This window comes from Lobosporangium transversale, assembly GCF_002105155.1.
Source record: "Lobosporangium transversale strain NRRL 3116 chromosome Unknown BCR41scaffold_18, whole genome shotgun sequence".
Classification (NCBI taxonomy): Eukaryota; Fungi; Mortierellomycota; class Mortierellomycetes; order Mortierellales; family Mortierellaceae; genus Lobosporangium; species Lobosporangium transversale.
This window is the reverse complement of record NW_019028996.1, coordinates 486,547-746,914: the sequence shown is the minus strand read 5'-3', so window position 1 is coordinate 746,914 and position 260,368 is coordinate 486,547. Positions and strand designations below refer to the sequence as shown.

The 260,368-nt window shown below is 42.1% G+C and overlaps 73 protein-coding genes and 1 non-coding gene across 74 annotated transcripts; 46 read left to right on the top strand and 28 right to left on the bottom strand.

Annotated features, from left to right (window-relative positions):
• Positions 1–6: 6 nt before the first annotated feature.
• Positions 7–837, top strand: BCR41DRAFT_406007 (hypothetical protein; the record flags this gene model as incomplete). Its single annotated transcript, XM_022029389.1, has 1 exon — positions 7–837. The coding sequence occupies exon 1, from the start codon at positions 64–66 to the stop codon at positions 835–837; it is 774 nt and encodes a 257-aa protein (XP_021881550.1). The 5' UTR covers positions 7–63.
• A 1,227-nt stretch (positions 838–2,064) lies between these two features.
• On the top strand, positions 2,065–3,273 carry BCR41DRAFT_353705 (hypothetical protein). The gene is made up of 2 exons (XM_022024204.1): positions 2,065–2,888; positions 2,971–3,273. Exons 1-2 carry the CDS (start codon positions 2,163–2,165, stop codon positions 3,187–3,189), a joined length of 945 nt encoding a protein of 314 aa, XP_021881549.1. The 5' UTR covers positions 2,065–2,162; the 3' UTR covers positions 3,190–3,273.
• Positions 3,274–25,738: 22,465 nt separating this feature from the next.
• BCR41DRAFT_353682 (hypothetical protein) lies at positions 25,739–28,527 on the top strand. The gene is made up of 6 exons (XM_022024203.1): positions 25,739–26,090; positions 26,202–26,222; positions 26,356–26,388; positions 26,545–26,707; positions 26,792–27,265; positions 27,345–28,527. Exons 1-6 carry the CDS (start codon positions 25,766–25,768, stop codon positions 28,357–28,359), a joined length of 2,031 nt encoding a protein of 676 aa, XP_021881548.1. The 5' UTR covers positions 25,739–25,765; the 3' UTR covers positions 28,360–28,527.
• Positions 28,528–35,526: 6,999 nt separating this feature from the next.
• BCR41DRAFT_405983 (hypothetical protein) lies at positions 35,527–37,745 on the bottom strand (the record flags this gene model as incomplete). The annotated part of the gene is made up of 6 exons (XM_022029388.1): positions 35,527–36,326; positions 36,550–36,698; positions 36,868–36,947; positions 37,021–37,125; positions 37,240–37,308; positions 37,382–37,745. The coding sequence occupies 6 exons, from the start codon at positions 37,743–37,745 to the stop codon at positions 35,909–35,911; spliced, it is 1,185 nt and encodes a 394-aa protein (XP_021881547.1). The 3' UTR covers positions 35,527–35,908.
• A 341-nt stretch (positions 37,746–38,086) lies between these two features.
• On the bottom strand, positions 38,087–38,639 carry BCR41DRAFT_422197 (hypothetical protein). Its single transcript, XM_022030117.1, has 2 exons — positions 38,378–38,639; positions 38,087–38,315 (listed from the first exon to the last, which is right to left on the bottom strand). The coding sequence occupies exons 1-2, from the start codon at positions 38,400–38,402 to the stop codon at positions 38,098–38,100; spliced, it is 243 nt and encodes an 80-aa protein (XP_021881546.1). The 5' UTR covers positions 38,403–38,639; the 3' UTR covers positions 38,087–38,097.
• A 6,301-nt stretch (positions 38,640–44,940) lies between these two features.
• Positions 44,941–45,289, top strand: BCR41DRAFT_353667 (hypothetical protein). Its single transcript, XM_022024202.1, has one exon. The coding sequence runs from the start codon at positions 44,991–44,993 to the stop codon at positions 45,195–45,197; it is 207 nt and encodes a 68-aa protein (XP_021881545.1). The 5' UTR covers positions 44,941–44,990; the 3' UTR covers positions 45,198–45,289.
• A 3,060-nt stretch (positions 45,290–48,349) lies between these two features.
• On the bottom strand, positions 48,350–49,205 carry BCR41DRAFT_353665 (hypothetical protein; the record flags this gene model as incomplete). The annotated part of the gene is made up of 2 exons (XM_022024201.1): positions 48,432–49,205; positions 48,350–48,404 (listed from the first exon to the last, which is right to left on the bottom strand). Coding segments are annotated over exons 1-2 (431 nt in total), but the record flags the coding sequence as incomplete, so codon positions are not given.
• A 1,666-nt stretch (positions 49,206–50,871) lies between these two features.
• BCR41DRAFT_62302 (hypothetical protein) lies at positions 50,872–51,751 on the top strand. Its single transcript, XM_022030945.1, has 2 exons — positions 50,872–51,594; positions 51,727–51,751. The coding sequence occupies exon 1, from the start codon at positions 50,945–50,947 to the stop codon at positions 51,440–51,442; it is 498 nt and encodes a 165-aa protein (XP_021881543.1). The 5' UTR covers positions 50,872–50,944; the 3' UTR covers positions 51,443–51,594; positions 51,727–51,751.
• Positions 51,752–54,821: 3,070 nt separating this feature from the next.
• BCR41DRAFT_353662 (hypothetical protein) lies at positions 54,822–56,309 on the top strand. The gene is made up of 3 exons (XM_022024200.1): positions 54,822–54,963; positions 55,384–55,649; positions 55,746–56,309. Exons 1-3 carry the CDS (start codon positions 54,927–54,929, stop codon positions 56,241–56,243), a joined length of 801 nt encoding a protein of 266 aa, XP_021881542.1. The 5' UTR covers positions 54,822–54,926; the 3' UTR covers positions 56,244–56,309.
• A 109-nt stretch (positions 56,310–56,418) lies between these two features.
• On the top strand, positions 56,419–59,375 carry BCR41DRAFT_336615 (calcium-activated chloride channel-domain-containing protein). The gene is made up of 5 exons (XM_022022036.1): positions 56,419–56,918; positions 57,049–57,283; positions 57,379–57,891; positions 58,054–58,599; positions 58,701–59,375. The coding sequence occupies exons 1-5, from the start codon at positions 56,542–56,544 to the stop codon at positions 59,280–59,282; spliced, it is 2,253 nt and encodes a 750-aa protein (XP_021881541.1). The 5' UTR covers positions 56,419–56,541; the 3' UTR covers positions 59,283–59,375.
• A 167-nt stretch (positions 59,376–59,542) lies between these two features.
• BCR41DRAFT_353659 (hypothetical protein) lies at positions 59,543–61,367 on the top strand. Its single transcript, XM_022024199.1, has 5 exons — positions 59,543–59,760; positions 59,847–59,867; positions 60,155–60,166; positions 60,270–60,681; positions 60,782–61,367. Exons 1-5 carry the CDS (start codon positions 59,594–59,596, stop codon positions 61,271–61,273), a joined length of 1,104 nt encoding a protein of 367 aa, XP_021881540.1. The 5' UTR covers positions 59,543–59,593; the 3' UTR covers positions 61,274–61,367.
• Positions 61,368–61,427: 60 nt separating this feature from the next.
• On the bottom strand, positions 61,428–66,367 carry BCR41DRAFT_353656 (hypothetical protein). The gene is made up of 10 exons (XM_022024198.1): positions 65,964–66,367; positions 65,722–65,769; positions 65,493–65,580; positions 65,167–65,376; positions 64,891–64,982; positions 64,707–64,808; positions 64,302–64,568; positions 63,775–64,197; positions 63,451–63,661; positions 61,428–63,349 (listed from the first exon to the last, which is right to left on the bottom strand). The coding sequence occupies exons 1-10, from the start codon at positions 66,225–66,227 to the stop codon at positions 61,452–61,454; spliced, it is 3,603 nt and encodes a 1,200-aa protein (XP_021881539.1). The 5' UTR covers positions 66,228–66,367; the 3' UTR covers positions 61,428–61,451.
• Positions 66,368–67,105: 738 nt separating this feature from the next.
• Positions 67,106–71,206, top strand: BCR41DRAFT_353655 (DNA replication licensing factor mcm6). The gene is made up of 12 exons (XM_022024197.1): positions 67,106–67,442; positions 67,560–67,742; positions 67,879–68,206; positions 68,337–68,476; positions 68,596–68,866; positions 68,989–69,290; positions 69,373–69,514; positions 69,615–69,803; positions 69,906–70,109; positions 70,193–70,354; positions 70,484–70,742; positions 70,847–71,206. The coding sequence occupies exons 1-12, from the start codon at positions 67,243–67,245 to the stop codon at positions 71,095–71,097; spliced, it is 2,631 nt and encodes an 876-aa protein (XP_021881538.1). The 5' UTR covers positions 67,106–67,242; the 3' UTR covers positions 71,098–71,206.
• A 112-nt stretch (positions 71,207–71,318) lies between these two features.
• BCR41DRAFT_422190 (hypothetical protein) lies at positions 71,319–74,294 on the bottom strand (the record flags this gene model as incomplete). Its single annotated transcript, XM_022030116.1, has 1 exon — positions 71,319–74,294. The coding sequence occupies one exon, from the start codon at positions 74,292–74,294 to the stop codon at positions 71,319–71,321; it is 2,976 nt and encodes a 991-aa protein (XP_021881537.1).
• A 2,864-nt stretch (positions 74,295–77,158) lies between these two features.
• BCR41DRAFT_386539 (TH1 protein) lies at positions 77,159–80,402 on the top strand. Its single transcript, XM_022027803.1, has 12 exons — positions 77,159–77,245; positions 77,364–77,696; positions 77,803–77,913; positions 78,021–78,173; positions 78,274–78,410; positions 78,542–78,656; positions 78,804–78,870; positions 78,967–79,213; positions 79,369–79,489; positions 79,580–79,672; positions 79,797–80,055; positions 80,262–80,402. Exons 1-12 carry the CDS (start codon positions 77,237–77,239, stop codon positions 80,381–80,383), a joined length of 1,767 nt encoding a protein of 588 aa, XP_021881536.1. The 5' UTR covers positions 77,159–77,236; the 3' UTR covers positions 80,384–80,402.
• Positions 80,403–80,763: 361 nt separating this feature from the next.
• BCR41DRAFT_296271 (hypothetical protein) lies at positions 80,764–80,931 on the bottom strand (the record flags this gene model as incomplete). Its single annotated transcript, XM_022020430.1, has 1 exon — positions 80,764–80,931. A coding segment is annotated over one exon (168 nt), but the record flags the coding sequence as incomplete, so codon positions are not given.
• Positions 80,932–86,327: 5,396 nt separating this feature from the next.
• On the top strand, positions 86,328–87,838 carry BCR41DRAFT_386538 (hypothetical protein). The gene is made up of 4 exons (XM_022027802.1): positions 86,328–86,617; positions 86,711–86,773; positions 86,878–86,966; positions 87,065–87,838. Exons 1-4 carry the CDS (start codon positions 86,491–86,493, stop codon positions 87,830–87,832), a joined length of 1,047 nt encoding a protein of 348 aa, XP_021881534.1. The 5' UTR covers positions 86,328–86,490; the 3' UTR covers positions 87,833–87,838.
• Positions 87,839–88,223: 385 nt separating this feature from the next.
• BCR41DRAFT_353645 (ubiquitin conjugating enzyme E2) lies at positions 88,224–90,112 on the bottom strand. The gene is made up of 7 exons (XM_022024196.1): positions 90,031–90,112; positions 89,379–89,443; positions 89,241–89,278; positions 88,942–89,039; positions 88,810–88,844; positions 88,554–88,697; positions 88,224–88,455 (listed from the first exon to the last, which is right to left on the bottom strand). Exons 1-7 carry the CDS (start codon positions 90,071–90,073, stop codon positions 88,381–88,383), a joined length of 498 nt encoding a protein of 165 aa, XP_021881533.1. The 5' UTR covers positions 90,074–90,112; the 3' UTR covers positions 88,224–88,380.
• A 1,048-nt stretch (positions 90,113–91,160) lies between these two features.
• On the bottom strand, positions 91,161–94,482 carry BCR41DRAFT_422186 (Thiamin diphosphate-binding protein). Its single transcript, XM_022030115.1, has 4 exons — positions 94,113–94,482; positions 93,697–93,984; positions 91,950–93,523; positions 91,161–91,747 (listed from the first exon to the last, which is right to left on the bottom strand). The coding sequence occupies exons 1-4, from the start codon at positions 94,274–94,276 to the stop codon at positions 91,245–91,247; spliced, it is 2,529 nt and encodes an 842-aa protein (XP_021881532.1). The 5' UTR covers positions 94,277–94,482; the 3' UTR covers positions 91,161–91,244.
• A 688-nt stretch (positions 94,483–95,170) lies between these two features.
• BCR41DRAFT_305854 (6-phosphogluconate dehydrogenase) lies at positions 95,171–96,469 on the top strand (the record flags this gene model as incomplete). Its single annotated transcript, XM_022020810.1, has 2 exons — positions 95,171–95,296; positions 95,417–96,469. 2 exons carry the CDS (start codon positions 95,171–95,173, stop codon positions 96,467–96,469), a joined length of 1,179 nt encoding a protein of 392 aa, XP_021881531.1.
• A 227-nt stretch (positions 96,470–96,696) lies between these two features.
• On the top strand, positions 96,697–98,848 carry BCR41DRAFT_386534 (ClpP/crotonase-like domain-containing protein). Its single transcript, XM_022027801.1, has 6 exons — positions 96,697–96,878; positions 96,988–97,023; positions 97,121–97,234; positions 97,372–97,585; positions 97,697–97,889; positions 98,000–98,848. Exons 1-6 carry the CDS (start codon positions 96,771–96,773, stop codon positions 98,775–98,777), a joined length of 1,443 nt encoding a protein of 480 aa, XP_021881530.1. The 5' UTR covers positions 96,697–96,770; the 3' UTR covers positions 98,778–98,848.
• A 464-nt stretch (positions 98,849–99,312) lies between these two features.
• On the top strand, positions 99,313–100,318 carry BCR41DRAFT_291291 (small subunit of acetolactate synthase-domain-containing protein; the record flags this gene model as incomplete). Its single annotated transcript, XM_022020352.1, has 2 exons — positions 99,313–99,681; positions 99,854–100,318. Coding segments are annotated over 2 exons (834 nt in total), but the record flags the coding sequence as incomplete, so codon positions are not given.
• A 516-nt stretch (positions 100,319–100,834) lies between these two features.
• BCR41DRAFT_336586 (Isocitrate/isopropylmalate dehydrogenase-domain-containing protein) lies at positions 100,835–104,544 on the top strand. The gene is made up of 2 exons (XM_022022035.1): positions 100,835–101,248; positions 101,397–104,544. Exons 1-2 carry the CDS (start codon positions 101,074–101,076, stop codon positions 104,465–104,467), a joined length of 3,246 nt encoding a protein of 1,081 aa, XP_021881528.1. The 5' UTR covers positions 100,835–101,073; the 3' UTR covers positions 104,468–104,544.
• Positions 104,545–105,959: 1,415 nt separating this feature from the next.
• On the bottom strand, positions 105,960–106,528 carry BCR41DRAFT_61910 (hypothetical protein). The gene has a single exon (XM_022030944.1). It carries the CDS (start codon positions 106,516–106,518, stop codon positions 106,060–106,062), a length of 459 nt encoding a protein of 152 aa, XP_021881527.1. The 5' UTR covers positions 106,519–106,528; the 3' UTR covers positions 105,960–106,059.
• A 3,846-nt stretch (positions 106,529–110,374) lies between these two features.
• On the top strand, positions 110,375–111,962 carry BCR41DRAFT_422180 (hypothetical protein). Its single transcript, XM_022030114.1, has 3 exons — positions 110,375–111,133; positions 111,337–111,630; positions 111,727–111,962. Exons 1-3 carry the CDS (start codon positions 110,480–110,482, stop codon positions 111,904–111,906), a joined length of 1,128 nt encoding a protein of 375 aa, XP_021881526.1. The 5' UTR covers positions 110,375–110,479; the 3' UTR covers positions 111,907–111,962.
• A 223-nt stretch (positions 111,963–112,185) lies between these two features.
• On the top strand, positions 112,186–113,269 carry BCR41DRAFT_405961 (hypothetical protein; the record flags this gene model as incomplete). Its single annotated transcript, XM_022029387.1, has 1 exon — positions 112,186–113,269. Exon 1 carries the CDS (start codon positions 112,292–112,294, stop codon positions 113,267–113,269), a length of 978 nt encoding a protein of 325 aa, XP_021881525.1. The 5' UTR covers positions 112,186–112,291.
• A 2,619-nt stretch (positions 113,270–115,888) lies between these two features.
• BCR41DRAFT_353634 (hypothetical protein) lies at positions 115,889–119,297 on the top strand. Its single transcript, XM_022024195.1, has 3 exons — positions 115,889–116,776; positions 116,908–117,127; positions 117,243–119,297. The coding sequence occupies exons 1-3, from the start codon at positions 116,166–116,168 to the stop codon at positions 119,289–119,291; spliced, it is 2,880 nt and encodes a 959-aa protein (XP_021881524.1). The 5' UTR covers positions 115,889–116,165; the 3' UTR covers positions 119,292–119,297.
• A 45-nt stretch (positions 119,298–119,342) lies between these two features.
• BCR41DRAFT_353633 (putative cysteine desulfurylase) lies at positions 119,343–121,029 on the bottom strand. The gene is made up of 4 exons (XM_022024194.1): positions 120,835–121,029; positions 120,685–120,750; positions 120,054–120,580; positions 119,343–119,920 (listed from the first exon to the last, which is right to left on the bottom strand). The coding sequence occupies exons 1-4, from the start codon at positions 120,950–120,952 to the stop codon at positions 119,396–119,398; spliced, it is 1,236 nt and encodes a 411-aa protein (XP_021881523.1). The 5' UTR covers positions 120,953–121,029; the 3' UTR covers positions 119,343–119,395.
• Positions 121,030–122,236: 1,207 nt separating this feature from the next.
• On the top strand, positions 122,237–123,401 carry BCR41DRAFT_336579 (S-adenosyl-L-methionine-dependent methyltransferase). Its single transcript, XM_022022034.1, has 2 exons — positions 122,237–122,651; positions 122,739–123,401. Exons 1-2 carry the CDS (start codon positions 122,291–122,293, stop codon positions 123,197–123,199), a joined length of 822 nt encoding a protein of 273 aa, XP_021881522.1. The 5' UTR covers positions 122,237–122,290; the 3' UTR covers positions 123,200–123,401.
• Positions 123,376–124,482, bottom strand: BCR41DRAFT_61827 (transcriptional Coactivator p15-domain-containing protein). The gene is made up of 4 exons (XM_022030943.1): positions 124,170–124,482; positions 123,929–124,063; positions 123,795–123,839; positions 123,376–123,661 (listed from the first exon to the last, which is right to left on the bottom strand). The coding sequence occupies exons 1-4, from the start codon at positions 124,251–124,253 to the stop codon at positions 123,434–123,436; spliced, it is 492 nt and encodes a 163-aa protein (XP_021881521.1). The 5' UTR covers positions 124,254–124,482; the 3' UTR covers positions 123,376–123,433.
• A 303-nt stretch (positions 124,483–124,785) lies between these two features.
• Positions 124,786–129,187, bottom strand: BCR41DRAFT_386526 (hypothetical protein). The gene is made up of 4 exons (XM_022027800.1): positions 128,841–129,187; positions 128,618–128,701; positions 128,228–128,504; positions 124,786–128,122 (listed from the first exon to the last, which is right to left on the bottom strand). The coding sequence occupies exons 1-4, from the start codon at positions 128,859–128,861 to the stop codon at positions 124,821–124,823; spliced, it is 3,684 nt and encodes a 1,227-aa protein (XP_021881520.1). The 5' UTR covers positions 128,862–129,187; the 3' UTR covers positions 124,786–124,820.
• A 1,141-nt stretch (positions 129,188–130,328) lies between these two features.
• BCR41DRAFT_353628 (hypothetical protein) lies at positions 130,329–131,302 on the top strand. Its single transcript, XM_022024193.1, has one exon. The coding sequence runs from the start codon at positions 130,357–130,359 to the stop codon at positions 131,272–131,274; it is 918 nt and encodes a 305-aa protein (XP_021881519.1). The 5' UTR covers positions 130,329–130,356; the 3' UTR covers positions 131,275–131,302.
• A 650-nt stretch (positions 131,303–131,952) lies between these two features.
• Positions 131,953–133,471, top strand: BCR41DRAFT_422173 (hypothetical protein). The gene is made up of 2 exons (XM_022030113.1): positions 131,953–133,182; positions 133,306–133,471. Exons 1-2 carry the CDS (start codon positions 132,319–132,321, stop codon positions 133,426–133,428), a joined length of 987 nt encoding a protein of 328 aa, XP_021881518.1. The 5' UTR covers positions 131,953–132,318; the 3' UTR covers positions 133,429–133,471.
• On the bottom strand, positions 133,466–135,906 carry BCR41DRAFT_353625 (Bestrophin, RFP-TM, chloride channel-domain-containing protein). Its single transcript, XM_022024192.1, has 3 exons — positions 135,616–135,906; positions 134,832–134,969; positions 133,466–134,598 (listed from the first exon to the last, which is right to left on the bottom strand). Exons 1-3 carry the CDS (start codon positions 135,674–135,676, stop codon positions 133,562–133,564), a joined length of 1,236 nt encoding a protein of 411 aa, XP_021881517.1. The 5' UTR covers positions 135,677–135,906; the 3' UTR covers positions 133,466–133,561.
• Positions 135,907–137,310: 1,404 nt separating this feature from the next.
• Positions 137,311–140,613, bottom strand: BCR41DRAFT_353624 (hypothetical protein). The gene is made up of 8 exons (XM_022024191.1): positions 140,319–140,613; positions 140,000–140,081; positions 139,741–139,776; positions 139,175–139,302; positions 138,298–138,973; positions 138,083–138,185; positions 137,764–137,944; positions 137,311–137,652 (listed from the first exon to the last, which is right to left on the bottom strand). The coding sequence occupies exons 1-8, from the start codon at positions 140,556–140,558 to the stop codon at positions 137,428–137,430; spliced, it is 1,671 nt and encodes a 556-aa protein (XP_021881516.1). The 5' UTR covers positions 140,559–140,613; the 3' UTR covers positions 137,311–137,427.
• A 638-nt stretch (positions 140,614–141,251) lies between these two features.
• BCR41DRAFT_386521 (hypothetical protein) lies at positions 141,252–144,143 on the top strand. The gene is made up of 3 exons (XM_022027799.1): positions 141,252–141,703; positions 141,864–142,077; positions 142,315–144,143. Exons 1-3 carry the CDS (start codon positions 141,256–141,258, stop codon positions 144,110–144,112), a joined length of 2,460 nt encoding a protein of 819 aa, XP_021881515.1. The 5' UTR covers positions 141,252–141,255; the 3' UTR covers positions 144,113–144,143.
• Positions 144,144–144,264: 121 nt separating this feature from the next.
• Positions 144,265–145,564, bottom strand: BCR41DRAFT_396304 (hypothetical protein; the record flags this gene model as incomplete). The annotated part of the gene is made up of 2 exons (XM_022028793.1): positions 144,265–145,158; positions 145,280–145,564. The coding sequence occupies 2 exons, from the start codon at positions 145,562–145,564 to the stop codon at positions 144,265–144,267; spliced, it is 1,179 nt and encodes a 392-aa protein (XP_021881514.1).
• A 2,164-nt stretch (positions 145,565–147,728) lies between these two features.
• Positions 147,729–150,545, bottom strand: BCR41DRAFT_322686 (Oligosaccharyl transferase STT3 subunit-domain-containing protein). The gene is made up of 4 exons (XM_022021481.1): positions 150,465–150,545; positions 150,154–150,348; positions 149,594–150,046; positions 147,729–149,476 (listed from the first exon to the last, which is right to left on the bottom strand). Exons 2-4 carry the CDS (start codon positions 150,311–150,313, stop codon positions 147,804–147,806), a joined length of 2,286 nt encoding a protein of 761 aa, XP_021881513.1. The 5' UTR covers positions 150,314–150,348; positions 150,465–150,545; the 3' UTR covers positions 147,729–147,803.
• Positions 150,546–151,051: 506 nt separating this feature from the next.
• On the bottom strand, positions 151,052–155,614 carry BCR41DRAFT_370739 (raptor N-terminal caspase like domain-domain-containing protein; the record flags this gene model as incomplete). The annotated part of the gene is made up of 6 exons (XM_022026554.1): positions 151,052–151,390; positions 151,527–151,735; positions 151,875–151,999; positions 152,106–152,223; positions 152,347–152,455; positions 152,552–155,614. The coding sequence occupies 6 exons, from the start codon at positions 155,612–155,614 to the stop codon at positions 151,052–151,054; spliced, it is 3,963 nt and encodes a 1,320-aa protein (XP_021881512.1).
• A 1,512-nt stretch (positions 155,615–157,126) lies between these two features.
• On the top strand, positions 157,127–158,936 carry BCR41DRAFT_353617 (mitochondrial DNA replication protein YHM2). Its single transcript, XM_022024190.1, has 2 exons — positions 157,127–157,576; positions 158,233–158,936. The coding sequence occupies exons 1-2, from the start codon at positions 157,347–157,349 to the stop codon at positions 158,927–158,929; spliced, it is 927 nt and encodes a 308-aa protein (XP_021881511.1). The 5' UTR covers positions 157,127–157,346; the 3' UTR covers positions 158,930–158,936.
• A 22-nt stretch (positions 158,937–158,958) lies between these two features.
• On the bottom strand, positions 158,959–161,100 carry BCR41DRAFT_61650 (WD40-repeat-containing domain protein). Its single transcript, XM_022030942.1, has 3 exons — positions 161,088–161,100; positions 160,293–160,947; positions 158,959–160,137 (listed from the first exon to the last, which is right to left on the bottom strand). The coding sequence occupies exons 2-3, from the start codon at positions 160,761–160,763 to the stop codon at positions 159,298–159,300; spliced, it is 1,311 nt and encodes a 436-aa protein (XP_021881510.1). The 5' UTR covers positions 160,764–160,947; positions 161,088–161,100; the 3' UTR covers positions 158,959–159,297.
• Positions 161,101–161,668: 568 nt separating this feature from the next.
• Positions 161,669–163,488, bottom strand: BCR41DRAFT_353615 (thioredoxin-like [2Fe-2S] ferredoxin-domain-containing protein). The gene is made up of 3 exons (XM_022024189.1): positions 163,325–163,488; positions 162,722–162,972; positions 161,669–162,270 (listed from the first exon to the last, which is right to left on the bottom strand). The coding sequence occupies exons 1-3, from the start codon at positions 163,430–163,432 to the stop codon at positions 161,892–161,894; spliced, it is 738 nt and encodes a 245-aa protein (XP_021881509.1). The 5' UTR covers positions 163,433–163,488; the 3' UTR covers positions 161,669–161,891.
• Positions 163,489–163,779: 291 nt separating this feature from the next.
• BCR41DRAFT_305562 (hypothetical protein) lies at positions 163,780–166,545 on the bottom strand (the record flags this gene model as incomplete). The annotated part of the gene is made up of 2 exons (XM_022020800.1): positions 163,780–165,731; positions 166,332–166,545. The coding sequence occupies 2 exons, from the start codon at positions 166,543–166,545 to the stop codon at positions 163,780–163,782; spliced, it is 2,166 nt and encodes a 721-aa protein (XP_021881508.1).
• A 2,747-nt stretch (positions 166,546–169,292) lies between these two features.
• Positions 169,293–171,143, top strand: BCR41DRAFT_353612 (hypothetical protein). The gene has a single exon (XM_022024188.1). It carries the CDS (start codon positions 169,649–169,651, stop codon positions 170,711–170,713), a length of 1,065 nt encoding a protein of 354 aa, XP_021881507.1. The 5' UTR covers positions 169,293–169,648; the 3' UTR covers positions 170,714–171,143.
• BCR41DRAFT_61607 (hypothetical protein) lies at positions 170,877–172,481 on the top strand. Its single transcript, XM_022030941.1, has 3 exons — positions 170,877–171,143; positions 171,261–171,417; positions 171,537–172,481. The coding sequence occupies exons 1-3, from the start codon at positions 171,039–171,041 to the stop codon at positions 172,370–172,372; spliced, it is 1,098 nt and encodes a 365-aa protein (XP_021881506.1). The 5' UTR covers positions 170,877–171,038; the 3' UTR covers positions 172,373–172,481.
• A 344-nt stretch (positions 172,482–172,825) lies between these two features.
• Positions 172,826–175,962, bottom strand: BCR41DRAFT_386513 (peptidase S8/S53 domain-containing protein; the record flags this gene model as incomplete). Its single annotated transcript, XM_022027798.1, has 4 exons — positions 175,218–175,962; positions 174,886–175,058; positions 174,632–174,787; positions 172,826–174,511 (listed from the first exon to the last, which is right to left on the bottom strand). Exons 1-4 carry the CDS (start codon positions 175,783–175,785, stop codon positions 172,826–172,828), a joined length of 2,583 nt encoding a protein of 860 aa, XP_021881505.1. The 5' UTR covers positions 175,786–175,962.
• Positions 175,963–178,885: 2,923 nt separating this feature from the next.
• On the bottom strand, positions 178,886–181,093 carry BCR41DRAFT_305522 (Metallo-dependent phosphatase-like protein; the record flags this gene model as incomplete). The annotated part of the gene is made up of 4 exons (XM_022020797.1): positions 178,886–179,419; positions 179,560–179,798; positions 179,936–180,189; positions 180,303–181,093. The coding sequence occupies 4 exons, from the start codon at positions 181,091–181,093 to the stop codon at positions 178,886–178,888; spliced, it is 1,818 nt and encodes a 605-aa protein (XP_021881504.1).
• A 510-nt stretch (positions 181,094–181,603) lies between these two features.
• Positions 181,604–184,749, bottom strand: BCR41DRAFT_322661 (hypothetical protein). The gene is made up of 6 exons (XM_022021480.1): positions 184,395–184,749; positions 183,965–184,259; positions 183,374–183,856; positions 183,016–183,255; positions 181,840–182,882; positions 181,604–181,713 (listed from the first exon to the last, which is right to left on the bottom strand). Exons 1-6 carry the CDS (start codon positions 184,598–184,600, stop codon positions 181,689–181,691), a joined length of 2,292 nt encoding a protein of 763 aa, XP_021881503.1. The 5' UTR covers positions 184,601–184,749; the 3' UTR covers positions 181,604–181,688.
• Positions 184,750–185,008: 259 nt separating this feature from the next.
• On the top strand, positions 185,009–185,828 carry BCR41DRAFT_405949 (hypothetical protein). The gene is made up of 2 exons (XM_022029386.1): positions 185,009–185,461; positions 185,536–185,828. Exons 1-2 carry the CDS (start codon positions 185,068–185,070, stop codon positions 185,559–185,561), a joined length of 420 nt encoding a protein of 139 aa, XP_021881501.1. The 5' UTR covers positions 185,009–185,067; the 3' UTR covers positions 185,562–185,828.
• On the top strand, positions 185,568–185,828 carry BCR41DRAFT_305491 (hypothetical protein; the record flags this gene model as incomplete). The annotated part of the gene is made up of 1 exon (XM_022020795.1): positions 185,568–185,828. A coding segment is annotated over one exon (261 nt), but the record flags the coding sequence as incomplete, so codon positions are not given.
• Positions 185,829–186,272: 444 nt separating this feature from the next.
• On the top strand, positions 186,273–188,738 carry BCR41DRAFT_370731 (hypothetical protein; the record flags this gene model as incomplete). The annotated part of the gene is made up of 2 exons (XM_022026553.1): positions 186,273–187,491; positions 187,621–188,738. The coding sequence occupies 2 exons, from the start codon at positions 186,273–186,275 to the stop codon at positions 188,736–188,738; spliced, it is 2,337 nt and encodes a 778-aa protein (XP_021881500.1).
• A 1,668-nt stretch (positions 188,739–190,406) lies between these two features.
• Positions 190,407–192,298, bottom strand: BCR41DRAFT_61519 (hypothetical protein). The gene is made up of 7 exons (XM_022030940.1): positions 192,169–192,298; positions 191,789–191,918; positions 191,328–191,376; positions 191,030–191,198; positions 190,787–190,893; positions 190,585–190,674; positions 190,407–190,472 (listed from the first exon to the last, which is right to left on the bottom strand). The coding sequence occupies exons 1-6, from the start codon at positions 192,222–192,224 to the stop codon at positions 190,658–190,660; spliced, it is 528 nt and encodes a 175-aa protein (XP_021881499.1). The 5' UTR covers positions 192,225–192,298; the 3' UTR covers positions 190,407–190,472; positions 190,585–190,657.
• A 106-nt stretch (positions 192,299–192,404) lies between these two features.
• On the top strand, positions 192,405–193,396 carry BCR41DRAFT_61505 (hypothetical protein). The gene has a single exon (XM_022030939.1). It carries the CDS (start codon positions 192,736–192,738, stop codon positions 193,234–193,236), a length of 501 nt encoding a protein of 166 aa, XP_021881498.1. The 5' UTR covers positions 192,405–192,735; the 3' UTR covers positions 193,237–193,396.
• Positions 193,397–195,567: 2,171 nt separating this feature from the next.
• On the top strand, positions 195,568–196,614 carry BCR41DRAFT_353601 (hypothetical protein). The gene has a single exon (XM_022024187.1). The coding sequence runs from the start codon at positions 195,700–195,702 to the stop codon at positions 195,976–195,978; it is 279 nt and encodes a 92-aa protein (XP_021881497.1). The 5' UTR covers positions 195,568–195,699; the 3' UTR covers positions 195,979–196,614.
• Positions 196,615–197,673: 1,059 nt separating this feature from the next.
• Positions 197,674–202,354, top strand: BCR41DRAFT_422156 (hypothetical protein). The gene is made up of 2 exons (XM_022030112.1): positions 197,674–198,449; positions 198,908–202,354. Exons 1-2 carry the CDS (start codon positions 197,692–197,694, stop codon positions 202,149–202,151), a joined length of 4,002 nt encoding a protein of 1,333 aa, XP_021881496.1. The 5' UTR covers positions 197,674–197,691; the 3' UTR covers positions 202,152–202,354.
• A 287-nt stretch (positions 202,355–202,641) lies between these two features.
• BCR41DRAFT_386507 (hypothetical protein) lies at positions 202,642–206,191 on the top strand. Its single transcript, XM_022027797.1, has 7 exons — positions 202,642–203,096; positions 203,241–203,337; positions 203,491–203,768; positions 203,884–204,200; positions 204,324–204,859; positions 205,002–205,213; positions 205,360–206,191. The coding sequence occupies exons 1-7, from the start codon at positions 203,016–203,018 to the stop codon at positions 206,020–206,022; spliced, it is 2,184 nt and encodes a 727-aa protein (XP_021881495.1). The 5' UTR covers positions 202,642–203,015; the 3' UTR covers positions 206,023–206,191.
• A 674-nt stretch (positions 206,192–206,865) lies between these two features.
• On the top strand, positions 206,866–208,421 carry BCR41DRAFT_305520 (WD40-repeat-containing domain protein; the record flags this gene model as incomplete). Its single annotated transcript, XM_022020796.1, has 4 exons — positions 206,866–206,989; positions 207,147–207,409; positions 207,527–207,880; positions 208,047–208,421. The coding sequence occupies 4 exons, from the start codon at positions 206,866–206,868 to the stop codon at positions 208,419–208,421; spliced, it is 1,116 nt and encodes a 371-aa protein (XP_021881494.1).
• A 312-nt stretch (positions 208,422–208,733) lies between these two features.
• Positions 208,734–212,251, bottom strand: BCR41DRAFT_353595 (regulator of chromosome condensation 1/beta-lactamase-inhibitor protein II). The gene is made up of 10 exons (XM_022024186.1): positions 212,076–212,251; positions 211,405–211,431; positions 211,254–211,305; positions 211,082–211,129; positions 210,888–210,940; positions 210,769–210,796; positions 210,302–210,650; positions 210,090–210,162; positions 209,722–209,961; positions 208,734–209,547 (listed from the first exon to the last, which is right to left on the bottom strand). Exons 1-10 carry the CDS (start codon positions 212,107–212,109, stop codon positions 208,874–208,876), a joined length of 1,578 nt encoding a protein of 525 aa, XP_021881493.1. The 5' UTR covers positions 212,110–212,251; the 3' UTR covers positions 208,734–208,873.
• Positions 212,252–213,445: 1,194 nt separating this feature from the next.
• BCR41DRAFT_353594 (vitamin B6 biosynthesis protein) lies at positions 213,446–215,219 on the top strand. Its single transcript, XM_022024185.1, has 5 exons — positions 213,446–213,510; positions 213,604–213,748; positions 214,051–214,162; positions 214,327–214,433; positions 214,534–215,219. Exons 2-5 carry the CDS (start codon positions 213,626–213,628, stop codon positions 215,143–215,145), a joined length of 954 nt encoding a protein of 317 aa, XP_021881492.1. The 5' UTR covers positions 213,446–213,510; positions 213,604–213,625; the 3' UTR covers positions 215,146–215,219.
• A 1,363-nt stretch (positions 215,220–216,582) lies between these two features.
• On the bottom strand, positions 216,583–221,780 carry BCR41DRAFT_396287 (hypothetical protein; the record flags this gene model as incomplete). The annotated part of the gene is made up of 9 exons (XM_022028792.1): positions 216,583–217,077; positions 217,174–217,460; positions 217,582–217,788; positions 217,911–218,045; positions 218,171–218,935; positions 219,060–219,659; positions 219,859–220,225; positions 220,814–221,197; positions 221,436–221,780. The coding sequence occupies 9 exons, from the start codon at positions 221,778–221,780 to the stop codon at positions 216,583–216,585; spliced, it is 3,585 nt and encodes a 1,194-aa protein (XP_021881491.1).
• A 4,014-nt stretch (positions 221,781–225,794) lies between these two features.
• On the top strand, positions 225,795–226,442 carry BCR41DRAFT_296072 (protein FAM72; the record flags this gene model as incomplete). Its single annotated transcript, XM_022020427.1, has 4 exons — positions 225,795–225,857; positions 225,955–226,013; positions 226,096–226,170; positions 226,289–226,442. Coding segments are annotated over 4 exons (351 nt in total), but the record flags the coding sequence as incomplete, so codon positions are not given.
• A 3,481-nt stretch (positions 226,443–229,923) lies between these two features.
• On the top strand, positions 229,924–230,017 carry BCR41DRAFT_t71. Its single transcript has one exon. It is a non-coding gene; the product is annotated as a tRNA-Ile (tRNA).
• Positions 230,018–230,021: 4 nt separating this feature from the next.
• On the top strand, positions 230,022–233,117 carry BCR41DRAFT_322644 (hypothetical protein). Its single transcript, XM_022021479.1, has 5 exons — positions 230,022–230,237; positions 230,354–230,504; positions 230,585–232,206; positions 232,302–232,514; positions 232,611–233,117. Exons 1-5 carry the CDS (start codon positions 230,142–230,144, stop codon positions 233,022–233,024), a joined length of 2,496 nt encoding a protein of 831 aa, XP_021881489.1. The 5' UTR covers positions 230,022–230,141; the 3' UTR covers positions 233,025–233,117.
• A 63-nt stretch (positions 233,118–233,180) lies between these two features.
• On the top strand, positions 233,181–234,757 carry BCR41DRAFT_61285 (hypothetical protein). Its single transcript, XM_022030938.1, has 3 exons — positions 233,181–233,907; positions 234,034–234,326; positions 234,486–234,757. The coding sequence occupies exons 1-3, from the start codon at positions 233,337–233,339 to the stop codon at positions 234,549–234,551; spliced, it is 930 nt and encodes a 309-aa protein (XP_021881488.1). The 5' UTR covers positions 233,181–233,336; the 3' UTR covers positions 234,552–234,757.
• On the top strand, positions 234,643–235,690 carry BCR41DRAFT_353589 (hypothetical protein). Its single transcript, XM_022024184.1, has 3 exons — positions 234,643–234,679; positions 234,771–235,248; positions 235,337–235,690. The coding sequence occupies exons 2-3, from the start codon at positions 234,950–234,952 to the stop codon at positions 235,683–235,685; spliced, it is 648 nt and encodes a 215-aa protein (XP_021881487.1). The 5' UTR covers positions 234,643–234,679; positions 234,771–234,949; the 3' UTR covers positions 235,686–235,690.
• Positions 235,691–235,801: 111 nt separating this feature from the next.
• On the top strand, positions 235,802–241,148 carry BCR41DRAFT_353588 (hypothetical protein). The gene is made up of 8 exons (XM_022024183.1): positions 235,802–235,913; positions 236,097–236,229; positions 236,456–236,605; positions 236,719–236,878; positions 237,054–237,256; positions 237,367–237,582; positions 237,681–239,115; positions 239,225–241,148. Exons 1-8 carry the CDS (start codon positions 235,876–235,878, stop codon positions 241,072–241,074), a joined length of 4,185 nt encoding a protein of 1,394 aa, XP_021881486.1. The 5' UTR covers positions 235,802–235,875; the 3' UTR covers positions 241,075–241,148.
• A 54-nt stretch (positions 241,149–241,202) lies between these two features.
• Positions 241,203–242,186, top strand: BCR41DRAFT_353587 (hypothetical protein). The gene has a single exon (XM_022024182.1). The coding sequence runs from the start codon at positions 241,344–241,346 to the stop codon at positions 242,136–242,138; it is 795 nt and encodes a 264-aa protein (XP_021881485.1). The 5' UTR covers positions 241,203–241,343; the 3' UTR covers positions 242,139–242,186.
• A 611-nt stretch (positions 242,187–242,797) lies between these two features.
• Positions 242,798–243,654, top strand: BCR41DRAFT_61187 (hypothetical protein). The gene is made up of 2 exons (XM_022030937.1): positions 242,798–243,530; positions 243,623–243,654. The coding sequence occupies exon 1, from the start codon at positions 242,863–242,865 to the stop codon at positions 243,409–243,411; it is 549 nt and encodes a 182-aa protein (XP_021881484.1). The 5' UTR covers positions 242,798–242,862; the 3' UTR covers positions 243,412–243,530; positions 243,623–243,654.
• Positions 243,210–245,578, top strand: BCR41DRAFT_61176 (hypothetical protein). Its single transcript, XM_022030936.1, has 5 exons — positions 243,210–243,530; positions 243,623–243,774; positions 243,859–244,278; positions 244,374–244,821; positions 244,912–245,578. The coding sequence occupies exons 1-5, from the start codon at positions 243,408–243,410 to the stop codon at positions 245,128–245,130; spliced, it is 1,362 nt and encodes a 453-aa protein (XP_021881483.1). The 5' UTR covers positions 243,210–243,407; the 3' UTR covers positions 245,131–245,578.
• A 2,053-nt stretch (positions 245,579–247,631) lies between these two features.
• On the top strand, positions 247,632–248,306 carry BCR41DRAFT_353585 (hypothetical protein). The gene has a single exon (XM_022024181.1). The coding sequence runs from the start codon at positions 247,709–247,711 to the stop codon at positions 247,877–247,879; it is 171 nt and encodes a 56-aa protein (XP_021881482.1). The 5' UTR covers positions 247,632–247,708; the 3' UTR covers positions 247,880–248,306.
• On the top strand, positions 248,137–248,502 carry BCR41DRAFT_396279 (hypothetical protein; the record flags this gene model as incomplete). The annotated part of the gene is made up of 1 exon (XM_022028791.1): positions 248,137–248,502. The coding sequence occupies one exon, from the start codon at positions 248,137–248,139 to the stop codon at positions 248,500–248,502; it is 366 nt and encodes a 121-aa protein (XP_021881481.1).
• An 893-nt stretch (positions 248,503–249,395) lies between these two features.
• Positions 249,396–250,424, top strand: BCR41DRAFT_353582 (cytochrome c oxidase, subunit VIb). The gene is made up of 3 exons (XM_022024180.1): positions 249,396–249,497; positions 249,965–250,119; positions 250,233–250,424. Exons 1-3 carry the CDS (start codon positions 249,464–249,466, stop codon positions 250,290–250,292), a joined length of 249 nt encoding a protein of 82 aa, XP_021881480.1. The 5' UTR covers positions 249,396–249,463; the 3' UTR covers positions 250,293–250,424.
• A 722-nt stretch (positions 250,425–251,146) lies between these two features.
• BCR41DRAFT_396277 (hypothetical protein) lies at positions 251,147–253,159 on the bottom strand (the record flags this gene model as incomplete). The annotated part of the gene is made up of 1 exon (XM_022028790.1): positions 251,147–253,159. The coding sequence occupies one exon, from the start codon at positions 253,157–253,159 to the stop codon at positions 251,147–251,149; it is 2,013 nt and encodes a 670-aa protein (XP_021881479.1).
• A 641-nt stretch (positions 253,160–253,800) lies between these two features.
• Positions 253,801–258,147, bottom strand: BCR41DRAFT_370717 (EXS family-domain-containing protein; the record flags this gene model as incomplete). The annotated part of the gene is made up of 7 exons (XM_022026552.1): positions 253,801–254,626; positions 254,737–255,214; positions 255,339–255,599; positions 256,191–256,425; positions 256,559–256,948; positions 257,069–257,160; positions 257,562–258,147. The coding sequence occupies 7 exons, from the start codon at positions 258,145–258,147 to the stop codon at positions 253,801–253,803; spliced, it is 2,868 nt and encodes a 955-aa protein (XP_021881478.1).
• Between the last annotated feature and the right edge of the window lie 2,221 nt (positions 258,148–260,368).

Below are 260,368 nucleotides of genomic sequence, written 5' to 3'. Positions count from 1 at the left end.
GAGAAACAACAACAATTCCATGGAGTTTTTCCTGACAACCTTCCAGTTGACACTAATTCCCCAATGTTTTTCTATAAACTCGATTTCTTTGACATCACCCTGTTCCGGTATATAGATGATGGCTTTGCCATAATCAGAACTACCAAACATGATAACCTTCCCTGGTCTAAAGAGACATTCAATCTTTTGAAACCATACATTGACATTAAACTTCATCAGATTTATGCCTCTTGTCAAAGTCTTAATATCACTATCGACCATGGTAACAATGGTCAACAAGTAGTTATGCTCGACCTTCTTATTTCTGTCGATAACAATACTAGTCCAACCCGATTTACTATTGCTCCTTTCGACAAACCCGTTAATAAACACCTATACACTGATCCAGATACATACTACCCTAGGAAATATGTTTTTAACTGGATTAATGGTGAAAACCAAAGACTAATTAGAAACTCTAGTCAGTCTTCTTTCCACACCCATGCCACAGCACAATTTGCCCAACATCTTCTTAATAGAAACTACCCCTCACATGTAATCAACAATCAACTCAGATTACACTCATACGATGAACGGAATACTCTTTTGTACCCGGCACCCTCGTCTCAGAAAAATGATACTATTATCAAAAAAATGTTCCTCCATAACATCCCTGGACGTGACAAACTTGAACAGTTTGGACGTATGATTCTACGAGATATCCATACCCTCAAACCTGCCCGTTATGAGAATACACAAACCACATGGATAATTTATAAAGGCTCCAACCTGCGCAACCAGTTGAACACCTATAATAAAAAGATTCTCCAATCCGCCCCAATAAGGAGTCGATTGTAGATGACTAGTTCAATGAGATCTCTTCTGTATCTTATATTATAACTAGCCCTCATCCCCGACAAAATAGGTCCGGTTTTTTAGACTTAGTAAGTTTTCTTTAGATTTTTTAGGAGTTTTCTCAGGTTCATGGTATAGGCCAGAGCTGACCCTCCTTGACCCTAACCCTAAAAATAACCCTAAAAGAAAACCCTAAAAATAACCCTAAAAAAACCCTAAAATAGAACCCTAAAAATAGACCCTAAAAATAGATACCTAAAAATAAATTTTGTCACGTGACCCTAGTTAAGGAGTAGAAAGCCACAAATAACTGGTTTGCTGGCTCCAAATAAACCTGTTTGCTAGGTCGACGCGTACCACGGAAATGATACATATATCCTAGGATTTTTTCGGACTTAGACCTTCCTTTTTTAGTCTAACCGTTCGGATAAATTATTTGTAATCTATACTTAGATTAATTTTAGATCTTACGTCATAACTGACTCAATCTGAAACAATCTAGGAGTTTCCGGATGAGACCCGATTTGGATAATGATTCCTTTTTGGGTTACCGTTCACCCTCTCTCCCGAGAGTCCGAGAGGCGTGAAAAAAGTATAAAAAGAAGACAAGGCTGAAGAGAAAAGATCGAAACAAGCACTTGTCCCGCAGTCTTCTTTCTCACTCTCAGTCACTTTTTCCACTTTTTCACAAAAAAAACCCATCCTACTTATCCTAAAATAACCCTAAAAATAACCCTAAAAATAAAAAAACCCTATACCCTAAAAATAACCCTAAAAAAAACCCTAAAAAATAACCCTAAAAAAAACCCTAAAATAGAACCCTAAAAATAGACCCTAAAAATAGATACCTAAAAATAAATTTTGTCACGTGACCCTAGTTAAGGAGTAGAAAGCCACAAATAACTGGTTTGCTGGCTCCAAATAAACCTGTTTGCTAGGTCGACGCGTACCACGGAAATGATACATATATCCTAGGATTTTTTCGGACTTAGACCTTCCTTTTTTAGTCTAACCGTTCGGATAAATTATTTGTAATCTATACTTAGATTAATTTTAGATCTTACGTCATAACTGACTCAATCTGAAACAATCTAGGAGTTTCCGGATGAGACCCGATTTGGATAATGATTCCTTTTTGGGTTACCGTTCACCCTCTCTCCCGAGAGTCCGAGAGGCGTGAAAAAAGTATAAAAAGAAGACAAGGCTGAAGAGAAAAGATCGAAACAAGCACTTGTCCCGCAGTCTTCTTTCTCACTCTCAGTCACTTTTTCCACTTTTTCACAAAAAAACCCATCCTACTTATCAAAAACCCTCAAGTTCCTCTCAAGATGGTCAATACTCACGCTGCCCCCGGCCCCTCCTCATCGTCAAGCTCTGCCCGTGGAAACCAGGATGTCTTCCAAGTCACCCCAGGTCAACAAGTTCCAGGTCAGGCTATGATCGATGCCGATGCCGAGATGGGAGGAGGGACTGCACCGGCAGACCTTCCCACCCTCGAGCAGCTCGTCGCTCGTCTCAATAATCATATTGGGAATAGTGACACCTCTCTGAACCCTGGTTCCTATCTTCCCTCTTTCAAAAAGGGAACGATGACTGACAGGGTTGCCGCAGACATCTTAAGCAAATTTGTCAATAAGGCGGCCATTCTTTTGGATAAAATCCGAATGGCTCAGAAGATTCTGCGTGAAGTCAACGCTAAGACACAACTAGGCTATTGGGGACATCTTACTGTCAACAATAACCGTGTTACCCTGTCAAAGGACGTCCTTGCTACACTTAGCACTTCGTTTGACAATTTGTTAGTATCGGCCATTAAAGCTGACAAAGCAAATATCATCCAACAATGCCAAAGTGAACTCAATGACACCCTCCCCAGACAGCTAGCGGACACCCTTTCATCTGCCCTTGTGGCCGTTGAAAACAATTCTCATCTGAATAATCTGGGTAAAGACTTCACCTACAAGCTGATTCGTGCCACTGCTATTGAGTTTTCTGCTCAAGTGCAAGTATTACGAGCCACTGCAGAATTCCAGCAATTAAATCTTGGATTAAAGGTATTCAAGATAATTGTTTCCCTTTGGTTTGCTCCACGATTAAATATAATCTATTCTAAGATCAACTCTACTTTCCCTCTAGAATACCAAGAAGGACGCCTCGAAGAAGAAGCCAAGCAAACCCAAGCCATCACGTCGACAGAACGACACCAACAAATACAAAGGACCAAAAGGCCCATCGATGGCGAAGAAAGACAAGAAGAAAGGTGGTCCCCCAACGTCCTCCAAGAAAACCACCCATGTAAAGAAAGGAAAAGGCCCCGTGAAAAAAGCCCCATCCCCTCAGAAACAAAAAAAGTAGATTTACATGATTTTGTCGGAGTCAACAATATGTCTTCCGTACAATCCATCCCCCATGATATTCTTCAAGTCTTAAATAAAGGAGTCAATTTCAATATACATAAACCTCCCAACTATGTTGTTCTGAGCTCAGAACTAAAGAAATTGCGTAACCAACTTTGTAGGAATATTAATAAACTAGATATTAATCTAGCTAATGTTCTGTTCGATGCTACAAACCATAATTAATAAAAAAAAAAAAAAAATCCTACAGAAATCTAATGACCTCGAATAAATTATCATTCCCTGCTGATAAAAAACTTAGGACTCACTATTATGGACCTAGACTGGTATACATCCCAGACTACGAAACTTCTAACAGATACTTCCTGTTATGTCCCGTGCCCTTCGTTCTCCATTGACAATATGATAAACTCACTCTTTTCTATAGTCAATCTTAGTCCTCTTAGAATTAAAAATAAATTACTCTCAGAAGCTAAACTAATAAGAGATAATGTTAGAACCAATCCTAACTTCTATACTGTCCCAGTTATGTATCTTTTACCTAAAATACATAAGTCACCACCCGGTGCTAGACCTATAGTCCCCTCTTTCCCTTGGATAACACACACTATTAGTCAGTTTGTCGATAGAAACCTGCGCCCTCTACTTAATGAGTTCCCTAGAGATCTTCCCGACACCCCCACACTAATACGTTATCTAGAAAATTTTGACTTTGATCCTTACTGCCATTACTCATTAGCAGCTTTCGACGTCATCAACATGTATGGTAACATCGACTTTGAAGAAGCCAGAAAAACCATACTACACTACTTCTGCAATCATTCTTACAATTATGAAATCCAAATATGTCTGAAACTCGCAGAATGGGTTAATAAGAACTGCCTTGTCTCTGACCTTACAAATAATTACAGACAAGTCAAAGGCTTAGCTATGGGAACTCCCATGGCACCCACCATAGCCCGCCTCTTTGCATGCTGCGTAGAGAAACAACAACAATTCCATGGAGTTTTTCCTGACAACCTTCCAGTTGACACTAATTCCCCAATGTTTTTCTATAAACTCGATTTCTTTGACATCACCCTGTTCCGGTATATAGATGATGGCTTTGCCATAATCAGAACTACCAAACATGATAACCTTCCCTGGTCTAAAGAGACATTCAATCTTTTGAAACCATACATTGACATTAAACTTCATCAGATTTATGCCTCTTGTCAAAGTCTTAATATCACTATCGACCATGGTAACAATGGTCAACAAGTAGTTATGCTCGACCTTCTTATTTCTGTCGATAACAATACTAGTCCAACCCGATTTACTATTGCTCCTTTCGACAAACCCGTTAATAAACACCTATACACTGATCCAGATACATACTACCCTAGGAAATATGTTTTTAACTGGATTAATGGTGAAAACCAAAGACTAATTAGAAACTCTAGTCAGTCTTCTTTCCACACCCATGCCACAGCACAATTTGCCCAACATCTTCTTAATAGAAACTACCCCTCACATGTAATCAACAATCAACTCAGATTACACTCATACGATGAACGGAATACTCTTTTGTACCCGGCACCCTCGTCTCAGAAAAATGATACTATTATCAAAAAAATGTTCCTCCATAACATCCCTGGACGTGACAAACTTGAACAGTTTGGACGTATGATTCTACGAGATATCCATACCCTCAAACCTGCCCGTTATGAGAATACACAAACCACATGGATAATTTATAAAGGCTCCAACCTGCGCAACCAGTTGAACACCTATAATAAAAAGATTCTCCAATCCGCCCCAATAAGGAGTCGATTGTAGATGACTAGTTCAATGAGATCTCTTCTGTATCTTATATTATAACTAGCCCTCATCCCCGACAAAATAGGTCCGGTTTTTTAGACTTAGTAAGTTTTCTTTAGATTTTTTAGGAGTTTTCTCAGGTTCATGGTATAGGCCAGAGCTGACCCTCCTTGACCCTAACCCTAAAAATAACCCTAAAAGAAAACCCTAAAAATAACCCTAAAAAAACCCTAAAATAGAACCCTAAAAATAGACCCTAAAAATAGATACCTAAAAATAAATTTTGTCACGTGACCCTAGTTAAGGAGTAGAAAGCCACAAATAACTGGTTTGCTGGCTCCAAATAAACCTGTTTGCTAGGTCGACGCGTACCACGGAAATGATACATATATCCTAGGATTTTTTCGGACTTAGACCTTCCTTTTTTAGTCTAACCGTTCGGATAAATTATTTGTAATCTATACTTAGATTAATTTTAGATCTTACGTCATAACTGACTCAATCTGAAACAATCTAGGAGTTTCCGGATGAGACCCGATTTGGATAATGATTCCTTTTTGGGTTACCGTTCACCCTCTCTCCCGAGAGTCCGAGAGGCGTGAAAAAAGTATAAAAAGAAGACAAGGCTGAAGAGAAAAGATCGAAACAAGCACTTGTCCCGCAGTCTTCTTTCTCACTCTCAGTCACTTTTTCCACTTTTTCACAAAAAAACCCATCCTACTTATCAAAAACCCTAAAAAACCCTAAAAAACCCTAAAAAACCCTAAAAACCCTAAAAAACCCTAAAAAACCCTAAAAACCCTAAAAAACCCTAAAAAACCCTAAAAAACCCTAAAAATAGACCCTAAAAATAGATACCTAAAAATAAATTTTGTCACGTGACCCTAGTTAAGGAGTAGAAAGCCACAAATAACTGGTTTGCTGGCTCCAAATAAACCTGTTTGCTAGGTCGACGCGTACCACGGAAATGATACATATATCCTAGGATTTTTTCGGACTTAGACCTTCCTTTTTTAGTCTAACCGTTCGGATAAATTATTTGTAATCTATACTTAGATTAATTTTAGATCTTACGTCATAACTGACTCAATCTGAAACAATCTAGGAGTTTCCGGATGAGACCCGATTTGGATAATGATTCCTTTTTGGGTTACCGTTCACCCTCTCTCCCGAGAGTCCGAGAGGCGTGAAAAAAGTATAAAAAGAAGACAAGGCTGAAGAGAAAAGATCGAAACAAGCACTTGTCCCGCAGTCTTCTTTCTCACTCTCAGTCACTTTTTCCACTTTTTCACAAAAAAACCCATCCTACTTATCAAACGCCATTGTTTATCCTCTATCCAAATACGACCTAATTTTGGGTAAACCATGGCTGACGGATATCAACCCTCGCATCAATTGGCGAACAAATGATCTGCATTTTGAATACCAAGGTACCCCGGTCTTGTGGCCTTGCACTGGCATCGACAGGAAGCCTAGACAGCGATCTTCCGTCATATCTGCTCTTAACTTCCTTACCGTTGCCTCGGAACCTGATGCCTCTGTATTCCTCGCCCAAGTTCGAGTTCCAGTACCTGTCTCTAGCAGTAGTTCTGAACTACCGGACTCTATCAAGCAAATCGTTCAAGTCGAATTCCCTGATGTCTTTCCTACAACGCTTCCTGATGGCCTTCCCCCTGACAGAGGTGATAGCATGCGTATAGAGACTGACCCTTATGCTGACCCACCTGTCCGACCTGTCATCAGATTGTCGATCGCTGAGCTTGATGAACTGAAGAAGCAGCTAACTGCAAAAGTCAAGGTAGTGTTCTAGGGGGATCTAAGGGTGCAATAAAGGTATCTTTATTCAGGGGAACTATGCTACAGAACTAGATAGAAAGTAGACCTATTTATACTAGTTAATATCCTGTTGCAAGGAATGCTCTAGAAATATGGGCGAAATACTATGTTGCACATAATTATTAGAGTGATTTCGCTTGCACTAACTGATCTTTTACAAAAAGGATTAATCTCACCGAGCACCTCACCATACGGTGCTCCAGTCCTCTTTGTGAAGAAAAAGGATGGCTCGCTTCGAATGTGTGTTGATTATCGGGGCCTGAACAAGATCACAAAGAAAAACAGGTACCCCTTACCACGGATCGATGAATTGATCGACAGATTCAGAACAGCTAAATGTTTTACCAAGCTGGATCTACTCTCGGGCTATCATCAAATGCGTGTCCATCCTGATGATAAACACAAGACCGCGTTCCGAACTCGCTATGGCCACTACGAGTTTAACGTCGTACCTTTCGGTCTTACAAATGCACCTGCAGCGTTCTCGACTATGATGCGTAACGTACTTGATCCACTTCTTGATAAATGTGTTGTTGTGTATCTCGATGATATTTTAATTTACTCCGATAACGAGAAAGATCACTTAGAGCACATCCGAAAAGTACTCTCCCTCTTGCGTCAAGCTGGGCTTTATTGTAAATTATCCAAGTATTCCTTCATGCAGGAAGAGACTGAGTTCCTAGGCCATGTCATATCCAAGGATGGACTCAAGACGAATGGCGGACTTGTCAAGGCAATAAGGGAATGGCCAGTACCAACAACCCAACGACATGTGATGCAATTCCTTGGTTTGACTAATTTTTACCATCAGTACATTTCTCATTACGCTGATATTGCTCTTCCCCTCACACAATTGTTAGGCTGCAATAAGGAATTCCACTGGGGAAAATCTCAACAAGACGCCTTTGAGACTTTGAAAAGAGCAGTGAGCTCAGCACCAGTTCTTAGGATATTCGATCCTGCCCTCTCTACAGCAGTCGAAACAGACGCTTCAGGCTTTGCAATTGGTGCTGTCTTGTTCCAGACGGACCAAAATGGTGAATCACGACCAGTAGCTTTTACTTCACGCAAGCTCAACCCAGCGGAACGCAACTATCCTACACACGAACAAGAACTGCTGGCTGTGGTGCATGCTCTGAAGACATGGCGATACTACCTTGATGGTTCTCACTTTGTCGTTTATACCGACCATGCCACTCTACAACATTTTCCTAGCCAGCCGAACTTGACTCGCAGACAAGCAAGATGGATGGAGTTGCTTCAAGAGTATGATTTCGTATTCAAGTATAAACCTGGTAAAGATAACGTCGTCCCTGATGCTCTTTCACGAAGACCGGACCTCAAGGACTCGGAGGCTACACCTACTCAGTGCTCCTATTCGAATCGAACGGTTCGAATTCGAATAGCTTCGAATAAGCCATATCCTGGTTCGATTCCAATGGTTCGAATGGTTCGAATAGTTCGAGTGTCGAATGGTTCGAATGGTTCGAATGGTTCGAGTGTCGAATGGTTCGAATGATTCGAATAGGAGCGTGGTGGTTTGAATTGTGAAGTGGTAGGGGTGATATAGTTCATAACCCTGGTTCAGAGTTGTATTGTAAAAAGTTTTATTTGATTTGCTAGTTTTGAGAGATACTTTTACTCTTATTTAGAAAACTATATATGTCCAGTGCTCCTATTCGATTCGAATTCGAATCGTGATAAATTCGAATCGATTCAAATAAGCCATATCCTGGTTCGATTCGAATGGTTCGAATGGTTCGAATAGGGCCTCTGGTTACGCGTAGCGAAAGTATGGTCCTTGTACTTTACACCCAATCAAAAAAAAATAAAAAAAAAAGTTTAAAATTATCATTTACTATTGTGCCAATAGTTCGCTCGAATCATTCGAACCATTCGAATAGCATTCGAATTTTGTTATCTAATCGAATTCGAATCGAATTTGAGCTTACCTCATTCGAATCGAATTCGATATCAGTGAAATTCGATTCGAAAGGTTCGAATAGGAGCACTGTATACACTATCATGCAAAACTGATTCAATAATTCATTCCCATGTGCATTTCTTTTTTTCATTCCTAGAAACCGTATATGCATACACCACTCATACTTTGGTTTAATAAAGCTCCCGTCTTCTTCTACGTCATAGTGATGCGTTGTGACATTAGCTTGTCTCATTTGAATAGCTAATGGCTTTTTTGTTCATTCAGGTCATTGAATCAGTTTCACATGTGCCCATTCGGTGGCCAAAGATCTTTATTCTTTTGTGAGCCATAACCTTACATCAATAGATAGTATTCCAACCATGGGCATCACTGACAGCTTGGAGTCTCTTATGGATATCTATGATGAGTTTGCGGCAGAAGTCCACTGGGATCCTGTACCATTCAACCGATATTCGCTCCCATAGTTCATCACAGCTCTTAGCTCGCTCCGGATACCTAGAGAGCCGCCTATCCAATTCTGCCCACATGTGTTCAATAGGGTTGAGGTCAGGGGATTGTGCTGGCCACTCTAGAAGTGTACCTTCCTCTTCTGTCAGATGTACTGACTCCAAATACTTCCTAACAATCTTCGCCGTGTGCTTCGAGTCATTGTCGTGCTGAAAGACGATATCGCTTTTAGTTAGGCCCCAGTCACCAAGCGACATCTGTAGATCCTCCTGCAGTAGTTTGATGTAAAGTTGTGCGTCCATATTATTGTCAATCTTTGCAATGTATCCAGGTCCGTGCCATGAGAAGCATGACCACACTTTAACATTACCACCCCCAAACTTGACAGTGCCTTGCACCGACCTGCGAGTGAGGCGTCCCGGATTGTCGCCCCAGATCCACTGCACGCCATCAGAGCAGATTCGGTTTATTTTCGATTCATCTGACCAAATAACCTTTTTCCAATCTTCCAGAGTCCATTCCTTATACTTTTTGATAAAATGCAAACGAGCTTTAATATGTCGTCGACGTAAAGCTGGCTTATGTACACGCCTCTTTGCTGTCAATCCTAACTCCTTGAGCCGTCGTCTAACGGTGGTCTCAGAAACAGCCGCTGGTATGAGCTGGTTGGCTCTGGCGGTGGCCTCAACTGCAGACTTGAGTGTACCTCGTTTCATGTTCACCTTAAGATACTGCATGATACCTCTAGGTACTTTCCTTGGTCGACCGCCTTTATTGACTGGCATGTACTCCTTATTATGTGCATAGATCCTGGTGGCCGTCGCTATTGATATACCAACACTAGCAGCAGTTTCTCTAGTAGACATGCCTCCCATCATTAACCTCCTGGCTTCGTTGACTTTCCTTTGTGGAGTGGGTCTCATATTCTGTGAAGGTATAGTTAAGAGTTAAGCAAGTGTTCATAAAGGAAAGAGAGAAAAGTCCTTTTTTTACTGGCATTAAATGACGTCCAAAAGTTGCCATGGGCAACATTTTAGACCACATGTGAAACTGATTCAATGACCTGCATGAACAAAAAAGTCATTAGCTATTCAAATGAGACAAGCTAATGTCACAACGCATCACTAGGACGTAGAAGAAGACGGGAGCTTTATTAAACCAAAGTATGAGTGGTGTATGCATATACGGTTTCTAGGAATGAAAAAAAGAAATGCACATGGGAATGAATTATTGAATCAGTTTTGCATGATAGTGTATGTCTCAATCAAGACATCTCTTTCAACCAAGAATCCAAAACTACTAATCGTTGGATCGTTGTAGGGAGAAGACTATTTCTCTCAGCGGACATAATGAACTTAGCCTGGGAGAAACAACGTTCAGCTGGGGTCGATGTCACAGGTATAGCGAGGTAGTCTCGTGCCATATTTGCTAAATTGGGCCAGCGTTCATTCTGCGAGCGCCAGTGCACCAACTCTGGAGGCTCCTGCTTGCTGGCAACTAGCGAACTTCCTTCACGGACATACTCTTCAAGCTCTCCAGCTTGCGTACTGATTCCATAGAGCTTCATTTCATACTCTTGGTCAGCAGGCACTTGGGCGGGGCCTTCTTTTCCTTTGTATTCTTTTTCCCATACCTCTTTCACCATATTTTTGCTGCTTTCGATGTATACACCCCAGTCATTTACCTCCCACCAGTTAAATCGCATTCTTGGATCCATGGCAGTGGCTACTGCATAAACCGAGGTGGTATCTGTTTTAGAATAATAGTTCAGAAGCTTTTGTAATCCCTGACTTGCCGCCTGGTTAAGTGAGGGGTCTTTTTCTTCTTCAATAAACTCTTCTAAATGATCGATCATTAAGTTGTATACGGACATTGCTCGGTTAATCGTCGGATAACCCACGCTGGAAGACACGATGTTAGTGATAGCGACGAATCGACTAAGCAACAACTGGAGCTTTTGAAGATATAGCCATTCCTCATCCTTCAGAATGTATGGCGCTAGGATAGCTTCGTTCTTACACATAGACTGGTAAGCATCTTTTAGAGTTATTGCTCTTTCAACCATTGTGGAAGTAGAGTTCCATCGTGTTCTGTTGTCCCTTATCAACTCAAGCTTTGGGCTCTTCACAATATCACAAACACGGCCAAACTGATACATCCTTTGCGGTGATGATCTACACAGCAAGTGGTAAATGTAACCGATGGTTAGCTGAGTTTCCTGTCACCCATGTTATTTGCTATCATAATCATATCGAAATACTTGCCTGATCTTCATGATGCCTTTCCTCAGCTTCTGCAATGTGCTTAGCGTTACTTCCATCGACCCAATTGTGTCTTCGTCCCCACTATCGTCAGAGTAGCCGTTGTCATTCTCAAGGGCTGGATCATTTAAGCCGTTAGGACCTAGCATTGCTTGTACAGCCAGGTTTATAATATGACCAAGGCATGGTATATGGTACAGGTTATCTATGAGTGGCCTAATCGTAGTTTTTTAAATACCAAAGTTAGAGACATGTAACTATTATAGAAGCCAAAGTTAGTTCAGTAGTACAATTGTTTACCATTCAACTGCTTCGGGATGATTCACAACTTCTCGCACCATTTTGGTCATGTTTGATGCGTTATCGGTAGTGATGCTTTGGAGCTTATCGCCAATTTTAAAGCGCTTAATAACACTGACGAGAGCTTCGGCGAGGTTCTCGTGTAAATAGTAACAATCAAAGGTGATCTTAGGTGGAATCGAAGGTCAAAGGATACTTTATTTGGCTATAACGTAGTGGACTATTTATACTGATAATTGATAGGGTTGGGGCTTGGTGTCTTGGCACTTGGGCTTGGCGTCTTGGCGCCTGGGGTGCGCGTGATAGTTGAGCCCTCCTCAAAGGTTTGAGTCAGTATTGTATAACACGTTTGCATCTCGCCTGTGTGCATTCCGAGTAGAGGCTCAAACCCTATCACTAGCTCTTTTTGGCGCCAATCCTTGTCGATCCAATGAGCCGTGACTCCTAAGAAGTCGTCCTGAAAAGGACTTGTCCAGCTATCAGCAGTCAATGAAATCTTATTGATGCCTTCAAATAAGGCAATCGCTTCTTGTTCCATATCATCATATTTTCGTCTCGTCTATTTCAAATTAGTAAACTTTGTTAGGCTCCAGTGGAGGGAAAGTAATAACGTAGAAATAAATAAAGATGATAATAATAGATAAATAATAAAAAAATAAAGCCAAAAAAAGTGGAGTAGAAGAAAAAGGAGAGCTACCTTGTTTGCCATGGTATCATCTGAGGGGAGCTTGACTTGAGCCATTGCGGCCATTGTTGCATGATTTAGAAGCTCTTGAAAAGCTGCACTCTTTACAACAGCGAATGGCTCCTTCGTCGTAACGACAAAACGCACAAGCAAATCATCGAATCTTGTAGGGTCAAATACCCTTGGAGAAGAAGAAAACATTACATCCAATGGGCCTTGCCGGGAGAGGCTACCATCATTCACGTGGCTATCTTTTCTAATATGGTGCTTATTAGCCAAATGTGAATTGATTCCACTGGTTGTCATCGTACTTGACGTATATTCCATCTTGCAGCCAGGGAAACGACAGCGTATGACTGCGCCTTTTTTTGTTTCAACGCGTTCAGCCCATTTGTTTTTAATGGCCCACCCCCAAACTCGGGTGCCTTTCTTGCTACTGATACTGACACTTCCCATGCTTTCCGTACCCATGCTACCGTCAGTGATGTCGAAAGTGGTCGACATAGACATATTACTCACATCATTAACCTTAAATCCATCAAAGTGTCATAGAACCGTTAAAAAGTTTTTAAGGTTAACTATCTTTCTTAACAGTCACAGTATGTTGTCAAAGTAGTTAATATTTACCTCTTCTTCATGCTCTTCCTCCTCGCTTTCAGAAGTTGCAATACGGCGTCGGCTGCTCTTTGTCATTTTCTCAAACAGTAATTGCAAGGGAAATAGGAAAAATAAAAGACACGAAAAACAAAGCAGATGAGAGGGATGGAACTGTAACGAAAGACAAGAAAGACGAGAGAGAAACAAAATAAATAAAATAATAAAAGAAATGAAATGAAAAGGAAAAAGAAAAGACAAGAAAGAGTGAGAAAAAGAAAAGACAAGAAAAGAGTGAGAAAATAAAAAGACAAGAATGAGAAAAAGAAAATAATAAGAATAAGAAAAGTGAAGAGAGAACAGAATAAGAATAAATAGAATGAGATGAAGAGTAAAAATATGAGTAAATGTAAGAATATAATGAGTAAATAAAAGAAAATAAGGAGTAGATGAATAAAAATAAGGATTAAATGAAAGAAAAGAATGAGTAAATGGAAGAGAAGAATGAGTAAATGGAAGAGAAGAATGAGTAAATGGAAGAGAAGAATGAGTAAATGGAAGAAAATAATCAGTAAATGAAAGAAAAAAAAAAAAACGGAAAGAAAAAGATTAAGATAACACTACTAATTGGCGTGGGAATTAGGAAATTAGGAAAAAAAAAAAAAAAAGAGCAACAAGTTCAAACCAAATCATGCATGAATAAGTTAAAAGGGGTAGTCTTTTATTTGATTAAATTTCGGGGAACCACAGGAAGAAAGGCAAAAGAGGAAAAAGAAGGAAAGAGAAATAAGGCAGGAGATGAAACATAATGAAAACTACAAACACAAGTTTAGAATTACCATTTCCTATCGTGTATCGAATGGTTCGAATGGTTCGAGTGTCGAATGGTTCGAATGGTTCGAATGATTCGAGGGTCGAATGGTTCGAATCATTCGAACGGTTCGAATGTCGAATGGTTCGAATGGTTCGAATCATTCGAACGGTTCGAATGTCGAATGGTTCGAATGTCGAATGGTTCGAATGGTTCGAATCATTCGAACGGTTCGAATGGCTCGAATCATTCGAGCGGTTCGAATAGCATTCGAATCCTGATATCTATTCGAATTCGATTCGAATGGTTCGAATAGGAGCACTGCTCGATCTGATGTATTCTTGAACTGCCAGAATGGATCTAAATATACCCGTATCAACCTCGCGTGCAATTACCGTCAAGGACTGACAGGACAATTGCAAGAGAAGGTAAGTGATTTAGGAACAAAAATGAGCTTAGGAGATTCAAGAATAGTTTTATTGCAGACTGAGGTTTACTATGTTACAAATCTATCATATTTATACTTGTTTGACTGAAGCGGAGACGCGCTTCAAGAACTCTAAATAAAGCTTACTCAAATATTTCCTAAGGACTTTTACCATATGCGGAACTTCAAGTGTTGAGTTAACTTAATACACAGGATCCGAGGAAGATATCTGGTGCAATCTTATTGCAAGGTTCCTTGGCACTATAAGTCTTGGTTATTGGTTTATAGCTCTTCTAGAATCCTTGGAGCTATTCACGGAGCTAGAAAACTAGGAGACGCGTGCAAAAATCAAGGTAGTGTTCTAGGGGGATCTAAGGGTGTAATAAAGGTGTCTTTATTCAGGGGGAACCATGCTACAGAACTAGATAGAAAAGTAGACCTATTTATACTAGTTAATATCCTGTTGCAAGGAATGCTCTACAAATATGGGCGAAATACTATGTTGCACAAAATTATTATAGTGATTTCGCTTGCATCCTTCCCGTCATGAAGAAACCTATTATCTTGTTTTTCTTGAAGCCTCAAAGACGGCAAGCGCCTCTTTAGCGTTTGCGAGCGAAGATTTTGTTTCCCAAGTGGCTTCATCTAATGGATAGCCTTTCCAAAGAACGAGCCACTTAGGAGTTTTGCCAAACATTTTGAAGTCAATGATTTTGTCGACTTCATACTCCTCTTCTCCATCTACAAGCTCGGGGGCAGGGCGTGGTGGTAAGCGGTCGCCGAATTCACGAGGTGACTCAATATAGGGGCGAAGCAGATCGGCATTAAAGACTGGATGTTGATGCATGTCAGGCGGTAGTTCCAGCTTGTAGGCATTTTCATTGACCTTCGAAATGATCTTGTAAGGGCCTATGTACTCAGGTTCCAGTTTCTGCGACGGCCTATTTTTATGTCCCGCGACAGAGATGTTTTCCGAGCTTAAGAGCACCATGTCACCCACAGCAAACGTAGCAGGCCTGCGAGTTTTGTCCGCTTGGGCCTTTTGCCTATTCTGCGCTTCGATGATGGCATCCTGAGCTAGCGCCAAATTCATCGACTGGGTTCGAACAAAATCACTGACAGCCGGAACATTGGTATCAGGTGGCTTTAAAAGAGATCCAGGGACTAGTGGATGGTGACCATAGTTCAGAAAGAATGGGGAGAAGCCTGTCGTAGGATTGACAGAGTTGTTGTATGCGAACTCCATCATAGGCAGTAAAAGATCCCAGTCGTTTTGCTTGTACGATATGTAAGAGCGGAGCATTTCTTCTAATGTTCTGTTGGCGCGCTCTGTTTGTCCGTCTGATTGTGGAAGGAAGGCAGTAGACATGTTAAGTTTGGTGCCCATGAGCTTCATCAACGTTGTCCAGAACTTGCCGGTGAAACGTGAATCTCTATCTGACACAATTGTCCGAGGCATGCCGTGCAGTCTAAAAACATTGTCGAAAAAGAGTCGTGCAACATCAGAGGCAGTGTCGGTAGTTCGGCTAGCGCAGAAATGAACTTGCTTGGACAGTTTGTCCACAAAGACCGTAATCGCGTCAAAACCTCTGGCTGTCTTCGGAAGCTTGACAATGAAGTCCATTGTTACAGTATCCCATCGTTGGCTTGGAATTGCCAAAGGTTGGAAAAGCCCTGCAGGAGGCTTTAGTGAAGGCTTGTTACGCTGGCATTGCTCACAGGAAGCAATGTATTTTTTTATATCCCTCGCCATGCGTGGCCAAAAATATGTTCGTCGCATGCTACTGTACGTTTTATCGAGTCCCAAGTGGCCTGATATAGGAGCGTCGTGAGCGTCATGCAAGAGTTGTGAACGGAGTCCGTCGTCCTTGGGTATGCAGAGGCGAGGGCCTTGTCCAGCGTTGATCCAGAGTAGACCATCTACCACGAAGTAACGATCCGGGGTAGAGGCATCCTTATACTGATGCACGAGGGGACCTAGAATTGGATCGTGTAGGTAGCAACTGGCTAGTTGTTTTCGAATGCCAGGGTCTAGATTGATAACCAAGGAGTTCAAAGTAGTAGGTGTAGCCTCCAAGTCCTTGAGGTCCGGTCTTCGTGAAAGAGCATCAGGGACGACGTTATCTTTACCAGGTTTATACTTGAATACGAAATCATACTCTTGAAGCAACTCCATCCATCTTGCTTGTCTGCGAGTCAAGTTCGGCTGGCTAGGAAAATGTTGTAGAGTGGCATGGTCGGTATAAACGACAAAGTGAGAACCATCAAGGTAGTATCGCCATGTCTTCAGAGCATGCACCACAGCCAGCAGTTCTTGTTCGTGTGTAGGATAGTTGCGTTCCGCTGGGTTGAGCTTGCGTGAAGTAAAAGCTACTGGTCGTGATTCACCATTTTGGTCCGTCTGGAACAAGACAGCACCAATTGCAAAGCCTGAAGCGTCTGTTTCGACTGCTGTAGAGAGGGCAGGATCGAATATCCTAAGAACTGGTGCTGAGCTCACTGCTCTTTTCAAAGTCTCAAAGGCGTCTTGTTGAGATTTTCCCCAGTGGAATTCCTTATTGCAGCCTAACAATTGTGTGAGGGGAAGAGCAATATCAGCGTAATGAGAAATGTACTGATGGTAAAAATTAGTCAAACCAAGGAATTGCATCACATGTCGTTGGGTTGTTGGTACTGGCCATTCCCTTATTGCCTTGACAAGTCCGCCATTCGTCTTGAGTCCATCCTTGGATATGACATGGCCTAGGAACTCAGTCTCTTCCTGCATGAAGGAATACTTGGATAATTTACAATAAAGCCCAGCTTGACGCAAGAGGGAGAGTACTTTTCGGATGTGCTCTAAGTGATCTTTCTCGTTATCGGAGTAAATTAAAATATCATCGAGATACACAACAACACATTTATCAAGAAGTGGATCAAGTACGTTACGCATCATAGTCGAGAACGCTGCAGGTGCATTTGTAAGACCGAAAGGTACGACGTTAAACTCGTAGTGGCCATAGCGAGTTCGGAACGCGGTCTTGTGTTTATCATCAGGATGGACACGCATTTGATGATAGCCCGAGAGTAGATCCAGCTTGGTAAAACATTTAGCTGTTCTGAATCTGTCGATCAATTCATCGATCCGTGGTAAGGGGTACCTGTTTTTCTTTGTGATCTTGTTCAGGCCCCGATAATCAACACACATTCGAAGCGAGCCATCCTTTTTCTTCACAAAGAGGACTGGAGCACCGTATGGTGAGGTGCTCGGTGAGATTAATCCTTTTTGTAAAAGATCAGTTAGTGCAAGCGAAATCACTCTAATAATTATGTGCAACATAGTATTTCGCCCATATTTCTAGAGCATTCCTTGCAACAGGATATTAACTAGTATAAATAGGTCTACTTTCTATCTAGTTCTGTAGCATAGTTCCCCCTGAATAAAGATACCTTTATTGCACCCTTAGATCCCCCTAGAACACTACCTTGACTTTTGCAGTTAGCTGCTTCTTCAGTTCATCAAGCTCAGCGATCGACAATCTGATGACAGGTCGGACAGGTGGGTCAGCATAAGGGTCAGTCTCTATACGCATGCTATCACCTCTGTCAGGGGGAAGGCCATCAGGAAGCGTTGTAGGAAAGACATCAGGGAATTCGACTTGAACGATTTGCTTGATAGAGTCCGGTAGTTCAGAACTACTGCTAGAGACAGGTACTGGAACTCGAACTTGGGCGAGGAATACAGAGGCATCAGGTTCCGAGGCAACGGTAAGGAAGTTAAGAGCAGATATGACGGAAGATCGCTGTCTAGGCTTCCTGTCGATGCCAGTGCAAGGCCACAAGACCGGGGTACCTTGGTATTCAAAATGCAGATCATTTGTTCGCCAATTGATGCGAGGGTTGATATCCGTCAGCCATGGTTTACCCAAAATTAGGTCGTATTTGGATAGAGGATAAACAATGGCGTTGATTTTATCCTGATACGCGTTGCGGGCGAGGGTGAACGTGGCTGTGTGCTGAGCAATTGTCTCGGTACCGTTGGGAAGAATGACAGGAATGGGTCTACCCTCAATTAGCGGAACATGTGTGTTCTCGCAGAAAGAGGAACTTATGACATTGCCTTCGGCCCCTCCATCTACAAGAATGCGCGCAGGTCGACCATTCACTGCTCCAATGAAAGTAAGGAGTCGGCGAGAGTTTTTATGTTTGTCATAGGTAAGGCTGAAGGATTGAAGGCGAATTTCGTTACGACAATGGGAGTGGCGATTGGATGAACTAGGGGTAGATGAATGAGTGGAAGTGAGTGAAGTGGAAACAGTGAAAGGATCAGTGGAGGGGAAAATAGGGTCGGAGAGGGGATTGTTTTTTAGCAATGAGGAATGAGTAGGGGAATGGGGATCAGGATGAGGTGAATACTTAGAGAGTAGATGTAAGGAAGTAGATGCAGTGGGAGCAATAGAGTGATCAGAAAGGGGCATGGATGTTATATTTGTGCACAAAGGCTCTATGACCTCGGTTCCGGCATCTGAAACAACGCCCCTCACGAACGCAACGTTCTCGTTCAGCTGCTGTGAGCTTGGGTAGCGAGCTTGGCTTGGAGTGGTTTCTGTTTGGTCGTTGCTGATGGAGAGAGGTGTACAGGTTGGCAACCAACATTCTCATGTTATCGAGATCCATTGGTGTAGGGCCAGAATTATTCTCATGATGGGGTGATAAGGCGTTCGGGGTAGCGGATACAGGGGTGGCATCGATGGGATGTAGAATACTGTGGACAATGGTCGCCTGCTCAATGGCATCGTCCAACGTCTCTGGCTGTCTAAGTCTTACCTGCTTGCTTGTTTCGGGCTCAAGGCCTAGCATGTATTTTTGCAAAGCAGAGTCTTTGTCGAGATTTGTAGCCAGACGTAGGTGGCTTCTAAACTTGCTCGTATATTCTGCCACACTCATCCTTCCCTGACGAAGTTTATCCAACGCTCGGCGAGCTGCATTCGCAGAATCTGGAGGGGTGAACTGACGGAGGAATGCTTTACGGAAGTCAGCCCAAGGTGTATCGAGATTCAACCCGGAATCTCTCCACCATGCCTTGGCTTCGCCATTGAGACTGAGGACAGCGTATCGAACCCATTTGGATGGCGTGAGTGTGACAATAGTGTAATACTCCTCCAGGCTGTCGACAAAGTTTAAGGCTGCAACAGCGTTAATAGCTCCTTCGTAAGGCGTAGGCTTCTGTGGCTTTAGGACCGTGGCGAGGGTTCTGGCTAGGTCATTCTCAGCGGCTTCGTTGACTTTAGCAGTAGAGAGGGCCTGATTAAAAGCAGTAGCTATGGCTTCGCGAATGTTCAGAGGAAGATCGATGGACGAAAGGGCGTTATTCAAGTGTTCCATGGCGAGGGGTGAAATTCAATGGTAATTGTAGTTCTCTGGGGGTGGTCGTGGTTTCCTTTGCTACCAATGCAAAAGTCAAGGTAGTGTTCTAGGGGGATCTAAGGGTGCAATAAAGGTATCTTTATTCAGGGGGAACCATGCTACAGAACTAGATAGAAAAGTAGACCTATTTATACTAGTTAATATCCTGTTGCAAGGAATGCTCTAGAAATATGGGCGAAATACAATGTTGCACAAAATTATTATAGTGATTTCGCTTGCAACGCGACTTGGCTTGACAGGCAAACTATGCATGGAGGAATGAGTGAAGGAAATGAGCGGAACAAATTAATCAAGCACACGTGATCTTTTTCAGATTCGAATCAGACAAAAGTCATTCATCAATTCATGAGCTAGACATTGCTTGCTGTTCGTGACAGCCACGAAGGGTAGAGAAGCTACATCGCAAGAAAGGAGGTCGTACACATTACTGAAGAACAGAAAAAAAAACAAATAAAGCAAAGCTCCCGATTTTCTTCAAATGGCATTCAATGAGATGCCAATAATTGGCATTCATCTAAATTTTCAATTAGCTACAGGAGCTCATTGACATTGTAGTAGGAGTGACATTGTCGATGGTCGAACTCGCTACGTAAGTTTCATTAGCGACAAGCAAGATCAAATTGGGAAAGGAATGAGAATGTCGAAATTCCTAATTCATTGAATGACTTTTGATGACCACTGTAGTCATCCATGTTGAAGGGTATTATTGTGTTATCTCGCCAACAACTGGGCGTGGTATATATAACCTCTACATCGATGAAAATGACACTATACAGGTTGTAATTGCCAATACTTTACTAGTCGGCGCCGCCTTCGTATGCATATGCTGGTGTTATTCAAAGTCAAGCAGAATGACGAAGAACGTCCACTGAGTCTCCCCCAGAAAGCTATGCCTTTGGTCATGGACAAACATATAGCTGTTGAGCATGGTGAATATCAAACTGAGGAGAGTGAGCTTAATCAGACTGAGATTCAACTAGAGGATAATCAGCTAGGTGAGGAACATAACGAGTTATATGAGTTGCTTCGAAAGTTTATTCACAATTTTGATGATTTAAAAATGTTGAATGAAAGCGTAAGAACCTTAAGGTCAGTAAAAGATACGCTGGATACTTTGCCGTTAATCCCCAACGCATCCGGAACTAAGAAGCGACAACGGCAGTGTTATTAAATTTAATTTTATTTAATAAAAAAGTATACACAAAAAAAAATCAGGCCAAATTAAAGTTTCTCCCATAAAATCACACAATCAAATTTCACACGCAATCATCAATGAAGTACTAGAATGCTTATAACTATCCTTCTAGGAAAGATGGAAGCATGCCCATAAAATATACAATAGAAGGCACCAATACGCGCAAAATAAAAAAAGAATGAAAAGGATTTGTTCAGTATTTATCGAGATAGTACTCAAAACTGTGATAAATTTGGGTGGTTTTAATGACTGGTCAGACTTTAAGCATGAGTAACTCCTGCTAGAGTGCTAGGAGACAAGCGCCACTGGAACGACCAGTAGGGGAGCTGATTACCTTTGGTTTAATATTACTCTTAAGAAAATCTACCCAGTATCCATGGAGTAGCACCTGTGTAAAGTAGTTCAAGCACAGAAAAAACCAAAACTATGCCATTTTTGACACACTCAATGGACTATTTCGCCAGGATCCTGAGAGATAGAGCCAAGCCAAACCAGGGATGCAATCCTTTCGACTATAGCTACGATACAAACCCTATTTTTCAATATTCCATGCAGTGGCTCTTGAGTAAATGAGCATAGAATATCGAAAAATCGCTATTTTCCGCGACCTTGCGCTTTTTCTTTAATATAACTTTTTTTCTCACTATGTAACCGCGAGCGATTTTAACACTGTTTGATTCCAAATTGAAAACTACATTGATCCTGGGGGTTCCATATGCTTTGGGCATAACTGTATTGCGCTCCCATCGTTTTTACCAAGTTTTGCAAAACTAATTTTTAAATGGTTGTCTAGATTGGTCACATACTCTGTTCTGTTGCACTCATCACATAACTACGGATATTAACTTTCATCCGAAAACGTAAAACCATCTCTCAAAAGTTGCGCTTCGGAGTCACCTACCGGCTCCAGGCCGAGATAACCCAACTGGGTCTGAAATGAGCGACTTTACTTATACAGTGGCTTCCAAATTTGTCCAAATGTTCCACGCTCATGTTTTCCGTCTTGATTAGAATAATAGCGATGGTTGCTTGCACTTTTATTTTTATCAGAGTAAACAAGTATGCCAATGATACGTGGACTGGTTCAGTTTAAAATATCTCTAGTCTCATTCACCATGGTTTTTCATTGACAAAAGTATTTAATCTCATTTGGACAATTATATAACCATCACTTATTTTACGCACCTTTGCTGAATTTTTTTCAAATTATCTCCCACACACTTGAGTAGATACTCTTCACCTACACTCTTCTAGGAGCCTACGTTACTCTTTCTAAAGACTCCAAAGATGAAGCCAATCAAAGCTTCCGTTGTTGAGGATGCTCTCCATTTACTCGAGCAGCACAAGTCCATCCGTCAGGTTGCCACAGGAGTAGGCATATCCAAGTCCTCAGTCCATAATATCTCCAAGACATTAGGGCCTGCCAGGAGTAAAAGTAGAGCTGGTCGGCCACGGAAGTTCGATTACCGGAATGCATATTATATTCGATTGTTGCTTCACCGTGGTGTAGTCTCATCAGCTGTCCATGCTACCAGACTCTATAACGATGAGGCAGTGCTCCTAATCGGTACATTCGGTTCAATACACCTTCGAACCGAAATCGAATTGACCAAGGTAAGGTTCATATCGAATCGAAACCGAATGAATATAATTGTCGAAACCGAATCGAATGTATCGAATATTCGATGCATTCGGTAAACCGAATCATTCGGTGCCTCGATTGTACCGATTCAATTCATTTGATATACCGAATCATTCGGTACATTGATATACCGATTAAAATTTTTATAAATTTTTTCTCACGGCACTCTTAATCAAAATGTGGATTTAAATCGTGGATTAAGAAAAATATTACCATGAAGATAAGGTTAAAACACATGTTTATAGAAAATAAAGCCTAACAACGAGTGCGAGATATCTGGTGCGTTATACCTAAATACTCAACTGCGGCATCAGGACAACAAATGTGTTTGCATTCGCTTCATTTCGCCTCCTTTCCTTTCCTTTTCCTTTTTTTTTTTTTTTTTTCTCTCTTTTCCTTTTCATGCATTATCTCAATTCAGCCCAAAACATCTCTTAAAATGAGTAAACGACGTCGTCGAATTATCGAGGAGGAAGCAGAAGTATATATTGATTACATTTGCCATATTACTTTGTATTAAGAAAAGAAGGAAAAAACTTAACCTTAATGTTTAAATTAATACCTCCTTGCAATTTTATCATACATGAACTTAAGGTTTATGACGTTGGTAACACTTCTATGTCTGCCAGCTTTGACGCACCTGACAACGATATGGATATGGAGAGCGTGATGAGCGGCAGCGTGATGAATGAGAGCTTAGTGACGAGGAGCGTGGGAAGCTCCAGCGTGGCAAGCAGCACGGCGATCAACCGAAGCTGGGCGTGGTCACTGAAGAACAAGTGGGCCGAGCGTGTTAAAACTAAGAGTGGCTCTGGTATGCGCTGCTGTTACCCTAGCTGCGGGAAAACCTTTGTTCATCGAATATGTCAACTTCAGGGGTCATCCAGCATCTGTGGCGAGTACATCGCATCACTAAAGATAGCAATGCCAATGATGGCAGTCTCTCCAAGCAAGGCCCGATGGACAAGATGCTTAATTCATTTTCTCAGCCAAAAGTATTTGACCCTACGAGATTTGACGAATTGCTTGTCCGATTCGTTATCACAACAAAGCAGCCATTTACGATTGTCAAAAGCACTGCTCTCCAGGAGCTTCTAGTCCATGCTACAATGGCTACAGCATCTCAAGTAAAGCTACCGTCTGATGACACCTTGGCAACCAAGGTAAAACTATTATTACTATGATTATGATTATGATTATGATTATTATTACTCTTCAATTATTATTTTTTTTTTTATAACAAACATCAACCAAACACTGACAAAAAGATGGATTAAAAATAGGCTAAGCTAAAATACCAATACATGGAGCATCAAGTCATAAGCTTATTTGAGGATATTAACAAGGTATCACTGACCGTTGATGGCTGGACAAGCCCTTTCCAAGACAACTTCCTGGGGGTAACAGCTCACTGGATTTATCATGACTGGCACCAACAAGAGCTGGTCATTGGATTTGAGCCATTGTATGGAGCGCATACAGGTGAGAACTTAGCGGAATCTCTGGCTAAGGTCATCGATCGATTTAAAATTGGTGACAAGCTTCTAAGTATCACCACCGACAATGCGTCAAATATGTCCAAAATGATCCGAGAGCTTGAAAAGCATCCCAAGGCAGTAGAATGGTAATTCTCAGTCACTTTCAATAATGCTAGCGCATCTAGTAATGAGTTACCTCTAACGCTTCTCTTAAAAAAAATAAAAATAAATAAAAATAAAAAACATTAGGCCGCTCAAGGATGGCTTATACCATGGGCCATGCCTTGGACACATCATTAATCTGGCAGTTCAGGCGATTTTGTGCCCAAGTGGTTTGAATGACTTGGCTCCTGAAAATGACAGTCTCTACGTGAACAACAATGAGTGTGAGGATGCGGTTGGGTTAACGCTTGTAACGCTGAGTACATTACAGAAACTCAGAAAAGGCATTGTTAAGATCAGGTCAGTATTACTCTATAATCTTTGCACCATATATGTAGACCCATATAGCGTATACGATGATTTAATTTACCACTCACGTGGGGCAGACGATATCTTATAGCATATAAGATGTCGTCTCTCCAGAAATAAAGACCCCTCTCTTTGTCCTATTGAACTTTGGTTCCATATACATAGTAAGCTATATCAATTAGGCTAAAACATTGCATTCTTGTAGCTGCGCAGACACAATTGTAGAAGCCAGACTGATTGCACGAGCCTCCTTATCTTGACTCAATCTCGATATATCCTCTACTTCTTCTACGTTATTTTCAGATGGCGCGAGAGCATTCCCAGAGGTGCTGTCTTCACCGGATGGTTCAACTGGCCCCCACACTATTTCTGGCTCGGAATCTGACACATCCGAAGAATAGTCTCCACCATCATCACAGTCGTGCTCTTCAGGATCCGTATCAACGTCGCTAGCTTCATCATGATTGTAGAATTCGGAGCCTAGCTCAAGGTCTTCAGCTGCATCCTCACCGTTACTCGAAATTAAGGTATCAGTGGTGAGGACCTATAATTTGCATCAAGAAAAATAATTAATTATAAGCTAATCGAAATAGCTAGCATGTTCGTGATATTTATAAATACCATTGTGGACGGCTAATATTATCTATCTCAGAGAGGAGGAAGACAGAGAGTTAGAAATGAAGTAGGCTAATTTGAATTTACGCGTTTTTTTTTTTTTTCTTTTTTTTAAAAAAAATAAAAAGGTTACCTGGGACAGGAGATGGACTACAGAAACACGAAAAAGGCCTGAATGGAGTCTGCAGGAGAGCGATCCTGACATAAATAAAATAGTAATGAGCGATGGAATAGGATTAGATGGCGATTGTGATTCGGAAGAAGCAACTGGCAGAAAAGGGTGGATTTAGCAAATAGCCTACTACGTCACCTCATTATAAATTCTACAAAAAAATACCACTACGCAACTTGAGTATTTAAGGGAATTCGTATGATGGATGAGGAATAAAAACAAACGGAGTGGCTTAAGTTTGCCCCCATACGTGTGTACGTAATTTTATTTTTAGTGAGCACATCCTATTGCCACTCTTTTTTTTTTTTTCTCACGCATCCATCTTTTTTTTCTTTCATCCCTCTTCCTCTAAGCATTTCTCTTTCAATCTTCACATTAACGCCAACATTCTTGCTCAGTTCACTTTAATCAAACTAGCTCTCTGCTGGTTTACTGCCAATTACTTTTTTTTTTTTTTTTTTTTTTTTTTCAGTGCGCAATTAAACCAAGATGACTCAAAAAATTATGCTCTTTTGCATTCTCGATGGCGACTCTTCCGCATTTAAAGTCCAATTGGATGCTGATGACTCAATTGCTGCTCTCAAAAAAGCAATCAAGAAGGAAAAAGAAAACGACTTCCGAGAGATTGTTGCCGACAAATTGAATCTCTGGCATGTCTCCATCGTAATCGGAGACGATGAGGACGAAAAAACCATTACACTTTCAGAACACCCAAATGCAAAAAAGCTTTGTGCAACAAGCAAGATCTCTGAGATTTTCGGCACTACACCAGAAAAGAAAACCATACACGTCGTTGTCCAGAGGCCGTCGGCAGGTAAGAAGCCTGTTAAATTCTAATTGTGCCTGTTACTGCGGCATGCCATGTGGTGACGCTTGTTGTAATCATTGATTATGTCTAATGATCCTTCGCATTATTGCGGTATAGATCCGTCTACTTCCACTTCGAGTAAGACTCATTTGTTTAATTGGCTCTCTCTTTTTTTCATAAGGTTAATCATCGCACATGTGCTTGACGACTTCCTCTGATGCTTTTTTCTTTTTTTCTTGCAAATTTCTATCATTGCTTCCTTTACCAACAGACTCGGAAAAAAAGAGGAGGGCCGAAGACTTATGTAAGCTAATTCTCCCTTAAGGATTGGAACCGATTCCTTATTTTCTCTTCTGACAGGTCTTGCTGTTTTTTTTTCTAATTTTTTTCAGTACCGCGACTTTTGAAAAAAAAGAGGTGGACCGTCAATGAACCGATCAGATTCGACGAAGTTAATCAGTCTACTATGTGGATCCTGCGGACCATGACAACAATGAGGAAATACTACAGAGCGTTTTTGACCGCGAGATAGTGATGCTCATAGGCGCACGTGCCTCTGGAAAAACAACACGGTTGTATCGACTTATCACCCAATTAGCTGACTTTGGATATCGCTGCCTCCCGTAAGCCAACTTCTGTGAAAATGGATAAAGTGGATGCAATGTATGCGCTAATATACCAGTACTGACCCTCTATTTTTTATTTAGACTATCATTTGAGGGAGTTGCCGTTGGCAATAATGAGCCTGATTTCTGGAAAGCTTTTGGAAATGCTCTTCGCCGCAACTATAAAGTCGATGATATTACAACCAAACGAGATTTTCTCGATGCTTTCGGTCGAACTAAATTCAAGGACGAGAAGATTGTCATCTTGGTTGACGAGTTTGATTTACTGTTTAACGCAAGCGACGAGATCCGCAACCAATGCTTACAGGCGTTTCGAGCAATCCGACAGAATAACCATTTATACGCCATTGACAGTATTGTCTTATGTGGAACCTTTAGTCTTCAGCACCTTAGCACAACAGGTCAACACATAGCCCCGTTCAATGTCAACAATACTATCAGGAACCCGTATTTCACTCTTGATCAAACGCGGCAGCTCTTTAATGACTATGCGAATGATGAGATGATTAAAATAGATGATGAGATTATTCGAGACATACACTGGAAGTCAAATGGGTATGTTTTTTAAGCTTAGTTAACTCTCCACGAGTTGATGTGCCATTCTAATACAATGAATTGTGCTCAATGTCAATAGTCATCCAGGAATGATTTGTCTTTGTGGACGTTCCATTCATGAGAATCTTCGCTCCAAAGTCAACGACTCGACGAATTGTCTCGATTACGATACATGGCTGGACTTCTCCACAGACAATCAGAGTGAGATGATGCTTTCACATCATACCTTCAGAAGGATGGTCGATTCACTTTTGAGTGAATCAGCTACAGATGCTGTTAATCTTCTCCGAACAGATTTTATTGGGTATCTCGGCGATATATCTATCACAGACATGGAACAACAGAGATTGGCAGACTTCCTAACTGCAGAAGGGGTGCTGATAAGACTTGATGGCAGTAACTACCGTATGGCCTCAGCATTCATTGACTCGTTTGTGAGGAGATATATTATCCCAGCAAAATATCCCCACGCTCCTTCGGAGTCACCCCCAAAGGAAAGTCAAGGAGGATTATTGGATATTCTGGAGACTATGAAGATTGCTCTTCGATTTTTCGATAAAAACTTGATTATACAGTCGGAATACCGATCATACAAAAGATCGGGGAGAACAGTTAAGGTTATGGGCGACTACAACATTGATGTCCCTCGACAGAGCGTCTATGACACGGAATTGATGAGGATTCTCACCAACTGGCTAAACAAAATAGAAGGATATGGGATCATTAGCCAGTGGCACCACCATGAGCTTGAGGACCACAAATATAGTGATATTGTCATCAAGAAAGCAGGAGAGCCGACGGTTGCTATCGAGCTTTTGGCTACAGGAAGTCAAACTTCTATTAAGGACTTTATCAGCAAGTCGCCAACTTATAAACGCTTACTCTCAGCAGAAGAAGCTTGGGTTGTTCACTTTACTCGAGCAGACGACTATCTTGAGCACCCATACTGGCAAACCGACGCGGAACTGGACCAAGGGGTGAATTTGGTGCATTTCTGGCACGATAGGAGTTTTGATACAGTGAAGATGAGTGCTCACTGGAAGGACAAGAGTGGCAATAGTCAAAGAATTGACAATGAGCTGTTGACTGTCTAACAGCAATTCTATTTTTTTTACCAACATTGTACGGACGTCCCATTTTGTTGACATAGGCTTTATAATTTTGCAGATCTGTTTGAATAGCTGTTACTTTGTATATTGGGGACTTTGAGCACTTAGTACATTACATTTAAATGTAGCTTGAAATGGTCAGCTTTATTACAGCCTTTTGTGATAGATGTGTAATGAAAATAAATGCACTTTCAAAGTTAATTAGATATTTTGTCACGAACAGCAAGCAATGTCTAGCTCATGAATTGATGAATGACTTTTGTCTGATTCGAATCTGAAAAAGATCACGTGTGCTTGATTAATTTGTTCCGCTCATTTCCTTCACTCATTCCTCCATGCATAGTTTGCCTGTCAAGCCAAGTCGCGTTGCAAGCGAAATCACTATAATAATTTTGTGCAACATTGTATTTCGCCCATATTTCTAGAGCATTCCTTGCAACAGGATATTAACTAGTATAAATAGGTCTACTTTTCTATCTAGTTCTGTAGCATGGTTCCCCCTGAATAAAGATACCTTTATTGCACCCTTAGATCCCCCTAGAACACTACCTTGACTTTTGCATTGGTAGCAAAGGAAACCACGACCACCCCCAGAGAACTACAATTACCATTGAATTTCACCCCTCGCCATGGAACACTTGAATAACGCCCTTTCGTCCATCGATCTTCCTCTGAACATTCGCGAAGCCATAGCTACTGCTTTTAATCAGGCCCTCTCTACTGCTAAAGTCAACGAAGCCGCTGAGAATGACCTAGCCAGAACCCTCGCCACGGTCCTAAAGCCACAGAAGCCTACGCCTTACGAAGGAGCTATTAACGCTGTTGCAGCCTTAAACTTTGTCGACAGCCTGGAGGAGTATTACACTATTGTCACACTCACGCCATCCAAATGGGTTCGATACGCTGTCCTCAGTCTCAATGGCGAAGCCAAGGCATGGTGGAGAGATTCCGGGTTGAATCTCGATACACCTTGGGCTGACTTCCGTAAAGCATTCCTCCGTCAGTTCACCCCTCCAGATTCTGCGAATGCAGCTCGCCGAGCGTTGGATAAACTTCGTCAGGGAAGGATGAGTGTGGCAGAATATACGAGCAAGTTTAGAAGCCACCTACGTCTGGCTACAAATCTCGACAAAGACTCTGCTTTGCAAAAATACATGCTAGGCCTTGAGCCCGAAACAAGCAAGCAGGTAAGACTTAGACAGCCAGAGACGTTGGACGATGCCATTGAGCAGGCGACCATTGTCCACAGTATTCTACATCCCATCGATGCCACCCCTGTATCCGCTACCCCGAACGCCTTATCACCCCATCATGAGAATAATTCTGGCCCTACACCAATGGATCTCGATAACATGAGAATGTTGGTTGCCAACCTGTACACCTCTCTCCATCAGCAACGACCAAACAGAAACCACTCCAAGCCAAGCTCGCTACCCAAGCTCACAGCAGCTGAACGAGAACGTTGCGTTCGTGAGGGGCGTTGTTTCAGATGCCGGAACCGAGGTCATAGAGCCTTTGTGCACAAATATAACATCCATGCCCCTTTCTGATCACTCTATTGCTCCCACTGCATCTACTTCCTTACATCTACTCTCTAAGTATTCACCTCATCCTGATCCCCATTCCCCTACTCATTCCTCATTGCTAAAAAACAATCCCCTCTCCGACCCTATTTTCCCCTCCACTGATCCTTTCACTGTTTCCACTTCACTCACTTCCACTCATTCATCTACCCCTAGTTCATCCAATCGCCACTCCCATTGTCGTAACGAAATTCGCCTTCAATCCTTCAGCCTTACCTATGCCAAACATAAAAACTCTCGCCGACTCCTTACTTTCATTGGAGCAGTGAATGGTCGACCTGCGCGCATTCTTGTAGATGGAGGGGCCGAAGGCAATGTCATAAGTTCCTCTTTCTGCGAGAACACACATGTTCCGCTAATTGAGGGTAGACCCATTCCTGTCATTCTTCCCAACGGTACCGAGACAATTGCTCAGCACACAGCCACGTTCACCCTCGCCCGCAACGCGTATCAGGATAAAATCAACGCCATTGTTTATCCTCTATCCAAATACGACCTAATTTTGGGTAAACCATGGCTGACGGATATCAACCCTCGCATCAATTGGCGAACAAATGATCTGCATTTTGAATACCAAGGTACCCCGGTCTTGTGGCCTTGCACTGGCATCGACAGGAAGCCTAGACAGCGATCTTCCGTCATATCTGCTCTTAACTTCCTTACCGTTGCCTCGGAACCTGATGCCTCTGTATTCCTCGCCCAAGTTCGAGTTCCAGTACCTGTCTCTAGCAGTAGTTCTGAACTACCGGACTCTATCAAGCAAATCGTTCAAGTCGAATTCCCTGATGTCTTTCCTACAACGCTTCCTGATGGCCTTCCCCCTGACAGAGGTGATAGCATGCGTATAGAGACTGACCCTTATGCTGACCCACCTGTCCGACCTGTCATCAGATTGTCGATCGCTGAGCTTGATGAACTGAAGAAGCAGCTAACTGCAAAAGTCAAGGTAGTGTTCTAGGGGGATCTAAGGGTGCAATAAAGGTATCTTTATTCAGGGGGAACTATGCTACAGAACTAGATAGAAAGTAGACCTATTTATACTAGTTAATATCCTGTTGCAAGGAATGCTCTAGAAATATGGGCGAAATACTATGTTGCACATAATTATTAGAGTGATTTCGCTTGCACTAACTGATCTTTTACAAAAAGGATTAATCTCACCGAGCACCTCACCATACGGTGCTCCAGTCCTCTTTGTGAAGAAAAAGGATGGCTCGCTTCGAATGTGTGTTGATTATCGGGGCCTGAACAAGATCACAAAGAAAAACAGGTACCCCTTACCACGGATCGATGAATTGATCGACAGATTCAGAACAGCTAAATGTTTTACCAAGCTGGATCTACTCTCGGGCTATCATCAAATGCGTGTCCATCCTGATGATAAACACAAGACCGCGTTCCGAACTCGCTATGGCCACTACGAGTTTAACGTCGTACCTTTCGGTCTTACAAATGCACCTGCAGCGTTCTCGACTATGATGCGTAACGTACTTGATCCACTTCTTGATAAATGTGTTGTTGTGTATCTCGATGATATTTTAATTTACTCCGATAACGAGAAAGATCACTTAGAGCACATCCGAAAAGTACTCTCCCTCTTGCGTCAAGCTGGGCTTTATTGTAAATTATCCAAGTATTCCTTCATGCAGGAAGAGACTGAGTTCCTAGGCCATGTCATATCCAAGGATGGACTCAAGACGAATGGCGGACTTGTCAAGGCAATAAGGGAATGGCCAGTACCAACAACCCAACGACATGTGATGCAATTCCTTGGTTTGACTAATTTTTACCATCAGTACATTTCTCATTACGCTGATATTGCTCTTCCCCTCACACAATTGTTAGGCTGCAATAAGGAATTCCACTGGGGAAAATCTCAACAAGACGCCTTTGAGACTTTGAAAAGAGCAGTGAGCTCAGCACCAGTTCTTAGGATATTCGATCCTGCCCTCTCTACAGCAGTCGAAACAGACGCTTCAGGCTTTGCAATTGGTGCTGTCTTGTTCCAGACGGACCAAAATGGTGAATCACGACCAGTAGCTTTTACTTCACGCAAGCTCAACCCAGCGGAACGCAACTATCCTACACACGAACAAGAACTGCTGGCTGTGGTGCATGCTCTGAAGACATGGCGATACTACCTTGATGGTTCTCACTTTGTCGTTTATACCGACCATGCCACTCTACAACATTTTCCTAGCCAGCCGAACTTGACTCGCAGACAAGCAAGATGGATGGAGTTGCTTCAAGAGTATGATTTCGTATTCAAGTATAAACCTGGTAAAGATAACGTCGTCCCTGATGCTCTTTCACGAAGACCGGACCTCAAGGACTTGGAGGCTACACCTACTACTTTGAACTCCTTGGTTATCAATCTAGACCCTGGCATTCGAAAACAACTAGCCAGTTGCTACCTACACGATCCAATTCTAGGTCCCCTCGTGCATCAGTATAAGGATGCCTCTACCCCGGATCGTTACTTCGTGGTAGATGGTCTACTCTGGATCAACGCTGGACAAGGCCCTCGCCTCTGCATACCCAAGGACGACGGACTCCGTTCACAACTCTTGCATGACGCTCACGACGCTCCTATATCAGGCCACTTGGGACTCGATAAAACGTACAGTAGCATGCGACGAACATATTTTTGGCCACGCATGGCGAGGGATATAAAAAAATACATTGCTTCCTGTGAGCAATGCCAGCGTAACAAGCCTTCACTAAAGCCTCCTGCAGGGCTTTTCCAACCTTTGGCAATTCCAAGCCAACGATGGGATACTGTAACAATGGACTTCATTGTCAAGCTTCCGAAGACAGCCAGAGGTTTTGACGCGATTACGGTCTTTGTGGACAAACTGTCCAAGCAAGTTCATTTCTGCGCTAGCCGAACTACCGACACTGCCTCTGATGTTGCACGACTCTTTTTCGACAATGTTTTTAGACTGCACGGCATGCCTCGGACAATTGTGTCAGATAGAGATTCACGTTTCACCGGCAAGTTCTGGACAACGTTGATGAAGCTCATGGGCACCAAACTTAACATGTCTACTGCCTTCCTTCCACAATCAGACGGACAAACAGAGCGCGCCAACAGAACATTAGAAGAAATGCTCCGCTCTTACATATCGTACAAGCAAAACGACTGGGATCTTTTACTGCCTATGATGGAGTTCGCATACAACAACTCTGTCAATCCTACGACAGGCTTCTCCCCATTCTTTCTGAACTATGGTCACCATCCACTAGTCCCTGGATCTCTTTTAAAGCCACCTGATACCAATGTTCCGGCTGTCAGTGATTTTGTTCGAACCCAGTCGATGAATTTGGCGCTAGCTCAGGATGCCATCATCGAAGCGCAGAATAGGCAAAAGGCCCAAGCGGACAAAACTCGCAGGCCTGCTACGTTTGCTGTGGGTGACATGGTGCTCTTAAGCTCGGAAAACATCTCTGTCGCGGGACATAAAAATAGGCCGTCGCAGAAACTGGAACCTGAGTACATAGGCCCTTACAAGATCATTTCGAAGGTCAATGAAAATGCCTACAAGCTGGAACTACCGCCTGACATGCATCAACATCCAGTCTTTAATGCCGATCTGCTTCGCCCCTATATTGAGTCACCTCGTGAATTCGGCGACCGCTTACCACCACGCCCTGCCCCCGAGCTTGTAGATGGAGAAGAGGAGTATGAAGTCGACAAAATCATTGACTTCAAAATGTTTGGCAAAACTCCTAAGTGGCTCGTTCTTTGGAAAGGCTATCCATTAGATGAAGCCACTTGGGAAACAAAATCTTCGCTCGCAAACGCTAAAGAGGCGCTTGCCGTCTTTGAGGCTTCAAGAAAAACAAGATAATAGGTTTCTTCATGACGGGAAGGATGCAAGCGAAATCACTATAATAATTTTGTGCAACATAGTATTTCGCCCATATTTGTAGAGCATTCCTTGCAACAGGATATTAACTAGTATAAATAGGTCTACTTTTCTATCTAGTTCTGTAGCATAGTTCCCCCTGAATAAAGATACCTTTATTGCACCCTTAGATCCCCCTAGAACACTACCTTGACTTTTGCACTCTTGGTAGCAGGAGAAACCAATGAGGGTCTGCCCATTCTGGATTTAGGAATATTGTCCTTGACGTCACTCCTGATCCTTATTGCCGATGGAATAGAGATACCAAGTTTCCTTGCCACTTCGCTTGTAGACTTCCCTTGTCGAAGTAAGGCCGAGCATTTTGTACCTTTTCCATAGAAAGTCTCCTCATAATAAATACTAAACGATGTGGAATGTTAATTGTAAGTAGAGATGTATGACAGCGCTCCTATTCGGTTTAAAATTTTGTCAATTATGATGTTTCAGATTAAAAAAATAAATATCAATTGACAAAATTTTAAACCGAATAGGAGCACTGGTCATCAACCAATAGAAAATATATGGGCATACATGAAGGTGCAGTTGGATTATTATCCAGACAAGCCAAAGAATATGGGGGACCTCTGGGAGAGAGTCTAAGACGTATGGTGCAAAAGTCAAGGTAGTGTTCTAGGGGGATCTAAGGGTGCAATAAAGGTATCTTTATTCAGGGGGAACTATGCTACAGAACTAAATAGAAAAGTAGACCTATTTATACTAGTTAATGTCCTGTTGCAAGGAATGCTCTAGAAATATGGGCGAAATACTATGTTGCACAAAATTATTATAGTGATTTTGCTTGCATATGGACACATATCCCTCCTGAATTATTACACAAACTATACTGCGGTATGCCGAAGAGGATGAGGGAGCTATATAAGGCTAAAAGAGGGAACATCGTTAGGGTAAAGGAGAAGTAACAGGAATAAATAAAAACAGGAAGTTGCTAATTGCCGTTATAGATGCAATGAGTGGCTGAAAGCAAATTGCATTTAAATGCTAATTAGGCCACTGATGGCGATGACGATGAGAATACATGGAGGTGAGACAAATGGGAATGAGAAATGGTGGTGGCAGGGAAGATCATAAAGAAGAAGAAGGAGAATGAGAAATAAATGTTGAAAAATGCATCAGTTTTGGCACGCACTATACATTGTCAACAAGGAAGATCAAATTGGAGAAAGGAATGACAATGTCAATATTTTGAAATTATTGATTGGCTTTAGGTGACGACAGTACAACGGCAGCTTAGCTTGTATATCATTGACTGATGTTGTTAGTTTCCATGGAACTTTATTGACAGGAACACTCTAATCTGGCAACAATATCCTTCTTGGCTTGACGAAAGACGGTCTAAGCCAACTAAAAGGTACCAGTGGTGAATCTGATGGTGCAATCTTGACGGCTCGCAGATTCATAAGAGTTCTCTCTACCATGATCTACAGAGTGGAGTTAATACTATCAAGTTTTGATTTAATACGGCCTTCATTCGCTATCACAATTTATTTAAACCATGTACCTTTGTTGTCTCAAGGATTTCAAGGAGCCTACAAAGTGGGAACATGTTCTCAGCTTTGTTGAACAAGTAGCAATCTGCATACTTTTTAAAAATATATACTCCCTCAGCCTGTATGGTCATCTCATAGAACTCCAAGTTGTATCCTACAGACAGAAGAGCCGATATTAGCAATGAAATCAACATAAAGGTACATGAGGCACCATCCTACCTTTAAGAAGAATCCCTATGACTGACACAGGACCACTGGGCTCCAGAACGATCATAGCATCAAGAGAGTGCTTCAGTTCCTGTCCCAGCTTGGTAAGGTCGTCCCATATCTGTGACAAGCCCTTATTAGCAGCGGTCTTGCCCTCCATATGAACCAAGGAACATGAATGGTCGCGAAGTTGGGTCACAAGAGAAAAGTCTGGGAAGAGGAGGCGCGAATCTTGCCCTCTTGTTTCATCCAGCACAGTTGTCCTTTTAAAATATAAGGAAGAGAGCATTAGCGACTTCTTGAACAAAAGATATTCACAACACAAGGCTTAGAACATTACATACCACTTGCTGCTCGTATGCTTGATCGACCCAAATGTCACATTCAAGCAGGGGTCGATGAGGTATCGAATAAAAGTTGCCTCATTCTCAAGGCTAGGAAATGTCCATAGCTGTTGCGACGAGATCAGCTGCAGCAGGGCCTGGTGGAGAAGAGGAAAACAGGGAGGGTTGCTTCTCAAAAGCTTTGAGTACTCGTCGAAGTTGTTACTTGCTGCCAGCGCTGCCCATTTGTGGCACTCAATGATCATGGTAGACTTGAAGTTATTGATCTTTTTCTTGCCCACAGAGTCCCACATGGACTCCCAAACATGGTCTTGGACCTCCCCCTGCAAGCCCCAAATCTGGTTCTCCGACTCCAGAAGGAAGATAAAGTTGATAACGCTATCAGACAACGCGGTCAGTAGTCTTTAGTACAAGATAGAAGAGGAAAGGCGCTGCAAGGCAAAGAATGAAATAATAAAATAAAACGTACAGCATCTCATGGGGCCGCGAGATCCCATAGTTCTCTCGAACTATGCGATCTCGGAATGTCATTAGGTCCTTGCTGATGTCGACACCATTGTACATCCATGATGTTTCGAGTATGGAGTCCTCTCGGCCACTCCCTCCAAGAAAGTGGTAGACATACCTATCCGACTCTGAGGACGTCTCCGATCCATGGTATGAGTAGAGTGAGCCAGAGGTTGTTGTTGTGGTGGAGACTGTAGAACCGAAGCTAACCCTGCGCCGCTTGCTTAATTCTGCTTCTATCTCATCCTCAGATTGCTTTTTGGCATTCTAGCAAGATTGTTAAGAAGCAGTTAGTTTGTGTCCATTATATGGCTTCGCAGACTTCATAAGCACAGTTGGTTCATAAAATAAACAGTCAACCGGTTGACTTATATGATAAAACATGGTATTACACTTCAGGTCGAAAAATGTATTAACATATTCAATGCGCATTTACCTTAGTCCTCGGAGCAGCTGTCGACGCAATCATTACCTTGTCGAGCTTGGTAGGAGCGGTCGTGGTTGTCGCTGCCGTATCTAATTGGCAAATACTATAATTAAAGACCATACTATACTTATTTGCATATAAATATATTTCGCATCATTTTACCTGAAGAAGGAATTTGCTCATCGATCTGCGGACTTGAACCATCTACCTCAGTGTACGTATCGGAATGTCCCACGTATTTATTTTCCTTCAATCCAGTCTCTGCTGCTATTACAGAATATGGGCAAAACCGTCAGTTATAATAATTAATAATGACAATAATTAATAATAACAATATTAATACAAACAGTAATACTTCAGCCAATCCATAAAGGCACTCACCATAGCTCCGTTGTGACTTTGACAGTTTGTTGCTGTTTCTAAAGATTTCCTGTGGACGCTTGCGGCTAACTATTGTCATAAGGAGTTAAAAAAAAGAAGAAAAAAATCATATGAAAAAATAGGCACAGTTCCAAAAGCATACCTTGCTCCTCGTCTTGCGCATCCAGTTCATCCCATTTGTTTCTATTAATGGAACCGCTTGCGAATGCCTCCGAACCCTTTACTAACACAGCTGCTGTTCTGATTTGTGAATCTCTTGAACTGCGATCCATCCAGAATTGAGCAGCCTTGTTAATTTTCCATGATTCGAAAGCATTACGAAGCTTTCCTAGTTCCTCCTCCGTAAAACCACCTATACCCAGTAAACGGGAGTAACGCTGGTGTTCTTCGTGAGATTTAAGAGCGCCTGATCTGAATTTTTTGAAGTATATTTCGGGAGATATCTTGTCTTCATTGCGGATCCAATGTAGTTCCTCTTTAGAAAAGTTCATGTGGGCTTTAGGCATATTGAAAGTACCTAATAATTTTTGCAAAAAATTGATAGTGATTGCAGAGATATTGTAATAAAGTCAGCTTACAAGAAAGGTAACTAACCAGTTGGGTTCAAGGAACAAGAGAAGTGTGGTCAAGGATGGAGGAAGCAAATTATAGTAAAGATATGATGTGCAATAAAGCCAGACTAGAGGAAGACTAGGTAACTAACCAGGTAGTGTGCAAGGGATCAAGAGAAGTAAGTGGGCAAGGGATTAAGAGAAGTATGTGGGCAAAGGATCAAGGGAAATATGTGGGCAAAGGATCAAGGGAAATATGTGGGCAAAGGTGAGGGAAGCAAGTATAGTAAAGATAAGGTGTTTATTGCTACTTGATATGAGATGGTACTTCTAGACTATTATATGTCTTGGTTGAGGTGGCAGAGTCTTCCTCGTTTGATGATTGATTACTAGTCGTAGTCTTGGCATCGGATCGGGTACTCTCCTCTTGTTTGTCTTCCGGAATATCATTGGTCAATTTGGAGTCATGCGGATGAGTCATCTGGTCTTGCTGCGGATTGCGCAGCATCTGTTTGCTTGCATTAGCTATTAGATCGCATCAAGATTATCATTAGTTCTTGCCGTAATGACGTCATCTTAATCCCAACCTCCCTTGTCCATGTGAGTGACCATTGTTTACACGATTTACACATATTAAATCAGTGGAAAATCTACAAAACGTGCACTCAGAGATTATCTCTCTCTGACAGGTATCCTAGTGTTGTACATTAATCAATAAGAACAGTAATCAAACGGATTGGATTGTTTCCACAACAAAAGAATTTAAAAGCAATAAGACCAGCGAGCACACAAGAGCCAAGTGCTTTGAGCAGCTTCCTCAAATACACTAATGGCTGGAGTGGTTTTGACATGATCCCACCATGATAAACATCAAGATGAGACGAGGTGCTTTAGTGATAACGAGGGCACAGGAGCCAAGAGTTTGATTTCTACTTCAGAACTTCCTCAGTTACACTAATTGAGTAGACCAAGGTGGAAACGCGTCAAAAGGCCAAGGTGGTTTAGACATGATGCCCTAATGATAAAACATCAAGAAGGCACGAGGTGTTATCACTAAACAAGACAGCGAGCGCACAACAGCCAAGCGATTAGCTTCAACTTTGAGCAGCTACCTCAATTACACTAATTGAGTAGGCTAAGGAGGAAATGTATCAAATAGCTGGAGTGGTTTCGACAGATGCCTCAACGATAAAACATCGAAGTGGCACGAGGTGCTGCCTTGCAAGAATGAAAACAAAATAATAAGTAAAATAACAAATAAAAAAAAAATAAAAAAAAACAACCGTGTACTTGTACGATAGTGTGACGATTAAGCGTAGAAGGTGATGAGAGTGCTGAAACGGGTCTAACAATTTGGTTATAGAATAAAGTGAGTTATTTCCAAGGCGTTATAACGTCAAGTAATTTCATTTGAAAGTGCAAAGATGATAAGGATGTTGAGCGAGGAGGTGGCAGTAAAGTAGAACGAACAAGGCGCGCGAGAGAGTAAATACCCAGCAGTGCTTCTATTCGAACTGAAATTTGTCAATTGATATTTATTTTTTTAATCTGAAACATCATAATTGACAAAATTTCAGTTGAAATAGGAGCACTGATACCCAGATGGGTGTGTGATTGAGAAATGGTGTGCGAAGGGTGAGAAAAAATAAATAGACGTAGAGGAAAAGGAAAAAAATAAATTAGTGCGCAAAGAAAACGAGAAGAATTGTGAGGGTGAAAAAAGAAGGAATGCAAAGAGAGCAGTGAATGTAAAAGGCACGTAATGAGGGAGAAAGATAAACGTGTACAGAGTGAGGTAAAAAAAAAAAAAAAAAAAGTGAGAGAGTGGTGTGCTGAGAGAGCGTAAAAGAGAAGCGGAGTGGCAATGGAAGAAATTTAACGCGAAATCAAGTCTTCAGCCAATAATCAATCAATTAAAGAAGCGAATTAAGATTAATTACCTCAAATAAAGGTGCAGTTGTGTTGCAGGAGAAAAATGTGTAAACAAAGATTGCGAGGGTTAATCAAGTAAAAGAGGGGAAAATGGGACGAAAGAAAGGATGATTAGACACTTTGAGGAAACGAAGAATTCTTTTAAATGTGCGACTTTAAGGGGAATAATGAAAGTGATTCTTATACGTCATTCTTTTTTTTTTTTTTTTTTTTTCCGTCTTCACGTGTTCGTCAAAAAAAAAATAACACAAATCGTTTGTTCTTGCTCAACTCTCAGATATAAATCAATAACGATATTCCTGATAGAGCGCTGGAAAGCAGATGTCTTTGGGATGGTCGGTAGAAGAGCTTATTGTCTTTCGTTTAAAATAGGTCCTAAGGAGGTCCGTTCAGGATTCATGGAGTAGCACTTGTACAAAGTATTGGAAGTATAAAAAAACCAAAATTATGCCATTTTTGACACACCCAATAGATTATAGCACCCGAACCGTGAGAGGCAGTTCTTGAGTAAATGGCCGTAGAGTATCGAAAATTCACTATTTTCCACCACCTGCCCGCTTTTCCTTTAAAAAAATTTTTTTTTTCTGAAAATGTAACTGGTAGCGATTCTATGGCCGTTGGATTCGTAATTGAAAAATACAAATAACCTGAGGGTTTTGTGAGTTTTGAGTGTCTCTGTGTCGTGCTCTCGTTTTTACCAAGTATTGCAAAACTAATTATGAAATGGTTGCCTAGATTAGTCATATACTCTGTCTTGGTGCACTTATTACTTTACTACGGAAACTGACCTTCGTCAGAAAACGTGAAACCATGGATATCTACATGTCTTTTCGCACACGAATAGGAACCCTCAAAAAATATTTATTATCATGTGAATTATATATAGGAATTAAGTGATTTTAAGTTCAAAGGCGGATGTTTATTTCCTCTGGTTGCAGATCAGCAGTCCATTCTTCTTTCGATTTAAAATAACCTGATCCGATAACATTTGGAGAAGAATGTCATTGAGAGATACTTGTGTGACATATTTGCCTATTTAATTAACGTTCAGGCGAATGTATGATCCAGAGGTGTAGATCACTTGGGTGATGGGAGCAATATCGTTGCCATTTTCCAGAAATGACTTTGCGAACGCGCCCATCTGAAAGTATCCCAAGCGCGTTTAGAGATGTTGCTTGCCTGTGAAGGACCTGTTACTTCACCGAAAAAAGCCTCATATCCTCGAAGCTTAATGATGACATCAGGACGGTCAGCTTTGATCCGCCGACGTTTCTGAAGCTTCGATTCAGCGTTAGGACTAAATGAATACAAAATTAAAAGGTTACGTTATATTAGCATGTCATTCTATAAACCAACAGAAGATTGGGACACATGATTTTCAAACGAACAAATGAATATTATTATTAATGGAACCACTTGCAAATGGTTCTGAACCATTCACTAACGCAGTTGAGCCTTATTAATCTTCCATGTTTCGAAAGTACAGCGAAGCTTTCGTAGCTCCTCCTCCGTAAAGCCACCTATATCCAGTAAACGGGAGCAACGTTAGTGTTCTTCGTCTTCATTGCGGATCCAATGTAGTTCATTTGAAAAGTTCAACTGAGATTTAGGCATGTTGAAAGTAATCAAGCAATTAAAGAAGCGAATCAAGAATAATTACCTCGAATGAACGTTAAAGGTGCAGTTGAGGTGGAGGAGAAAATGAGAAAGATGTGAAAACAAATGCGGGAGGAAATCAATCACGATTTAGTTCCTCTATCAGAGTACATTGACTTTATTGATTCACAATTCTACTTTCATTTGGGTTGTCCGTCTGGCTTGCCTTCTTCCTGCATCTCCAGAGCTCATCTTGCAGATCAACCGCCAAAACATGTTGCTTGATATTTTTTAATTCGATTGTCTTGTCGGCGTAGGATCCACACGATCTGCTCCAGTTCTGTAAGTTTGTTTCTTGAACTCCTCGACCATGTCTTGCGGGACTACAAAAATAAATGCAATCTCGTCAGAGGAGCTAATCCACTTTTTATCTTGCAGAGTTTTCAGAAGCTTCTTGAAGTTTTCACTTTTGATGCCATGTTTCTTGTTCGTCGTAATCTGGAGTAGATACATATTTCGGAGCTATTGACATATCCACACAAGAAAAGGTCTTACTCTTTGGCAGCCACAATGATCCTTCCATATCGTCCTTCACATATTCATCCTAAGTATGAAAGAATTTGGTTTTCGGGCCTTCTCCGACTTCAATAGTTATCTCAGTGCCATCATCAATGCTCTTGGCCTTAAAGCTACGACCGCCCAGCCGCAGTATACGCTGCACATAGTTTTGGAACATTACTCCTTTGCCTAGTGGATTACCATCGACGAGCATTCTCAACACCTTGGCACGGGTACTCTCGTCCGATAAAGTATACACCTTTTGCATTACATCATTAGAAGCCTGTCGTAATTCGAATCCTTTATGATCGTTTGTTGGATAACGGTGAAAAATCTGGCTGCTAAACTCCAATGAATCCCGGCCCTGCATATACTGTATTATTATATTTGATACATCATCCCGGAGGTTGGATAAAGCAAGCTCAACGCGTTCTAATGCTTCCGACTCGGCATCGCCTATTTTCCCATTATTCTCGGTTCCCATGGAGCCATGTGGTACTTCCATATCACCCTCTTCATGATTTCTTGGTACCCATTCGCGCTAGAAAGTAAAGTTCTTGGTGATACCGAGAAGATAGTCCTGGCTTGCGTGAGCTCTGGTGATGGTGCACTGTCGACTGGGAACCAAGTGTTGGGTAGTTGCAGGAAGGGCATGAAATCCTCCATGTCCCCATATCGAACAACATATCGTCCACCGAAAGCATAGCACTTTGAACTTTCCTTTTTCTGGATGATGGTAATAGGCGGGTCTTCCTCATTGCTAACGGCAAGCAGCCGGATGGCGAAGTATACGAGAAAGGATGATTTCCCTATACCGGCTGTCCCTGTGACAACAATTTTGGTTGCAGGCTCTCTATCATCTCCATTTATAAAAAAATCCTTGACGACCGTGTCGTAGAGTTTTTTGAAAGCTGACCTTACGTACAGATCATTCATGTTGATCACAGAAAGCTTTGTCCCCAAAGGGCTGGATATCACGTCGATTTCTTGAAATGATGCGTTTTGGAGGGAAGTGGTAGTTTGGGGTATTGAATAGTAGTGGTTATCCTCTCCCACCATGGCGCCAATATTTTTAAGTATTGAAACCAGTTCTTTACTCATAAGGCTCCGCAGGCGTGGAACACCGTTTATTAAAGCCTTTTGGGCAAGTCCTGCTGCACTAATCGTCTCCAGTAGGCTCATGTTTTCTAGCTTGGCCTTTTTGAGGGAACTCCTATCACTCTCGTCATTCTCTAGCTGATCTCGATCCCTTTTCGAAACTGTTTGTTAAAATATAAACAAATAGAATAGTTTCAGAAGGTAGTTTTGAAGCCTTAAATCGAAAACATCAGTCGACCACGAACAAGAACTAAAGACATACCTCGCTTCGGTACTTCAACAATAATGTAAATGAGACTATCTGCTACTCCGCCAGTATGGAGTTTTTCACATACGTTGTCAAGGACCTTGATTGATTGACCCTTTGGACAACTTGCGTATTCCCTCCCTTGTTGCACCACCAGAGATGAGTTTAAGATACTCCACTAGGAAAATAGTCGCTGGTGATTCCTGAGCAAAAAAGTATCGGTGATTCTCCTCATTGATGCCTCCAAGTCCTCTAATTAATTAAATTGAATTCTTAATATAGCGCATACTGCGAAAGAATGAAGAGTAATTCGATGGACATCACTTACGAGATGGAGATGACGTTCGGCTGATTGGAGGAGAAGACGAATGTACTATTATACTTGGTTGATTATACTTGTTGGGGCGACTAATTGGAAAAAAAAAAAAAAAAAAAAAAAAAAAAAAAAAAAAAAAAAAAGTAATTAGACGCGTCATCATAATCATCAGTGTAATTGAACAAATAAGAACAGCGCTTACCTGCAGATGGACGCTGAACAATGACATGGATGGCTTTCTTTGCTGGTGTGGTGCCAAAGACCTCAGAGATCTCGCTAGTTGGGTCTTCCAGCTCCTCAAGTTTCTTTCTCTCATCAGCAGTTAGATTGTTGAGTGTAATTAGTCTTTTTGGCGCAGAAGAGATCGAAACATGATGGAGAACTAAGTCACTTGCGCGGATGTCGTCAAGCAAAAGGTGATTGTTTTTCTTTAATCGCGTCCTTGAGATCGCCAATAGTATCGTCGAAAGCCAAGCTCAAAGGAAATGCAGTGGGATCCCCATCGAAATACAAAAGAGTTTAATTTTTTGGGTTGTCATTTTGGTATAATTGCGCGCAAAAAAAAAAAAAAAAAAAAAAATAATGGACACTAAAGATTAAGAAAAAAGAGAGAAAATGATTGAGAGAATGTGTGAGAGAAAAATGAAGAGTGTGCTCACTAAAAATAAATTACGTACACAGTGTGGTGCAAAATTTAAGCTTCTTGCCTTGTTTTTTATTCCTGCCGCAGCATAAAAATTAATTAATCATCCATCATCATAAAATTATATACCAACATTATTATCCCACACATTACTTTCTTCACAATATTTGTTTACACCTTTCTCTCACTCTCCTCCTCCACTAACCTTTACGTTTAATCCGAGGTTAATTAATTAGCGGATGACGACTTGATTTCGCGTTTAATTGCCTTCCCACTCCGCTTCCTTTTTTTACCACCAGCAAACTTTTTTTTGTTCGCACACTGTCCCTGCACAGCTGGTTTTTTTTTTTTTTACCTCATTTATTTTCTCATTCATTTCGTGCTTTTTATTTTCACCACTCACTTTGCATCCATTCTCTTGGACTTATCATAACTCTGTTTATTTCATTTTCATTTTAATTTTATTTTTTTTTAGTTATCTCACCACTTACTTTGTAATTGCCCCCACTACGTTGCTTGGGAGCCTGGTTTATAATAATCCTCTCGTTCACTCTGCTCCTCCTGAGGTAAGTGATTGGTATTCTTGAGCATATTCATCAGCAATGAAGTGAAATGGTTTGAGAATCTCTATCCCATGTTACAGACTTAGCAGTGTGATGGACATTGTTGACATTTAATTGATGTCAAAGTCCTATCCCTGTACTCCTCGACTGCCCGAATGGCGGAGGAGATGTCGACCAGGTGCACTGACTGCCCGAATGGCGGGTGCATCAAGGTATAGTATCAAGTCTCGAGGTTCTGACTGCCCGAATGGCGGGAATCGTTTGCGCCTCAACTCATTTCCTTCAGCTGCTGGTGTTTATGCTTTTTCTGTTTGCTTGGGTATCGTTGATGACTTTTGACGAAAACGAATGCACGAATGCTATGGACCCTATTTATTTTATTATTATTATTTTTTCCTTCGCTCACAGATTCCTAATATCTTGGGTTATGTATCAATGCTTGAAGGCGAAATGAAGTCTATTCATCTATCATATTTGACACGATTCTTGCGTACATGTTACTCTCCTTCCCAAAAGCGCCCCATTTGAACCAATTATACTTTAGTTAAAGGTAATCAGTTAGAGCTTAATTCGTTTTACGCGACTATGCATCTTTTTTTTTTTTTTTTTTTTTTTTTTTCTAAAGTCACTGTCTTTTTATTTATTTTATAAACTCACATTCTTTTTACTTTGTACACTTTTATTTTCTTTTTTTTCACCCCACTACCCATCTTTCAGCAAACATCATTACCCTTTCATTCTTTTTTTTTTATTTGTCCTCACTCTGTACACTCTCTTTTATTTTGATACTCTCTCATTTTCTGCATTCCTTTTTTTCATTCTCATCTCTCCCGTCAGCGCTTTATACTGACCAAACCAAACGAACTTACAAGTTTGGTCAGCGATACTACCAATGAATGCCAGGGCTCTTCTGTGATACAGGCCTCTCTCGCTCTCTTCCGTGTACTCTGGGCAGAGACTGATTCCGTTACAGGCGAAGAACTCGAAATCTCCTCAGGAACTATTTGAGCGTTGGGTAATTACGGCCTCTATTAATATCAATTAAAAGTATAGATCATTCCCACACTTGCAGCTAGGGTAGTACCTGACTCTTGAGTGCTAGCCTTTGTCGTCTCGGGTTCATCTATCGTGCCTAAGAGATTTCCTTACGTCAGCATTGATGAAGTCGACCTTGCCGAAGAAACAAGACGTCCAAAGAACAACACCTACCTCCTCTCGCTATGTCTCAGATGAAACAATGTGTAGTGTTAGAAACAATTTCAACGAGGCCAGGTTGGACAGAGGACAATATCATCAATAAAAATACCTTGTGAAACCTCTACATTGGTGAAGAAGGCGCGTGTTAATTTTTTATCAGATCTACAGAATACAAAAGTCATTGCGATAAGTACACTTACTTTCCGTATGTTGTTGGATTGACGTTCGTATCATCGAAACTGCTGCGTTTGAGCGGTCTAAGGTCCCCAAGACACAAATGTCATCGTATTCCTTTCGGCAGCTTTCCATATCGAGTTGGTACAAAGATGCTGCCCGATCGCCACGCAGGCGCTCCCGACCGACGTAGCTTACAAAGCATGCGTAAAGCTTGTCGAAGTCGGAGTGGTCGTGCCGGTCAGTGATGGCAAATAGCCTAAACGATTTCATTCTAAGAGTTTTGTCTCAAATAGAACATTAATAAATGTCAGTCAGCTGGCATACAGACAAATACTTGAAAAATAAAATGAATAAAGAAATATGAAGGCCCCCCTCCCCGCCGGCATCTATGAGGCATCAGATGAACGACATTGAGCATAACCAGTTGCGGAGGACTACTGGACAGTGGCTGAATGGCGACAATGGCTGAAAGAGCTCATCCGTATGAACGCACAGTTAAGAAATCACGTCCCACCCTCATAGACACGCTAGAAGCAGTAATCGTGAACATGACAAAAGGCTCCCCTCCTCGCCGGCATCAATGAGGCATCAGATGAACGACATTGAGCATAACCAGTTGCGGAGGACTACTGGACAGTGGCTGAATGGCGACAATGGCTGAGAGAGCTCATCCGTATGAACGCGTAGACAAGAAATCTCCACGTCCCACCCTCATAGACACGCTAGGAGCAACTGTGAAACGCAATAAAAGTCCTGCCATATGACCTTGATGACCAAGTAAATGAGATGCAAGTAAAGCAATAGATGCAAGTAAACAGCAAAGCAACGAGTCCCCTTAGATTTTAGAGGAGAGGAAATAAATATTCAGTCCTGAACTTAAAATTTCTTATTTCCGATATGCATCACATGACAATAAAAGCGTATTTCGTGAAGTGAAGTGAAGACAAAAAGGCGTGTCGGTACCCTTAGTCTTATAAGTAAAGTCGCTCATTTCAGGCCCAAATGGGCTCGCTCCACTTGGAGCCGATAGCAAGCACCGAAGCGCAACTTTTCAAAGTGGGTTTTACACTTTTCGAGGGGATTCGATATCTTTGGTAATGCGATGAGTGATTTAGGATATGATACGTGACCAATCTAGACAACCATTTCAAAATTAGTTTTGCAAAACTTAGTAAAAACGATGAAGCGCAACACAGATATACTTAAAACCCACAGAACCCTCAGGTTATATGTACTTTTCAATTACGAGTCCAATGGCGGTAAAATCGCTACTGTTTTCATAGCCAGAAAAAAAAGTTTTCCTTAAGGAAAAGCAGCTAGGTCGAAGAAAATAGCGACTTTTCGATATTCTATGCTCATTTACTGAAGAACCACTGCATAGAATACTGAAAACCAGGATTCATATCGTAGCTACAGCCTAGATGAGTAATACCCTGCTTTGGCTGGGCTCTGCCTCTCAAGAATCCGGCGCAACAACCCATTGAGTATGTCAAAAATGGTATATTTTCGCTTTTTTTTGTAATTGAAAAACTCTATACGGTTGTTGCTCCATGAATCCTGAACAGATTGACTTAGGAGCTGCTTTAAGCCAAAGATAATAAGCTCCTCTTTCGACTGTTCCAAGAGCGCCTGATTTTCAGCACTCTAGCAGGAGCTATTCACGCTTAAAGTCTGTATAATCCTTAATATTACTCAACTTTGTCGCAACTTTTGGTGCTATCTCGATAAATACTGAACGGATCCTTTTCATTCTTTTTTTATTTGGTGCATATTCATGCCTTCTATCATACATTGCATGGGCATGGCGCCGTCTTTTCGAGAAGGGTAGATATAATCACTCTAATAACGTCAGTAATGATTGCGTGTGAAATTTAAATGCGTTATTCATAGGAGAAACCTTAATTTGGTTGATTTTTTTTTTTTCTGTGTTTACTTTTTTTTATTAAAATCTAGTAACACTGCCGTTGTCGCTTCTTGGTTCCAGAAGTATTCGGGATTATTGACATACTATCTAGCGTATTTACAACGCCTCTCAACTTCCCTACATTCTCCTTTGACCTATCTAAAATATCAGAGCTCTGAAGAAACTTTCTAATCAGCTCAAGGCTCAAGCAACTCATCAGTTTCTTCGCTTTGCTGATTTTCAACTAGTTGAATCTCAGTTTGGTTAAACTCACCCTCCTCCTCAATTTGATATTCACCATGCTCAACAGCCATGTGTTTGTCCATGACCAAAGGCATAGCCTTCTGGAAAGACTTAGTGGACGATTTTCGTCATTCTGTTTGACTTTGAATAACACAAGCATATGCATACAAGGACGGCGCCGATTAATAAAGTATTGGCAATTACATCCTCTAATGGTATTGTTTTCATCGACGTTAATGCTATATATACCACGCCCAGTTGTTGGCGAGATAACGCAATAATACCCTTCAACGTAGATAACCAGACCTTGAAGCTCCTCAATTGTTTTGTTGTCTAGACATCTTTCTTGCAAGATATCTATCTTCCCGCCTTTGGAATGCCGGTCATAACGAACTACACTACGCATTGCCAGCGCTTGATAGAAGTCATCTACATCATGGCTTAAAAGGTAGATCAGCCTATCACCTCGGCAGTTAGTATGGCCTCGTAGAAAATGAGGCTTGAGATGATTGTGCCAAGATTCTACATAATTATTGGTGTCCATGCCGGCATAGAATTAGCCAACACGATATGACTTCATCCACCGTTGCCTACGTCCTTCAATAAAGTATCGTCCTTTGAGGTATTTCCAAAGTTTCCCCCCATTGTGCTCCGACCATTTCTTTTCGAATTCAACTATCTTCTCACCGGCACTTCGGGGGGATGGATCATAAAGAATCGAACGGAGTTCATTCATTGCGGATTGCCGAAGATCCTTGTTTTGGTTCCTATCGGCACCTCGAATTAAGGTCGAGAGCTTGCGGGCCCAGGCTTTCATCACATGCCATAGACACAAATGGACAGTTACATCCCGTCCAAATGCTTTACGGATGGCCTTGTATTCCACTTGAGCGTCATCAGTAGTAATGAACTCTGGGGCACCAACCATATCCTTAATATGAGAGAGCCAACTTGCCAGAGAGTGGTGGCTAGGTCATTGGTGATCATGAAAGCGACAGGGACGGCACTCATTCGCAGTGGATCCTGGATTATTATTGTAAAAAGCTCAAACTTGGAGCGGTTCGTTCCATGTGTCGAGTCCAGCCCAATACATTAAAATTTGAGCTGTATACAGATCGCTGAAAAGGAGACATGAATCCATGGGCAAATTTGGGAAAGACCTTCCCATCCTGTCCTTTCTAGAGGCAACTCTTTGTGAAGACGGTAAACTGCTTCTCTTGCTGCAGCTTTGACATCCAGAGCCTCATCGAGTCCATGTCGTTGTCTGATAGTTTTGTCAGTTTACACATGTATTTATGGTGGATTTTATAAACGTCCTCATATGTAAGGACATGGTCGCGCTGCAAACGCCCTTGCTTGTGAAGAGAATATGCCTGGGGCCCAGTCAAATTAATTTTAGCAATTATTCCTCTAGTACATAAGCCAAGACGAATCAAGTTTCGAATCCGTGCTTTCGTTGATTCCGTCATGGTAAGGTATTGAAAATCATTAACATCGCCGAGGGTATGTCCTGTGTGTCTAAAATAGTATGTGATCCGAAGCTGCTTTCTTCCACCCTTGGTTGCATATTCGGGATCCTCACTGTCGTCTTTCATGTTGTGGACAATGAGTTTGGCTGTACAACCAGCTTTCTGGCTAGGCTTCAAGACGCGTCTCTTTTTCTTTTCCCTTGATTCCTGCCCAGGGTCTTGAGAGATAATTTGAGGAGAGCCTTGAGAAACCTTTTGGGGGCCATTTTCCGTTCGTGTCTCATGTCCATGGTGGCATTCATAGGTTTCAACATAAGAAAACCTGCTTCTGCCACCTGGCTTATTATCATAATGCTTGCGCATTACCCAAACAAAGAAATGATCGCGACCGTCTCGTTCGAGCCAAGTGCTGAAGTCCTCCTTGTCCACGTAAAACACACGAGGGAGATAGTCGTACTGATTTGTGCGAGTTTCATTTACAATTTCCTTGATCGTGGTATCATCAACAGTTGACTTGATCCATTGATAATCATGCAACTGGGAAGACAAAAGTTTGGTTGTTATTTCATTGACATTCGCATCGGTCCCCTCGCTTGGCTCCGGACTTTCTGAGCTATCCGTTCCCGCGGTACCAGGATATGATAAAGGATGAATGCTACTAGGAGGTGGCTCATGCTCCGCTTCTGGCTCGGAATCCAACGCATCACTCGAATAGTCATTGAGGTCAAAGTCCGACTCAAGAAAGTGTCTAAGAAAAATTAATTTTTTTTTTTTTTCCTGTTTTTTCTGTTTTTTCTGTTTTTTTAAAAATAATGATAAAATAAAAAGGCCCCAGACAGCTCCCAGTGAGGGCTTCCTTGGGCCTCATAAATGGCTCAGCCCCACTGGAAATACCAAGGTGATAGCCTCACAGAAGTCACATGGGGGGGACCAACAGAACTAGTCAAAGAAAATCGAGGACGGCAGAAGATGGCAAAAAGACGGCAATTGTGCCTGAAAATTATGTGTCAGAAATTATTTTCGTTTCTTCAGGGGACAGTGCGTTTCTGTAAACTCCTGCCTTTTTGGGGAGGAAAATGCTTTGGTTTTGTTATAATTTCCATAAAAGGGAACAGAAAGTTGGTAAACGCACTTACCAGTTTTTTTATTTTCGCTTGTCAAAAGCGCGTCCAACCAATGCTTATAGATGAAGTATGATTTTTATTTTCTTATATGCCACTGCAGTCCATTGCATTCTCTTTATTCTGTCCATCCTTTCATCGGCCTACATTTTCCTCTTCTTGTTGCGTCGAGATCCCAAAGCCATTCTGCTTTAGCCGTAGCATTCAGCAATCGACTTCTCATTTCTCTGACTTTTGTCATTTCGCAGAGTTAATCTTAGAGAAGTCGATTTTTTATTTTTATTTTTTTCAAAAAGCAAAAATGGAAAAGGAATTTGGATTCTTTTCAGAGGAACGGATGCTGCCAGGGTCAAGTCTAGGATCAGCCACGGTGTCTACAATAGCGTCTTCCAATGTCCTCACAGCTGCACCGTCCTTAGATGTAGAAATATCACCGCTACCGCTTTCCCCATCACTTAAGCGTTCCAGAGGACGTCCTAAGAACGCATCGCAAGCACCACAACAGCAACTTATAAAGTCAAGAAGTCAGCTACATTCGCGTCCGTATCAATCTTTGCCCGCCGAACCCGCGGTCAGGCTAGATCAATAGCTTGATAGGTCGATACCTTTGCAATATGTTTCCGAGTATCAGAGTCAGGACCCCCGGATGCTGAGGAACGATTCGTTGATGACATGAATGACTGCTCAGGGATTAAACCAAAAACGCTTGCCTCATATCAGCCCACCTATCGTCTGTGGAAGGTATGTAATGGATAAAATTTAATAAGGTATTCGTATTTTCCTCTAATGCTATCAACTAGCCAGAGGGTCTATAATATTAACAACTCCATCTAATAAATCATTCTTGACATGGGCCCTTAATGTGCTAAACAGGCATTTTGTGAGAAATATCGCGAACGGTATGCAGATAAAGATGGTCGTGCCCTATATCTGGTGGACTCACAGGATAAAGTCGTTTGTTTTTTTCGAGAAGTCATCCTCAAGAAGACTATACTCAAGCGCACTAAACCAGGAGCAGATTTCCGTACGCACCTTGCCGCTGAGGAGGATTCTTCGGCTATACACGGGGCTAGCCTAGTCGAAAGTATGTCGAGCAACTGTGTATTATTTAAGGTGCCGCGTATATGACGACATAGCAATGTCGACATTCTGTTAGTATTATATCGTTTTTATCGAAACTTCCTCTCTCCCCATATTCTCCTCGCCGTTGGCCTTTGACATAGTAATAGAAGCTGCTCCAGTCGATAAAACTGGTAAAAAAACCGTATCGGTATCACTCGGTACTGAGACTATAAAGATGGCTAAAAAGGTCCTGATTCGAATCCATTCACTACAGGCCGAGCGAAACGATGTGAGTTGGGATCTTTCGCCATCTCAAATGAAGCTACTCCAAACCATCCTTATCCAGCATATAGAGAGTCTTCACACTCATGTCGTTCGATCGGGTGGCAGGCGTGAAGCAGGCTGTACACTTCGAGATTCTTACACCCCCGTGCAGTTCCACAGTATATTGATGGGACTTTGGACGAAGGAAAGACATTCGCCAAACATGCGAGCGCGTGAGTATGATACTAATTATCGGGACATGTTCTGTCTAACTGCACGGCATAATATGCTGCTTCGGGATGAGGATCTTCGAAACTTAAACTTTGCGGATTGCTTCAGCACCATCATTACACAAAGAACTGAAGGAGGACAACAACCAATTGGGCTCACCTTCAAAATTAACAAGGGTAAGACCAACAAGAATAATGAAAACTGGTATGCGTGTGCATTGCGACATGAAGATGTACGTAGATGCGTCTTTAGTGCTTTTGCCTTTTACATGTATCAACTTTGGCAAGTAAGTTCTCAATTTCAACTTTATCATGCTGTCTTTTTTTTTTTTTTTTTTTTTTTTTTTCTAATTTCATTTTTTTCTTTATTGTGTTGTAGTAATGATGAATGGATTATATTAACATTCTTTTCTTGTTCTACTTTCTATTATCCTAATATCATCTTTCATCACAAGGGCTCGGATCACGAAAAATCCAAGAGCCTTCAAATTAAAGACGTCGTAAAGTCAATTAACAGTTCTGACTTCGTCCAACTCAAGGTCATTCCGGGCAATAAAGAGAGGACAAAAAGTCTCGCCTCTCAATCAACTTATCGTACTGTGGAAGCCCTTTATGATCAGCACAATGTCAACAGTCCTAGGAAAACTCATGGGGGCCGTCATGCTGGCACTATCGAAGCCCATAGGCTAGGTATAAGTCAGGATGATATTAAAGCAGGCGGGCGGTGGACCGCAAAACGAGGCCGCATGGAAAGCTTTTATTTGCCATGCTTGCCTTCGAGGTTTGCTCTTGGGATGGCAGGGTTCTATTCTAAGTCATTCTTCCTCCTTCGAAACTCTATCAGGCCATCGAATGCCCTGCAATTGCTAGTTTTTCCTTGGATTGAAGATATCTTTGGGAAAAATAACAAGTGGTGGAGAGATGAATGTTTGAAGGAAATGGACGAAGTGGATCCAAATAGTCTGCCCAATATTCGTGCAGTATGTCTTCCAGGTTGCTCCCATCTAGGATCCAAGGGCACAAGCGCTGCTCACTGTTGAACACTTATAGTTTTCCTTTGGAAGAATGAAACACTTGGACAATATTGGAAGCCACTGTAGCAGTGAGGACAGAAAGAGGGAGGATAAAGTCTGGGTAGGATAGAGTGAAAGTTGGGAAATGCGCGGAGGAGCGGAAGCTATTTAAAGATGAATGTAGTGGCATCGTAATGATGTAGCTTGATACATGGATTTTACTGATTGATTTTTGCTGGTTGGTTGATTTTGCTGATTGATTTTGCTGATTGGTCCTTGTAAATCGAGAAGCCGGCTGTTTTCTTCTCTTAGGAACTGGATCTGGCCTACTCATGAGTTGATGAAAGTTAAACGAACAAATTTGCCCGTTCTACGGTCCAAAGAATAGTTAATAAACACCGGGAAAGCCTTTGAGCGTCACACACCCTTTGATCTGATTTACGCTTTCCATAATAAACAGCTCAAGCAAGAATTATTCTCGATTCCTAAGCCTGCTAAGCACCAACCCACGGCAAAACTCAAGAGCCCTATCCCTGAATTTGAACCTATTGCTTTTCCCAGGCATTTGTTCAAGCATAAAGCAACGATTGTCGGATGGCAAGGCTATGAGCGGAAGTTCGATACAAGGAGACTCTGACCATGGGCGATTTTTTAGAGGCGCACTACAAGCAAGGAGGAGTGGCTCTGTGGCACCGCTTTTTTACTACCCAGAGTCGCCTCATTCGGGACTAGGTGTAGTGTTTGTTCTGCGGATTGATGACCAGCTCTACCCTGTGTTTGTCCAGACGAAGCTCCTTGAAGATATCTCCCCAAGAAAAGTAAAGGAGACACGACTAACAATACATGAGAGCAAACTCAAGGATCATCTTCCGAATTTGGCCTCGTACTGGGGTTAGCAGCCAAGCAATGATTATAGTGGGCTATTAAGTATCCACAAAGAAACATAGCAACGCATTACACTTGGACAGTGTATTGGTGCAGCTGTCACGGGATTTGCCACCATAGCGGCCATCGCTTCCTTGTGTGTTCCGCGAAGCTGCGCCTTGTTTCATCATTAAATATCAGCACCTTTCTGAATAGGCATGCGGTGCGAGCGATCACGGACATGGATTTGTTCATCCACAGCAATTGAGGCTACACCCAATTGTCTGGATAATGAGGAAGCACAGTACTTGTATGTAAATAGTAGTAAAATAGTCAAAGAACTTCCAGAACCCTTACCATTGCAACATCTCTCGCGTCCACATACTGCGCCTTTTAAGGTATTCTCCCAGTTTGCAACTTTATTCCAAAAAAGAGGAATACTTTCTCCTAGAACAACGTGCTGCTAGGGATCTGAGCGATGGCTGGGAAAGGTTTTTTTTTTTTTTTTTTTTTTTTTTTCGAACCGCGTGCTTGTCGTATGATAAGTTAATTCTTTGTAACCCAAACAAAGATTCATCTCTCTCCATTGTTCTTCCACCACAACTACCCACAATCAAATTCCCGAAAAATAAAAAATAAAATGTCATTCATGGACAGATTCAAGAGTGTAGCCCAGGGTATGTTATCCATATGATATCATATTCATGCTTTGGAGTCAATAAAGAATCCAGTTCTTGTGAATTTCTACTTTCCATATGAGTCTTTCTGTAACAGATGAATGAAAAGAAAGCTATGTTTCCTGTTCAGTTCAGTCAATCAGTCTTACGGATGATCCTGTTTTAGAGAATGGAATTATTCGTGTTGATTGTATTTCCCTTTGAATCTATTTTTTCAATTTTGAATTTTGCCGCTACGAAGAAAAAGTGAAAGGGTTGAACAACAACAGCAATCGACATTCTACACATGGATGGTTATACACGCATTTCATATCGAATATGCTTGGCGAAAGTAGCCCATGATTTCATGCATGTCTAATACCTTGAGGAAGATCATTGTTAATAGTCTTGCATTGTTCTGTCCATTATAAATAAAATTAGACATGGGCAAGATGGCTACTGAGGCTGGTAAGCGCTTCCAAGAGACCGCCGCCGTGACAACTCGTCAAATGACCGATACTGCCAAGAATGCCAACATTTCCTCACCTCTACCCGACGAAAATGTCACTGAGGATCTCAAAAAGGCTGCCAATTTGCTCCGTAGCTTTGTCGACAAAGAGGAGAATGAGACCGGATTTGATAACATCATTCCCCCTGGGATTTTACGCAAGGCCAAAGGACTAGCCATCTACACTGTCGTCAAAGCTGTGAGTCCCTTTGGGTTTGCTCAATTCATCCTTCCAAAGATCCTATAGCTCATAGTACTTACTTTATTATGATTTTGTTTATCTTTTGGACCATAGGGATTTATTGTGAGTGCACGTGGAGGCAGTGGAGTAGCAGTGATCAGGAAGGATGATGGTCAATGGTCTGCTCCCAGTTTCATTGCAACCGGAGGTGTCGGATTCGGAGCGCAGGTGGGCGCAGATGTCACAGATGTCGTTCTAGTGTTGATGACAGATGAGGCTGTTGAAGCCATGTTCGTCCAAGGTGGAGGCGTCTCTCTTGGTGGTGGTCTATCTGTTAGCGCAGGACCTGTAGGTGTTGGGGGTGAGCTCGGCCTTGCGACTAGTTCACAGGTTGTTGCAGCTGCGTCATCTGTCTTTTCATACACAAAATCCAAGGGTCTCTTTGCAGGTGTTTCCTTGGATGGTACCATCCTTCTTGAGCGCAAGGAAGCGAATGCGGCATTTTATGGACGTGCCATCTCTGCAGCTGAGATTCTGAAAACCATGCCTCAGCCTCCCGAAGCTCTTGAGCTCTATACAGTCATTGAGATAGGTCTTGCTCGTGAACTGTAGTCTTATAAATAAAAGGCGGTCCAAATAGCCAAATAGCGCTTACGGCATGATGATGGTGGATGGTGGTCATAAGAATTGTATAAAATTCTTGCAGCTGCAGGCGCATTGGGCAATTGCTCATAATCAATCCAGCCCCAAAGGACCATGAAACTGAAAAAAAAAAAAAAAAAAAAGATTTGCTTCATAATTTCGTTTCCTTTCTTTCATTCCAAATTTCATTCTGATCAAATCATTTTGTTGAAAAGCCTAAAGGACGTAACACCAACCTATCTCTATATTAAACGAAAACTCCCTTCATATGACCACTACTGCAGCACCAACGTCTGGCCTGCAGGCGACCGAGCCGTCGCACTTCCGCTTTCACAAGATCTACTCCACCGCTGTCCAGGCATATCTCCCGGGCCAAGACTCTGAAGCTGCCTACGACAATAGCGCCCGGCCCAAGAATCTTGATTACTATGCAGATCTTGTTATTGTGTTTAGATACAGCATACCCGGAAAAGGCGTCTCCAAGGCAGACTATGAGCAAAAGACTATCAAAGCATACCAAAGAGTGCTCCAAAAGTTAGACCGTGTCGGACTCCAGCACGAGACTCGCCCGGGGAACAATAATACTCTCTTCATCTTCATTATCTGCCCTTGGACCGTCTTGAAACGTGAAGCAACACGCAGCAGGTATTTGTTCGTGTTCATATGGCTGGATAAACCCATTACATTACAATTTGTTTGCATAGGTGATTCGTAAACAGCATCACTAATCTTTTTCTATTTCTTTATTTTTTATTTTTTATTTTTTATAAAAAAGTATCCAAGATTGGCTAGCAGGTGTCAAAGTTGCTGACACAGAAGAAACAGAGCAGCTACTCAAACCAGCAAAGTCGCGCGATAATTCTTTGGATAGTATCAGTGATTCAGACCGTATCCGCCTTATTACGGATCTCATCTCTGGATTGCCTGGAGAAGGAGGCGCAGGAATTTATCCTGGTCAAGATGAGTACGTTGAAAGTATCCTGCCTCTTCATGACAAAGCATTCAACAAGGTACAACAATTATTAAGTTTGGGATATTGTTTTTTGTACGTCACTATTTTTTACTTTTTAACAATTGACATCAATTTATTTTCTATTATGATCAGGCCTGGCTCAAATCCTGGTCAACAAAATGGATTGTGAAGGAGGACGACCTCTCAAAAGTCAGAGGTCAGTTTGGTGAGAAGGTGGCCTTCTACTTTGAGTTCCTACAGTTTTATTTCCAATGGCTGACAGCACCCACAATTCTTGGAGTGGTCGTCTATTACTTGGGATCGCCTTTCTCCATCTTTTACGGAATTTTTGTGATCTTGTGGTCTGTCCTGTTTACAGAGTGTTGGAAACGTCGGCAGAAGGAACTCTCGCTCTTGTGGGGGGTCCGCCATGTATCCAAAACTGAGACGAGGCGGCCTGCTTTCAAGGGTGACACTGAGAAACGTGACCCAGTGACAGGGGAGATACTACCATTCTTCTCGCCCTGGAAGCGATGGTCACGAAAGCTGGCTGGAGTCCCTATCGTCATTGGGGGTGCATTAGCTTTGGCTGCTGTGATTACCACTGTATTCAGCATAGAAGTTTTTCTGACAATCTACTACGATGGGTATATGAAGAGTATATTAGTAAGTGCTACAAGAGAAAGTGATATTCTCTCAAAGAAGCAAAGAAGCATGATTGCATTCCAGGGCAGTCGACTTTTTTTTTTTTTTTTTTTTTTTTTTTTTTCATATCAATATTTACTACTTACAATGAAAATACTGATTATTCCTTCTTTTACCATAAAGATTTATCTGCCTATGGCTCTATACTCACTTGCTATTCCCAACGTAGCAGCGCTGTGCAAAACTATCTCCCGACGCTTGACCGATTACGAGAACTACGAGACACATGCCAGTTATGAATACCATTTGATGCAGAAGGTCTTCATTTTCAATGCTCTTACGAGTTACATGTCGATCCTGTTGACGGCATATGTTTACATTCCATTCGGACCTGAGGTCATCTCCACCTTCCAGAGCTACGGTATCTCGTTTTCTAAGGCAACCATAGACTCAGCCATGTTGCAGAATCGTCTCAAGGCCTTTATGATCACTACACAAGCCATCTCGTTCGTCACGGAGACGATTGTACCATGGTTGACTAGGCGTGCTGTGACAAAGGCAGCTAAGCTCCAACAGGGTTTAAATAAAGAAAAAGGATCTTCCAGCGCTCTTTCAGTGGTCGATGAACAGGACTCTGAGGAAGCCAAAAAGTTTTTGAAACGTGTGCAGAAGCAAGCAGACCTGCCTACATACGATGTCAATGAAGATTATGCCGAGATGGTTTTGCAGGTAAAATCCAGGTCCTAATCATGCTTGCAGTTGTTTTGGAGAGGGACACATTTGAACTCCCACTTTAATATTGTTTATTTGTTTATTCTTTTTATGTTTAGTTTGGATATGTGTCGCTGTTCAGTGTGATCTGGCCGTTGACAGGTCTTTGTGCATTTGTCAATAATTGGATCGAGTTAAGATCTGATGCCGCCAAGATCAGCTATAATGCTCGTCGCCCAATCCCCTCGCGAGCAGATTCAATTGGACCCTGGGTTGACAACCTTCAGCATATCACTTGGTTCTCATCCTTGACCAATGCATCGATCCTCTATCTTTTCCATGGCTCGGATGGCCATGGAGTCCGTTTGAGTCTGGGCATGCTCCTGCTGTGTTTGTTGATCTCTGAGCATACATATCTGGGGCTGAGGACATTTGTGGGCATGGTCCTGGACAGTATCCCAACGAAGGCAGAATTGGGTGTGCGTAGGAAGGAATTTGGTGTCAAGAGCAACTGGTTATCGCGGTTGAGTGATAGTATTGGTGTGACTTCGGTTGAGGGCATTGCAGTCAAAGGGCTTGCAAGACGGTCGTTTGAAGCAGATGTAGTGATGGCGCAGACATCCGAGGCCACAGTAGGAGGAGTAGCTCTTGGGAACGACATTGGCATCCAGGCAATCCGATCTAGCCTTAAGACTCACTAAGAAAAAAAAAAAAAACGCGTTGTTTGGAATATGACATGACGCCATAACTGTTTCACGGTTCATGTTTGTCTAGGAGGATAGGATAAAGAGCCGACTAAATAAAAAAAAAAAAAAAAAGCATTCTCTTGGCTTTTTTCATACTTTTTTTTTTTTTTTTTTTTTTTTTTTTTTTTGGCAATTTTTCGTTCTCTCCATTCTTCCATTCATACATTTGTCTTGACATTTACTTTATTTAAAAAAAAAAAAAAAAAAAAAAAAAAAAAGATTAACATCCGGCTCTACTTTGATTGGCTTAATTGCTTCGCCCTGTCATGTCAGTCAGTGCAGACCCAACAGAGCCAGCGCCCTGGGATTTCATCCGCATAGCCATGGTGATTGGTCCTGTCAGTGGATACTTTCATCAATACTACACCATGTACAATATGAAGACATCCATAGGATTCAGTAGTGTCACTTGTGGTGTACTTATCATATCAAGGTATTATAGAGCCATCATCAAGAATATTTACGTCAGAGGTCTGTTTGACTGATGTTTTTATTTTTCTCTTTTGAATATCCTCTTAGCATCATCCGTATCTTTTTCTGGTAAGTGTGTGTGCGTGAAGAATGTGTAAATATTTACTTTATTTGGTGATCAGCATGGCCGTCGTAGCCATCACAGCCACCGCCTTTCTTGTTGCATGGCTGGTGTCTTTTCTTTCTTTTGTTGGATGGTTTTGACAAAAAATAGCTGGCTGAGCGGAAGATATGCTTATGCAGAGATTATTAACTAATTCTTGGCACACCTGAATTGTTCATATACCATTCCATTTTTTTAAAATCCTTGGCGACCAACAAATACAAAACTTCAACACTTGTTTGGTTCATAACAGGATCGGAGACCCGTAAGTCCAAGGAGTCCAGAATGATAAAATGCAATGAGATTAGTTGACAGTCAAATCCAACTGACAATGCTTTCTTTCCTCTTTCAATACCCGGTATAACAAGATTCGACATAGCGCTGTTGTATCAGTCCATATTGATGACTGTTGTGCAACTTTTCCTCCTGGAACTCTGTGTACGGTACTACCCCTGGACAGTACAGTTGCCTACACCTATCACACATTCTCGCCCTCCCTCTCGTCCTTCCTCTCGCAATTCTCATAACAACAGCAACAACAGTTATACTATCCCAACGACAATGAGTCGTCAAGGATCTGACCACATCACTACCAGAGCTTCAAGGTATCATAGTCAAGGATGGTACAAGAAACATGCAATTTACTGGGGTACTCATTTTTGGAACTGGCCCACTATCTGGCCATATTATATCTTTCTTGCCTTCTTCACCTTGTTCGTCGGGCTGTCCCTCTTGATCATCGGGAAGACTGAATTTTATGTTGGCCTCTTGGGCCTTGCAGTAAGCATTATCTTTATCCTTTCCTTTTATTATTACATTGTTTATAACTGTATAATTTGGTCCGCATATTAACCTTTGTCGTCTTAATGTCCACAATTAGGCATTAGGGATCGAATCGACCGTACCAATGCCTCAAGCAATTCAAAACTATCAATCAAAATCAACTGCTGGGTTCTCGCCAGCGATTTTATTAATGTGGGTCGTCGGAGACTCATTTAAAACATATTACTATATTACCACAGGAGCCAAATATCAGTTTATTGGCTGTGGCATCATCCAACTTTGTGTCGATTGCGTCATAATTATCCAGACTATCATCTATTCAAAGTACTGGAAAGGTGCAGCCCGACGGCGGTATCATGCGTCTGCCGTAGAGGAAGGAAGGGGAGGAGGAAAAGGAAGAGGGAGAGGACTAGGACAACTGGGAGATTATTTTTTAACTGGCTGGCCTTGGTCTCAGGATCGTACCGGGAGTACGCAAGTGAATGATAGATCTAGCTCAGAGGCTTTGTTGGCAGGTAATGGCGAAGATGATGATGATAATGATGATGAGATCCTGCCTTACCGTCACCAGCCATCACATCATCATTAATAGTTATGACTACCATGACAATTCACCTAAAAAGCATTAACGCTTTGATATGTTTTTTTTTACTATCCTGATGTCCATAATGCAAATAAAAATAGTCCAATAATCGTAATATTTTTTTTTTTTTATTTTTTTTTTAATATATATAAATATACATGTATATAACAACTATTATGCGGCTCTATGTTGCTGACGACGGCAATAGCGATGGGGTAGTTGTTAGAGTTGATACTATTGCCATGTTCTGTTGCTTATATCGGTAAGTCAGGACTACATCGCTCCCTGTCTTCCAATAATGTGTGCGAACAGTCGCCAATGTCATCGTCGGTGATAGGACCTGGTCGTTACATAGGATTTCAAGCCAATTCTCTGGGCGCAGTGCCTCTTGCCTCCAAAACTCTTCTTCTTCTTCTTCTTGCTCTCCAGTCTTTGTAACGATTGAAACCGATGGACCCACACTTTGCGATTTATTCCCTGGTGGTGGAGGCTGGTCGGCACTACCAACGATAGCTGGTCCTCTCGCACTGGTTTCCGCCGCTTCGATTGATCGCGGAGGAAGTGGAGGCTGGTTAGTCTGTGTATGGCCACGCTGGAATGCAGCATCAACAACTACTGCTCTACTTGCTGGGTCGCTTATTGATACTGATATCGAAGCTCTTTTAGGGGGCGTCAATGCCAGCTTATCGACTACATGTGCCACAACCTTGCGTACTCTCAGCATCCGCGGTGCAGTCAATCTTGGATTGCCTCCTGGGAGCTCGCCCAACCGTCCAGAGCCTGGCAGCGATAGAGTAATATCCTGTTCATGATGTGGTCGTAGCACAAATGAAACCTTTGGCGTCTCTTTGACCGGTATCATGTTCTTCAAAAGCACTTCCAATAACCATGTAGGTATAACTTGCACTAGTGGTACATAGTCATATCCCAAAGAGCCTACAGTACCACGATACAAATCTACAGACGAAGAGGCTTCCCGCGACTGCTCAGAAATAATTACTGGGATATGTGCAGGGATAGGGACCGTTGGGCAATCTAGATGCGTAAGCGGAGTGAACGGTGGATGTGGGGGGCGCATACTGATAGCGGGATTCGGGAGCTGCTGTACAGGACTGGGGATAGACTCGATTGAATGTGACGATGTAGTGTCAGAGGTTGCTTGATCATCTTCGTTAACTTTAGTTCCACCTAATCCAGCCGATCCTCCGGGTGTTGGTGTTCCGTCTATGACAGTAGTCCTTGGTGACGATGCTGTAGAGGTCGAAGTTCCTGTCCCAACTCCTGCTCCGCTGGCCGATGTGGAAGCAGTAGCAGATGTTGTGATCGCCGGGAATGGCGATGGGTGTTCTGGAATAGAAGGACTGTTGGGGGCTTTGGAGACACCGCCGCTCATCGGGATAGCAATGGTTCCCACACTCTTCTTAGATGACATCGACCGCCCATTTTCAAACTTTTGCTCTGAACTAGGCGTCCTCGTAAGCTTCTTAACAGAGTGCTTCAGACGGCCCATGAACCCATTACTGGAGCTCGCGGCCGTACTCGTTGTCGAGGATATTGATAATGGGGTCGAAGGAACAGATGATGAGGCTGTATGCGATCCTAGCGCGCTCAATTTCCCTCCAGAGCTAGTGGGCGCAACATTGGTGGAAGCTGTAGCTGCTGCTGCTGCAGTAGTACCCGTAGTTGGCGCTACGGACACTGAGCCTTCCCTAGAAGAGCTTGGTGAGCTGCCTGCTACAGTTGCTAAAGAATCCTGATGAGGTGATGAATTATTAGCTTTGGAGTTATCACTGGAGATGGTTGGAAGCTCCGAAGATGCGAGGGGTTCCTTCAATGCTTCGGGCGTAGTGTTGATGACAGGTGGCCGGCTTCCATCGCTTGCAACCGCTGGCAGGTCAGACTTCTTTGTGTCATATCCACCGCTTTCAACGCCTTTCTCATTCAATGCTGTTGTAGAGACGGACAGCTGAGTGGCTGAGTCATTCGGATGCTGAATACGATAAGTCTCCTTTTCATATGCCTCAATATGCACTGGCACATAGTTATCAAACAGATTTTTCAGTACCCATTTACCAATGACAACTACAGATAAAAAAAAGCGAAAGCAAGTTAGTAAAAAATAAGGTTCACGATATGAATAGCAGCAACCCTGGCTGTGGGAAGGCCGCAGCATAGCAGCATACTTCTCTGGTCTTCTGGTCGCTCGGGGTCAGGTATTTCTTCGATTTCATCGACATATACCTCTGCGTCAAAGCAGCGGCCTTCATCCAAATGAACTGTCAATGCTCCTATGCGTGTGTCAATTGTGCACCATGTTGGCACAGACTCGATCGTGTTGAGCTCATTCACAACATCATCCAATTTACGTCCAGGAAATGTATCCAATTGAATGCACTGATGTAGTTCGAAGAGGAAAAAAAAGGCTGCTGGATGATGAGTAAGTTATATAGGCACATGTGGCCAAAACTTGGCGTATGAAGTTTTTTCTTTTTTTTTTCTCTCTTAACCTTGATGATATCCCAGAGCGCCACTTCGCCACATTTATCCTCAGTTACAACCATACGACGGTTGTTCAAAAGCGTGTGTTTGATTAATCCATGCTCTCCTTCAATCACATTCTCTGGATCTTCAAATATGGGTGCGATAAGGCCCTCATCATCCTCAGAGCTATGCTGGCTTTGCTTATCGCGATGACTAACAAAGAGTGATCCTAATGATGCTGCAGAATAGACGGTTGAAGTCGGATAGTAGTGCTCTGGAATTAGATCCGTAAATGTTGATTCATTGAGGTTCATCTTAAGCAAATTGGCCGGTACAATAGACGCAATCATTTCTGGCGCACGGTTAGCACGCGTAGGAATGTCAGGCCACTGGAAAACACTGCTTGATGAGGTTGCAGTCCAGATCCGTGCATTATCATGCGCCACCAACTATGTCCATTACACGAAAAGGTTAAAGCTATGGCGGGGTAACATTTTTTTTTTTTTTTTTTTTTTTTTACATAAGAGCCCTTTTACTTCTCTGAACAACTTACTCTAGCAACACCAGTTTCGGCTTTGCAGATGACAACACACTGTCCAGGATCTTCATCCTCAAAATCGCTGTGATGCTGAGGATTGTAGCGATTGATTTCCGTCTTGGTGACTATGCCATCCTTTCCACCGCCGTAGAAAGTAGCCAATTGAGGGTGGTCCGAGTATAGTGACCAAACAGAATCCGAGTGCATGGTGAATGTGGTAATGCATCTCTGAGCTGTCAAAGACCATAGCTTGATAGTAGTATCGGAGGATGCAGATAATATCTAAACCATCAAAAATAAATGGTTTAAACGATATAGAACATAGTAATAGTTCTTCCCCAGCCTTCTAAACAATCTTGTTGAAAAAAAAATAAATAAAATAAAATAAAAGGGTTCGAAATAAATTTTATTTGCTATTACCGTATCTCCGCTCTCACTAATTAGGAGTGCACGAATGTTGTCAGTGTGGCCAGCAAACTTAGTAATCCGCTGTCCTGATCTTGGATCCCAGACCCTAATGATCTATACAGTCACCGATACAAAGCATTGTGTAAGAATAAAGAGGCGTAGGCATAAGGAAATGGAAGAAATTAGAAATGCATACCTTCTCAGGCGAACCAGTTGCCAGCACCGTTCCAATGGGATTGCAAGCAAGCGCATAAATGGATGCCTTTGACGAAGTCTCAGGAATGGCTCCTAAACGCGTTCAGCAGAAATCACATAAAAAGAGAGAAGAAAAGAAGTGCCTTATAGTTTTTTTTATGTCGACATGATGTATTTTGCTATTCCACACCACATCATTGTACTTGCTCTACGACAATACGTCGTATGCATGTGCTTTGATGTATCACTTCATTGGTTGTATTTTATTTTTCCTTACCAAGAGAAATGAATTGCGTACTCCGACTTTCTTTGATATCCCAGATATTAACAGTCTTGTCTAATCCTCCACTTGCAACCCATCCCGGCCCTGAAGCATAAGCTAATGTCTTCACATAATCCCCGTGTGTTCCAATGATGTGTGCTGCTGTTGGATTATGTGAGTGTGGCCGGACTAGCTTAACAGTCCTATCAGATGAGGCCGAGACCACTACAAGTTGAGGGCAAAAATAAGTATAAAATTAGGATACCCATGCAGTATTCACCATTGTCTGAGATGTGTGAGTTTGCTCTTTTTTCTTAAAAAAAAAAAAAATGCTCGCTTACAGGTCTCTCCATTGTGACATAGAACAATATCATTCACCCAGTCCGTATGATGATTGAACGACTGACGAAAGGTCGAAGGCGGAAGTCCCTACAATCGTACCATAGCGTATCATATCAATGAAATAAAAGAAGAAAAAAAATAATCAGTCAAATATCAAACCAGAATTTTTGACGATGTCATGTCTGAAAGCCGTCCACATTCCCATTGCTACTTTCGAGTCAAACTCACCTTGGGCTGTTCTGGAGTTTCACCAGGTATATCACGGGGAATAGGCGACTAAATACAGTAAAACATAAAATACATATATTAGGATTGACTATTTTAAGTTGTATTTAAATCCAAGTTACTCTAGGAACACAATTCAGATACATTCACAGCATGAGCTTTTCTTTATGCCCGTGAGAAATCACAGCAACACCAAAATAATACTAAGATGCCCCGATGTGTAGACATTAATGTACTTGATGTACCTCAAAATGCAAATCCCAGGCAGCAATCATGCCATCACGTCCTCCAGTGTATAGAATGCCTCCTGGGACATAATGCCTTGAAGAATGTCGACGTCGTTCCTTAGCAGTGACAATGTTTGTGGTAAGAGAGGATGGTTGAATAGGTGTAGTAGGGGTGGTTGTATCAAGGGCAAGTGCATTAACACCCAAGAGATGAGCATTCCTGTTCTCGTCTTTGCGGAGCACATACGAGATGCGTTGAGTGACAGCTGGCCGTTGGTACATGAATGGGGAGAAGGAGGAAGAGAGAGGGAGAGAAAGAGAGAGAGAGAGAGGATGGGGTAGGGAAGTAAGGAAGGGTAGGACAAAGACAACGAGAGAAGAGAGGGAGAGAAAGAAAGGATGAGCGAGTAACTGAATAATGAACTAGAGGCAATGAACAGATGAGATGTGTGCAACGCCACAATTCAATTGAATTAATTAAATTTTTTGTAGACAAACATTCACCATTTCCAAATGATGCTGATAACCCTGTTGCTGTTGTGTGTGTTTCGTAGCTCTTGTTAGAAAAAACCTAATCATGGAGGTCAAGAGTAAGGCCCTAAAAGGAAGGACGCATATGAATAGATTAATATCCTGAGGAAACCGAGGCTAGCAGCAGCTAGTAACATTTAAAAAGGTGGTATGTGTTAACGAACTAAAAAAGAAGTTAAAACAGATAAAACTCTTTCCAAAGTGATGATGTACTCTCTCGCAACATGAGACTACTTCGGATATTTAGATCAAATCCAGTCCTTACATTACATCTGCATGGTGCACTCATAGAGCACAACGCAATCGTGGTCCATAATGACCATATGCAGTCAAGACCTCTCATTTACTGTTTTCTTTTTGCTGTTGCTGACTATTCAAACCAGTCTCAATAGAGTAGCACGAGCCCATCAGTTGATCAGCGGACAGAGTGGGCAAGTCATAATATCGCTTCTATCCAGGCTTCTCCCGTCTTTCAAAATGAAAGAAAGATACAGTTGGAACTTGATAAAATCGAACTCAACGCGACCACGCTTTGAGCGCGTTTACATTAATTAAAATGTGGCTTTTGAAAAACAAACAAAGGGCGCGTAAATATTAAAAAAAAAAAAAAAAAAAAAAAACCAGGTACACACAACCTGGGTCATAGCCTGTTTTATCACCATTGTTTGTTTTACTCATCCCTCCCACTCTTTTGAATAGTATTGAACTGGTCTATTACTGGCTCATTCCTCGCTGTTCAATTATTTATCCTTGAGAAAGTTACATCATGGATTCAATCGACCTCAACTCAGAAAATGACATTGCGGGCAGAATGGAAGCTGCTTCATTAGCAGATACTCCTAGACCAGTACCAGAGACAGTCGCAACTCCTCGATATGTCCCATTTGAGCCTATCCGGCAGATCGCAAAGGTCAAGGATGAGACCGCTGAGAAGATCCGAATGGATTTTGAGGATTTTATTGAAAGGTGGAGTGCTGAAGCCTAATATCAAGGATGGAGCGAATCATTCATGTTCGCCGATACAATAATAGAGGCTAAATTTGCCACCTGTCTGTCTCTCACCATCCTTCCTTGGACATGTAGATTTGACCCGAGTATATTGCAGGATCAGGATCCGACGAGATCTTCACAAGTCAGCAATACTCCATATTTAGCCCAGCTCAAAATGCTGAGTAACTATGAAGGTCATACGCTCTTTGTTGACTATCAAGATCTTTTAAGTTATAACCCTGTCTTAGCTGGAGCAATTGAGGATCAATATTATCGGTAAGGCTTACCATACCATATCGGCTTGCTCTGACAAGGATTTTTTTTTTTTTTAGAAAAAAAAACATAAAAAAAAAAAATAAAATAAAAAAAAAAGACTAAAAAACGACATTGGCTCTTTACACATTGCCATTAGTTTCCAATCCTACCTCAGGCGAGCAATCCAAAACTTGATCTGGAAATATAACCCTGCATATGCGTATATGAACACCACTCAAGGAGAAAACGCCACTGCTCGTCCCTCAGGATCGATGTCTCGAGAGTTCAATGTAGCCTTTCACAACGTACCTGCGCAGGAAGGCATTCGTGATCTTAGGATGAATCGGCTCGGGAAGTTAATGAGTATCTCTGGAACTGTGACGCGGACTAGTGAAGTCAGGCCTGAATTAGTTTATGGTACATTTACGTGTAAAGATTGCGGCAATGTGATGCATAACATTGAACAGCAATTCAAATATACCGAGGTATAAATACTTGACTTTCGTTTCTATGTCTGTCACTGTCGCGCTTATTATCGCTATGCATTCATTTCATCGAAACTCCTCTCAGCTTATTTATATATCGATATAACTTGTTGATCATCAAACAAAATAGCCATTGATGTGCCAGAGTCCAACTTGCGGAAACCGTACCAACTGGGAACTGAACATTGAGCAGTCCAAATTTATTGATTGGCAGCGCGTTCGTATACAGGAAAATCCAAACGAAATTCCTACCGGCAGTATGCCAAGAACGTAAGATCTTTGACGCACCAGATGTTTTGGTGTTTTAGAATCAATTTGAGATCTGGAATATAAATGCTTTTCTTGGAAAATATGAGCTAAACGACTTAAACCCTCTTTTCTCGTGGTAGCATGGATGTTATTCTACGGGGTGAAGTCGTTGAGAAGGCCAAGGCTGGAGACAAAGCACGTTTCACCGGAATGCTGATTGTTGTACCTGATGTGGGCCAGCTGCGCGGTGCTGGTACAAGTACTCAGACTGAGCGTGAAACACATGATCGCAATCGCGGAAAGGATGGCTTTTCAAACCAAGGAATCACAGGGTTGAAAGCTTTGGGCGTCGGAGATCTGACCTACAAACTGGCCTTTCTTGGAGGAATGGTTCAAGCCAGTGACTCAAAGGTAAAAAAAAAAAAAAGTCTTATTTATTACATGTTGGGAACATATTTGTAGGACAATATGAGAACTCAACTGTCGCTTACCTATTTATTACTGCTATTATTGTTCTTATTTTGTTCGAAAAGGGTGATATTTCGGATCGAGAACCTCAAGATCATGACGAAGAACGTCAAAAGTTCTTGGACTCGCTGAGACAGGAAGAGATTGATGAGTTGAGGGATATGGTTAATATGGAAGGTCAGATTTACAACAAGCTAGCACTCAGCATCGCACCCGCTGTTTTTGGTCACCACACTGTCAAACAAGGATTGCTGCTACAAATGATGGGAGGTGTTCACAAGGTTACACCCGAAGGGATCAACCTTCGTGGAGATATCAATGTTTGCATTGTTGGTGATCCTTCCACTAGCAAGAGTCAGTTCCTCAAGTAAGCTTTATTGTGTCCTGTAGCCCTGAGACTTTTTTCGACTCAACTAAAGCTAACCCTCAACCGGCATTGTCCTTTGTAGGTATGTCTGTGGATTCTTGCCAAGGACAGTCTATACATCTGGAAAGGCATCATCCGCTGCAGGTCTTACAGCAACGGTTGTCAAGGATGAAGAAACTGGAGAATTCACTATCGAAGCTGGCGCACTTATGTTGGCCGATAACGTAGGTTTTTGTACTTACATTATCAATCTAGAGGGAAAAAAGGTTTCTTTAACTAGCGACCATGACCATTCATTCACTAATGTTTTTGGTGTTTATGCAGGGCATTTGTGCTATCGATGAGTTTGACAAGATGGATTTGAAGGATCAGGTTGCAATTCATGAAGCCATGGAACAGCAGACCATCTCCATTGCTAAAGCTGGTATCCAGGCCACTTTGAATGCCAGGACATCCATCCTTGCTGCAGCAAACCCTGTCAACGGTAGATACAATAAGAAGCTCACATTACGGGTAAGTAGTATCAATGGCAGCTGTGTATCTGTATCGCTTAATCTGCATTAACAAATTAAAAAAAAAAATTCACACATGATCTCAACTGACTTTTACCAATAGCAAAATGTTGCCATGTCGCCCCCTATCATGTCACGCTTTGACTTGTTCTTTGTTGTCTTGGATGAGTGCGATGAGACTACAGATTACCAAATTGCTCGCCACATTGTTAATGTCCACAGGTATCGCGATGAGGCCCTCCAACCCCAATATAGCACAGAGCAAGTACAGCGTTACATTCAGTATGCCAGAACGTTTAAACCCAAGGTATATCTTTTTTTATATAATAAAAGGGTTTGTATATCTTAATATAATATCATGTTTAAACGGCAAAATACTATCATTTTTAGCTATCACCAGAGGCAATGCGATTGTTATCGGAAAAATATCGCGACTTACGCCAAATGGACTCTCAAGGTAGTGGCAAGAACTCTTACAGGATCACTGTCCGTCAGCTTGAGAGCATGATTCGTCTCTCAGAGGCCTTGGCCCGTGTTCATTGTACAGATATCGTAAGTGGCCTTGATCGATGAATGACTTTTATTATTGCTACTTTTGGGTTTGGTCAAAAGTCTTGTAAAAATAAAAAATTGTATTAATAGTGTCTCTAAAAATATACCTCTTCGGGCATAAACTAATAGATTACAGAGGACTTTGTAAAAGAGGCCAGCCGTCTTTTGCACTCGTCTATCCTGACCGTTGAGAAGGACAGAATTGATTTAGAGGAAGAAGAAGGTTTTGGAGATGACATAGAAACTAACGAAAAGGAATTTGAAGAGATGGTGCAGAACATGGAAGTTGAGCAACCAGCTCAGCAGGATCGCCTCCGTCGCATGGATTATGATGAATTTGAACGGGCAAAGGAGTTCTTGGTCAGCGAAGTACGCCGTCAACAAGAAGGTAAGGATTATAAGAACTGGTAACAATGCTTGATTAGTTCAGGTATCTGTATTGTTCTGCTGGTATCCTCAATGATGTTCACTCTTTATTCCCTTGATATACAGGTGGCATCCGTCGTGACGACCTCGTAACGTGGTACCTGACTCAGCGAGAACAGGAGATTATCGAGAACCAGCAGGATATAGCTGTAGAGGAGCAGATTGTCCGTAAGGTTATTCGCCGACTCATGAAGAAGGACCAGGTCTTTTTGGCTATCGATGATGGATCCTCAACTGAGCCTGGTATTTCAGCAGCTGATAGTGATAACCCTTTATTAGTCATTCACCCAAGCTACATCTCTCCTGAAGAATTGTAAAAAGAGAAAAAGAAAAATATACAAAAAAAGGAAAATATACAAAAAAGAAATACATTATTGTGTTTACATGCTTTGACGAAATCTAACGAATCTATAATAAAATACAGTTGAAGAAATAAATAATAATAATAATAATAATAATAATAATAATAATAAAAACAACGCAAAAAAATGGAAATCTAATGTACTAAGAGCTGTCACTGCCGGAGATAGACAAAATGTTACTCTTTCCTTTCTTTCTTCTCTTTCTTCTCTTTCTTCTCTTTCTTCTTGAACCCAAAGGAAAACCGAGCTCTGAGTCTTTGGCCGATTGTCATTTTACGCTTGGGTGTCGCTTCTTCCTTCGTGGTTGTCGAGGATTCAGTGTCCACATGAATCGTGTTCATACTCATGGTGGTGTTCGAGCTTACTATGCTCTCGCCTATGTTAGCTCCGATACCTAAAGAGGATTCACTTTGTATCGCAGGCCTAATGCCATTGTCGTGTCTTAAGAACTGAGGCTCTATAGGTTCATGGGATGGTGATGCAATACTACTGGAGTATGCAGATGGTGCATTTACAGACATTGGCAGGGTACTGGCAGCCATGACGGCAGCGAGGATACTGTCTGGTCCAGAAGGAATACTATAGGTAGACGGCTCACGGATCCGAAGATGACCACTACGCCCACTTCTAGTTTCCTGGAATGGGACCGTCCGACTAAACCTATTTGACCGAGAATCAGACTCTGAAACAACGTTGTTGAATGCATAAGGCATAGGCGCGGGAAACATTAATTCACTCAGTCGAGGGGGTGGCGGGTTAATTTGGCTGTTTTCAGTATCCTCGTATGGACCAATAGCTTCAGCAAGTAATATTTGACGACGACGAAGAGGAATGGTTAGAGGATGTTCCTGCCCCTGCTTCTGCTCCCCCTCCTGCTTTTGTTCTTGCTGTTGCTTTTGATATTGAGGCCATCTAAGCAATGGACTGACTATTGTAGGCGGTCGAATGGGCGGTGCGAACTCGTCATTCCAAGTCGAACGTGAATGATAATGTTGGTTTTTCAAGGAAAATAGGTCTTTTAAACTTGGCTCCGCCACTGATAAGCTCTGATGAGTATTAATTTTCGCCAGAGCCAGCAATTCCACAGCGGGCGGAAGAGAGATGTTTTGTCCTGACCCCGAAGCCAGCTGCGATCGTTGAGTAGACTCAAGTTCGAGCTCAAGCCCAGACTTAGGTTGGGATTCAGGCTTGGGTTCAGGTTGGGGTTCAGGCTTGAGTTCAGGTTGAGGTTCAGGTTGAGGTTCAGGTTGGAGTTCAGGTTGGGGTTCAAGCTCGGATCCAGGCTCGGGTCCAGGCTCGAGTTCAGGTTGAGGCACACCTGACGGCTTTATGGCGTCCTGGTTCTGATCAAATGAATCTGATCTGGGATGAAGAGGATAACGACGAATCGGGCGTGTAGGGAAACGGGAGGATGAGAGGCGAGGAATCAGACTAGGAGAAGACAGGACTGAAGACCGGGGTAACGACGAGGAAGAAGACGGAGGAAATGATCTCGAGACATGACGCGACAGTGAGCGAGAGAACCGTGGGATAGTCGAGTGGGGAGGCCGAGCGGGAGGAGAAGAGCGTGACGATTCATTGAAGGGTACGTAAACATGGTAACTGAGTGGATGTGAGTGTAGAATCCTGTCCTTTGGGGTCGAATAATGAGCAGTGATACGGTCTTGCACAGATGAGAGTGATGACCGTATTATATGCTGTTGATTGTGCTGGGGTTGCTTTGGTTGTTGTGAAGGTATCCGCTGTTGGTGATGTTGACGATGATATAGTGGCTCATGCCTCTGTTGCCTCTGTTGTTCCTGCTGCGAGGGGGAGGAAGCATCGAATTCCAGAGCAGATGCATCACCAGGCACGGCAACGACTGAAGTCCCGCTTTGCGTATGCGTGTCATTGAAGGATTTTGTATTTAATCCATCTTTCTGACTCAAAGCTTCATTATGTGACCATGGTCTACTTTCCCTCCAAGGCTTGATAACATTAAGCGAGGATGAGGATAATGAATCTCCACATGGAGGTAGTTCTGACGGGATAAAGCTTGGGAGCGAAGAAGCTGAAATAGATATAGTTTGGGTTGACCGACGATGACCACGGCGGAATGGTGTGGGTTGCACAGACTGAATTCTAGAGAAGGATGGACTGTTACCAGATTCAAGATCTGTCAGTACCACGACTTGCTCTTCCGTGCGAAAGACTGGGACTGGAGACGGATTTATGGAGATGTCTCTATGGGACTCTGAAGGCAGGGGTGATGCATTTGTGTGAGAACCAGATGCCATTTCCACAAGGAGTGTGAACATTGAAGAAGACGGCTGAATAAGTGTAGGCAGTAGGGTTAAGGTTGCATGAGGATCAATGACAATGGTGATGGGGACCGAAGGAAGGGAACAAGAAGGCATGAAAGAGGCACAAGGCTGTTGAAGGTGATATGAAAGCCTACCTGCTCTTGTTGTCTCCAAATGGCTAGCATAGCCCAGGACTTGGTCTGACGCAGGTCTTAATCTGGCTGACCTCGATACGGGCAAGGATTGTGTCTGCATCTGATCGCCATTCTTGAAAAGCCGTTGCTCTTGCGTTATGGTATGTACATAGGGAGTACAGCTGAGGCTATAACGACCATCATTGTTATCATTTCGGACCAAACTACCTGGATCGCCCACTCTGTGAAGATGGTTTCGATCGTTAAGAGGTGAAGAGAGATATGCTTTGCTTATATCTAATCTTGTCTCTCGATCTCTGATACTACCATTATCATTGTCACTATCCCCAACATTACTGCTGTTATGACTGAAAATTCCAGTAGATGAGGATATTTCAATAATGAACGCGTCGTCACTGTTGTCCTGTAAGCCTGTATGTGAAAGCTTCTGTGTCTGAAGATGTTCATCGGACAATAACACATTGCTACTATGCACGCTTTGTAGCTCCTGTTGCTGAGGCTGTAGTAGTTGATGTTGTTGTAGTAATGATGTTCCTTTTGGTTGCTGTTGTTGCTGTAGAGGGGGTGATATGTAGTCATTACTAGGACGACTCAAAGACGTAGATGTGCCTTGATGTGATAGCCTCTCCTGATCCTCATCGCTGTCATCATCGTCATCCTCGCTATTTTTCTTGACCTGGCTAGTTTCAGGACGCTTTGTCGGATTGGTGGACATGGACTGTTTATTTTCAAAAAGAAAGGAAAAGAAAGGAAAAAAATTATTACAATGTACAAAGAAGAAAAAAAAGGGGGGGGGGCGAGGCGGAGGAGAGAGAAGAGAGAAGAGAGAAGAGAAGGAAGGAAGGAAGAGAAAGATTAAAAAGAAGTTTACAACCACACTAAAAGAAAAGAGAAAGAAAGAAAGAAAGAAAAAAAAGAGCTGTGCTTTGTTCTTTTTCCCCTTTTCTTTTCTTTCAAAGACAGAAGGAACAACAACAGGATGTAATGCATGATAACGGGTGACGGGAATGGTTGCGAAGACGATCAATGCCAAGGTGGTTCCTGAAAATTTTTTTTTTTTTTTTTTTTGTTGAATACAAGACTTGCATATCCCTCAATCTTCTTTCTTCCTTCCCTCTACTCATTTTTCTCCCACACACATGCATGTAGATATTGTATATACCATGGCTCATATTCAGTTATTCTCTTCTCCCTCCGCTCCTTCTTCCTCCCTTTTTCCTTTTACAAGATCCAAAGACAGAAATTATATCTATTCGATGAGATATATTTAAGATCATTCGATTATTTTGATCGGCATATTTTAATAGAAAAGAGCATAACGGCTGCATGGATTGCAACCACACGACATTTAATTCCTTCACTCTCTTCCTCTCTCCTTTTTTTTTATTAATTTTGATTTGTTTAGATCTGACTAAGTTTAACGATTTTTATCAATGCGATCATATTGTCGTGAGGCTTCGCGCTTGGAGCCGGAAGAGCAACCTTTACCTGCTGGCCCGAGGAAAAGGTCCTCGTTACAACCAACTACTATACAGTATGACCGAATTCAACAGACATCATTTCATATTTCATCTTGTAATAAAATTGACCCTTGAATGAGTCGTAAGGAGGACATTTGGCTTGAAGGTTTTGTTTCCATTTACGGAAATTAAAAGAAGGACCATAAAGTACTTCTCTACCTGGATTGTCTCCTCCTAATCCAACATTTTTAATCACTCCTTCCGTAAAAATCACCCAGCGTCGTCGATCGTACCGAACATCGCCCTCCAAATCCCCTTATATTCTGCCATATCCTAATAATGATTTAGAACTTATGACAACCAATAACTTACTGTTTGCAAAGAAATCCAACCATATTTCATCTGCTGCATTTTCTTTCAATATCTGGTCACCACAGATGAAGGTACCCACACAATTTGGCTTGCCTGGACCGATGCCACAAAATGATGTTGTCACTAATTCACCAAGGACCAACGATCTGCATGTCCATAGCACCTCTGAAAACTCATTTGCCAAGAATCTATTCGAGGGCTTCCACGGATATTTGGTACCAATTGCAAACATCGAATGTAATCACATGGATTCAATCTCCATACGTTCGTAGTATATTGGATATAGTGTATAGATCTTGCCCAGCAGAAGTTTCGATGATGGAGGAACTGTTTGTGATATGGCTCAAACTTTTTGTATTTCCCGACAACCATATTCATTTACATGTATGAAATTTTCCACACACATGTACTTCATTTCTACAGTACCACGTGTGGCTCCACAAAAGGTGGACCATCGCTAGGAACAGTGCGATTTCGTCACCAAAAGAAGATTGAGGACAGAAAGTTTGCCTTGGGTGGCAATTTTATTCGGTGGTCCCATTATTATCTGAATGTATCCTTTTTCCAAAGCCATTGTGTCGTTGTCGTCGCCAAAGTGAATCTCCAGAAGGTTTGTCTCCATTATACTGGTGCTCGGGGATATATTTAATTTTTATTCAGCCAGAGTACTAGACTAAACTAATTTCGAATCGTAAAACCCTGTTACGATTGTAAATACTATATGCTCCAGCAGTTTACTAGAATGAGTCCGGATAGCAATCCTAATTTCCTAAGCAAGTTCCGATTGTGGTATGGACAAAGAGATATCGTCAATGACTTTTGCCAATTGAACATTGAGAATGGCGTGACATCGACCGCCAGAAATCTCTTTTGCGATATCCTGAGTTATTACTGAAAACCTTTTTGTTGTAGAGTATATAGCCATTCAAAGGGGTGAATATTTTTCATACTCCGTTTCCCCTTTATTAATGAACTACGGCTTTACCGCACACTACAAAGCCTTGACTCTGAGGGTTTTTGCTATGGCTATTACACTGATTTATGGCCAATTTCTAAAGAGACCTTATGCAAGTGAGGTGCTCAGTCATCCTCACAATTGCCGACAAAGCGCATTGCAATAGGAGTAGATAGTCAACCTCGTCTTGTATTCAACTAACTGTAAATATTATTGAGTTCCTCCTCGACTTTGATTTCTGTACTCATTCTCTCGACCGCTGATCCCGTCTTTTAATTCTATTCTGATTATGATTCTGATTTCTAATTCCGATTCTGATTCTGATTGATTTTTCAGAATCTTGGAAAATAGTTTGTTCTAACGAGAATGCTTATATCAACAAGATCCTTTGTGGAGATTAACAATAAGTCCTGTTTGCCGTCATCCTGCGTTCGTACTCAAATCCGCTGGCGATAATGATTTTGGATATCCTCTCAATGCACAGTTGAAATGGGATCAATACCCGTAACAGTGATGTTGGCTGTGTCTGCTATCACGATAAATCTCTGCAACATGTGTCAGGCTGAAACGGACATGAGTAGATTTTCCATCCCAAATTTGAATTAAAAAAAATAATATTCAATGAAATTGTTTTGGCTATTTTTCTGATGTTGAAGAAAATGATGGAAATGAAACAAAGGTGATCTCAACCATGCACTGTCCAAATTGCACTTTTTGCACGTCATGTGAAAATTAAGCCACATTAGTATAGTGGCAATAATTTTCGATGGTGGTTGGAGTTGCCTCGTCGCCCCAGAAGTGAGCGTCATTGGAAATTAATTCTTACACGACCTTTGATTGACATTCTGTTCAATCCAGACCCTCATTGACATGACTTCTGTAATGTTTGGATACAACACCAACAACATGTGTACTGATTTCTCATGTTCGCAATACGATTTTGCACCGATCCGACTAACAATGTACCTTTCTCCTTTTCTTCTGACTTCTTGTTCAGAGACCCAATAGCGCTGGAAGCAGCAGTAATAGCAGTAATACTGGCAATAATATGGAGGCAATGATGCAATTCTTTCAAGGACTTGACTCTATTCTGGAGCCAAAGATCTATGATCTAATCCCGACTTTTATTAAAGAAGGTGGTCAACCACTTATGCTTGTCAACGCCTTGTCCAACAGCTATGTTGGTATGCCAGAGATGTGCAACTTGATGTCAGGCTGGGCGCGAGAATTTGATCTTGACCCTGCAGAGATAATGCAAGAGGTCCTTAAAGAGCAGCTCATGGAGCGTTTTGACCCTGAAAGTGTGGACAAAGATTTCATGTCAGGTTCTGTATGTATCTTTTTTATTTATTTTTTTATTTTTTATTTTTTTTTTTCGGCGGCACAAATGGCCATGCTCATCAATTATCTCTCTACCTTTTATGGTCTGTTTCTAGGGAACTCCAGACTGGTTGTTGGTCATGATTCAGCATACTTTCTGGAGATCTGTCATTTATGAACTCTCAGAGAAACATCAAAAATGCGCGCTACTCAATTTCGCAATTCAGGTATATCATTTTGGCCTGTATCTTGCTCAAAGCTCATCAGCGATTCCAAGCATTGTAAAGAATCTAATGACCCTCACTATCCGTATCTATTGATGTATATACAATAGCGTATTTCAGATGCAGGATACCAAGGAGAAATCTCTCGCGTAGCAACAGCATCGACGTTTGTGAATGTGTTCTCTGGAGTTTTGCTAGACTCTCTGGACAAGCTTAGAGATGAAGACGATGTTGGACTCTCAGATCGGTTGCCGGATCTGGTGGTAAGAACCATGTGTATTTAAACTACAGTTTACGATAGTGATATAGGTATATAAACTCCTTACAGTGGCCCATATTTGAATTGTTTTTATGGTTTCTTAGAAAGTCTGTTGCCAAAGCGAACACACGTACTTGTATACGCAGGTCCTACTCTTTCGTCTGATGAAAACAGATAGAGGACTACCTCTAAAGCGAATATCAAAAGAACTCGAATCAGGCGTACTAGAAAAGTTCAATAAGTAAGCTGTAGTATCAATGGCAACGACAAATCGACAATATAATTACTGAAAAAAAAAAAAAAAAAAAAAAAAAAAGACTAATGTACCTGTCTTGCTCTATATTTTATCTGCACCATCTCGCGACATCTCAGGCCTCCGTTAGTGTCGATATTGAGAATGTTGCTCGCAGGCGCGTCATCAGCCGTAGCAAGCGCCATTTCAGCTATTCTTCAATCACGCATTCCTTCTCCTGGGGACGTAATGCTGGTATGTCTTCTTCTTTTTTTTTTTTTTGCTTTATTCCACCCCCTTTCTCTTTTCCTTTCTGTATTTCTGTTTATTCTCAGCATTAACTATTATATAAATGATGCTTGGATTTTTTTCTTTATTCTTTCCTTTTTACTACTGTTTCAGTTACACAGAGCATACACGAGTGATGACCCACCATCTGCGTACTTTCTACGCGATCCTGATTTTTTTGGTAAGACTTTTTTTAAGATGATATAATGGCTTGATGACACATATACTGACAACTCTTTTTTTTTTTTTTTTTTTTTTTTTTTTTTTTCATTTGTAGAAATCATGTTGTCCTCAATTTTTGTCCCAAGCTTTAAAGGTGGTATTGTCAAACAAGATCATAAGGAAAAGTACCTTTGGCTGATGGCCTATGCAGCCAGCGTACATGAGGAAGAAGAAGTGATTGTGGATAAATCGGAAGTTCAGCCAACATATGAGGCTTTAAGTGCTTTAGAGGATACGCTATCTAAACGAACTGCAGGGACAGACTTGACCCCTATTTTAGGGAATCTTTTAGTTGCCATTGAGTATGCGTTCAATTTTTTTTTCCTCTCTCTCCTGCCTTTACAATGATAATCACGCATTCACAGAATATGGACAAAACATGGAATAGTATCCGGTTGACATTATCGATGTTTCTTATTCATCCTTTATTGTAATTAATCTCGTGTCATCTCTCTAGGACGCCGGTCGCCTCCATGGCATTACTCTATTGGATTCAATTTGTAATTAAAGAGACAAGCTACATCGAAACTTATTTTAGAAGCCATGAGGTGCCTGTTCCTTTGTTACTGCTTGAAGAGGTGGGTGTAACAAAGTGATGTTAACTAACCTCTTGTTTTTATATATATAACGATCTAAAGCATCCATTATTATATCTTTCTGTTCCACAGATGGCTTTTAAACATCCTCTACAGCAGGCCCCAGTGTTTGCCACGTTAGTTGACTTTTTTGAGGCGCCTCTAGAGCTGAACCCTGAAATTATGGTAATGCTAATTTACTCGGAACATGTCCTTCAAAAAAACTAAAGGCACGTTTTCGTGTGATCATCTTGTTGAGCCTCCAAATAATTAAAAACAACGCTTTTTTTTTTTTTATTCCTTATGATAGATGACCTATCGGAAATCCATTTTGGACAGGATGATCTATCTTGCTCAGTTGAATTATGTTATGCCAGTACTAGACTATATTCAAGTGCATGCTCGTAAAATGGACCAATCGCTTTCGATGCATTTTGTAAAAAGGGTGCTTGAAATGGTCCGTGGTCCTTATTCTAAAAAGTTTATTGAGGGAATGATCCTTATGATCCAAGAGATTGTGGAGGTCATCAGAAAAACGGACGTTGAACCCATTGTTCGAGCATGGATTGGTAATATAGGGAACTTGAAGAGTGATATTACTGTTTAGTTTGCAATACGCCTTTGCTCTCTCAGCTGCTTCCATGGTTCTGCTATAAAAGTGACCCGAGCTGTGTGATAGAATGATCCTCCCTAATAAGGGATGGAAAGGTTGCTGTATGAAAGTTGATAGAGATGCTTACTTTTTTTTTTTTTTTTTTTTTTTTTTTTAATGCAGAAGAGGTCGAGGTGCAGACACCACCAACGCCACATGAACCAGGGATGCCATCTGGTACATCAGATATCGGATGGAACACAATCCAAGAATTGAGAAGAAGACTTGACGAGACTCGTCGATAATAAAGTCACTATAAACTGCATTGATCAGTGTGTTATCTTTGTGACCAACATTGCAGAACAAATAGACTCATGCAATGTATCCACGCATGCTACAAAGTACATTATACATACTTTAACTCCTAATGCCTGTGTATGTACAACCTCTTTTCCAAAGAAATCAAAAAATCAAACTACAAGGGCTCGACGCTTTTCTTTAGCCAATCGTTTAATGTTTATTCTCGAGAAAAAAAAAAAAAAAAAAAAAAGTGAGCAATTACACCAGAATGCTCAGCCTAAATCTAAAGGGTAATAAGCTCTGTAGAATAAGTATGAAGAAAGGGTGTAAAACTAGAAAAGGCTTTGCTATTCTTCTCATCTATACGAGCCCCGCTTCTATGACGATGAATACGGATATGCTGGTTCAAGTTGTCTGATCTGGAGAACCGCTTAGAACAGTTGTGGATTGGACAAGGGAACGGTTTTTCGAGAGTATGGATGGACCGGATATGGCGCTTCAAATGCTCCGAACGCTTGAAGATCTTGCCGCAGTCCTCAAACCGGCAGGTGAAGACCTTGCAGCCTGAATTGTCAGGATGGCTTGAGACTCGACGGCCGCGAGAGCGCTTGGGTGTTGGCTTGATCATGTTTGATGTAGAAACAATAGTCGGCGCAGCGGTTATCATGACGGTATCCATCTCGGATTCTAGTCTAGACAGATTAGGCAAAGAAGAGGATGTAGGGATCATACCCTGGTGGAACAAGGGTTCGCTAAATGTCCGGGATATTGGGTAAGAGGCGATCGAGTTGTTCGGGTTGGACACACTCAATGTGCCGCTGGAGAAAGCTGAGCTTGGAGACATAGAAGGATCACCTGAGAGGGAACTGGTTGAATAGCTGTGATGGGGATAGTGATGGTTCTGAGTTGAGTACAAATTACTGTTGCTGTTGCTGCAGCGGTACTGACGATCGCCTGAATAGAGATTCTGGTGAGTATACATCGTATGTGTATCACATAGCTCGAGTTTGACAGCAGAGGAGGCTACGTTAGGGACAGCAGCGCTGCAGGCCTGTGACAGTTGACTGTTTGAAAAGGAGCGAGCCATCGACATCATGTATGTGGGTGCCATTACTGCAAATTGCCCGTTCGAGAACTCGGTCTTGATGGGAACAGTCTGATGTTGTCCAGAGTTCATGTACTCTTTGGAGGCCTGGCAGTCTTCAGCAGCTGGGGTGGATATGGTATCTGCATATTGAAACATATTTTCTGCGTCTGCCATTGTAGTATCACGATGAGAGAAGAAGAGACCACCATCGGCACGTGCAGACATGAAAGAATCTGCAGGTAGATCCAGGACCATGCTTGCGTTTGGCGAAGCCGGGTGATTACCCAGGATCTGGAGGTGATGATGGTGGTGCTCCTGCTGGTCGATAGTGTACATGTATTGCTGTGTTAAAGACTGGAAGTGTTGTGTAGATGGTGCTAGTGTAGGTGAGGATTCGAGGGAGCTAGAAGACATGGTGGGTGATGATGACTGGTGTTGATTCCGTTGGTGTTGGAAAAGCGCGCTTTGAGCAAAGATGGCTGATTGACCAAAGGGTTGAAGTGGTGGTTGTGAGAAATCCTTTGTCTGTACCTGAGTGGGTGCTGGAGATGATTCTGATGCCGTCATTTGAATAGCTTCGTAAGCAACGGAGTAATATGCTAATATGGGTATAAATATATGTTTAAATGGAAGAGTGAAAGATAAACAGAGAAGCAGATGGGTGGATATGCAAATGAATGTGTCCTGTTGGAAAAGGAGGAGGAGAATGGGGATCTATCTCGAGACCGTGGTGGTTGTAGAGTGCAAAGACAAAAGGTGAAGAGGAAATAAGGAAAGCGAGGAATGTTTTGGTCCCTTTTTGTACTTTTTTTTTTTTTTTTTTTTTTATTTAGTCGAGGAAGCTCAATGCTTGGCCAACATGCAAGTGCAAATGTTCAACAAATGAGGAAAGGGTGGGATACTTCCTTCATTGTTCGAGTAATACTTTCAATTCAATAAACATTTTTAATTTGCAGGATATAGTCTGTACAATTTATTTATACATTCTGGTGTTACTCAACCCATATAAAGAATCTGATTCTGATTTCGCTGCAGGGATGTGGCTCTGCATACACACAAACCACTCCACCATCCTCCGTGGATCACTTTCTATTATTCATGAAAAAGGAAAAAGAGCAATGGTGAGGAATCTATGGCCCGCGCTTAGTTTGAAGTGTACATGTTGCAATTTATGGCTGATGAACAATCTTTCAACTGAAAATATCACGCTCCACCCTTCAATCTAAAATTCACGCGTCCATGATGCTCAAAGGTCGATGGCTGTACACTGTGTGCAACCATGCGTATATTTATACTACCACCATTACCTATTGCCTTTATTACCTTGCCCACTTTTAAAGGTCCAACTCGCTGTTTGATGGTGGGCCTGAATTGATTGCCAAGAATAATTTGGATTCTTGTTTTAGTATAGGCTTTTCTCCCTTTTTTTTTCTCTCTAAGCAATCACTTCCTTTTTGTTCATCGTTGAGCCAAGGAGGTTGTGGTCTTATAGCTGAAATAACGACAAAAATAAGTTGTGGAGTAAAAAAGCAAGCAAAAAACATTTATAATAGAGATGTAATTCGCAATCAATCTTTTCTTTATTATTTTTTTTTTTTAAGGTAGCTCATGCAAGCCCCTTTGGATCTTTATGGCCCTACAACTCGTAGGAAGAGATTAGGTACTGGTCAGGAGAGGGGTTGGAGAACCAGCAAAAACTACTTGGACCTTAACATATGTATTACTTTAAATGCAAGGGGGTAATGAAAAGGTGGGAGATAGAGAAGAATACGATGCAGTAGACGCTGTCAAAACAAACGCGGACCAAGAAGAGATCATTTATTATTTCGGCCTATTACCTGTGGAAGAAAACGTCCATAGGGCAACGACCTATGTATCGTACATCCCCCGGTAGCGGGCGTTAAGGAAGATCCTTGTCAATAGGGGCCATAAGACCATTGACGCTCAAGCCATCCACATGATGAATAAATGCATTGTGTGGAAGAGAAACCTTAAATTCTGACTCAAGAATTTACCTGTGAAGGCTAAATTCAGAATACGAACAAATCCAGCACGTCAGCTCAGCCTATGGCCAGACATTCAAATGAATAGGACATATTTAGCGGTGCGTTGATGTTCCCTTACACTTCTTCACATTAATAGGAATTATTTAATGAATTTTCGCTTGTCTTTCTGTCTGCCTATCCGCCTGTCGTAGAATTCCTATCCCAGGAGAGGCTGCAGACATGCATTGAACCCTTGCTCTCAAAAAAAAAATTGATGCGCCTAGACTCCGATGATCTCTTTCTGCTTTCTTGATTAACAAAGCAATTCAGTTTTTCTCTGAATACGCCGTCCCTGCGTGGAATGATGCGTATCCTCTTACTTATCATTCGACCTGGACCAGGTAACAGCGTCTGAACATCGTAGTGCTGCCTTCTACTCCCTTTTCTCTCTTTATCGCGTGCAGATCCTCGATCTACATGCAATAGCCAATAGGAATATATTCCCAATATTATTTTGTATTTAGTGCCTTGTAATCGAAGAAAAAATAAATAAAAAAAGAGTATGAAAACATTCTAACTGAAAGAATCTAAAGCAGTAATAGTTTGGTATTTCTGAAGCAAGACGAAAGATTAGGCTGTAATAACGAAAAGCTAATGGCTGAATGTAGACGTTGAAGGAAAGAGAGTCATTATGACTCTGTCATTTGTGAAGAAACACAGACATCTCGTAACGATAAATTCAGCATACAATTTATGCGCAGTAGTATCTGTCCCTGAGTACACATGTCTTTGTTACTCCTGTCTCGATTAAGCATCAGTTTACACTGATATTCAATCACTGCTTCAGCTCTCAACCTTTCAAACTTGTGAATTAGAAATATCCTACTGTAAGGAACGAGAATGCGCTCATTTCTTTTTCTCTGGGAATATAGCATTGAGTATTTGTCCTAAGGGTGCAGTAGTATGCTCTCTTTGCTCCTGTTCAGAACAAGAGCTTTGGAAGATCCTCATCAACAGATTGGCAGAACAGAATGAGCATTAAGGAAAGGCGTGAACGAATGCGTTGGTGATGATCTGATAGTCCCTCGAAGCAGTAATGTCGTCAAATAAGGCTTTTTTTTTTTTTTCCTTTTTTTTCTTTTTTTTTTTTTTTTTTTTTTTTTGCTTTGTTTTGAAGTCGTAGGTTTCTAGATGCCATCAATGGTATCGATGATCAAGGAAGTGTAATAAGAAACCAACATGTAGATACCTTAATACTCTCTTATCTTTCTTCTTATTTCCGCCTCCACTCTCTTGGGCCTTCCCTCGTAGAAGGATAGATTAATGTCCTGTAACAATTCATCCTGATATTGGTCCTTATTGACGCCATGTTTGTGCCAAGACTTTTAGCTGGCGCCACAAGGGGGTAGAGTACTATTTTTTTTTATTTTTATTTTTTTTTATTTTTATTTTTTTTTATTTTTTATTTTTTATTTTTTTTTGCAACAGATGGCGTACATCGTGCTAGCGCTGGCTGATATGGCGTTCATAGTATCTGTCTTCCATTTATTTAATAATTTATTACTTTCCAGGAGACAGAGAATTAGAACATTGGCAACCCATTACTATTCTACATTGTGCTCAATAATTTAGTATATTAATGAAGATGAAGAGTCGTCTTCATAAATTCTATAGCGCGTCTATCGCTTCGTCTTTGAGAAAAGCAGGATAAAGGGATATGCAGTATTCTTGGAACAAATGCAAAATTACGCTTGGATTGAAAATATAATTAAGGAAGAACGATTAGAGCTGGCTTGTCTTAGACAATGTAGCACGTTCAGGAGTGGATATGCATGGCCACTTACACAGTCTGAAGTTAGTATCGATAATCATCAAGCAAAGGCGAGGGAAAGCGTTTTATTTTTTCCTTCAACCTTTTCTGTTATCGTACACATATTACAAATGACAATTACCCCTTCGCACCTTCACACTCCGTTCTTTTCACTTCGGATATCCTTATAAGTTACAAAGTTACAAAGATATTGTACCGCTACCCAGAAAGATATGTGTGGATATTTATCTAGTGCAAGAGCCTCATTTGCTCATTAGGTGTTCTTTTTCACCCCCATTCCCTCATTCTCTTTGGGTGTCGAGACGAAATAGTTACCATGCGCGCGACTTACTATCCTACCATTTAAAGCTCATCACCATTTTGAAACACAGAAATCACTGCTCAGGCTTCTCATGAATAACTTCTCGTCATAAATACCCCTCTGCACTTTACTGGTGTACTTAATTACAATGCCTGGAGAAAATATTCGATAACACGACAGACAATCAAATAAAATGAGCAAGTAATAAAGTGAGCAAAAACAGATTTTGCCATTCATAGGTTTTTGGACTCTAATATTTATCGGGTCCTGATCTATTTCCCACAGCGATACAGCGTATAAAAAAAAAGTTCAATAGGGCAGAGTGGTTAGCCATTCATTAGTAGCGGAGTTTCATGCTTATTCTTCTGAAGAGACAATAGGATTGAAATGTCCTTATAACTTTCAAGGATGACTTGTGGTAAAGGCTCAGGAAGGTACTTGAAGGTGGCCCTACTCATTTACCTATTTATGCTTCCTAAATTCACTTTTTCATATGGCCTCCTTACGTATGATCAGACAGCTTACTGCATGGCCCTACGACGTTGACTGCAATAAGGGCTTTATAATTGAACATGGGATAATAATTAATGCACCCCCTGAAGCGTTCTCGATCCAATAAACGCTCCGGACAGAATGTCACCTCCTGAAAATAAGGCTTTCAATCTTTTAATATGAATTCATCTTCAACTGCGAGGTAAAAGGGAAAATATGGCAAAGGAACGGGCATGGATTAAAAGCCCCGCAACGGATATCCTGTTCCCGAGGCCATCATGAATTTCTTCCTCGAAACATACCCTTTTTTTTTTACTATTTATTTTTCTTCTATTTCTGATTAATACCCTTCATCATTAAACCTTGGCTACAAAATAAATTTAACGCAGCATATTTCACGCTTTATACACCTATCTATGAATGAAATCAAGACAACAATTACCATTCCGGCACCTCCAAAAGAGGTCTGGGAAGTTCTTACAGACCTATCGCACTATCATGAATGGAATCCAATGATTGTACAAGCAAAAGGAACTATCGAAGGTAATATCTTTTCTAGGATTTAACTACTGATGGTTATTTTGCCCGTCCTCCACATGTCTGGTTATTAAAAACCAACTTCTCTACTTTACTCAGAGGGCGAGGCGTTAGATCTAAAGATACGACTACCGTCAACAATATTTTGCGGTGCACCAATATGTAAGTCTTTATACCTGTCGAAAAAATGCCAATGTATTAATTAGGTCAATACATGGATTAAAATGTCGAACTTTCATCTTACTTTTCTACAATTGAAATCATAGCGATATCCCAGGCCCCTAAAGTCCTCAAAGTCGAGCCAGAAGCATGCCTTCAATGGATCGTACCAGCAACCTTCATAAGATCTGCAGAAGTAAACCATTTCTTTAAAGCTATTCAAATATTGATACCAATAATTGTAATAGTTGTAGTAAATTTGTATTAACCAATATTTTTGTTTAATGAACACAGGGGACGCACTATTTCCAATTAACCTCCAGTCAAAATGGCGCAGCCACCGAGTTTACACAAGGCGAGCGTTTCAGCGGATGGAGTTCAGGATTTTATTTGGGCATAGGGACTGTGAGCGACGTCCGCCGTGGATTTGTCATCATGAATAATGCTCTTCGAATGGAAACCTTACGTAGAAGAGAGGCCGAAAGCGAAAAGTCCATTTCAGTAGACCGTCATAACGAAGGTCTGGACGAAAAAACCGCACAGTCCAATATCAATAATGGAGCCACTGTCGCTGTAGCGACGGGTGCAATAATAAGGATGAGTTCTCATCCGGCGCAAGAAGACCCAGTTCTCAAGACAGATGTTGATGTGCAAGGAGTGGTTGAAATCGAAGCAATAGCAACTGATGAAATTGATACCACAAGGAATAGAACGACATGGAGAACCGAGAAATCTAGGAAACGTACAAGCATTATTGATGCAGTTTCGTCTTTATTCAGCTCTACAAGGATACCAATGGTCGGACATATTCCCATCTCTGCATCCAAAGAAGAGTTGATCGCCAAGACTATTCCTTTAGAGCAGGAGCAGGAAGTCGCTAGTTGGGACTATCCGCCAGGCTGCTTGAGTAGCATAGGAGAAAATGAAGAAGAGGAGGAGGACAAGTATGAAGAAATGATAGAGGACCTCATAGTCAAGGCGGGACGAGAAGCTAGGAATGCTCAGAGGATCGAGCTTGACTTTGGGCCATCCGATCTGGATCTAGGGGATTTCGCAATTTAAAATAAAATAATCATCTATATCGTCGGCAGACACTTTCAAAAAGCATCTGTGTACCCATTTTACGATTATAATTAGCTATAATCCGTTAGAATGCGTTAAAGCTTGCTATTACTCTCCACAGGTCAGAGTCCCTTAACATGCTGAAAGTGGACGAAGTATTCATAATTTATTGACATTTGAAAATCGTGAGGAAAGAAATAGTTATGACGGAGTCATTCAAAGCGAGGTTTATACCATGAAGAGGGTCTGCCAATGATGGTGATTTTCCTCCTTGTCAACTACTTATTTCGCACTTCATTGAGGGCATCTGATTCCTTAATAGCGATTGAAGCAATTGCCGTCCGTATCACATTTCTCGTGCGCCTGAGGCCAGACGTCAATGTATGCACAGAGAAACAGATGGACCAGGTTTATTTTTTATTTTTTATTTTTTATTTTTTTTTTCTAAAAATTCAAATATAACGGGCATTTTTAACCACACGATCGCATAAGACGCGATATAACAACAATAAATCTTTCTAGCTAAACCTGATGTACCGCTTCCCATGTCACATGTCTGCTGAACGTCGTGCGATACGTTGCACTTTCTTTTTGTAAGAAGTATAGTTGTCACGCCATTCTTTCTAAAGATTCAAATATAAAGATTGTTTGCATTATATTAGATTATGAACTCTGTTCGCGCCGACTCTGGTATATGTCGTATCAAAGTCTATAATCTTACAGCAGCCTCGATGTTTGCAGGGCTTTCGTCATTGGGGCTTGATAGCATGGAGATAACACTAACTAAGATTGTCTCCACAGTATGGACTGGCGACCAGCGCTCGCTTGCCTGCTCATATCCATACTTATCCTCACCAGGGGGATGCTACAATTAGAATAAACATCAAGTATGGTTTTAACAACGATCGAAAACAATGGGAGCAAATATGATGCATTGCGACAGCAATGACAGAAAATAAAAATCAATAAAAGCTTACCAAGATGGAAATGCAGACCTCTCCATCAGGATATACTGTACAGATAAAGAAAAAACATACATATGTATTGGTACTCTTTTATGTAAAACCATGTCGTTGATGTGGCAGTTCTTTACGGCTTCCCAGCCTTACCATTAGGGTGGTATATATCAGTAGTGAATTTGAGCTTCGGAGGCATCAATGGATAATCTTGCGGGAACGTCATGATGGCCCTGAAGAAACCTCCCTCACTAGAACCATTTCAAAGCAATATGAGAAAAAAATGATAATGATATCCCATCATCCATCAGATCCACGTTATGGACCGGGATTAGTGATCAAGGCAGGAGCTGGTTATTGTACAGTTGAAAATAAATTTTGCTCCTAAAATGTGCATGAACACTCGCGAAAAAAAAAAAAAAAAAAAAAAAAAAAAAAAAAAAAAAACTTACTAGAGAGTGTCTTGTGGACCCATGATCATGATTTCCCACTATGCACAACCAGGACCGCATGTCATGGAGTTAAAGCTATGTTCAGCACAAGCCAACTGACGTATAAAGGCGTTTACGTGCTGTCGGTCAAAGTCCTACCTCATAAATGTTATTATCGTCGACAAGGCCAGCTGAGAAGCCTTCCACGGGATGTTTGGCAAGTTCTAACAGATTACAGCAGAAAATCGAACATCTGTATCAATATTGGATCACTTGACTAGTTCTGTTCAAAACATTCGAAGAGGAGGAAGAAGGGAAAAGGGTTATCCTTAAATAAACGATTGAGGAGTACTTTCATGACGATAATTCTATGACATAAATGCCATCATGGATTAGAGGCAGTAAAAGGAGAGGTGGTTTAGAGTTTCCCTGGAGAAAACTGAGAATGAAAAAGACATCATTCAGTGAGAAGCTTTGCGTTTTGATCAAAAAAGGCGAATAGCAAAGAAGTCGTTCTTAGAAAAAAGACCAGCTTATCCTCTTGGTAGTGACCAGAGAAAGAAGGAAGCACAATGTAATTAAAACACCTTTCAATATATACAGTATTATAAGCAATAATAAATGAAGATGCTAGCACTGTGGAACCATAGATATACTTTGGCCATCAAATCCGAAGCCATGGCTAAGGTCAATAGCTTTTCAAACTCTTATTCAGTTCTTGTCACATTTTCTTCCTTCCTACGATGGGTGGTGGCACAGAAAACAACAATATATATATATAATAACTTAGTTTTGCTTTTTCTTTTTTTACCTTTGAGTTGCTTCTTTAGTAGCAATGAGGATTGCTCAGTCATGGCTGAATGGTGTCAAAGGCGAAGAGATGTGTAGCAAACGAAGAAGCATGTGTTCATTCTCCCTTCGCCCTCTGGGTGGTGATATGTGACTGTACTTGAGGGGCTTTCTCTTTAACGTCTGGACGTCCCAGGCATGCTATCAAAATTACGTTACCCCTTAAACTTATCATATATGAACAAATCCGCCGTAGAAGGGCAACAAGGCTACTCTACAACCCTACAGTACACCGTTGCTAAAAAGTCGTCTGCAATGGATTTATCTTTTCAATATTTGTAATTAACATTAGAGGACACAACTCGAACCTTTCTGTCCAACATGCGAACCCTCACAGCATGACTCAGGGGCCGAAGCCCTATTCGTATTCAACTAAAAATCGGAAAAGGCGGTAATCGTCGCGTCCTAGCACGGATCCTAACTTGGAGACGTTCAACGATATTCCAACGGATGATAGCTTCTGGCCATTGCCTGTTCAGATAGGCTTAAATACCAACTATCCGAATCAACGGTACCCCTCGTACCAAACTCAATTACTATTGCAACAACATTTCACCAGTAGGGTAGAACTAACCTGTCTCATCATTGCCCTCACCCTCCTCCCTCTCCACATCTTTTGCCCCAGGGTCACCATTATCATCCTCAGCAGTACCAACACCATCATCCTCATCGCCTTCAGCAGTATCTTCGTCGTCGCCATCTGCTCATTCTTGACGACCTTGCTGAGTCCGACAAGAGCGTCAGGGTTGTAGTATTAAAGGTAGCCCTCCTACCTCTGGGGCTAAGCAAACCTTTTGAAAAAGGGCGCCGGTCTCAGTGGAAGTGCTCATTGAGGTCAATTTATTAATGGAAAGTACTGACAATGGTATGGCAAAGCTCATTTTGATTGAAGCAAACTTTCTCCGTGGAGATTTCTATGTGGACATTGTCCCATTCACTACATTTGAAATGCAGTCTTGGCAAGGGTATTGCTGCTGTTATTGTTAATATGGGTGTGAGTGTTGAAAACAGAACAAAAGATTATTGCTTGGTGTCATTGCAGGATAAATGCCAAACATTTTAGTACATGTAGTTGACTAAACTTTAAAAACAGGGTTTATTGGTTGATCATCAATTGCTTCAAAGCCACACATCCATGACCAGACCATATCAATAGCCGAGTTCTTTTTGTGCACTCTATGCTTCTGATATCTTTGACGTCCAGATCATTTCTTGTAGAGGTTGCCCATGGATTTGACTCTTCTGGAATCCTAAAGCTGAAAAGAAATGCTCGGGAGAGTCTTCAGGATGAACACTTGCAAACGAGGTTGTCAATATTCTGATTCCATGGGCCTCGCGAGATTGAGACGATAACTCCTTTTGTAACAATTGTAAGGCATTGGTGCCAAAACCGAGTCCTTGATATGATTGATGAATCATAAAGCTGAGTAATCGAAACATTCGGAGATGATTGCCGTGATCTGTTGCTATTCGGGTCGGCTCACTTGCTTGATCTTGTTCCTCTTGTTGAAGACGAATATAACCCACAGGGATTGCATCTGCAACTATGGCTCGGACAATAGATCTTGGTACATAATACTGGTGTTCGCAGAGAGATTCGAGGTTTGATGTAACTAAACCTAATTGATCTCGGTTAACAATCAATTGTGTAATCTGTTTCCAATTGTTAACAGTAATGTCTTGTAATGTGATGAGAGAATGTCGTGAAGGGAGACTGATGTGGTCCATCATGCAAATTGATGATTTTTTTTTATTTTTAGTGGAGTAATTTTTTATTTATTATGCTGCGGGCTATGTTACAAGTTTTCTCTTTTCTTTTCTTTTTTTTTTTTTTTTTTTTTTTTTTTTTTTTTCTTTTGGGCCAAAGTGTTTAATCGCGACTATTTGAGGCTTGATGAGGGTGCACAATAAATTCGTGTAGAGCGCTGGCAGCTGGTGCCATTGGGAAGACGTGTTCGCGTTTGCAGACCTTGGCTTCCAGCACAACTGGGCCTGGGTGAGCTAGGAATTCAGCCATGGCGCCGGGGAGATCTTGCATTGATGTGGCGCGGATACCCTTGATGTTCATGGCTTCTGCAAGTTTAACAAAGTCAGGGTTGAACATGCGGGTAGCAGAGTAGCGCTCCTCGTAGAAAAGATCCTGCCACTGCTTAACCATGCCCTGGAAATCATTGTTGAGAATCAAAACCTTGACACCAATGTTGTATTGTGCTGCTGTAGCCAACTCCATTCCGGTCATGCAGAAACTGGCATCACCATCAATATCAACTACAATATGATCGGGTTTGCCAACCTTCGCTCCAATGGCTGCTGGAAGACCAAAGCCCATTGTGCCCAAACCTCCAGAGGTGACCAGACTGCGGGGATGACGCCAACGGAAGTACTGAGCAGCCCACATCTGATGCTGACCCACACCAGTTGTGATGATGACCTTCTCTTTCATATCAGCGGTTTGCTTGTCGAGTTCTTGGATGACGGTCTGAGGCAAGAGGATACCGTTAGGATCCTGTACATGGTAAAAAGGGAAGCGGCTCTTCCAGTCACTAATCTTTGTGAACCACTCCTTGCGCTCTGAGCTCTCGATCAGGGGCAGAAGCTTTGTCAGGTTCTCTGTGACATCACCTTCAATTGCTTCGGTCGCCTGAACGACCTTGTTGATGTTTTTGGGTGAAATCTCGAAATGGATAATACCTCCACGCTTCTCGGCTGCAGCCTTCCTTGCCTCAGGAGCAAAGCGAGGGACATTAGCGGTAACACGGTCATCAAAACGAGCTCCCAATGCGATAATCACATCGGCTTTTTGCATAGCGAGATTGGCATAAGCGGAGCCGTGCATGCCGACCATATGGAGGGACCGGTGATCCAGTTCATCAAATGCGCCCAAACCTTGAAGTGTGGTGGTGACAGGAATATTTCCGTTGTGCGAGAGCTCCCTGAGGCGTTCAGGACCGTCGGGATGAGCAAGAATACCCTGGCCGGCATAGATCAGCGGGCGTTTGGCTGCGTTAATCAACTGAGCTGCGCGATGAATTTGAGGAGAGGTGACCTGAGATGCATCTTTGGCAAGATCAGAGAAAAAGGGAGCCTGGCTAGTTGGAGGCTTAGCAGGAATGCTAGGTGCAGCAGGAATAGGCTTATTCACAATCGCGGCAGTGACATCCTTGGGCAAATCAACCAAGACGGGTCCAGGTCGTCCCGAGGTAGCGATCTCAAAGGCCTCATTGATGCGACGAGGAAGGTCAGCAATGTCTTTGACCATGACGTTCCATTTTGTGCATGCACGCGAGATTCCAACCACGTCGGCCTCCTGGAAAGCGTCTGATCCGATAGCGCTAACAGGAACCTGACCTGAAAAAACAACCATGGGTGTTCCATCCGAAAGTGCATCCTGCATTGCGGTAATGACATTCGTGGCACCAGGACCTGAGGTGACAAGGACAACTCCAGGCTTTCCACTACCATGTGCGAGAATAGTTGTCAACGAGAGAAAAAAAAGAAAAAGAAAAAAAGGAGTGTAAGACTGATTGAAAAATAAAGTTTTTCGCTTTTCGGAGAATAGCTTGACATTGACAAACAAAACAAAAAAGATAAGCGAAACCATAAATCGCATTGATTGTTCGCAACTTACGTGACACGAGCATATCCTTCAGCGGCATGACCAGCACCTTGCTCAGCTCTGGGCAGGATAAAGTCAAAGTGCTTGGAGTTATAGATGGCATCGAAGACAGGAAGAATAGCACCTCCAGGGTATCCGAAGACGTGCTTCACATTGTGTCGTAGCATCATCTCATGAAAAATCTGACCTCCTGACATACCAACAAATGAATGATCATGTTCTGGTTTTGAAGATGTCTTTGGTTGAGTACGCTCGAGAGGTTGGAGTGGTGGAGCTGCGGATGGGTCAACAGCAGCGATGCTGTAATAATAACAATCATTAAAAGAATAAAATAAAAAATAAAATAAAAAACGGTCAATTAAAAGCGTTTACTCTTTACCGAGGATATGAGTTATTTCAGGTTGATGAATAATCACAAAAGTACTTACTTTGGCTGGACAGCGGCTTCAGCTGTGGCAGCTGAGGACCGGAAACGGATCTGAGATGCAGCGATCCTCGTTGCGGATGTAAGGGAGAATGGTCTGCTGAGGCATTGTCTGCCAACAGTAGAATATGTAGATCGCGCCAAGCGAGCGAAGGATTGTGAATGCATTTTATGTTATTTTATCAAAAGCTGTGGGTAATGAGATATGGCATAAAAGAGAAAAAGGAAAAAGAGGGTATTATAACAGCAGGGGAGTGATATCAAGTCGAAGAATGTGCTGTAAAGCAACGCCTGATAAGCAAGAAGAGAGGAGAAGTAGGGAGGAGGAGGAGAAGTAGGGAGGAGAGGAGAGGAGAGAAAGAAGTAAAAAAAAAAAAAAAAAAAAAAAAAAGGCAATTGTGTTGACAGTGTTTTTTTTTAGTGAGAAGAAAGGGAGAGAGAAGACATTTAGAAGCGTTTTAAATGTTGATGATTGCACGGATCAACGATTAGCGTTATCGAGAAAGAGTGGAGAAGTGTTGATTGGATTGGACAAGTGCAAAAAAAACATTTTCATGTGCTGTTGACAAAGTTGACTCTAATCTCTAATCTGTTACACCAATCTGCACTCACATTACTCATTTCCATCAACCAATCATCGCTCCTCTGCTTCAAGACCGATAATAGACTTAAGTTAACCATCTTAGTGCACGGTTATTTATGCTATATATATAAGTGTTATTCAATAAAAGTGAGAATAAGTGCTATTTATCTTAACAATGGTCTCTATTCGTTGATCTTACTGCCCGCATTCATGCACATTTTTTTCCTTCCGTGGAATGGTGCTCTCAACATGGGATCCTTCCTGCTAAAAGATCCAGTTCAAATCTTCATCCTATCGTATGGATCAAAATGCTCTTAATTTAGTCCAGACGATCATCTCTCGTTTTGGATCCAACGGCAGATATTTAAACCCTGCTTTCCCCCCTTTCTTTTCATTTCTTTGTTCTCATTCACCCACTCCTTTTCTCATTAAAATCTCTACAAGTACCTGAGCTTCCTGACCCTATTTTCTATATCACCATGAGCTTTGCTGTTCGTTCCGCTTTCCGTCAGTTGACTCGCGTCGCTGCTCCTGCTTCTCGCTCCTTTTCCATGGTAGCCCGCTCCACTGCTATTTCTCAGATCCCCCGAGCCACTGCCTGCAAGGTATAATCGATAGATCATCAAAATCTATTCTGTGACAACAACCAAACATCCACCATCCTTACTCCTGGCTGATTAACTAATTACAATAACTGATTCATTCTACAGGTTGCTTTCGCTCAGACACGTGGTCTCAAGACCATGGACTTTGGCGGTACGAAAGAGATTGTCTATGAACGTAGTGATTACCCACCTAGCAAGCTCCAAGAGACCTTCAAGAACGACACCCTCACTGTTCTAGGATATGGCCCAATGGGTCGCGGCCAAGCGCTCAACCTTCGTGACAACAAGTTGAATGTCATTATCGGATGCCGAAAGGGCGCTTCTTGGGACAAGGCTGTTTCAGAAGGTTGGGTTCCTGGCAAGGACTTGTTTGAGATCACAGAAGCATGCGATCGTGGAACTGTCATCATGAACTTGCTTTCAGATGCCGCGCAGTCCAAGCTTTGGAACGAAATCAAGCCTTACCTCACAAAGGGAAAAACCCTCTACTTTTCGCATGGATTCTCGGTTATTTACTCCGAAGACACCGGTGTTGTCCCTCCCGAGGACATTGATGTTATCCTGGTTGCTCCTAAAGGTTCCGGAACGACTGTTCGTAACCTCTTCCTTGAAGGCCGTGGCATCAACGGATCTGTTGCGGTTTATCAGGACGTCTCTGGAAAGGCCAAAGAGCGCGCTGTAGCCCTTGGTGTTGGTGTTGGTACTGGTTACCTTTATGAGACCACGTTCAAACAGGAAGTCTATTCTGATCTGTACGGTGAGCGAGGAGTGTTGATGGGTGCAATTCAAGGTCTCTTTGTTGCTCAGTATGATGTTCTCCGTGCTCGCGGTCACTCACCCTCGGAGGCATTTAACGAGACTGTTGAAGAAGCTACTCAATCTCTTTATCCCTTGATCGGCGCCAACGGCATGGACTGGATGTACGCTAACTGCTCTACAACTGCCCAGCGTGGTGCTCTTGATTGGTGGAAGAAGTTCCATGATGCCTCCAAGCCTATCTTCGAGGAATTGTACGAATCAGTGGCAAATGGAACCGAGACTAGAAGGTCATTGACCAAGAACTCTGCACCAAACTACCGTGCTGAGCTTGAAGCAGAGCTTGCTGAGATCGCTAACCACGAGATGTGGCGCGCTGGTAAGGCTGTCCGTCAGTTGCGTCCCGAGAACCAGTAAAATAACTCACTTGTCGGAACCTGCCTGCTTGAACAACTACCTGTACAATATGCTGTTTAAAAAGATAAAATAAATAGAGAAATAACAATGTGCTTGTAAATATTTAAAAATTGGTCTAGTACTTTCTCGAGTTGGAATTAAGTTTTTTCTGTTACTTCCAATGTCTATTGTCTTTTCCTGTCACGAGTTCTGCTTGAATAAACAGTTTTTCCCACAATCAAACGTACCTTTAAATCAGTAGTTGCATTTTCTTTCCGCTTTTTTGTCGCTTTCCAACCCAACAAACTCATTCTCATCGACAATGCTGCGTCAGACATTCCGTGTAGCTGCTGCCTCAAGGACATCCTCTTCCATTGTAGCGCAGCGTCGCGTTCACATGATTAACGGCTGGCTCGGCACACGAGTCAATGTGAGTGATCTATTACAGAAATCTTGCTGACATGGGTTAGTTATTAAAGTATGGTCAAGATTTGTGTCTTTGACACGCGACATTGAATTTTTTGTTTCAATTACTATAGATGTCAACAACTGCAGCAAAGGAAGATCCCATCGAGGTATAACAGGAATATCTTAATCAAATGGGTGCACACAAAATTAGGAGTTTGATGCAACATGGCAGTTGAATGTACTATATTTCTCTTCTTCCTATAGGCTGACGTTCTGCATCGCAAGCATCTTTCTAGTCGGACCTTTATTCTTAACCGTCCCAAGGCACTTAATGCACTCAACTTGAGTATGGTGCGAAATATGACTCCTCAACTTCAGGTAAGGCAAAAGCCAAGATTGCATTTTAAATGATGAGACTAGCTAACTGTGGTAAGACAAGCAAGGCTCTAGTTTGGATATTTCTAACGCATTTGATATGCCTACATGTGGCGACTTTTAAATATATATGTTTGCAGGCATGGGATGCTTCGGACTTGTGCAAAGTTATTGTTATCAAAGGAGCCGGCGAGAAGGCTTTCTGTGCAGGAGGTGATGTTCGACAGGTTGTTGAGCTAGCCAACGCTGGAAAGCATGACGAAGCACTGGATTTTTTTGCAGAGGAGTATAGATTGAACCACATGATTGCTACGTTGAAGACACCTTTCGTAGCTATTCTTAATGGCATTACAAGTAAGAGATTTAGTCTTTTGCGTCGTTACTGTTTCCAAGATTTTTTTTCCTCAATTGTTCATAGAAAGAAGACGGTGAGCTAAAAGATGCTTTTAATTTGAAATGTTATAGTGGGCGGTGGCGTTGGTCTCTCTGTACATGCGCCATTCAGAATTGCAACTGAAAAGACCTTGTTTGCTATGCCAGAGACTAATATTGGTTTGTTCCCGGATGTCGGAGGTTCTTTCTTTTTACCTCGTTTGGATGGTGAAACTGGTACTTATCTCGGCCTTGTTGGCACTCGTCTAAAAGGCATTGACACTCTGTAAGTATAGAGCGACATACTTCGAATACTACTGCGGCGCTGGATATACAAACCTGGATGACAATATTGACGTTGATATATCTGAAATGATTATTGAATTTGAAAAATAGTTATGCTGGAATTGCTACTCATTACGTTCCTTCGGAGCGTTTGACTGCACTAGAAGATCGTTTGAGCGAGCTAGAGACTGATAATCACGACGTGATCAATATGGCTATCGAGGACTTTGTCAGCGAACCTCTTCACGATCATAAGTATGCACTTTCAGAATATCGAGACGCTATTGACCGCTGCTTCCGCTTCAACACTGTCGAAGATATCATTGCTGCATTGGAGAAGGAGAAGACGCCTTTTGCAGAAGAAACGTTGAATGCTCTTCGCATCATGTCACCCACTTCTCTCAAGGTTACTCTTCAGCAGATCCGTGAGGGTGGCAACTTAGGTATTGCTGACTGTTTCAGAATGGAGCATCAGTTGGCTCGTCAGTTCTTGTATGGACATGATTTCCCCGAAGGTGTCAAAGCTTTACTTATCGAAAAGACCCTGAAACCCAAGTGGAGCCCCGCTACAGTGGAGGATGTAGATCGCGAGCAAATGTTAGGTGTGTACTTTAGAAATCAGGCCCCTAAGCCTTTGTCATTGTCAAGCACCACAACCTGGAGCGAGTATCCTTATAGACGGTATGGTCTTCCTTCTGAAAACGAGATTCGTAAGATTGTAACAGGTGAAGCCCAGGGCAGCGGGCCTCTTCAGTTGACTGTGGATGAAGTTGTGGATGTCTGCGTGAAGAAGAGTGGAGGCAAGATTGGTGTTCGGGAGAAGGTTTTGGAGGTACTGTCGCGCAAAGTCAGCAAGGGTCCACAGGGTGAGCTCAAATGGAACAACTAAAATTAAAAAAAATAAAATATTTAGATTACAGTGAGTGGAGCACAGAGTAATCTTAAACGTGCAAACCAGGCTGTGATTGGTTCTAGACTATGTGTCAAAGATGTCATACTCAAGTTAACGTAACTTTCGATTACTCATTTTTGCATAAGGCTCAATGGTGCATACTTTAAGTTAAACTATATCAACATATTCTGGAATTGTAGTGAATCGTTCTCTTTAACATTTCTCTTCATTCTTTTTTTTTTTTTTTTTTTTTTTTCTTCTTTCTAAATCCTATTTACTCCCTCCCAACACCTTTATCCGCCACTCCTACACCATGTGGACCAGCAGGATCCTTTATTCTGCTTTCAGAGTGGCACCATCGGTAAAATTCTCTCTATCACACAAGCATGTCTGGATCAATGGTATTAATGGCTCGGCATTAACTATTTGAAGGCTGATTGTTTTAATATATCGGCCTTTGTTTCACGGATAGGCCACTGCTCCCTCTGCAGCGAGGCTTCAACGTCCCATGGTTAGCTCCACGACATTTCTCCGTCAATCCTCATCGTCGACTTCCGCCATTTCTTACAAGCGATCTCACCCTCACAAGCGCCATCCTGCATTGACATCAGATTATTTACACCCAGCACCACCCTCAGCAGAAGAGGCAGTATCCAACATTTTGTACAATACCCCACCGATTGGACACCGTGTCACGAAACAGCGACATATTTTTAATTGTCTTGTCCAGAACGAACCTGGTGTCTTGAGTCGCGTTTCAGGGATCCTGGCAGGCAGGGGGTTTAATATTGACTCGTTGGTGGTAGCCAAGACAGAGGTTGCAGATCTTAGTCGGATGACAATTGTTCTGAGAGGTGAATCTGGCACCATTGAGCAAGCCAGGAGACAACTTGAAGATCTTGTAAGCGTTTTTTTTTTTTTTTTTTTTTTTTTTTTTGTTGTTGTTTTCATTTTTGAAAGAAAAAAATATTGCTTAACGCGATCGGGCCGAGTTGCTGACTTTTACCATGTTTATTACGTGTTTTTATTTATTTATTTATTTTTATTTTTATTTTATTATTGTAAAAAAAAAGGTGCCCGTATGGGCAGTGTTGGATTATACTGGATTCAAGGTTATTCAACGCGAGCTGCTTCTGATCAAGGTCTCGATTTTGGGACCTGAGCACGTCCGTGCTCAGATGAACTCACGTTCCCCCAATTGGCAACTTGTGCAGGAGGAGGCTGAAGAAGAGATGACGCCTTCAAATGCACTCCGTCAGACACATGCTCACCTGAAGTCACTAACAGAGTTGACCAAGCTGTTCCAAGGCAAGGTTGTGGATGTGAGCGGGGATTGCATTGTGATTGAGCTGTCTGCAAAGCCAGATCGTGTGGATTCTTTCATAAAGTTAGTCAAGCCTTTTGGTATTTTGGAAGCTGCTAGAAGCGGTATGATGGCTATGCCTCGCTCCCCTATTTACGATCGCCATGACAATGAAATGGAGGAGCCCCAGGACGAAGGGTCTGGCGTTGATGCATCATTGCTCCCACCAGGATAGATCTTTTTTTTCTTTATGCGATTTAGTTTCTTTAATTGGTCTACATCTTAGAAATATATACATATAAAACCTCTGTCCAGATAACTATCTAATGCCTTACGCTTCAACACTCCCTCATGTTATAATTGGAAGACTGAAGGAAAATATATTATATATATATATATATAAGAGTAGATACAAGTATATATAAATATATTTAACAAGATTTGAATGCCTCGGAATAAATATACATGTAAGATGACTGAAAAAATAAGGTTTTGAGTATGATCAAATCTATTTGTCCCCGTTTTTTTGTTATTTTGTGTGCAAATGATTTATCGGACCCGGACAAGTGGCGAGTAAAATCAGTCAGACAGGTCAAGTCAGATGGGTCACATCACTCATATCATGCATTGCTTGTTTGGCTTACTCGGCAAAAGGATGCCTCATTGGGCAATCAAAACTCGGCCATCTTGCGTTACCACTCTTATTTAAACCACCTCTTCTTTCTTTCCTCTCTCTTTCATTCCTCACTCTCTTTTTCTCCTCCTTCTTCTCTTTTGCTTATCCTATCCTTTTTTTCCTTTATTCCCATCTTGATCTAAATTGATTTACACCTCTTTTTATTTTATTGCATCCTATGACGAATATCTCCATCGTACTGTTGCCCTGATCGCCTTGTTTAACGACACTCATCACATTCACACAACAAGTAATTTTCCTTCATATTACATACTTCTACCTACACTCCCATTTACAGAAAGAATATCCCACACATGGCTGTCTCTCCAAAAAAATCCACAGTTGTCCTCTTGCCCGGCGATGGCGTAGGTCCTGAAGTCATCGCCGAGGCCAAGCGTGTCCTCGAGTTGGTAGCCAAGATCAGATCACATAAAGTTGACATTACTTTTAAGGAAGAATTGATCGGAGGTGCATCCATTGATGCCACTGGTATGTTTGTCCTGGCCTCCGCGTCCCACATCTTTTTTTTTTTTTTTTTTTTTTGTAAAAAATGTCTGAACCAAAGTGTGTGAAACAATTTAAAGATAACTAAACGTGACGTGCTTTCTAATCTCTCTTTTTTCCTTTTTCTAAACAGGCACCGCGCTTACAGAAGAAGCCCTCGCATCATGCAAGTCTGCCGATGCTATTCTTCTTGGAGCAGTAGGAGGCCCCAAGTGGGCAACAGGAAACCCCAGACCCGAACAAGGATTGCTTGCCCTCAGGAAGAGCCTTGATTTGTACGCCAATCTCCGCCCCTGCACATTCGCCTCTGATGCTTTGATCTCTCACTCTCCTCTCAAAGAGTCCATCGTCAAAGGCGTCGACTTTATGATGATCCGTGAACTTGTCGGCGGTATCTACTTTGGTGATCGCAAGGAAGCAACAGAGGAAGATGGCCAGGCTTATGATACTCTTCCCTACTCGCGAGCTGAGGTCGAGCGTGTCACCCGCTTGGCTGCTGCTTTGGCTCTCCAGCACGATCCTGTTTGGCCCATTCACTCGATCGATAAGGCTAACGTCTTGGCTTCCTCTCGTCTCTGGCGCAAGACTGTCACCGAAGTTATTGAAAAAGAGTTCCCGCAGCTCAAGGTTGATCACCATTTGGTCGATTCTGCCGCCATGTTCCTTGTCAAGAACCCTCGCAGCTTGAATGGTGTTATTTTGACCGAAAATATGTTTGGCGATATTCTTTCTGATGAGGCCTCCGTCATCCCTGGCTCCCTTGGCCTCTTGCCTTCAGCTTCTTTGAATGGGCTTCCTGAGAAGGGCAAGCCTTGCTTGGGTGTCTATGAGCCCATCCATGGTTCGGCTCCCGATATCGCTGGAAAGGGTGTTGCAAATCCCGTCGGAACCATTTTGTCTGCCGCGATGTTGTTGCGCTATTCCTTGGATCTGGAAGCCGAGGCTGTTGCCATTGAGGACTCTGTGCGCAAGGTCTTGGATGATGCTGATCGTGCTGGATACGCTTACCGCACTCGCGATTTGGGTGGCGACAAGACCACAAAGGAAATAGGTGACAAGATTTTGGAGGTTCTCGAAAAAGAACTCTTTGGTCTAAATGCTGCTGAAGGCGCACCCATTGTACGTCCTCTGACATTGACACGTCCTCAAGGTCGTCGGGGCATGACCATCTCGGAAAAAATCATTGCTCACAACGCCATTGGACTTTCTGCTCCTGGAAATGTCAAGCCGGGCGATATGGTATGTGTATCTGTAGACTGGACTTTGGCCTCAGAATTGACTTGGAAGGGCATGGACAAGACCTACGACCAAATGGGTCGTCCCAGTGTCTACCGTAACGATCGCTTCTGGCTGGCGATTGACCACACTGTCGATCCTAGTATCAATCACCTCCCAAAGCCTCAGGAGCTGATCAAGGCCTCAACCGATTTCGCAAAAGAGGCAAAATTAATTGATTTCTATGGCGCCAACTATTCTATCCTCCACACTGAGTTCTACCGCGAGCGCGCTCAACCTGGACAACTAATTATTGGTGCAGACTCTCACTCTTGTTCAGCCGGAGCGGTTGGTGCCTTCGCTGTTGGACTTGGTGCTGCAGATGTGGTCATGCCCTTGGTCACTGGGGAGACATGGTTCAAAGTTCCAGAGACTGTCGAGATTCGCTTCATCAACCAACCCCCTTTTGGCATTGGTGGAAAGGATGCTATTCTCTATGTGCTTCAACAGCTCAAGCGAAACACTGTTGCTTTCGAACGCTCTGTCGAGTACACTGGTCCTGGACTGAAGCATTTGTCTTGTGATGCTCGATTTGCATTGGCCAATATGGCGACTGAATTTGGTGGTATTGCTGGCGTTTGCGAGGCAGATGAGATCACTGCTGCTTATATTGCTAAACGTAAGAACCCACAACACAAGAACGCCGCACTCTATTTCAAGGCTGATGAGGATGCACATTATGCAGAGACTCACATCATTGACTTGTCCAAGGTTGACTCATTGGTTGCACTCTACCCTGACCCTGACAACTGCGTCTCTGTCGATGCGTGCGCTGGAACTAAATTGGACGGATGCTTCATTGGAGCTTGCACCACCGCTGAGGAAGATTTGATTTTGGCTGCATTGGTCTTGGAGGCTGGTCTCAAGAAGGGGCTTGTTCCTGCTTTGGGCGGTAAGCGTAAGGTTACACCCGGCTCTGTACCCATCGTTGCCAAACTTCGTCGCTTGGGCCTGCTTAAGATTTACGAACAGGCCGGTTTCGAGATTGGTGCTCCTGGGTGCTCGTACTGCATTGCTGTCGCTGCAGATCAAGCTGGAGAGGGCGAGATCTGGTTGTCTTCTCAGAACCGCAATTTCCGCAACCGTATGGGCAAAGGCGCCATCGGTAACCTTGCTTCTGCTGCCACAGTCGCTGCTTCATCATTTGATATGAAGATCCGCAACCCTCGTGATCTTTTGGATGCCATTGATCGTGCTCGCTATGAGGAAATGTTGGAGATGTGGATTGAGAAGGGCAAGCCTGTTGTTTACTCTGAACCTGCTCCAGTTTACTACGATGAAAAGACATCTGATACCTCCCTTCCTCCTCCCCCACCATCATTCTCGGCTACCATTAAGGGCCGTGTTCAACGCTTCGAGGACAATATCGACACGGATGCAATCATTCCTGCACAGTTCATGCCAGGCACTTCGGATGTAGACCTGGGCACTCACGCCTTCCAGTTTGTCAAGCCTGAGTTCCGTGAATTGGTCAAGCAAGGGTATGATATCGTGGTTGGTGGTGCTGGTTTTGGTTCAGGTTCGTCTCGTGAAGAAGCACCCCGTGCACTTCTTGGTGCGGGTGTCAAGGCTGTCATCGCCAAGTCGTACGCCTTTATTTATGCTCGAAACCAGCCCAATATGTCGCTTCTTGGAATCACGATTGATGACGAGTCTTTCTATGAGCATGCACAGGAGGGAGCTGAAGTTGCAATTGATGTCAAGGAGCGCAAGGTCCATTGTGGCGGTCAGGAGTATCCTTTTGGCTTGTCATTGATGGAGGAGCGTCTCTTGGCAGGAGGTGGTGTTACAGAGATGTATAAGAAGTACGGCAAGCAGCTCTTCCGTGTTGCAACTGCACCAGAGTCCAAATCTGCTTCCAGCTGTGGTAGCGAGGCCAAGACATCATCCAAGAGCAATTGCGGTGATGACAGCGAACTCGCTTGGTAAAAACAAAGCAAAACATGTATAAAAAAAAGTGAAAAGACAGTAGAAAACTTGCAATCATCTTTTGTATATAAAAAGGCAATAAAAATCGCTACCATTATTGTACCATACAAAAGTAAAGCGGAAAGGTTCTTTCAAGAACATTTATAAAGGCATTTTAACAAATCCAATGTACACATGCGAAATTAGACAGAAGAAATTAACGCTCTACCATCCTCTAATCCCCGTTTTCTTTTTTTCCCTTCCCTCCCAGAATGCCCAAACGAAACTTAGGCCCTATAATTGGCTTTATTAATGACAAGCGTGGAAAACGAGTGAGACTGTCGTCCGGAATCTCTTTTGATAACGAAGGGACCTGTAAGCAAAGAGGCTACCGAAGGCAGCAAAGACAATTATGACAAAGAAGGCATTGAAGGCACTAAGATCACTAGAGTCGCTGAAGCCACGGCGTTGGAAGTCCAGAGTCTCTCTCAGAGTGAGTCTTCGCCTTGTTGCCCTCTGTAAAACACCATACAAGTGCTTAAAGGACATAAGAACCTACCTTCGTGATCGTCATAATGAGACTATGAAAGTTTTTTTGAGGATAGAGCTTCTAGAGTTGCAATGCGTGGAGTGGACAGAGACTTTCATTTCTCTGCCTGTCGCATGACATATCTGTATCTGGACTCAGAAAAACTGTTGGAAAACGCAATGCTCAGAACAAGCCAAAAAATATCAGTGTACCGTCTCAGAAAACACTGTCAGCAAAAACTTCCCTCTGACTTTTCCTAAAAGACAGAGAGCACTTGAAGAAGGAATATTCCACACAGAACGAGTGGGAGATGCATCCGAACGTCAAAAGCAAAAAGCAATTGCTCGGAACAACCCAGCTTAGGTTACCTCCAATTGGAGTAAAAATATCTGTAACTGTGCTCTTGGCTCTTTAGGACACTCTTCCAGATACACCTTAGCTTCAAGCAAGTGTCAAAGATTTGCAATGCATAAAAAAAGTCTTTAGCTGCGATAGAAAAAAATAAATAATAATCTTTAATCCCTCTGTCTTCAAAGCGTTTGCAGTGTGGTGCCTCAGCCAATAATTATTTGACTGAGGCTAAAACAGTAAGATGTAAAAAAAAAAAAAGAGTCGTGTCAGAATCAGAACATGAGTTGGATGGTACCACAGCCACGAACTGAATAAGCTCACATCTTTGATCGCTCCCTTAGGGGTACCAGCTACTCTTCCATAATATTTGAATAAGAACGCGCTGAAGGCGGATTCATCGACCCCTAACTGGAAAAGCTTTAGTAGTTGTCTGTTATTATGCCTAATCCATTCCGTACACCCACCCACACAAGCACATTCAATTTAGTCTACATTACTTTCCCCTTAGACAAGCTATATTCGCCTTCTTTGGAGTCCTCCGACTGCTGGAGTAAAGATATATTATATTGACTTTAATCAGATGAGAAGGACGACTGCATGCTTTCTTATTTTTATTTTTATTTTTATTAATGGATCGACGGATGCTCTTGTCGGGCATTTCCTGACACTATTTGTTTATAAAGGTCTTTGTTTTCCTCCTGGTCTTTTATATCCGTCAACTGATCGATACGGCCTACGAGCGGCCCTGGCACTTCCACTTGTAAGAGAAAGGCATGTTGTTATAATTGCACCACAGCTGGGTCTTTCCATTCCATCTCTCTACCCAACTTGGAAGATATGTGCCTTCGCGAACATTACCAATGACACTCTTGATATCTCCAACAGAGTCCAGGAGTTCTCTCTTCGAGTTAATATCCAGGTTGCTTCCGTCCCAGGTTTTGTAGCAGCACTTCCACTTGTTGGTCCCCAGTCCAGACGCGCAACCTTCATTGCGCCAATGGGTTATGAAGCCAATATTATCACTAAACGTATTCAACATATAAGATAAATGGTGGAGCTTGTTGACAGTCCAGGCGCCATCGTTGGCACAGAGATCAAATTTGCGGAGATGCTCGGTACATCTGCCCACGTCTTGTCCTTGTGCCAAGGCAAGTAGGCCGGTCGTGCAGAGATAGATGAAGCTCTTGTACATGGCTGTCTGGTATTACATCAAAGTGTGAAAATATTAGCTGACGGTCGTTGGATGATGCTTCAAGAACATCTGCAAGGTGGCATACCTGGAAGAGGGTGAGGAGATTCTGAGAGCGAAACAAAGACGAGTGTGTGCCTCTTATTTATATCGAATGTTAGCTGTGAGAAGTCTTGTCAGCATTTCAGAGGAAGGCGATATGGAAAAATATTATTACGAAAGTAGATGCAACATTGCTTCGTTGTATGTGAGAATAAATCCATACGCTAGAGACTCGAGTGGGGAGCAATGTCTGATCACTAATGGTGTGAGCAAAAGGGAGTTAATGTAGAATTAAGTTTTTGCAGATCAATTCCAAATATCCAGAACAAAATAATTATAAAAAATAAAAAAAAATAAAAAACACCACAAAATACATAATACAGTAACAATACATGTACATGTACAAAATGAAAACTAAAAGCGGGTTAGAAGAGCTTGTGCTACGGTTAATGATGGTTGACAATGCAATGAGAAGCAGTCTTGGAGCAAAACTATTCAAATACGAACATGTCTATGCTCAGTGGTGTGAATAGGGTTTGGCACCACTTTTTAATTCTCTTTTCTGCATGCATATCTTTTGTTCTATATCCATATCTGCTACGCAATTTTAGGGTGAAGGTTTAATAGTGTCTCTGGTCATGAGATCAGCGCCGAAGTATATTTCTGGTCATGAGACCAGCGCCGAAGTATATTTCTGGTATATAGAGTTCAGAATGTCTGGATACTTAGGTCCACATTATCCATGACCGTGGAAAAACGCTCATGCTCACAGATGAACAGGAACACAAATTAATCTACATTCTTTGACAAAACATGCACCAATGGGTATCAAAATTGTCACAAAAGGAAGATAGATCATCATCCACATGTACATGCGTCTTTTAGGAGCCCATGCTTGGTTACCAGGGATTTTAGCATCGTGAAGCTAAGTACAAATGTTTCAGAGCCCATTTCTCTCATTGCAGTTGGGTCGACGAGTGCAGAACTATATATTAGGGTAATTGTCTATGTGGACCTATGATTTAGGGACAAAAGCCTAGCTTTTGGATAGAGTACGCTCTGTTGAAGTGTTCCCAGAGATCATTGTTGCTTTCGTGTATAGACTTAATCCAGAGGCTTCTGCAATGGTGGAGACAGCTTCGTGCTTAGCATGCATCCCTTCCGTGATTTGGCACCCTCGTTACTTGATCCCGATCCCCAAGCACCTAGTAGGCCTTTAGAAGGCAATGATTAGAGGAGGTTAATACGAAAGGGCTTGGTGATTCCCATCTTTTTGCTTAAATAATAATAATAATAATAATAATAATAATAAAAGAAACGACTGCATTGGTGGTAAAGGCTGTACCTCAATGCCTTTTGAATGTCCATGTTACTACATGTTTATCTGTTGAAAGAATCAGCGTTAAACAAGGTAGAGTAATAAATCGACACAGTTCAATGAAAAAAAAAAAATCAATTGATGGGAGTGTGGCAATTATACTATAATTGCATTAACAAACAGCACCATCCCCACCACAACCCGATGGGCTACCGTCAAGTTTAGGAGAATAACTAAGCTTCAACTGAACTCTACTGGTTCACAGTCTACAGCGTCGTGTAGCTGATTGTATCTTTAGGTGTGGTGAGGTGCTTTGACCAAATACATCTCTTCATGGACTCAAAATCAGGTGGAGGATGCCGATCAGAACCGATCTGAGGGTAAAGGGCTTGAAGTAGGTCGTTAAGGAAACTCTTTGTTACCTTATAGGGAGTGGGGGTTACATCAGGGCTAGCAAGTAAAGAAGCTGTCTTGATATCCTTTGAGATGCCGGAGTGCTGCTCACTAGGCACGTCGGTATTTATGATCGAGGAGTAGGACACTAAAGGGAAGAGAAAAAGTGCATTAGCAACACCAGTTTGCTCTGATTTTGCAATTCAGTGGAGTTACTTTATTGTTATTTTTTTATAACTTTCTTCATCTTTGGAGAAAGAGGTGGTGATGTCAATGTTGGAGCTGACTGGCATTCTTGGCTCTGTAAGGGGCCGGAGCCGTCAATATGCCTCCCAGTATCTTCTGCAGTTGACCCGATACGAGGCCTCCAACGTGAGGACTGTATCATTACACGTGCAATCTTCAATAATGAAAAACCGTTCAACGTGGCTGGTGGAATCAGTTCACTCTCTCGATTGAAGCAAAGGTATCTCCCTTCAAGATACTTCAGTGACTCAGACCCTACCAGGCACCCAGATACCAGGGAGCCATAAACTTCGATTCCTTGCCCATAACAACAACATCACTCGTTAAAACCAGCCTGTGTGCATGCAAAACCAAATATATCCCTTAAAGTATTCGACATCTTCGAGGCATCAGATAACACCTAGCTACCATATTAGATTTTGCTTTTCTTTCCGGCTTCGATTGCACCAATCTCAGCATTGGAGGCTCCCAAGCAATAGAGTATTCCATCAAATTTGTGCCCCAGCGATTGTCGATCTTTACTAGTTATATCAGCGTTTCTTCGAAAAGCAGAGGCAATTGATGAAACTCCTCAAGTAGAAGAAAATCCAAAGCTTAAAAGTCCACTCAGATATGCGTAAATACAGCCGTGGCTAAAATAAAATAAAAGGTGTTTTCTACCTTTCTCTACTGATAAGAGGCATTGAGACCTTCTCCTTCTGTGGTGCCACTAATTTGCATGCAAATATAGCAGTTTGCCTTTAGATTTAAACGCCCTTTGTTGGGGCGATAGGTGGGGTGTAAACATTGACACCCAGACTAAGCTTTCGCTGCTGAGATAGAGACTGTATACATACCATGCGCAGCCATGTAAGCTGCTAAACTGTGGAGTGGTAAGGAAGAGAGCGTAATGAATGAAAAAGGGGTGAGTGTAATGAGCGGAATGATTGCTGAGAAGAGAGAAGAGTGGAGGAAGAAATAAAGGGTTTTCAGCTCAGCTAAATAGACTGTTGACATGAGGCCATAAAACAAGCTCAAGGAAAGAGGCATAGGGCAAGGTCAAGGAAAGCAAAGGGCGACGATAACAAAGTCATGTGAAAGTATTGATGACCATCACCGATGAAACAAGTATTACGTGGCCAGGTGGCCCTTTTGTAGCTCAGAAAAAAAATAATAAAGAAAAACTCACCAGCGATACACGCGTTGGTTAGGATTGTATTGATTTTAGTATCAAATGTCTAGTAACTGCATGCCAAAATCATAGAAATTAGTAATAGTTAGAGGCCTTTTCCTATTTTTTCTGCTTGACTTGGCGCTCGCCTTTACTGCTTCCAATAGAACAATAACATGACAGCAAAAGAGGGACAGTACGCTGAAGACATTATAAAACACAAAGACCGCAACGAAAAATAGGCAGGTGAAAGCCATATAAACAACAGCAAGGAAGCCACTTAAGCTGTACCGCCACTGTTCGGAGCCCTAACACTTTTACGTTTTGTAGCTATCCTTACAAGGTACATGATACTCTCTACCAAGATAACAAAGGTTTCCCTTGTGGTAATGACAGTGAAAAATACGTGTAGTCATTAGGCGGCTGCTACCAGCGGATGATAGTAAACAAGGGTAAGGCTAGCTTAGACAAAACAAACGTGCCGCTTGTTGTGGTGTACCATTAAAGATCGATGCGCCTCCTTACAGGAGCCCCTTGTATTACATATGCGCAGCGTATATTGTGAATGTTAACATTAAATGACTTCGGTCCCTCCACGCTTCCACACTACTGTGCAATGGTCGGCATTGGCGAAGTTGTAATTCAATAATTCAAGTGAGCCTTCTAGTGATGAGGAGCGCCTTTGTCTTCCCTCTCCCTCTCTCTTCCTCTACTCCCCTCTTTTTATTCTTGCCCCGTCATCCTCTTCTAGCATCCTTGCGTAACTTATTTATTTTATTTCTTTACCACGTTTCTTTCCCGATCGTATCTTCGCAATGAACTACAATGGTTACGATAGCAGTAATGGCAACTATATTTACAAACAGGCCAATTCAAGGGGCGAAGATGACGAATTCCATCCTCAGCCGCAACTTCACTTGAACAAGAAGCTTCCCCCACTACCTACTCAAAGGCCTGAAGGTTGTGGGCAAGAGCCACATCAACAGCAGCATGAGCAACGGCAGGAACGTGGATGGAACTATACCTATCATCATAAAACACAACAACTCAATTTAAAGTGTGATACGAAGAATGAATTTGAGGATGATGAGACACTAAGGACTGAGAAAAACAAGAGCAACGGGGAAAACAAGACGAGCGACCACTCTGACAATAGTAATCTAGATGTCAAGCGAATGGGGCCAACAGGGAAAATATCGAGACTCCTACCATGTTTTCCATGCGTCCAATCTGCCTGCGGGCGAATCACCTGCTGCTTATCCATCCTTGTCCTGCTGGCCCTCACCATTGTGGGGATTGTGCTAGCTAAAACCTTACAAGTGCCCACGTTAAAATACCTTGGCGCAGCAAGCGGGCCTAATTTCTCATTCAACAAGGGTAATACAACACTAGCCATGACCATGGTGGCGAACATTGAGATCGACAACCCTAATCTCTTAGGATTTAGAATTAACTCTGCGGTCATAAAGGTGCGCTTTTCCCCTCCTTTCTTAATGTCCATTCAACACTTTTACATTAATCGCTTTTTACGTTGCATTGATGTACTTTGATTGCATTCGACAGTTGGCGAAGACTTTAGTGAGCCCGGGTACAGTATCAGTCAAAGAGAGCATTTCTAATGTAATTAATTGGGTTTTCAATTTGTACGTCTATTATCACTCCTCTCACTTAGGCCTTTTACCCTAACTACAGTCCTCCTATTGGTGGTGGAAGTGTTCAATACGTCGATATCCATCGTAAAGCAAAAACTGTGGTTCAGGCCTCTGTCTCTATTAGTTACGATCGCCACCAAGACTCGCGCTTATCTGTCATAAGGAGCATTCTTTCGGAGTGCGGCTTGGCTGGAGGGACGGAGGGTCAAATCATCATCAATTATGAAGCTATTGCAGATGTAACAATTATTGGCATCATCTCAATCTCGCACACTGTCAAAAACAAGTCGTACAGCGTAAATTGCCCTATCAATGTAAGTCTTTGTAACTATGCAAGGTTCACTCTCTGTGATCGCTGAGGATGGTAGCATGATGGAGGACTGATTCTCTCCGTTTCTGCGATTGGCTAGATTCGAGAAATCTTGCGAAAGTTAGGTGACAAAGCCAAGGAAATCATTACTGATATTGGTGACTTCATTGAAGGCGTTGTTGATGATGTTGAAGATTTCATTGACGACGTTGGTGATGATTTTAGGGACATCATTGACGACGTTGGTGGCAGTATTGGGGACTTCATCGACGACCTTTAACCATAGGTCATCAGCTAGAAATTGTCCTCTCATGGCTATTCTTCAATAGATAGGCGACGCAGATTTAAAATTTAGTTAATTTGTGCTTCTAAAGATACCCAATCGGGCCGTGTTTTCTGTTATGTTTTATGTACGCCTTCAAATTATATTGAGATGAGCCCATTGAAGTGCTTCGCCGAGCTCCTTCGCCTCTTGTCTGAATATCTCTTGGCATCGCCTTTTTTCCATGTATGATCGCTTCTACCGTTAATCACAAGGCCATTAGCAATCCCTTCATCCCACCTTTTTCTTTTCTTCTTTTATTTTTCTGGGCAATTACCTCCAGGCATACACACCAGCCATTCAGCATTGTCCCTCTGTCCTTTGAAGTAGACTTGCAAAAGCAATGTTTCCAATTCCTAATGGCCAAACAGATAGCTCATACAAAGGCCAACTTACACCAGATTTCTTACTGAATAAGTTCTACAACTTAATTTCCGAGTATGGAAACAGCAGCAGTGAGGCACGAAAGAATGTTTTAAAGAATGCTGTTGCATGCATCGATGAGCTTATAAACTGCAATGTAAACCTTTCTAAAATTTTGGTCGAGATTTGCGGTCGCACGACTAAAGATAACTATGAGATGCATGGCAGGTTCCTGAAAGCGCTGCTTGACTCTGGACATGTGCGATGGGCGCCATCTCAGTTGGTACCAAGTTGGGGCCTCAATCGAGAAGGGAATCCAGTCTCTTTATTTCTCGACAAGGCCAAGGCATCCTCCCGAGCCATTGTGCTTGCGAAGATTACGATTGATTACTATATTCGTATGGCCAAAGAAACAAAAGACTTGAGTGTTGCTTCACCAGTCTTGAGCTCGCTACATGAACTTGTTCAACTGCATGAACTGCACTCGGACCTAGTTTATGGAACTATCAGACAGCTGTCTTTTATTCCTGTCAAAGACCCGTCCATTATCATTGATAGGGCAGTTGTTGCGCATCCTCCGAGGTTTCGATGGATGTTTCTAAAGCCCGAGAACCAACCATTGCATAAATGCAAGAATCCTGTTTTTCATCTAGGCGACTCATCTCAACTTAACGTGTCTGGATCTGCTCCAAGGGATGAAGGCTTCACGGTCGATATCTTTGCTGCCTCGTACGATATGTTATGGCGTCGCCCAGTAGAAACATCTGAAAGCGGTAGCAAAGCGCAAAATCCATGGCTCCAGGCCGTGTATAGTACAATCCATAGGTTCAGGATGAAATCCAAACCAGCTGTCGAATGCCATGCTTTTACTCCTGAAATGTTAGATAACCCCGCAATTGCAGCTCTGATCGAATACAAGTGGTATAATATACTTTTGAAAAGCCTAAATCTTGTCTAATTTTCCTTTTTTTGGCTGATTCATTAATTCATGCGCTTAAGAGAATCTGATTTATCATACACTCATTGTAGGAATTCGATTGGTCACTCATACTGGTGCAAGCGATTCATAGTCGAGTGCATTTTCTACTTCCTAGTACTGACATCCGTGATCATTCAGGTGTATGGAAGAATCCCAGCGATCGCACTTATAATCATATTTGTTGCCATCACTGTTATGGCTACAATGTTTCTTTTCCTTGAGGCACTACAGCTTTGCCGCAATTATCGCCAGTATTTTAGGTGCGCCACGACCCTCGCTTAGCTCTTATGTCTCCATACTTTCCCACCCATTAATGACCATTTTCCTCTCGTTTATTATAGTTCTCCATTTAAGATCATCGACGTTGGAGTGTTTGTACCCCCGTTAATAGGAAGTATTAAGCAGATAATGAATATCGTGGAGGATAATCCTGATGGCAACATTTCCGTCCTCAGTTTCTCAGTCATTTTTATCTATTTACATTTCGTAATGTCAAAATGACACAAGTCCTTGCTTTTTTTTTTTTGACTTGAGCTGTACTAGGATGCTAATCATATTGCAAATGCCTACACTCTTCATTGTGTGTTCACCCCAACAGATATTTGAATTACGGGTCAAGCAGAATATTTGCTACTTTACGACATTGGTTCTCAAGATCGTGGGGAAAATCGGCCTCTTCTTTGTACTCTTTTTTTTAGGCTTTGTTGCATTTGCACTCGCAATTTTGCACTTGCTCCGTGGATGCCCAGTCACCCCAGTTAATAGATGTGCTGAAGTTGATAGCAAGTTCTCAAAAGCGCCTTTTCGTGCTATTTCTACCATTTTTTTCTTCATGGTACGTGTATACTCTTAATGCTTGCTTGTATTTTGATTGCACTAATGCCTGCTGGCGTTTTCTAACAGGGTTTCCATTCTTTTTTAGATTGGCCTCTGGGGTTCAACTGGTGAAGCGCTCGATTTTGCAGATCGTCCATCGGATTACGATGGGCTGATGATACTATTTGTCATCTTCACCGTTATTATTTCATTTAATATACTTATAGGTAATGTTGCCACAATCGCATCAATTGATTTAATTCTTCTCGAGCTGAAACTAACAATTTCTCTACTCTTGTCTATTTAGCACTGATGAATGATGCATTCCAGACTGCTAAAAATACATCGACATTGACATGGATGGGGATCAGGCTACGATATGTCGAAGAAGCAGAGGCCCTGTCGTACAATGGCCCAGGTATGTTCACTCAACGCTTTCAAAAGATAATGAAGTAGATCCTTTTTTACTTACATACTTTTTTTTTTTTTTTTTTTTTTTTTCTTAAAAAAAAAAAAAAAAAAAAAAAAAGCAGGCAGCTCGAAGTCTGATCAGTGGTCCCATGATATGATCTACTATACTGCAACGCTTCAGCAGCAGGAAGAGTACCTCAATAAGCACTCCGAAAGTGGCAGCATAAAGGTAGATAGGCAGCTCAAGGAACAAGCACGGATCATTGAAGAGCAAAGTCAATTAATTCAGCAAATTATTGAGCAAGGTCGGCCCATAGGGCACTGATCATTTAGTTGATGGGATATCGCGTATATGGATGGATGGATTATTGTCAAAGTCCACCCATCCTATTTACCCAAAAGTCTTTTTTTAACTCATGACTCCACCTAATAAGGTCCATGTTTTCTTGGCCTAAGAGAGTTTCAATAAAAATAAAGTGATTCGCTAATGCTCTCCATGTTAAAAGCGGCACTGTGGGACGTAGATCGGCGGCAAATGTTCACTCTTATTTGCTAATCATATCGTAGCCAAAGTCTTCACCACTCAGATATAGACTGAGCAAGAAGCGATGATTGAACTATGCGAAAAGAAGCTTTTATTGATTGCCGCCGCTAACTAAATGGACATTGCGTCATACCTCCATTACTATTGTTGGAAATTTTAGGGGTGTATGAAAGGAAATTTGTTGGTGGGTTGTGAAGCCGGTCACTTCCAGGTAAAGATAGATGCAATAACTCTCTAACACAATAAAAGAACAACACACTACTCAAAGACTGAACGAGAACAGTCAGTACTCAAATGGAGCCAGATTTTCCTGGGCTGTTGCTCCTTAAATAGTTGGCGGCGAACCCTCTCCACATGACTAAAAATAAAACCACCACTATCAGTCCTAAGTCCTATGCGGCCCCACCTACAGCTTTAGAGGCCTCCATACCCCTTCAGTCAACTCTGGTAATCTAGCAATATTAGCATTGAGGTAGAGATATCTTCACTATTCGGCACAACCAACAAGTTGTTGAGCTATGGTGACTCAGAATGATGTGCCGCCCTCGACAGTCTGGAGCCCTTTCGCCTGTTAGTAAGTTGCCATATACTGAGTTGTTCTGCATTTAACAAACCATGTATATACTCTGTGCACGCTTAACCTTTTCCTGGCATGTTTATACCCAAATACTTGGTATTCAAATGGTACCCAAACAATGATTGGCTTACGATTTTAGGTGTAGCCCAGAAGTGACTGGTGTTGTTTTAATCGCATTGCCACATGGAATTTTTGTGGGCTGAGTGTTGTCTATCTTTGTGTGCATATTTGTTGTGTTTGTCAGTCTACTCTCTACTCTCATCGCCTCTTTTTCTTCTATTTTTGATCATCCTCCTTCCTCTTCATCCTTCCATTACCTCTATTACCGCCATCACTTCTTTATTTGCCCATTTATTATTGTTGCTATCGCTCATCATTATTATATGTCTGTTTGTCTGTCCTTAGATTGTATTCTCTTTCCTCTTTCTTTTTCATCTCTTTCAACAAACAAGAACAGCCCCGACGAAAGCTTCTTGGCTACTGTATCCATATCCTTCGTCAATATACCAAACTAATAGCTTAGAATCATGACACTACCACTACGGCAGCACTTACAACTACGGCCACAGGCACAATCACAACCACAACCACCATTATTATCATTACTGGCGGTTATTCAAATATCTTTATGTTTCGTCTTTGTGGTAAATGCTGTCCCTGCACCACCCCCAATATCGCCTGGACCTGTTCAGCAACCTCTTTTATTCAGTTCTGCCACAGTATGCTCAGGCTCTAATGATGAAGCCTGGATTGTAGGAGCCGACAAAGGCAAATTGACATTTGTTAAAATAGTTGGATCAGAACCTCAGCTGCCTGCGTTCAAACCAGCCGAAGCATTTGATATCAACGAACATTTTAATGGTGGAAAATGCATCGTCATCAACCCTACGACCATCTATTATGTCGCTGACAGTCATATGGGATATCTCTCTATTAATACTAATGGCTCTAGTACATGGCATGATTGGGCAGGAGGGAAGATATCGCAGCTCGATGTCGCCGAGTTTCGATACCCCATTTTAGCCCTTGGCTACGATGCAACTTCCTCTATGATACTCGCTACTGTCAATGGAGACAACAACGTACGAAAGTGGGACGTTAGATCAACGAATACGATCGGCCTTGCTTCGTTGTCAGAGTATGTCGAAATGATAAAATGCTATTTATTTCGGGACTAATTAAAAAAAATATCCTTAATACACTGTATGTCTCAACTGTTACTGAGAAGTTTTTTTTTTTTTTTTTTTTTCATATATTTATTGCCTTCAGGCTGGGTATTCCAGATTCAAAAAGGATTATCAGCATGACTATCTCTTCAGGATCTGGAGCATCCTTTGTTTGGTTTTACTACTCTGACAGCAAGGCACAGTCGCAGCTTCTCAAAGTAAATCTTAACAGCAAAATGGACCAATCTCACTTCACTGTATCATCTGGGCAGGTCCTTGTGCCCCTGGCTGGCTCCAATGGCGTGGCTCTGCTTGGACCTATGGTAATTCTTGGATAAAACATCTGTTCTCATCCTATCCCCTTTGTACTGCTCATTTCCCTATTCATCCTCTGTTATCCTTACGCCTATTAATTTGCAATCACAACTTTTATTGTAGGTTGGATCTGGAAGCACAGACAACACGCTTGTATCATACTATATGTCTGACAGCAAGATATTCAACAAATCTATTCCAATTGACTCCAATACGTTACAGAACAACATGTTTATTGTTAAGGAATCAGAAATATCGCAGCTCAGCCCATCAGGTCCAACCATTTCTATCATTGGACGACCGGCATTACCGCCTGTTTCGGGAGCGCCTATTCCCCCTTCACCATCTGTAACAATACCATCGCAGGGATTGGATCCCAATGCAGATGAACATAACAGCACCAAGCTACCTATCATTCTTGGATCCGTTTTGGGGTTTTTAGCGCTCGTAGCTATCATCATAGGCTTTCTTGTGTACCGTAACAAAAAGACTAAGTACAAGCAAAAGAACCTTTTTCCTATCAAGACTGATGAGACCATGGTGCCCTTGGGATTGTATCACAATGACCGTAGTCTACCGGAGGTGCCACATCTATTGGAGAATGATCTACAGCGCTTGGGGTACGGAATACGGCCAGGCAATCGAGAGACCCAGTCAAAAAATACGAATAGTATCATTAACGCCAATCAACACAGTTCCATGGCCAGCTCGCAGTCGCATCTAGATGAAACTATCCCTGTTGAGGCTGCTCTTAAGCACCATCGCTATGATATGCATACGCCTCAAGGCTTGGCCCATTCTGTCTCTGTTAGCTCCACAACGTCCAATTTCGCCAGAAGAAATGGAAAAAGCGGCAAGCGTTTCGAGGAAAAGATTCAACTACAGGTTATTCGTTATGAAATCCAGGATGCGCATCTGATTAGTCCACACGGGCCGACAGGGCGCTTAGTTCTTGGAACATATCATGTTGTATCACTCCCCAGAAGCGCACGGTCGATCAAAGCCCAGGGCGGCGACTCTCAAGCACTGGCACGCTCAGGAACAGTGGTGGTACGTAGAAGCCGACTGGAATTTGAACGCGAACGTGGACGATCACCCTCTCCATCCCCTTCTACGCGACCATTAACCCCACTACGAGAGTTAGCAGAAGGTAGCTCAATGCTCTTGACAGATGCAGAGAATCAACACACTTTCGAAGCCGCAACATTAAAGTGGTACATGACTGAGATTCATTGGAAGCGCGAGGCAGCTTTGTTGAAGCATTTAAAGAGCCCGATATTTGTCATGGAACTTTTGGAGTCCTATTGTATCCCTGCACTTCAGAACCGAGCTAATACTTATCCGTTTATCAACGCAATGGGCGGATGCAGTAGTCTGCTCTCTGATCTGGGCCCTGTGAAGACAGCACAGCACGCTCGTGCAATTCTGCGATCCATTTCTGCTGCAGTGGATTGGTGCCACCGCCATGGAGTCGTACACCTAAATATTCAACCTGGAAGCTTCTTTATAGAGGATGGCATCGATCCAAAGGCGGAGGATGCACCCTGGAAACTCTGGGACTTTACATGTGCTCGTTTCATTGGAGAGCCTATTGGAGCGGTAGGAGGAGGAGGCAATGATCCTGAGTTATTACCGATGCCTGTCCAACCACCACCTAATCATCTCAAGTCTGAAGCATACCCATATTTGGAACAGCAGCAGCTAGAGCAGCGCATGGACCGTATCGGCGGAAACCCACTTCCGGCAGCTTACACCGCGCCTGAATTGTTGGAAGCATGGCGTGCAGGCGATACAACATTTCCTGCGGAGGCAGTCATGGATACCTGGTCGCTAGGATGCGTGTATTATGAGATCCTCACAGGTGGCCGGCCCCTTTTCCAGACAGAATCGGATGCCTGGGCCTTGATCGGTGGATGGAATAATCAAAGTCCATGGACAGCTCGCAATTTTAGGGTACCATATCCTCCTGCGTCATCAGCATTTGTATCGCAAGAAACTATCAATGTTCAGGCAGGACTATCATTGGATAGTGTATTGGATACCAATACACCTTATGAGAAGAGTCAGATATTAGATCCCTCTGGATCGATCACACGACTTTTGCACGACATGATGAATGTCAATGCAGATGAACGCATTTCACTCGAATCCATCATGGAGCGGATATATTAACAAAACTTATTTTACTTTAAATAAAATTTTTTTTATTTATATTTTTTATTTTTTTTTTTTAAAGATTTACTAACACAAATAACAGTATAAGACTAATGGATCGATCACTCTGTATTCAGCTCGTCAATGACCTCTTTCCAAATATTACCCAGACGAACAAAATCATCGAGTTCTAGGTAAATCTGAGCGGAGACACGGGTCCACCATTGACCACCATGTTTGAAAGTAGGAGTGTAGATGTTATAACGGTCCATGAGAGTGTCCATAAAATACTGGACCGTGGCCTTGGGATGATCGACATTATTAAGTGGCAAACGGATGTTAACCATATTGGCGACCTGATGGTCATCAGGAGTGAGACTATTGGAGCCGAGGATATCAGCAACGATCTTGCCTCCCTGGATGGCCAATGCATGCGTGTATCCAATGATGGCATCTTCGCCAAATTGCTTACGAAAGGCAATGGCGGAGCTAATTGACATGAGTGATGAGTAATCCTGAGTACCTGCCCAAGAGAATTCGGCCTCGAAACCAGTCTTGTAATCAGCTGTGATAGATGTTGGGTGGATCAAATGTTGATGGCGCCTGGGGACATATAAGACAGCAGACCCTCTGACACTGAAGAGCCACTATTATGGCAAATTGATTTTCAGACAATATGAAGAAAAGAGAGATATGAAAAGAGCGGTGCAAACATGGAATGAGACATCATTTAAATCTTGACAGAACAAACTTTGGAATAAGTACAATTTTTTTCTTTACCTTGTGACAGTTGGTAATATAGAAATCTGGGTGAAGATCATTCAGATCGACATGAACCTGCCCAATCGAGTGAGCGCCGTCGACAAAGACCAAAATACCATGACTCTGCAACAATTCGACTAAAGGTTTAACAGGATGCAAAATAGAGGGTACGCTCGAGATCCAATCCACCATAGCTAAACGGATCCTTGATCCATCGTTTAACTGTTTATGAGCCAGGATGGCCTGCTCAACTTTATGAAGAATTTCCTGACCAGTGAGTGGGAAGGTGATAGGCACATCAATGACCTTGACATCATCATGAGAATCTGAAATATAACGAACAGTCTTCTCAACTGAGATATATCCAGTCGAGAGTTGTAGGATCCTATCACCGGGTTGAAATTGAAGCGAGCGCAAGATGGTGTTAACGCCAGCAGTAGTGTTCGTCACCAAGGCCAAGTCATCTTTGTCACAGTGAATCAACTCTGCAAGCTCTTCACGGATCTTTGTCAACGCAGGTTTCAGCTCTCGACGCATCCAACGATCTATAGTTTTTTTATGATGTTTGTTTTTACTATGGGAAAATGCAGTATCGTGGGAAAAATAATAATAATAATCAATTGACATATGCTTGCTATGCTTGTCGTACCTGGATCCTTCTCTGCATGTTGATGATAAGCAATCATTGCATCCTGAACAACCTTTGGGAATGTTCCTAAAATAAAAATAACATGTGACATTTTTATCGATCAATAAGGCATTTCTTATGTTCAATTGCAACGTATGCTAATACACATACCAAAGGAACCATGATTGAATTGAGTAAAGTTCTCAGGAAAGAGAAAGCTCTTGCGTAGCTTATGGCCAAAAGGGCCAGGGGCGCCAGGTGTAGGCAATTCAGGTGAAGATTGAGTCATGATTGATTGGCAACGCAATGTAATGTCAAAAGGAATGAGGAGCAAGAGTAAAAGCAATTGAGAAAGGGGCGTTAAATTTATAAATTTATAGATCCAGGACAGATTTCAATCCCTCCGCTAAACACTAAAGGCAATCATTCAGTTGAATAATAAGACCAAGATCGTGAACAACCATGACCTTCTCTGCATTATCTGTCATTTGTTTTGTCACCAAAAACCGCTTTTTCTTGTCGACTTTAAACCATTTAAACAAATTGCTGCGCTGTCCTCATGAAAACATGCCATACAAATCAAGCCAGACGGCGTCTCTATTTTTTAATCCAGTAACAAAAGAGTCACCACGAAAAAACTTCCCACGCTCTGATCGATCAACCACATTATCTCAACATCGCCTATTAGCCATTAGCCTTCTGCATCGTTTATAATTGCTTGTCTATGCCCAGCAACACCTTGGATCTCTTCTTGAAAGTTGCACTTGTAGTGTTGACACAGTTGATCGTACTGATAGATAGATGAATGAGCTATTTGAACGGATATCGAGTGCATCAGAAGGATAGATGGCGCAAGCATATTATGAATTGATTGGGTTGTAACAGAACGTTTCTCACACCTCTTACCACAGCACATAGAGATACAACAGCTTCCACAAGATCTCTGTCCCCCTTTTTCTTTTATCCTTTTTTTTTGGCATCCTATACAGCACTTGTAACAATCTGAGATGGATTAGCTGCTCCTGAAGTAGCAGGTTTTGGAAAGGATTTGAATCATTCATTGGTCCTTCTACCATAACCATAGCAGGATCACTTCTCGTTAAATCCTCCTCACTTTCCCTTAATGATGGTCGTCTGCCATATCCAAACTACGATTTGCTGACAGGCTTCTCATGATACATGAGCTTCGCTATAACATCAGCCAATTCAATCAGCCAGACGAAAATAAATAAATAAAGTAAACATGGAGCAGGCTCATTGGTGCAGTGACCCATAAATGTCTATCTGACTATCTGACTATCTGACTATCTGACATCTGGTAAAAAATGAAGGAAAAGTATGCCTGTAAAATAAATAAACAATTTAATGAATCTAGGCTTGCGTCCAAACATTTGGATATCAGCTCTAAATATGCATGGCTGCGCTGCTGTATCTGTCATGTTGTTACGCGTTTTTTAAGTTTTTTAAGTTTTTTTTTTTTTTTTTGACAGACTTGACTCATGTGTTCCAAGTGGTTGCCTCAGAAGATATAAAAAGGAGAGGAAGCTTACACACAGATCACATCCACATTTTTCACGACGCACTACAATCCACAGACACAAACACAAAAGAAACAACAATCTATATCATGACTAACGATATTTCTCCCATATCTAGCCCTACTATCGACAACAAGGAGCAAGACGACACATGGTCTTCTCAAAAGTATGTCAAGAATGCATCATTTGTGCCCGTGCTCGGTGCTCCTGTCGTCAAACTCTTGGATCCTCAGGCTCACGAACGAATCCTTGACTTGGGTGCCGGAGATGGTGTCTTGACTATCGAGCTTGAGAAGAAATGTAAATCGGTCGTAGCAATCGATTCAAGCTCTGACATGATCAGAGCCGCTGCCATTATTGGATGCCAGGACGCGCGAGTGGTAGATGGACACGACCTTGTTGATAATGCGCTGGCAAACGGAGACTTTGATGCTGTCTTTTCCAATGCAGGTACAGTATATATAATATATACACTTATAAAATAAAAAAAAGACGCTATAGTAACACATTTTTGTTCGGGGATCTATGACTTTTTAGCTTTACATTGGATGAAGAAAGATCCAGTACGAGTTATCCAAGGCGTTAACAAGTCTCTCAAAACTGGGGGCCGCTTTGTAGCCGAGATGGGTGGCCACATGAACGTAGCGGAAGTCCGTGGAGGCCTCCATGCTGCATTGAAGAAGCGTGGGATTAATAATCCAGAACAGTATGATCCATGGTTCTTCCCTGGTGTCAACACATACAAACGCATGTTGGAAGAAAGTGGGTTCCGTGTTGACTATATCGAGTTGATCCCTCGCTTGACCCCTTTGTCGACCGATGTGGCGGGTTGGATTGATACTTTTGGATTTATGTTCATGAAACCATTTGAGAACAATGAGGAAGAGAAGAAGGCCATTGCTCAGGAGGTACAAAATAACCTAACTTTTTCGCAGGATGAAGGCGTATGGCATATCATGTATGTCCGCCTTCGCTTCAAGGCTACCAAGATCAACTAGCTCAACAAACAACGGGCCCACTAGTAGAGGAAGGGAGTATAAAGAAACATCACACCAAAACTCTATAACATAAAGATCACAAAATAATGCAACAAATTCATGTCTTTCTTTCCGTATTGCTTATGGTAATATTAATAATAAATATAAACACATCTACATGAGTATGAAAGGGACAAGAAGGGAGAGAAGGGAGGGGATGAGGAAATAAAGTATTCATAATGTCCATCAAATCTTTCATGCTTTGCCCAGACAAAGACGCTGTCGTTTCCGCCTTTCCATCGACTTGATCGCTCTCTTGATCTCGAACTCATGGTCAAGGATGCACTTGAACTGATCAATGGTCAATGAAATACCCTTTCTGCCGGGCTTGGCTATCCCCTCCTTACTGTAAAAGTGCTCACGAATGTCTACCAGGGTCTGATTCTGCCATTTGTGGACCGTGAGCCTTCTCTTTGGACCGAGCTATTTACACAAGGTGAGTCGGTAAAGAATTCGATTAGGATTATTTTACCTACCCAAGGCATAAAGAAAACTGATTTGATCATGGGTATAGATATATTCGATTAATATTATGGTCCCCAGTAGCTATCCTTGCCTCAAAGAACCTTTCACCTCGTTCATTCTGCATAGTGGGCGATACCTACAAACAGTGTTTCCGAAAGAGCCGCCATAATGTGGTTAAATTACGAATTTTGAAAGCGCTTTTTCTTTCCTTTTATTAGCACACACCTTCTTGGTCCTGCCTTTAATAGTGGAAATGGATCTTGAGCATGAAGGCGGCCTCGGGCCCAAGGAAAGAGCGACTTGCTCAAGATTTATGTAAAAGTCATCAAAACTCTCGGTTTTAATAAACTGCCCATCAACCTGTAAATCAGTTGAAATAAAACAACCGTTAATTCCTGTATGCGATCATGACATTGATGTTTTCATATTAAACTAGAAAGAAAAAAAAAAAAAAGAATTGCTTGACCTCAAAGCTACAAGTGCCCTGCTTAAATTCCTCACTATTCGGACCTCGTAAGGTAAAGTCGCGTCTTCGCTTCTCGTCGGACATTTGGTACAAATATTTGTATTTCGATTGGTGTCAAGTGCTATTGAATAATAGAAGGATAAAAAATAAAGAGAAAAGTAGAATGTTTGTGGATCTTTTTATACACGATCTATTTGTCACTGATAACCTTTTTTGATTGCTGTGGATCCAAAAGGAAGTAAAAAGGATAAAATTAAAAATTAAAAATAAACAGTAAAAATAAAAATGCGTAGTTATGAGAAATGGAAATTTGGTTAATTGGAGGTAAGCAAATGTGGCCTTGTTTGTGTTGTTGCAAACATTCTTGAGCGCGAAACAAAAGGAGTTGTTGCGTATCATCTCGCTTGCATTTGTTGGTTATCCACACTTACAATGCCTCTCGTCCAGAAAAAAATATCACCACAGTTCATGCCGTTGAAATAGCCTTGAATTGTCGACAAGTGTTGTGGTTATTCTGCATGAAGTAACGCCCAACGTTTCAAGGAGAGGCAAGTTTTTTCTGCAAATTGCTCTTTTTCATTTTTTTTTTTAATTTATTAATTTATTATTCTTCTTCGTTTGTCTTTATTTTTTTATTTTATTTTATTTTTATTACATAGCACGGCCAGACTCGCGGCGTTCCTGCTGTTCACGTCTGCGCCAGAATTCCGCTTCAGAGTCGACTGCTTCACGATCCATCTCGCGCAGCTTCTCTCCCGCTTTGTTCAGGCCCTGGTGGACCTCGCTCTCTATATGGTCCAACTTCTTCTCTGCGCCTTTGGCCCGTGCATTCCACCAGCCCTTGCTCTCTGACACTGCTTCGTTCACTTGAGCCTTTGTATCCTTGGCCTTGGCATCCATTTGTTCGGACTTTGTGTTCCACCACTTCTTGCCTTCTTCAGCCGCCTTTTGGCCCGTACGTTCTGTACTGCCACCAAAGACAGCCTCCTTCAGGTGTTCAACGCCGTATTGGATGTCTTCTTTGGTCTGACGCAGGTCTTCACGGATATGATCCACAAGACCATGCTCATTGGCATTCGTGCGTACGTTCTCGCTGTAGCCACCATGTTCATGACCATGTGCTGCGGTGTGAGTAGAAGACATTTGCTCGCGGCCAGGCGTGGCAGCATCGATGACATTGTCATACGCCTTTTTAGCAGTCTCATTCATTTTTTTGCCTGTCTCTGAGGCGCGGACTTTGACATCTCTTTCAGCCTTCTTAGCGGCAGCCTCAACGTTGATTCCAACTTCGCTAGCTCTGTCCGCGGCACTGGAGGATGATGACGAACCAGGGGACCACCACGAGCGACGTTCGGCATTGGCCTCACTCGAGGCTGCTTTAGTAGTCTGGCTAGTTTCCGGTACATGCTCATCGTTGTGGTGCTTAGAGGAACTTGAGGTGGATGACTTGGATGACGACCATGGCCAACTCCAACCGGACGAAGTAGAGGCCTTGGAATCGTGCTCGGCCACACGCTTGTTTTCTGCCAACAGAGTTTCTGCACGCTTCTTTGTTTCCGCTGCAGTGGTCTTTTCATCCTTGAGTCTCTGCTCCTTTGCCTGTTGTTCCTCACGTGCCCGGATTTCTACTTGTGCCTTTTCTTTATTCATTCCCAGGCGAATCCTTTCCTCGAGTTCGCGTGTATTGCGCTCAACCTCGAGCTTCTCGGCCCTGACTTTGGCCTCGAGGGCGGCTTTGGCTTCACGAGCATTCTTCTCTGCCAGGGTGGTCTCATGGATGACGCGGTTGTGAACTTCCTTGGCTGTTAACTCTGCCCTTTCCTTCTGCTCACGTGCCCAAGCCTCCGCACGAGCCTTGAGTGAGCCTGCAGCCTTCTCCGCAGCCATCTTTTCCTGCGCAACGCGGTCCTCTACTGCCTTGGCTGCCTTCTCAGCCAGCATTCGTTGCTCATTCTCCCATGCCTCGGCTTTAGCCTTAACATCTGCAGCTGCACGTTCAGCAGCAGCCTTTTCAGCCGCAAAACGGGCCTCCATATCTTTGGCAGCTCGCTCGAGCGTTGCCTGGCGCTCACGTAGGAGGATATCACTCTGTGCCTTGGCTCGGAGAGCTGCTTCCTCTGCACGACGTCTAGCGTCTGCAGCAGCCCTTTCGAGAGCAGCCTGTTCACGGGCTAGGTTATCAGCAAGATCAATGGCGGCCCTTTCGGCAGCCTGCTTAGTTTCCCAGACCAAAGACTCGGCCTTGTCCTTGAGAGAAGATAGCTCATTAGCAGATGCTCCTTGGCGGCTCCACCATGAGGTACGGCCTAGAGAACTGCCATTAAAGCTGCCAGGGTAGTTGTAATAATTGGCATCGCGAACATTGGCAGTACCGACCTCTTCCCCGTTGGTCCAGTACTCTGGCTCTCGTGGATGGACCAGCATGTATGCGTCGCGCTCGATTCTGGACTCCAAGTCAGCTTCATCGGCTTTTGGGCTAGTAGCGGTGGAGGCATGGCTATTAATGTCCCTGTTATCTAAGAGGCCATCCATATAGCTATCGCTAGAAATGTAGGTCGAAGCGTTCTTGTGGGCATGCACTGCGACGTTGTCCTTATCAGACTTGGAGCGGCTTGACCAAAACGGCTTATGCTTGTCAGAAATATGAGAAGCCTTTTCAGCAACTATTTCTGCCTCCTTGTAGAGACGTTCCTTTTCAGCAGCAGCTTCTTTGGCGGCCTGTTTCTCCCACCACTGGTCTGCATCCTTGACTGAGGCCTCCAACTTCTTATCCACAATCTCTTTCTCTTCTGAAACCCAGTCCTTCGTCTTCTTGGCTACATCTGCAGCTTTGTTGGAAACGTCTTCAGCTGCCTTTCCAGCATCATGAGCCTTGTCCTCTACCCAAGCTTTAACATCTTTGGACTTCTCCTTGATATCTTCAAACTTCTCGCCAGCTTGCTTGGAGACATCTATGGTCTTTTCTCTGACCTCTTCGTACTTTTCACCTGCTTGCTTGGATATCTCCTTGGTCTTGTCCTTGAGCTCATGGGCCTTTTGTCCTGCTTCGGTCGAGGTCTTGTTCCACCAGTGTTTAACTTCCTTTGTTGTCTCTTTGGCTTTTTCTCCAAGCTCTTTGGCCTTCTCGTCGACTTCAGTCGAGGTTCTATCCCACCAATGCTTGGCCTCTTTCGCAGCCTCTTTGGCTTCTTGAGTAACTCCTTTGGCTGTACCCTCGAGCTCTTTGGCCTTCACTTTGGCCTCGGAGGACTTTTCGGTCCACCATTGTTTAGCCTCTTTGGAGGCCTCCTTGGTCTTTGCCTCCAACTCATGGGCTTTCTCACCAGCCTCCGAGCTCTTATCGTTCCACCAGCCCTTGACCTCCTTCTGGGTCTCTCTGGCTTGACTCTTCATATCTTGCAGCTTGTCCTCTGCACCATGCAACTTTTGATCCCCCCAGTGCTGGACTTTTCTGGCTTTATTCTTGACTGTCTCAGAAGTGTCCTCGACCGCACTACTTCCTCTGTGCTTGGTAGTGTAGAACCAAAACGGAGCGTTGCTTTGGACCTTTTGAGCTTCATTCTGTACATCATCGATGGTATCTTCAGTATCGTATGTATAACCACTCCGATGCTGTTGAACCTTACTGGCGGCATCATGGGCTTTCTGTTGGACCTTATCGGCAGCGTGCTCGACACGAGACTCCGTCAAAGGCCAAGCATCGCGCGCACGCGAGGCTAGCTCACCTTTGCGGGGATGGACGTTGGAGGATATGGGAGTAGCAAACGTCTCCGAGGAAGGATAGGAGGCCGATGTAGACCTTTGGCTTGTAAGATCAGGGTGTTGAGCGCAGGTCGACGTCATAGGTCCTCCACCAATTGAGTCGATGATGGAATGAGTGGTACTGGGCAAAAAGTATGCACCCGCAGCAGTGGCAAATGCTAATGGCGAGAACATGCGAATCAAAATGTTTCCTGAAATAAAATTTAAAATAAAAATTGTTTCGCATAAGTTTTCTTTTAGTTTATGTTTGACAAAAGACGTGTTCACATCATATACATCATTGAAAATAAACTTACTTTGACGGGCAACAAGAGATCCGGTGAGGCCAGCAAGGGCTACGTAGAGCAGGCCAGGCAAGAGCTCCTCTTCGTGTGAGATCAAGGATTGTTGCTGATGCATGAAGCGCTGCTCTTGAGGGGCGAATCTCTGCCGTTGCTGCTGCTGTCGTTGCTGCTGATAATGATAATGATGAGGATGAAGGCGTTCAGAGTCATACGACCGCACGTTTTCATTATCATCCTCGTTATAATTGCGATGGTAGTGATGACGAGGTCCATACTCGCGATCATCATACTGCTAACGCAAAAGAATCCATATTGAAAGAAAAAAAAAATCAATAAAACTGGCGAGTAACGAGAGTTTTTTTTTAACAATTTTTGGACATTGTCCCAATTGAATTTCGTTACATTGTATTCATCAGCATATACGGTCGTGTAAGAGGCAAAAGCGCCACCAGCAACTAGTCCTGCTGCTGTTGCGATTGTCATGGGCTAATTTTTTTTTTTTTTTTTTTTTTTTTGAAATAAAAGTTTTTTTTTACCATTAGCTTTGACAAAAATAGTGATATAAAACAGTTGCTTTGTTGCTTTGAGATATATTACGAATGAAGCAGCTATAAAATAAACATACACGCAATACTGGAGGAACCATGGTGATCGTCTTCTTTTTATGTAGACTTGAGACAATAATTCAGATTCAAATAACAAGGGTGTGGATCGGGAAAGAGGATGCCAAAAATGAAAGCACGCTTCAATGGCTGCTTTCTTTGATTATTAGACTGATCAATAGTTAATAGCAGTTATTGGTACGAAAGTATGCACAAGACAATGGAGTTTAGTATATACAGGCGTTGTATCTAGGGTGAGTGATTGAAGCAAGGAAGAACAAAAAGAGAGAGAGAGAAAGAGAGATAAAGGAAGAGAGAGATAAGGAAACAGATTGAATAGACATGTCGTTGGATATCATCATATCATCGCATTCATTGCGTGTCTTCTTTGACCAAGAGAAACTTGAGACCTATGATGCAACAATTAAATGCTTTTTTTTTCTCTGGAATGGCACGTGCCATACCTATCAAATTTGTAAATGCAAATGTGCTGTGCCCAGAGGATTAGGCTTGTCGCTCTTTTTGGTTAGTCCTTTTCAATTATAAATATTTTGTTAAGACCATTTATATTTGAAAAGGTCTAGCCAAAAGAGCGACAAGCTTGACCCTCTGGCTGTGCCCACATGTTGCTGGAAAATTTAGGAGCTGATTAAATATGTAAGAGGTTTGGTCTGTTTGAAGCCTGTCACTTCCGGCTTCAGATAGATAAAATAGTTCTTGAAGACAAATAAAGAACACAATACAAAAGACAGAACGAGAACAGTCAGTACTCCAATGGTTCTTGTGCAAAAGAAGGAACCAGTTTCCTGAACTGTTGCTCGTCAAATAGTTGGTGGTGAGCCCTCTCCACGTGACTAAAATAATCCAACATCAAGGAGCACTGCCACACTGGGGTAACGGGATAAAAAAAAGCAACAAAAATAATTCTTTGTTCCTTTTTCATCATGTCCAAGACAACCTCGTCTGATTATTTGAACAATCGTGCTCTTGAAGAGCTCTCGGAGCAGATCAAGGCAGTGGTTGCTGCTTTGGATATAGTACGTAGGCACTACAACCAACAGCAGAATCAAACCCAACTTTCTCCATCTCAACCCAGATTACTCAGCGACTCGACCAAGAAAGTAGCCGCTACCGCTAATAATTCATTCATTCAGCTTACTGGAAAGCAACATCCTCTCGTCCTGGGTATCTGGGCTACTTGTCCCTCCGAGTCAGACTTTCGCTCTACCCTTGGTCGCACCCTCATTGAACTCATCCAAGAGAAGCGCAAGCACGCTCGGGAACTCGAAATTGCGAGAGAGACAAGGAGGTATTTGGATGCAATAGCTAGACTATGAAAATAAAATTTAAGCACAAACCAACTTTTTTTTTTAAACACATTTCTCTTCCTTACACATCTCTCTTACACATGTCTTCTTCACTCATGTGACAACAATAAACAGCAGGAAACACAAAACATCCCATCACGATCTAGAATCAAGGCCATACAGGAAAAAGGAAAGAACGAAAGAAAAAAAAAAAAAAAAAAAAAAAAAAAAGATGCATCCATCATCCACTACGGTTGTAGTAATGGCCCTAGTGGCATTGAGTTGCAACATTTTCAAAGTTGAAGCACAGGACTCATCCTTAGCAGATCGCTCTCCTCCTGCCATGGGGCAACTAGTCAACATCATGTACTCGAGATCCGAAACTGAAGAACTCGGAACAGTCGATGCGCAGTTCAATACCTGTTTCAGACTTGAGGGTGCCAATAGAGCCCCAGCGGATTATGCCTATCTGACATTTGCACCCAAGAATGCCACGATCAATTTTTATACGGATGGAAACTGTCAGGATTTTACATATGGATTGTATGGATACTATATTGGGAACCCAGGTCCGGCCATGTCTTTCCGGTGGGTAGGATGGACTGAAGATGCTGTTGGCGTCTTGGTGGAGAAGGAACCCATCCATGGACAAGGAGATGCAGCACACGGTGGGGGAGTACCATCAACAGGAAATACGCCCCACCCAGATGGAAATGACAACAATAATCACAGTAACAATGGTGGAGGAGAGAAATCATATCTTTCAACATTCTTTGGAGCAATCGTCGGCAGCTTGATCACGTTGTTGGTAGGAGGAATTATTTTTTGGAGCACAGTACAGAAGGGAGTTGATGATAGCAAATTCAAGAGATTCATACCATCCCCTACTCGATTTAAAAGAGCAAGTCCTGGGGGCAGAGGTGAAGATAATGTCGGTGATCGTGATGATGATATTTTGTTGGCGACAAAGAACAGAGATGAAAATGCGTTTGAGCTCATTGGGGATGACGATGATGAAGATGAAAGTGAGGCGGATCACACGGGTAGTAGTAGTGAAGGAAGCACGTCCAGCCTCAGAAGACAGCAGCGGAAGCACTCGAAAGAGCCGAAAGAACAAAATGGTCGATACCAGAATGATGAACGGGTCTAGTTTTTACTGTAGAACATGCATTCAAAAAAAAAAAAAAAAAAAAAAAAAAAAAAGGGCTCAGAAATAGAAGTAATTCGCTTATCTCTTCGTTACTGTGTTTGTCAATGTTCTTTTTTTTTTTTTTTTTTTTTTTTTTTTCCTTTCCTTTCCTTTCCTTTCCTTTCCTTTCCTTTCCTTTCCTTTCCTTTCCTTTCCTTTCCTTTCCTTTTCTTTCCTTTCCTGACTGCTGTTCTTGTCAAGACAAAATCCAGCTTAGTCCAGAACAGACTCTAGTTTGTATTGTAGTCAAAAAAACATAGTTGAGAATGAGGAGCGTCAAAAGAATGAAAGAGAAGCGTAGATCCACCTTAGCGAAATGGTCTCCTTGGATCAGAATCAAAAGAGAGAAGAACGGGGGGCTCAGTGAGACAGGTTGAAAGAACAAATGGATCAGAGATATGTAAACTAAGAAATCCTTTCCATGCAGGTGATGATCAATCCTCCTCCGATTTTAAAGTGTTCGGAGTGGTTTCCTCGAAAGGGTTTGTTTCCGACTATGGAATCAAGGAACAAGATCTATTACACCTGTGACATGGGGGATAAATACAGTCAGAGTAGACAGAGAATAGTCGAATAGACAAGATATTTTCAATGCAAATAAATACGGACCCTCCAAATATGGGACTTGACACAGGAGCATAGACAATACAGCAAAGCAGAGGAGAGAGAGAGGGAGGCAGTGTTCGACCGTTGATAAAAATATGTTCGTGTGTATCTCTGTTCTGTGTTGCAGACAACCATCCAACTTGTGCTAAAAATATTAATCATCCATCTTCCCACATATCCTTCCTTCTTTCCTTTTATTCTTTTATTCTTTTATTCTTTTATTCATCCTTTTTATCATTCTTCCTTCCTTCCATCCACTCATTCACCCATCCATTTGTTCATCCCCTTGACCTGATCCAACCCTTTTCTCCATCTTTCTTCCTCTCATTCTTCCTCCACCCCTTGTCCTCTCGATCAACAGAAGACAACAACAACAACAACAACACATATTACAGCACTATGACCAATACAAGTTCACAACAACACCAAAGTAGGAAACCATGGACTACAAGGATGGCCCTGTCTACAACAATGGTCCTACTTTTGACTCTTCCAGCACTCCTCTCTGCTGCGCCAATCACACCTTTCACAAAACGTGATGTCAAATATATTGAGGATTCCGATCCAGAAATGGATTTGACCTATGAAGCCAAGGGTAGATATCTTTTAGCAAAACTCAAGTTGGATGAGTGTGCCACCCCTGCTCAATTCCAGCTCCCAAGGGAATACGATGCCATGACCACGGGGGAGCCCGAAATGGCTCTGAATTTCTATCTGGATGATCAATGCCAAGACTATGAATTTTCTCTCCAATCCGAGGTTCATGAGTTTGCAGGTGCTTTTGCAAGTATGAAGTACGTGGGCATGTTCTCGGATGTGAAACCTGGTATTTATGATGAACACGAACTCTCCAAGACTGCCTTGCCTCAAGGCGAACCTCAGACGACCAACATCATCCAGACACCACCCACAAATCAAGATGGAGCCAATGTGCCCAACGGACCCAACAACAGCAAAGACACTACTGACGGAGGCATTTCTTCTCCAGGATTCGCTGTTGGGATGGGCATTGTAGGCTTTTTGAGTATGGCTGGTATTGTCGCCTTGGGTGTGTTTCTCTACCGTAAACACAACTCCTTCGGAGGACAGAAGCGTGGAGGTGACGGTCGTGCATTCATGACCTTGAACGGTCAGGATGAGGACGATGATGAAACAGGCTTAACTGCGGGTGAAAATGGTCCTCACTCCTCTGCATTGATGCAATCTCGTGTCGCCGCCTCTTTTGATGATGAGCGTTTACCTGCTAGTCGATACCGCGACGAGGTATAAGAGAAAAAAAGATATACACTGGATACTATCAGACCCATTGTAACCTTCTATTCCCGCCTCCTAACACTAATATCCTTTTTTTTTTTTTTTTTTTTTTTTTTTCAATGCGTGAAATAGGATCATGCGAGCGACGATGAACAGGTAGAATTGGGTGCGTATGCTCAGAATCCAACTGGGCCAACTCAGTACCGTTCAGAACCAGGAACGCTTCCTCAAAATGCTCGTTCCCATGAGAAATAGTCAAATAAAATAAAGGAATAAAGCAATTTTTTATAGATCTGGCTAAATGTATTTTAATATTTATTTTTTCATATTTACTTTTTTATTTAAAACATTCTAAGAAAACACTTTGGTCCTGCTTATGTTTTCTTTGTTAAACATGAGCACCAGGAACAGTGTTGCGGAGGTTGACAATGTACTCGAGCTCGTGCTTGAGCTCTCTACAAAAGTCGTCCATGTGTAAATCATTAGCATCCTTACCGAAAGGATTCTCAATCTCCGTACCAATACCCTCCATACCGAACAAGGTAAACGAGACAAGAGCCATCAGGGCAACGGTGTGCCAACCCAAGAGTTCGATGAAGGTGAAAGGCAAAGCCAAGCAGTAAAGGTACACAACTTGACGCAAGTGAATACTGTAGGCCAAAGGAATAGGCGTAAAGACAATACGCTCCATGTTGGTAAAGATATCCGTCATGCTGTTAATAGATCCCAACAAGTTTCCAATCAATGAGCTCTCAATCCTGCCTGCGCGCGACTCGCTGATGACCCAGAGCGAAAGAGCATAGGCAATCTCGAGGGGGAGCGACATCTGTCCATTGTCATTTCCAGAGTGGATTGTCCAGGGATCTTCGTTGTAGTGGCGGTGACGATCACCCAGAGCCTTGTCGTGAACCACCTTAATTTCCACATGGTCTGTTGCAGCACAGGGAACAAAGCCCTCAGGCAAGAGGTACTCAAGATCGTAGTAACGGACACCGAATTCCTGACGAAGATGATGCTTGACCGCAACAGCATAAGCCAACAACAAACGGATCACCAATACCTTCTCATGATCATCGCCATGGGGATCTGGAACGCCGTTATGAGGGGCCTTGGGATCACGAGGCAAGGGCTTGGGAGAACGACCAAACAGGTGAGCACCAATGGAAGTACTACCATTCGAAGAGGCAGAAGCAGCAGGGGGGGTATTTGAATTTGCAGCGGCCGTGAGAGAAACAGTGCTGGCACCACCAGGGGTGGCGCCAGGAGTGTGGCGGGTCTCCTTCATACCGACCCAGATCATGCGCGAGAAATTACGGATCTGGACATCGAGAGCAGACCAGAGCTTACGACCTTCCCAGAAACGATCATATGCAGTGTTGGTACGGAAGGCCAAAATCAAACCGACGACCACACCCAGAGCAGGGGCTAGATGTCATATAGAATGATCATAAATGTTGTGATAATGATCGATTGATGTTATTGTAGTAGTGATCAGTATTATTATGAGATAAAAAAAAAAAAAAAAAAAAAAAGAGAGAATGAAAGAGCGGTATAACAAGCGATTAGTTAGTTTCTCTTGATAATCTGTTTGTCAATTCTCCTTCCCAAGGCTGTCTTTCTGCCATTGGACGTAAACAAAAGATGGGAGATAATCTTACCAATAACACTAGGGAAGACCAGACGGAAGGGCAGGATACGCAGACTGTCAACGTACTGGATGGTGGCCGTGAACGAAGTGATGATCAGCACGTCTGTCAAGACAGTGGGGATGACCGAACCGCGAACACGGAGAGTATCTAATTGCCATTGACATCAGGAAAAAGAAAAATGAGAATGTCAGTCTTTCAGTATCCTAACGCGGGCACACAAATGTAACAACGAGACCAGTAACCAACAATTGCAGGGAACAAGATCCAGACATCGTTCTATTCCAACCAAGTCTTCTTTCTATTGTGCCTCTCCTTTCAGTTGACTGGATTCCAATCTTTTTTTTTTTTTTTTTTTTTTTTTTCCTCATCCAGAATGGTCCCTGTGAAGTTTTCACACACTAATTTTTTTTTTTCTTCCTCGGAATTTAAAAAATCCCATAAATGCAGTAATCACGGTTCCCCCTCACCCCTTCCATCGCCTCGCCTCTTTTTTTTTTTTTTTTTTTTTTTTTTGCTGATGTTTCCTCCCACGATTGTGGTAATCTCTTGGATTCTGCAACGATGTTGAAAAATAAAATAAAATAAAATAAAATATAGAAAAAACATTTCCTGTTGTCCAATTTTTTTTTTTTCCAGTTGTATCTGTATTAAACAATGTAAGCATTCTTCTTATCCTCCTCAACCACGCGAGGAATATAACGCAAAAATAAAATAAATAAAATAAGATAAAGAATGATCAGACCAATTTGTCCATTTCTCTTTTTTTTCTTTCTTTCTTTTTTTTTTTTTATACCTGGGTAGGACCATCGAGCCCTGCGATAGTATTCTGATGGTCTCCTGAAATAATTATACATGGTGGCTACTGTTGCTTCTCTTGTATCAGTAGTAACTCTTTCTTTAACAATTTCTTGATCGAACGGTCAGTCAATTGGATCGAATCGAGCCGGCAAAGATGTTGTTGAACAAAGAGAGAAGAAAAGAAAATATGGAGGATTAAGAGGGGTTGAGGAGTTGGGAACGGATGACCTGAAGTGAAAAGAAAAAAGAAAAGAAAAGGAAAAGAAAAAAGAAAAAAGAAAAAAAGAGATGAATGGTGATGATTATAAAATATACATGTACCTTGACTGCAAAAAGCAGGAAGGTTGTGAGCCCTTTACTCTTGATAAGAACAAAAGCTGCCAAAACGAGAATGGTCCGGACGGAAACAGACCAAGCAAATAGGAAATCAGCAAAATGAGAGCAATTACCTTCACCATCAATCCATTCAATGAAAGATGGAAAACTGTTCCTGTTTCTATGAACAAGATTTTTTTTTGGTTCCTAAAAAAGGCCCTAAATGTGATTGTAAACATTCAAATTAGCAAACACATGCATTAAACTGAAATCACCGATAGATTCTTTGTTTCTTTCAGCAACCGCAACCGCATGAACATTCTATGAATACTGAACTGAATGAACAAAGAAACAAAGGCAACGAGGATAAAGAAAAAAAAAGAATGCCAAAGACAAAGAAAACCATTGGCTTTGGCTGGGAACAAGTCAGAGGCTCCAGACCAGGCAGATAAAGCAACTTGACAACTTTTGGGATGAACACAGCAGTAAATGCTAGAGACTCTTTACACTCTCTGTGGATTATACATGTTCAGCTCTTCGCTGGTCAATCTTTCTATCAATCTTTCTGTCTTCCCCAAGCTCTGCATTGTTATAGGCCTGGTCAACTTGGCTTAAACGATAAAGTCGGAAACATCTGTTGTGTTCCTTTCAAGCCTGTCTATTTATTCATTATTATTCATGTCGAAGGTGGCCCTCTATTATACATTTTTAGTCTTTGCATCGAAATGAGCATGGGAAAGAACATTAATGATGATTTTTTTTTACTTTTTTATTTTTTAGTTTGCTGATATTGCTTTACCTCACCACTAACACGGGTTTTCATGTACTGTAGATGGACAAGATTCCAGCCCCCAGCCCACCTTATCTCTTCATCTTCAACTCAGCCTTTTTTAGTGTATAGTGAGTGTATAAATGGGATGACAATGACGCTGTTGTTTGAGACGTGTGTGTTTATGATGGTACTAGAAGGATCTATTGCCGAGCCCAAAGGACAAAAAAAAAAAAAAAAGAATCTCTTTGTCACCAAATCCATTGGTTCAAAATGATTTGTGGAAACAGAACAGCGCCTCCTCTTGAGTGTTGCTAAAAAGAGAGAGGAGGCGTAAAATAAAAAGGTCGTGTGCTCGCGTTCAACATGCTCAAGATGGACATGATCTAGTTCAAACCCTTTTTAACGAGAGCAAGACACTTTCCTTACCTAATCGGTCACCATCTTTGTCAACTACTCAAATATATACCAGTAGAGCATCCATAGAAATGTAAAAGTCGAAGAAACGGTTCGTTACCCCCAAGTCTCATTCACGCGCCTTTTTAATACTTCATACATGTATATATATCATTATTTATATATTTATTTATTTATTTATTTACAAATGCCAGACCTACATCACCTTGTGTGTCTTTTTCTTAAGGTATGTCTGCAACAGTAGATCTTTGCATTTTTCTACATGTACATGCACTCATGTACTTCAAACTTCTACAGTCACGGGATTTATGTGATCACAGTGGGCTCCTTGCGACCAGTGAATTCAGTCAACTTGCTAAGCTCCAACGCTACCTGAATCAGTGGTCGCAATGCATCCTGTGTCTTGTCCTGGTACTTGCTCGCGTCGGACTCATACTTCTCCACATACAGACGCACAGTCGCACCATGTGATCCCGTGCCAGACAATCGAATGATCAAACGCGAACCATCCTCAAAGATAATACGAACTCCCTATTGAAAATTAAATACAATGTTAATGCCTTGCCAGAAACATTGATAACGACCATCTTCAACCTATACCGAACTAAATAGCTATCCTGAATCGCTGCTTAGCTGCTTTACCTGTTTCTTAGAGACACTTCTATCAATAGGATCAGTGTACTCAAAGTCATCTCCATCCTTGACAACAAAACCATTACCAAGATCCTTGCCGATCAAATTGGCACGGTCTGTTGACACCAAAGACCGAAGACGCTCAACCATCTTGTTGGCGCCATCAGCATCAACTTCTTCATAGTCATATCTTTTTGTTCAAGCGTAAAAATAAAATAAAAAATAAAAAAAATAAAAGAATAAAAAAAAAAAAAAAAAAAAAAAAAAAAGTTAATCCATTGTATTTACACACACATATATTAAAAGCAAGTCCGCTAGTATGCATTACCTAGAAAAGAAGTTGCGTCCGTATTCCTTGTAATGAGCCAGGAGGATATCGTTGATGCTAGCGCGCTTGGTCTGGTTTGCAGCAGCAATAATGTTAAGCCATGCTGTTTTTTATCACCCAGAAAGTTTTTAAAAAAAAATAAAAAAAAAAAACTTGTTAACGGTTTTGGGAAGGCAACATACAAGACAATCACAACAGTAAGAATTTTGACTCACCAACAACGGCCCAGACACCATCCTTCTCACGGATGTGATCAGATCCGGTTCCAAAGGACTCCTCGCCACAGATGGAAAGACGGCCAGCATCCATAAGGTTACCAAAGAACTTCCATCCTGTGGGGACTTCAAAGTACTCATAGCCCTTCTTTTTGGCAACCAAGTCCAATGCAGTGCTAGTAGGCATGCTCCTAGCCAGACCCTTGATACCAGTGCGTTTAAAGTAAGGGATGGCATCGGCCTGAGCAGCAATGATGGCCACTGAATCTGATGGTGTAACAAAGGCGCCCTTGCCAATAATCATGTTACGATCACCATCACCATCAGAGGCAGCACCAAAGCTAATATTCTCCTTCTCAACGCGGTCCACCAATTCGTGAGCATAGGTCAAATTAGGATCAGGATGTCCACCATTGAAATCAGGTTTGGGGACGCAGTTCATGACCGAAGACTCTGGAAGGCCGAGCTCGTTGATAAAGATCTGTCGACCATAAGGACCTGTAACACCATGCATACCATCGAAGAGGACTGTGAAGTCAGGGTTGCTCTTCAAGAAGCTCTTGATGAGGTCGAAATCAAAGATCTCCTTGAGTAGGGCCAAGTAGTCAGCAACAGAGTCGACAATCTCGACCTCCAGGTTGCCAATGCGTTGAGTACCAACGTTCGACAGGTCCACCTAAAGCATTTTGTTTGAGAAGAGGGAAATTAAAAAAAAAAAAAAAAAAAAAAAAAAAAAACGCGTGAGAAAATACACAAGAATGTGGGACAAAAATGAGGTCAATGCGATTTCAATGAGACCCAATCACTCTAAACACCTGTTGAAGCTGTTGTGCTGAGGGGAGTGAAGTCAAAGAAAAGACGTGTAATGTTTACATACAGGATCAAGAGCGATCTCCTTGTAAGAAGTAATCTTTTGAGTGATTTCATAAATCTTTTCAGTGACGCTCTCGGGAGCAGGTCCACCATTGCTCATGTTGTACTTGATACCAAAGTCATTGTCAGGTCCTAAACACAAATGCAAGACAATAGAAAAAAAATAAAAAAAAGATTAGTGAAGGAAGGACGAACCTTTGGGGAGAAATAAAAACGAAACAAAGTAGAATAATGACAGTCCATGCTACAAAGTTTGAGGCGGGCTTTTTTTTTAGGACTTGTGGAGACAAGACTCGATAAGAAATTATTTTTATCTCGTCATTCAGATCCATTTTAGTCTTTTCTGTGTTTTCCTTGTGTAGCACTGACCATCCCCCAAAAAACTAAGTCGAGATAACGCAAAAATAAAGTAAAAAAAAAAAGGTTGTGGAAACAACCAATGGTGCTTTGCTGATATTCTATTGTTCTTTGCTGGGTCCAAAGAATTCATATCAGGCTGTGAGCGCTGTTTTTTTTTTTTTTTTTTGGGTAATGTGCAATAATAATAGAGCAATGGGTAAGAGCACTTGCCTCCAGGATTGTGGGATGCAGTCAAGAGGATACCACCTATAAAAATACATGTAAAATAAACGTTTGATATCAGTAATTGCATTGTGGAAAAAACAAGGACGTAGTTTTTTTTTTTTTTTTTTTACTCATCCTTGCTCTTCATGATCTCATTGTCGATCCGTTGACCTCTCCCGTTTCTTTTCTCCGTCTTTCTCAGGCTCAATGAAGGTAACGTATTACTATCCCGCCTTTTTTTTTTTTTTTTTTTTTTTAAACTTACCGGTAGCCTTGCGAAGGCGAATGAGATTTGAAGCAGCAGGAGTAGAGAGGATGGTGTTTCGACCGATGATGAGTTTAGAAACCTAATATTTGGAGGGTTGCATAGATCAAACCACCAGCTGGTTATTAGTACTTTGAAAATTTGCGCTTCTGAAGACCAAGACGATCGTGGTCATGTTGCTGGATAAAAGGATCGCGATTGACAAGAAGCAGAGGAATGCGGAGCTGAAGAAATACTCTCCTTTTCCCAGGAAAAAATAAAAAATAAAACATTGACATGGTATTGACATCATTTTGGAGTAACTTGGGGATATACTTGCCTCGTTACCAGCAGCGATACGGATGATCATTTGAACAGCATCTTGGGAGAAATAGCGCCCATCGCCTCCGACGACAAGAGTTGCGCCCTTTGCACCTGTGGGAATGGCTTCGAGAGTAGCCTGAATGAAGTTTTGAGTGTAGTGCTCCTGTTGGAAGACCTTGACACGCTTGCGAAGGCCACTTGTTCCGGGACGTTGTCCTTCAAAGGGTTTTGTTGGAATAGACTGAATGGAGGCCATTTGTGAAAAAAAAGTTGACGAATGTGGAATGAAGAAAAGAAAAAAGAAAGACGCGCGATGGGTCAACGGTGCAATTATATGTAATATGTCCAATGGTGTCGTTATCTAATTGCCCGATCTGCATTAGACTAGTTGCGTATCAGAGACCCTTAAGTATATAACTTCAATGGTCTCATCCATGTCCCATCGTGTCCCATGTCTTTATTTAATGAAGTCATTAAAGCATATAGAAAACTAAAACAATGGCAATGAACAATGATAATAAATATCAATAGCTGATGGCAGTGACTAATGACCAATGATCACTGACAATGACAATGAATGACAATGACAATGACAATGACAGTAATAATGATAATGAGAATAGACTTTATGTCCTTTGACATTACTAAATTGCTGTTGAGTCTAATGATTCGCTCTTCTCTCTTTCTTTTTTTTTTTTTTTTTTTTTTTTTTTTCATTCTTGCATCCTTTATCATCACTTTTATAGCATCCACATCCACTCACTCATTCTCTTCTCCTTCTCTCTCTCCCATACTCTCCTCTTTATCATTCGCTTTGTCATTCATTACCTTGACTTACTCTCAGTTCATTCTTACTGTCCAACGTCTTTTTTTTCCCTTTCCTTTCTTCTCTTCATTTTTTTTTTTTTTTTTTTTTTTGCTTTGTCTTGAGGCGATTAATTGACTACGAAGCAATGCTGACTCGGAATGGTGGCGCAAGTTCGCTACCTTTCTACTCAACCCCTACTTCTTCAACAACAGTATTGAGGATACCCCTGTTTATCCCCAGATCATGTCTTTCACCACGCATCTTCCTCTCCTGCATCCTCCTCACCTTCTGTCTCTCCTGGCTCATGCTTTATTCATATTCGCATCTCTCTCTTGGCTTCGCTTCATCCTTTGCACGAGACAATGCAGAATGGGTCGCATTGGAGCAACTCTTCAACGACCTCGGCAACAAAAACAAGAATCCTTCTACTACTAAAATTAAAACAACAACGGCCATACGATGGTCTAACACAACATTGACTTCTCGGTTTAACTGCCAGTCTACAGCCTCAATACTTCCATCTGTACGTGGATCAGGATACAACCGAGAAACTATTTGCACCGTCCAGAACTTGTGTGTCGATTCAGAACGAGGTTTGTCCTTTATGGCCTTTTTTTATCTGCCTTTATTTAAGCGACGAAAGAACGATTCGATTATAAAAGAATAAAATAATAAAAAAAAAAGCATTTCACTTACTTTTATACTTGTATTCCTTGTGATTATGATATTGATCAATCAACCTCTTTTTTCTAGGTGCATGGATCAACCCCGCAAAAGATGCAGGTGATTTTCCTAGGATTAATGTGGTGGCTGCTGATCCGGGATCAGATGCTTATTATCGTCCGATGGTACTGGACCATTTCCCTGCTGCGTCCTACCGACTAGTGGACGAGACAATCTTTTTATATGGGCGCGATCCAACCAATGGCCTCAGCTGGACCATGAATAACCTCTTACCTCTCCACAGGTAATGAAACAAACATGAAAATGAAGTCTGTGCTGTGTCAACTTCATGTCCATGTCCTGTTTTTTTTTGTGCAACGTTAGTGTTAATCAATGCATCACGAAAAAAGTATCAAGATCTGCAGAAATCAATTTTTATACTACTCGTACCAATCCATTAATATCTTTATTATTATTGCTATTATTGTTGTTGTTGTTATTGCTATTGCTGTTGTTATTATTTATATCTTCTCCTTATTAGTGTGATGAGTAATTATGGTGGATCGCAGTCTTCATGGTTTATGCGTGTATCGGGAGAGGAGAACAATGGCAAAGATCGGAAAAGGCAATATCGAACGCTATACAACTCTGAACAGGATCCAGACGTTTTTTTACTGGCACCTCAGGGACGTGAAATTGTCTTGGATCCACCCAAGGGCAAACCTCTTGCGCACTATCAAATTAGCTCACCTTCAAAATCCTTTCCAACGTGCTTCACCAATGCCGTGATCGGACTGCAGTCCAGATGCACACGGCCGTTCTGTGAGAATCTAGTCGGAGGAAGTGATCTAACAGAGTCATTGAGAACCAAGGCACTGGATGCCTTGTCACCCTCCATGGTTCGTTTTCAAAAGCCTGATCCCGACATTGTCCATCCACCCTCAGGAGAGAATATTGCAGTCGTTTCGTCTGACAATCTCACTCTCATCGCTGGCGAGACCGCGCCACGAGCCAAAATTCAGGTTGGACTTCTCGGTCGTTATGGTAATACTAGTATCCCTAATGCTAATCTTCTTGAGCTGTCTCTGCTGGCCAGGGGCTTTGATGCCAAGACGATCCACTTGGATCGACCCTCAGAAATCAGTTTGGGTCAGGCTGCACAGCTGTTCAGAAACCAAAGTATTCTCGTGGCTCCTCAAGGTGATGGTCTTGGCTATGCGGGCTGGATGGCCCCAGGAACTGTGGTGATCTCAATTCTACCACGGTTCACTAGGTCAAGTAAGATTTATACGGATCGGATGATGGCTTTTGGGAAAAGGTTTTTCGCTTGGGACTGTCAATATGAAAGTTGTGTCCAGCCTGACCGTGATCTGGCGCATGAGTGTATTGAGGCAGTTCAAGATTTGTATAACCAGGAGTTGGGGATTACTCCGCAGGAGTTTGAAGATTTCGTTAGTATGAAGGAGGACTTTCGAAAACGCTCTATGTCCTGGAAAGCAATTGCTGACTGCTACACTAGGGATGTCAGCCGAAGGCTGGATGTGGAAGAGTTAGCGACTCTGATCGAAGGACTAGCCAAGGATTTTACGTTCGTATCGCCTTCAGAGAAAGAAGGAGCCAATGACGAGAAGAGGGGATTAAAGAAACGTCAGAGCGTGAGCGAGCACAATATAGAAGAGGATGTGGGGGAAGATGAGGAAGGTGAGGGCCAGGATATAGGAGAAGACGATTCTATGACAACGACTGATGGGTCCAAGGGGCTGACTGGGGAAGATCTGGAGGGAAGCGACGAGGAATCATCTCCTGGAAACGAGGGGGAGGGAGGGGAAGAAAGTGGGGAGGAAGATATCAATGTTCACCCGTATGATCCGATTCCACATGAGCGGAAGCCGGAAGAACCAAGCGATGGCAATTCAGAAACATCAATAAATGATAAGGAGAACCTATTATCACCAGCAGGGAGCCAACAGCAAGAGAAGCCAGAGCAGCCAGCACCCTCGACCGCTGGCCCTAAAATAATTTTAACGCCATCTGGCGCAACTCCTGTGTCTCTGCAACATCAAACTGTTCGGCCTATGTTTAGCTTTGCAGAATTCTGTAGACAAGGCCATTGCTGCGGGTCGGTCAAGATGAATGAACAAGACATTAGCAACGTTTCAAATATGGCAGAAGCAAAGGAAGACCAATCTAAGAGCCTTTTGACGCCTTGCGCAGCCAGCATGTCAAGGATTGTCTTTGGTCCCAAGGGGGTTTGGGGACTTGCAGATGAACCAGTTTCTATATACGAAAGCCAACGTCTCATTTGGGAAATAGATCTAGGTCGTGGACAGCGATCATAACGCCATAAAAAAAAATAAGATAATGACAATGACAATTTTATTTCTTTTGATCATATAAATAATAAAAAATATAAAATCATAACAATTGCTTATCCATTAATTTGTTATTATACAATATCATATGGTACATTATAATAGTAGTAGTTGAAAGCTTAGCGTTTTGCGCGATTCGCTTCGATTTGCTCCATCCACCAGCTCTTTTGTTGCCTAGGCATCGCAGGCCTGGAGAACGAGGAAGGGTCCTGATCACCCAAGCCCTCTTCTGCTCTTTCTTTTCCTCGTTCTCGCGACCGAGTAGCAGCTGTTTCTTGGGCCTCTGCCTCATCATCGTCCGAGTTCTCCTCCTCTTTATCCTGACGTCGTTGAGTGGCCAATTTCTCGTTGATGTCCGGGCGGAGGTGCCTCCAAGGAAAAGAACCAGACTTTTTAGATGAATACTGATAATATTTCTCGGTAGCAGCGTTCTCCCGATGATTGGGCAGCATTCTAAAGGTTGAAGCTTCTTCTTCATCCACCACGGGATGCTGTCTCCTTAAAGCTTTAGAATAAAGCACGACGATTAAGATCCAGGCACTATGGAGAAGGATCCATCCACCTGGACCAAGGATATAAAAGATACTAATGATAGTGCCTGCCCCTTGACAGATCAAAGGAGAAGAGGGCTTTGGGTTTGGACCAAGGCTGGCTTCTCCTCCAGAAGGGTTAGAAATACTGTTGCTGTCGTTGTTATTATTGTTGTTATTGCTATTATCGAACCTATTTTCACAATAGCTAACAAGTTTGGCCTTTTGTTTTGACATCATGATACCAAAGTAAATGCCTTCGATGATCGTGGTCAAGAAGAGGAGCCAATAAAGTATGATTAAGGCCTTGAGTTGTTTCTGGATCCTCATCCGACGTAGACATATTGCTATGACCACACCCACCACTGTGTAGAATGAATATACGATCGTGTAAAAGTTCTTGACGTGGGCTGGAGAATTGAATCGGACAAGGTTCCGTACATTGACCACATTAAAGCAAAGAATCAAGGCTACAGACGGGATCTTGAAAGAACGAGAAAAAAAAAAAAAAAAAAAAAGGGCGGTTTTATTGTTGATTAGAGTGGGAATGTAAGGCATATCCGGCTAGGTCGACAGGATCGGAATAGGTTAAAGGATAACTTACAATGAGTAGAAGTGAAATGACCCAAATACCGGAGGAGACAGGGAAGCAACAGCAATAGCGTATGCGTGGAGAAGAACAAGAGGGCGACGTTGATTTTTGTATGCTACTGATAGTTGTAACCTTGGTATTGATATTGGCAGTAATGTCGGATAGATTGGATAGATTGGACAGAAGTGTAGGAGAAACATGAGAGAGGCTTGAAGATGGTATTTCAACTATTGTAGAAGTATTAAGGTGCGGATGCTGCGACTGTGATGAGGGGGGAGATGTCATATCCGATGCCATTATGTGGCAATGAACGGTTTGTTGGTCTGTGAACAAGAGAGTGTGCGAATGTTTCCTCAGTCTGTCTGTCAATATTCAAGAGAAGTGAAGGGGGTCTTTATAGTAACGACTGATCAACTATTAAAAAATAGAAAAAAGAAAAGCACGGATTGATTAGCCAGAATTCGTTCAGGCTCCACAGCCTTATCTACAAATGTAAAAAAAAAAAAAAAAAAAAAAAAAAAAAAAGCCTTGACCACAATTGACAAAAGCACCGACGCCAAACAAATACACAGAAGGTCTAAAAAAAAAAAGTGGTTCAGAAGTAGGATTGGAACACTTACAGAAGAGCAATGGAGAGTGGATGTTAAAGAAAGTGGAATAGATAAACGTAAGTGAACAAAAGAAAGGAGCTGAACGAGACAAGAGGCGAAGAAGTTTTTTTTTTTTTTTTTTCACAATGCAAAGCGCCAGCGGTTTTCTTTTATTGAAAAAAAAAAAAAAAAAAAAAAAAAAAAGGTCTGGACGTCCAAACGTCCGTTAATTACCCCTGTCCATCTGCACTGCCGATTTCCATTTATTGGAGGATGTCATCTTTAACAGGAAAGGGACGAATGACACCACCCATCTAGACCATTTGGATCATATTGTGTGCTCAGATTAAACAAGTGGCAAGGTCAGAATAACATAATAAAGCTGGGTATGCCTATTCGTTGAACTTTTTGCTTAGAACTCGCTCAAGTCACGTCGAGTTGAACCAAAAACCAGGTCGAAATGCAAACTTAGGCTGAATAAAAAAAAAAAAAAAAGGAGCGAGAACAATCCTTTCTCTTTTCAGATCTTGTTTATTTATTTATTTTACATATCCTCCCTCTGTTTTAGTGTTGCTGGCTTTTATGAATCAGAATATAGGAGCAACATTCGAAAAGGGTCTCGGCATGCCATGGCACATCAGTTTACAGTGCGCCCGGCATAGGAAAGCATTGCTGAAATACAAAAAAGAACAAAAAGCACTACCTTTTGTGGTGATCCGATGTGTGGTGCTATGATGTTAACCACCAACGAGGTTTAAGAGCGTAATGTGGGCTGTGTTTTTTTTTTGTGGGTATAACGATCCGCGGGAAAGGCAGAGAGGGCTTTGGTGGGCGCAAAACAGGAAAGCGTTAGTTATTTGTCCAAGGGTAAAGGGAAGGAGAAGCGTAGCCAAGAGAAAGGGAAAAGAGAGAAGAAAGAGAGAAATAGGAAGAGGAAGAGGAAGAAGAAGAGGAAGAAGAGCAGAGGGCGTATACATTAAATTGAAGTGTGTTTCAAAACGAAAGAAAGTACAAAAGCCCATTTTTAATTTGCTTTGATCATTTCCGTCTATAGATATATACTAAAAAAAAAAAAAAAAAAAAAAAAATCAGGGCAGATTCGGTCAATTGAGCACCATCAGAGTGGTAACAGCTTCTTTTTTTTTTTTTTTTTTTTGAGATTTGGATTCCAAGGGAGAGTAAGGGGTGAAGAAATGGAGGGGCTGTGTGAGAATGGCAGTGTGGATGTACCCACATGCAGACATTTATTCAAGAGTCGACGCCTGTGAAAGCAGGTGACAGAAATGCTTACTTGGATTAAGGTTTAGTAAGAGCCAATTGAAATTAGTCCACTCGACATGTTGTGCTTTTAAGGCTCATTTTTTTAAATGCTGTAATAGATGCAGTCTACAATTTATAAAAGTGTTGGAGTGTTTAGGTTACCAAGAGACAACCTCCAATTGGAACGGCTATTGCAAACACTTGGCCCTTTGACCATTACACAAGTAAGTCATCTCATTTAATACTGCTTTAATTTCAACCACTTTTCATTATCAATGATTGTATATATTATCATGTAACAAAGGATATAAGAACAAAGACCCTTGCAGGCATTAGCAATCGACACAATGCACGCCACATAACAAAGAAATGGCGACGTCCATCCTATTATCTGCAGGAGATTCGAATCCCAATTCCAGTGCAATGCAGCCTTGATGATTCTGAGAAAAACTCAGACCGCTTCTAGTCCAAGCATTGTTAAGATGGCATCGTTAGTTGCAAGCGAGCCTATCACTTGTCACTTGTACAGTTATCATCATTCATCTCCATCGATAATTTACATGCCTGTGTCTATTAAAGTTCTCTCCTTTACTATCCTTACATTTTTACATACCGCGGTGTAAGCTTTTTTATTTATTTATTTTTTCATTTATTTTATAATTGTACCATGTCTTTGTTCATTTTTTTTACTTTCTCTTCAAAGACGACTTTCGGGCTTTGCCATTATCGAATGCAGTTGCATCTTTCAAATCACGACCAATGTTGTCAAGGTCCTTGACTTTGTAGATTCGGACGAGCCAGTGCTCGGTTGTGTAGGCCTCTTCCAATACACTGAGTGTAGGACCCTCGGCAGGCATACGTGCGCTACGGACATGGTCGACAGCATTTCCTCCGTGAAGTTCCGAGAAGCGATAGTAGGACATTTTATACATCAATGAATTCTTCATCGCCGGGGTGGCTTCATGATCAACCTTGTATTCACCCCTTGGCGTGAAGAAACTCTGCTCCTTGACCTCGTTTGGGTACACTCCCTCTCCAATACGAATCATCCACAAAAACTTATTGATATCGTCTCCAGAGTATCCAAGGACGCCTCCAAATATCACCAACACATAGTCAACGTCGTGTTGGCGAAGGACCTTATAGGCGACGTCTTCAGAGGTAGCCATCGCTTTGCCGACCGTAGCAATATGGGTGTTATTCCATGTATTGTTGTCGACTAACGTGGTGATGTTGGCCATACCCGCCATCTGGTAGCCGTAATCCCACCATGACATCACCTTTGTATTTTCACCTGTGTTCTTCCGAAGCCAATAGTAAGCCTCACGGAAGTCATCAATAATAACTTGTGAACCATCGTGGCCACGAGTCGCCAGGACAATCGAGGGTGAAGAGTAGGATCCAGAGGTAACATAGGTGCAGTGCCATGCAAACATGAACAGGAACCAGGTGAGCTGCAAAATAACCATCATCCTTGAATCCCAACTGAAGATTGGGAATCGCTTCGGCTTTTCACTGGCGTTGTTATTACGAGAAGAGGCAGCGGCGGAATGGGGTTTAGTCTCAGATGTATCCTTGTTTGTTGACTTTGTGCCGTGCTTTTTGGAAGCAGAGGTGCTCTCGATAGCACTAGCGGAAGCAGCCGAAGTGGAAGCACCGCCCTGAAGTGTGGTTGCTAACACATGCTCCGATTTTTCAAGATAGGTATCCAACAAGGTTGAATAGGCAATGGCGGCTGAGACACAGACCACAGGAGTGAGTGTCAACATCAGACGGACCATGACTCCTGCAAAGTAAGATGCAAAAACAGAGTAAAGAATGATAAAAACATGTTCGTCCTTGAGTTCCTTAAAGCAAAGATAGACACCAGCCGGGAACAAGAAGATGAGCATTTGAAGATCAAAGAAAAACGAAGTCCATGCAGTGGGTTGATGTTCAGAGACGGAAGCAATGATGGGGATGTGAACTTTTGCGTAGCCGGTATCCCAAAGTGAATAGAAACGACCTGTGAAGGGGGCCACAACGCCACTCATGCTAAGCAACGTCAAGATAGTCAAAGAAACGACTGTAACAATGGCGATTCCAGTCTTTAAGAGGGTCCTGAATTGTTTAGGGGTGACCAAACCACGGATAAGCTCTGCAAAGCCGCGGAGTTGTAACAATCCAAAGACACCCAAGGCTGCCATGTGTTCACTGGTGCGTGTGGGCTGGAATCCAACAAAAGGAATTTGCATCGACAAAAGTGTGCCAACAGCGTAAAATGTTGAATAAGAAACATAGAGGCGGTTGGAGAAGCGACCCATCAAGACAAGAGTGAATGCATGGAGAGGTACTAGGTTGGTGATGAATACGTATCCACCTGCAAGAGAGAGGAAAAAAAAAAAAAAAAAAAAAAAAAAAAAAAAGTTTAGTCAAGTTGACCCAATATTTGATGTCATTTGCAGAAACAAGGAATATCAAAAAAGAACGGACTTACCCCAAGCGGAGACCATGTAAAAGTAAAAGAGAGCGGTCAAAAGGCCAAAGAAAGCGCTACCGGTCTTGACAGCCTTGATCCAGAGATAGAATGTGAAGACGAGCAAGAAGATAGCAATACCCTCGTTATCGTATGACCCAGCAACAGAACGAGAGATGTATCCAGGGGCAACGCCTAAAAAGGCGGCTGCGAGAAGACCTGCGGAAGAATCTTTTAATTCCTTTGTCAACAAGTAGGCCGAGAACGCGGTCAGACCCGAGAACATGGGGGCCAAGAAGACACAGATATTACGGATGTCGACCGGGAAATTGAAGAAGTGGAGGATATTGTGGATCAGAGCACTGGTGACCATGATACCCGGGTAGACAGTTCCTCCGACAACGCGTCCAAGAGGGTACCATGACTTTTCATCAAACCAATTCCAGAATTCGTAAAAGCCATTTTTGACGAGATCTATTATGAAAAAGTTATCAGAATATCACCACATTTTCGAGTCAGTATCCTTGTCAATCAACCTATTGGCGTAGTGTGCGATAATCTGCTATGTTTAGTAGCTTTACGTTGGGTAGTGCGGTAGTTGAACCAAGGATCAAACTCATGAATAACAGATTCGAATCGGATGATGGAGAAGAGTCGACTAGAAATGGCGACAATGGCTATTAGAATCAGAATGGTAGGTTTGAGCACCTTTGCTATCGTGCTGGTAGTCTCTGCTGACATGATGTGATTGATCTTTATCTCCTTGTTACAAGTCTCTAAATAAATTGAGGTCATCAACGATGTTCGTTAGATGAGGAAGAAATGGTCTTTTTTTAGAGGATATGATGGTACCCTAGAACGCGTTTTCTTTTCGTTCCTCTTTTCAACTCACAGGTGAACGTCGTAAGGACACTGATGCTGATAAGAGACCAATCAAGCAAAGCAAACAGTTACAGAGGAAAGAAGAAGAGAGAGATGGATGCATGTCCATGTTACATCCTCTTCTCTTTTTTTCCTCCCAAAAAAAACGGCCCACGTAAATTTCTGTGTCTGCGAATCAAAATGCGCCATTCTTTGGACGCGTATTTTACACTATCAAACACAGTTTATTATATCATATTGACATGACAATGCTAATGCGCGACCAGCTGTGGTGCCTGTTGTTGTAACGATGCTGAATGTTGTATCGTCCCATGACTACCTGACCAACCTAAGATTGAGATCCAGCCATCGTCTCCACCCACACCGAACAAATATTCGTGAGGATGGAACCCTAGGCTGGTCACTTTGGCTTGCCTCTGACCAAATAGACCTGAATAAGACCGAACTGTCGAAAGTCCCTCGCCATTGACATTCCACACTTTGATGTATTGTGTCGGCGATCCACTGTAAGGAAAAAAACAAAAAAAAAAAAGGATGAAAGGAGGCTTCAGTAAGAGAGAATAATCATGTAAAAGTAAACAAAAAAAAAGAGGAGCTTTACCAGGCTAGGACAGGAGCATGGTGGTGAAGATCGAGCGCAGAAATAGGGTCTCGCGCCACAATGGTTTGTAAAGACTCTTGATGACGGACATCCCAAACCTTGACTGTTCCATCGACACTGCCAGAGACCAGCTCCCGAAAACCGCCGCGCTGCATACGCACATTCTGGATCCATGATTTATGCTTCTTCCACGTCATCACCAATGCTTCATGTTGAGGCTGTCGCCGATCATACACTCTTACTGCACCATCTCCAAAACCGACTACAAAGATATTTCCCGATACCTGGTCACTTGTAATGCTTGTCACCGGAGCTCCAGATCTTGTGGGGATATCCTATAGTAGTGATTGATTGGTCCCAGTAACGCTCATTCGGTTAATAAAATAAAATAGACTGAAATACTCTTCAAAAGAAAAAAAAACAAAAAAAAAACAAAAAAAGGAAGAAAGCTTCTCTGTCATTCAAACCTACACTAATACACAGCTCTCGAGCAGCATCCCACACTCGGATTACTCTTGCATCTCCTCCAACCAGTAATGCGCCGCGCCCTTGCTGCCAATCCGTGATTGTCCCAGTACTCTTGCTACTTGGCAGCATATCGGTGAGGACACGCCATGATGTCACAATATCAGTCTGATTTGGTTCGTCATACTTGCGGTACAGCCTGACAACACCTTCGCCTATACGAAGTAAGATCACAAGGAAAGAAATTTTTATCAAAAGTTGTTGTATTGCTTTAATTATCCAAAAAGCTACAAGGATGAACGGTACTCTCCAGATATACAGATGGACGTTATCAGGAAGAAGAAAAAAAATTACCTGATGCGACCAAAAGCATGGCAATGTCGTCCTCATTAATATATTTGACACTTGTAATGGATGTACCTCTCGGGTTCGAATTGGAGAATCGATTTAGTAGCTGGCCTTCTCTCCAATTCCACACGCTATAAATAAGGCAATAAAGGTAAGAAGTAAAGAGGAATAAGGAGTGAATCAGACACGTCATTGTACAACGTTCTCCTTATTGCTCTATTAAAGCTAACTCATTACCTGATATTCCTCTTATCGTCTGCAATCACTACATGCGGCTCATAAGAGTGCATGACTAGATGCATTGCTGCCGACTCATTGTTCATAGACTGGATGTTAGTGTCCCATTTACTCAAACCTATTGTATAGATTTTAACCATACTTATCAGTTCTTAATTCCTGGCTTTCACAGAGTCCATCATTTTTTTTTTTTTTTTTTTTTTTTTTATCAGACTAATTGAAACATATATAATTTCTTTACCTGCTTGCTCACGTAGTGGGTGGCACTCATATATAATCTTCTCATTTCTTACACGACGCCAGAGTCGCTCGTTGTAATTAATACTTCCGGGTTCATCGCCCTCAACTCCCTACAGTCAAAGCCGTCGTTTTTTACAGAAAAAAAAAAAATTGAGTAAGCTGTATAATAAAAAAAAAAGGATAGATCACGTATTGGAAATATTTACCTTCATCTGAGGCTCCAAAAAGTATTCGCAACACCAGTCGTAGAACACAGACTCCAATTGTGGTTTTGCCTCTGGATGATCTGGATCCAGTGCTCCATTAGCGACTGCAGCGCCAGTCCCTTGGTTGACCGGAGTATAGGATGGTGACGCTTGTGCCTGCACATATCCCACGTCACCATGCACAGATCGAGGACGCGATGCGGTGCTCCGAGTCGACCGATTCGTCCCATTAGCGCCACCATTTGTTTGTCTCGAGTCTGCAGAAGACAAATGAGCCCCATCTTGTGATGATTTGGACCCACTGGTACCCGACAAGCCACCTAATCCTACCCTGGGTGCTTCTACTGCACTAGATTGACTAGAATAGCCTGGGATGTAGTTTTTCAGCGTCACTGCCAATGAGGCTGATCGCTTCAGTGTATTAGCCATCTTGGCAGCTGTTCGATGACTGAGAGTAGCGCTGGAACTGGTACGGTCAGGGGTTGCCTGGGGCGATGATGATTGAAGCGGGTTTGTAGAAGATGATGATAGTGCTTGGCTGCGAAGTGCGTGCTGCTGTAGCATGGGTGTCAATGTCTGTGCAACAGGTCCGGAGAGTAGTTGATAGTTAATATAGTCCACGAGTTTGCATGCTGCCACGGCTACTCCTCGATTAGAATCAACTGAGAGACAGAGCAACGCTTTCCAAATCACAGAATAAACAGCCTGAGGACCCATCTTGTCCGCGCGTTCCTCCGCAAACTTGGATTTTGAGTCAAGTTTACCTGTAGGAACCTGCTGCTGCTCTGCAGCCAAAAGTTCCGATGCCACCTGAACAAAGCTGTCTGAATGGTCTAGGACTAGAGAGGATAGAAAGATGACTAACTCTTTGCGAACAATTGGGGAAGCGTCCGTAGTAGCTACGAGAGAGCGCATGGCAAGGTTATTTTGAAGCTGAATCACTTGCTCGTTCTGATCTAAATTACTAATGAATGTGCCCAATGACCACATCGCAGCTGCTCGAACTTCTGGTACCGGATCGGTCAAGATTTGTGTCAATCGATCGTGCGCGCCCAATTGTAAACCAACCGACTTTGCTTCATTGTAGTTTTTCCAAAGCTGACCGATGCAAAGACACGCCCATTGACGCAGAAGATGGTCGCTATCGGCAACATGCGTGAGGCAGTATTGGATCACTTGCTGCTTCAAACATGCTTGTTGTCCTTGAGAGAAGTCTCTGCAGAAAGTTGCTAAAATGAAGGCACACATGGCTCGGTGTTCAGATACGTTTCGAAGCGGCGGCATGCCTGCATTGACGCCCAAAATACCGACAAAATATACAAAGCCATTGTCCTTGAGCAGATCATTCTGGAAAGACCGGTCCACTGCCAACAATCTCGCCCAGATAAAGACCAACACTGGTTTTAGATCTGCTGCAGGACTTTGAAGAAGTTTGAGCACATAGGGTGAAATGCCCACGGCCAAAGCATGGTTCACAGCCCATGGTCCAAGATCTAAGAACTGACTCAACAAGAGAAGTGCGCGGAGACGGTGAACTTGACTGAGCAATACTTGGAGGACAATCGCCAATTGCTCGGGCGCTTCATGGGATGGGCTACCATGGCTCAGCCAGACTTCAAATGCCATCAATTGCTCAGTGAAGAACATACTGGGCTGATAATCCAAGGGTGATCCAGCTCCTTCTCCTTGAAGCAATCCTGGCAACTGTGCGAGACACATATCCAAAGCTAGGTCCCATGAATCCCACATAGGGTGTTGATGAGTGGGTGGAAGTGCTGGTGAAGACATGGGCGTGCACTTTTGTGATCGCATAATACGATCAGCCAGCAAGAAGTTTCGGAACAGTGCTGCAACCATGAGATCCTGTCTGAACAAAGTCTTGAACAAGTCTCGGGAGAGGACATTCCAGGCAATGGTGTCCGTGATGGATGTGAAAATCCAATTGAGCTCGCCCAATGGTGTACGGCGATCATTGAGTTTTCCAGGGATCCGCGTGACCATTTCGACGGTCACATTGTGCAAGAGAGGATGTTGCAACACAAACCAACGCAATGCAATTTCAATAGGCGTTGTTAAACATGCTGTAAAGATATCTGCAGGTAGATCAGGGTTCATGGGCAACGTGTCATCAGGTCCGCAGGCAGCCAGTTGAATGCAGTCCCTGAGAGGCGGTGAAGGAATGGTTCCTGGAGGTTGTGAGGCTGCCTGCTTAGCAGCTTCGAGATCGCGTTTTTCTGCGAAACGGTTGAAGGACAGGAGGATGTTTCCAGCAGCAGAGCAATCGTACACGTAGATACAAGGTGATCCGAGCCAACTCTGAAGATCCATCAGAGAGACGGGTATATATTGGGTATAATTCTTATTGAAGACCCAAATCTCGCCGCTGGACGTGGGTTTGGGTACTCCATGCCCATTATAATGAAACAGAATGCGTTCTTCCTTTGCATTGCGTCGCAGCACGCAACAAAGCTTTTTGGTGTCTTCCATCGATGGATCTAATGCCGCTTTGTATCGAGCACGAGGCTGCCAGACTTCATACTGTGCCTGTAATGCTTTGCCGATATTTTCTAATGATTTCGGTACAGGAAGTACAAAAGGATCGATCCAAGCCTCCAGTTTGGCACATGGGTTTGTTTTAACAACATCTGGAGGGTCGATGCCGATGTTGAGACAAAGGACTAGAGCGACAGAGATAGTCTTTAGCTTTTCCCGCATGCGCCAATCCTGCAGGGGCTCCCACTCACGAAGCGTGATCTCTGCATTGTGTCCAGTAGTGACCTCATGACGCTTATCAGTGTAAAACATGTAGTAGACGTGCTCCGGTGGGAGACCGTGCTCGTCAAAGTCAAGATCAAAGCCATGTCGGTACGTGTGCCATTCATCCTCTTCACTGTCCGCATCTGCGGGCCCGCCTTGATGTCTAAAGCCATTGGTGTGCGAGTCCTGCGTGGGCTCCGCATCATCATCCTGTTCGTTTGCAGAATTCATGCCAGCATTAACCAGGGTGCTGTTGGTACTTTTTGCATCTTCGTTGTTCTCGTTGTCAGCCTGTCTAGGTCGCATCCTGAGCTATCAACGCGTAACTGTGTATACGTGTACGTGCGTATGTTTTTATTGTTCGCTGTGGCTATCCTGTTTCTCTCTTTGTTTAATAATGCCGATAATACCAGGATAAAGATAGATTTGATTTGGCTTGAGCTTGTAAATAAAAACCAAACAGTGATAACAGAGAAGCATTAGTTTGTCCAGTAAACACCTATGTATATCTTTATTTACGAAGCATGTTTGGAAATAATGGCTTGATTATACATGTCTTTACCAACAGAATATGATGGTAGTATCCTTTACCTGTCCGTCTCTCTCTGAAGGTCCTTTTTTTTTAATGTAGTAGAATCCAAAGAATAAGAAAGAGGAGGAGAGAGTAATGAAATGTGACAATGAATAATGGAAAGGGAGAAAGAGAAAGAGAGCGAGGGTGAGAGGAAGAGAGGAAAAGAGAGAGAGAGAGAGAGAGGAAGGGGAAGGAAAGGAGGAGAGGGAAGAGAATGTAATAATTGATGCCAATGCAAGTAATGAATTTAGGGATGCGTGTGGCAAGTCAAGTCATGCGCTCGTTGTTATAATTTTGAAGTGTGTATGTGTGTGTGAAGTATTCGATGCGATGATAGATTATTTCCACGCGGGTCTGGTAATGCGGACACGGACAAAAAAGGACAGACAAAAAGAGCATAATGCATTTCATACCACGTGATATATGTGACTAATAGAAGATTCAAGTAATCGTACCTGCTGCGGCACAATTGATTGAATATTTAAGAAATGAGATGGTGAATGATGGGGAAAGGAAGCAAAGCTGTAAAAAAGAAAACACGCGTAAGAAAACAATAAAGGAAAAAAAAAAAAAAAAAAAAAACACGCGTACACAAATATGCTTCTGATGGGTCTGTGTCTCTTCTGTATTTGTGGACACACTTGAGAGTTGATTTTACACACTGATACCAACCCAATGATCTTACTCTCCTACACAAGTACCTACAACCTACAGAAGACGGTTGAAGTGAGTGAGGATTGTCATGTTAATATGAGGATTTCCTTAGCTGGGAGTTAATGGTTTTTACATGACCAAAGGTCTCTTTCACCTTTTAATCATCCGATGCAAGTGAGAAAAAAACAAATCATCAGCTCATTTTTTTTCTTCTTTCAGTCGCCAGATGAAAGAAGTAGGACTAGAAAGAAAGAAAATACGCAAAGAATAGTATAAACATGTATGTTTTAGTGTCTAAAAGCTAAAAGAAGGGTATATATTTGGTGCATGTAAATTGTATCTCTTTCTAACTTGACTTTATGATGCCCCAAAAAGATAAAATTCTGGTGGGTAGAATGAAAAAAAAAAAAAAAAAAAAAAAAAAAAAAAGCCGCTAGACAGGCAAGTACGAATCATATAACGGAGTCTTTTTTGTTGGTTTGCTTTGGTGGGCAAAGCAAAATAAGAGTACAAGTTCCAGACGTTGTTCCCCAGCATCTTGTAATGTCTTTTTTTTTTTATTACTATTATTTGCTATAGATAATGAGCAATTGGCCACTAACAGGATTCTTGCCTTAGTACATTCCGAGAAGAGTCAAAAAAACACATGTACATGTACATGTAAGTCTTATCACACGGACACTTTTTTTAATTTTTTATTTTTTTTGATCCTTTTCCTCCTTCTCTCTTTCTTCTTTCTCTTTCACTCTTCTTCATCTCCTTCTCTTTCACTCTTCGCCCCTTCTTGTTCATAAAAAGATAACAGTCATCATGGGTGTCACCGTCGCTCCTACAACCGTTCAGGGCGGCCCTGTTGCCAAGAAAAAGGTTAACTTTGCTAACCTCGGTGTGGGTGCTGTCATGAACATGTTCGAGGTTACTACCCTGGGTCAGCCTTTCGAGGTCATCAAAACCCATTTGGCTGCCAATCGTCAGGATAACATGGCCACTGCTTTCAAGAAGATCTATCAACGCGGTGGCATCATGGGTTTTTATCAAGGGTAACTTTTTTTTTTTTTTTTTTTTTTTTATATATATATATATTTATTTAACAATTTTTAGGAATGCACGTATAAGGATGACAAAAAAAAAAAGGCAATGGCATTTGTTTTGCTTCATCACCATTCACCATGTGCAAAAAAAAAAAAAAAAAAAAAAAAAGAGTTATTCAGGAACAACATTTTTAGCGTCTCTTTTCTTTCACTCTTGTAACGCGAACTGCAGTGGTTACTATCGTTATCACTAATGTATGCGTGTGTGAGTGTGTATGGCTGTTGCCCTTTAATCTCTCTTTTTTCTTTATATCTTTACAATCATCTTTTTGAAAAGCACGGAAAAGAAGGAAAAAAGCAAAGAGACTGCAGGTTGACAACAGTTCCGTTGTCCTCCGTTGAAACTGTCTTGCTCAATCTTGTACAACTTGTACCATTCATCCACATATCCTTTTCTTTTCTACATTGTTCAGTGAATGTGTGTGTAAACCCTTTCTCCACAACTTTCCTTTTTGTTTGTTTAGCAATTGAGACCAATGAGGACATTTACAATTATCATATGAAATACACAATCCTATCGTGTCGTGTGTGGACTGCTGCGTGTAATTATTATTTGTGTGACTAATCTCATCATGAAAATTGATTTTTTTTTTTTTTCTTTTTAGATTGATCCCTTGGGCCTGGATTGAAGCCAGCACCAAAGGTGCAGTCCTCATCTTTGCAGCCAGTGAGATCGAATATTTAGCTCTGACCTCGGGCATTTCACCCTTTGCAGCTGGTCTACTAGGAGGTATGGGAGGCGGTCTTGCACAGGCTTACACCACCATGGGTTTCTGTACTTTTATGAAGACTGTCGAGATTACACGTCACAAGGCTGTAGGCACAGGTGCTCAGCAATCAACCTTCGCAGTCGCTGCTGACATCTTTAAGCGTGAAGGAATTCGAGGTATCAACAAGGGAGTTAATGCGGTGGCTTTGAGACAGTGTACCAACTGGGGTTCGCGTCTAGGTCTTTCTCGTCTTGCAGAGGAATCGATTCACAAGATCCGTGGTACAGATCATTCGAAACCCTTGAATGCCTGGGAAAAGATTGCAGCATCAGCTATCGGAGGTGGTCTCTCCATCTGGAACCAGCCCATTGAGGTCATTCGTGTGGAGATGCAATCACAGCTCAAGACTGCAGGGCGTCCAGAGAAGATGAACATTGCCAACTGTGCACGCTGGATTTGGCAGACCAACGGTCTCAAGGGTTTCTACCGTGGCTCTGTCCCTCGATTCGGCTTGGGTATGTGGCAAACCATCTGCATGGTTGCTGGAGGTGATGCATTGAAGAAATATGTCAGCGAGCGATATGGCAAGTAAAAAAAAAAAAAAAAAAAAAAGTCTTTTGAATGTAGATACCAAAGAAAAAAAAAAAAAAAAAAAATACAATCCTTTCTCTCAATCTCCATCTCTCTACTCCTTTCTGTCTGTCCCATCAGTCTTTAATTATCTCTTGTTTCTCTTTACTTTGTTTCCTCTATCTCAAACTGAGTCAACTTGTACATCTACACCACCCTTTCTATTGTTTTGTGAAAGCAAGTAATAAAGCGAAAACAAAAAATAACTTTGAATGATGATATTGTATGCTATTATGAATATGAATATGAATTTCTTTTTGTCCCCTGTCAGGATTATTGGCAGATGTATGGCTCTCTATGCTACTTTTTTTTTTTTTTTTTTTTTTTTTTTTAAACATCATCTCCACTCTCCTCTTCATAATCACTCTCTGCAACTTCATTCATATCAATATCAGCACCGTCCATTTCTTCTTCCGACTCTGGTTCATCATCACTAGCCATGGCCACGATCTTCTCCTCTGTGTTTGCATTCGCAACAATGATCGATCGACCCTCGAACGCTCTCCGAACACCAGCATTGGTTGCAATATCCCAGATTTGGACCTTGCCCGCCGATCCAGCCATTGCCAAATTGAATGGTGCATCCGGACAGAACGTGATCGAAAAGACCTGGCCCAGATCACTCTTGACATTACGACTCGTCACCATCGAGGGTCGGTTCTCTTTCACATCCCAAACCTTGACTACACCCTCGGTTGATCCCGTGACGATACATCCTTGAACGGTCGAGTTCACATCCATGGCTGACACCGCTTTATCATGTGCATGAAGTCTAAAGATCGGTTGAGCACCGCTGTTGCGCGCATCAAAGTACTGGACCATCCCATCATCTGTTGAGACATAGTAGCAATGAGAATCATGAGGATCCCAACGCAAGCACTCTACATCCGCTTTCAATCTCCATGTGGCACGTGCGTCAGGGGCTCTGGAATCAAAGACTGCGACGGTTTTGTCATAGGAACCCGTGATCAACGCTGTGGACTCGAGAGGATTCCAAGCCAAAGCTTGAACTTTATCCGTGTGATGTGTAAACGAATGCGCACACTGTTGTGTTGTTAGATCCCACAATTTAACAGTTGTATCTGCAGAGGCTGACGCCAAAATATTGCGATGCTGTTTGTTCCAAGCGAGAGCCATCACTGCATCCGTATGATATTCCTTGTTTGGTTTCTTTTTTTTTTTTTTTTTTTTTTTTTTTTTTAAAAAAAAAAAATAATAATAATAAATAAATAAATAAAAGACATTTGGTGTGTTGAACATAAGCAAACGAAGAATCTTGAAAAGAAAAAAAAAAAAAAAAAAAAAAAAAAAAAAAAAAAAAATACCTTGGACTTTTTGGCATTCTTCTTCTTCTTCTTATCGCCACTGTTCTGCGCGCCCAAGATGGCATCCGGATACATAGTATCAATTGTGTCCAGATCCCAAATCTCAATCTCGGGATCAAAAGTTCCCACGGCCACATAGTTTCCAGGCCCCTGGACCGCACTCTTACGACCAACACGGAAATCCAACCATTCAAGGCAGAGAGGGAAAGCAGGGAGCATGATATCATGATGGACATACATGTGACCTCCTTCTCCTGTTTCCTGGGATTCATCATACAGATAGATTTCCAAATGTGAAATATCGTCCTCAGTCTTGGCGGCTAACAACAAGTTATCGGTTGATTGAATCAAAATATCTTCCTCATCTTCATCTTCCTCATCCCTCAACGTGATATATGGATCCTCGCGATTTGAAGCATAATACGTTAGTCCGTTCAAGTTACTGAAAATCGTTGCCTCTGTAAAATACATATAAAAAAGATGAATGAAATTATATAGCCATTTTTAGATCCATTCTTAACAGTCAAATATATATACATAATATCCATATTTATTACCTTGTCCCTCAGGCTTCACTTCATCATAGTCATCCAAATTGTACTCTGCTAGTTCAGGATGAGCCTCCTTGATGGTTGTCACATCCATTCCATTCTCGCTATAGGAATAAATAAAAAACAAAATAAAATAAAACAGTTAGAAGTATGGTCATGGTTTCTTCATATTTACTTTATTTTAATTGTGAATTAAGATAGTTACAAAAAAAAAAAAAAAAAAAAAAAAAATCCACTCAATTACCTTTTTTCAGCTTCTTGAGCTGCTTCCAAATCTTCCTTGGCCGCTGCCAAATGCTGGGCTGCAAACTCATTGATACGTTTAAGTTCTTTTTCGTCCAAATCATATTTATCTGGTCTGGATTGTGCAGCACCCCTGCGGACCCACTGCAATGCTGAAATCATGACTAAAATTATCTAATTATTTTTTGTTTTCTGATTGAACTGGACCGGGCTAAGCTAGGCTGGGTAAAAAAGGCTTTGATGGTAACAATAAAACGAGTCAGCAATATAAAATGAAAATAGCAGCAAAATTGTCTGAAACAAATGAGGAGCGTTTGGTATCATGGCATAATAAAAAAAAAAAAAAAAAAAAAAAAAAAACTTACAGTACAGTGTTAGGGTGGGAAATAAGATACAGCCGCGAAGGAGAATGACAAAAGGAAAAGAAAGGATGAACAATGAGTAATGAAGGATGAATGTAATGTCCCCTTGAAGACCAAAAAAAAAAAAAAAAAGCAACCTTAAATTTGTAAACAGAGAAACAAGTCATTACACGTGACCTAGACTCAATTGATTTTTTTTTTTCAATTTATTAATTTAACAACCATCTATCATAAAAATAAAATGTATTTCCACTTTCGTAATGTGTGTGATTGGATCGCCTGTATTGGTTAATTGGTTAAAAAAAGAAAAAAGAAAAGAAAGAGGTGATAGAAGCGAGTGATAGAAAGAACGATGCCGCCAGCGAATGGAGAATACAAGATAAAAGGGAATAGGGAGGTGGGAATGAAACGGTGTGCTGGAAATGTTGTTTTGTTTATGCTTTTTACAGATCAGGGCGAACACCGAAGCCAGGTCCAGTAGGCTCGCCAGTGAGACTGGTCAGACCTCCCTTAGGTTCGCACGTGTGACGACCGGATTGAGGTCCAGCATTGAGGGGCTTGCCAGTTTTGAAAGAGTCAAGAACCTTGATAGTGGTCTCTGGAGTCAAATCCTCATAATAGTCATCATTGACAGCCAACACAGGTGCATTCACACATGCTCCAGCGCACTCGACTTCCACTAGAGTGAATTTACCATCCTTGGTCGTCTCTCCAACCTTAATGCCCAAATGTGATTCGATCGTCTTCAAAATCTCTGTTGATCCGCAGAGCTGGCAGGGTGTAGTTGTGCACAGCTGAAGAAAGTATTTGCCGACGGGTTCACTAACAAAAAAAAAAAAAAAAAAAAAAAAAAAAAGCGAAGCCAAATAAATGACAAAAATATACCAACAATTAGTCCCAAAATACATATCGTTTTAATGACTGTCGCATCAGAAGGCTCTGGTATAAAAGATATCCATTAGGGGTATATGCAACATTGACCAAAGAATCGATCCAAGAAGTTTTCAAAATGCTGAATGATAATCCTTTTCAAAGTAAGACACATTGATGATGTCCTTTGACGCGGGAAAGGGTTTCAGTAACATATTTACCCGCCATCCCATCCTCCTTTCCTTTAATATCTTTTTCTTTTAGCTATTATTTTTTTTACATCCAGATTCCATGATGAAGTTGTCCCGATTATCCTGTATTAAAAAGCTGCCAATGATAAAAGATTTTTCTAAAAAAAAAAAAAAAAAAAAAAAAAAAAAAAGGAAAAGAAATAAGAACATACCGATTGTACATGGTGTAAAAAGTAGCCACTTCATAGACGCGCATAGGAGGGACCTCGACCATCTTTGCAACAGCGTTCATGACAGGTAAACTAGTCCAGCCCAGCTGACGCTGACCCAAATCCAAAAGGGGCATGATCGCAGCCTTCTTGTATTGAGGAGGATACTTGGCCATGATCTCTTTTGCCCGCTCAAGGTTTTCAGGCGTGAACTCAAATCTAACGTTGACATTATTATCGGGGGTATCGCGGTGCTAAAAAAGATTTTTTTTAAAAAAAAGACAGATGAAAAGCATAATGTGAGTATCGCAAAACAAAAAAAGTTATGAAAAGCAATTGCGCGAAATGCCTATCAGAAAAAGAAGCTTTCGAGTAATAAGATAGAAAATAGGAAAAAAAAAAAATGGATGTTGCTTTGTGGACGACGCATCTTGTGAACTTGAGACTCAGGTTTATACAAGTTGTCCCCAGAGAAAGAGGAAAATGAAGGAAATGAAATGTTGATGGATATGTGTTTGGTTTTTGGCTTTGTTATCCACCAAGGGATGAATTGTTGATCGTCTCGGACATCATGTCCGACTGATCCGGTATGTGTTAATCAATTACCACAAACAGTTTATCAGAGAGGGCGATGCGCGATGATGAGATTGTACGCTTTGCGGCAACAGAACGAATGGCAGGAGTAGCCTGCTTAAGAAGAGATCGGCCCAACATGGATGTTAAAAGTTGTTTAAATGATGGTAGAGTGCAAATAAAGCGGAAACTAGGATCTAAAAAAGATTGATTTCCCCTCTGTTAACTCTCACTCTCCGAAACAAAGAGTTCGGAGGGAAAGGAAATAAAGGATTGTAGCGTCATTGTTAACTGTGTTTGGATTTATTGATATTCTACCGTAAAAAAAAAGTCTAGTGCAAAAAATGGTCATGATATAAAGAACAAAAAATTATAACAAAGGAAAATATATATAAGATTGTTCAGTTGATATGCTGTAAACAAAGGAATAACAACAACAACAACAACAACAACAACAACAACAGTAATAATGAAACCCCAATTGGATTTTATGCTATCTGGGTTAGACCGATGTTATTCAATGCAATTTCATATAGAGCACGGTACTGATCCACAGGGCCACCTGCGCGTTCCCAGCCCATCGATAGTGCACTCCTCATCAGCCTTGTCAAGAATTTCTCATGCTCTGCTGGCGATTGCTGAAGCCGCCTCCAATCTTTAAGTGCATCGCTAATGGCTGCTGTCAGCTGAGCATGTGCATCCGTCGCAAAGGCATCAAAGAGATAGCTGTTGAACCTCTCTTCCCTAGGTATCTCTTGAACTTGCTGATCAAGTGGAATGTATTGCTGCTCACGCTTGGCTTCCTCAAGTTCCTGCTGTTGCCGAATATCATTGGGGTTGGGACGATCCACCAAAAACTCAGAGAGACCACCTACACCGGACGAGATGACGGTCGATCCAAATAAGAGACCTTCTGCTGCGACTAGGCCAAAGCTCTCAGTCAAGGAAGGGACCAAAAGGAAATCTGCGGCAACACGCCAGAAGATACCCCAGTCATCTTGGGTTTTGGCATCTGAAATCACCACAACTGTTCCTTTAAAGAGACGCTCCAGATTGTTGACAAGCTTGACTGGGAAATTATTAGGTTGTCCCATAATCACAAACTTTCCTCCATGTTCTTTGATCGTCTGCGCAGCAGTAGTAAAGAATTCGAGACCCTTGTTGTACTGGAAACGGCCAATGAAGAGCACGAGTGGTTTTTTAAGATCTTGCTCTGTCAAAAGACCTTTTGAATACAAATAATGTTTAGCAGCCTCCTTGGCTGAACGGATTGTTGGATTTGGTGATGTTGAGATAACGGTGTTTGCTTCTTCGGGTTTGACTCCAATAGCGGTCTCGTCCGCACCCATCACCTCATTTGAAGGGAACGTCAGCTTCTTGTCTTGCAACACAGGCATGGTCCATGGGTTGAGCCTGCTGAAATCCACGCCGTTCGTAATGCCAACAAAGAGGTTCTTCTCTGCTTGGTTCAATACACTTCCGAGGACAAGTTCCTTCAGATAGAAATCCAGCCTTCCTTCAACGATATCCTTGGCCATTGTCTTTGACACGAATGTGACTGCATCTGCGAGATCAATGCCCAAAGCAGAAGTGAACATGCGATGGCCATGACAGTAAGGTGAAATGCCCTCCATCTGTAAATACATGTCTTCTTCTTCATCGTCAGAGTGAACTTCTTTAAACATGAATTTCTGTACATTAACAATCTCATTCGAATATTGCAGCTCATCCAGATAATCATGCAAGGTGTAAATTAAGGCTGGAGGCTCCTCTCCCATAGCGCCTCTGTCGATGAGCTGTTGCAGATAATGTAAAGCCAGTGCGTTGGTGGCACCGTGAACATGAACAACATCAATAACACGGGTTGCGGCAGCTGCAAAAAGAGAGATATCGTTGTTCTTGTTTTGGTGCTGGATAAAGGTAGCAACGGCCTTGGAAAAATATAGATCCTTCCATTCGCTAGGAAGACCTTTGGGACTATAATAAATCTCTTGCACGTTTTTGCTTTGGAAGGCACGGTCAAATGGATAGACACTGCCGGGACCAATCAGCCAGATGGTGACGGGTGTGATGAGTCTCTTGTCGTTAACAAGGTCGCTGGGCTTGAAGGGGACTGGGAACTTCATTTTGTGAACACTGAAAACAAGATTTTGAATGCGTCCATGTTTATCCTTGACATCGAGAGGGAGGGTGACAGCAAGTTTGATGTCGAGACCGGGGATGGAGTCTAGCATGGAGTAATGTGGCATAACAACGTTGACCTTTTGAGAGCGTGCCCGCTGTTGTGCTGAGGCTAATGCTGTGACTACCATACCAAGCCCGCCCATGGTAGCTTGACCAAACTCTTTAGTAACATGATAGACTTGGATCTGTTTCTTGTATCTTGCAGTAGGATCTAAAGCCAACCCCTGATATTCAACCTTTCTGAAATCGCGTGAATCTATAAATATTCGGATATTGAAACTATGTATTAGTTGCAGGAGTCGGGGCGTCTTTTAATTGCTGTAGTTTCTATAGGACATTGTTGTCTTTTCTTCTCCGTCATTGTTCTTTCCAGCTACCCTCCCGATCCACTTGATATGCACAGATGCATAGAACATATCCATATATCCCATGTCCATGTCCAATTGCCCCGTTCAGGTGTATGCATCAGTGTACCACAAAAATAATACTCGTTGGATAAAATGTTATGGTTCCTGATTTGGAAATAGCTCACTACGTCAACACAAAACAAGCAAGTAGTTTTTCGACCCCTTGATATCTGCTTCGTCTCTTTCTCCTTTCCTCTACTGTTGATCACTATCACACAGCCATGTTCTGTTTGCTCTTTTTTTTTTTTTTTTTTTTTTTTTTTTCCTTTGATGATAAGAATAAAGGAGCAAATGAAAAAAAAAACACTGCCTAAATTGCAGTTATTGATGTGCTATGCCGTTGCTGAATGTTGCTGTTATCAGGGCTGAGCAGGTTCAAATCATATTGGGTTCTTTGACAGAGAATTCTCTTTTGTCCTATATCTATTTTTATGGCATTTGAACCTTACCAATTTGGATCTGGTCCGGTAGGGAGTAAAGGACGCTGGAACCGATCAATGCTATCAACCCTTCAACAAGGGCAAAGATCAAGAGTACTGCTGCTGTGTAGCTCCACCATTTCCATCGTTTGGTCGATGATGAGGATGAGAGTGAATAGATGGTATTGTTGAGCTTGGATCGCTTTGAGTATGCGTTATTGCCAAGGGAGAGTGAATGATCCATAGTTGAGGAGGATGAAATCCCTGGGAAGTATGGTTCGTTCTTGGATCCTGTCCCGATAGAATTGGACGACGAATCATATCCTCCATTGATGCTACTGGTGGTTGTGGTGGTAGTGGTATGAGAGTGGGTCATGGTCAAGGAGACTGAGGCGGAGGGAGATCCGGGCCTACTTGCAGTATTACTGCGGTTCAATAGGCCTGCACTGGGACTTCGATGAATGGTGTGATTATGTTGTGTAGCTACATTCTCCTGTGATGGCGCGGTGCTGCCGTTGGAGAATTGTGTCCGTTGGGACATGACTTTAGATGATGAGGATAACGATCGAGCTTCTTTTCTAATCAGCGAGTGATCTTTGAGTGAAGACCAAGAAAAAGGAAAAAAATAAAGAGAAGAGAAGAGAAAAGAGAGGAGTCTAGAGGATCGAGACAAAATTTTTGAATATTAAAAGAACGCAGTAATGACAGGTCTAGTCTATTAGATGAGAGGAAAATAATAAAAAAAAAGTCGATGATGAAAAATGAGGAATGAAAAAAAAAAAAAAAAAAAAAAAAAAAAAAAAAAGAGAGAGAGAGAGAGAAAGAGAGGAAGAATTGTTTGGACCACACAAGGTCAGGCAAGGAAGGAAAGAAAAGGTTTGAAAGAGGAGAAGGAGAGGAAAAGGAAAAGAAGGAGAAGGATTCGATGATGTGTGACGAACGAATAGCTTTTTTTACTTTTTTACTTACTTTTTTACTTTTTACTTACTTTTTACCTTTTTACCTTTTTACCTTTTCCAGTGGACGTTAATGACTCTTTTCCTTCCACCTTGTTTTCTTCTTCTTATTCCTGTCCCTATCCTTATTCGTTTCTTTCTCTTTTCATTTCAACCAAGGAAGGATGGCATATGCATTCTGGTGGATTGAATCCGTAGTATATTCATTTCACTGCAAAATGATCTAAACATTATTCTATCGTCACTCTTCTGCAAACATAAACGATATGGTAATCACTTCATATTCAGCTCAGCTTGTTGAGAAACAGAGTAAGAGTGCTATGCTTATATACATATATATACTATATACAATATACAATAAACAATAATGTGTTTATAACACCACATTTTCATTATATCATATATTTATATCATCCATCAATGTCATCCAAATATGTATAAAAAGGTTGTTCTTTTGACATTTTGCATTGTATGACAGAATCCTTTACTTCCTTTACATGTTCATCTCAGTCCAGCAGATCTCCCATTGCTCTCAATTCTCTTTTCCCCCTGGAATAAAAATGCAATTGAATTAGTTTCGGACTGCGTTTTAAAATAGTCTAGGGCAATGATTTAAATAATTTATTTTTATTTTTGCAGGAGTCTAGTCTCTTATTCCTGACAATTTATATTTATATATATTTCATGTATACATGTATACATACAATATGCTATGTTATATTTATATTGACACATATATATATATATATAATACTGAATAAACAACTGCACCGTACCTCAACGTTGATCTATCTGAGTTGGGGTATCCAGGTTCCCAATTCATATCTAGCGGAATCTCTATCAAATGACGATATCCTTTAGATTCCAAAAATCTGTATCCAGTTATCCAAATGAACACTCACTATGACTGCAACTGTCCCCGTGACATGTACTCATGTCACACCCAAGCCACATTGTCACACACCTCGCCTCCCCAGAGTATTTTTTTTTAAGTGTCCTCTATCTTGTTTCTCTCACGACCACCACAATAATATACCAGTCTCTTCCTCTCCTCCATTGACGCTTATCTGGCGTCCTCGTCCTAATCTCTCGTCCTTTTTGACTTCGACTTGACACGAGAACGAAAACTATACAAAGACTAAAAAAAAAAAAAAAAAAAAAAAAAAAAGTGACGTTAGAAAACTACACATTCTTACCTGCTATTGTATTTTAATAATTCAAAACGAATAGTTCCAACTCTCCTCATCCTCTGCGCTTTTCCCCGTCCCATAATTATCTTGTTCTTTACCTTCTCGCCGGCTGTAGTGCTAACCGCTGATGGTTGCGTCATCTTCGGTTCCCAACACGGCTCCTGTCATTGATTGGGCAGATGATACGGATGACGAGATCGATTTTGGCGCCCCTGTTTTCTCAGATGATGAAGACCTGCCAGCTTCCTTGACAACAGGGATTACAGGGCTTGGAGGCTCATCGACCCCGTCATCCACAGTCGATAGAAAGGATCATCATAGTAATGATATCAATGATAATAACAACAATTTTCAAAAATATGAACGGAACACATCATCTTCCACTTCTTCCTCCTCAAAGACACGGTATACAGCAGGATTTGAAGACGGCTCCAATCGATCTCTGGATAGGAAAACTCAAAATGATTCCTCACTTCAGACAATGAGCAGTCGTGCTCGAAACAGAGACCCATCATCGATACCCTATCGTGATGCTCCAAACAGCCGTCATGAATACTCTTCTCCCGCTCGAAATTTGGCTAGATTTCAAGAAAAAGAACGGGAAGGCAGCTGGAGGTCGGATGGACGTCGAGAGTCCTCTTCCCGCTCATTCTCTTCCACCCATGAATCATCACGGGATGATGGAGGCTCTCGATGGACCAATAGGCATAACGAAGGAAGAGACAGAGACAGAGACAGAGATAGGGACAGGGACAGGGACAGGGACAGGGACAGGGACAGGGACAGGGACAGGGACAGGGACAGGGACAGGGACAGGGACAGGGACAGGGACAGGGACAGGGACAGGGACAGGGACAGGGACAGGGACAGGGACAGGGACCGACACCAGGACTGGGGTAGGGAAAAAGACCTTGGATCAGGACAACAACGGACACCCAGACAGGTTATTCCATTACCACCAAAGCCACCCGCGGCGCTGGATGCCAACAATCAATCTCGCAATGATCGTAGTCGTTCGCCACCCCACCGATCACATTCTCCAATCTCAGGAGCAGGATCAGAACGTCGATGGGAAAACTCGAGGCAGCATCCATCTTCACCTTATAGAGGCAACAGCAGCAGTAACAACCACTCATCTCATTCTGGACTGACAACACGATCCTATAGTCCCACTCGTCATAGTCATACATCAAGGGCACATATGGACCAAGTGTCACAAGGAAAAGATCACCAATCTCGTCGACCCCGAGAAAGTGATTCAGAGGGTCGATGGGAAAAGACACCACACGAAGACAAACCATACCCAAAACTGCCTCCAGCGACCGTCAACGCTTCATCACCCAGAGATGATGTAGTTCACTTTATGCGGCGGGAAGGCCGCACTACAGAGTCGAATAACCAAGACAGAACACCATCAGGAACTATGTATCATGAGCGGCTTGAGGCAAATGATGCACATGCAAGGCGGCATCGTAGTGCTGAAGGACCTGAAAGCTTAGGTGATCGATGGGAAAAGAATGCAGTACGGGAACCGGATTTGCCGTATCCTGAACGGTCTCATCAGTCCCCTGCCAACTATCATCATCAAGGAAGGAATGATCGATGGGGAAAGAACGAAACACATGGGTTGAGTACTCAACATGGCCAAGGCGATCGATGGGAAAAGAACTCGGCTTTGGAGCTGGATCGTCCTAATCATGATCGTTCCCATCCAACTTCATCACCATCAAGTATTAGCAATAACTCTGGAAAACATACTGTAATGAAAACGCGCGGACAAAGCGGCACATCACCGTCCACATCCTCCCCAAACCATGACAAGCACTCGCAGCGTGGCCAGCGTGGTAAAGGTAGGGACAGGGATCAACACAAGCGAAGATCAAAGGACCAACCACTGTTGGCCTCGGATATGGAGGAGGATCAAGACAAGGAGGAAGGTTCGGCTGTGCCATGGTGGGAACAATCAACCTATGGCAAGGCCAAGAAGGCAGAGCCTAAAAAGGAGAGCTCTCAAACTTCTACAGAACAAAAGGAATCGAACGATGCGAATAAAACAGGTGCCTCCGAAGGGACCCAGTGGTGGGAGCAGTCGACTTATAAGGTCAAGCCTAAAGCCAATGCCACATCTAAGGAAGCAAGTAATGCCACATCCCGTGGTCAGGATGCTGAGGCAGATATTATGGCAAAGCGAAGAGCACTTGGACAGCAGGTGCCTGTTTCAGGCATAGAGGCATTGACGCTCGTGAGCCGTGATGACTCAGGGTAAAGGAAAGAAAAGAGGGGAAAAAAAGAAAAGAAATCTATAGCCATGGAGCAAATAGAAAAGAAGTGGTGCCGGTGCCAGTGCCGATGGCGTTGTTATACAATGGATGTGTCCAAGAAAAAGAGACAGTAAAAGCATACTTATGATGGAGCGCTGGAAGATTTATTCAAAGAGAGACTGAGATAACATAGATGGCAAATTTATTCAGCTCAAGCATTATTCCCCACCTTCTTAATTATTCATTTAAAAATCTCATATTCATTTACTGAGCTCTGTCATTTCTAGTTGATCATATACACCCTTCTTTTTTCTCTTTTTTTTTTCTTTTATGGTACCTAATATTCTATGCTATAACATCGTCCTTGATAGATCAAGTCATAGCCTTAAAACCCGTAGTGTACAAGAGCGAGTCTTCTCAGAGATTAAAGCAATGGTAAAAAAGTTTAGAATAAGAAAAAAAAAAAATGATTGAGGATGTACAACTACAACCTTTCTTAATGTGTGGATTGTTTTTTCTTTTCCTGATATTTCAATTCAATCATATAAAAAGATCTTGCGATATGAAGATCGCTACGGAGACAATAAATTGGAACCGATTCCACCAAGGACACAGCAGGCAGAGGCCATTGACAAGATCGTAGAGAGTTTCCGGAAGCTTCGGGAAGGCCTGTTTTCCACCGAGACTCGAGATGCCTTTGCAGCAGAAGGTATAGATATATTATTTGGTATTCAAAAAAAAAAAAAAAAAAAAAAAAAAGAGTAGAAAGGTATAGTGGAGCTCAGTTCAGTATTCTTGTTTGTCTGTTTGTTTGTTTGTGCTTAATAGTTTATGAAGAGTCCGTTCGCTACAGTTTATACGCCGGAAATATACCCGAGTTGACCAAGGCATTACATTATCTTGTTCAAGATTTACACCCAGTTGTCTATAAGATTGACTCGACGACGCCTTTATCTTTGACTATTCCTATCAAACGCCAACGGTTTTTGGGACTTTATATTTTGTTCTATCTGGCAAGGCCTGCACCCTCAGTAGTGGGGAAAAGGACTGGTCCAACGCCTACTGCACAGACAATGGTTCATCCAAAGACTGAGACTGATCGATTGATAGTACAATTACTGAACGTATATGACCAATATCGGAAACAGCAATTATCGTCGTCTTTTTCATTGGCCTTGGTATCAACGGCACCAATATCGAAAATATCAAATCTCTGTTCAGAACTCTTGTTTGCATTCACGTATTGGAAAAGCCTTCGGGAAGGCAATTGGGTCCAAAGAGAACGACTATTGACTGTTGAGGTGACTGGATTGCCTCAACAACAACAGCAACAACAGCAACAAGGATCTGCAACTTGGGAGCAACGACTAATCATTCAGTACTCAATAGTGAATTCTTTGAATTGTGCTAGAGCCAATACTGTGGCGATGATGAGTAAAGCCTATTATTCTTTACCAATAACTTCGATGGCTCGCGCTGTTGGGCTGACAGGGTCCAACTCTGAATCTGGAAAGACAGTAACCTCTTCTAAAGACAATGTTGTTGCCTCTGTTGTAGATGAAAAGATAAAGGACCAGTGGCTCAAGAAGATGCAGGCATCGTACGGACTAAATTCGTCCATTGTCATACGCGATGACCAACTCATGTTTAAGGCCAAGGCTTAAAATAATAATACTGCCATGTTTAGAAGCGTTCAGACACATCTTACATATCTTACATATCAGAATCTTTAATTACTGTTGCTTCATCAATAAATAATAAGTTCAATAATGGTTAGAATATCTTTTTTTTATTTATTTATATAGAATGAAGATGTATGCAAGCTTACTATCCTGATTGCTCTGGGAGTAATCGTTAATGGTAAATACGTGTGAACAAATGCTGGTCATACATTGGTGGCATTATTAATAACTTTTCATTTTAATGAATATATTTATTGAAATCTATTATTACATACTCTAATTGTTGTTTTTTTTCTCGCGCGAATGATGTGGAGGGTCGTGAACTGTGCAGGAATTGAAGTAAGAAGGTAATAATTCATCCAAATAAGAAGGGAAGGAGGGATCATGGACCCTTTTTTATATGGTCTTGCTTTTTTTTTTTTTTTTTTTTTTTTTTTAAACCTTGATATCAGCAACCTCGTACACCTCAAAGTCTTTAGGGTAATTGCCCTTGCTAAGCTTGCGCTGAGCAGCAACGACGACCTTGTAGCTGCCAGAGGGGACAGAAATGGCAGAGGTGGCATTGAGGCTTGCAAAGACCTTACCATCCAACCAGCTGAAGGTACGGATGGTGGGCTTGTTCGTATCGGAATCAATATTCTTGTCACGACCAAAAGGAGAGGCAACGGGTCCAAACTGAGTGTTTAAATAGCCGACGAACTTGTTCTTGCTGTTGAACAAGCGAAGGGAGAGCTCCGGGGTGTGGCTTCCGAGACGAGTGGCAATGATTGGCTGTTCAACAGAGAAGTCCAACTTGTGACCCTTCTCAATATCGCTGATCTTACCAGACTCCTTGTCGGCGACAAAGAAAGCAGGGAGACCAAAGTCGGTGTCAAGCATAGGGACCTTAGCAACATCACCCTTCACACCAGCATATGGGATACGAACGGGGATAGCGTCCTTGCCTTGAGGAGTAGCAACGATATAACCAGAGTAGAAGGGGAATTCATTTGCCTTGCCAGTCGAAGGCTCCTTGAACTGGACCTTGATCTTGGCAGTCTGGCCAGCACGGACGGAAACCTTGGCCTGCGAGAATTTGACAGTAGCCTTGTGGTTCTCCAGGATGGGATCGGGTAATGGGAAGGAATTGCCACCACGGTAAGAAACAGCAGACTCTGCAACTTCATGGCTGAGGTGGTAGACGATAGTGCGCTTGCCAACATTCTTGATACGAACATCAACACTCTTGCCGGTAAAATGGACAGAATCCAAGAGCTCAATCCTATCTGGGGAGAAAATGGTCTGAACAGAAACAGCGTTCTTGACATTGACAAGACCACTTCCTTGCTTGGCCACTGGTGCCAGAACACTGTGGTTGAAGAAACTACCAGGAACAGCAGTGTTCATCAAGATTTTTCGAGCATCTTGGCCCCGAAGAACCTTCTTGTGGGCGCTGTAGAGAAGAGCATGAGCACCGGCGACATATGGGGCTGACATTGAGGTACCGGATTCAATAGCATAGCTTCCCAAGTCAAGGGGGTAGGTTGAGAGGATGTTTCCACCAGGTCCAGCAATATCTGGCTTTATGTGGAGATCACCATCAAATCCCCAAGATGAAAAATCTGAAGGATGACCGCCACCCTCAACTCTGAACGACTTCTTGCCAGAAAACCATTTGAGAGTACTAGCAGAGTCCTTCTTGTAGGCAGCAAGTATATCTTCAGCAGCACCAAACTCAATAGAAGCCATGGGGAAATCAGGGTTGCCCCCAAGGTTACTAAGACCCAAAGGAACGCTCTGGACTAACATACCGGCTGCACCAGCAGCCTTGGCAGCAGCGCCACGGCCACCAGACTTGCAACGCGTGGTATCACCATGGACAAGTACAACCTTGCCGGAGATGTTCTGGCCAGCGTATGAGGTGGGTAAGCATCCATCGGAGAGGGCACCGTCTTTCTCAAAAACAGGAACAAGAGTAGCGCTGGCAGGGAGGTTGATGATCTTATTCCAGGCTTGGGAGACAGCATAGGGATGCTCAACTCCGGCGTATGAGAAATAGTAGTAGGAACCAGCAATATTGTCGTACGAGGCAACTGAGGTTGAGAGAGCACCTAAGCCAGAGTTTCCAACCATCCAGACACCCTAAGGAAACAATCAAAAGTATACAAAGGCGTGGGAAACAAAAAGGTGAGAAACGAAACCTTTATAGTTCAGAGGTGGAATTAGCAGATGTTTACAATCCAGAGCATTGTGTGCACTTACATCGTCGCCATTGTTACCGGCAGAAGCGACCACAGTCAAGCCAGAAGCGGTCAACCTATCAGCAAGGACAGCGATGGGAGTGGACCTGAAGGCGGAGCCAGAGCCGAGAGACATGTTGATAATGTTCATACCTTGGTTGAAAGCGAGTTCCATGGCCTTTCAAGTAAGAAAATGGAAATAATCAAAATTATTAGAAAAAAGAGTTAAATCTCTACCTTAATTGAATTAATTGAATGTGGTAAAAAGTAACTTACCAGCATGATGATATCAGAACTGCCAGAACCGGCGCATGAGAAGATTCTGTAGGCACCAAAGGTGACTTCAGGAGCGACACCGACGAAGGGCTGAGGAGCACCGACCTTGCGAGCGTCAGCGCCAATGATACCAGCAACATGAGTACCGTGGCCATTGCAGGTATCTCTGGGATCTAAATTTTTTGAAGTAAAGAAAAGTATAATTGTTAAAACAGACTAGGTCAGACCAGGCCAGACACCAAGAGATTGATTTCAATGGCTTGCGGATCGACATTAGAAGCTGAATGGTATGAAAAATTTCCAAGTCTTCTCCTATGCGAAAAAATACGTACCAGCGTCTGGGGTAGGGATATATTCCTTGTCATAATCTTCACCGACAAAATCCCAGCCATAACGGACACGGCAGCCCTTGCCGAAGCAACCACCGAGAGCAGGGTGTTTGTAGTCAACTCCAGAGTCGATGACACCGACCTTGATGCCTTTTCCAGTGTACTTGAAGGCCTTTTGGACATAATCCACGCCTGTCATCTTGTGTGCAGAGGTCAAATGGGGCTGGGCCTTATCTTCATTCGAGAGATCGGGCTTAGGAAGTTGGTAACGCTCAACTGGCCAGACACGCTTGACACCTGGAATCTTGGCAATGTCCTCGCCGGTATGGCCAGACTTGACCTGGATCGAGGCTCCATTGAAAAGATTGTACTGGCCACGGAATTTGAAGTCTAGATCCTTATGGCTGGTCAAGAAGGTGTTGGCCTTCACCTGATCAACACCATCTTCAAACTCGATGATGAAGGCACCAGGGATCTCGTCAACATTAGGACGGATTTGGCTAGGATTAAACTTGCCAGCAGAGACAATGGATGTAGCAGCAGCGAGGCTGAGAAGAAAACTAATTTTCATTATTAGAAACTATGACTGATAGAGAAAGAGGTAACAGGAGTTGAGAAGAAATGATTGAAGATGGGGAGGGGATTAAAAGGAAGAAGAGTTTATTGACGGGATGAGCAACGAAGGTCAGGGAAGGGGGGAGAAAGGAAGTAATGAACCTTGAAGACAGTAAAAGGGAGATCAAGAATGCGATATCTAAGGAACATGATAAAAAGCGGACATGGCCGTCTTTTTATACCCTACCAATTAGTTTCTCTAGAGTGTTTTAGTGAGTAAATGCAAATGGTTTTTCAAAACGGATGGGTTCTCATCACATTCCGGTTGACTCTGGTGCTCAAGAGGTTTTCTCATTAACTTTAATTTTATTCTGTTTGTGGGTTTGTGTACGCAGCATCCTTTAAAAAAAGATAACTGAAATGGGAAATAATATGAAAAAGATATGCACCACCTCTGCCTGTTATTGTTATTGCTGTTGCCGTTGTCGTTGTCGTTGCTGTGCGAATGGAATCCAATCAATGGTATATATTATCACATTTGCTTTTTTATTTTTTTTTATTTTTTTATTTTTATTTTTTCCTTTGAGACCCTTGGGGGTAAATGTCTTGAATAATAAAAAAAAAAAAAAAAAAAAAAAAGTGGCAAATGTTAACACTACACATTCTAGCCCACACTTATTCTCTCCTTTTCTTCATTACTATTTAGAAATGTATGAAAAAGGAGGGGCCAAGACCTGGCAGGGATAATTCATTTGAGCCAACTGAGCCCACATTTGACAAAGGGCCTTACTGCTCTCTTCAATTACTTTCTTGTGCATGCTTATTCATAATTTGCAAAAAAAAAAAAAAAAAAAAAAAAGCACGCGCTGTCGGTCCAATTAGACGCACCAGGTTCGATTGTAAAAGGAGCGCTCACTTTTTTTTTCCAGGTTGGAAATTCCCTGGTTAGCGTTTGTGTTCAAACGCTACTTTGCATTCTTGGGAAACTATCTTTGAAGGTACACAGTATACATTTTCTCCTACAGTGGCATTCTATGTGAAGGTACAGCTAGCATTCATTTTGACTTTTAAATGGTGAGAAAGACCTGATGCCTTTTTCTTTCTTTTTTTTTTCCAATATCTTTAGTGCAGAGATCATGATATAGCCCGATTTAATTTAAAAGTCCACACGAGATCACAATTAGTTGAACTGGGCAAATGTCAAGTATATAAAAGATAGGACGAATGGAGACTAGATTCAGTTGGCGAAAGGAGAAGAAAGGCTCTCTATGGCGCATTCAAGATCCATTACTCTCCCACAGATTGCATCTGTATTCATAAACAAAGCAAAAAGAAATGTAACGTTTTTTGTAGCGAACGAGATTTGTTTTCACATTGACACAGTGACACATATTCCCATCAGAACAAAAAGAACCGACCCTTGCATGCCATAAATATAAATATATGTTATAAATTTAATTGTTCACCCTGAGCTATCCTCAAAAAAAACAATCCGTTTTTTTTGGCTTGTTTTCCCTTGCCCTGAAATCACCCTTCCTTGCTCTGTGGTCACCCTTTGAATGGACCCGTCCTCCGGAAGCAATTCCGTTCAAATGCATCTTCTCGACAAATAGTGCTCCTGCTCTTATCGTGATACAATGTACATACGATAGAAATGTATATTGTATCTATTTAAATATATACGTTAATAAAATTTATTTTCCACTGCTTATTTTGATTAATGGAAGCGTCCCTTGTTTCTTGGTACACGTGCATGTACTGAAAAGGAGTAAAAAAGGTTTGTTAATCGACTGTCTGTGCCTTGGACATTGTTCTTTGAGATGAGTGAATATCCTTGACAGAAAATAAGATTCGCTCAGGGTCGTTTAATCCTGGCTCACTTTTTACGCCCTGTAGCTGGTGAGCCCAATTTCAGCTGCGCATCCAGATCAGTCTCTCAATGACAGGCAACTAGCCCATCGCGAAAAAAAAAAAAAAAAACTTTAGTCTACCATTGATATACCAGTATAGACAGGTTCAGGCTCATTAGGAAAAGGGAAAGCGGAGATGTTTTCTATGGGGGACGCTAGTCAAGGACATCAAAGTTGTTTTTGTTATTGTTGCCAGGCGGGAGCCTTTTATTAGAGACCCGCCATGACCGTCACAGAATGTGACCTTATGAACAAAAATGGAAGTGCCCCTGAGGTGCACTCCCAAGTCTTGGTATATACGCAACAATTCCCCCAGTTTCTAAGGCCGTTATAACGCGAGGTAAGAGGAAAATAGAATATGCATGGATATTTGCGAGGAAAACCTCCTTGAGGGTAGAATTTAAACTTCATGTGAAACCTAATCATATAAAAACTGGGTTGATGAAAGTTAATTGGACAAATATGCCCGTCCTACGGTCCAAGGGATAGTTAATAAGCACCACCCTGTTTATGCTGTGTTCCCTTCGAAGACTTGTGCTGACCGTGGTGTGGTTGTACTCTATAATTGAAATGGCCCAATCAAAAGGAGCGAGCAGCAGTTGTTCCGAGGGATAGAGTCCTCGGTAGGAAGCCATGAACACATTAATGCATACTATTCCATATTTTTTTGTTTTTTTTATTCAAATTGAGTACTTTAAAATAATATTGTTTATGACCTTTGCCAATACCTTGTGGTGTCGGTACCACCAATAGCACTCTGAGCCGATACTGTGTTGATATCGCCAATATCACCCTCTGGTGTCGCAAAGTTACACAGCACAAAACAGGACGTGTTTAACAGCTAATAGGCACAATATTGAAATTGGCGTGTACTTATCAGACTACACACACACCCAAATCACTGGCCTCATAAAAAAAAGTTTTAACAAGAAGTGGAGGCGGTATAGGCTCGTAAAGGGATTGGTACAGATTGCTATGAAAATAAACAGAGGGGAGTGATGGAGACGCGGAACAAATTAATCAACTTTTCTGAATCAGACAAAAAGTCATTCATCAATTATGAGCTCGACACTTCTTGCTGTTGGTGACAATACTTTGCTAGTTCCTACGCGCCTCTACGCGCCTCTACATGTCTTTGAAGCCCATAAACTTCTCTGGATCGAGACTGATTATGCTCTATTGTGTAGTCTATTTCTTTTCAACGATCTACATACCCCTTCTCTCCACTCCTAGTCCTTCAATGTAGCCACGTTCCTCATCGTAGTCCCCCACAATGACTTCCTTTCCAGCTCGGGTGACACTAAAAGGCTTCTTCTTATTAGGCTTCTTTTTGTTCTTTGTGCCTTTGAGTGTCTCTGCGTCCTCTGTGCATTGTTGGTGTTGAACCACTGTCGAAGCTTGCATCTGGCACAACGCTTCATACTCACAAGCTGACCCTTTATGACACGGCTTTGCCTCTTCTGATAACTTGGACTCATATTGCAAATAAGTCTTAAACAACTCGCGGTCTTCCTTCATTCTCTCTACAGTTCTGTGCCAAAACGCTGGTGACAACGGATCTTCTGGATCAAGTGGGTCCGCTGGATCAGCATACGTTTCTCTGGCTGAATATTCGTGCTTCCATTCTGGCTCCATGTCATTAGCCTCCCAATAAGCTCCTTGCCCAATGATATCTGCTACAGCTGTATGCGTATTTAGGATTGAAAATGTCTTTGCATCGACATCATACCAGCGAATAGCCTACAAAAAAAAAAAAAAAAAAAAAAAAAAAACAAAAGTTGATCGTGTTTTTAGGTTAATGGCACGATTGAAAGACTATCGTTTTTTTTTACGAAAACAAAACAAAACAAAAAAAAGCTTAATTGAGATGAACATCTTACAGGATTGGATCTATCAAGTGGAGTGACACTTGGGCCCTGATAGATGACATTGAGAGCAGACTCTTCGGTCTGTTCAAGCGCATCTGGGTCATGAACGACAATAAACTTGTCCTGATGATAATGACCTGTAAAGATTCCTGCAATCACATGCGGAGAATATCGAGCAACAATCTTTTGAAAGAGCAAAGAAGAGCGAGGTAATGACCTGGTGATAGGTGCCATGTGTCCCATGATCCAGACTAGACAATGTTAAGTTTATAGACATCATCTGTAAGCCATGTTGGATGTCAAGACAAGAAAAAAAAGGAAAAAAAGCACATAAGAATAAACCACAGATAATGCGAGATATTTTTTTAAGCCCAAATACTCCATTTACCTCGTTCACCACGATCCTCGCTGTCTTGAAGTTCTAGAACCAGATCATGAAGCATCCCGCTGGGATCATCCAAGTTGGTGTCCAGCATAGTGAAGAAGTTGCGGACATAATATAAATCTGTATTTAAGGTGATCAATTTGAGGCCATCCATAGGCCTTGTCATAAACATGGCGTTGTGTGAGCGGGCGTATTCAGCTTCAATAGATGTGATCCAATTATTCTTTTCCCAGATCCCTGCCACATGATCATATAACCTATTCTCAATTATATATATATTAATCAATACGGTTATCACGAGAATATACACAATATAACTGCTGAAAAAAAAAAAAAAAAAAAAAAAAAAAAAAAAAAAAAAATTTGCTACCATTTATGAGTAATATAAGAGTCCGGCCTTTGTCGTCCAGGAGCCTGATCACTAGGGTACGAGTCGTGGTTGCCCATAGCAACATACAACTTTAGATCTTGGAGATACTTCTTGAAAAGCTCATAGCTCCTGATTTCCTCGTCCGCCACATACTTTTCACTGATCATCCAAGCATCATGGCTCACAATATCGCCAGTAAACAATCCAAAGCTCGCATTGGGCACAAACTTGGGAATCGTCTCCAGAGTGTTCAGTCCTAGTGCAATGGGCGTATCACATTTACCGTCCCCCCATTTCGATGCTCGTTTCTTGATCGGCCCTGGATCGTTCCAGGAACCATAGTCACGACAACAAATGTTGTGACTGCATTTTGCTTCTGACCCTACTTTATACAAGGGATCCAGATGCCAGTCTGAAAAATGGAGGACTTGGATGGTCTGTCCACTGGGCGCTGGTTGCACAGCATTGACAGGTTTAGCTTTTGGGAAGGCTATGTCTGCAGGTTGGTGCAAAGGCACTGGACATGATCCTGGGAAAGAATAGGCACAGGCATAATATCCATCTGATCCCTCTAGGTTCATCTCTGAGAAAATCCCCACCAACTGTTCACTAAGGCGCTCCATCAGACCTGCACAGGCATCCAATCGCCTGAATGAATATTTGGCACAGAGTTCTCTCAGGACACCAGAGAGGTACTCAGGTGCCTGTAGAGAAAATTCCTTTGCCATTCGCATGCCCCTCTGACACATCTGACATGGATCTAATTCAGTTGAATTGAGAAGATCCTCCATATCATCAAAGACTTTATTTGCCAGATATAAATGGGTTCTATGAACGTCAATGTCGTTGTCGATTGATTGTCTCTTGCTCAAAGTCGCATTTCTCATTAAGGAGGCTGGGAGAGGGGCTGCCAACGTAGGTGTTGAGCATATTGCAATCAGCCAGGACATACAAGACACTGCTAGTAGCAGCAATCTTGCAGCATTGAAAGTGTAATGTAACTGCTGCTTCGCAAAATGCATTGTCATTTCAAAAAAGAAGAATGTTGTGCAGTGGATGAAGAGGATTACATTAACAGGAGTACAAAGATGCGATGCGTGTGTCTGTGCTTTAAAAGAGTTGGAAAGCGGTGAGGCAAGGTGAGGCAAGACAGTGTCTCAAGCAAACTGTTCACTGCCTCAATAATCTCTATTTGATTTTGTCGAGTCCTTCTTGCAGACCCCAGTTCCTTGTTAATGAGCTATCAGCAAAGATGGTTCGTAATGACCATTTACACATTTACAACATTGATTTCACAATACGTGAAGACATGTAGTACGTTTTAAAGCGATTTTCTTATTGTGTCAAGAACACTCTCTATCCATGGTCAACGAAACCAATGTACACTTATGATGTACCAGCAACAGCCAGTCTATAAGACAAAAATATGCACACAAATATAAATGTAAAGTTAGCATACAAGAATAAAGGGGCAGTGTCAGCATTAATATTCCAAACAAAAACAAAAAAAAATTAAACATAGACTACAGGGACCTACTTCTTCAGATGCTCCATGAACACTTGCAGTGACACATCATCCGTAAAGATGGCTTGTCCCACTGGCACATTGCCGTACTGTCCTCCAGAGACATGTGTTGTTGATGGATTCAACTTGGATAGCAAGAAACGAGCTTGAGATCCATTCTGATCACATACAATGTAGCGTGGGATAGGAAAACGCTCCACTAAAAGCTCCTGTGCACTGACCACTGGTGTCTCTAGCAGTTCCTTAAAGTTTTCATACCCCGGCTGCTCGTGATAGCCAGCCTTCCTCCATGCAGCAATCGTCTCTCCATGGAAGATGAGAATGTAAAAGAAGGTGTCTAGTAATAATATCGTATCAGGCTTCACCGAGATACTGTCTAGCAGCACTGGCTGAGGCTCGCCCTCAAAGCCATAAGACATGAGTGTAGGTTGGATCATAATCAGCGAGTTGTTGACATCTTCACGATTTAAAACGTGACGGCAATAGGCTGTCTCATCAGGCGAGTTGTTGAAGACTTGCAAGAACTGTGAACGTCGCAGGTGGAACATGAACTGAGGATAAATTGAAAAGTTCTCTGTGAGGCGGAATGTCTGGGGTTCGTCTTTGCGGTACTCGGCAAACTTTTGACACAGCCGAATCAACATCCTATCCAACCAACGCAAGACATCTGGTCCATCATCAATTTCGGCCTTGAAGACAGCAATACGAGCCATGAGGACTGCTGCTGTCTCTTGATCAAATGACTGAGCAATGACGGGGTTATTTCCCTCTGCCCAGCTACGGGCGACAGTAGTCACGCGAAGCTTGAAGAATCCACTAGAATGCTGATAGTGCGTCACAAACTGAATAAGACCACGCGATCCTGGTTGGAGAGACTGACCCTGTTGGTTCACAACCTCAAAGTATATACCATTTGTCGTCTTTGGAGTAACGCTGCACATCTTCCATGCTGAGGTATTGCCTATACCAATCTCAGTCTCACCTACAGACGCAGTTTTCTTGTTGGATGATACTGCATGACCAATCAGTCCACAAATCTTGAGCTCCTTTGTAGTCTAGATAAAATAAAAAAAGAGAATATGTTCATGATCTCTTGTTAATGAGCCTACAATAGAACAAGGAAAAAATAGTGCAAACAAAACTCTATCCATGTCAAATATCGATTGAGTATTGGCCATTGGACTTTACCTGGACAGCGAGCGTTGCATTAAAGCCCATCTTCAGGTTGCCTTCAGCATCCTTTTCAAACAACTTTTGGAAACTCTGTTTGAAAATGGCTGTTGTAAAAGAATCTGACAGAATCATAAAGCCTCCTGTTGAGTTGACCATTGATTTCATTTCCAACAACCCGACTTGATCCAAGCATCCTGCAAAAATATCAACGACGTGGCCATTGGTAGAAATCCTCTTTGCCAATCCCTCATAAAACTATCAAAAAATAGATCGAATGATACATGCCGCAAGTTAACAGGCCATTCGTGAGAAATAAATACTTGGGCTAGAATACTTGCAGATGAATACAATTTTATTCGAAATCGACTCTTACCTTGGATGCCTTCTTGTAGTGCTTCGCATTCTCCTTCTCGATATCATGATGAGATCGAAGGGGCTCTTTGAGATCTGTTCCGACCACCATTCCTGGGCCTTCTGTTGCTGCTCCTCCAACAAAGAGCATGATACGACCACCAGTATTCTGGTAGGTGGCCTCCAAGAGACCAACAGCGACACTCATAGCCACTCCAGAACAACGCTGAGGACGTTTATCTGTGGCTACAGGCCAGGGGTCGCGTTGAAGCTGCTCTAGGATTGAAGATAATGTATACTCACATTGCTGAACCGGGAGCAAAAAGCGCGAATTACCGCTGGGAGCAAAAGGCGCAGGCTGGCCGGGCCGAACTGGCTGTTGAGGGCGTGCTACCTGAGCTGAGAGCCCAAGCATATCTTGGATTTGTTTCGAAGTGTAGTCCTTGTTCCCACGGAAGACATATGATTTCGGACACTCACCATACCCAAGCTCATGAACTTGGGTCTTTTTTTTTTTTTTTTTTTTTTAACACATATCGGTTTATTGTTAGATCAGTAGGAAACACACTTCCATATAACCTTTCTTTGAACTAAATGCATCAATTAAGCTTACCATGGTACCAAAAGTGATAAGGCCGACAAGAGCATGTGGAGGCAACAAGCTGAGTGAGACGACAAGCGAATCCTTGAGTGCTTTGAGATCGTCCTCATCCATGCAGGTATCGACAACATATAGGAATATTGGTGGGACTTGTGCACTCCTGGCAAGAGTATATTCAATAGTTGTATGTTTGGCAAGCAACTCTGCTGGGAGATTGGTATTGGAGATATCGCGATAATGAGGAGGGAACTGGTTACGGTGGAGACAGAAAGGACAAATCCAAAGCTTGCCACGAGGATCGATCTGACTAAAAGATAGGGCAGATTAAGCATCATAGGAGCCATTGAATGCAATAAGTATGGATTTGTATATATATCCATAGAGAGAAGGAGAGAGAGTAAAGTGAGGGAAGAAAAAAAAAAAAAAAAAAAAAAAGACTTACCAGTAAGGATTAAGAATGGCACCACAGGTATGCTGTTTGCAAGTAACAGGCTCATAGTAGATGAGTGGTAAATCATCACGCTCCTTCAGGGGTGTATATAGAGCAGCGATAGGAACAACAGTTCGTGTTGCCTCGATGCGTGATGCAGGCCATGCATTGAATGAGAAGCGAATTCCATCCTGGTCCTCAATCTCCTCAAAGTTCATGGTTGCAGTAATAGTATTAGTGACGGTGGTGGTAGTTGGAGTAGTGTGATGAAGACAAATGGAGAATACTGTAAGAGGGAAATATGGCTAGGAATAAGAGCAATGCAATGGTTATTGTCAGAGGAAGGGAAAAAGGAAAAGGAAAGAAGATGTAGTTTAAAAAAAAAAAAAAAAAAAAAAAGAGATGAGGTCTGTGTGGACGCGCTGGGAAAGTGACACGAACTGAAAATGAATCTGGCCCAACCACGTCCTAAAATTTATTTAAATATACCTTACGTGGAATGCGAGTGCAGCACAATCTTGGCCGGTTATGTCACATGAATCTAATTAATTATTGTGACTGTGTGATTTGTTTGTTTCCAGCATTTTTTTTTGTGGTTCAGTTAATCAGTAAGACAGATTGGAGCACAAGGGTCGAGAAGCATCAGCCTTTTTCTTACTGTCATTACGTTCATTCCGTTGCCTTAATGGTAGCCAACTCCAAAAATTTCAATAGTAGGCCTCGGCCATCTTCTGGAGGCTCTAAAGAAGACTCTACTGATAGTAATAATAATAATAACGTGCCGGGCAAGCCAAGTTCAAAACCAGCAGGAGTAAGGACAGAAGCAAGAATTAAATCAGATATACATACAGGAATAGGAGCAGGAGCGATCCATGGAAACTCCAACTCGAAGACCAATGCTCTTGCTGGCTCAAAGCAATATCAACAGGGACATTTGAAGCAAAAGAATAAAAGTATTAACAGGGGCTCAACAACATCAGCTTCAATTCCACCTGATCTATTTACAGAAGAAGATGCCCCAAGTACATCTGCTAAAGTCAAAAAACCAAAACCCTCAAAAGTTCCCATAGATCCTAATGGTATGTTGTTTAAGAGTGAGGGAATTCATTACAATTGACTATACATTAACAACATAACTGATCGATCTGACAAGACCGAAATCAATTCGCCTATTTTTAAGAGCATATCTCATATAGAGCATTCGTCCGCGGGCTAGCAAAAGATGTTACCTTGACAGAGCTTGAGGGCCGATTTAAATCGTTTGGACAGCCCAGGGACCTTTATCTGGCAAAGGACCTGGACGGATCTTGCCGTGGATTTGGATATATCACTTTGGACACAACACGGAAAGAGCTACAAAAATGCCTCGCGTTATTTAATGGTGCCAAATGGAAGGGAAACGTCCTGAAGATTGAGGAAGCAAACAAAGACTGGCAAACAAAGTAATTGTTCGACTACAAGTCAATAACAGTCCCTCATTTATCGGTTGAGATATATGATAGCCCAGCCTTGCAGTCCAATTGACCGCACCTTTTTATTTCTATATTTTATTTTATCTTGTACACGCTCATAGACGGAAAGAAGATTTGGAGCTTCAAGCGAAGATCGAAAAGAAAGAACAAGAAGCACTACTCAAAAAATGGAAAAGGAATCCAGCAAAACACGCTGAAGATATGTCCTTGATTACAGAAAAGAACATGGATGGGAAGCGAGGTTGGAAAAGAGGGCGCTACGGCCGACCAGTAATCACTATGAAATTAGATCGTGTATGTTCCTCATAATACTCCTTCTATAACTGCCTGCGCATTGTACAACCTTTAAGACTTACTTTTTTTTTTTTTAATGCTCTTTTTTTTTTTTTTTTTTAAAAAAAAAAAAAAAAAAAAAAAGATGACATATGATCCGTCACACTACAAAAATAATGTGGAGAAACTCTTTAATATCGCTGAGAAGCCCTTGCCATTCGACCAATTGATCTACCGAATTGATGAAAACGAACCAAAACCCAAGGGCAAGCATCTTCCCACTGAGGTTGCACTTGCCTCTTTCCTTGCAAAACCGAAGCCTACTCCCATCACTACCAATAGTAATATGGATATGGCAGAAAAGAAGAAATCGGCCGTGCAAGGCAGAGATATAAAGACTCTCTCAACAGACAAAACCTCGGGATTACAACAGTCACTTGACAATGTCAACATAGCAAATGACCGTGCAATGATGGCTTCTGTGCTTGCAGGGCTGAACATGAGCCCGAAAGCATTATCATTAGATGACTCTGACCTTGATGACAATGAAGACGGAGGACCATATATGGAGAGTATTGATTCATCCCTATTACAGGAGACCAATATAGATGACCTCTTCGGTGATGTTGTATTAGACAGTCCTTTAACGTCAAAACTATCTAGAGCGCAGCGAGACTCAAAGCCAGAAGATCTATTTGGAGAGGATGAAGATGAAGAAGAAACAAGGACCAATCAATCACCATCGGACATTTTGGAGGACAATAGTAAAGACGAGCACGATGAGGATCAAGATGAAGAAATGGAAAGCGGAGAAGAGGAAGAGGATGGAGTTTTAGATGAAGACACGATTAAAACGATTGCTCAACTCCAATCCTCATCTTCAACCGGCATCGGAGGTCTCTTTGACTCTGACGACGACAATGAACACGATCGACTTAGTAAGGGCAGTCCAGCGATCGCCACTAAATTAGCTGAAGAATCAAATAACGCTCGTCTGAAGGCTTTAGAGGCTCGAGAGGCTGAATTAGAGGCAGTACGAGAGAGACGGCAGCAATTAATTACATCCACACTATCCAACATCGACTCTAGAGAAAAGAAAGTGGGCCATGTCGTGTTTTCGGACTCTGGTGACGATAGCTATGAAAGCGAAGATTACGAAAAGATGGAAGCAGACCATGCAAAAAAGATGTCCAACATGGGCAAACCCCTCAAAAGTATATTTAACTCGGACTCGGGTTCTGAGGATGAGGATAGGGGTCAAATTCTCACTGACAAAAAGAAGGCGTTGAAGAGTACTACCAAGGAAATGTTTGCTTCTGATGACGAGGACGACGATTCTGGATCAAACAACCTTAGAGAACCATGTAATAAATCCAACAATATGTTCGTGCTCTCTTTGATTGTTCAATCTATATCGAGTGGGGTACTAACTTCAACAGAACATTGAGTGCTATATTGAGCTAAGTTTTTTTTTTTTATTCTCAAATTAATAGCCCTCAATATCAAGGAACAATTTGAAGGCCCCAGTGGCAGAGCCTTATTCGAAATGCAAACTAGAATTGGAACGTCTGACTCGCGTTTCCAGCTCACTAAGGACTTCTTAGATGATCACATTCGTGGCGAAGATGATGTCGATTTTATCGCTCATCAGGATCGCCTCAATACTGGCGGAATTGGCGCGGATATTGAAGGCATTATTTTGGACGAGGATCGCCAGCATGAATCAAATGTGTCTGCAGAAAAGATACAAGCTATGAATGTACTCCGCGCCATGTTCGGCGACGCTGCTGTACGGAACAAAAAGAAAGAGGAAGACTTTGCAAGACAGGCTAAAGGTGGTCTTGGGTATACTACAGGCTTAACAGTTCGATACGACCCGGATGCCGATCCTTCACCACCTCTTTCAACATTACCCTCGCCACCAAAGACATCAACAGACTCTGTGCATGACTTCTCAAGGAGCGTATTTGATTCTGAGTCAGAAGAGGAGCAAGGAGAGCCTCAAAATTATATACTGGATACTAATGACTCACATCATGGACAGAAACAGAAGGAAATTGAAAGTGGTAATAGCATGAATAGCGGCACTGTGGAGGTGCAGGATGCTAAGCAGCCCAAGAAAGCTGTCGGGTTCTCATTTGCGTTTGATAATGACACTTTGAACCATGACAATGAGGTTGATAACAGATCAGAAACCTCTGCCTCTCCACCACCTACTAATAATAAGAAGGATAGTGAGATCAAAACTCAATTCCAGGTTGCCACTGATCTCAGGTCACTCTTCACCCCGACATCAGGGACTTTTACTTTGTTTGGCAATGACCATGAGGAGGATGAGGAGAGCCATGCCCAAGTTGAAAATGTCGAAGACGATCGCATGGATGGCTCCTTAGAAGAGGATAGATCCCGAGATCAGGACGAGATATTGACAGCCTACACAGATGGCTCAAGAACAATCTTTGCCTCAGGTGCTGATGCCCTCAACAGCAGCGGCAGAACACCCCTCTCACATGCAGGATCCCTATTTTTTTTTCATTTTAAGGATCCGGAACTGCTAAAAAGATCCAACTTCAAGACGAACAAAGTCTTTATGAGAACTAGTTCATTGTAAGTCCACGCTCATTTTTTTTTTTTTTTTGTCATCTCTGCTCTCTGAACATGAATGGGTAAGGGATTTATCCTTTGTACTGACAATTGATCAATCAATCCCACATGACTAAATAGGGAGGAAATAAATGCCCATTGGGAAAAGACGCGACATGCTATGACTCAAGAGTTCAAGCGTAAGCATAAGTCTGCCTCTCGCAATAAAGCCAGGGCTTCTAAACGTATTAAATCTAACATCAGTGGAGACCAATCATGATAAAGCAACAAATAAAAACTTCTTCCATGTCGTTTATTAATGTCAGGTTGATTAACACAGATGATAACTGTAAAAACAGACATGGTCAGTATCTTTTTTTTTTTTTTTTTTTTTTTTTTTTTGCAGTGTACAGCATGTGGTATCAGTAAAGTCTATGCATACCATTGGGCAAAGGGTGGGTGTAGGAAAAAAAAAAAAAAAAAAAAAAAAAAAAAAAATTTTTTTTTTTTTTTTTTTTTTTTTTTTTGGAGAGTTGGAAATGGGTCGTTGACCTAATATTTCGGTTCGGCAGCTCCATCGCAATGAGATCTAGGGCTTTTTTTTCTTGGGTGCTGGCATAATATCCATGCTATCTTCGTCTCCATCTCCATCAATGTCTATTAAGGAGAGAGAGACCGAAGCGTTAGTTTTTTCCTTTTAGTCAACCATCAACTCGTGCGCATTCCGACGCTGTAATACAGTCCAGCTACTCACCAATAAAATCTGTGTCGACAGAATCCGAACCATGACCTGTAAATGCAGACGCTTTCTTGAGTCTAATAACAACCGGAGGAAGGGGTTGAGATGATGTACCAGCGCTACCAGCATAACTACTGCCTTTGCCACGGTTCCCGGATTTCTCTTTTTCCTTTTTCTCTCTCGCTCCGCTTTCTTTACGATAGTCTCCGTCATGACTATCATCATCACTACCACTGCTGTCGCTCGCGCCATCACGACTACCAATAGCCTTCAAGCGCTCAAAAAAGGATGACGATGATGATAAAGCAACTTGCCCATTTTTGCTTGAACCTGAACCAGACCCAGATCCTGGAGGGCGCTTGGATGAGCTGATGCCTCCTGATCCTCGCTTTGAATTGGAACTAGACAACTTTTGAGATGCGCTGCCATTACTGTTGATACTGTTATTCCCTCCATTACTCAGGATGTTATTGACGTTACTATTGCTGCCTGCACCGTTCTGAAGACTCTTGCCATTGGCAAGAAGTAGATCGTCATCCAGGTATCCAAGCGAAATCTCACCAACAGGGGTAACTGAGACTGAGGATGGTGTGTGAAGACCAAGCCCTTTCAGTTTTGAAGAGCTACTCCCTTTGGAAGCTATCATAAATATTTCATAAAAAGAAAAAAAAAAAAAAAAAAAAAAAAAAAGGAAAAAGAAAAAATTAGGATACGCTTGGTACTAAAAAAAAAAAAAAAAAAAAAAAAGCGACGACTACGCATGGCGTTTCTCCAAATCAACCTACCTTTTGCTAGCAATGATGACTTTTTAATCACCATTCAAAATAGGTTGATGTAGTTTTAGCGCTTATCGACGTGCACCGCTCAAATTTGTACCAGATCATACTCACTGTTTGACATAAAAAAAAAGGAAAAATGAAAAAGAGGGGGAAAAATGAAAGATGTTACCTTTTGCGTTTTTAACGGGTAATCTGACGAATCGCTTTTTTGCTTCTTGGCTTTTGAAGCATTCGAGGATGAAGACTACATATAGGATTATGAAGCGCCTTGAGGTCAAAATAAATTGCCAAAGTAGCTAAGGACTCTTAACCAAACTAACAACCCAACACTCTACAACCTCATAATATGGACTCACCTTTATAAGATTGGAGGCACCATAATCGCTTCCATTTAACGAACTTCCACTGCCTCCATTAGTTTGCGAGCCATTAGTACTTGAAGCATTCTTTTTCCCTGATTATTCATATATTTAAGCAATAAAAAATTAAACCATTAAGAGAATGTATTAGGGGTGGAAAATGATGGTAAAGAACAGAAAGTATATAGTCGATCCTTACGTTTTTTTTCAATGAGGTCTTTGTCAGAGTCACTAGCATCACGTTCATCAGAGTAACTCACTGGAGTGAAAGGTGATCCCGATCCAGCTCTCTCGCCCGCCCCCATCCTATACAAATGTAATATCTAGTCAGTCGTAATACAAAGAATCCTTTTTTTTTAAAAAAAAAAAAAAAAAAAAAAAAAAAAAGCACAACTCAATACATTGAACTATAAGTTCACGGTTGAGCATAACATTTTTTTACCTTCGACTAGCAGCACGACTGGAGGATCGACCAGACAATCCCAGACATTTTTCTAGATGCGGAGCATATCGTTGTGCAGGGAATGAGCGTTGACAATGAACACAATCGTATGTCTGTGAATTATTCGCTTGAGGGTTCTGTCCAAAAATATCCAGGCCGGCTCGGATCACTATTGAGATCAACAGTTGTAAAGGTATCGCGGATGTTATAGGGTGAAAGCAAACTGATTAACTACTGTATACTCCCCATATCAAGATTAATAAACGAGTTTGATATTTGCTTCAGAGTATTTTGTTACCGTAGCTTCGACACCTATTTGTTATATTTGAATGAAATTTGAGACGCCAAAGAACCATGATTGATGAGTTTTTTTTTTTTTTTTTTTTTTTTATAATTTAATAAATAACTCGTCTGAAGCTCTCAAACCAAAGGGAAAGTCATTGCCACGTACTTCGTTTTACAAACAGAACAAATAGATCGCATATTCTTGACATCGCGGTGAGCCTCTGAAACAACGTCCAGGACAATCTCCTCAAGTAGCTCACCCAAGATCTCGAACGACTGGAATAATAACAAAAAAAAAAAAAAAAAAAAAAAGGAAAAAGGAAAAAATAATGATCATCGATATCATTCGTCTGCTATTGCTCTGTTTTGCCACCAGGGATGCAAAGAGGCCAGGGCTTCGCCTGGCTCAAAACATCCTGTAACAGTCATATACGATAAATTAAGAGACAAACCATAGGCTATGACTTTCCTTACCAGGCTAGCTGTTGATGGTCCACCAATATCTGAACTGTCCTTGGAGGCTATTGTCCTATCCATAGCACGCTTTGTATGTTTGAGCAACTCTAGCTGTGAAGCCTGATCTTTGTGTATCTTTGCAAATAGTCTAATTTGGATCATTTAAGCGTGCAGCAATTAAAAAGATAGAGGAATAAAAAAAATGCCCATAGTCATGGTCAGCTGTCAATGCAATACAAAAGTATCTCAAAGAAAAAAATAAAAATAAAAAATAGTATTAATAATAATAAAATAAATGAGAAGAGGGTAGGGGGTAAGACAAGGAAACTTGAAAGGAGAAGGGGTTGATGAACTTCGAATCAGGGCTGAGCATGGACCACCATTCATGTCACACGTACGCCTCCATGTCAGTGCTCGAGATGGAGCTAGTACTTCTTGCAAGAGGCGAGGTCATGGATAAGATGACTAGAAGAGTATAATGGTCAGTCTATTAGGGTGGAGCAGAAAGAGAATGAGAATGAATGAAAGAGATAGCACTACCCCTTCATACAGGGGATTATAAAATATAAAACTACATTTATGTTTGTCATTTATGGAGGTAAGAGACATGTTGATGTTACACAGGTGAATATCATTTCATATCAAAAATCCGCTTTTATTCGACAAAGAGGCAAAATCTATAGCAGTCCAACAGAAAACTTCTCATCTACCTCTTAGAGAGACAGAACAACAGCTAAGAGACTGAGGAAAGCGGTAAAGGCCCCCGTAGCAGTCTTGGAGCCAGCATTACCCCCTTTGCCGTCATCGTTAGTAACCTTCATGGCGGTGCAAACAATAGCTCGGTCGGGAACGGGGGAGTTGGAGTCAGTAGCAGTACAGTCGCCACTTGTCAGCAACTGCTTGCTCTCGCCCTTGGCAATGTTACGGAGCCAGTTATAGGGGACGTTAACTGGCAGAGCGTCAGGATGGGCAGCACGGACAACATCCTGAAGGACAGCATCATTCATGGCAACAGCCCCCGAGAACCAGTCTCGACCGTTGTTAGGATTAACAATACCATCTTCACGGAAGATAGCCTTGTTCTGGATGAACTTGTGAGGGGAGCTGGGACTAAGCCCATAGTTCTTGTAGAATGCATCAATATCATCCCCAATAAAAGTCTCGTCAATCAATACATCTACGTCCTTGAGAGCCTCAGCAAAGGCAGCTGCGTCGGTAAATTTGTTAGTGATGGTACCATTAAAAAAGATGGCGCCAGCATCCTCCGAAATAATTCTCTTATAAGCAGCAGGAGAAAACGTCCACGACGCAACATTTTTGTTGTACTCAGCAGGAGCCTCATACTGAGTCCAGGCAATGATAGGTTTGTTGGCTTTGACTTTGACGGCCTGTTTGAAGCAGTCGTAGTTGTTGTTGATAGTTGCAGTCAAGTTGTTGGCTTGGGACTCGAGGTTAAAGAAGGTTGAGTAGAACTCAAGCCACTCAGCGCGCTATGAGATTGCAAAAGGAAATGGATCATTAGAATGCAACTAATATTATTTGAAGCGCCCCAAAGTCTGGTTTACTTGGAGGTTTGTTGTATGCACTCGATACATATAGAAATCTACGCGATCGTTGAGAATATTGGTCTCCTATGGATGCTTTAGGTGCCCGAAAACCCGCCTGGTCTCATGACCTTCCTTTGTCTAGACCGCGTGTGTGTAGATCAAAGCAGAATGCTCTCTAATTCCTCTTTGAGACAGTCCAAGTTGATTGTGAGCGTGGCTCTCTACACTTTGATTCTGCCATGACTCCAACGGCTTCTAGAGCATAAACATTTGCTTATTACTTACGTTCAATGGACCGGGGTCTGCTACCTCAGAGGTGATCACTGTCTTGCTCTCGAGACCAGTCTCAGCAGGGCCGAACGAGCTAAAGACGAGGTCCACAGCCTTGAATTGCTCTGCGCGCTTAGTCAGATTCTTGTTCTCGAGACCAACAATCTCGCCACGGTCCAGACCACCTTGGACGCATGGCGAGCTAACCAGGCCCTCTGTGTCGACGGCCTTCAAGACCGAGCGCCTGCCGAGCATCTCAATGTAAGCAACAGCAGTAGTGGCGAGTGAAGCCGCGTTCTTGACGGGAACGTTTAAGAAAACCGTATTGTTACCAAATTGAGAAGCGCTGGGAGCAGGGGTGCCGCACTGAGTAAGGACAAAAGTCTGGTTGGAACTGGAGTTCTTGAGGACCTTGTAGTTCTTGAAGTACGACACTTCGAACAGAGAAGCCAAATCAACTGAGTAACACAAGGAGAATATGGTGGCGTTAAAAATAGGACAAAAAACGTTTTTATACAGATATCGACTGATATGAGAAACTTGCCTTGAATCTTATCAGGAAAGTAATCCATGTTAGCATCATAACTTGCAACGCATTCGTTCTGATTGATAGGTCCTTGGCCAGCCTGGGCTTGGACAGGCATGACTAAGAATGGGATCAAGAGTAAGAAAGCACAAAGGGAATGAGCATAGTACTTGCTGAAGACACTTTGACCGTAGAAAGACACGGGTTGGGTCCAGCGAGGAGCTCTGCCATTAGAGTTGGGTGGGGGGACAGGGATACTTTGTGCAGCCATGATTCTGCCGAGCAAATAGATGAATAAAGTTGGAAGAGGAGAGAAAGAGGAAGTGGAAGAAGGAAGATCGATCAAAGAGTAAGAGAAGAAAAGGAAAGAAACAAGATTATGAAAAATAAGTTTTGGCTGTACGAGTCCGTTGTATCCATGCATTGGAACTTTGGGAGCACAAACCCAAGGAGTACATGTAAGCCACGCTCTGGCTCGCAAAAAAAAAAAAAAAAAAAAAAAAAAAAAGAACGACGCCCATCTCATCTTTTTCTCAGTCCTTTCTTGCTTTTTGGTTTTCGTTTCATCTCTCGGTTTTATTGTCGAGAAGAGAAAAGTGGAGGGTTAGGAGGCTACGTGTTTATGTTTGTATACAAATACCATGCCATTAAAAAACATTCCATTCCACCTGCATAGTCATACATTTACAATAGTGGAGGAATGTATCATCTTATCCAGTTGATTAAAAGTAACTTCATGCTTTCTATCGAATATATTTGTAGTTCTAGAAGAGAATTTAACTTTATTGAACATTTGGTGTCAAGCTGACATTGTGTTTTTTATGTCCATGATGCAGATATATCCGTACGGCATTGAGACCTTTTTCAGCTTGAATGTTACTGCTTGCACCACTCAGTTCACACCAGCCGTTGGTCCCTGCATCTGCTGCCCATGCATGCCTTTGTGCTTTGTAAATTTTTTATTTTCAACTTGAAGGAGCGATAACGATATAAATATGGATAGTTTACTTTGTCACCCATATTTGGCTCGAAATGTTCGTGCCCCTTCCGGTCACTGGCTAGTATAATACGGGGTGGTGACCTCAGCTTCTAATCCAATGCCTTCATTCATAATATGGACTATAACTGGAACCGGTATGCGGACCGTCTCTCGTTGCACTTATCGACGGCATGTTCCGGATGACTTCTCTCTTAAAACTTGTTCATTGAAAAGGCTCTCTGGCCTAATTCATCAGACGAGCCCATCCATCGTGATAGTCTGCGTTGAATAGAACATCTCACCTCCATTATCGCTATTTTTACAGGCTCAGCGCTCTCTTCGTCGTATCAATTGAAGGCGAGAAAAATAAATAAATAATGGGCAATGACGAACCGACACTGGGGAGGAAAGTGCATAGAGCAAATGATATAAAAGCATGGACCATTCCCACATTTTTCTTTCTCTCCTGTCTTTCCTCTACTTTATGCCATCCCTTCTTTTCTCTGCAATGCTTTCTCATATCATCCTGCATCACAAATTGCCTGATCGTTCGGGAACCCCATTCATCAAAAACCAGCGGCGCCATACATAACCATTCATAGTTTTAATGCATTTACCTTTTGTGGCGTCATCGTCTTTGTTCTCAGGCCTTCTTAAAGTACAATATTTTTCCGTACTTTATACTTTCTTTGGCCAAATGGTCAAGTGTATTACAAACAATTCAACTATAAAGAACACAATGCGGAATCAGTCATTATTGCCTTCCACTATTGCCTTATTCTTAGTCTATGGAACGGTCGCTCTTGCTTTTTTTACGATATATACCATGATGTTGCAATGCAGGACAAGACAGGACAGGGGAAGGCGCATCAGAAATCAATGGTGAACCTCAAATGGACATCTATTCCGAAATTTGATGCTAACCTCAGGAACAGAAAAAAACATTTCCAAGTTGCGTGGAATTGTGCTACGCACGGTGTCCCGGTCATTCATTGATTGTACATGGTAGGGAATAGGAGACAAGTAAACTAAATATGCGTGCCCTGTCCTTAAAGAGAAAGAGACCCTCAGCTAGTCGTGATCAGGTGAGGCATCGACACAGGATCCAGGGATACATTGTCTTTGTGAGCATCATGGAGAACAGAGCAGAAAGAAGCGTCCAGGCAGTTGTGGGATCCAGCATTTTTAGAACTCGGTCATCAGATTGAAATCAAAACAAAAACCAATGGAATGTAGGATAATACGTTTGCATCAAGGAAGTGTAGATAACGCGACTCCTCCAAAGGTGTGAGCAACACATTGCCTTTAAATTCAATAGGCCAGAAGCCTCTGTGGAGTACGTATTATCAATCATCCGAATCAACTTGTCGTTCCATTTGACTATCAACAGAGAATAACAATGAAGTAACCCGCCACAACAGACATTTTGGGCTTTTAAGGACAAACAACATCCGCACGGTTCGAGAATCGCCATGTCAATTCGCATGTATCCACCAATGTACTTTGAATGCAGTATGGGGAGACTGCATGTAATGGTTGGAAAAAAAAAAAAAAAAAAAAAAAGTCGGCTCTCCTTTTACTCCTTGTCATCTTTCCCTTCGTTCTCCCAGTTAGCCCTTTGGAATGGTAACGAACTGGAGTGCAGTCTGTAATAGCCCAATCTAACAGACGGAGTGCCTGCAATTATTCAACAACAGGAAAAAAAAAAAAAAGACAGGAGGCTAGAGCCAGTATACAGCGGTATGAATACATGCATTACTGTTAACCTTGATCCTTAATTGGGCCCACTCCAATGGTCAATCAACCTTCCTTGTCAAGCGGACCTTTATTTTTTGTCTGTTTTGTGCCTTAACCCACATTAATCCAACTTAACCTTCCTTTTTTTTTTTTTTTTCCCAACTTCCCCTTTCCCATCCCATCCGTTTCGTATAGACCTTATTTACATGCCCTTTTTTTTCTCTTTCTCTATTCCATGCAACCATAAGCCTTCGGGAAGAAATATTTCCACAGTGAGCAGCTGTATGTCGAAAGGGAAAAAAAAAAAATAAAGCAAAAAAAAAAAAAAAAAAAAAACCTGCAACAAACAATTGTCTTGGAGCAACCAGCTCTTTTTTTTTTTTTTTTTTTTCTTTTTCTTTCATGGGATCAATCGATTAGATCTTGTTGATCATTTCTCTTCTTCATTCTCTTGACATCAAATCATTTTATTATTGTTTTCTTTTATATTTTCTAAAAAGGACGCGTGAATCCATACAAGACAAAAACTCTGAAAAAAGAAGATATGATCATTCATTTATCCCACCTGCTCAAAGACTTGAACTTTTACTACATTTTGTAAACTAGCATTCTCATCCTAGGATCACTTTACGGCTCTCTTCTTTATCACTTGTTCAGCGATCGCCCTATCATTATCATTTTTTTCTTTTCCTTTATACTCCAGCTCCTGTGGAATCTTGTCTACGCGTGCGCTATTTGTTTCGCCTCAGCATCAGCCCTTTACTGGAGACCTGGTTTAAGTGACCCTTTTACTTTATCACAAACATCCTGCTTTTTTTTTTTTTTTTTTTTTTTTTTTTCTTTTTGAAAGAACACTTGCCGGATGTTTCCTCAGCCTTCAAACTTTTTATCCGCAGACTCAGATTCGCTCTATACGTTCCCTGGATCTTCAAATCTCCTTGAGCCCACCTATCCTTTGAGCTGGCTACAGAACAATAAGACACGAGCCTCTCGTCTAGCAGCGCCTTCTAAACTTCTTAGATCAACACGTCCACATCATCAACGGCGATCAAAGAATATCTTGACATCAACCTCGAGTACGATCTTTGGGCATTGGAACATCCCAGTTAAAAACGAGACGCGTGTTCACAACAAAGGAAAAGGCAAGGCTGGCACTAGTGGAGCATCTCAGAGAGGAATTGCTGCTATGGGGACAACTCCTGCAGCTAGCCCCACAGATAATCAACCAGAGCCAGTAAACACTACATCCACCCTTACCTCATCCTCATCATCACCCATTCCTCGTGAACAAATATCAGAGCCTCGCAAACCACCCCTCACCTTCAAAACGCTACGACGTATGCCTTCAAATCTCTATAATAACTCAACAACCTCATGGACCATTGGCCAGCAAACGAAGGGCAGCAATACAAAGACTCAGGCTGTAGCATCGACCACTTCAAGACCCTCGTCCCCGTCATTTCCTGAAGCCCCTTCCTCCTCCACATCTGCACCTGTTGCAACCAATAAGAACGATAGCCAGGCTAAAGAGTCAGCACATGCGGCAGACGCATTCACCACAAGATCCAAGTTCCTAAGGGCATTTGGCAAGTTCAAGGACAAGCATTTGTCTCAAAAGAGGTATGTAATGATGGGCCAATTATGCAGATATATATTTATACATTTTTCCCTTCTCTTGTCCCTGACGGTACCCTTTCCCATGCACCATATGACCCGAAGCCGCTAAATGCTCTCGAGAAAAAAAGAAAAAAAAAAATTTTTTTTTTGCGACTTTTTTGTTATTTTGGACTTTATGATTTTGTCCTCTGCGTGTTTAGTCATCCATTGGGAACATTCTAAACAAACGAGTTGTGTCCTTCCATGCTTTGATATGAGATAATGGGCTGTTTTCAAATAATTCTTTTGATATCATAAAGGCTAGGCTATTTTTTATTTTGTTTTTATTATTACCCCTGTTACCCGAGTATCATACTGACCTCGTTTTGTTTCCATTCTGCTTCCCGTTTCGATGCTTGTGTCACCTTCACCCTTTTATTTGTAAATATTTACATTTTGAATAATGTCCGTATCCCACACAGAGCCAATGCCACTGACGCTGGGACAACAGGAGCATCGTCTGTGACAAGTAATAATAGCATCAGCACAAACAACGCGACTTCCGCCTCAAATTCCTCGTCGTTTGTCCTTCCTCCCACGAAGCTCAGCCATGGGGTTCCACTGAGCTCGCCTGAGCAGGGCTCGAGCGCTCACCTAGGTCATTCTGATATTACGTCCGTTTCGATGTCTCACATCGAATCAACACCAACAACCCCTGGGGAAAACAAGGAGCAACTGTATGACATTGACATGAAGGACTCTGAAGCACCCCGTCGTCCTAGTCTTCTTCACAACCGACCATCATCCTCTTCATTGCGAGTTAAATTCAAAAACCGAGTCAACACCACTCTTGCTTCTATAAAATCTTCTTCCAACCTCCGAGAAAAGGCACAAGCCCAAGCAGCAGCCCCTGCTTCCTCCACTTCCAACTTTCCTCCCAACTCTCCTCCTGATACCCCAACTGAACAACCTCAGTCCCCCTCTACTCCAACTACACCAGACTCTCAGCAAAGTGGCCAAATGATTAAACTCGCCAGACCCTTTTGGACTTTTCCTCGCGTTCGTCCTGAATCTAGTACCTCTTCAAAGCTGCAACCATGGAATGCTAACAGCCGACCCAACTCTTTGGTAGAGGAAAAAACCCCTTGTCCCAAGGATACACATCCCGATTTTGACACCGTCATGATCTCGCCTCAGCTTTGTTCAGCTCCTCAGTTTCATAATGAAGAGGAACCAAGCTCTGATGACGAATCCATTGATATCATTATGCCTAGCGACTATGATGATTACACTCAGTTCGCAGAGCTCCCTCTCAAGAAGCAGAAGAAATTGAGAGCCAGGGCCGCCGCCGCTGCTGCTGCTGCTGATGGTGGTGCCAGGGTACAAGACGGCTCAAACAGGCGACCCTTGAAGCGATTTTTGCTCCCTCACAAGGTCAAGAGCGGAATAAAAGAGAATGTCAGCAGTAGTGGTAATAGCAACGCAAATATCCAGACTAGCCCTTCAGGTGGATTTATAATTCCGCAAAGAAACACTAAGAAACGACCCAAAGATCAGGATTCGATTGAACAGAGGCGACAACAAGAGGAGCCGAATAAAATGGCCAAATCGAATTCTGGGGAGCCTTCAGACTGGCGTAGAAACATCATGAGATCTCTTCATATCGGTCGGAGCAACCAAGCTTCAAACAAGAACCAAAACGAGACGACGCCAGGCCAAAAGAACGCAGAGAATCAAATAGATACACTGTCCCCCCCTGAGTTGACCCACCAAAGGGATAGTGGTGTCTACTCTGGAGACCAAGCTACCCGTCTTAAACGATCTGAAAGCGTCAACTCAACCCGATCACGCTCTTTGGACACCTCTACTCATCCAGGCCTACTAGCCACTACACTTCCCAAGCCCTCTTCAGCCACCGTCACAAGTCCTGGATCACGTCGTGAAACACTTGAGATGGCCATGCGTCGACGCCGAAGAAGCAGCACTGTCCGGTCGATCTTCATGGACCCCTCCAAGACATTGCGTCCTCCACACTTTTTAGATGATGATGCTGCATCTGCACATGTGACCCATACTTTCACAAGCTTCACACTTGAACTAGCGGATATTCATCATGCACAAGCCGTCGTAAACAACTCGGCGGTCCCTGGGTTGTTCAACTTTAAGCGACAGCCTCGTCTAACGACATCTTCAGTGAACAATATGGATACTGATCATGAATTCAAGGGCTTTGACTCGGAGGATGCGATGAGCGGCTACACCGGCGATGCTGATATGTCTATGGAGGAGATCTTTGTTCGTCCCAGGACACCGCCAGCTTCTAAAGCCCACGAATCCAAGGACAAAGGAGAGGTTCGTGAGTCTAGCTCCACAGACAGTTTGTCTCGAAGGAAGATGTCGATGGGAGATGCAGATTCAGACACTGTTCCTGAGCTTCTGTCTCTCTCTGCCCGTACGAGGGATATGAATCGAAGCAATGGCAGTGGTCGTGTCGGCAGCAGTTTCAGCAACGGCAGAGAAAGTCCAAGGGCATCTAGGAATGGATCGCCTGTTCTGACTCGAAAAGCAGGCCGTAATTTCCTTAGTACCTCTCCTGGAGCAGTTGGGGCCTCTGCTACCAGTTCCACAGCATCTTCACCTCCTCGTCAATCTAGCCATGTCCTTTCAATGGAAGAGGTCGTCTCGTGGAAGCCGAGGCCCTCATCACAGCAGCCTCGTTTATCTGTACCTGCCTTGAACACAAAAGGTCTCCCAAGCACTCGTACAGGCGGGCTTTCATCCTTACGCACACCACAGTCAGATGTGTCATCCTCTGCACCACAATCACCGGACGTGCCCCGGCACCACCGGCAGCAATCCTCTGCTCAATATAGTCATCATCGCCAGCACACTTCAGCAGACACTCTCATCCCTCATCATCTGAAGAATTTCAGCACAGCCTCTACCATGACAGCGAATTCTGCGTACTATGCCCAAACCCTTAATGGTTACCCTATACCCTCGGGTTCTCAACCAAGAGAGTTTGATGCGACTGTAGACTTTTCTCCCTCCACACCATCAGACCTCAAAACGATGGATTTTGAATCACTTTTGAGAACAGCTGAACGTGAGCAGCAGAAAGGACAGGAAGAACGAACTTTGAAGAAAAAGAAAAGCTTTCAATTCCAGAACGCCAAATCGCTCCGGCTCCAACAGCATCAACAACAGTATGTATCGGGCAACCGGAGCAATGCAGATCACTATGGCAGCAATATCTACGACAACTATGCACCTGTGAGCACTAAAAGTGCGCTGTCAGCATTGGTGGCATCGAATTCTAATATGGACGAGCCACGCGCACGGGGAATAGAGAATTATAGTTACGAAAGTCCTCAACACAGTCCACCCAACAGCATCCAACATAGCTGGAACCACAACAGCAACGCCAATAAATATGGTGGACTTCAGGTGTCAAACAACCGAATGGAGCACCAACGACCGATGTCTTCACTGGGTCAGTATCCTAGGATTCCGGTCTCCAAGAACGCAATTACGTTTGATTTGACAGAGAGTGGAGGTATACCCATTAACAGTGGACGAGTTAATCCTCGGTCCAAGCGTGTCATGAAGAAGAAGACGAGTGTGATCAAGTTGAGTGGCAACGTTCAAGGCCGTCGAGAGGATGATGGTATGATCCGTGTCATGGTTACACCGCTAACGGATCATCGTCAATGGCGAGCATCTTAATTGCTTTTTTATTTTATTTTATTTGTATTTTGATCATGAATTTGTTCATTTGTTATCGTTGTTTTTATTATTGCCCTTGTATCATTTCCCTGTATCTTTTGTTCTTGTTGTTGTATTTTTTTATGCATACCCATCATACCCTTCTTCATTCTACTTTTTTCGTTCTTTTCTCTTCTTTTCTATTAACAAGCGATTCTGTTTGCATTGTTGTTCACATACGAAAAAAAAAAAAAAAAAAAAAAAAAAAAAAAGACTAAGCAATATTATTATGCTGCTTCTTTGTTTGTATAAGTATCCGGAATATAGATCCGGTTGTCAAAAAGTAAAATAACAATAAAGACAAAAAGATAAAAAAAAAATTGAAGAAGAAAACTAAAGCAAGCATAGCAAGCAATAGCAATTGGTTATTTTGTAGCAAAAGCGACTCGACTCTCTTCCATTTTATCTGCGCCACCAGAGTTTCGAACCAAACAAAACATTTTTCTCATTCTTTCAGGGGACAACGATCGACTTCAAAAACTCGGTTGAGGCAGAACTAGAACAAGAGGAGAAAGAGAGAGAGAAAAAAAGAGAGAGAGAGAGAGAGAGAAAGAGAAAAAGATCATTCTTCTTACTTTGAACCAACTTACTTCACCTAATTTCATCATTCATTGTACTTGTAATCTAACGCACCCTTTCATTTATATAGACACATACACACCTTTACCACACTTTCACTCTGTTGCATATCTATTTCTTTATTTCGCATATTACTTTATCCTCACTCTTTGAACAAACCCAAGTTCTTAAAAGAAAGACCTCTGTTGATCGAAGGTTTATTAGAAACATTTATCACTTCATAATATCCATATTATCATATCAACCATGGCTTGTCCCCATTGTGGTGGAAATAACATCGAATATGATGCTGGTCAGGGAAATGCCACGTGCACAAACTGTGGTGCTGTAAGTCCTTATCCAGACCTCTTTTTTTTTTTTTTTTTTTTTTTTTTTCTTTTTCTCTATATTTAAAAAGCTACAATTAACGGATCAAGACTGAACTAACTAAAAAAAAAATGAAAAAAAATAATAATAATACGTATGCATTAGGTCTTGGAAGAAAACACTATTATTGCAGAGATCTCATTTAATGAAGGCAGTGGTGGAGCAGCATCCGTTGTAGGAACATTTGTCGGAGAAGGCAAAGGTAAGGAAAGAAATAGAAAAAAAAAAAAAGAAAAATACTATTGTCAACTTTATTCTTGATTCTCGATATGTCTCCATTTCTCTCCGTTGTGAACTTGCAAATGATAACAACAAAAACAAATATAAAAAAACTGTATATAATACATTTGTATAGCTGGAGCAAGAACACTCGGGCCAGGAAGAAGACAAACCAGTCAGGAGTCAAGAGAAAAGACATTGGATGCAGCTAGAAGACGTATCACAGCCATGGCAGTTGCACTCAAACTGAACGAACACCATGCAGAATCCGCACAACGTTATTTCAACCTCGCCATCACTAATAACTTTATTCAAGGACGCAGGAGTGAGCATGTTGTTGCTTGTTGTCTTTACATTGTCTGCAGGATAGAACGAACAACCCATATGCTTATTGACTTTTCAGAACTACTCCAGGTAAAGATTTAATTTGAACCGCTTATAATTTGGAGTCTACATGATATTATCAAATTAATCATATTTGTATGCCCAATTCTTTTTTTTTTTTTTTTTTTTTTTACTTGCCCGACAGTTAAATGTTTTCAAGCTGGGTGTTACATTTCTTCATCTCACAAAGCAGCTGCATATTGTCTTACCACTAGTCGACCCCTCACTCTATATTTCACGCTTTGCAACAATGCTGGACTTTGGTGAAGATACTCAACGGATCGCAAACGATGCACTTCGCCTAGTCTCACGTATGGATCGGGATTGGATTCGATCAGGTCGTCGCCCAGCTGGTATCTGTGGCGCCTGTCTTTTGATCGCTGCTCGCATGCACCACTACAGACGATCAGAGAAGGAGATCATTCAAGTCGTCAAAATTGGAGAAAGCACATTGAGAAAACGGTAAGAGTTGAAGGCTATTGTTGTTATTATTTCTATTTTAATTTATTTATTTATTATTATTATTATTGTTCTACTGATAGTAATCTTTTTTTTTTTTTTTTTTTTTTTTTTTTATCTTACTAGGTTGGATGAGTTTGCAGCAACACCTTCAGGTCAACTTACAGTTTCAGATTTCAGGGAACTATGGCTGGAAGATGCAGCCGACCCTCCTTCATTCACAAAATCAAGGAAGCGACTTCATTGGGAATTTGGAGATGATGAGGAGGAACAGGATGAGGTGAACCAGGAGATAGTGCGACGAGGCGAGAGGGCTCGAAAAGTCGACCTGCAACAGGTCAGAGAAGACGATGATAAGACAGAGCCTGGACATATTGAAACAGAAACAACAGTCGGTCATAATAATCCGGACCATAATGTAGTAACCGATAGCAATCGCGTTAATAAGAAAAGAATGCGAAGCAGAGATGAGGAAGGAGAGGGAATCGAAACTGAGGACCAGAATGGGGATGAAGAAGGAGAAGCAGAGGAGGGAGAAGAAGAGATAGACGAACAAGCCGAAGATGAAGAGGAGGATGAAGTACTTGAAGAAGAAGTTGAGGAAGAACTAAGTGCTGCAATGAAGAATCCGCTAATCCGTGAGGAGGAGGCACGTTTAGATGGTACCGTAACATATTGTTATCCTCCTTTTCCATGTCGATATATTTCTCTATATCTAAAGCATATTTACTAACGATGGCTATTTATTATTTATTTATTTTTTTTATTTTTATTTTTATTTTTTTTTTGGAAAAACGTTTCAAGCTGAGGACGAGGCACGTAAATTAATCCCGTTTGAGGAACTGGATGATGTGGATGATGAAGAGATTGAGAGCATTATTTTGAACGAGGAGGAAGTCAAGATCAAAACACAGGTTTGGATGGAGTTTAATAAAGAATATCTTCAAGAACAGGAGGCCAAACGCTCACGTATTGAAATAGAGAAGAAGATGGGCATCTACCACAACAAAAAGGGAGTAAGTGAAAAAGTGGGCTTGAAATCATCTTTTTATTAATTGTCTAGATTCATTTCGCAATCTAATCCCTACTCTTCTTTTTTTTTCTTTTTTTTTTTTAAAAAAAAAAAAAAAAAAAAAAAAAAAAACTATGGAATGGTATCTAGCGTAAGAAAACTAAGCGTAATAATTTAGGCCCACCGTCATCGGCAGCAGAAGCTGGTAAGAACATCCTTCAGCCAAAACTACCTCGTGTGAAATCAAAAAAGATCAACTATTCAGCATTAGAAACTATGGATGATCTGTTCGATACCAAACCCGTGCAAATCGACTTTGGATCGCCTGTGCCAGTCAAGTCAGTCTTTGAAGAACCAGGCTTTGTCAAGACACCAACCTCTCGATCACGTCAATCATCTGTCCCGCCTAGTCGCGAAGGATCTGCTCGTCCTGGACGCTTGTCGTCAGTCAGTCGAATGATCAAGAGCAAAGGTGGATCTGTCAACAAGTTTTCGGTGACACCTACAAGCAGCAGGACAGCGTCGCGCGAACAATCAACACAGCGTACTCTTGGAGGCCCATCATCGATTCAACGAGGGAACTCTGAGGTGATGGATGAAGATGAGGACGAGATTATTCAACCACCAAAGTCAAGATCAAGAGCAGAACGCGAAGCAGAGGCAACATCCGAGACTGGGGCAGGAGAGGAAATTGCTGAAGATGAAGACGATGTTGATGTTGAAGATGCTCCGGCACAATCATGGACTGCCCAGTTTGGCTATACTCAAGTGGAGGAAGACGATGACTATGGTGGGTATGACGAATGGGACTAAGGTTCCAATCAAGTGGAAGCTAGAACAAGGAAGATCCTTATCCTTTTACTACATGTGATAATATGTTGATATTGGTCAGCATCCTTATTTACGGCCTTCTTTCAGCCTTACGCTATCACTGGTACATATGGTGCATTGGCAATAATAAAAGTAGAAGAAGAAAAAGAAGGAAAAAAAAAAAGTCTTTGTCTTTCGATCTGTTTCTTTGCTTTTGTCGAAATTGTGGAGCACGAAATGTGATTGATTTAGCTGCGGTTCATCGCATTAATAATACCAGTGACGGTGAAAATCTTGTGCAAACAAATAAAAAAAAAAAAAAAAAAAAGCAATAGAAACACACTCCTCACCACTTTCTCTTCCCTCTTATTTCATTAACCCATATACCGCATAAACACATACACATACCCATGTCTAGCGCAGTACGTTACCCTCTCCCCACTTCATCGTATCAGTGATAGACAATACTATTAATGACATTACTTGCAAGAAAAAACATATTCAAGCAAACGACAAACAAACAGAATCTTATCTCTTTTCATTTTATTTTATTTTATTTTATTTATTTATTTATTTATTTACTTATTTATTTTTCTTCTCGGTGTTCATTGCACATTGTACATTGTACACTCTTTTAGCAGGAACCAACACAACATGACAGTGATCATGAGGAATTCTTGGACCCCGATGAGGTTGACGAAGTCCAAATTCTGGAGGATGGTGAAGGTAATATAATAAAACATTAATATTAAGAGTAACAAAGTGCTGAACTAACATCAATTGTTGTACTGAATATGCATTGCCTTTTTTCCCTTTTTTTTATACCATTTTATTATAGGAAATATGATGGATGAGGACGAGGATGAAAATGCAGAGAGTGCCCAACAATATGATGAAGAGGGTAACCTTGTGGACGATGAAATGGTCGAACTACATGATGACTCTGTTCAAGGATTCTTTACCCACAAAGGTAAGCACTCTTTGTTTTTCCAATGCATGGTAATAGTAAGAGTCCTAAGAGTATCTATGCCTTGTCAATGACTATGGGCATATTATTTGTACATGTACATCACACTTTATCTGACCAGCTACCCTTCTCTTCTATTTTATATTTATGAAATCAACAGAGCCAGTATATGATGTCGCATTACATCCTATCCATCAAAACATTGCTGTCAGTGGTGGTGGAGATGACAAGAGTTATCTGTGGAGATTATATGATGGAGAACAACTGTACGAGTTTGGAGGTCACACCGACTCGGTCACACAGGTTGGCTTCAGTGTCGATGGTACTTATGTCGCCAGTGGATCCATGGATGGTAAAGTCCGTGTCTGGAAAAGTGAGACAGGCGAGTTTGTTTGCGAACTTGAAGGACCTGATGAGGTTGTGGTATGTATCTGCTCGAATGATAAACGCGCTTTATTATTATGAAAACATAACCTTTTCCGATCAATATTAACCCCTTCCCTCCCTCCCTCCGCCCTCTTTTATTCTATCACTTCATAGTGGATTAACTGGCATCCCAAGGGCAATATCATCCTGGCAGGAGCAACTGATTCATCGGTCTGGATGTGGGCTGTACCTTCGGGTTCATTTATGAACGTTTTCAATGGTCACTCAGGCCCTGTCACCAGCGGCATGTTTACCCCCGATGGCAAGAGGATCGTCACAGTCTCAGAGGATGCTTCGTTGATTGTCTGGGATCCCAAGACTGCCACAGCGATCCATCGTATCACCTCAGAGGACGCACGTTTTCATAGTGATGTCATCACCTGCTTGGCCATCAGCAAAGACAGCTCCCTTGCCATGACTGGATCTGCAGATGGAACTGCGAAACTTATCAACCTTCACAGCGGAACCGTAAGTTATAAACAATTCTTTTTTTTTTTTTTTTTTTTTTTTTTTTTCGCCTGTAGTATGGCAGAATCAAATCGGATTGCAATGTTTTAACCTTTATCGAATTTTTTTATTTTTTTATTTTTTTCCTTATTAATATAATATATAAAAAAAAAAAAAAAAAAAAAAGATCCTAGGATCATTCGAAAATCACACGGACGCAATAGAAACAGTTGGATTTTCGGATCACATGAATTTGGCAGCTACAGGATCTTTGGACGGACGACTGAACATTTGGGATGTTCAGACTATGCAGCTTCGCACCACGTGTGAACATAAGGGACCTGTCATCAAACTACAATGGCATAAGAACCAACCCTTGATCACCTCGTGTTCCGCAGATCGCTCCGTTCAAGTTTGGGATGCAAGAACAGGTCAAAATGTCAAGCTCTGGCTAGGTCATCAGGATACAGTCCTATGCTTTGCAATGACAAATGATGGCTTGACTTGTGTCACTGGTTCAGATGATGGGTGTGCCTTGGTGTTTAGAATGGTTGATAATTAAAAAAAAAAAAAAATTAATAAGTTAAAGCACGGACTGACTGGAAAATGATTTCAAATGATATATAAAATGATAGATTCTTTTATAATTATTATTTATTTTTGTTGTTTTGTCTCTAGAGATCAATGCATTTGTATAAAAAAAGAAAAAAGAAAAAAGTTGATGTTTTTCTTACGAACAAAAATGTTCAACATTTCACCTGCGGATCAAAATATTCAGAAACTATTCTTCATAGTCAATACCAAGTTTGAGTAATGGATGCAATTCTTTTTTCATATTTATTACATAGATAGATATATATATTTTTTTTTATCATGAGGAACTACATGTTTGTCTTTTTCTAGTTCTGAATAAAAGTTTCTTGTTTTAATGCCTTTAAAAGCTGCGTTTTTTAAATCTTTCTTAACATCCGTCTCATTACGACAGCGTCTATCCGGAGTTTTGGAGTAAAATTACTATTCATCGCCCTCGTCCTCCTCATCCGAGTCATGGTTGGCTTTGCTCTTCTTGGATGCGCCTTTTGTTGCTGGCGCCTTGCGTTTAGCGGCTGAAGACTTGGATGTGTCATCATCCACCAGAGATTTGGTCCTGTTCATCTCTCTGGCCCTCGTGCAGCTCTGGCAGAACCAGTCGGTATCGGGCACGGCCTGAAGTCTTGGCACAGTGCACTTGAGATGTGTTCCCGAGTCACACTTATCGCACAATAACATACTTTCCTCATCCTCCGCACTCAAGCACTCAATGCAGTGCTCCTCAACATCTAACACAGGCCACTTGGGCATATCCTGCAGTTTTTCTTGACCGGGTTTGCACAACAAAAGTGTATGGCCCAGACCACAAGATACATCTAGCATGGTCAGACCCTCCAGTGGACGAACTTTATCAGGCTTGGTCGAGGAGCGAGCCTCACCCTCACCATAACCCAGTTCACTATGAAGAGCATTCTGTCCCCAGGCAATTGTGCAGGGCTCTGAAGATGGAAGTAAGAATAAGGTGACATTGCCTCCAGCAATAGCCTTGAACGACCACCCATTAAGGTCATACAATGTGCGAGGATACATCCATGGTGTTCCTCCACCGCCGTCGCCTGTAGTCTTCCACTTGCCCCAAAGCCAAAATTGATTTTGACCTTTTCATATTAAAGCAATCGCGCATTTTATGTGCATATGTATGTCCATGAATGCAATATCGTGGAATTAGGATTCCGATCAAAAGACAAACAATAATAATAACAATAATAATAACAATAATAATAATAATAATAATAATAAGGATTTCGGAGAGAAAATAAAAAAAAACCTACCATCTAAAGCCATGCTGAAGGAGCTTCCAGCAGCAACCCTAGTGGCCCTAGAGATCTTGTTGGAGCCTGCAAAATGCTCGATAGCCACAGGGCTCCACAGGTCTTCCTGCTTTGAGTGCCCAAGACGACCATAGCCTCCAAAGCCCCAACTGTAAACCATGCCGTCTGTCAGTGCAAGACTGTGGTTGTTGCCGCAGGCTATTTGCGTAACAATCTTGTCCTTAAGAGCAGCAACCAGCACTGGCGTTATTGTGTTCCAATAAGCAAGAAATATTGATCGTGAGACAAGGTGGCATAACTCAACGAGCCGAGAAAGTTTAAATGATGCATGATGCAACCATAAGATATATTGGCACAAATATATTTACCTGGAGTGGTTTGAGGGATATGGACAAGGCGATTAGACTGTTGCAAGTACTGGCCGTTGGTTTTGTTTCCGAGCTGATACCCATTGTTGATCATTGATGTAGAATAGTAAGAATAAAGAGGTCATTAGAATATAATGACTCCCAGTAATACATATGGAGGATTTTTTTTTCCTATTTTATATGAGTACAATTAGCTCAAAAAAAAACTTTACCTGACCGTATTCAGGAGATCCGAATGCCCAGAGTTGACCTTTCTCCGACAAAATCATTGTAAACTCGGTACCGCAGGAAACTTTGGAGGCCTTCTCTTTGAGACTGGCAACGTGTACGAATGATGAGTGGTCTTTGTGGTTGGGATTCCCAAGTTGACCCATTTTATTGTCGCCTGCACCATAGACAGATCCATTACTTGCAACTAAAATGGTGTGGTTTCGACCTACAGCTGCATCCACAAATTTGAGATTCACAGTCTTTTTTCCCTGTGTGGCATAGATGGTAGGAACCTTGAGCGGCAAAGGATGAGGGTCTGTGTCACCAACACCGAGTTGACCTTTTTCATTACTTTTTTGTTTTTTTTCGCATCGATAGTATAATCCAAAATGACGTTAATTACAAATTGATGCTGCATTGTTATAGTTAATTCAACAAAAGCGGCTGCAATCCAGAAAAAGATCATTACCGTCCAAGGACCCAGACATCACCGTCATCTAAAAACACAGATATGAAAGACGAAGAAACAGGGGTAAGAAATGTAAAGTATAGAAACAACGTGTATAAAGTAAGACGAGGCCCCTGTACCTGTTAGGAAGACACTGTGAGCAGCACTTGGGCAAGTAGCAATTTTGACAATCCTACAAAAAATATTTTCAAAGTAAAAATAAGGCCAGCGAATCTTGGTTTGTGAATGACTTGATGACCTGAATAACATGTGTGACCATAGAATATAATCAAATAATCACAAAAAAAAATGTACAAGTTTGTAAAACCCTTACTTCAAATCTGTCAATTCACGAATAATATGGAAAGTTTCAAGATGAGGTCTTTTGTTTTCAACAACAAGTTAAAAAAATAAAAAAAAAATAAAAAAAAGACAATTTGATAATGAGAATAGATGTAAATGGGTATTGACCAACTGCTAGAGCAAAGACACATCATTGTGCCTACAAGATCTCGCGCGTTTCGCCGGCTTTAGGCTTACGACCAATCATGTCCCAATCTAAAAGGAGAATCATGTTTTGCCAGCTTGTCAGATTGCTATAGGAGTATATCAGATGCATTCAAGACTTTTAAGCGATAATCCGATACAGATACTTACCGACACCACCAGCAAGGAGTACTTTGCCTAGGAAGAGATGAAGAACCCGAATGGAGACGAGTATAGAAATTGGGTTGGATATTAAATTAGTTTAAAAGAAAGATCAAAAAAGCAAACCAAAAAAAAAAAATAAAAAATAAATAAGCAAAGCGACTCCAGGAACCAGCCAGCCATTGGATGCACAGATGCAGGGCTGCAGATGCTTGGTTCCTTTTTTTGTGTGTGTGTGATTGAGATGGCAGTAAATCAACTGCATTTAGTAAGAAGCTTTGCTATCCTATCTAGGTACAACATGCATTCTCCGATGCTCTAGGAAACAAAATCTTTTTACTCGCGTTGTCCATGTACTTTATTACATTCCACATCCTTACACAAAAGCATGAGGCTATTGGCAGAATATAATAGGATGAATAAGAACAGATGGATGAATACAATATGGAACAGAGCACAGCAAAATTAAGCATAATGCTGTTGTGCGTCCCTTTAAAAATTAAAAAAGAATATTGCTAGTCCATAGCTCATCACATCACTTTAGTCAGACCATTAACAAAACGCTTCATCGGATGGATGCTTTGCTCCTTCTTTAAAGATGGGGAAATAAATTATTCCAAGAAATAGATGAGATGGCAGTGTCGAGTTGGTTGAATGTCAAAAGAGGGAGGATATCTTACCCCAGGTGGGTTTGTCGGCAGAGGGAGAGGCCATGCTTTATATGTTCAAAAATATATATATTTATACTTTATATCTTTTTTTTTTTCTTTCTTTTTCTTCTTCTTCTTCTTTTTTGCTTCTTGTGGAAAGGAGGGAGGGAAGGAGGGTGAAATGGGTTCGCAGAAAAGACGTGTACTTCCTCCCTTTTGTTTCCGTCCTTCAATTGGTCGACAGAGTCAGGACAATAAGGTGTCGGACAAGACATGCGACCATGTATACTTCCTGGCGTGATTTTTTCTGGAAAAGCCACAGTTTAACCAACACTGATAGTTTATGTGGATTGAATGTTCTTGAAGATCATCTAAAGTAGCCTAGGGAAGGACGCGTTTATACCATGTTTAAACAGATTGATCTCCTTCAACTTGGTCGGAATATGCTTTTTTAAGTATGGCTCCGAAATTTTCTTCTGTTAAACACAGATTGGAGATTGACGTTTACGCGTCCTAGGGAAAGGGGGTAGAATGGAACACACATTTCCCATCAATATGCCTACTTGGTTTCACTCTGTATTGACTTGTTGACCAACCCATGGAGCATTAGGGCTTCGTGTCTCTTGAAAGTGGAAAAATGGTAGAAGGAAACGGACAATACAGAGAGTTTGCTAAATATGCAACGATCAACGAGAAAGTTGGTCACTCCTGCTGCGCTGAAGAAAAAAAAAAAAAAAAAAAAAAATCTAGAGGTTAATGATCAAATTGCTCAATCGAGATGCGCAAGCGAAGTTCAAAGAGAGAGAGAAATAGAGGAAAATTAGTCATACTCTGTCATCGAGCAAAAGAAATAAAGAAAAATAGCACAAGTCATGAATTGTCAAGAAGGATGACAATGCGCCTTTCTTTGCTAAAGGGGTTTAGGAGGCTAATAAATAAATAAATCCAATCTTTAGAGGAAAAGGTAGTAATGACGGCGCAGCGATGACAAAGAGATCATCCAGGGATCTCCTTGATACTCGCTGTGTATGTGCATGTCTTTGAAGGTGGGAAAAAAATAAAAAAAGTTAAGGTGAATTCATTCCACCGAGTCTATTTTTTAAAAAAAAAAAAAAAAAAAAAAAAAAAAAAAAATTAGGAAGAAATCGGACTTGCTTCTCCAATTGACTCAGTGAAATAAAATTAAAATTAAAATTAAAATTAAAAACAACAGTAATGGGCAACAGCAACAAGCACAATGCACAATGGCAAATAGACATGTCTAGGCCTATACTACATTACATCGATTGTCTGTTGCTGCTACTGGAACACATACAAGTGTTGAATGGACAGTTGTTTTGAGGATAGGGACCCATTCAAGTATATAAATGCTTGTGTACTCCCTTCTCATAAGAGATGAATTTTTTCTTTCTTTCTTTTCTTCTTTCTTTCTTTCTTTCTTACTTTCTTGTCTAAACTTATTCAGGTACACAACCTCTTTTATTTTCCTTCCTTTCGCCCTTTTATCTGCTCCTTGCTATAACTTTTTTTCTTTTTTTTTCTTTTTCATTTTCTGCAGATTCTCCCCTGTTTTATACAAGATGACTTTCGCCGCCCCTACCAACTTGGTTCCTGCTCAGGAAAACTTGGCTGCCTCTGCCACATCAGAGGTTCCTGCAGTCGCCTCATTCAATGTCAAGGCCGGCCTTGCTCAGATGCTCAAGGTACTAAATCATTCATCCAAATCTACATACTATACAAACGTTCAGATTAATACAGTTACATTAGTTTCAGCTCCAAAAAAAAAAAAAAAAAAAAAGACATGGATATGGATATGGATATGGATATGGATATGGATGTGGATGTGGATGTAGAATTGGACGTAGATATGGACAGAACTCAAGAAATTTAACAAATAGACAAAGAGACAAGTAGACAGACAGACAGACCTGACAAAAGGTTTGACAGGAGCATTAGCTTTTGACCTGCCTTTTGACCCATTACACAATTTACTTTTAACTTCTAGGGAGGTGTAATCATGGACGTTATCAATGTTGAGCAGGCACTTATTGCTGAGGCTGCTGGTGCATGCGCTGTCATGGCTTTGGAGCGTGTCCCTGCTGACATTCGCAAGAACGGTACGCTGTACCTTGTCCACAATAACAATCGCATTCTTGTCCTAAATCACATCATTATTGATCTACTCTTTATGATTCAAGATGGATGTTTAGATCCGATCTTACATTTAAAAAAAAAAATATATTGACTCATTTCTTCCCTCCTTTTTATACCATATGAATAGGTGGTGTGGCTCGTATGTCCGATCCCAAGATGATCCGTGAGATCATCAACGCCGTTTCCATCCCTGTCATGGCAAAAGTCCGTATCGGTCACTTTGTCGAGGCTCAGGTAGATGATCAAGAAAACCCTCTCCCTTTTGTTGTACTCCTGCATGCCTGCATACTGATTCAATTTGTCCTCTTCAATCCAATGATAAAAATTCATATAGATCATTGAGTCCCTTGGCGTTGACTACATTGATGAGTCCGAAGTCTTGACGCCCGCTGATGAGGCCAACCACATCAACAAGCATGAGCACAAAGTACCTTTCGTCTGCGGCGCCAAGAACCTGGGTGAGGCTCTCCGCCGTATCAACGAAGGCGCTGCTATGATTCGAACCAAAGGAGAGGCCGGTACCGGCAACGTTGTCGAGGCTGTCCGCCACTGCCGCACTGTCAAGGCCGATATCCGTAAGGCTCAGTTGATGGATGACTCGGAGTTGTTCACCTATGCTAAGGAAATCCAGGCTCCTTATCATTTGCTCAAGGAAACTGCAAAGTTGGGTCGCTTACCTGTTGTCAACTTTGCTGCTGGTGGTATAGCGACTCCCGCTGATGCTGCTTTGATGATGCAACTCGGATGCGATGGTGTCTTTGTTGGATCTGGAATCTTCAAGTCAGACGATCCGGCTAAGCGTGCCCGTGCCATTGTTCAGGCTGTCACCCACTACAAAGACCCTAAGGTCCTTGCTGAGGTCTCGGAAGATCTCGGTGAAGCAATGGTCGGTATCAACATCTCGGAAATCCCTGAGGATCAACTGTACGCCAAGCGAGGCTGGTAAAATAGACCTTCACTTTAATAGATGGGAAGGCCTGCTCCTAAATGGATGAAGGAGCAAAAAAAGACGACGCGTCCAAAAAAAAAAAAAAAAAAAAAAAAAAAGCACAACTCCTAGGCATTACATTGCATTGTATATCATTAAGAAAGAAAGAAAGAAAGAAAAAAAACTCACGACTTCCATCCATTCTTACTGTTGTTTGTATAGTTTCTCAATCATATTCATCAACAACCTTGTTTCTCTTTTTTTCTTTTATTTATCTTTTCGTAATAAATACAAATTATATATACAAATATACCATAATTTTATTATATCTTTGTGGAGCTACCGTGGGAAGTTTGAATGGGAACACAAAAGCATCACATGATGAAATTCTAATAAGACCACATCAATTCACGTCCTGTTGGTTCTAATTGACTCATGGTATTGTGCCCCATTGCTGCTGAAGTTGCCTTCCACTTTTCTATTCTAATAAAATAGCCTTTTCGGTGCCTAGCAAAGGTTACTACCAATCAAGGGCAAAGCCTCTTGAGAAGCGGGCTGCATTACATTTTCTGACGCCCGATATCTCCAGCTCATTTAAACAAGTTGGGATGGTGAAATCAGTAGGGAATGTCCCTATGCCTGGAGTACCTTGGAGAAAAAACTTTGGCAAAGATACAAGAGTCCAGATGGCGGAATACCCTTCCTATTTCGACGAAGTAGTGGTATTCAAAACAGGCGACAAGTTCTGTATCTTGGAATCATCGAGAATTGCTGAAACGAAGCAAGAGAAGGATATCCAAGATCGTTAGAAGATTGTCTGAGATGTGTGGAGCCATAAAGGTGAGAAACTTTCGTTGACTCGCCAACAATAGCCATATTTGGAGACTTGTTCTTTTTTTTTTTTTTTTTTTTTTTTTTTTTATTCTCTGGAGCGATTTACATATTGTATTAACATTCACAACAAATTATACCCATTCCTGAGTAAAAAGACCCTTACCGAAAATGTTCAGACATCTATAACCTCCAGGAAATCTTTCAAAAGTATCTGACCATTACAGAGATATAAATAAAAGGCTGCCGCCAAGTGGCGAAATAAATTAGTCATTTCATTATCTATGAGAGGTTGCAAATTATAAGAGCCACAAGTGAAAGAGGAAAATAGTCTTCTAAGGAGATCAAGGAAGATTTCGTTTATTGAATTCGGTTCGATTTCACCTTACGTCTTTGCCATTGGTTAGATATCAACTTCACCTGCCATACATTTTAATTCTCAAGAAGCAAATTTGCATTAAAAAAAAAAAAAAAAAAAAAAAAAAGTTGAAAGGATATACATGTATTTACAGAATAAAAATCGCGAAAATGATATCAAGAGATACATGAGAAAAAGAATATAAGAAAATACAACAGACACTCTGTCTAACATATTTCAGCGGATGCACTAAACAAAAATAAAATTTATAACGACATGGGCGTCGCTCCTTTTCCTCCTCCAACAGATACGGCCTGCGGCCGCTCTGGTATCCTCATTGGCCCCATTGACGTTGAGGATGGAGATGGATTAGATGTCGATAGGCCGTGTATACCATTGTTATAATGGGGGCGTTGATGATGTTGTGGCTGTTGGATCAACAATGGAGCCGACTGCTGACGCGAATTTGCATTATTGTGTACAGGCAAAGACTGGTGACGAATGTCCAAGCCTGGGTGATGGCCTTCATCTTGACCATGGTTGCCGCAAAGTGCACTATTATTAGCGTTGACAGAATCCAGATGAGAATCCCCTGCAGCCGCTGCTCCTAGCCCCATCCCCGTCCCTGCTGTAATGTTCGTCTTCTTGCCCTGGGCTCGGACCAAGTTCTCACAGCGTTTCAAAATATCCTTTGAAGACAAATCCATTGACGATTCCAATAAATCTTGATCATTCAAAATTAACGACAGATCCTCGGGGACCTAGGGAAAAAAAAAATAGAAATTTGGGTTGAGGAAACCAATCGATTGATTTCTTTGCAATACTCATCTAGCCTATCTCATTTTTTCTTCACTCACCAAACAGAAATCATCTTGGTTTTCCAAAAGACCCATTACAGCCTCAATTGCTAAAAAGCTTTCATCTTTGATAGGGTCCTTGGATTTAGAATAGAGGATGTTTGGTGTGATCACAGTAGCAAGATTATGGAGATCCATTTTGCTGCCCGTCTCTTCATCCACATGTGAGAATCCTGCCACCCAGCATAAGAAGAGGCAGATCGCCTCCATGCTATCACGGTTAACCTTTGGTAGCAGGCAGCAAGCTAGATGTAATATCAACCTCCGGACTGCTGGATCTTCCACTTCTACCGAGTCATTTTTTAAAAAAAAAAAAAAAAAAAAAAAATGAGATAGCGAAATAGAGCGCACAACCGTTTGCTATTGAAATATCTTTGAAGAATAAGAGGAGGTAAAGAGAATACATACTTTGAGATACTACAAACAGACGATGGAGCTTAAATGTCAACAAAGGATCTGGCAGATCACGCAAAAACTTTTTTAGGAGCGCTGCGACTTGAACTGGGTTATCGTCAGCAAAGTTCACTGATCCTGGATCCTTATCAATGGCCTCACTCAACTCCTTGAGTCTACGGATGTTTCCATTCTTTCTAAACACACCCTCCACTGACATGTCTATTTCATAGTACCATAGAAACCGTATAGAGAGATCTTTACAATTAGTGTTCTCTTGAGCAATTTACTCAAAGCCCATCTCAAGTATGATCATGAAATACGAAAGTCACATATCTGCTTACCCATATTGCGCATAGCCGTAATGCTATCATCAATGAAACTAGGGATACGAATGCGACCAGGACCTGCACCAAGTGACGAATCGACACCGTTACGCTCTACCAACACCTCCAAAGGGACGCCAAACGTTCCCTCGGCTAATACACCAGTATAAAAAAAAAAAAAAAAAAAAAAAAAGTTTACTTACTATCCTTCAGCTTCTCTTTGCACTAATGCTTGCAGAAATCCCATATTTGATTTTGTTCTCATGCGTATCTCTTACCTTTTGTTTTCTTCTTTTCTGTCTTGAGGTTCTTAACAAAGCGGCCCCATAATGTAGGTTTGCGCTGGCCTATGAGATCCAAGAGCTCCTCAAGTGTAAAGTAGTCTGCAACAATCGGCGCCAGGGTCAATACAGCCATGTGTTGGACAATAAACAGCTCAAGCGCGGAAAGCTCGCTCAAGTATTGCCTCTTTCGTTGACGCAATCCATCCGCACTCCTTGGACCACCAGCCAATATCTGAGATTCTTGCCTATTACCTAATCCAGGCACCCTGGATCCATTCGGTGGTCGCTTCAGAGATGTATTAATTCTAAGCTTTTCTGTGAGGCTGGAAAGCGTCATTGGAGCCTTAGGTTTCTGGCCATCCATCTGTTCCCGCTCCTCGGCATCATTAAGGATCTCTGTCTCATCAATGATCTCGAATTCCAAAAGAGCTTCGCTCAACAGATGTGCGTTGCCATCGTGGTCGATGGTATTTTTCCCATGCTGGCCTCCTTGGTCCTCTGGTTTTTTCCGTTGATGCTCAATCAAAGTCTGTCTGCGAGGGAAGCGAGCAGAATTGGAAAGATCCCTGTCAAGGTGAGTTGATTTTACGCGTCTAATATCTCCGAAAGCAATCGCCTCATTTGTCCGACTCCCTTCTGGTGACTGCGTCTTTGATCGTGAATCTTTCCTCGCGAGACCTTGCGATAAAGCACCTGTGGGCGATAATGCTGGAAGTTCGCGTCCTCGATACTCTATTGCGCCCTGCATTCCATCGTCATCTAGGATATCAATGAGGAAAAGCAGGTAGGGTATTAGACGTTTGCAAGAGAAGGGAAAGCGCATGTGCAAAACAAAAGTGTTCGAAAGCAAAGATAATGATTAAAGGCGTCAAAACACATATACCTTTTAGATGCAACAGGTTTTCCAGCCTGATGAGGGCGACTCGCAAAAGAAAGGTGTATTGCTGCAGCTTTGTCACATGTGAAAACCCGATTTGTGCATCCGGGGTCTTGCATTGCTGGCAGAGAACTGCGCCGCCTCGGGTATCAAAAGAAGCCTCTTGATAAACAGGCGCAAGGGATTTAGTGCACCCGGAACAAATCAAACAATTGGGATGCCAGCGATTATGGTGATCAAACGTAAAACACTCGTCCTCGATGGTGATCCTGCATGATAAACACAAATCTGACGTCACCTCCGCATCCATGGCGCCCTTACCATGCATGTTTTGAAGATGTTTATCTCTACTACCGAGCTCTGTCAATTTACTAACAAACCGAGCAATAACTGTTGTCGAATTGTATTGTCGCTCCAGTTTAAAGGCACGAGTTAATGCAATCCTAATCAAGATTTTAAGATAATGAGCGATTCCAGTGACGAGTGAGAGCAACTCTTGGGTCATACCCAACCTTCGTACGCCGCTTTCCTGAGTATAAGAGAGTAAGGAAAAGAAATTGACGATTTTTTTGCAAAGCATCTTGGCCTGCCGACCGTGTTCGAGATCTATTTGAGTTTGGTTGATGTTGGAGGACGCAAAATATATAAATAGAATTAGTATCGCCATCACAGATTTATGAAGTAGCAAACCTGCCATCTTTAGTTTGTAACCGTATTATCCAAATTAGAAGAGAGAAGTGAAGAGATGGATGGACGGACGATCTGCGCTTATTAATACAGATTAGTAACACATTATATAGCTTACCACTTTGATCACCGACCTCTTTCATCTGCGCCTCCAAGTCATCGATCGCGTTAAAAAGGATTTCGACATGGAGAATAAACTTCTCAGCCATCTGGACACCATCATAATATGCGGCATCTGAGACGTGGACTAACATATCTGAAATGCACCCTGCAGAAGATTCTTCAAATCCTGATAGTACTGTCCAGATCTGAAGCACCTTCTCTTCCATTTGCTGCTGAGCACGCTTGAGCTCCTCTGGTGTCTTTTGCTCTAAGCTCGGCCGTCCCCCTGCACTATCCGCAGTTTCGATTTGCCCTTGTACTTGTGGCGTCTGTATTTGATCATCTTCGCCTTGTGGCGCAAATGACAATTTGACATTCCAAAACTATAATTTGTGCACAAACAAAAGAACACAATGGTTTTTTGTTATTGTCATTATTATTGTTATTACTGATATTTTGAATGTTTAGGTTTCTGTAAGGTTGCGTTATTCTAATGAACAAAGACCCAGATCTTTTTTTTTTTTTCCTGTTTTCGGTACCACAAGATGATGCCAGCTATGTCATTCATTGGGCTCTAAAACGAATTCCATAGAACCCAAAAGTAGTAGAATAAAAATATAAGGGAACTAGGGTTGTGCAAAAAATAAAAACAATACTAGGCTCATGGCGATAACAAAATAGAGGAAGCAAACAGTGTCATTGTTCAAAAAACAGGTTGATTAACTATTCCATGTAATCAAGTATCCACTTTGCTTAATGAGATAACTCTGCGCCGTCTGTCTTCAAAGGAAACAAATGAGCGCCCAATGAAGTTGTGAGCTCTGACCATTAAGTGTTGAATGGGGCAGTGAAGGTTGCACATATCAAATCAAATAACAATTAAACAATTAAAACAATTAAAACAATTAAAACAATTAAACAATAGATTGATAAAATAGTGAGTGGATCCAACCAGCCAAGGTTGGGCATACCTTGTGAATCATGTAACATTCTGGATGCCAATGTTCATCTTGACTATTACGGTTAATCTCAACAAACTGTTTCAAAATGGCCGTCCTACATCCCGCACACTTGACAGCATAGTAAATGGAATAATGATAATGGCAATAAACCTTGCCATCATGTTCGTAGTAAGAGTCGCGTGGTCCAAAGACAGTTGGGCAGATGGAACATGTAAAATGCTCAATATGATACTTATTGTCAAGTGCGGTGATATAGCTCCCGCGCAATGCCTCGCCACAGGAATGACAGACTAAGCCTAGACGACGAAAGTAGTCTCGTTCACAAAGCGGATACTGTCTCCCAGTCGGTTCAGTGATTGGAAAGAACTTTGAGGCAACAATCTGGTCACAATCCTAAAAGAGGTAAGGCGCGCATCATTACATTATCACAAAACAGTAACATTAGACATAGGGTTTTAGCGTTTGATGAATGGCTCTTTTTTTTTGTTTTTTGGTCCCTGACATAGTGTTTCTTGGTCATCACAGTAAGGGTGCTGCTACACGAAACACGAAAAAAAAAAAAAAAAAAAAAAAAATAGCAACCGAGGGTAATGTACAGTACGAAGGGGAGACATTGTAGTAAAATGCTTACCAGACATTTGAAGCAGTTCAAATGGTATGTCGCGCCTAATGCACGGACAAAAGACCCTTGCATCTGTAGCTCACATTGGGCACAGGTCTGAACTGGAGGGACGACATCAAGTGGAGGAGGAGAGGATGAGGTTTGGATGGGCTGACTTTGGAGACGGGGTTGATTCGTCTGTTGGGGGAAGGATTGTGAGGCGAGGTCTCGGGAAGAGCCTTGTTGCTGAGGCAACGGCCTCTGTGGCTGTGGATGTGCTTGCTGTGGTGATTCCTGCTGTTGCTGTTCATTTGCAGTGTGAGAGGACAATGCTGCTGCTGTTACTGATGCGTCTTCTGGGGTATTCAAATTCATGTTATATATATTGTTTATAGGTCCTGTGAAGGTTACTGGCAAGGCATTGACATGCCCTGATGAGGAGAGGAATGTATAATGAAGCGAATATGTCAGTGTGCGCGTGAATAAATATGCTTTTTTAGTATTGTCTGTGCTTTCTTTGTCAGACAAATGAGGCTAAAAAAAATAAATAGAAAAAAAGGGCAAGGATGATGGTGCTTCCTTTTTTAAGAAGAAAGAAAGAAAGAAAAGAAGAGAGCAAAGTGTAAAAGAGAAAAGAGAGAGAGAGCCAATTGTAATGACTGTGATAACAGTGGTGAATAGAGAGAAACAAGTAGTAAAAAGAGTAGTGGAGAGGAGAATGGAGGATTGTTTCGATTGAGTCTCCATTCAATTGAAGGAAGGCCAGACAATGAAAAGAAAAACAAGGGCAGAGTTTGAAAAATGTAAAGTGGAGAAAGAGAAAGAGAGAGAAAGAGAGAAAAGAGAAAAAGAAGGAGAGCAAGAGGAGTCAGTAGGTAAGGATGGGTAGTCGATATGAATATGAATATGAATAAGAATATGGATGTATGAATGTGGAGAAACAAATGAGAGTGAGAAAAAGCGAGAAGAGAGAGGAAAGGAAGGGGAAGAAGGACGGTAAGGGCGAGGGGAAGAAGGCAAAAAGGTACAGTCGAAAGATTCATGCTTTTTTATTTCTTTTATTTTTGTTGTTTACAGAAGGGGGCAGTTGCAGTACAGTCGCAATAACGCGCTCTGATTGAAGCAAAAGCGAATGTTCGTGCTCCATCAAGAGAGAACAGGATAACACATCGTTATTGTCTCTTGGACAATCCGTGCCATTCATCTTCATTCAGAGGAAACAAATAATCCATAGTGGATAATGCCACCGTTCTACATGTACCGGCTTACATGTCATTGTCGGCGACCAGAAAAGAAACTAAACAGGTTGGACAAATCCTGCTCAAGCACGTTGAAAGATGTCATATCAGATCCAAAACTGGTGTAGTCAAGTAGGCCTTGGCTGGTATCTTTCCATTTATTAAAAATAAAATTCAATACTAAATATCATGTGTGGTGTTAATGAATGGGAGAAAAAGGGTTTGAATGGAGTGCGCACAGATCGACACCGTGCGTGCTTTTGAGCCACGCGTATCCGTCCACATGTTTTGGTCTGTCCAATAGGCATTTAGTGAAATACACTTTGCGTATTACGCACCACCTCTCACTTTTTTTTTTTTCTTTTTAACCCGAAGGCACATACCGAGCAGGTCGTCTTAACACGGCCTCTCAGAAGCTTGAACAAAAAGATCAAAAAGGTGTTCCTGCAAGAACAAGGCGTCAAAACGAATCTCAAGCTAGGCAGCTCGAATAGATAAAATCTCTTGATCTGTCCATGAGTCTCTTTAGCAGTGTGTAACTTCCCCTGCGTTTCATGTAGTAGCTTCCTCAAGGCTGCCTATCCACACTCGAAATACTGTTCAGCGATCAGGCCCTGCTTCGATCGCGTTTGTTTCATTCAGATCTCTTTAAAAAGAGATCTCACAAGTGCAAGCCTGTCATACCAGCAGCCTCTCGTCTGCACAGCTCACCTGTGCCAGCACTGAGGATTGGAAATAAATACCAACGTCAACAGTAGGGGTCATCGCCCTCTCTTGTACCAGTTTCAAATGAAATCAACCAATACCACTTTTGCCCTCATAGCATTCGAGCTAGCTTTTCTATCCTTAAAGTAAATAATGGGGGAGCTTACTTTGATGTTTTGCAGATCAAGAAGTTTTTTCGGGAAACTATACACGTAATGCTCTATCCTTTTTCCATCCCACATTCCAGCAACCATATAACTACAAGCAACTAAACTTATTATTAATGTGTTAAAGACAAGCGATCATTCAAGACAAGACACCAATGTCTCGGTCATCCTTGTTCATAGCAGAGACAGCATTCGCAATTTTTTTTGTTGGTGTGGTTTCAGGTGGGCCATGCTTGCCGCTGTCATTGTCATTCTTCCCTCACACAAACAGATCCATCTTCTGTCCTTTTCTTTCATCTCTTTATCTTCAAATTGTCAAGGTCGACTTTGGAGTGAACCCTATTCATCACCATTCACCTCTCTTTTCGTACTCCCAGGCCCAATATGACTGTGAGTGCCTTATTAAAACTCTTCTCTGTATAGGCTAGCTCGAGGCATTCTTTTTTACCCTCTTCTTTTCGCCTTTTCCTTCCTTTTTTTTTTTTTTTTTTTTTTTTTTTTTAACTTTACCGTTAGAGTATTGAGCCAATCGAACTATCGATTTCACCATGCCCAGAAGTCATCCCTCATACTCACCTGTGACCGGATCATATGCTGTCATCGATCCTCCAGGGATAGAGAGCAATGCTCATGAACACCATCGCTCCTCAAGCCGTCATCACCATCGCAGTCATAGCTATCACCAGCAACATCACTATAATGATAATGACATGGTTGTCGGTCTTCACTCTTTAGAGTTATCCTCACCTGCGAGTACCTCTACTGGCACCAGTGGACGAAGTAGTGTTGACCATACCGATGGCAGTATTAATCACAGGAGCCTAACAGGGATTAACTTCCTGGCTCAATCCTCAGAGTTTGTGCGCTCAACTCAAAGAGATACATCCTCAGACCCTGTCGTCGAAACATACATCAATAATGATGACTACCTCCTCGTAAGAGCCGCATCCAACATTCATGTGTCACATCCACAGCCCCGGTTTCGCGATACATCTAGGAACCCAAACAGTACTTTGGATACTCGGCTCTTTAATCATACCCAAACCTTGGCCCAAAGCTCGCACGCAATTCAAGGTGGCCAGATTAACGAGGACGACGGCGAGAATGCAAGGCATTCAGAAAGCATCGTTGACAATATATACGATTTACGACACATCATGATCCATAACCAGAGGCAGTTTGAGAGGCAAAGCCGCCAAATAAACGTACCATATGACCAGCAGATAGGTATCGAGAGCATAGATCGCCAAAGTCTCGATCCTACTAGCCCAGGTGCGAGTAATGAGCCAATTACAGAGTCGAGGACGCCCGTACGGCCACCGATAGAAGGACCTTATCACTTAGAGTTTGATCCTCGACCAACAATTTCGTCTTCATATTTCCCCCATTCGACCGAGTCCGCCATAGTACTTTCCTCACCACCACCAGGCAGGTCCTCAGGCGCGCCTTCCTACCAGCCCAGTGACAGCGCACACTCGCATATAACTTCACTTGGGCACTCTCTCAGAAACTCTAATATTAACACTAGTGGCTCCTACAGACCATTTGTCACTGGTAGAGATGTCGCTTTGGAGCAGCAACAAGGCCAGGATCCTTCCCAATTAAACTCATCAACACCACTCAGCTCGGCAAGGGCAAGCCTAACCGACTCTATGGACAATTTGGAGAACGAAGGGAGAGCGTCAGAAGAAGGGGGTGGCCAAGGGGGCTGGTCCATTTACGGGTCTCTGGCGCATCGGACTAATCCATTTGTGCAACGCCAGCGCCAGCACTATCGACAACGGCAACTGGAGAGCCATCGTCGATGGCAAGAGACCACAGTTGGTGATGAAGTCGTTCCACATACTGTCCCAGCAGCTGGTACCTCAAATCCACAATCTAGCCCGCTTCACTCGCAGAGCAGAGTTCATAGCCTTCAAGCCCCCCAGGCCAATACCTCAGTACATCGTCACGGCAGCCACATCCCTATTCCTTCACATTACACTAATCCACACGCCCTTAGCCACCCACAGCAAACCTCTTCAACACCTGCTTCGCCCCCTTCGAGCTTGTTCCGTCCGATGAGCCCTAGTGAACATAGCGATCACCGTCAGCCAACTACGGGAAGAGACCAAGTTGCACCGAGACTTCCCCAAAGGTTGGGTAACACCATATACTCTGAGACAGTAGAACGAGCAGAAGCAGGTGGTTGGACTCCTTCATCAAGCTCAACCGGATGGGCCTCTTACTCATGGCGCGATAGTTTGGTAGGAAGTCGGGCGCGCAATAACATAGGGCTGAAGGAGGTTGTTCGAATGGCTTGCTACTTCTGCACTACTTTGATCTGTGAGCGCGGTATGAAGGTATCTTTTTTTTTTTTTTTTTTTTTTTTAATAATAAGGAAAAAATGGTAACAGTTGCTAACTATCACCATGGCTTTAATATTCTTAACATTTTCAGGCTCAACTATTGGCGGACCAGAGCGTTGCACTCTTATCCACAGATTACACTCCTCAATCGTAAGTTTTATTATTATCAAAAAAGAAAAAAAGAATGCCAACTTGCATGTAAACAAGAGGTTTTATTGAATGGCCGACGTAGAGTGGAGTTAATAGGGCCAGATTACAAGCCAACCAATTGCCTATGCAGAATCAAGGATACCGCATGTCTTGTCTGGTGAGGGACCGTTCAGAATCTTAGCATTCACCCATTCATTCTGTACAAATATTACGTCTTCTAGCTACTTATTCTTTACTTTGACCTTATACCATACGCTCGTCATATGTAATTGTAGTGGCAATGTGATCGGATATCATATCACCCAACCCTGTGAGAAGTGTCTCAGCTCAGACAACAATGGGCACCTCTGGCTCTTTCATCCTGAATATGTTAACAGTTCGCCACGGCGGGACCACATACTAGCCAGGCCATTGCGTTGGAACGAACTTCCTGAGCCCGACCAAGACTTTGATACTTTGAGCCTCCAAAAAGTGTATCGAGGGCTAAATGGGAAGATGACCCTAAGTGGCATGGTTCGTCGTGAATACGATATTATTTGTCGATAATAGAGTTTGTATTTTATCATTTTCTCTCACAATATCAGGTCATCTTTCCTGTCATTACTATTATTAAATCTTAATCATGTGTCCCATGTGGAATATGAATGCGGTCTTTTTTGATAAGATGTTAACTCTACAAATGGGTTGTCCCATTACTGGGGCTGCGAATAAAGCGGTATCCAATAGTCGGCTATAACCGCATTGTCGTACTGCCACAATGCAACATTCTGTTCGTAAACCACGTCAGCATTGAGTAGTCCCCTAAGGGTCTGTGCGCGAAGGTCATCCTTTAGCCACAGTCCTCGATCATCAAAAATTTACTGCCAATTCCACCTACTGTCGATAGCTTGCCGCCAGTCACCAACCTGCATCAGTCCTGACTGCCTTCATGTCTGCTGCTCGTCGCTGTCCAGGCGAGAGCCAAAGAATTCACCTTTGCTACGTCTGTGCCTCCCAACACAGTTGTGTCCCCCGGCGCGTTTGCCCACAAAGGCTGTACCATTATCTCTTTCCCTGCTAACGGTGATTTTACAGCAACGTCTGTTCTAGCTTTCGATCCTAGTTGAGCAAATGCAATTCTATCGCCCTCAACTATGAAACAAGCGAAACTCTCAAAGTTCGCACGATATGGCTGTGAAAAGCCAATTCGCATCCATGATTTCTCCACCAATGTACACCGCGATCGGTACTCGGAGTCGATCTTTCCGATGTGGCCTGTTGCGCCCATGAAAAGCCGCGGAGGCTGGCGTGCCGACTCTAGCTAAGGACGACTTTAATTTTTTTTTTTTTTATTCGATCAAATCTTGTGGGATTGATCTGAAGTTTCTACTTTGGACTCCGTCAAGTGCTGCCAGATGTACCGCTGGTTCGGCTGGGAGGTGGAATATATACCTAAGCCGTGTGGCCAGCCAGGCGAATTAGGGTAGTTTTTTTTTTTTTTTTTTTTTTTTTTTGATAAATGGACCCACGAGGTCGTGAGGATTTATTAGAAATAGACTCTATAAATGAGTTGCCCTATTACTAGGGGCGCAAATAAAGCATTTTCCAATAATCGGTCTTTACCGCATCGTTGAACTGTTACTGTAAAACATCCTATTCACAAACCACGTCAGCATGAGTGGTAACTCTCGATTCCTACGGAACCTGCGACGAGGCCTGCTCCCTACTTGGCCTGTTGTACGCGAAAGTTATCTTCTAGCCGCAGCTCTCAATCATCAAGAAACGACACCCTCCCGGCCGTTCCATTACTGTCAGCTCTAATTGTTGCCGATAGCTCTCAACCACTCTTTGGTCTGCTTCCGTCCTGATCGCTTTCACGTCAGCTGTTCGTCGTTGTCGCAGGGTAGGCCCTAAGAGATCACCTCTGCTATGTCTGTGCTGCCCAAACAGGCGCGTCCCCTGGCGCATTTGCTCACAGAGGTGATGGCTTTAGTTCTTTCCCAGTCGACAGTGGCTTTACAGCGTCTGTTCCAGATCTCAGCCCTTCCGATTTCCTCGATAGCTTTAATAAATCTGCAAACCACATATTTTACAATGGATGCGGTTGTCTTGAAAGTATCTTTCCAAATCTTGGCCATGTCTTTCGGCATCAATCCATGGTAAAGGCCTTGGACTGTCCTGATGGCTCCCTCACCGTCGCCATCTTCATCCTCTTCGTCGTTGTAATACAATTTACCACCTGTCGAATTGCAGCAGCTCCTTTGTACATGCCTTCCAATGACGCCCATATCACCTCTTCGCTTGCTGGCATGAACGTAGGTCCCTTGCCAGTCTGTTTTTGTCCTGACGCCTGTGCCCGACGCAACTTGTCCTCCCAAAGTCTCCTCTCCTTCGCTAGGACCCTTTGTCCGTCGCGATTGATATTCTCAATCGCTCTTGTCCACCCTTCCAACTACTTATCATCTGTGATAGGGGACTTCTAAAAGTGCTCTGTGTCTTCTTTTTCCGATTCACACATTCTGCATATGTCTGTGTAATAGAGATCTGGTCTCCACTGCTTCATGTAAGCAAGCGTTGGGAGCATACCATGTAGCTTCTTGATCCTGTGAGCTCGTCGTTGGCAGTCAGTTGGACTGGTGAATAGCCCTCTTGGAGTGTTACCGTCGTGGATAATGTGCAGAGTCGCTTTCCAATCAATCTCCTTCCAATCTGTGATGTAACGGCTGGTCCTGTTCTGCACACTCCAGGCCGGATTCGTCCTGACAGCAGATTGTTTCAGGAGTTGGCGAAGGTCGTCCTCTATTACGTCTCTATTGAAGAAAACGTGACATCTCAAGTCATTGTATTCCTGTTCCTTCAATTTCCACAGTCCACTAAATTGGCTGCCTGATCAGCCTTTTCATTGCCTTTGCTGCCTGCATGTCCCTTAATCCAGACTACGTTGACTTTTCGGTCCTGTCGAACGAATGCGTTATAAACTGCTGCTCACCATATAGTATAGGTTGAGCGAAGCTGTTGTCGTTCCGTGCATCCTTCACTTCCACTCACCAGGGTTTTGAACTGCGTAGCTACTGCCATATTGTCTACATAGACTGTTGTTGGTACATTTCTTGGACTAATAAGTATTGCTGTGAGTAGACCTGCCAGTTCTGTCTTGGTGGATGAGGAATAGCCATCAACCTTTCCAGATATTACTGTTGTGTATTCGTCCACATTCTCCTGTGCAACAACACCAAAAACTATCCGCGCTGAGTCCTTTCCTGCATTCTCTAACGATCCATCAGAGAAAAGAGATTTTCTCCCTTCCTATTTTTTTTTTTTTTTTTTTTTTGATAACAAGGACCCTCAGGGTCATGGGATTTATTTTCTACACTCTATGAACAAAATACTCGAGAAACTATAGTCAATAAACAGTTATTACTGCACAAACGGCGAGAGCCGCTGCATCAAGAGATTTTCTCCCTTCCTACTGACCGTTCTCTTTGCCTTAGAATGCTTTCCATGACACCTTGTGGTACCACGACCCCAGTGTGGTCTGCCAGGCCCCGGCTAACGTTGGCTTGAGGTCCTTTATTGTTCGCTGTCGAAACAGAGTCCAATTCCTCTTGTGCCATCCTACGTAGCCGTCTGTCGAGGGCCTCTCCGCTGAGCTCACTTCGTCCTCGTATCTTGGTTGCGCAGCTGTGCCCTTCTTCTTGAACGTTTGGCTGCTTCTCGTCGTCTTTATTCTTGATGGAGTATTTTTTTTTTTTTTTTTTTTTTTTTTTTGATAACAAGGACCCTCAGGGTCATGGGTACCTTTATTCTTGATGGAGTACTCTCTCTTGGCTTTTTTTTTCACGTCGAAAACTACAGATCTTTCTGTGGCTTGGTTTAAAATATCTGATTAATAAGGCTTTAAAATTTTTCCGTTATTCGAATTACCGATGGGTTCCCAGTGGCCAAGTCGGCAAGGCACTGTGCTTATATTTTCAGAATATACTAAAGACACGCAGCAATCCCGAGTTCGATCCTCGGCTGGGAAACATTCTTTTTGCTTCTGAAAGATACATCAGTTGTATCTTTTTCCGTGGCGATTTGAACATTGCATGTCTCTTTATTTCTTTCTTGTCATTCATCACTAGCCTGCTGGATCTGTTTGATTTTATCATGGAGTGCGGGAATCCACTATTTTTAGAATGGATTGGGGAGTGGATGGAGCATGCTCGAGAGCTTGGTAGTCAATCCTATTATATTTATCGTAAGGTGGGCTACACAAACAGTTGAGGCTGTATATATGTGATTCATTTCAGACACAGTTGACATTTGGGATTTATTGATGTTTTTTTTTTTTTTTTTTTTTTTTTTTTTTTTCCTTGCAGGCATACGAATCGATGGCAAAATATCCAACCAAATTCAATCACCCTATTGAAGCTTTGTGTCTGTCTGGTATCGGTGAAAAAACTGTAGCCAAGTTAGAGAAGAGGTTGATCGAGCACTGTAGGGAGAATGACCTGCCAATGCCTTCCGCTGGTAAGCTAGGTATCCTATATTATACTTACGAAGCAGTGCTTTTAAGATAGTATTTTGATTGAAGGCCTCGAAATCTTAAGTTCTTAAAAGACCTAGAGTACCGAAAAAAAATGTTGACAGCAATGGAGCAGAAGGTGATGAAGGAACTGAAGAATCAAAATCAAAGAGGCTACGCGCACGGAATCAAAAGCCATATGTACCAACATACAGGTCTGGAGCATATGCTATCTTACTTACTCTACTGGATGCTTGGGATGCCAAAACCCCAGATGGTGATGGGGCTTTAACTAAGCATGAACTTGTGACAAGAGGTCAGGTTTATTGCGATGCTTCACTGACGAATCCCGAGTACGGGAAATTCTTCACAGCATGGAGTTCAATGAGGACACTATTATCTAAGAACCTTGTCTATCAGTCTTCGTCAAACTATTACCTCACAGATGAGGGTAGGGAGATTGCTAGAATGATGAGGACAATTGCGCAGGATGGCGGCAATCCTGAAACCAACACTACACTAACTGAGGCTGATGTGGATTCAGAAACTTGGGGTTATACAGCACCTCCTCTCCGTCACATATCTAGAACGCCACAGCTTATACAAGAAGGAGACGATGGACCAGATGACCTTATTGACTTTATAAGCGAAAGATCGTCATCAGCTAGTTCCTTGCGCAGGGCCCCTGCTGTCGCAACCTCGTCACCTTCAACAGAAGTCCTCCGAGTCCAGTCGTCCCAAGGTAGCAGTTATAATGACCATAGCGGTGAAGATAATTGTGACACATGGAAATCTGTCCTGAGCAGTTGGAACTCTTCAATATCCGACTCCTCAAAGACAAGGGACGACACATTTCAAGCTGTAAGCTCAGTAGAGTCTTCTCTGCCATCAGGGCTTAACACGGCTCGACCGACGGCCTCGTCCCTATTCACGTCATCCACACGAAGCAATGGTCCATCACCCCAGGTTATCGACATCCTAAGCGATTCTGACGAAGAAAACTTGCCTAGCACCACACGGAGTACTACAACCCCTCTACCACCTCCAGAGAGACGCACATCAATGGACCCAGGCCTGCTTACGAGCGACCATATAATCCTTCAGGACGCACCAGCGCCTAAGAGCGTTCTATCCAGGACGACTTCCCAGTTCAAGCTCCCAACACATCCCGCCACCGAGCCTTCTGCTCCAACTACAAAAGCTGGTCTGAGTAGGCAAATGTCTTCTAACGCCACTAGCAATGTGTTTGACGAGTCAAGGACGTCTTCAGTTCAACGCTCCAGCAGCTCAAAGTTGCAGCGTAAGGATGGAGCTTCAGTTTCAGGACGCGATGCATTTCCACATCTGCGAAGCCACTCATTTTCGCTCCGAAGCATTCCTAACGACACTTCGCCTAAAAATATCAAGCAGCTTGCGGCTTTCAAGCCTGTAATTTTCTACCCTGGTTCATTTGAGATATGTCTTGTTCTAGATATTCGTGAAGTCCGCACACAAACGGACCGTGACTACATTGGGCAGAGACTGAAAGACCGTGGAGTCAATGTCATCAAGCGAGCATTGGATATTGGCGACATTATCTGGATTGCGCGATTGAAAACCCCTTCTGCTTCTAGCCCAAGCGAGATTGTATTAGATTACATCCTGGAGCGAAAGCGAATGGATGACCTAGTGCATAGTATTAAGGATGGTCGATTCAACGAACAAAAGGTAAGAGCGTACCATCATGTAGTTGCTATTTGAAACTTTTGTATTTATGATCTTATTCATGACTATATCGGTTTTTTTTTTTTTTTTTTTTATAGTTCCGGTTGAGAAGATCTGGACTGGGTCATGTTATATACCTGATCGAAACCCATAAAATGGGCGAAACATATGACATTGGTACTGACGCCATCCGTACCGCAATGACATCCACTCAGATCCATGATGGTTTCTTTCTCCGCCGCACGAATCATACGGACCAAACTATTGAATATTTTGTTAGCGTTACGAATGCTTTGCGGAAGCTCTATGAGGTATATATAAATGTATTATCTGGATTTAAGATGCTTAGTTGAAACTTCAGCCTGAAAATCTTGTCTTAACATTGTGCTGAAAAAATCTTAATATAGTCGAAGGCACTTTATGCTATCCCAGATGAAGCCATTGATCGCGCATCATACTTGGATCTTCAAAGCCATCTCAAGGCTACCAATCCGGATCGGACATACCTTACGAGTTATAAATCATTTGGTGCTTTGAATGGCAAGTCCGAAACAATAGTCGTTAGAGACACGTTTGTTAAGATGCTGATGACTATTCGGGGTATTAGTAGCGAAAAGGCGATGGAGATTGCCAGAGCGTACCCTACACCAAGAGCAATGTTTTCAGCATTAGATGAACAGGATTCAGATACCCAGCGGGACAGAATTCTAGTTAGGACGAGCTCGGCTATAAACAAAAGGAGGATTGGTGAAGCGCTGAGCAAGAAAATAGCAGAGATTTGGTACTCGGATGTTTACTCAAAAAGCTTAAACTTAACTTAATTTTATTTATGTGGAAAAAGTGGCCTTTGCACACAGCACTGTGTGCTATTATCAGGCACGACACAACACTACGATTAACGGGCATGACAGTCGTGTTTCTACATGCTTTTTTTTTTGTGTTCACCTGCATTTTCGCACCATTACCATCAGGAACAATAGCATTACTTTTTTTTTTTTTTTTTCCCTTCATTTCTGTAATTAAAACTACACTATTCCTTCTCATTCTCGTATGAAGTTGCGTTCATTCATTCACCTTTTACTACGTGCCTGTTCACTCAACTAAACTTTGCTGCGTCTTGTATTTATTGAGCCATGTCCAAGAAAGTACTGACCACTCAGTCACTGAAATACCCCAGCATTTACTTGTCAATACTCAACGAGACCAATCTTGTCACTCACACCAAGCGCCATAGTCTGCTGGATAAGAGAGACTTCATTAGGGAGTACCTTGATAGCCTCGACATCCCTACAGAACCACAACAAGGCCCGGAGCCTATCCTCAATACACTGCCTATAGAGGAAACATTGAGGCATGGTAATACTGATGAGGCATTTATCCAGCTGTCCCAGCAACAAGAGATCTCGAGCTCTAGCAAACGAAAGCAACAGCGAGATGATGTCTCTTCGCAACTCACGAGCAGCAACACTCAGAATGAAGAGGATCAAAATTTACTAGGTGAAGTGCCGCGCACGGGCAACGCAAGAGGGATCACGGGAGTGATCGATTCCAAAGTTGATAAACGGTGTAAACGACTCTCCACTGTTGACCAAGCGTGTGAAAATTTAAATATGAGCAAGCGTTGCAAGGAATGCAGAACGAAGCCGAAACGCCACGCCGAGCAAGAGCTCAATATAGGATCAGTTGATAAGAGTAAGGATAAAGGTAAAAATTTAAAGAGATCCGCACCAGGTTATTGAGCTTTATATTCAGTAAGAACCTGTTTTGGTCAGAACAGTATACCTATTATAATTTTACTAAGGCAAGCAAAGCCGAAATCGATCGCTATAGTTAGAGCAAGGAACCGCAAAAGACGAAAGAGGCAAGAGGAGCCGCTTGCATCGCTTCGGGACATGGGCTATCCTAGACGGCAGAAGAGGGCGCACTCACCGCAAGAATGTATAGCTGCTTCCAAGGTGGAGTATACAGATGGTTCAGAAAGTGATGGTGGCCATCGACATTGCCGCATGCCTCTTCAACGGCGCCAACGACTACAAACCATGCTTGCTACTAGACGTATGGATGCACGTTCACATAGTAATAAACCCCGCAAGATCTTTACTCAAAGCTCCCTTATCATGAATGTAAGCGTGCACACAACACGCCCTTTTTCCTTCTATTGTGCTCAGATAGTGCATATGCTATTTGAGCATACCTATCTTTGTGCAATTAGAGTGTCCGGTCAGAACTAACATCAGCAAGTGTAAATGACCTTTTCAATGTTTTCTATTTGATGCTACTAGCAATTTGTCTCTCCAAAGGTCTCCAAAGAGCGTATTACGGTATGGTTTTTCTATGTGTTTCATTAAAATATTCGGGGTTTGATACAAACGTTAAGATATTTTGGCTTTGTTGGCCGAATAGATGCAAGAGAAGCCCACCCGGTTGGGGATTTTTAAAAAGGGCAAAGCCTCTTTAAAGACAAGAGTCCATATCGGTAATTCAATCAACCCAACTATTGATTTGCTTGTACATAGCAACCCATATTAATTTGCTTGCGAACTTTTACTCTCTCCTTTGCCTTGAAGGCTTAAATAAAGAATTTTCAGAAAAGTTCTTTCTCAACCAAGGGCCTTATTCGGAAGAAAATGCTAGAAGTGACAAACGACAAGATGATGCTGTCACATCAGTATACTTCGCGGGCCCTTCGAGCTATTGTGAGTACGAAGATCGTGGCCTTCATCCCGACCCTGACCCTGTTGATCAAATGATCGAGAGTAGCTATACATCAGTTAGTGATGGTAGCGTGCACTCAAAACATAGCTTGTTTCAGCGCTGTCTGAATAAGGAAAATTCCAGCTTTAGTAATCGTTCATCGAACCAAAGGACGTCCATGGCGCTCAAAGATTCCAGGGAGTCTATTCATTCTATGCATGTTAGAAAGGAATCGACAGCCTTATTAAGCTCGATCAATGATGATTTGGCGCAAAGTCGTTTAACCATATCCCAGGACTTATTGCCTGAGAAGTCGTTTGCGAACCTATCTAACAATGGAATGTCGCCAAGGTAATTAAATGCAAAGAGCATTTGGTTAGTTTAGATAAAGTCTGTTTGTTAATTTTATTCGAACTCATGTTGTTTCTTCATAAAGCAGTCCTTTACCAGGGCATACAACAATGGATGTCCTTCAAAATACAGCCATTGTGCCTTCATCGCAAGCACCAGCTTATCCTCAGATCACTCAGACCGATCCATGTATCTATACAAATGATACATGTCATGTAGATCTCGTTGGATCCGAACAGCCTCTCATAGCATTGGCACCAAGTCTCAACCATAGGGTGCTGCCAAATGGTGCTGTGTATAGGTACTATTCGCCCTTTCTGGAAGCAGCACAACCCATTGATATGTATAATACGCCTTTAGAAGAAGTTGTAGATGATACCCATGACAGACCAATCTCAAAAGTATTATTTCAGTGGCGACCCCACCGACTCTATTGAGAAATGTAAATAAAGTACATAGCACGTGAGTGGCTTTGTAGCTTTATATCCAAATCCAGAAATGCGTCGCAGTCTATTTTTTTTTTTTTTTTTTTTTGCAGATAAGTTGCTTTATGCGTGTTCACAACATCTTTGCTTCTGAATTTTGACCTGGACATCCTTTTCGGACCAACATTCAAATTTACTTAGAATGAAGGAACAGGTGCTTGAGCAGGCGCCCAAGAAGATGTAATTCATTTCTATTCCTCCTACAATTGTTCTTTTAATTGCGACTTTAATTTATTTATTTTTTTTGTTTCCTTTTCTTCCGCCTCTACAACCCAGCAGCCATTGCTATCGAATAAATACATGAAACTAATTATTGGATGTTTCTCTTTCATGTGCACTTCAAAATTGGGCCTATATGAATAGCAAGCAAATCCAATTTGGTGTTCTTTCGCCACAGGAGATTGTCAATGTATCAGAGTTCGAGGTCACTCAGCGTGATCTGTATACGGTTCAGGACCGTCAGCCAGTTAAATATGGAATGCTCGATTTGAGACTGGTAAGAAGAAAACAGGTTCATATAGTCCATATAGCCATCGTACATGAACGCCGGGTAGCTCGATTTTGGAGCGACAAATATTTAAAGGAGGGACAATTTTAGTCTTTATCATAGAGGATAACCAATTTATGGACCATTGAAGGAGGCCTAGCAATTAAGCCACACTGTTTAGGTGATTAATTTTCATTTTTAATAAAATGATCTACTGATCTAAATGTTGTTCTAGGGTACCTCTGATAAAATCGCTTCCTGTGAGACCTGTGGTCTGAAGCAACAGGATTGTATCGGTCATTTTGCCCACATCAGGTTGTGTCTACCAGTCTTTCATATTGGATACTTCCGAGCAGCCATAGTTATTTTACAAAATATTTGCAAGGTTAGGACAGTTACTGCAACATTTCTATTACTATTAGTATTATTAGTATTTACTTACGAGCAATGGGCTAACGGTAGATATTATTTCATTTATTAACTGTGGATGGTTCATAGACTTGTAGTCGAGTCTTGTTGTCAGAAAAGGATCGTCGTACATATTTGAGGAAGCTCCGTGCACCGAATCTGGAAAATTTGACTAGGAAAAATGTCTGCAAGGCTATCAATGACAAATGCAAGAAGGTAATCCACTGCCCATATTGTGAGGGAATCAATGGTGAGTTGTATTGCTGTCTTTAAGGATCCCGCTTTCTTTTTCTTTTATTATTATTATTATTATTATTATTATTATTATTATTATTATTATTTCTTTACCTTTTTTCCTTCGATAGCCGGTAGAATGCTAAAGGCCACTTGAACTTACTTTAAATCCATGTATTTTGCCAATATAGGGACGGTCAAGAAGGCTGGCGCGCTTAGAATTGTACATGAGAAATTCCGGTCAAAGAAAGTTGCGGATGAATACGAGAAATTCAAGAGCACGTTTAGTCATGCATTGGAGGCTGCACCGGAAATGAAGGCTCATATTTCAAAGGCGCAGGAGGATATGAACCCCTTGAGAGTATTGAACCTGTTCAAGGCCATCACTGACGAGGTAAGGCAGGGAAAAAGGGAAATGAGTTTTCTAAACGGCCAATTAATAGTAGTTGAGTAGGGTTATAATTGATAGTTCCAGTTAATTGATATTGCGGTTATTACTATCAGGACTGTGAGCTTCTAGGTATGAATCCAGATCTTGGAAGACCTGAAATGTATCTTTGGCAGAACATTTCCGTGCCCCCAGTTTGTATTCGCCCATCAGTTCAGCAGGATGGTGCCAGTAACGAAGATGATATCACTGTTAAATTGACAGAAGTGATCTTTACCAACGCTCACATGCAAGCTGGTCTTAATCAGGGTATTGCTATTCTTAATTTGATGGTAATGAGCAGCTTCTATATACTATGGTTTTGAAGTCTCGTTAACCTTTGTTGATGGGGACAAAATTAATTGTTCTTTTTCATCTCTATCTTTAATAGGATCTATGGGACTTTCTTCAACTCTCAGTCGCTATGTACATCAACAGCGAACTACCGGGAGTATCTAACTTACAGCCCGGAAAGCCAGTTCGTGGATTCTGTCAGAGATTGAAGGGAAAACAGGGTCGTTTCCGTGGAAATTTATCTGGAAAGCGTGTTGACTTCTCTGGACGCACAGTAATTTCACCCGACCCTAACCTTCGCATTGACCAAGTCGCTGTCCCTGAACTGGTCGCCAAAAACCTGACATACCCAGAACGCGTTACCAGCCATAATATTGAACGTCTTCGCCAGGCCATTGCAAATGGTACGGAGATCCATCCAGGAGCAAACTATGTCACTCTGGGATCCAACAATATGAAAAAGTCACTCAAGTTTGGAAACCGTGCTCAGATTGCAGGGGAGATTCAGGTCGGCGATGTAGTTGAGCGCCATCTTAATGACGGTGATGTCGTCCTATTCAATCGTCAGCCTTCACTTCACAAGCTTTCTATCATGGCTCATTATGCAAAAATTCGGCCATGGCGTACATTCCGATTCAATGAATGTGTCTGCAACCCCTATAACGCTGATTTTGACGGAGATGAGATGAACTTGCACGTTCCACAGACGGAGGAAGCTAGGACTGAAGCTATCGAGTTGATGGGCGTCAAAAATAACTTGGTTACTCCTAGAAACGGGACCCCTCTTATTGCGGCAATCCAGGATTTCATCACTGCATCATATCTCATTACTCAAAAAGATCTATTTTTCGATCGCTCACAGTTTGTTCAGATTTGCTCATACTTGGGGGATGCAGAACTGAAAATTGATATTCCACCACCTGCAATCTTGAAACCAGCACAACGATGGACGGGTAAACAAATAATCAGCGTCTTACTCAAACCTAATAAGGAGTCAAAAGTATTAGTCAATTTGGAGGCGAAGACTCGCTCATATGACAAGGTCAAGCGTCCTGTCATGGACATGTGTAGGAATGACGGCTACCTTGTGATACATAATAGTGAAATCATGTGCGGCGTTTTGGACAAGTCAATTGTTGGAGATGGCAACAAAAGCTCGCTATTCTACATTGTCATGCGCGACTATGGCTCCATTGAGGCGGCAAAATGCATGAACCGACTTGCTAAGCTCTGCGCTCGCTGGTTGGGGACCGTTGGATTCTCGATTGGTATTAATGATGTCCAGCCTGGTGAAATTTTGGCATCCAAGAAGGATGAGCTTGTCAAGAACGCCTATGCTCACTGCGATGACTTGATTCATCGTTCACTCAATGGTCAGTTGGAAAATCAACCTGGATGCGATATTGAACAGACTCTCGAGGCCCTGATTTCTGGAGAGCTGTCGCAGGTCCGTGACAAAGTTGGAGATATATGTCTAACAGAGCTCAACAAGTACAACTCACCGTTGATCATGGCGACATGTGGCTCTAAAGGCAAGTTGGCTTCTCCAATGTCATTTCGAATCTATTTTCTGATTGTCAGCCACACTAATTTTTTTTTTTTTTTTTTTTTTTTTTTCGTGCGTCTTATTGTGGTGGATAGGTTCTAAGATCAACGTGTCTCAGATGGTTGCTTGTGTCGGTCAACAAATTATCAGTGGTAAACGTATTCCAAATGGTTTCCAAGATAGATCCTTACCTCATTTCTTGAAAAATTCCAAGGTTCCTCCGGCCAAGGGTTTCGTTCGCAACAGTTTCTACAGCGGGTTGACACCTACTGAGTTCTTTTTCCACGCTGTCTCTGGTCGTGAAGGTCTAGTTGACACAGCTGTAAAAACCGCCGAAACCGGCTACATGCAGCGTCGTCTTATGAAGGCTTTGGAAGATCTGACTACACATTACGATCTTTCGGTGCGAAACTCTGTGGGGGCCATTATTCAATTCACTTATGGAAGCGACGGCCTTGACCCTGCAGTACTTGAAGGCAACGGTATACCTGTTTTATTTGACCGTAACTTTGTCAGTACTCTTCACATGTTACCCCCAACAGAGGACGACAAGAAGCTGCTACCCTGGCAGATCAATGAGTATGCTGAGAAGGAGGTAGCGTCATCACGCTGGGCTAAGAACTGCTCCAAGGAGTTTATTTTGGCTGTAGTAACATTTGTTAAGACACATATTGCGGGAAAGCTCAAGATTATTCGCGAAGCTTACGGTATGATGTCAGGAGAACATAACCCCGGCGAGGAGTATGAGGATATGGACATTGACGAAGAGGAGCCGGAAGAGGTCAAGAGGATTGTCAACAATAAACTCACTGTTACGGAACGCCAAATGGAACGCTTCATGTATGTTTGCTGGGACAAATTCATGAAGGCCAAGATCGAACCTGCGTCAGCCGTGGGTGCTGTCGGAGCGCAGTCCATTGGAGAGCCTGGCACACAGATGACGCTGAAGACGTTCCATTTTGCTGGTGTCGCATCTATGAACATCACACTGGGAGTGCCACGTATCAGGGAAATCATCAACGCCGCGAAGGCTATTGCCACACCAATTATTACAACACGTCTAGTTAATAACACAGATGTCAAAGCTGCACGTATCGTCAAGGGAAGAATCGAAAAAACCATGCTTGGGGACATTGCAGAGTTCATTGAAGAGGTCTACAAGCCTGATGAATGTTACATTGGAGTTCGTCTGGATATGGAGGCAATACGTCGTTTACAGCTTGAAACTGACCTGGATGAAGTTGCAAAGGCCATTGGATTGGAACCAAAACTCAAGATCGGAACTAATAACGTGCAGTCTCATAAACCCGACCGTCTACGTATTTATGTACAGTCCAAAGATCCTGCAGGACTTTATTACTCAATTAAGAAACTTAAGAGAGCCCTGCCTGAGATTATTATCAAAGGCCTTCCTCAAGTTAACCGTGCAGTCATTAACGAAATCCAGGGAAGTGGTGGTAAGAAGGAACTGCTTGTGGAGGGCTATGGTCTACGTGAGTTAATGAATACAGAAGGAGTAGTTGGAACTCAAACACGCTCCAATCACGTTATGGAGGTATGGAAAGTATTGGGTATTGAAGCTGCAAGACGTACTATCTTGGACGAGATTAAGAGTGTCATGGACTCTCATGGACTGACCATTGATCCGCGTCACGTTATGTTGTTGGGAGATATTATGACATCAAAGGGAGAGGTACTGGGTATTACGCGTTTTGGTATTGCCAAGATGAAGGACAGTGTGATGATGCTGGCGTCGTTTGAAAAGACGACCGATCACTTGTTTGAGGCGGCGCTGTATTCTAAAAAGGATGCGATTGAGGGAGTATCCGAGTGCATCATCATGGGTATTCCTATGTCGATTGGAACTGGTCTTTTCAAGCTGATTAAGCGGGACAGTGCCCATGATCGAATTCCTCCTCGTCGCAGACTGCTTTTTGATCCATAGCAATGCAAAACAACATATTCATATACAATAATAATTTTACTTCAGTGTCTGAGAAGAAAACTTGTCATAGCTCTCATAATTGTTGTCATTTGCGAAGAGCACCCTTATTTTACTCCTTTCGCTTATCTTTTTATCTTTTGCTTTTTGCTTCTCTTTTTTTTCTTCACCTTCTTTACCGCCATCACCCTCAAACTTCACTATCATTTTCATTCCCGTCTACTTTATTTTTTCCCCCTAAATTTGATTCTCTTGGTTCTTACACCAAAAAAATGGGACTGTACTCTTCCTGTAACTTTCCATGGGTCGACGACGTTGTGCAGAACTTTGCTACCAACACCACACGATATAACCAAGTTTCTATGAATTACTGTTGTACGGAATCAGGGGTGTGTGAGAATTACAATGGCAAGTGCCCCTTTGGTTATCTAGGTTGTACTGTGGGTAACTCCCGCTATGCTTGTCGGTGGGATAACTATGGGCAAAACTATTTGACCTGCTATCAAGAGGGCGTTCTGAAAGCGACACGGTCATTGCCCTGTTGTCCAGCTCAGTTGCCCAGCTTCTTAAGTTCCACATCCTGCATGCCAGCGTTTGGGACAAACGGTGGTGGAAACACAATTTGTTGTACGAGTCCTGGAAAATGTCAGTACGCATTGGGATGCATTGGGTACGACTCGTATAACGGTCATGCAGGAGAAAAGACAGGAGTGTATTATGGGTACCAGCCATCCACGAGCGTAGCGCATTGTGTACAGGAAATGTCGTTGGGATCACCTGTGACGGACGAAAACTGCTTGGAAGTGACGGTACCGCAGGGTGGATGTATCTTGGGAGAAGCAGGACCGACATTACCTACAATCAATCCTGGATCATCTACAACGGCAACTGTTACGACTAAAACCACATCCAGGGGTTCGCCAACAGGTAATGATGGACTGACGCCTCCACCAACTAACACGAAGTCCAATGCTGCTACAGGTTTGGTGAGACCCATGGAAAAAGATGTGAAATGGATAGCTCTTTGTCTATTGGCACCAAGTCTTCTTCAGATGCTCTTTATTTAAAGCTCCTTTCTTTTTGAATAAAAACAGAAGAATGGGATTTAATCGGCTATGCATTAAACCCCCCCGGCGACATGTTAGTTAAACCTTCTTTTTATTTGTCGACCAAGCATTGCAGATTGTGTTTTCCTATCATCATCAGAAAAAATAAACACCAGTTTATAAACATTTGTGAATTCTAGATGGGAAAAGCAGACTTGCCAAAAAAAAAAAAAAAAAAAAAAAAAACTTAGACTCGAGACACAAGAACATGGTGTACACGACTCTATCTACTTGATTGTCACTGGACGTGAAGTAATTACTCGGCCTAATTAAGCAGATGCGCTCGACTTACTTCAGGTGAAGCAGTACGACAATCCAAGAGATTCCATCTTATTTGTGAAGGAATGTGTTCAAAAGCATCATCTTCCAATTGTATCATTTGATTACCATGTATTGTGTGCACAGGTCTTTTTGATACCAAGATTTTATTTTCGAATAGAACAGTGGCAAAGGAGACGTATTAACATAATTAAAGGAAAGGTTATATTTTTAAAATAGTTAGCCCAATTCAATCGACGAATTTTAGCCATTCGTGCGGATTGAATTGATTTGCTATTCTAATTAAGAAAATATAGCTTTTCCTTTTTGAGCGCTCCATCAAAAAATTTCAGGGTTGTGCTCAAAGTGGAATCAATCTTCTCTCAACATATTCAAATTCTAAGTCAACAACAATTAAACCCCAATCATGCTGTCAAAACAAGTCAATGCCATGCCACAGAAACCAGCGGTTGCTTTATTAAGCGCTCTCGAGAAGCACCTGAGTTGGGCTCTCGAACGAAGAAACGAAGAGCACGTCTCATTCCCAAACTTTGTAGTAAAATTCAGATTCTATGACAAGGCGGATGCGCATCAGGCCTACACCAACCTACTTAATAGTGGCAAAATAGCAAAAGCACGCTTGAAAATATTGAATTCGGACTACGAGCACTTCAAGAACAACACTGACGACATATTTTGGTCCAGACGACTCTTGAACAAAAGTTCAAAGTTGACTATTAGCAATGCCTCCGTAAAAGTGCAAGAAGCAGGTCTCGAGCAAGTAGGACCAAACCTTCAGCGACACATAGACAGGCATAGGCTGAAGGACTATATGGTTGATAGCCAGCGTAGAGATGAGGGCACGAGGACCAAAGTTTCTGACGACATTGATGCTGGTGTACTTTCAGAAGATTCTCAGGACATTGAGCCCATTAGCGATAATGGTAAGCAAACCGGTGTAGTTCTGATTAAATGACAGAGTCCAACAGCTCACATCTTGTCGGCTTTTTAGAGGAACTAGATGACCTTAAGGAGATCGTTGCCGGCTCAAAGCTATCTCCATTTTTGCCGTTGTTGGAGTATTTGTATAAAAAAGTAAGAAATCGTTTCCAAGCTGCCATTGTGAATACCATGTCTCACCATGGTTTATATATGTATTTCTAACCTGATATCCGCATTGATATTAGGTGCAAGGTCAAAACGCTGCGTTACCGCCTGTTCCCCACAACTTTATCTGCCAGGAGTACAAGGAACTCTACCTATACGCCCATAATACTCTAATGTCAAGAGATCACAACAGGAGCAGGAACCGGGCATATCATGTGGATAAAGAAGTTTTGTAAGTAAATAAATTAAATGTGTATGAGCATATGGTTCATTATTTAGGCCTAACCATAGCCTGTTGGCTTCTGCTGGACGATAGGGTGGCCTTAAGTGGAATTGTAAACACAGTCTCGCCTTCCACGCGGGCGTTCACTTTCGCTTCGGCCCTCAAAGATGACTCCGTGGTAGCGGCTCTAGATGAAAAGGATGATGCTATCACGGAGTTGATGAGTGAGCTGTTGGAGACATATTGTCCTGGATACAAAGAGGACTCTCTCGCACCGTTAAATATGTGGAGTTTGCGGACTAAGGTCTGGAGCATGCTTGGGGGACTTGGTCCTACCTCACCCACAACCAGGGACATGAGGCAAAGAATGGCAGTACTGCAGATAGTCGATTATATTTGTACGCTCATCTCTACCAATCAGCTTTCCCCTCCAATGACAGAACATGTTGTCGTATCAGTGTGGGCACACATTCTGGCGGTGCTATTTGGAGGACAGGTGGTGCGTGGTATACCGTAAGTTATAGCATGTCGTACCTATCATACATACTTAAAGCTATACCAACACTACTTTTTATGCTAACACTTCCAACTCCAACTAACCGACATAGCGGCGAGCTTGCATCTGCAGCAGCGAGAGATGTTCGCCTGTATGTAGAGAGTACACATGGTGTGACCACAAAATCTCTACAGGGTAGAAAGGTGGACATCAGTGTCCGTGTCTTTGCGAACGGGCACTGGAACAATGAGATTTGTATTTTTGAGTTCAAGGTCGGCACAGCATCTGAGTCGGTTTGCGCGAAGCAGCAGCTCAAAGCAGTGCGCCTTAATACAGCCATTTTGCACGACTTGGAGCTCAAAGGAGTGGATACGTGCAAACACTACCCTATTATTGCGGAGGGACGGGGATTATGCCTCAACTTCTACACGTTGAAGCGGCATGGAAACATTATCGCCGCCGGCAAATCCACCAACAACGTGGTTTGGATCCCTGCAGACTTAGTTCAGCTGAAGCAGTTCCTCAAATCCAACTCAATGCAGGTTCTGCTGAAGTTCGCCGTAAGTTCTGTGATTAGTATTTATGTTGGTATGCAGGGGCGATGCAACCTTGATCCTTGCATTGACAATGATTCATTTCCTGGTATTTAGGATCACACATCTCGATATGCCGTGCATGTGCAGGAAACTTTGTCCTCCATCCCACTCCCTCCTTTACCAACAACTCCTCCTCTCCGGTATACGAAGCCCTTTGCTGTGTTCACCCCATCAAAGCACAATAAGAGGAAGCGGACTGATGAAGCTGACGAAGAGGAAGTCGAAGATCAAGATGAGGAGGAAGATTTGATTTATAGTCATATTTCAATATAATGGGGTTGCAATGTTTTAACCTAATTGATATAACTTACTATGTAATATGGAACTAAAGTTCAATAGGACAAAGAGAGGGTTCTTTATTTCTGGCTGTCCCACGGTTAGTAGTAATTGAAATCGTCGTGTACGCTATATGAGTCTATATCAATGCTTCTGAAAATTACAAAACAAATGTAGAATCGCTATCATAAAAAGCTGGCTAGATCTGGTGTGATTTAACAGATTTTTGCTAGAAACGGCTGGGAGACAGGCCTGACACATCTTCAGACGCTCCTTTGTGCCAGAATCCGTGAACCTTTCTGGGACCAACTTCTTACGTACTGACCATGACCTGGACAAGTCAAAATATATATGAAGAAAATGAAGAATATATAATAAAAAAAAAGAAAGAAATTTGGATAGTGATCATAGTAATGATAGCATACATTTCTACTTACAAATGTCGAAACAGAGTCTAAAGCTTCGAGTCCGTTAATTCATTAAGAACTTGTGCTACATTCTGTGCATCGTCATTTATTTGGAGCTATAGATGAAGAAAGTAGCGAATATGAGTCTTGAGTTTTTTTTTCTTCGAGGTTCCTTACCCTTATTAAATCAGGTCGAAAACCCTGACCATCCTCTCCGTTGGGTTCCATGGGGCAAATGTACCGTCCATTAATCTATCGAAAGTGAAGATAAAAGGAAAATGTTTGATTTACATCCAGATTCGATTTTAGATGGTATTTCCAAGATGTCTATCCTTACATTATGTCCGCAGGTTCCGATATTTTCAAATCTCCAAATCACAATGCAGTCCTTGATATTCATTAACCAAAATTGTCCATTAAATATAGGAAGGGGGGTTCACAAATAAACATTCAGTAAGAGCAAATATACCATATTTTGAGCTATCCATTTCATGCAAGTCTGACGAATTTACAGAGCCATAATCAGTGACTCAAGTCCATTTGTCCTACACGTCAGAGGAAGCTTGTCGCTCTTTTTGGTTGGTCTCTTTCAATTATAAGAATTTTGTTAAGTAACCATTTATATTTGAAAAGGCCTAACTAAAAGAGCGACAGGCTTGGCCCTCTGTTCCACGTTAAGGATATAATCGACGTTATCTTCAACTTAAATGGTGATTGGACCAAGCAACTGCTGCATTTAACTTACATTAGTGCTTATTACGTTTAAAGTACTTGCGGGGTTGATTGGGGTCATAAAATATAAGCAAAAGCAAAAGTATGCCTTTAGTCTATTACGAGTAGCATGCCCTCTGTAGATTCATTCCTTTTGCAAGGTCTTGAAGGAGCTGCAGTCGATTTCTGTGATAAAGCTTGCTCAAAGCTCTTAGAACTACAGACATTTTTCATCCTTTTCGTTTGCTTGCTTGATATGGCTATCTCCTGTAGCAATACGTTGCCATCATGATCACGCTGCACAACAAATTTAGTATTAGAGATCATTTGTAGATACTACATAAATTCTAGTGCATTTTTTTTCACCGGTACACCAAAGCCAGTTAATTTTTTTTTTTTTTTTTTTTTTTTCGCCAATGGGCTTGACTGGTTCAATACACCGCCAGTTTACAAGTGTCAGTATGGTGTAGCCTAGCATGAAAATATCCTGTTGCGTCCTTGGTACAGCATCCCTTATTCTATTAGATTAACCTGGCGAATTTACGCTCGAGCAAACTCCATTCTTCTGTCGACTTTTTACAGATCAAGCCAAACTTGACATTTTGGCTGGAGGTCTCTTTTTTAAATTTGAAAAAATTTCCAAGTCAAACACACTCTTTTTTTTTTTTTTTTTTTTCCAAGTCATTTACATCACAGGGGATAGCTTTTTTTTTCTCTGTCCAAACTTTTTTTTTAAGTCATTTTTTTTCAAGCAAAGTCCAGATCACAGGTAAATGACCTTCGTGTGAATCACTCTACTGTTTTTCTTGCTCTTATTTCACAGTCTCATTTATTCATCCGATTATCACTACGAAATTTACCTCTCATCATTCTCATCTTTAAAAAATATAGAGAAATTAAAAGAAATAAATAAAAAAGAAAAAAAAGCTATTCTCTGTGGTGTAAATGACTTTGAAATAAAAAAAAGAGCCTTTCCTGCGGTGTTCGACTTAGAAATTTTTTCAAATTTAAAAAATTAACAAGCACGTGCTTGTTCTCAAAATCGCTTCCAGCTTAGATTGCTGATGATTTCAAAGCCACGAGACAGAACATCATATGAATGAATGACGCGACATTTTATTGTTTATTTCGTTCATCACTTTACTTCCACATTCCCTATTCTTTTTCGGCGAATGAAAACACACTTGTCACTATGCGGTTACTCTTGGCCTGGGTGTCAGGTTACGTCCTGCACGGTGTCCCTGAGTAGTTGCGACGAGTGTGGTCCTACTGGCGCCTGTCATGGTAGCAATTGAGTTTCCATGGGGTAGCCTTTAGGATGGATTTCTGCTTTTCGGGCTGAAAACACACTAGTCACTATGCGGTTACTCTTGGCCTGGGTGTCAGGTTACGTCCTGCACGGTGTCCCTGAGTAGTTGCGACGAGTGTGGTCCTACTGGCGCCTGTCATGGTAGCAAATGAGTTTCCATGGGGTAGCCTTTAGGATGGATGCTCATCTTTTCGGGCTGAAAACGCACTTGTCACTATGCGGTTACTCTTGGCCTGGGTGTCGGGTTACGTCCTGCACGGTGTCCCTGAGTAGTTGCGACGAGTGTGGTCTTACTGGCGCCTGTCATGGTAGCAATTGAGTTCCCATGGGGTAGTCTTTAGGATGGATGCTCACCTTCTTCCTTTGTGACATTCAAATGACCACCATAACTGTGATGCCATGCTAATTGACTTTTATTTTTTATTTTTTATTTTTATTTTTTCTTATCTAGATTATCCTCTGCTGACCTTTACACAACCCTGGTGCCCTTTACTACATGTACAGTGGCCGGACAAAATATATTTTTCTACGGAATAGAATACTAAATGGATTAAGCCAATTTCCGTAAGTTATAGCATGTCGTACCTATCATACAACCTTGAAGCTATACCAACACTACTTTTTATGCTAACACTTCCAACTCCAACTAACCGACATAGCGGCGAGCTTGCATCTGCAGCAGCGAGAGATGTTCGCCTGTATGTAGAGAGTACACATGATGTGACCACGAAATCACTGCAGAGTAGGAAGGTGGATATCAGTGTCCGTGTCTTTGCGAACGGCCACTGGAACAACGAGATATGTGTTTTTGAGTTCCTAAATACAATAGTTGCAGTTAGGAATGAACGGATTATTCAATTAAAGAATAACATGAGTAATATCAATATTTATATCCTCAACCAAAAAAGAACAGGCAACGATGCCTGGAATGCACCTAACTGATTGACTGTGTGGGGGACTGTGAAAAGTCCAACTTTCGCCAGCACAGATACTCCTCGCGTAACCACATGTCTATATGCCGTCTCATGCTTAGCAATCTTTATTCCATCGTGCTGTTTCAGTTGATTCCTTGCCTCTTTTGTGTCCTGGAGTCTGTGCTCGGTGAGAATTGACCTAGTACTGTTGCTGTTTGAGATAAAGACTTGAGCCAGCGATGTTTTTTTTTTTTTTTTTTTTTTTTTTTAAAAAAAAAAAAAGTAGTCTTGAATGACAATCATTTTAGATCAGTTTGAAGACTGACTCGATAACATCCCTCTAGCGAAAAAGAAGTTAGCAAAGAGGTAGCGTATTGTTTATCTTTAGGCCTAGAGTAGAAGGAGTAAAAGGTTGAGAGTTGGTAGAGGCAAGTGAAAGATTAAAAGATAAACGTTGTGTACTATGATTTAGCTCGATACACGGTTATTGCTGATTTTCGATATACTTTCTTGGCATGGACTCACTAGCGCTTGCATCAATAATATTTTTATGCATTGCCAGTTCATCAGTTCGTATTTATCATATCATCTAATGTGTAAAAAAATATATATCAAACAGATCGAAAAACTGACACTATTTCTATGTACCATAACTGTGGTCTCATATGGTTAGAAAGAAGCACAGGACTACAGTTGTTCATCGCTGGCGATTGGACAGCTTAAGCATATGTATTAAACGCATACAATGTTATCAGGTTCATTCATTGCAACTCTCCAGTCGACGGACAAGAATGGAACATCTCCTTGGAAGAAAGACACCAAACGCCACTTCTATGACGTATTTTGAGAGAGACTTGTGCTGTACTGACCGGCGCGCCAATCAACATTCTTAGTGGCTGTTTTCGGACCCGCTTTTTTATTCCATCATCCATTTTTGAATCAATCCGATAATCACTTTCTTTCCACGGAACAAACAATCATCCTTCGCCATGTCTGACAACGCTGAGATCAAGATTGAGACTGGTGCGTATTATGATTCCAGACATATACTACTTAAAAGAAGGAAAAAAAAAAAAAAAAAAAAAAAAGGCGATCCATCACATCAAAAAAAACAAACGCGGATCAGGAAGCGTTTCAAGCTACTATCGGAACAACGGCGTCTATAGAGTTGTCGCGAAATACATTAGACCACGCTACACAGATACACGCATCCATACGCATATACAAACGCATGTTCTACCTGTCTTGCACTGTTAATCCTCCACTATTCATTTTCTTTTGGTTTCCCGTGTTATTTTTCTCTTTCGGCCTTCTTGTTCTTTTCTCAATTGCTTCATATCACAATTCTTTACTTCACGGTTCTGTTGTAATGCATAGAGCATATAAGGCAGAGAAAGAATGAAAGGAGCAAATGATGTAACCCTTTTCTTTTGTTTTTTCTTTTTCTTTTTCTTTTTATGAACTTTATTTGTTGTGTTTATTCAATATAGCTCCTTTCGACGCTCGTTTCCCCAACACCAACCAGAGCAAGCACTGCTGGCAGGCGTATGGTGATTATTACAAGTGCATCAACGCTCGTGGCGAGGACTTTGCTCCCTGCAAGGATTTCTACAAGGTCTTCAAGAGCATCTGCCCCAATGACTGGGTATGTATATATATATATTGATTTCCCATGTGTAGGTTAAATATCGCTGATCACACATCCTTTGCGAGCAATATCACTCATGTATATTTCTCTACTCCTGAAATTATATATAGGTCTCCAAATGGGATGAGCAGCGTGAGGAGGGTACTCTCCCTTTCAAGATCACTGTTTAAAGGATCATGAAATAATAAAAAAAGAAAAGAAAAAAGCTTTCCCCAATATTCATTCATAAACCTTTCACTCCTCGACCCAAGTTCTCTCAAAATTAGAAGAAAAAAAATGGTAAAAAAGCGTTAAATGACGGATATATATATATATATATATATAATTTTTTTTTTTTTTTTTTAATTATTTTTTGAAAAAAAAAAAAAAAAAAAAAAAAAAAAAGTAATGAAAAAGAGAGCAACGACTTATTTTTTCATTGTCTTTATTTTGTCACTCTTCTTAATTAAATAAAAAAACGAAGAGAAAAAAGCATTAAACAGACACATTCGGAAAGAACCACTTTTAGAATAAAACTGTTCCAGCAGAGCAGTCAAATGGGCTATATCATTCAAGGTCTATCTTAATGTTGAATCTATCTATGGCCAATTTTGGCTAGATTTTCTGCACCGACTGAGGCTCGGTTGTACCAACACTGGCATTCTTGGTTGGGGAATTAACTGGTGAACTTTCATAAACCACCAGATCTGTGCCGGATACGGCAAGATCAACATGGGAAAAGGAAAGTAGTGAGTAGACAAGCGGGCGAGAAAGAGAAAGAAAAGAGAGAAACGTTGAATGCACTTTTTGCACGTATCACTTAGTCTCGAGTAAAACTGTACCATAATTCAACCGGTCAGCGTGTGTGTAATAAAATCCTTTTGCTTTCAGAAATACTTTCAAAGGGAGAAAACCAAAGAAGTCGAGCAAAAGACATTAAAGAAAACATTTCAAGCTTTTTTGTATCCTTCTGATAATGCATTTTTACAGATTTATTAACATGAATAACTTTTATTGGGAAAAACTACAGATTAAAAATTGTACTTTAAAAATCTTGAACGAGCTCATAGTCATCGTTCGATAAGTCTGAATCATTAACCTTCATTTCCGAGTCCACAGCTGGATGTGATTCTTGTTCGAGCCTAACATTGATCTCAATGTCACTCTCAGTCTCTACAGGGATGGTAGTAGTAGTGGCAGCGACAGTGGATTTGATATTGGTTGGCACATCAGTAGAGGCAGCAGTAGAAGTGGCTTCATTGTCACTGTGTTTCTCCTGAATGGTCTCTGACTCGAGAGGTGAAGCTGATGCTTCCGTAGCCACAACATTATATGGCTCCACAACTTCGTCTTTGTCCTCATTCTCATCTTCAACTTGACTCTTGCTATTACTCTGGATTGATTGCTCTACAGAGGCTCTAACAGTGCTTTCTTCTGGCAAAGCATCAATTATATCAGCAGGTTCGATCTCTATCTTCGTCTCGAGTTCAACATCAACTTTATCACCCTCCCCCTCCTTCTCTGCTGAAGAGCTAGAAGAGGGTGCCGGCGTGGTATCGAGGACTTCAGCAGCAGTGGGAGTGGATCGAATGACTTGCTTGCCGGTGTTGGCCTCACGGTTTTTAAAACCATCAACCAAGTCAAGCATATCTTGACTCTTCTTGATCAGCTCCTTGCGACGTTGGCGGACTGAAAGGTTGCCATCACTCTGGACAGAGTCAATTTGGAACATAGCCTTGCTAATATTCTCCTCTGCAGCAAGGACGATCCGCTTAGTCTCCTCTTTCACATCATTCTTGAGGGCCTCGGTCAGGTCGAGTGCAAAGCTGTCGAGCGCAGAGTCGATCAAGTTGAGTTCGGAATGCTTCTGTTGAAGAGTCATAGCCTGCTGCTGCTGATTTTTTTGGCGTCGGAGGAGGATGTCGGCCGCACGGAGCTCAGGAGATGACTCTGTAGAAGATGAAGATGGATGATCAAATGCGGGTGAAGAAGCATTGGCGCTAGCACTGGCACTGGTGCTCGTGAAGGCCATATTGGGCTTGTAGCGTGCTTTGTCCTTGCTAGCTGAGCCCGATGACTCGCCGTTGGCCTTGCTGGAGTTGACATCAGGCTCTTCTTCCCTTTCAAAGAGAGCCTCGACAAAGGATAATATTGTGGGGATAACATCGTAGAACTCGACCTCGTTCTGAGATGCAGCGGCGGCAGCGGCGGCAGCGGTACTCTTTTGGTCATCCTTCTTCAGCTTCTGGGCCCTCTTAAAGTCTTGGCTTTCCTTTGAAGTGCCAGCAGACGATGAAGTAGTAGAAACGGAAGCTTCTCGGCCGACTTGTCCCTGCTTCTGTTGAAGTTGTAGAGAGCAGTGATGATTGCGCTTGTATGAATAACCCTCCTGAGGTATCGATCGGTTCGAGTGAGGAGCAAGCAAAGTGCTCAAGAGCTTGCTGACAGGATTCAAAGTGTTCTCCTCATCATTCTCGTCATCTTCATCAATCCCGTTGATACCAAAAGTGGCTCTGAGAGTAGCAGCGGCAGCAGCGGATGCCACTTTGTCGTGGGCACGGGCATAAACGTGAGCACGAGCCTCTTCTTGCTCCTGCTGTGCCTGCTGCAAAGCAATAGCTTCAAATAAGGCTAGTTGTTGTTGCCGTTGCAGCTGCTGTCGCTGCTTCGCCAACTGGGCTTTGTTATATCGGCGGATGGCTTCTTGTTCGGCTTCGTATTCGGCCCGAGCTCGCGCTTGCGCTTGGGCGATAGCGATATGACGAGCACGCTCCTTTTGCAACAGCTCTTCATAGTGTTGCCGCTTGGCTAAACGCTGTTGCTGCTTACGTTCGAGAGCAGCACGGAGCAAGAGCTCTTCCTCGTCAGTACCATCATCGCCCAAAGAGAAATAGTTCAGATCGGATATCGAACTATAGGCCGGTGATGGCATCAAAGGCGCTGAGGCAGGCACTGGATAGTACAAATAAGGGGAATAAGGTGTAGGGTGCAGAGAAGATGGGTTGATGGGGTGGTATTGTCGCCTAGAAGAAGAGTGCACAGGGTAGAATGAATACATGATGTAGAATGGGTGCAAAAAAAAGGGAAAAAAAAAAAAAAAGAAATAAAAGTGGAAGCAGGGAAAGTTGACTTCGATTAGAATGAGGTCGTTGTTAAGTTTCTTTTTGAGATGAAAATAAGTAAAAAAGTCTTAAAAGAATGGCTTTTATACTTTTTTTTCTTTGCGTTCGTTGACAAATGCGTAGGGCAACGAACTTGCCTGTAATTTCTATATTTGGCAGTTTGGATTTGTCACACAACCTTAAATTTTGTTTTTACGCGGGAAGCTTCTGGAAGCCTACTGCGCTTACTTTTTGTGCTGTGCTTGGGTGTGGCAACATAACACTTACGCGTATAGTATATAATAATGAAAAAAAAAAAAAGAAAAAAAAAAAAAAAAAAAAAAGCGACACTTGTGTGGCAACATAGCATGATCAAAAAATCCGAAATATTTGTCTGATTTCCCATATGATACATAAAGTGTCTTTCATTGCGCCCCCAGATAACCCCAGCACGTACTAACCGACACACACACACATACATATACAACAACGCCCCTTAGTAATAGATTCAAGAATCTACTGGAATATAATGTCTGCGTTGCTGTTATTTCCGCAGCTACTCGTTTGTTACTCTTTTTTTATGCTAACCCATACTAGTCTATGCTTCATCATCATCAGTATCATCGTCATCTGTGCTATCTTTTCTGTTCCTGCCACTAGCGTCTGGATCCTGGGCGCCAACGCCATGTCGTATCGAGCCAGCCCTGCTGGCATTCGATCGTTTACTAATTTTGAAGAAGCCGTCCGATATTGTATCTAAAACCCTGCTATCGAAGTCACGACGATCATAGAACTTATTGATGCTTGTTAATTGCTCTCTCTGATCCTCATTGATACCTGCCTCCGTCATTGCGTTATCCACAACCGTGTTGCTTCGCTGTACACCGAGCGAATGGTCTGTCATCGTCGCTTGGCTCGGTCGTTTTCGAAGACCTATTCGATGATGACCTTTGATACTCGTTGGCCCTGTAGACCGTATAGACGCGCTACTGCTACCAATACCGACTCCTGCTGCTCCATCCCCATCAGTATCAAGAGGTGGGACAGTCAAAAGTGCATTTTGAGGACTGCTAGATTCAAAAAGTCTATCTTTGCGTGATCCGTTAGAAGGTACGGATGCACGATCAGAAGAATCCGTAGCCGCCTCTCCGTTTACAGATCCATTCGATACAGCCAAGACTTCCATCTCTTCACCGCCAGTAAATCTCACAGTCCCTTTCTTACTGTCCTTCACTGCACCGCCTTCAGATTTAACGCCATTCCGTCCTTCGGCCTCATCTTCCGTTTCTTCGTCTTCCTCTTCTTCGGTAGCGTTGCCTGCCACACGAATATGGAAAGGGAGCGGAATATCTTTAATGGCTCGGAACTGACCACAATTGTTCAGATGTTCGTTCTCGAGGCGGAAAAAGTTCCACATCCAGCGACTAAACAAGGCATCGGCGATGAATATATTAAGCGATAGAAGATATCAGCAACAGCAAAATATGAGGGTCTTCAACTGGTAACAATGACTTTGTTCCCATCATGGCCTTACCGGAGCACCTCAATCAAAGCTAGAATGAATGATAGAACTATCCCATTGAGCCTTAAGCCCATGAGTCTTGAAGTCCACGAGAACCTTCCAAGGAAATCCAACACGATAGCCAAGTAATAGACAGATTTCCGGTTATAAACAAGCTCAGGCCTCAAGAGCGGATTCCCATATGCGCCCCCTCCATATTTGCCGAACCGGAATAGACCCCAGTCCATATACACATCCCAGGAGTAAGTATAAAGGCTTGTAAAGATCGAAATCACAATGTAAAGGGCCTTAAGCTGTGAAGTATTGTAGAGGCGGAATGCAAAAAAGACAAAGATCTGCGACAACGACGAAAAGTATTTGCCGGCATTGAGGAGATGAGGGAACCATTCGAGTGTGTCGCGATAGCGTCGAAGACATTGCATAAAACGGAACCATGCCGGGATAGCCATCAAAAACGGTGTTATCCAGGTTTTGCTTGTAGCACATTCCTCTGTTTAATAAATAAATAAATAAACAGCCGTAGAGGATCATAATGGCATTCAAAATCATCAATATACTTGTTCGAGGTGATGTAGAGATATTTTCATCAGTATTGACCTGTAAATATGTCTTACCAAGATTGTCCCAGTATCGAACGTATGCACATATAGCGAACTCGGTTTGTTCGATTGAGTAGGCGAGTGAATTAAGTTCATCTGCAATAAAGAAATCTCGAAATTCGACTGCATGATATCCACTGACAATAAGACGCCCAATACTCTGTATGAACCATCGACGAGCACTCCAATGAGCAATTGGGAGGGGGAAAAACAGCATTGTGATTACAATGCACATGATAATCAGGGGATAAAACTCAGTGGCTATATGTTTCGTCACTGACCATGCGAAATTACAAAAGATCGCCATGGAGAGTAATAGCATAAAAAACATTGGAAGCTATTTTTTTTTTTTTTTTTTTTTTTTTTAGGCGTTGTAAGTTATAATGTCAGATATTACGACCACCCTCTCAGAGCGGATTGAGAACTCGTCAAAGCCAAGCCAAGCGAATATATGGAAGATGCTTTACCTCGAAAAACTGATGATAATCCAGGTTGTCGCGCGGATCAAATTCGAAAATAAACTTGTAATTAATCCGAAACTTGGACCACACACACATATTAACACCAAACAAGCATCCGAACAAAATAGGCAGGAACATGCCAGCATAAACTATCATCAAGGCGTCTCGGAATGGAAGTTTGTTTGCGGTGTCCTCTGAGAAGGCCGACAGAAGGCCTTGGATGAAAAGTGGTATTGCCAATCCCAAATAAAGACCTACTCTTGCAGAAGTGGCGTGATGGGACTAAAAACAAGTGTATATGATAGCCACAAGGGAGTACCAATTTTGATTAGTCTGTGTCCGCCATCGCTGGTAGTTACTATAATCGATGAACAATGTAATATATGAAAAAGACCTGGATGATGACCTGCCTTGCTTTTGGAATCAGGAACCCGCAGCTTAGCCATGCCTCGACGGCGGCGACCACCCTCAAAATTATCGATAAAGAGATCCTCAGTTTCCTTAATGAGATCGTCTAAGGCATCTGATTTCATGAAATACATACAACGGAGTTTGTTTTCCTTGAAAGCCTTGGAAGCCTTCCATCCTGCAGTTTTATCATATTTCTTCATAATCTTGACAAAGCCCGTGTGGTTGAGCACCTAGGATTCAGTAAAGTACCATACCATAGAGCAATATAGACAAAGCAGCTGATCAGCTTAGGGAATATAGATTGAGGATGAATCTGTAACTAAACAAATGATAGTCAGTTTCATGTCCTTTCAAAGAGCATACCTTGTAGTTCTTGATCATCTCAAGGCTGCGATGAAATTCATAAAGTGCGGCTTTGATTCTTGTCCTGGCGACTTTATGGCTAAGATATTGACGGCGATTCTCTTTGTCATCAAGGATCATCTGGGCTAGGTTAGCATCATTATCGACTGATTGTTGCCTTGTGTCTTGCCGCCGCTGCCGAAGATTGTTGTTTTGATCTGGAGGTATGCTGGAACCGATCAAATATCCTGTGGACCTTTGATTCTGATGGTTATCTGGGCTTGATGCAGAAACAAGATTAGGAGCAAGTGTGACGTCTTCGATTTCCCACCCACCCATCAAACTCCCAATATTTCTTCTCATTTTTGTCCACTCTGCTTGGTACCAGCCTCCGTTAGCCCCGATCTTTGTCTAGTAAGGAAAATCATGCGCAGGGTGACAATTTTTTTTTTGTTATTATTGATTCTTTTTTATTTTTTTTATTTTTTTATCTTTATTTTTTATTTAATATATATATATATAGAAACTTACCGTTTTGTGGTCATTACGACGTTTCCATTCATCAGCGATAAAAAGTTGCTGCTTCAGAACTTTGAATTTAGTTGCAGCTTCGAGCTCCTTCTCTATGCGAAAGGCCGAACGTTAGCCAAAAAAAAGCCAATAAGTCAATAATAATAGGAAGTCATGTCAGCCGAGCTCCCTCCAGGATAGATTTGTTTGTGCGTACATTCAAGCGATCAGTCAGGAAAAAAAAAAAAAAAACAAAGGCATTAGCCAATACCTCGGTAAAACTCGTCAACCATCTTGAGCTGTTCATCCAAGAATTTAAAAAACCGTACTTCTTCTTCAAGGAGCTGATCCATAACACTGTCGAGCGTCTCACCCTCCCCTAAAGTAAGTGATCCGTTTAAGGTGCAATAAGGAAAAGGTTGCAGGTTAAATTAAATGATTTGAGACATGAACCAATCCTAAATCTGACACATGTGGCAAAGTAAAGTCTCTTTTGCAGAGACATTTCATTTACCAAGAACAACTCTTGGGCCTCTTCTGGGACGCTCTGTAGTGTCTGCTGATGAGAATCTACAAATCATGGTTTTAAGAGCTGGCGAACTGAACGACCGAGTTGGTCTACTCGGTCGTGAAGTGTTGCTTAGGACTGACAGCATATTCTGTCCAGTAGAGTTGCCTTCAGAAGTCTGAGTATTCCCTTCATTTCCATCCTCACCGGAAGGCCTCAGCGCTGTTGACAGCATTGACAATGAACGGGCTAAGGGGCCAGCACCTCGTGAAGCTGGGAAAGAGGAATGTGTAGGGATTGCGATGGCGTCATAACTTTTGATATTTCCCCGACTCTGTGAGATAATGGGTGTGGTTCCTGTGGGAGGCGCAAGTGTAGAATTAAATGACGAAGATACCAAGTCTGCTGGTCCTTGTGTTTGGGTGTCATCATTATTAAACTGTCGTTGATAACGTCCTGATGAAGAAGCAGTCTCGAGTTTTTTGATGGCGGACTCGATTGCCTTAAGGTGCTTCTTGCCTTGTTTGTAGTTGAGATAGGCCTTGCGCCATTCAGGAACAATCTCTTGCTGCAGATATTTTGCAAACTTCATAATTGATTGATACCACCTTTTGATCTCCCTTCGGAACCGGTAAGGTCATATGCAGGGCGGATTAGAACAGGGGTTAATGGATCAACGGAACCAGGAAGGTGAAAGGTTGATTATCGGAAAGTGCTAATCGATACTGAATAAAAAGAGAAAGAGGAGGGAGAGACTAATAACAAGGATTGAGCAAGGTATATATAAAAGAGAGGGAGTAAGTGTGCAAGTGAGAAGGAGAGAGAGAAAGGAGCTGATCAGAGAACTGTTAGGTCGAAATGTTGTGGAACAATAAAAAAAAAAGAAAAGATGGAAAAGAAAAGAGTACTCCGATGGGGGGTTTTTTTTTTTTTGCAAAGGATAAAAAAAAAGGTACATGTACAAAGTCTGATAATTAATTGGCCTTTGCAACCATTCCTTGGTAGACAGAGAAGCACAGACACAGACAGACAATGAAATGGAAAAAGATAAAAAAAACTCCCCCTCCACAGGTGCGAATGTGAATGTAGAATGAATGAATTGAGAATTGAAATGAAGCCATTCAGGAAAACAAATAAAATAAAATAAAATAAACATTAACTTAATCAGTTTTAGTAAGAGCCAACTACGAATGTTTGAGAGGGGGGAGAGGCTGTGTGTTTGAGTGTGCATGTGCACGGCATGTGGGCATCGATAGAAGGGGGAAAAACGCAGTTGGAATGTCTGGGGCATGGACAGTAACTGATACAAGGGCCAGTCATGTTTACTGCTTTAATGAACTAGCTGAAGATGACATATTGAAACATGCAAGCAGGTAAAGATGTCTTGGCTGATTAGTCTCCAGAATCGATCCCTGAAGCGATCCTCTCTTCTTGCCCCTCTTGTTCTCTTGTGATCCACTGTTTTAGCTGTCAATTGTCCACGATCGAGCTCCTCAAACGATCAATTCTCCTTTACACAAATTATTACCTAATTAGCCTTTTCAACGTCTTTCTGTTTGAGCACACTACCTTAACTGACAAATCCTGCAGACCAGCAACACTTTCACCTCGACGTAAACTGCTTTATGGAAAAATGTTGAATTTTAATTCGTCACCTGTTAGGCCTTGAATCTTGAAACGAGTGCGAGCGATATCGCGTATACCGTATCAATAAGAGAGTATTTTTCTCGGGAAAAAAAAAAAAAAAAAAAAAAAAAAAAAAAAAAAAGATCATTGCACCTTCATGTGTTACGGGTGAACAGAGCCGACCAATTCAAATTGCTTGTGGTTCTTGATCGACTCCACAAGTTCGGAATTGGCCTGAATGAAATTATGCACCGATGGCGAGAAAGTGGTAAGGATATCTCTTCAGTTGAGCGGAGTTCCAGCTCGTGGAGCAAGACAACAATTCCCTTCCATGCATTAGAAGCGCAGAAATGCTCTAGTAATGGCTAGAAAATGTTCCAGGCTGCTTATTCTGGTTGGCAGCGTTGGGCGTAGTCGCCAGGGGCCTCAGCTTAAATATCAGGTCCCCTATCCAGGTGCTAGAAGCCTACGCCTCCTTCTCAGACGGGATTCTAGAGGCTTTTTTTTTTCTTTCGCTTCCGCTATGATCTATATCTTACTATTATTTTCCGCCCTATGAAAAAACCAGCCTATAGATCCATAGTGGCTGCGAGCTTTTGGAACTTCTCTCATAAGTTGCTCGCTCTCTTCACCCCACATTCTGAGGATTTCTCCAATGAAGAAAATACGAGACATGGTCAATCAGGCAATTCGGAAGCTACAATTGGCTAAAGTGTACAGATGGAGCATCTTCCCCAACACGCAGCTTCATTCAATTTCGATATTATTTTTTCTCTTTTTTTCTTCGTCTTTCCATTTCTTGAAGGCGGGGGGGGGGGCAAAAAGGCAATGTCTAAAGTGTCTCAAGCTTAGATGGTCCTTTAATAATTGATTAAACGGAGGTAACTCAAATTTAGAGGTAAACGCATTCAGTAAGGAGTCAAATGAGATCTATAATACTGAATACGCGTAATGGCCACCGAATATCACGAATTATCATTGCTGCTCACCTTGTCTATTGCTATCATTGATGGGTAAATGCCCATCAACCAATTGAAATATAATACAAATCTGATGTACGTCTACTTCAGCGCTCAACTATCGCTTATGTGTCTTGGCGATTGATTAATAGAGGAACAATTTGTGTGGCACGCAACGGTAGTGAGCATACCCCGTTTTAAACGGAAATGACACTAAAGGGGAAGAAA

Bases quoted from the DNA above. Each gene is read 5' to 3' on its own strand.
- BCR41DRAFT_353587 (XM_022024182.1), top strand. From the start codon at position 241,344: ATGGGACTGTACTCTTCCTGTAACTTTCCATGGGTCGACGACGTTGTG.
- BCR41DRAFT_422180 (XM_022030114.1), top strand. From the start codon at position 110,480: ATGAACTACAATGGTTACGATAGCAGTAATGGCAACTATATTTACAAA. The intron at 111,134-111,336 runs GTGCGCTTTTCC...CCTCTCACTTAG, and splicing joins TTAACTCTGCGGTCATAAAG to GCCTTTTACCCTAACTACAG. The intron at 111,631-111,726 runs GTAAGTCTTTGT...GCGATTGGCTAG, and splicing joins GCGTAAATTGCCCTATCAAT to ATTCGAGAAATCTTGCGAAA.
- BCR41DRAFT_422197 (XM_022030117.1), bottom strand. From the start codon at position 38,402: ATGGTCACTCACATGGACAAGGGAG. The intron at 38,316-38,377 runs GTTGGGATTAAG...GCGATCTAATAG, and splicing joins CACTCACATGGACAAGGGAG to CTAATGCAAGCAAACAGATG.
- BCR41DRAFT_61607 (XM_022030941.1), top strand. From the start codon at position 171,039: ATGGTACCTAATATTCTATGCTATAACATCGTCCTTGATAGATCAAGT. The intron at 171,144-171,260 runs GTAAAAAAGTTT...TCATATAAAAAG, and splicing joins TCTCAGAGATTAAAGCAATG to ATCTTGCGATATGAAGATCG. The intron at 171,418-171,536 runs GTATAGATATAT...TGTGCTTAATAG, and splicing joins AGATGCCTTTGCAGCAGAAG to TTTATGAAGAGTCCGTTCGC.
- BCR41DRAFT_353705 (XM_022024204.1), top strand. From the start codon at position 2,163: ATGGTCAATACTCACGCTGCCCCCGGCCCCTCCTCATCGTCAAGCTCT. The intron at 2,889-2,970 runs GTATTCAAGATA...CTTTCCCTCTAG, and splicing joins AATTAAATCTTGGATTAAAG to AATACCAAGAAGGACGCCTC.
- BCR41DRAFT_353589 (XM_022024184.1), top strand. From the start codon at position 234,950: ATGATCGAGAGTAGCTATACATCAGTTAGTGATGGTAGCGTGCACTCA. The intron at 235,249-235,336 runs GTAATTAAATGC...TTCATAAAGCAG, and splicing joins AACAATGGAATGTCGCCAAG to TCCTTTACCAGGGCATACAA.
- BCR41DRAFT_353633 (XM_022024194.1), bottom strand. From the start codon at position 120,952: ATGACTCAATCTTCACCTGAATTGCCTACACCTGGCGCCCCTGGCCCT. The intron at 120,581-120,684 runs GTACGACAAGCA...AAAAAACTATAG, and splicing joins ACATGCAGAGAAGGATCCAG to ATCGTTGGATGCGTCGAGAG. The intron at 119,921-120,053 runs GTAAAGAAAAAA...TTGCCATAATAG, and splicing joins ATATTACCAACTGTCACAAG to TGGCTCTTCAGTGTCAGAGG.
- BCR41DRAFT_353601 (XM_022024187.1), top strand. From the start codon at position 195,700: ATGCATTTACCTTTTGTGGCGTCATCGTCTTTGTTCTCAGGCCTTCTT.
- BCR41DRAFT_353585 (XM_022024181.1), top strand. From the start codon at position 247,709: ATGAGTTTCCATGGGGTAGCCTTTAGGATGGATGCTCATCTTTTCGGG.
- BCR41DRAFT_386526 (XM_022027800.1), bottom strand. From the start codon at position 128,861: ATGGTTCCTCCAGTATTGCGT. The intron at 128,505-128,617 runs GTAACGAAATTC...TTGCGTTAGCAG, and splicing joins TATATGCTGATGAATACAAT to TATGATGATCGCGAGTATGG. The intron at 128,123-128,227 runs GTAAGTTTATTT...ATTTTATTTCAG, and splicing joins ATCTCTTGTTGCCCGTCAAA to GAAACATTTTGATTCGCATG.
- BCR41DRAFT_386534 (XM_022027801.1), top strand. From the start codon at position 96,771: ATGCTGCGTCAGACATTCCGTGTAGCTGCTGCCTCAAGGACATCCTCT. The intron at 97,235-97,371 runs GTAAGGCAAAAG...ATATGTTTGCAG, and splicing joins ATATGACTCCTCAACTTCAG to GCATGGGATGCTTCGGACTT. The intron at 97,586-97,696 runs GTAAGAGATTTA...GAAATGTTATAG, and splicing joins TATTCTTAATGGCATTACAA to TGGGCGGTGGCGTTGGTCTC.
- BCR41DRAFT_353667 (XM_022024202.1), top strand. From the start codon at position 44,991: ATGGCGGGAATCGTTTGCGCCTCAACTCATTTCCTTCAGCTGCTGGTG.
- BCR41DRAFT_61505 (XM_022030939.1), top strand. From the start codon at position 192,736: ATGGGCAGCACGGACAACATCCTGAAGGACAGCATCATTCATGGCAAC.
- BCR41DRAFT_353595 (XM_022024186.1), bottom strand. From the start codon at position 212,109: ATGGCCTCTCCCTCTGCCGACAAACCCACCTGGG. The intron at 210,651-210,768 runs GTAATGATCTTT...AAAACAAAAAAG, and splicing joins GATGTCTGGGTCCTTGGACG to TAATGAAAAAGGTCAACTCG. The intron at 209,962-210,089 runs GTAAATATATTT...CAATAACGCCAG, and splicing joins TATCCCTCAAACCACTCCAG to TGCTGGTTGCTGCTCTTAAG.
- BCR41DRAFT_353625 (XM_022024192.1), bottom strand. From the start codon at position 135,676: ATGTATAATTATTTCAGGAGACCATCAGAATACTATCGCAGGGCTCGA. The intron at 134,970-135,615 runs GTATAAAAAAAA...AATGGCAATTAG, and splicing joins GGCTCGATGGTCCTACCCAG to ATACTCTCCGTGTTCGCGGT. The intron at 134,599-134,831 runs GTAAGATTATCT...TATGACATCTAG, and splicing joins GGTCTTCCCTAGTGTTATTG to CCCCTGCTCTGGGTGTGGTC.
- BCR41DRAFT_386538 (XM_022027802.1), top strand. From the start codon at position 86,491: ATGAATGAAATCAAGACAACAATTACCATTCCGGCACCTCCAAAAGAG. The intron at 86,618-86,710 runs GTAATATCTTTT...TACTTTACTCAG, and splicing joins AGCAAAAGGAACTATCGAAG to AGGGCGAGGCGTTAGATCTA. The intron at 86,967-87,064 runs GTAAACCATTTC...TAATGAACACAG, and splicing joins CCTTCATAAGATCTGCAGAA to GGGACGCACTATTTCCAATT.
- BCR41DRAFT_422186 (XM_022030115.1), bottom strand. From the start codon at position 94,276: ATGCATTCACAATCCTTCGCTCGCTTGGCGCGATCTACATATTCTACT. The intron at 93,985-94,112 runs GTAAGTACTTTT...TTATTATTACAG, and splicing joins GAAGCCGCTGTCCAGCCAAA to CATCGCTGCTGTTGACCCAT. The intron at 93,524-93,696 runs GTAAGTTGCGAA...CGCACATGGTAG, and splicing joins GAAGGATATGCTCGTGTCAC to TGGAAAGCCTGGAGTTGTCC.
- BCR41DRAFT_353615 (XM_022024189.1), bottom strand. From the start codon at position 163,432: ATGTTGGGCCGATCTCTTCTTAAGCAGGCTACTCCTGCCATTCGTTCT. The intron at 162,973-163,324 runs GTAATTGATTAA...AATCTTTTTTAG, and splicing joins TCTCTGATAAACTGTTTGTG to CACCGCGATACCCCCGATAA. The intron at 162,271-162,721 runs GTATGTTCTTAT...TTTTTTTGTTAG, and splicing joins TTTTACACCATGTACAATCG to TGAACCCGTCGGCAAATACT.
- BCR41DRAFT_322686 (XM_022021481.1), bottom strand. From the start codon at position 150,313: ATGTCAGCAGAGACTACCAGCACGATAGCAAAGGTGCTCAAACCTACC. The intron at 150,047-150,153 runs GTAAAGCTACTA...TTTTCATAATAG, and splicing joins CAACTACCGCACTACCCAAC to ATCTCGTCAAAAATGGCTTT. The intron at 149,477-149,593 runs GTAAGTCCGTTC...TCTCTCTTGCAG, and splicing joins TTACATGGTCTCCGCTTGGG to GTGGATACGTATTCATCACC.
- BCR41DRAFT_353659 (XM_022024199.1), top strand. From the start codon at position 59,594: ATGTCAGTCAGTGCAGACCCAACAGAGCCAGCGCCCTGGGATTTCATC. The intron at 59,761-59,846 runs GTATTATAGAGC...ATATCCTCTTAG, and splicing joins GGTGTACTTATCATATCAAG to CATCATCCGTATCTTTTTCT. The intron at 60,682-60,781 runs GTAAGCATTATC...GTCCACAATTAG, and splicing joins TTGGCCTCTTGGGCCTTGCA to GCATTAGGGATCGAATCGAC.
- BCR41DRAFT_61910 (XM_022030944.1), bottom strand. From the start codon at position 106,518: ATGTACAAGAGCTTCATCTATCTCTGCACGACCGGCCTACTTGCCTTG.
- BCR41DRAFT_61519 (XM_022030940.1), bottom strand. From the start codon at position 192,224: ATGACCTCGCCTCTTGCAAGAAGTACTAGCTCCATCTCGAGCACTGAC. The intron at 191,377-191,788 runs GTAAGGAAAGTC...ATCATGGTTCTT, and splicing joins GACCATCAACAGCTAGCCTG to TGGCGTCTCAAATTTCATTC. The intron at 190,894-191,029 runs GTAAAAAAATGT...ACATTTGTATAG, and splicing joins AGTCGTGCTGCTAGTCGAAG to GATGGGGGCGGGCGAGAGAG.
- BCR41DRAFT_61176 (XM_022030936.1), top strand. From the start codon at position 243,408: ATGACAGAGTCCAACAGCTCACATCTTGTCGGCTTTTTAGAGGAACTA. The intron at 243,775-243,858 runs GTAAGTAAATAA...GCTGGACGATAG, and splicing joins CATGTGGATAAAGAAGTTTT to GGTGGCCTTAAGTGGAATTG. The intron at 244,822-244,911 runs GTAAGTTCTGTG...CCTGGTATTTAG, and splicing joins AGGTTCTGCTGAAGTTCGCC to GATCACACATCTCGATATGC.
- BCR41DRAFT_353628 (XM_022024193.1), top strand. From the start codon at position 130,357: ATGCATCCATCATCCACTACGGTTGTAGTAATGGCCCTAGTGGCATTG.
- BCR41DRAFT_61187 (XM_022030937.1), top strand. From the start codon at position 242,863: ATGCTGTCAAAACAAGTCAATGCCATGCCACAGAAACCAGCGGTTGCT.
- BCR41DRAFT_336586 (XM_022022035.1), top strand. From the start codon at position 101,074: ATGGCTGTCTCTCCAAAAAAATCCACAGTTGTCCTCTTGCCCGGCGAT. The intron at 101,249-101,396 runs GTATGTTTGTCC...TTTTCTAAACAG, and splicing joins TGCATCCATTGATGCCACTG to GCACCGCGCTTACAGAAGAA.
- BCR41DRAFT_353612 (XM_022024188.1), top strand. From the start codon at position 169,649: ATGGACCAAGTGTCACAAGGAAAAGATCACCAATCTCGTCGACCCCGA.
- BCR41DRAFT_353634 (XM_022024195.1), top strand. From the start codon at position 116,166: ATGACACTACCACTACGGCAGCACTTACAACTACGGCCACAGGCACAA. The intron at 116,777-116,907 runs GTATGTCGAAAT...TATTGCCTTCAG, and splicing joins GGCCTTGCTTCGTTGTCAGA to GCTGGGTATTCCAGATTCAA. The intron at 117,128-117,242 runs GTAATTCTTGGA...CTTTTATTGTAG, and splicing joins TGGCTCTGCTTGGACCTATG to GTTGGATCTGGAAGCACAGA.
- BCR41DRAFT_386539 (XM_022027803.1), top strand. The intron at 77,697-77,802 runs GTATGTATCTTT...GTCTGTTTCTAG, and splicing joins AAGATTTCATGTCAGGTTCT to GGAACTCCAGACTGGTTGTT. The intron at 78,411-78,541 runs GTAAGCTGTAGT...GCGACATCTCAG, and splicing joins GTACTAGAAAAGTTCAATAA to GCCTCCGTTAGTGTCGATAT.
- BCR41DRAFT_336579 (XM_022022034.1), top strand. From the start codon at position 122,291: ATGACTAACGATATTTCTCCCATATCTAGCCCTACTATCGACAACAAG. The intron at 122,652-122,738 runs GTACAGTATATA...ATGACTTTTTAG, and splicing joins TGCTGTCTTTTCCAATGCAG to CTTTACATTGGATGAAGAAA.
- BCR41DRAFT_61827 (XM_022030943.1), bottom strand. From the start codon at position 124,253: ATGTCCGACGAGAAGCGAAGACGCGACTTTACCTTACGAGGTCCGAAT. The intron at 124,064-124,169 runs GTCAAGCAATTC...ACTGATTTACAG, and splicing joins AGGGCACTTGTAGCTTTGAG to GTTGATGGGCAGTTTATTAA. The intron at 123,840-123,928 runs GTGTGTGCTAAT...CACTGTTTGTAG, and splicing joins TTAAAGGCAGGACCAAGAAG to GTATCGCCCACTATGCAGAA.
- BCR41DRAFT_353588 (XM_022024183.1), top strand. From the start codon at position 235,876: ATGAAGGAACAGGTGCTTGAGCAGGCGCCCAAGAAGAT. The intron at 236,606-236,718 runs GTTAGGACAGTT...GATGGTTCATAG, and splicing joins TTTTACAAAATATTTGCAAG to ACTTGTAGTCGAGTCTTGTT. The intron at 236,879-237,053 runs GTGAGTTGTATT...TTGCCAATATAG, and splicing joins ATATTGTGAGGGAATCAATG to GGACGGTCAAGAAGGCTGGC.
- BCR41DRAFT_422173 (XM_022030113.1), top strand. From the start codon at position 132,319: ATGACCAATACAAGTTCACAACAACACCAAAGTAGGAAACCATGGACT. The intron at 133,183-133,305 runs GTATAAGAGAAA...TGCGTGAAATAG, and splicing joins CTAGTCGATACCGCGACGAG to GATCATGCGAGCGACGATGA.
- BCR41DRAFT_61650 (XM_022030942.1), bottom strand. From the start codon at position 160,763: ATGTATTTTACAGAGGCAACGATTTTCAGTAACTTGAACGGACTAACG. The intron at 160,138-160,292 runs GTATTTTTTTTT...AAAAAAAAAAAG, and splicing joins AGAATGCCAAAAAGTCCAAG to AAACCAAACAAGGAATATCA.
- BCR41DRAFT_353594 (XM_022024185.1), top strand. From the start codon at position 213,626: ATGACTTTCGCCGCCCCTACCAACTTGGTTCCTGCTCAGGAAAACTTG. The intron at 214,163-214,326 runs GTACGCTGTACC...CCATATGAATAG, and splicing joins TGCTGACATTCGCAAGAACG to GTGGTGTGGCTCGTATGTCC. The intron at 214,434-214,533 runs GTAGATGATCAA...AAATTCATATAG, and splicing joins GTCACTTTGTCGAGGCTCAG to ATCATTGAGTCCCTTGGCGT.
- BCR41DRAFT_353655 (XM_022024197.1), top strand. From the start codon at position 67,243: ATGGATTCAATCGACCTCAACTCAGAAAATGACATTGCGGGCAGAATG. The intron at 69,515-69,614 runs GTAGGTTTTTGT...GTGTTTATGCAG, and splicing joins CACTTATGTTGGCCGATAAC to GGCATTTGTGCTATCGATGA. The intron at 70,110-70,192 runs GTATATCTTTTT...TATCATTTTTAG, and splicing joins CCAGAACGTTTAAACCCAAG to CTATCACCAGAGGCAATGCG.
- BCR41DRAFT_353662 (XM_022024200.1), top strand. From the start codon at position 54,927: ATGTCATTCATGGACAGATTCAAGAGTGTAGCCCAGG. The intron at 54,964-55,383 runs GTATGTTATCCA...AAATAAAATTAG, and splicing joins ATTCAAGAGTGTAGCCCAGG to ACATGGGCAAGATGGCTACT. The intron at 55,650-55,745 runs GTGAGTCCCTTT...TTTGGACCATAG, and splicing joins TCTACACTGTCGTCAAAGCT to GGATTTATTGTGAGTGCACG.
- BCR41DRAFT_353682 (XM_022024203.1), top strand. From the start codon at position 25,766: ATGACTCAAAAAATTATGCTCTTTTGCATTCTCGATGGCGACTCTTCC. The intron at 26,389-26,544 runs GTAAGCTAATTC...GAAGTTAATCAG, and splicing joins GAGGAGGGCCGAAGACTTAT to TCTACTATGTGGATCCTGCG. The intron at 26,708-26,791 runs GTAAGCCAACTT...TTTTTTATTTAG, and splicing joins TTTGGATATCGCTGCCTCCC to ACTATCATTTGAGGGAGTTG.
- BCR41DRAFT_61285 (XM_022030938.1), top strand. From the start codon at position 233,337: ATGTCCAAGAAAGTACTGACCACTCAGTCACTGAAATACCCCAGCATT. The intron at 233,908-234,033 runs GTAAAAATTTAA...CGATCGCTATAG, and splicing joins TGATAAGAGTAAGGATAAAG to TTAGAGCAAGGAACCGCAAA. The intron at 234,327-234,485 runs GTAAGCGTGCAC...TGATGCTACTAG, and splicing joins AAAGCTCCCTTATCATGAAT to CAATTTGTCTCTCCAAAGGT.
- BCR41DRAFT_322661 (XM_022021480.1), bottom strand. From the start codon at position 184,600: ATGAACTTTGAGGAGATTGAGGACCAGGATGGAATTCGCTTCTCATTC. The intron at 184,260-184,394 runs GTAAGTCTTTTT...CCTATCTTTTAG, and splicing joins GCCATTCTTAATCCTTACTG to TCAGATCGATCCTCGTGGCA. The intron at 183,857-183,964 runs GTAAGCTTAATT...AAAAAAAAAAAG, and splicing joins TTATCACTTTTGGTACCATG to ACCCAAGTTCATGAGCTTGG.
- BCR41DRAFT_353656 (XM_022024198.1), bottom strand. From the start codon at position 66,227: ATGTACCAACGGCCAGCTGTCACTCAACGCATCTCGTATGTGCTCCGC. The intron at 65,770-65,963 runs GTACATCAAGTA...TACTGTATTTAG, and splicing joins CCTGGGATTTGCATTTTGAG to TCGCCTATTCCCCGTGATAT. The intron at 63,350-63,450 runs GTATGCTGCTAT...TTTTATCTGTAG, and splicing joins GCGACCAGAAGACCAGAGAA to TTGTCATTGGTAAATGGGTA.
- BCR41DRAFT_62302 (XM_022030945.1), top strand. From the start codon at position 50,945: ATGCCACTGCAGTCCATTGCATTCTCTTTATTCTGTCCATCCTTTCAT.
- BCR41DRAFT_405949 (XM_022029386.1), top strand. From the start codon at position 185,068: ATGGTAGCCAACTCCAAAAATTTCAATAGTAGGCCTCGGCCATCTTCT. The intron at 185,462-185,535 runs GTATGTTGTTTA...CGATCTGACAAG, and splicing joins AGTTCCCATAGATCCTAATG to ACCGAAATCAATTCGCCTAT.
- BCR41DRAFT_353624 (XM_022024191.1), bottom strand. From the start codon at position 140,558: ATGGCCTCCATTCAGTCTATTCCAACAAAACCCTTTGAAGGACAACGT. The intron at 140,082-140,318 runs GCAAGTATATCC...TCCAAATATTAG, and splicing joins GTATCGCTGCTGGTAACGAG to GTTTCTAAACTCATCATCGG. The intron at 137,653-137,763 runs GTAAAGCAGCTA...AATTTTCAATAG, and splicing joins GAAGTGTCTCTAAGAAACAG to GGAGTTCGTATTATCTTTGA.
- BCR41DRAFT_322644 (XM_022021479.1), top strand. From the start codon at position 230,142: ATGGAGTGCGGGAATCCACTATTTTTAGAATGGATTGGGGAGTGGATG. The intron at 230,238-230,353 runs GTGGGCTACACA...TTTTCCTTGCAG, and splicing joins CCTATTATATTTATCGTAAG to GCATACGAATCGATGGCAAA. The intron at 232,515-232,610 runs GTATATATAAAT...ATCTTAATATAG, and splicing joins CTTTGCGGAAGCTCTATGAG to TCGAAGGCACTTTATGCTAT.
- BCR41DRAFT_386521 (XM_022027799.1), top strand. From the start codon at position 141,256: ATGCTGACTCGGAATGGTGGCGCAAGTTCGCTACCTTTCTACTCAACC. The intron at 141,704-141,863 runs GTTTGTCCTTTA...TCTTTTTTCTAG, and splicing joins GTGTGTCGATTCAGAACGAG to GTGCATGGATCAACCCCGCA. The intron at 142,078-142,314 runs GTAATGAAACAA...TCTCCTTATTAG, and splicing joins AACCTCTTACCTCTCCACAG to TGTGATGAGTAATTATGGTG.
- BCR41DRAFT_422156 (XM_022030112.1), top strand. From the start codon at position 197,692: ATGTTTCCTCAGCCTTCAAACTTTTTATCCGCAGACTCAGATTCGCTC. The intron at 198,450-198,907 runs GTATGTAATGAT...TATCCCACACAG, and splicing joins AAGCATTTGTCTCAAAAGAG to AGCCAATGCCACTGACGCTG.
- BCR41DRAFT_386507 (XM_022027797.1), top strand. From the start codon at position 203,016: ATGGCTTGTCCCCATTGTGGTGGAAATAACATCGAATATGATGCTGGT. The intron at 203,097-203,240 runs GTAAGTCCTTAT...CGTATGCATTAG, and splicing joins CGTGCACAAACTGTGGTGCT to GTCTTGGAAGAAAACACTAT. The intron at 204,860-205,001 runs GTACCGTAACAT...AAACGTTTCAAG, and splicing joins GGAGGAGGCACGTTTAGATG to CTGAGGACGAGGCACGTAAA.
- BCR41DRAFT_353617 (XM_022024190.1), top strand. From the start codon at position 157,347: ATGGGTGTCACCGTCGCTCCTACAACCGTTCAGGGCGGCCCTGTTGCC. The intron at 157,577-158,232 runs GTAACTTTTTTT...TTTTCTTTTTAG, and splicing joins ATCATGGGTTTTTATCAAGG to ATTGATCCCTTGGGCCTGGA.
- BCR41DRAFT_336615 (XM_022022036.1), top strand. From the start codon at position 56,542: ATGACCACTACTGCAGCACCAACGTCTGGCCTGCAGGCGACCGAGCCG. The intron at 57,284-57,378 runs GTACAACAATTA...TATTATGATCAG, and splicing joins ATGACAAAGCATTCAACAAG to GCCTGGCTCAAATCCTGGTC. The intron at 57,892-58,053 runs GTAAGTGCTACA...TTTACCATAAAG, and splicing joins GGTATATGAAGAGTATATTA to ATTTATCTGCCTATGGCTCT.
- BCR41DRAFT_353582 (XM_022024180.1), top strand. From the start codon at position 249,464: ATGTCTGACAACGCTGAGATCAAGATTGAGACTG. The intron at 249,498-249,964 runs GTGCGTATTATG...TATTCAATATAG, and splicing joins TGAGATCAAGATTGAGACTG to CTCCTTTCGACGCTCGTTTC. The intron at 250,120-250,232 runs GTATGTATATAT...AATTATATATAG, and splicing joins GCATCTGCCCCAATGACTGG to GTCTCCAAATGGGATGAGCA.
- BCR41DRAFT_353645 (XM_022024196.1), bottom strand. From the start codon at position 90,073: ATGACTGAGCAATCCTCATTGCTACTAAAGAAGCAACTCAAAG. The intron at 89,279-89,378 runs GTAGGACTTTGA...GGTTGTGCATAG, and splicing joins ACGATAATAACATTTATGAG to TGGGAAATCATGATCATGGG. The intron at 88,845-88,941 runs GTAAGGCTGGGA...TTATCTGTACAG, and splicing joins TGATATATACCACCCTAATG to TATATCCTGATGGAGAGGTC.